The sequence below is a fragment of the Heterocephalus glaber genome, unplaced genomic scaffold (genome assembly GCF_053883595.1).
Source record: "Heterocephalus glaber isolate CG9 unplaced genomic scaffold, H.glaber_assembly_v1.0 deba00000621, whole genome shotgun sequence".
Lineage (NCBI taxonomy): Eukaryota > Metazoa > Chordata > Mammalia > Rodentia > Bathyergidae > Heterocephalus > Heterocephalus glaber.
Window position 1 is genome coordinate 35635637 of NW_028258153.1, and position 288358 is coordinate 35923994.

Below are 288358 nucleotides of genomic sequence, written 5' to 3' on the forward strand. Positions count from 1 at the left end.
CCTTAGTTTTCAACCACACAAAGCCGAGCACCCCCTAACCAGCCCCTGCTGACCTCAGGCCTCCTTTTAGAAGCAGTGGGCACTCAGGCCCAAGGATACAGGTCATAGAAAGTTCCAGAGAACTGGACAGGGCCTGGCTCTTCTACCAACAGCAATTCTTTTTTCTTCAAACTTCCCCAAAACACCAACCCGGGAACTAGGGCATTTGAGGGCCTCTGACCCTACTAGAAATTCCCTTCCACTTGAAATTAACACTTATTTTCAGAAGAAAAGCAATCCACCATTTTAACAAGAAATTATCTCAAAACAGGCTTTCACAGGTCTAACACCAACATCAACCCTCAGTCACCGCCCAGAGGCTCAGGCACAGGAAAATGACGGTGAATTCCTCACAGGAGCTCAGGGTCCTGGTCAGCATGCATCCTTTAACTGCCCGGCTCCCTTCACAGGTTTTATTTCTTTGGTTTACCCCGGAGGCCGGTGGAAATGGGGCAGCATCAAAGCTCCCCCTAAGGAAAAGCAGTCGGCAATAAGGGGGAAATTGACTGGGGAAGGGGTGTCCACAGGATTCCCCGGAAGCCAGGCCTTCGGTCTGTTTTCAACAAAGGGTAGATCCCGTGGCCTCTGGAACTCAGTGTAAATCCACGTGCATGAGTCCAGTCCTAGAAGTCAAGCCGGGGTGAAAGCCCTGTGCGGCACTTTTAGCGTGGGACAGCAGTGGCTATACAGGGTTGCGGTTTTGTTTTATTCTGAACTTGGTGGACCCGCGTTCTTGTTAGCCTCAGACCAAATAAAGATTTTAAAAATTAAACAAGAAACAATCAAGCTGGGCCCTTCCTTTCCATCCCTACCAACCTCGGAGGGTCCTCTGTCCCAGCTGCTGCAGACACCAGGAGCCTCTTTCCCTACGTGAACGACGGAGGAGCGCCTGGCTCTGAAACGCAGCAGGCTTCTGAACAAAGGTGTCTGCGGCTTCAGAAACGCGGCCTTCGAAGGCCTGGGCCCGCCCTGGATGTCCCCTTCGGCCCGGGCGCACTCACGCGTCCCCGCAGTCGCCTGCAGCTCCCCGAGACCCGCCTCCGCGGGGTGGGCGGCGCAGTGGGGCCTCACGGCGCCAGGACCCCCACGCCAGAACAAAGGAATGCGGGAGGGGCTGGGAGCCGGCTGGCCACGAGCAGCCAGAGTCCAGCAGCCGCCCGGGGCGCGTCCCCCTCAAGGTCCCCGCCCGTCCGCGGCCTCCTGGTTCACAGACCTCGGCTGGCAGGGAGGGGCGCCCACCGGGTGGGGGCGAAGCGCCCCTGGAGGTCGCGAGCCGAAGGTGGCGCCGCGCGGCCCCCTACAGGCCCGGGGCTCCCGCCCGAGCTCACCAAGTAGGTTGGGGTCTGACGCTGGGGGCTTCTTGCAAAAGAACCGCAATCATTCAGAGTAACAGAATTTGTTCTAGAGATGAATCTCTATGATTTCCCCCCACTCCCTCGGCCCCCAAATCCTTCACACTTTAACTATTTAAATATTACGTTAAGGAAAGAAATGTTCATATGCATGTTATTATATACATGTATCTTCACATAACTACACCGCATAGGCTCCTAGAAAGAAACTAAATATCTGGGTACTTCACATATTCATGTACCCTCACATGAATAAAACTAGGTTATCCAGACAAAATACAATCTACTAACCCATATTTGTTTCCCATAAATCGTTGTCTGGAGGAAAAAAAATACGATGCGAAATAAACACTTCTGACCTCATTAGCTGTTGTATTTACAAAAGCCATGAACAGAAGATGACACTTGGCCATTCCCCGCTGTTCTCAGAGAACAGCAGTTTCCTAAAGTGTCCTTTAAAAAGATAAATGGGCGTCAGCATCCAGCAAACCCCTGGGCGCTGCGAAATGCCTTCCTAAAAATACAATCTTATCAAAGGTCTCCGAAGGCGTGGAGTTAAAACTACAGCAAATGGCCTTGAACTTGTATTTGCACACAGCCCTGGAGAAAACACCAGAAATAGCACCGAGGCCACAATTGTTAAAATGTGATAGGGCTAAATTTAGAAAATTTAGAAGAACGCACATTTCATTTAGGGCGAAAGACCCACATTTGGCAGCATGAGCTAACGCAATGCTTAGCCGCTTGTCTACTTTGCTGTTTAAAATATCCTTTAAAAAAACCCTGTTATAGTGACATCTTAAACGCTGAGATTGTTCTACTTTCTTTGTAGCAAGATTATAAAATCACGTAATTAGCTCCCTCTTTCTACTCTCACTGCCAGCAAATTCGGCAGTTACATAATGTAACATTTCCAGGAAACTATTATGTTATCTGTCTTGAGTCTGAAAAAGCAATGACAATAAGGTGAGAAAAAGGGCTGATCCGATGGAATGCATTACAATTAGGAAGCCCAGGGGATAAACGTCACAATGGTTGGTCCCAGATTTAAAAATAACAGCTCGGAACCTTTCAAGGAGCGACCCCCTCCCCCTCGCCTCCAATACCCAAGATCAGTATTCTACCCCCAGAAACACTTCTTTTCAAGTTGTGCAGACCGTTTTATAAACAGGTTTATTTGGGGTTGGTTATAAATGTAAATAACGATCCAAAGCCCAACGCTGCGCTAAAATTACCCGATCCTTCCACCCAGATGCGCACATTCCCACAACCGGCCCGTAGTCCGTGCCAACATTTCACCGTGGGCAGATTATGCAATATAAAAAAGGACAAATCCACAACCTTCCCGAGGGCTTGTAAAACAGGCTGAGGACAACAGGGTGAAAAAGATCCGTGAGCGGCGCCGACACCCACGGCCGCCCCACCGCGCCGCCTCCCGTTCCCTCAAGCCCGGTTGGGGCGCCCTGAGCTCGGCCTCTGCCCGGCGCGTCTGTGCTCCTGTGGGAGGGCGCAGCCTGCCGGCGCCCGCTCCGCAGAACACCGGCGTTCCCGAAACCCCGGAACATTATGCAATAGCAAGGGGCGAGCCCGCCGGACTACGTGAGCCGCCGCACTCGCACCGCCGCCTCTGGGCAGCGAGTCCCGAGCTGACAGGGCAGCAAAAGTTTCCGGAACGCGCGCCCCGCGCCTCCGGCGCCGCCGCGGCGACCCCGCGCCCGGGCCGGCCGCGCGCTCGGGAGCGGGAGCGGCGCAGGCTCCGGGCCCGGCCGGCGGTGGGCGGAGCACTTACCGTGTTCCTGCTCTCGGGCCGGCGCGGAGAAGAAAGGGGCGGCCGGGAGCCGCCAGCGGGCCTCGCTCGGGCCGGGCCGGGCCTCCGGGGCCGCGGCGGGCGGTGGCGAGGGCGCGGCGCGGGAGGCAGGCTGTGCGCCGGGTACGCGGCGCCGTGGCCGCGCCGAGAGATGTGTGTTAGTAGGTCAGTTCCGAGCGCCGCGCGACGTCGCCGCCCGCCAGCCCCCTGACGGGCGGCCGCCGCCCCAATCGCCGCACCCGAGCCCGTGCCCGCCCCCGGCTTTAGCCAATGGTTGCGGCCGACCGGGGCGGGCTCCTTGCGGCCCCGCCCCTGACACGGCCCCGTTCCCCCCCCCCCCCCGCCCGGCGCGGCTGCCACTCCGCGTCCCTCCCTGGCCGGCCGCGGCCCCGGTCGCTCCCCGGCGCCCGTGAAGACCAGCGCCCGCCCGAGGGCAGCGGACGGCGGCGCCTGGGGAGCGTGGAGCGGAACCCGGGGCCACGTCCCTAGCGCCGGGTGTTTCGGGAGCTCCCTGCGCCCCCGACCTCGGCTCTTGGCGGAGGCGCTTTGTGTCCCCGAGACCTGTTACGGGCTAAGTGCCGGTGGCCGCGGACCCCGGGCGTGGGGCCTCGGGGACCCTGTGTACCGCGCCCGCGCGGGCCTCACCGTGGGGCGGCGGGGGCGCTGCCGTGTGCGCTCGCGCACCGGGGCGCAGTGCTGGCTGCCGGGAGCTCCTCAGCGCCAACCGCCCCCTGCACGATTGGGGTGAGGAAGACGGCGGTAGGCTTGTTGCGTAACACGGCTGTGAAACCAGGCTCTCGAGGTCCTCGTCCCCACCCCCGGCGTGGCCACGTGGAGCTGTGGCTCCGGAGCGCGGCTTTCCTGGGGTCTGGAGAGGACCGCACCGGGCTGGCCAGCGGGCAGGAGCCCTTAGCTCCTGAGTGTCCTTTCTGACCCAGTTGCGGCCCCTAGCCCTTCCAGGGCCACCGAAGAGACATTTAAAAAACAGGAGCGAGGCCACTGGTCCTCGAATCCTTGTCGTCACGCTGTGGCTGTGAAGGCAGGTGGCGTCCACAGCTCGCCTTTATAGAGGGACAGGCCGGCTTTGGCGCCGGAGCCAAGCTGACGGTAACCACGAACGAGGTTTCCCAGGTAGGGAGTGTGGTATGGACCTGCTCAAGCCAGTGTTCCCCTTGTCTTACCACCACCTTTTCCTCTCCCGTTTTTAAAACTGCAGACACCGAAGTGGAGAGTACTGGACACGCAGGTACCGTCATGTGTGTCCAACATTAGCAGAAAGTGTGCCCACTGTGTGCGGTTCTTCGCTACATTCCGTAGGCTCATATCACACTGACAGTATTATAATACCACCCGAAGAGTCATGCTTTTAAAACTGTAACGTTTCTCAGCTGGGATTTTGGAAAACTTCAGAGGGCGATGCTGCAGTTCAGTAGTGGCTCTCTGTCATGATTTATCTGGGAGAGGACAGCTTTACCAGGGCCCTATAACTCATACCCGCAGTGAGGGGGCTTTAACGTCTTTGCCAGCCCACTCCCCTTCCCAGGCAGGCCAGTTCAGGAACCACATTCCCTCTATTACACATTTATTCCAGAGAATTGACCACTTTGATGAAAACGAATCCCAATTTGGTTTAAAATTTCCATTTACTGATAGCTTCCCTTCTTCCATACCCTTACAATGGCTATTTATAGCTTTGAAAGCTTCTCTTAGATGAAATCAAAACCATAGCCATAAATCAGTTACCTGTGGGGGGAGGTCAGAAAGGCAGCTAGCTCCTAATAATGGAGAACTGCTGGCGGCACTTCCCCTCCTCCCACGACACGCGGTACACACTTCTGCGTTTTGAATAATGCCATCGAATTCCGAAGCTCTTGTAGAACAGGTAGTGGACATCTTTATGGAATGACACCTGCCCCTTCAGGATCAGTAAACACAAGCCCCGAGTCACCTCAGGCAGTGATGTGGAGAACGCTCTGCCCCTGGACACTTGTTCTTTCTGCTGAATTTTGAAACCTGATGCTCCTTTAATTCCCTGGAGTACTTTAGATTGTGCCTGTATCACACTAGTGCTTCACTTTTTATTACCATCTAACTTGGAAATCAGAGGAAGTGTAAAAGATGTCTGTGATACCAGCTTAGAAAATAACTCTTTAGCTCCTCCTGGTGATTAGGAAATTGCTAAACATCACGACGAAGGAGCTGTCCCCAGGACCCAAGCCAGCGTCCTGTCTCGTGCCACACCCTGGATCCTGAAGAATGGATGGGTATCTGCAGAGTGGTCTCATAAATGGAGCATGAACCCTAAGATACTTGATACAGATCAATGAGGTGGGGAGACCGTCAGGAGAACACCGGATGCATCTGGCTGGGGGGCGAGGTGTAAGCAGGACAGGGAGGAAGGGGCTGTGATTGAAGTGTGAAGTCAAAACATTTTATTTAAAAAATTTTATTTGTGGTACTGGCGGTCACATCAAGGGCCTCACACATACCAGGCAAGTGCTGTACTGCTGAGCTTCACCCCCAGGCTCAAATTAAAGATTTTTACTGTCGGCTTCCAGTCCCTCTCAGGGCTGGGGTCCGGCTGGGTGCAGGAGCCAGTCAGGTGGTGGTCAGGACTCCCACGGGAGTTACCTCAGTCTCATCCAGCTTCGTTTTCTTGCACTGCAGATGTGCGCTCTCGTTAGGCAAGTATAAAAGAGAGTAGGGCAATTTGAGACTAAAACACCTAAGTCTCTGGTTTTTGCTTACTAAGGTTGGAAGAACTCTGTGCAGTAGACCTTCGAGTCACACCTGGCCTGACATAGGAACAACTTGGGTTACACTCAGAATTTTAACTTACGACCAAAGTCTTGAGTTATGACCCAAATGCCTGCCGCTTGTGCTTCCAGATGGTCTCAGATACAGAGTTAACCCGTAAAGAGTTCAGGAAGGAACATGACAACATCCTTTCCTGTGTGGGATTAATTGAGAAATCCTGGGCCATTGTCTCTCTAAGGACACTGAGATCTGCTTGGAAGAAAGTGTGACCTAAAATTATAGGGAAGAGAGACTTTGAAGGCTGTGTAGAGGAGCCTGACAAACTTGAGTTACAACCAGCTCTCGTGAACGAATTGAGCTCATAAGTCAAGGTTCCACTGTAACTGCGAGATGGTTCAAGCTGGAAGAGGCTAAGAGACAGTTGATGCCCAGACGTTTTACACTGGCCTTTGGGAGACAGAAATTGCTGCCAGCTGGATCCACATGGAGACTTCAGGAAGTGAGCTGCATGTGTAGTGCGGCACAGAGAGAAAAAAAAATGCTCTGTTAGGAAGACACAAAGGCAACACTGCAATACAATTCTAGGGTTTTGGAGCTACAGTTATTCAGAAGAAACAGCATTTTAAACTTTTTTTTTGGTGAAATATGCTGATTTTCAGTGTTGGCAGCAAGTCAATAAAAAAATAAATCGCAGTCTCTAGGACCTGACCAGAGTTGGGAGATGGAGTCCTGCAGATATGCCCAGGAGTGGAAGGCTCAGGGCTCAAACTCTCCCTACTAGGCACCCAAAGTTGGGCACCTCCCTCATCTACTTTGGATTTCTTTGTAGAAAACTTTGGATTGCTAAAAACCCTTTGATGACCACTGGTCTGGTCTGGTCTGGTGTTCCACAGTCAGCCACAAGAACTACATTTGCCAAGACCATTCTCTTTCTGCTGTACTTCATTTTCTGAACGTTTCTTGTCCATTTGTTAAGCTTCATGAACAGAAGTTCAGGCAACTTCTAGGAATCCATAGGTTGTCAGTTTACTTTGTTTTCAAAATGTGGCTTTACAACATGAGCTGGTGTGCTACTCATCAGCATGATTTATAGTAGTATTTTGACTTTGATCTAATGAGTCATTGAATGTTTAAGCAGAAACTTCCTGGAATGGTATTTCTCCCTTTCACTTATGAACTTTGTTTTATTTCTACACTACATGCCATTTCTAATCATTTAGCTCCCCCCCCCTTGCTTGTTGGAATTTCTTTTTATTATTCTACCTTTTTTGACCTTTATTTTTTCTTTTGTGTTTGTTCCTCTTAACTTACTTAGTTCATTCTTCTTTTTAACCTTGGCTTTTTTGCAGTCCTTTAAATCTTGGATATTTCTTTGAATTCCTTTACTCTACCAAGCCTGGACTTTTCTCTTTCCTTGCCACATCCCTATCCCAGCCACAGCCTAGGTATGAGTTTTAGAAATTTCAGCTGTCTTCCAGCCTCTGAACCAAAGTCTCCTGGCTTCTGCCCCAGGGTTCCATCAGCAGGAGTTCCATTAGCATGGTTGGCCTTATTCTTCCAAAAGTATTTTTTTGTGTGGGAAATTGAGTAATAGAAGAGGGTTGAACAGCAGTCCCTGAAGAAGCAGTGACTTTAAAATATAGGAAGCGAAAATGTTTCCTATTAAACAGCTCTTGCTCAAGCTAAGAAAGAAATCAGATCTCTTCATTGACTACATGATTCCCCAGACAGAAGCAGCTGATGGTTTGAATACATTTCAAAGCAGTTCCAAAAGATCCAGGGAAAGACCAGAAAGGGGTGATTCTGCAAAGAAGAGAAAATGTTACAAGCACACTATGACAAAACTTAAACAAGCCTTCAAATTCAGCCGCCACAGATGGTACACGTTTTAGTAACCATTTTTATTCATTCAAATTACATGGTAAATGTGCCAAAATAAAGCAGACTAACAAAAAAGGTAGGTGGAAAGCAGTGGGAGATGCTAAAAATGGTCAAGGCTTTGGAAGGAGCTAATTGCATCCATTGCAACACCGTGATGACGGAGAAAGTTTTGTGGCAGCAGTTAGCCGGCAACTGAGACCCAGCAGGGTTGCGAGCATGTGAAGTAGAAAATTGTGAAATGTGTTCTGGCAAAAACAATTTTACTAAGAATAAGAGATGACACATCCACATTGCAACGCACACATAAATGAGGTGTAAAGCTTATCTAAACATTTCTGTGAAGTTGTGCACAGGGTGGTTTACTGGAAAGAGCTGTGGCTGCAATTCAGAGGCCTGGATTCTAGGACATTCTGTACCCACACTCACAGAGGAGATCACTTGCTTCTTGTCATCCATTGTCTCCTCCCTCATCTGAGACCTGAGGGAGCTCACACAGATACTTGGCAGGACCAGTTCCAGCATTGACACGAATGACTCTTTAGATTGAGCCACAGACCCGTGGTACAGAGTGAGACCTGGAAGTGTGGCTTTGCAGAGAAGCTGTGCCAGCCAGACACTGGCTCATTCATCACCTTCACTTTGCCTCCTGGCCACACACACAAGAGGAAATTGTGCTGCTGAACTGTACCCACAGACTTAGAGATAAACTTGTCTTTTGTAGGTATTGTCTGTTTCAGCAGGAAGTTAAAATGAGTACTGTTTGGTAAATGCACCGAGAAGCCCAGAAATCTGGTGCCTGACCACATTTCTGGTCTTCTGAGGAACTTCCAGTGTAGTAGGGGCTGAGCCACTTATCAGGAGTGCTCACCATTCAGTGGCTGCCATGTGATGATGCTTAAGGGCAATGTACACGTGTTCATGTGTCGGAAGGACAGAAATACAGGCTCACTGGCTGTCACCAAGAGGTACAAGAGTGGAGTCCCATGGTGAAGACTGAGATGGAAGTCTCGGTCCACATCCTGTCCCACCACTGACCACTCAAACTTAACTTACCACCACTTACCATTCAAACACAAACCACTAAAACTTGTAGAAATAATAGGAGAATTCAATATGGTCACTGGGCAGAAGGTTAATGCTTAAAAAAGAAAAGTCTTCCTACACACAGGAGGTGTTTGAGTTGGAATAGCTAAAAGCACACTGTCTCCACCTACTGCTGTGTGACCGTGGGCACTTTGCTGAAACTTCTTGTTCTTCAGGCTCCTCCTCTGTATATTTGGGATGGTAGTCATTCCACCCCAAGAAAGTTTTGGTAAGTATATCACCAGTGGGAGTGATATAGTTTCACTTGGTCAATACCTAATTCCAAGTTCATCTGGTTAGTCCTTACTTTGGGATTTGCAAGTATCACACTTCTACAAACTACCTTTGAGGCAAAGGTGGTTAATTGATGTAATTCTGGCCAAAGACATATAATAAGAAGATGGAGATGCCTCCTATTTTCTTTTCTTTTTGTCTCAAAAATGGGTGTGATGTGGGGACTGCAGCACCCCGATGACCGTGAGGGCAAGGCCAATGGCAGCAGGTGCTTTTCTACTTCTGGGCTTCTTCAATGGGAGTAAAACAAACCCGAGTATGTTTAAGCCATTGTTAGATGAATGTTTTGTGACCCTTTGTATCCGAACAACATGTAAAGGATATGTTTGCTACCTACGCAGTCATTAATAAATGTTAGTGCTTATTATTATAGTTTAAAATATTATGTTTAAATATATTTGAAATGCAATTTGGAAAGTATCTTAATCATAATGACACAGCTATTGCATAATTAATATCATATCCAACAAAAAGATACAAGCTGATCTATGTAAAGAAAACTATTAAACACTGAATAATGACATAAAAGAAGAGATAGAAACAAAGAGATTGAACAAATTTTTGGATTAAAAGAATTGATGTTATAAGGATTACACTTATTGCTAAATTGACTTCCTTTCAAGTCAAAATTCTATCGATATTTTGCAAAACTTGAAAAGTTGATACTCAAATTCAATTAGAAGTACAAATATTGCAGAATAATTTAAATTGGCTTTGAAAGAAAATAAAGAAGAATTTATTCAATTCATTCAACCAGATATTAGAACTAATTAAAAGTAATTAAATGTGACATCATTGAAAGAGAGATACATTGATCAATGGGATAAAATGAAAATTCTAGAAATAGATTCATCTACAAATGTAAAATAAATATGATAAATATGATCATTTAAATCAGCTCAGTGGTGCCACTGCCTGCCTCACAAGCACAAGGTCCTGAGTTTGATCCCTGGTACCAAAAAAGAAAATCAAAGAGCATTTCATGTGGGATTTGGTGCAGGAAGTAGAAATTAGCACAAGTATTTTGGTCAAAAAATGATTCAATAGGGAGCCTCACCACTGCCATGACAGGAGACAGTGCTGGGACCATGTTCCAGGCTGGGCTCCAGGACGGCAAACAGAACTGAGCTGACTCAACGGGAAGCCAGGGACATGATTCCAGAAATTGCCAGGGAGGCTGCACACAAAACAGGGAGGCTGCAGTGCCTCGCACATTCAGGAAGCTGGACCATGGGTGTCCACAACTGTGGTCTAGTATTAGAAAGTGGGGTGGAGAAGCTGTCCCAATCCCCACTACTTCTCAATTCCCAGGAAGCCAGCAAAGGATGCCAGGAAGCCTTCCCTGTTCCGAGTGATCCAGGAGGATAGCTCACCTCTGCCATCTACAATCTTTTGTGAGTGCATCCAAATGGCACTTAATTTGCTCCCCAAACTTCAGTTTCAGGGGAGTCTTGGAAATGTCTCTTTAGCACTTTGCTCTCCTAAATAGAAGACAGACAGAGCAGAACCTGAGACGGCTGATTCAAAGTGTCCCCTGAGAGTGGGAAAGGTGTGCCACTGGGATCACTGACTAGGACCTTCACCCCCTTCTAAATGCAAAAATAGGCCCATGAAACCAAAGGTGTGTTAAAATGACACATACAATTTCTTTAAGATATTTAAACATTTTTTATTAGTACATGTTTGCAGTACATAATGAGCACATTCATTATGAGGAGTTGATACATGCACATAATATATTTTAAGATATCTAATTTCTAAAATAAAATACACTATGGGAGAACAAATCTCTAATCTTGGGCCAGGGTATGATGATGAAACCCTAGATGTCACATACAAAAAAAGAAAAATATAAATTTAAGTAAAAAAATTGAGCAGCTTTTGTTTGATAGTTATTAAGGTTAAAAGACAAAAAAACCGGAGGAAAGTGTTTAACATTTTATTTTCAACAAAGGATTAATGTACTTAATATGTGAAGAATGTTAATCCTTTTTGTTAATATGTCAATAAATCTACAAGAATAAGATCATTCAACAGCAAGATAGACAAAGGTATAAATAATTAATTTTTGAAAAAAATCAAACACAAATGGTTTTGCAGCATACAAAACAAGAGTAACTTCATTAATAATGAAAGAATGAAAATTAAAATGAGATAGTTTTACTTATCCAGATTTCAATGATGAAGAAGGACAATATCCATTGTTGGCATGGGTGTTTGGAAAATCAAGTGCAAACAAATACAAAGTTCTAGAAGTGCATTAAATGTTGAATTGTCCCTACCTTTTAACCTGCAATTACACTTCTGAGAATTTGTTTCATAGAAGTGGTAATGCATTTCTCAGAATCTGTCCCATAGAAATAATCACATAAGTGATGCATACTATAAGGGTATCCGCAGCAGAATTTTTTTTGTGAGGGAAAATCAGAACCAAACTTTTAGTGTTCACCAGTGGTCATTATGTAAATAAATTACGATACCTTCATATACTGAAATACTGACACCTGTTAATAAGAATTAGCTCTATTTATAGTGATGTTGAAATGATGAACATACAGCAAGTCAAAAGCACAGTTGCAAATTGTAACTGATTTTTAAAGGCAAAAACTGGTCTTATGCATGCATAAAATCTGGGAGAATCCATAGCCAAAATCCTCATGATGGTAGCTATGGGTTACCAAAAGGAAGGATGAGTGTAGGTAGATTTTTCATTTTTATTAAATGTTCTTTAAAGTTTATAATCATTTGAACAGACACCTATTACACAGAGACTTGTATTTAAAAAAATAAAAATCTAGAAATGAATAAGCTTCAGATAGGCCTGGTGTCAAGGTAGCCAAGCCCATGACAGCTAAAAGGAGCTTGAGTCCCATCTACTGATAGACAAGGAAACTGAGGCTCCACCTTAACGGTCTCAAGATTATCCCCTGATGATGCATTTCCTAATTCTAGAACCAGAATTGGGGAAAACAAGAGCCTGTGCAGGTGCATTGCCACTTTCTCTACAGGAGATGCTGCTACTGGATTAAGGTGATTGATTAACTTTAATGCCAGCAGTGTTGCTTTCTGTGTGAGACTTGCGCCCTTAGGCAACTGGAGACAATGGCCCTGAGTGGACATCTGCAGTTACTGCCTGTGGCGAGCTCTGCACCTCTCACAGCCTGATCTGCATGCTGTGGTTCTTTTGCCTCAACTCAGTCACTTTATCTTGGCTTGCTGTGTGCCCTGCAAGTTGTTGAAATTGCTCTATTGCTGTAACTTCCTGAATTCCACCATAGAGGTTACACTGCTAAAAACTTTTCTTTGAAATTTTGTACTTGAATTTTTCTTTCTCAACTGAGTCTCATTTGTAAATTTATTCTGTAGTTCTTTCTGTCAAATGATAAATACTATGTTTCAGGCTATTTAAAAATATATAATTCATTTTAAATTTGTTTAAATGGCTGAATCCAGTTTTAACAAGAGAAACAGAGAGTGTACATGTACTCCTTGCCAGCTGTGTGACCTTGATCAAATTGATCTCTTTGGCCCTCTACATGTCCTACATGAGTGCTTACTAAGTTGAACACAACAGTGTTACGAGGATTTCTGCTTAAATATCTGAGTAGTAAAGTAACCGTGCACCAGAACTTCATTCATTCAATGAACATTAAACCAGTTTGCTGTTTAGAGAGGCCCCTTGGCTGCCTGGTCATATTTTTCCATCCTTATTGCCATGGCCACCTTTGTCGTCACTTGACCCCATCACAGCTTCTTAATTTTCCAAAAAAAGTAAAGTATAGCTAGATTCAGTCAGCCCTGTTTCAGAGCTTCTCATCATAATTAGGGAAAGATTCACAGTGTTCTGCACAATCCAATCCTTCCCAGCGCTGAAGTTCATCGCACACTGCTCTTCTCCTCAGGCACCACCCACATTAATTCCCATTGTTTTTCTTTCTTTTGGTACTGGGGATCGAACTCAGGACCTTGTGCTTGTGAGGCAGGCAGCAACACCACTGAGCTAAATCCCCGGCCCTTAGTTCCCATTTTGTTTTTGAATGTATTGATTTCTTTCTTACCCCATGGCTTTTGCATGTGCTATTTCTTCTGCCTGGAACACTCTACCCGATCTTTCGTGCGGCTTTCTTCTCTTCTGTCTTAGGTCTAACTTTGCAGTGCCGTACTCAGTGACAGGTTGGCATTTGTCTCTCTGGCAGCTCTTCCCATTTTCTTGGGGGCTGCACTCTAAGTTTCCTTCACACAAGCGTCCCTCCAAGACAAGACTCTCTCGGGGCATATATGAGGTGAGCCACACCAGGCTCAGTCACACACAAAAAGCAAATCCTCTGTTTAGTTGCTCCAGGGAAGAATCTCCAGGCATCCTGGAAATGGGGTGTGGGTATCTGGTGGCTCCATGAGGAGGAGGCCAAGGAATAAAGTAATCTGCAGCCAGACTTTCCACCAATATTGTCAGCCTTGCTTCAGTCGCTTTTCTATGATTGGTCCTGAATGTCCTGGCATCTGCAGAGATAAAATGGAGTCACTTTTCCTTGCACTCCCTGCTTGATGTGCCTAGAGGGGGCCAGCTGCCTTTACTCAGGCAGAACAGGCTCTTTTGCCCTTCAGTTTCCTGAACTCCATCATTCTCCTGTAATTCTCATCCTATCCTTTTTGTCTGGGTAAGTTAACATTTTAAAGAACGTATCTCTCTTGCCATTTTCTTTTCTTTTCTTTTTTTTTTGGTACCAAGGATTGAACTCGGGTCTTTGAGCTTGACCCTTGGAGAAAGGGCTAGGTATTTGAGAATGGTTACATGTCTCCAGATCTAACTTCAAGTGAATCCTAGAGTTGACTTCAAAGCCTTTCTGCTTTCCCAAGACCTCCTACCTCAAGACCCTACACTCAGACCCAGGAATGAGGTTCTTACAGCCTCACAGAAGAAAGGCAAGTAAATCCCACCACTTTCCATCACTAAAAAATCACCCAAATGCACAGCCTCCTTTCTGTCTCTGTCATCATGGGAGGTGGCCCTCCTGCTCAAGCCTGAGTGACCCTGCCCTTCTCTTGAGCTCTGGGTCCAACTGGATGCTCCTTTCTGTAATTGGATGCTCCTGTTGTAAATGGGCACTCTTCTTGGGAACTGGGCACTTCTCTCTCCAGCATTTGGTATTAACCCAAATGTCATTAGCATTTGAGCTTTGGATCACCAGCCATCCCAGTTTGCCTGGGACTGAGGGCACTTTCAGTTAAGGCTGGGAAGAATATGCCAACTTGTTTTTCTCCCACATTTTGAACTAATCTTCCATAGGCCTCACATTGTCTCTTTTTGTCCTTCCCTAAATCTATCCTGCCTTCACACCCAAGCTTCTTAAAATAGTTGCTGATAGTTCAGATGGGTTGCTCACTTCCCAGGTACTTCAATAAAAAGTGAAACTGGTTTTATGCCTGAGGGAGCAGCTTTGGAAATTTGTCTGTCCTTGCACCTTTCTGCCATGCTGCATCCTTTCACTGTGTTCCCTGGCACTGGGCTTAGCCTCACCACTTTTGAATGTGGTCTTGGTAAGGTGAACAGTTCACATCTGGGAACTCATTCCAGCCTCGTCTGCTTGGATGTGGTCAGTGATATTTGCTGCCACAGAACCTGGGCTTCTGTGTCGTCCCACCATGGTAGTTTTCACTGACCTTCACAGACTCTTTGCAGGCTCCATCCTTTTGTCACATCTGTCGTTTCATTTTCCACACTCACCAGGAGTTCACCAATGAACTCTCTGGGCTGCACTTGCCCTTTATAAGTAGGTGAAGCCAAGTCTATGTAGAGTTTCACCCTCTCCACTGCAGATAAGACAGGTATAGACAATCATATGCCTATTGAATATAGCCCTGTGAATGTCTTCAAGGTGACTCATACACAACATGTCCAAAATTGATCTCATCAGAACCCCTACTCAAACACACACCAACTCCTGGTTATTCATCTCAGATCCTGGGACCACTATCTCCCTAGCTTTACAAATCACTGGAAATCTAATTCTCATTAGTGACTTTTCCCTCACCTCACCTAACACCAGGGAAACTAGTTGGGGAAATTGGTTGGTCTAAGCAGGATGGATTGTATGGAAAAGATGTTCAATAGCTCATGAATCCAATAGCAAGACTGGAGAGTGACAGTGTATGCTTAGCAGCAACAGAACAGGAGACTGTGTGGACAACCAGCAGAACTGCCCCTGACTGAGCATGGGACACTTCTCTTTGCATCACTAACATTTCTGATTCCGCAGCAAGGACGCCATCACCACGACAGATGCCTGATTACCAACCCTGAAGAATGGAATCTTCTGCTCTACAAGTGCTTGTGCCCACATACTCTCCACCTTAGTCCCACATGTGACATTATCCTTATTTCCTCAGTCCCTACTGCATATAGATATCTCATAGCTTTCCACTGTTACCTGCCCAATAAAAAATGGCCCAATGGTAGTCTCCACCTCCAGTCTGATGAAATAATTGTTCTGTACACTGGTGAAACCATCTCCTCCTTGGGGATTCAGTCCTCAGAATGATCACAACCTAGAGTGGTGAAGACTGGAATGAAAACATTTGACACAACTAATAAGTAATGCCAAGTGTTAGGCATTACACCAAACATGCTGCAGAAGCTTCCAACCTCTCTGTGGTCTTGCTGGCCTGCAGAAATTGCTACATCATCTGGAAGATGTGCCCCACCCAATATCACCATCCAATTTCTCTCCAGTTGCATCTACAGCTCTATTTACAAGAGAAATGAGTAAATGTGGAATTTAGGCTCTGTGGAGCTTGAAGGGCCACACCAGGTGGTTGGAATGGAACCTGAGTGCCACTTCCCCATGTTCCCCAGGAGCCCAGTGAAATCCATATTCACATTAGTCAGCATTATCATTAGTTAGTGCTGCTGGCAACTGAAGACTGAGCTGTGTCTGTCTTAGGGTCTTGGTGAGACACTTTAACAAGTCTTCATAATAACTCTTCTATTCTAGAGAGTGGGCAATGAGACTTCTTCAGAAGGCCTTAATTCCATGCTCCCACAGCTGGTCGAATTAATGTTTCACCTATGCAAGCTAGGTCCTATTAGAACTCCTGTCCTACTACTAGCTGGTGTTTCCTGTCCTTCAGTTACAACTTGTCCAGAAAAACCCATCCCACATTTACTGAACTTCCAAAGAATCTGGGACCAATTTTTATATCATTCAGGAAAAGTTTTTGCAAGCAATAGAGACAAATACTGGCTAATGTAAGAACAACAATAATTTATGTAAAAATACCAAGCCCCTCTAATCTAAGGGGAGGCTGACAAATCAGGTTTGGAGGTACAGACTTGGAAGCCATATCCCCAATCAGACTGCAGAAATGATCTCATGAAGGTGCTGCTGTTGCTTGTTGTTGCATGGAGAAATTATAGCCCGTTTGTCCAACCCCTCCAATGCTGCTGCCAGGACAAGTGTACTGTAGACAAGATGCAGCCAGCTTTGCAGGCATTGTCCCCATGGGTAAAGGAACTTCCTCACATCGCCATCTTCTGATGAAGAGTTGAGGGCGGGGAGTTATAGCTGGTCAGGTACTTTGGCAGAGTCAGGATCATGTGCCAGGCCCTGGCCACCAGGCAGCCTAGAAAACAATTGATTTTCAGCTTTTTCTGGTGGGAATCAGGGTCTATTCCCAAACATTGGAAGAGGATCAGCTGCCCAGGAGCCACTGGGAATGACACATATCCATTGTACCCCCATCTATAGTCAATTATAATTCCTTAATGTCTTTGTCACCTATATTTACCTTTTTAAAGAGCTTCATTAAGGTATAAATCACATGCCATACAATTTCACCATTTACAGCTTATAATTCTTAAAGGCTGGCAAAATACATACATCACAAATATTTCCATCTTTACCATTTAAACATTTTTCTTATGGATATTGAAGATCTCAATCTGCTGTTATGGGTTACATACACACAGTAAAATGGTTACTATAATAAATAAAATTAACATACCTACCATCTCATATAATCACCCTTTTTTGTTTGTTTTGAGACAAGGGTAGTTAAAATTTACTATTTAGCAGGAATTCTATGTGCAATACAATTCCATCACCTGTAGACTCATACTGTACATTACATTTCTGGACTTGTTCTTTTTGCATATTTGCCACCTTATACTCTCTGACTTATATCCTTTCCATTTCCACTTCCTGCCCTTTCCCTGATAACTATTGCTTTGTTCTCTATCTCTGTATATTTAATCTTTTAAAAAAAGATTATATTTATCTACCCAAAATGAGATCATGCAATATTTTTCTTTATGTGTCTGGCTTATATCATTTAGCATAATGTTCTCTAGGTTCATCTATGTTTGGCAAATGGCAGGGTCTCCTTTTAATGGCTAAATAATACACCATCTGATTGCTCCAATATAACTCTATTTTACAAAATTGAATTGTGAGGAATTATGGTATTACCAAAGGAACACAACCATTCTTCAGTCACTGACCTCAAAGAAATGGAAACTTAAAAATTGCTTAAAAGGGGTTCAAAATAATGATCTGAAGGAAACTCAGCATGCTAGAAGAAAATACAAATAGGTAATCAATAAGTGCAGGATTCCAACTCTACAGCCACCTGGATCATCTGTGCCCTGGTCCCAGTACCAATGCAGCCACCTGTGACCCTGTCACATCCAACACCAAGGGGTGGGGCTGCCCCTCAACCAGGACTCCCACTGTAGGAAAAGCCTTTGTTATCCAGCATCTTAAGAACTGATGCGGCCACAGCCACTACCACGGACTCCTGCAGCTTCTCAATTTGTGTATTTCTAATGAATAGTACATATTGCACTGTTTCTTTGTCTATTTGTCCATTGATGGACACTTAGGATATTTCCATCTCTTGGCGATTGTGACTAATGCTGAATGAGCAGGGGAGTGCAGGTCTTTTACAAGGTGATAATTTAATTTCCTTTGGGTAAAAGAAGGATTATTGAGTAATATGGTAGCTCCATTTTAAATTTCTTTAGAACCTCCTATCTTTGTCTTCTCTAGCTGGTATAAGAGAATTCCTGAGATTTGGTGATGTATAAAGAACATAGATACATTTCTTATGGTTCTAGGGGCTAGGAAGTCCAAGGCCATGGCATCAGCATCTGGTGAGGGCTTACATGGTGAATTCTAATGTGGTGAAAGAGCAAGAGGGCAGCAGCTTGTAAACAGGGTCTCACTTCCTCTTCTTGTGCAGCCTCTCACGCCTTCATGGAGGCCTCCTCATGACCTCAACTAACCCTAATCACTTCAAAAATGTTCCATCTCCAAATTCTATCAACATTTCAATTTGGAGATTAAGTTTCCAACACATAACTTTTGAGGGATACATTCAAACCTTTGTGCCTACATATTGTTTTCTATAATGGCTTCCCGCCAACATTGCACTAGGGTTCCCTTTTCTCCACACTTTTGTCAACATTTGGTATCTTTGGACATTTTAATAATGGCCATCATACTTGGTGTGGGGTGGCAGCTCATAGTGATTTTGACTTTCCTTTCTCTGATTAATGATGTTGACAACCTTTTTGTATATCTGGTTTTTATTTTTTATTTTTTTGTCTTTGGGAAAATCTCTCTTCAGGTCATTTGCACATTGTTAAACTGGGATACTGAGGAAACTTCACACTGATTTCCACAGCGGTTACACCATTCTGCACTCCCACCAACAGTAAAACTAGGATTAGAGGTTCCATTTGACCCAGCTATTCCCCTTCTGGGTATCTTTCCTAAAGAATTAAAAATATCGTACCGGGGCTGGGATGTAGCTCAGTGGTGCTGCACCTGCCTGGCAAGTGCAAGTTCCTGAGTTCAATCCCCAGTACCAATAAATAAATAAATAAATAAATAAATAAATGCATCATACCACAGTAATATTTGCATACCCACATTCATACCAGCACAATTTGTAATAGCTAAAACTTGAAAACAACCCAAATGCCCATCAACTGATGAATGGATAAAACGATGTGGTTTTTTAATACAATGGAGTACTGTTCAGCCGTGAAGAAGGATAAACTTGAGACATTTCTAGGTAAGTGGATGCATCTTGAGACCATACTCTTAAGTGAAATAAATCAGGCACACATGTGTAAATACCACATTGTCTCTCTGGTGTGAGAAACTGAAAGTGCAAATAAGGACCAAAATGTATAATAGGTATTGTGAAATAGGAAGAAAAGGGGCAAAAAGGAAAGGGACATGGGAGGGGCGAGGGGGGAAAGGAAGGAAGGGAAAAGAAAAAAATGAGAAAAGAAGGATAAAATAGAAACAGATCTTTGTAAATAAGGAAGGGAAGAAAGGTTGAAGGGAGGGGAGGGGAATGGGGGGGGCGGGGAAAGGAATCAAGATATATCAAATACAGGTCCAAATTCCCTATGATGAATGTGATCATTACGTATGTCCAAATTGTACTAATAAACTTTAAAAATAATCTAGGATATTTATATTTCTACTATGGGGTAGGATAAGTTTTATACATTTTGGTTATTAATTTCTTATTGAATCCATGGCTTCTAATATTTTTCTGAATCTATAGCATGCTGTTTCATTTTATTGATTGTTTCCTTAGCTGTGCAGAAGCTTCTTCATTTGCTGAACTTCTAATTATTATTATTTTTTCCAGTACTGAGGATCGAACTCAGGACCTTGTGCTTGTGAGGGAGGTGCAGGGCCACTGAGCTAATTTCCTGGCTCATTCTGTTTATTTAATTTTGCTTTTCTGCCTTAGTTTTTGGTACAATTGGAAAAAATTCATTGCCAAGGCTAATATTCAGAAACTTCTCCCCTATCTTCTCAGAGTATTATAGTTTCAAGCCTTACATTTAGATCCTTTATCCATTCTAGTTGAGTTTTCTGCATTACATAAGGGTCCAATTTAATTTTTTGTAGGCAGAAATCAAGTTTTCCCATTTTGAAGAGCCTATCCTTTCCTGATTGTGTACTCTTGATGACTTTGATGAAAATTGGTGGGTTAAATAAGTTTGGGCTCTCTGTTCTGATATGCTCATTAGTCTGTGTCTGATTTCATCCCAAGACTATGCTGTTTTGAATATTTTAGCTTTGTAACATAATTTTAAATCAGGAAGTATGGTGCATTGTTTTCCCCCCTCAGAACTATTTTAGCTAGTTGGGGACTTTGGGGATTTAATATAAATTTTAGGATTGTTTCTTCTATTTCTGTGTAGAATGCCATTGGAAATTAGGTATGATAGCTAATGCCTGCAGCTCCAGCAACTTGGGAAGCTGAGGCAGGAAAATTGCTTGAGTCAATACCAGCTTTGACAACATAGTGACCCATACAGCCTGCCTCCCCAAAAATGAATGCCATTGGAATTTTATAAAGATTATGTAAAAAATTTATATTGCTTTGACTAGTGTAAGTAATATAATATAATATGAAATATTAATTTCTTCTGATTCATAGGCATAGGATGTCATTTCATTTATTTGTGTTTTCTTCAATTTCCTTCATCAGTGTTTTATAGTCTTCAGTATACACATCTTCAATCTCTTTGGTTAAATTTTTTCTAAGAATTTTCTGGGAGTTTTTGGATGCTATCATGAATAGGATTTTTTCTTGATTTCTTTTTCAGCTAGGTTGTTAATTTATGGATTAAAATGCTATTGACTTTTTGAAAAGAATGAATACACCTGGCAGGATGAACAGCTAAGCAAAAGGGGAAAAAAGGAAATCAGCAATAGGAAAATTATGCAGTAACAGGAATAACTCAATATCTCTTGGTAATAACTCTCAATTCTCCGGTCAAAAGACACAGTTTAGCAGAATGGGTCAAGAAAGAAAATCTAGCAATATGCAGTATACAAGAAACACATTTAATTCAAAAAGGTATTCACAGATCAAAACTCAAAGGATGGAAAACAATATTCCATGCATCAGGAACCCAGAAAAAAGCAGGAGTTGCTATCCTAATTTCAGACAAAGTGGATTTTAAGGTAAGACTGATCAGAAGAAACAAAGAAGGTCACTACATACTGGTTAATGGAAAAATTCAACAGGAAGAGTTAATAATTATAAACATATATACACCAGGTACCACCACTCCCAGGGCAAAGGTAGGGGCTTCTGGGCCACTGTACTAATGCTCCCAGCACAGAGGAAGGGGCTTCCAGGCTGCCATACTACTCCTCCAAGCACAGAGGAAAGGGCTTCCAGATTGCCATACCACTGCTCCCAGTGCAGAGGAAGGGGCTTCTGGGCTGCCATGCCACCACTCCCAGCTCAGAGGAGGTGAGATGCATGGGTGGTAACAACAACACACACACACCCTACTCCCCCCCCAAAATGAGAAGACATATAAACAAGTCTCAAAACCAGACTTCCAGATCACCTAAAGCAATAACAAAGGGAAATGAGATGGAATACTCTGACATTCAACCATCTGGACTCTCTGAACTGGCAATAAAAGGGGATCTGGAAAAAATGAAATCAGAAATAATTTCTCAGATAACAGCAGAGATCGTGCTCATAATGCAAGACATGATTAATAAGTCTAGAGAGGAGCTCAGGAACATGATGGAATCCCAACACAGGAAACAAATGGAATCCATAAAACAGATGCAAACAGATTTCCAGGACATGAAAAACTCCATTGAAAGTATACACAGCAGACTGAGCCAATGTGTGGACAGAATTTCAGATCTAGAACAAAAGATTGCAATTAGTGACCAGGAAAAGAAAAATTGCTTCAAAACTGTAAGGGACCATGAGAAATCAATCCAGCAGCTGCTAGATGATGCAAAGAAGAGTAACATAAGACTGATTGGAGTCAACAAAGAAAGAGGAGAGAGTGCAGATGACATAAAAAATCTGTTCACAGAAGTGATGGCAGGAAACTTCCCAAGGAGGGGAAAAGAACTTGACATACAGATAAGTGAGGCATATAGGACTCCAAATAGCCTTGATCAAAAAAAAATCTACACATAGGTATATAATTGTTAAGATTCCAGAAACTCAACAGGAGAACAAAGTTCTACAAGCAGTTAGAGAAAAGAAAGAAATCATGTACAAAGGAAAGCCCATCAGAATCACAGCAGACTTCTCAAAGCAAACCCTCAAGGCAAGAAGAGCTTGGAGTGATGTATTCCAAGCCCTAAAGAAAAATAGCCTCCAACCTAGATTAATGTACCCTGCAAAACTATCTTTCAAAATTGATGGAGAAATAAGATGCTTTTATGACAAAGAGCACTTTAGGGACTTCATGAATACCAAACCAGCACTCCAAAAATTTTACACAATATCCTAGGAAAAGAAAATGAGGATCACAACCTCAGGAAGCAAAGCAGAATGAATCCATCAGGCATGACAAGAAATTAAATGTAAAGGAGGAGAATCCAACAAAATGAAAAAGTCATGACAATGATAAGTCAATACATATCAGTTATAACCATCAATGTAACAGTCTCAACTCACCAATCAAAAGAAATAGACTGGCAGAGTGGGTCAAGAAGCAAGATCCAACAATATGCTGCATACAAAAAACACACTTAATTCAAAAAGAAACTCATAGACTGAAGGTGAAAGAGTGGAAAACAATACTCCATGCAACAGGAACCTGAAAAAAAGCAGGAGTAGCTATTCTCTTTGCAGATCAAGTGGACTTCAAACCAATACTGATTAAGAGAGACAAAGAAGGACACTACATCCTTGTAAAGGGAACAATCCAACATGAAGAGATGAAAATCGTAAATATATATGCACCAAACACTAGTGCACCCAACTATATGAAACAAATACTAATGGACATGAAAAGTCATATAAACACTAAAACAATAGTAGTGGGGGACCTCAATATCCCACTGTCACAAATAGATAGATCAACTAGACAAAAAATAAGTAATGAAATACTAGAACTCAATCAAACTCTTGAACAAATGAACTTAACAGATGTTTACAGAGTCTTCCACCCCTCAAAATCAGAATACACATTTTTTTCAGCTGCACATGCATGGGTCCTTCTCCAAAATAGACCACATATTCACTCATAGAACATGTTTAAGTAAGTGCAAAGGAATTGAAGTTATCCCCTGTATATTATCAGACCATAGTGCGATGAAATTGGAGATCAATAGCAAAAGAAACCACAAGAATTTCATAAACAGATGGAAATTGAACAACACACTTCTGAATAACCAATGGGTCAAGAAGAAATTAAAGAAGAAATCAGACAGTTCTTAGAATTAAATGACAACGACAATACAACATATGGAAATCTATGGGACACAATGAAAGCAGTCTTACGAGGGAAATTCATAGCAGTGAATACTCACATTAGGAAAACTGAGTGAGTCCAATTAAACAACCTGAAGCTGAACCTCAAGCTTCTAGAAAAAGAAAAGCAGGACAAACCTGAAGCTCATACAAGGGAGGAAATTATAAAGATCAGAGCAGAAATCAATGTGATGGAGACTAAAAGAATGATACAAAAAAAAAAAAATCAATGAAGCCAAGAGTTGGTTCTTTGAAAGAGTAAACAAAATTGATGAACCCTTAGCCAACCTTATCAGAAAAAGGAAAGAAAAGGCCCAAATCCATGAAGTTAGGCATGAAAAGGGTAAAATTAAAATGGACCTAGCAGAAATCCAGAGGATCATCAATACCTACTTCCAGAACCTATATGCCAATAAGATGGAAAACAGAAGAAATGGACAGATTCCTAGATACATATAAATTACCAAAGTTGAATGAAGAAGACCTAAAAATTCTAAATGACCCAATATCAGTCAATGAAATTGAAAACATAATTAAAAACTTACCAAGTAAGAAAAGCCCGGGCCCTGATGGCTTCACTGCTGAATTCTACAAGACATTTAGAGAGGAACTACAGCCACTACTGTTTAAAATCTTCAATGAAATTGAAAGGGAAGCAATACTCTCGAATTCATTTCTGGAAGCAAGCATCATCTTGATCCCCAAAGCAGAGAAAGACCCAATGGACAAAGAGAACTATAGGCCAATCTCACTAATGAACATAGATTCAAAAATCCTTAATAAAATACTATCAAATAGAATGGAGAAGATCATCAAGAAGATCATACACCAGCCCGCGTGAGCCAGGCACATCCATGGATGCCACAGAGGGGTTCCAGGTTGCAGGGAACCCACCCCATCCAGCCCAAGCCAGTTAGGCACATCTGTGCATGCTGCAGAGGGGTCCCCAGTCACAGAGAACTGGCCCCATCCAGTTTACACTCACGGCAGCAACCCTTTTAGCCTTGCAAATGCCTGCAGGATCACACTGCCACCCCTCTGGCCTCTTGGCTATACTGCCACCTGGTTCCACACTACAAAGACACAGGGGACACCAGAACACCAGACCACCATACTGGGTAAGTTTTAGGAACCATCACCTCCCATTGGAACTGGGACTATCTTCAGGGGAAGGTCAACTGGAAGCTGCAGTATAGCCCTGCAGAATTCAACCCTACAGGAGGACAGGAAGCTCAACTTGGGACTTGCAGTCAGAAATCTGCCTGAATTGCATGGGTCTGGAATTGGCTTGCTGAGACTCATTGACTTATATCTGCACATTGCTGCCCACATTGTCTATTGTGACAGCAGAGACATACCCTGGAGGCCCTTCATTTTCATTTTTATTTTTTATTTCCAAAATTAGTATTATTGCTTTGTTTTTTTCTCCTCTTATCTTTAATTTTTTTTCCTACTCTTTGCAAATTTTTGTTTTTCTCTCCTTTTTTCTTTTCTTTTCTGTTTCCTTTCTCTCTCTACACTCACTCTCTTGCTGTGCCACATTGTTCATCTCCCTTTTTGTTCCTGCTCTGGCCCTCATTCAAATTTCTTCTTTATTTTCTATTATTCTCTTTTTCCTTCTCTCACCAGTGTCCTCTGACCTCACTGCTAAACTTCCCCTATCCTTCTACCTATCTATCCTTCCCTCTCCAACTCCTTCTAACTCCCCATCCCAAAGAGTAAAGTAGTTATATTGAAGAGTCTATTCACTATAAACGTATGTTGGGTTGGTCCTTGATTTTGATTTAATTCACACAGTTAAAGGTGATAGATTAATAACTACCCCAAAATGTCATTTTCTAAGATGTATTTGATGCTATGGTATTGCTAATTGCATCACTTGGGTTAGGGTGTTGCTATTGATCTAGTCAGTGGTCCTTTCTGGTATAATGAAAATGAGATAACTTCAGAGTCACTAGAGACTCAAAATCTAAAGACCAGGTATATCTGGAAGACACCTCTAAGAAACAATCATCCCATAAGGGTTATAATTACAAGCAACAAAGATACTTACAACAAGCAATTTCAAAGTATCAATGCAGGAGTTAAAGCAAGGACAGTACCAAAAATAAATGAAACATTTAAGCAAGGCACAAACTCAGACTTACAACCCACCAAGGGTAAACCCCAGGGGAAATGAAGTGGAAAAGTCTGATAATCAACCACCTGACACCCTGAACTGATAGCACAGGAAGTAACAAAACAGATGAATGAGGCTTTACAAAAATTCAAAGCAGAAATAATCTCCCAGATATCTACAGAGATGGTGAGCAGAGTGAAAGACATGATTAGAGGCTCTAGAACAGAAACAGATAAAAAAATAGATGAGTTCAGAATCATGCTGGAAGCCATGAATACCCAGCATAAGAAAGCAATGGAAACCATGATCCCCAACAAAAGAAAGAAATAGAATTCATGAAACAGACTCACATAGATATTCAGGAGATGAAAAACTCCGCTGAATGTATGCACAGCAGGTTAAGGGAATCTGAAGATAGAATATCAAATGACAGGATTGTGGTTAGTGACCATGAAAACAGAGATTTTTTAAAAATAGTAAGGGACCATGAGAAATCAAGCCAGAAGCTACTAAGCGTGCAAAGAAGAATGACATAAAACTAATAGGAGTTGGTGGAAAAACAGGACAATGTACAGATGACAGAAAAAGATGTTCACAGAAGTAATAGTGAAAAACTTCCCAGACAGAGGTAGAGAATTGGACATACAGATAAGTGAGGCATATAGAATTCCAACTAGCCATGATAAAAAAAAAATCTACATCTAGACATACAATAGTCAAGATCCCAGAAAACCAGCAGAAGAACAAAACCCTATAAGCAGTTAGAGAAAAGAAACAAATCACCTACCAAGGAAAGCCCATCAGAATCACAGCAGACTTCTCAACACAAGGAGAGTCTGGAGTGAAGTATTTCAAGCCCTAAAAGAAAACAACTTCCAACCTTGACTGTTGTATCCTGCAAAATTATCTTTCAAAATTGATGGGGAAATTAGATATTTCCATGCCAAAGAACATCTGAGAAATTTCATGAACACCAAACAAGCACTACAAGCAATTCTAAACAATACCCTAGAAAAAAACAATGAAGGTCACAACTCCATGAGGCCCAACAGAGGGAAGCCACCAGGCAAGGTAAGAAACTAAAGGGAAAGGGGGAAAAATAAACAAAAGAGCCAACAAAAGTAAAACATCATTACAAGGATGAATCAATATCTATCAATTGTAACCATCAAAGTTAATGGCCTCAATTTGCCAATCAAAAGCAATAGACTGGCAGAATGGATTAAGAAGCAAAATTCAGCAATATGCTGCATGCAAGAAACATACCTAACTCAAAAAGAAATTCATAGACTGAAAGTAAAAGGATTGAAAACAGTTCTCCATGCCACAGGAACCCAGAAAAAAGCAGGAGTAGCAATCTTATTTGCAGACAACATAGACTTCAAACCAAAACTAATTAAGAGAGACAAAGACGGTCACTACATACTTGTGAAGGGAAAAAATCCAAGAGGAAGAGATGCCAATCCTAAATATATATGTGCCAAATATAAATGCCCCCGTCTATATAAAACAAATATTAATGGACATGAAAAACCAAATAAGCACTAACACATTTGTAGTGGGGGACCTCAATACCCCTCTATCAAAAATAGACAGATCATCTAGACAAAAAAGTAACAAGGAAATTCTAGAACTGAACCAAGTCATTGAACAAATGGACTTAATAGGTGTCTACAGAGTGTTCAACAACAGAAAATCAGAATACACTTTCTTTTCAGCTGCACATGGGTGATTCTCCAGAATAGACCACATGCTAACTCATAGGACATGTCTAAGTAAATGTAAAAGAATTGAAGTTACCCCCTATATATTATCAGACCATGGTGCAATAAAATTGGAGATCAAAAACATAAGAAAAAGCAAAACCCCCACAAAAATATGGAAATTGAATAACACCCACTTGAACAACCAATGCATCATAAAGGAAATTAAAAAAGAAATTAAACAGTTTCTACAAGTAAATGATAATGCCAGTACAACATACAGGAATCTGTGGGACACAATGAAAGCAGTTCTACGAGGAATATTGATAGCAGTGAATGCCCATATTAAGAAAATAGAACTCAGATAAATAACCTAATGCAGAACCTCAAGCTCCTAGAAAGAGAAGAACATAACAAATCAAAAGCTCATACAAGAGAGGAAATTATAAAGATCAGAGCAGAAATCAATGCAATGGAGACTAAGAGAATGACAAAAGAGTCAGTGAATCAAAGAAATGGTTTTTTGAAAGAATAAATAAAATCAATAAAACTTTAGTCAATGTTATCAAAAAAAGGAAAGAAAAGGTGCAAATCCATGCAATTAAAAATGAAAAAGGTCACCTGGAAGGAAGCTCCTGGCCTCCATCCAAGGCTCCTAGGGCAGAGAAGCTCAGCTGGTCCCAGAAACCAGAAGGAAGGTCCCCTGCTGCCATCCCAGGCTCCTAGGGCAGAGAAGGTGAGCTGGTCCCAGCACCTGGAAAGAAGCTCCCCACCTCCATCCCAGGCTCCTAGGGCAGAGAAGTTCAGCTGGTCCCAGCATTTGGAAGGAAGCTCCTGGCCTCCATCCCAGGCTCTTAGGGCAGAGAAACTCAGCCAGTCCCAGCACCCAGAAAGAAGCTCCCCTCCTGCCATCCCAGGTTCCTAGGGCAGAGAAAGTGAGCTGGTCCCAGCACCTGGAAGGAAGCTCCCCCACCACCATCACAAGCTCCTAGGGCAGAGAAGCTGAGCCAGTCCCAGAACCCAGAAGGAAGCTCCCCCGCTGCCATCCCAAGCTCCTAGGGCAGAGAAGGTGAGCCGCGTGGGCACCAGAAGCACTCCCTCCCAAGAAAATGAGAAGACACGTAAACAAGTCTCAAAAACAGACTTCTGGATCACCTACAGCAACCACAAAGGGAAACGAGATGGAACAATCTGATACTCAACCACCTGGACTCTCTGAACTGGCAACAAAAGAAGATCTAGGAAAAATGAAATCAGAAATAATTACTCAGAAAACGGCAACGATTTTGTTCATGGTGCAAGACATGACTAATAAATCTAGAGAGGACACAGATAAAAAAATAGAGGATCTGAGGAACATGATGGAATCCCAACATAGGAAACAAATGGAATCCATAAAACAGACACAAATGGATTTCCAAGAGATTAAATACTCCATCAAAAGTCTGCACAGCAGAATGAACCAATGTGAGGATAGAATTTCACATATAGAAGATGAGATTGCAATTAGTGACCAGGAAAAGAAAAATTGCTTTAAAATTGTAAGGGAACATGAGAAATCAATCCGGCAGCTGCTAGACGATGCAAAGACGAATAACATAAGACTGATTGGACTCAATGAAGAAACAGGAGAGGGTGCAGATGACATAAAAAAACTGTTCACAGAAGTGATGGCAGAAAACTTTCCAAGGAGGGGAAAAAAATTTGACATACAGATAAGTGAGGCATATAGGACTCTAGCTAGCCTTAATCAAAAAAAATCTACACATAGGCATATAATAGTTAGGATTCCAAAAATCCAACAGAAGAACAAAATTCTATAAGCAGTGAGAGAAAAGAAACAAATCACATATAAACAGAATCACAGCAGACTTCTCAATGCAAACCCTCAAGGCAAGAAGAGCTTGGAGTGATGTATTTCAAGCCGTAAAGGAAAACAGCCTCCAACCCAGATTGATGTACCCTGCAAAACTGTCTTTCAAAATTGATGGAGAAATAAGATACTTTCATGATAAAGAGCACCTCAGGAACTTCATGAATACCAAACCAGCACTCCAAAAAATTTTAGACAATACCCTAGGAAAAGACAATGAGGATCCCAACCCCAAGAAACCCATCAGAATGAATCCATTGGGCATGACAAATTAAATGCAAAGGGGGAGAATCCAACAAAAAGAAAAAGTCATGACAAGGCTTTTAAAACTTTTAACTTCATCTCCCTAATGAGTGTATAATTCAATCTTATTATTGTACTGATTAGTATTTTTCTGATTCTAGAGTTGCACACCATTCCTTGTGCTATACTGGCTATTTATCATCTTCTTATGTCTACATTTTATTTGGGTTGTCTATTAATGAGCTCTAAGGATTCTTTATATATCCTGGTCATAGGTTATATGCATTGTAAATATGGTCTAAGGACTACTTTTCATTTTAATGATGTCATTTAAAGATCTAAATTTTGATGGAATCCCATTTATCAATTTTTTTCTTTTATACATCATTTTTTTTGTATCTTAGGTAGTTCTTGCCTACCCTGAATTCATAAATATTTTCCCTTATAATTTCTTCTTAAAGTTTTATACTTTTAGGCTTTCTTATTTAGGTTCATAGATCCCTTCAAGTTATTTTCATCTATGGAAATAAAGGGTTGAGGTTAATTTTTTATATACGGATACCAGGTGTTCTAGTGCCATTTGCTGCAAACACTATCTCTTCCTCGGCTCTTGAATGGAGTTTATATTCTATAAAATGCTAATGTTAAATAATCTTTCAAAACTCAGTGGACCATATATGTGTGGTTCTATTTCTAGATTCTCTGTTTTATTCAAATGATCTATATGTCTTTCCTTACACCAACACTGCCTTGATTACTGTAGCTTTAGAAGAAGTCTTAAAATTAGGTACTAAAAGTCTTCCAACACTGTTTTTCTTTTTGTTTTGTTTTTAACTTTTCTAGGTCCTTTGTACTCCTACATAACTTTTAAATTTCAATATCCAATTCTTCATTTATAGCAAGTGTACACAGACCTGAATTTTTATGTATACCTTGTGTTTTCTAATCCTGCTAAATTCAAGTACAAGTTCTAGGGGCTCCTAGAGATTTCTTAGTATTTTCTCTGCAGTTGACCATTTCATCTCCATATAAAGATTTTGCTTCTGCCATGCCAATCCTATCCTAGTTGTGTCATTTTATTGCCAGACTATTTTGGTGGGGCCTAGGTTTCAAAGTTTAATGGACAGATAAAGAATAAGCATATCTGCCCTTGTTCCCCACCTTAAGGAGAAAGCATTGTATCTTCTCCATTTACATAAGGCATTCTTGCTCGAAGAATGGAGTACATGTCTTTAATCTGTTGAGAAGTTTCTGTTCTACTTCTAGGTTCCTGATAGCTTTTATCATGAACAGCTGTAGAACTTAGTCCAATACTTTTTCTCCAACTAGTGACAAGATCATATGGCTTTTTCCCTTCCTCTGTTAAAATGATGACTTTTGGGGGTAGATCTTCCAATGCTGAACCAACACTGCCATCCCTATAACAAAACCACTTTCTACATCCTGCCAGATCTGACTTCTAATAGTTTCTTTTGTTAAACAAATTTCTATCTATGTTCATACTTTTTTCTATTATCTTTATCCAGTTTTAGGACTAGCACAATGTTGAGTTCCTAAAATGAGGGGAGAAGTGTTCCTTCTTTTTTCTGCCTTAATTGTTTGATATAATTTATCAGTTAAAATGTTTATGAGCCTGCTGTTGTCATATAGGTAGGTTTTCAAGCTAGGAATATACTTTCTTTAATAGGTGCTATTCCAATTTTATATTTCCTCCAGAGTTAGTTTCATTAATTTGTCTTCCAAGGTACCTCTTAGAAGTTGTCAAATTTATTTCAAAACAGATTTTTGTAATATGCTTTCTATATCCTTTTAAATTCTGTAAAATCTGTGGTAATGTCTCCTAGATCTTAATATTGTAATTTAAAAAATGTATAACTGATATTATGTAACAGGAAGAAAAGTTCTAAAAGACCAGGGGAATTGGGAGGGGTAGAGGAAGGGAAAAAAGGGAAGGAAAAAATATGAAAAGAGGAACAAAATGGAAACAAGGTCTTTGCAAATAGGGAAGGGAGGACAAGGGGAGGGGGAAAAATAAGAACAAAGAGACTCATGTAAAGGTACAACATCCCATTGATGAATGTAACTGTATTTTATACCAAAAATGTACCAATAAAGTTAATGGGGGGAAAAAAAAAAGAAATAGGAAGAAAAGGTCCAAAGGGATAGGGAAAGTGGGATTGGAAGGGGAAAGGAAAGAAGGAAAAGGAAAAATTATAAGAAAAGGAAAAAAATGGAAACAAAGTGTTTGTAAATAGGGAAGGGTGGAGGGGTGAAGGGAACACAGGGAATGGGGAAAAAATAAGAACCAAGTTACATCATGTACAGGTACAAGTACCCAATGGTAAATGCAAACGTACTGTATACCTAAAATGTGACAATAAAAGAATTTAAGCAAAAAAAAAAAAAAGAATGAAAAAGGTGAAGTCACAACAGATCCAGTAGAAATCCAGAGGATCATCAATATCTACTTCGAGAACCTGTACTCTAATAAAATGGAAGAAGAAATGGACAGATTCCTAGATACATATGAATTGCCAAAGTTAAATGAGGAAGATATAGAAATTCTAAACACCTCAATTACAATGAGTGAAATTGAAAATATAATAAAAAGTTTATCAACAGAGAAAAGTCCAGGTCCTGATGGCTTCACTGCTGAATTCTACAAGACATTTAAAGAAGAACTATTGCCATCACTCTTTAACCTCATCAAGGAAATCGAAAGGGAAGCAATACTTCCAAATTCATTCCTGAAAGCAAGTGTTATTTTGATTCCAAAACCAGGGAAAGGCCCAACCAAAAAAGAGAACTACAGGCCAATCTCCTTAATGAACATAGATGCAAAACTCCTCAACAAGTTACTGGCAAACAAAATACAGAGTGTCATCAAGAATATAATACACCCTGACCAAGTCAGATTTATCCCAGGGATGCAAGGATGGTTCAACATTCATAAATCAATAAATGAAATACACTATATTAACAGAGTCAAGGATAAAAAACAGGATCATCTCAATAGTTGCAGAAAAGGCATTCTACAAAATTCAACACCCATTCATGATAAAAACTGTACAGAAAATTGGAATAGAAAGTCTTTGTCTCAACCTCATTAAGGCTATCTGTGAAAAACCAATAGCCAACATCACACTAAATGGTCAAAAACTGAAAACTTTCATGCTAAAATCAGGAACAAGATGAGGATGCCCACTACCACCACTCCTGTTCAATATATTTCTGAAAACAGCCCATCAATTAGAAAAGAGAAAGAAATAAAAGGAATAAATATAGCTAAGTAAGAGGTTAAAATGACATTATTTGCTGATGATATGATATTTTACATAGAAGACAGAAAAAACTCAGCCAAAAGACTTCTCGACTTAAGTGACAGATTCAGTAGAGTAGCTGGATACAAGGTCAACACTCAAAAAACAATAGCCTTCTTGCACATTATAAACAGACTCACTGAGAGAGAGATTAGGGAAACAATTCCTTTTACAATAGCATCCAAAAAAATGAAATGTCTAGGAATCAATCTAACAAAGGAAGCAAAAGACCTCTACACTGAAAATGACAGCACTCAGAAAAAAGAGATGGAAAAGGATGCAAGAAAATGGAAAAACATCTCTTGCTTCTGGATAGGAAGAACTAATATAGTGAAAATGGCCATACTTCCAAAACTAATATATAGATTCAATGCAATGCCAATTGAAATTCCAACAATATACTTCCCAGAACTAGAGAAAACAATCCAAAAATTCATTTGGAACCAGAAGAGACCTAAAATAGCTAAAGCAATTCTAAGCAACAGAGACATGGCTGAGGGTATCACAATCCCCAACTTGAAACTATACTACAAAGCTACTGTGAAAAAAACAGCATGTTACTTGCAAAAGTACAGACCTGAGGATCAGTGGAATAGATTAGAAGATGCAGAAGCAACTCCAGACATACTCAGCCACCCCATCTTTGACAAAGGAGTCAATCACCCTCACTGGAGGAAAGAGCCTATTTAATAAATGGTGTTGGAAAAACTGGATTTCAACCTGCCAGAGATTAAAACTAGATCCATAACAAATACCATGCAGTAAACTAAGATCAAAGTGGATTAAAAATCTAAATATTAAAAGAGAAACACTAAACTTGCTGGAAGATAAGTTAGGTAGAACTCTTGCAGACATTAGCAAAGGAAAAGTCTTTATGAAGAAAACCTCAGTAGCATGGGAACTAGGACAAAAAATCAACAACTGGCATGTCATCTTATTAAAAAGCTTCTGCATTGCAAAAGAAACCACCAAAAGAGCTAACAGACAAGGTACACAGTGGGAAAAAATTTTTAGCAGCTGTACCTCAGACAAAGGACTGCTATCTAGAAAATAAAGAACTGGAAAAAATCAGACCCCCCTAAATTCAAAGACCCAATTCAGAAATGGGCATCTGAAATGAACAGACATTTCTCAGACAAAGAAGTAAAAGCAGCAATAAATATATGCAAAAATGTTCAACATCACTGGTCATTTGAGAGATGCAGATGAAAACAACACTGAGATTCCAGCTCACCCTGAAAGAATGGCTCCTATCAAGAAATCAACCAATAACAAAAGCTGGCAGGGGTGTGGGGAGAAAGGAACCCTTCTCCATTGCTGGTGGGAGTGCAGTCTGGTGCAACCACTGTGGAAATCAGTATGGAGACACCTCAAAGAACTAGGACTAGAGGTCCCATTTGGCCCAGCCATTTCCCTGCTAGATATCTTCCCAAAAGAATTAAAAGAATCATACCACAGCGATATATGTCCACCCATGTTTATAGTGTCACAGTTTGTAATAGCTCAAACTTGGAAGCAGCCCACGTGCCCATCAACTGGCAACTGGATAAAGAAGATGTGTGTGTGTGTGTGTGTTTTAATAAAATGGAGTAATACTCAGCCATAAAGAATGGGAAACTAGAGTCATTTTTAGCTAAATGGATGCATATTGAGGCCATACTCTTAAGTGAAATAAATAGGACTCACATGTGTAAATACCAAATAGTTTCTCTAGTGTGAGAAACTGAAAGTGTAAATAAGGTTTAAAATGATTAAAATGAATAATTGATAATTTGAAATAGGAAAAAAAGGTCCAAAGAGGTAGGGATGAAGGGAGGGGAAGGGGAAAGGAAAGAAGGGAAAGGAAAAATTATGAGAAAAGAAGAAAAATGGAAACGAAGTCTATGTAAATAGGGAAGGGTGGAGGGGGTGAAGGGCACGCAGGTATTGGGGAAAAAAGAAGAACAAAGATACAGCGTGTACAGGCACAAGCACCCAATGATAAATGTAAATGTATTGCATACCTAAAATGTACCAATAAAAGAACTTAAGAATTAAAAAAAAAAAGAAGATCATACAACCTGACTAAGTGGAATTCATCCTAGGGATGCAGGGATGGTTCAGTATACGTAAATCAATCAATGTAACCCACTATATCAATAGGGACAAGGATATAAACCATATGATCATCTCAATACATGCACAAAAAGCATTTCACAAAATCCAACATTCATTTATGATAAAAATTTTACAAAAAATTGGAATAGATGGTTTATACCTCAATCTGATAAAAGCCATCTATGAAAAACCAACAGCCAATATCATACTAAATGGTCAAAATCTGAACTCCTGCATCCTAAAATCAGGAACAAGATAAGGATGTCCACTATCACCACTCCTGTTCAATATAGTTTTGGAAATATTAGCCATGGCAATTAGACAAGAGACAGAAATAAAAGGAATAAAGATAGGAAATGAAGAAGTCAAATTGTCATTATTTGCAGATGACATGATACTCTATATAGAAGACCCCAAGAACCCCTCCAAAAGTCTTCTAGGCTTAATAACCAAATTCATTAGAGTAGATGGATACAAGGTCAACACACAAAAATCCATAGCTTTCCTCTACATGAAAAACAGACTGACTGAGACAGAAATAGGGCAAACAATTCCTTTCACAATAGCATCCAAAAAACTGAAACAGCTGCTGCAGACAGGCAGGACTACGGACACCCTACCGAGGTCACAAGTCATGTGGAACATGCCCAATCAGCCCATGCCCTGACAGCAATCCACTGGACACTCCCCCCCTCCCCCACTCCTCTGGCCTCTTCTCTGTACAGCCACCTGGTTCCACACTACAAAGACAGAGGACACCGGACCACCAGACCACAGTACTGGGTAAGTTGGAGTCATCTTCACCTCCCATCAGGACTGGGACTATCTTCAGGGGAAAGATAGCTGGAACCTGCAACACAAGTCTGGAGAGTTCAACCCTACAGGAGGACAGGGAGATCAACTGGGGACTTTCAGCCAGAAATCTGCCTGAATCTCATGGGTCTGCGATTAGCTTGCTGAGACTCATTGACTTATATCTGCACACTGCTACCCATGTTGTCTATTGTGAGAGTAGAGACATATCCTGAAAGAGGCCCTACATCTTCATTTTTTTTATTCCCCAAAATAGTATTATTAGTTTGTTTTTTTCTCTTTTCTTTTCTTTTGCTCCTCTTATCTTTAATTTTTTTCTACTCTTTGAAAATATTTGTTTTTCTCTCCTTGTTTTTCTTTTCTTTTCTTCTTTCTTTTCTCTTACACTCACTCTCTTGCTCTCCCACATTGTTCATCCTCCCTTTTTGTCCCTGTTTTGGTCCTCATTCGGAGTTCTTCTTTATTTTACTATTATTCTCTTTTTCCTTCTCACCTGTGTCCTCTGGCCACACTGCTAACCTTCCCCTATCCTTCTTCCCATCTGTCCCTCCTTCCCCAATCTCTTCTAACTCCCCATCCCAAAGGGTAAAGTTGTTATATTGAAGAGTTTATTCACTATATGTTGGGTTGGTCCTTGATCTGGATTTAATTCACACAGCTAAAGGTGATAGATTAATAACTACCACAAAATGTCATTTTTAAAGATGTACTTGATGCAGTGGTGTTGCTGATTGTATCACTTGGGCTAAGGTGTTGTTAATGATCTAGTCAATGAACCTTCCTAGTATAAGGAAAATGAGATAGTCTTAGAGTCATTAGAGACTCAAAACTTAAAGACCAGCTATATCTGGAAGACACCTCTGAGAAGCAATCATTCCATAAGGGTTCTAATTATAAGCAACAAAGATACCTACAATAAACAATTTCAAACTATCAACCCAGGAGTTAAACTAAGGTCAGTGCCAAAAACAAAAATGAGAAGACATTTAAGCAAGGCACAAACTCAGACTTCCACCCCTCCAAGGGTAAATCCTGGGGGAAATGAGATGGAAAAGTGCCATAACCAACCACCTGGATACCCTGAACTGATAGCACAGGAAATAACAAAACAGATGAATGAGGCTCTACAAAAATTCAAAGCAGAAATAACCTCCCAGATATCTACAGAGAGGGTGAGCAGAGTGAAAGACATGATTAGAGGATCTAGAACAGGAACAGATAAAAAAAATAGATGAGCTCAGAAACAAGCTGGAAGCCATGAATACCCACCATAAGAAAGAAATGGAAACTATGATCACCCAACATAAGAAAGAAATGGAAACTATGATCACCCAACATAAGAAAGAAATGGAATCCATGAAACAGATTCAAACAAATATTGAGGAGATTATAAACTCCATTGAAAGTATCCACAGCCGATTAAGGAAATCTGAAGATAGAATATCAGATATAGAAGACAACATCGTGGTTAGAGACCATGAAAATAGAGATTTCTTAAAAATAGCAAGAGATCACGAGAAATCAATCCAACAACTGCTAGATGATGCAAAGAAGAATAACATAAGACTGATAGGAGTCCATGAAAAAACAGAAGCACAATTGACATAAAAAACTGTTCACAGAAGTAATAGTGGAAAACTTCCCAGACAGAGATAGAGAATTGGACATACAGATAAGTGAAGCATATAGAACTCCAACTAGCCATAATAAAAAAATCTACACCTAGACATATAATAATCAAGATCCCAGAAACCCAACAGGAAAAGAAAATCCTGCAAGCAGTTAGAGAAAAGAAACCAATCACCTGCAAAGGAAAGCCCATCAGAATCACAGTAGACTTCTCAACATAAACCCTCAAATCAAGGAGAGTCTGGAGTGAAGTATTTCAAGCCCTAAAAGAAAATAACTTCCACCTAGACTGTTGTATCCTGCAAAATTATCTTTCAAAATTGACGGGGAAATTAGATGCTTCCATGACAAAGAACATCTGAGAAATTTCATGAACACCAAACCAGCACTACAAGCAATTTTAAACAATATCCTGGAAAAAAAGCAATGAAGGCCACAACTACATGAGGCCCAACAGAGGGAAGCCACAAGGCAAGGTAAGAAACTAAAGGGAAATGGGTAAAAAATAAGAAATGAAAGAGCCAACAAAAGTAAAACATCATTACAAGGATGAATCAATATCTATCAATTATAACCCTCAATGTTAATGGCCTCAATTCACCAATCAAAAGAAATGGACTGGCAGAATGGATTAAGAAGCAAAATGCAACAATATGCTGTGTACAAGAAACACACCTAACTCAAAAGGAAACTCATAGACTGAAAGTAAAAGGATGGAAAACAGTTCTCCATGCCACATGAACCCAGAAAAGAGCAGGAGTACCAATATTATTTGCAGACAACATAGACTTCAAACCAAAACTAATTAAGAGAGACAAAGATAGTCACTACATCCTTGTGAAGGGAACAATCCAAGAGGAAGAGATGACAATCCTAAATATATATGCACCAAATACGAATGTCCCCAACTATTCAAAACAAATATTAATAGACATGACAAACCAAATAAACCCTAACACAAATGTAGTGGGGGACCACAATACCCCACTATCACAAATAGACAGATCATCTAGACAAAAAAGTTAACAAGGAAATTCTAGAACTGAACCAAGTTATTGAACAAATGGACTTAATAGATGTCTACATAGTGTTCTACCCCACAAAATTGGAATATACATTCTTTTCAGCTGCACACTGGTCATTCTCCAGAATAGATCACATGCTAGCTCATAGGACATGTCTAAGTAAATGTAAAAGAACTGAAGTTACCCCCTATATATTATCAGATGATAGTGCAATAAAATTGGAGAGCAATAACATAAGAGGATACAAGAAAATGGAAAGACATCCCTTGCTCCTGGGTAGGAAGAACCAATATAGTGAAAATGGCCATACTTACAAAACTACTATATAGATTCAATGCAATGTCAATTGAAATTCCAACAATATACTTCCCAGAACTAGAGAAAACAATCCAAAAATTCATTGGGAACCATAAGAGACCTAGAATAGCTAAAGCAATTCTAAACAACAGACACATGGCTGGGGGTATCACAACCACCAACTTGAAACTATACTACAAAGCTACTGTGATAAAATCAGCATTGTACTGGCAAAGGAACAGACATGAGGATCAGTGGAATAGATTAGAAGATCCAGAAACAATTCCAGACATGCTCAGCCACCTCATCTTTGATAAAGATCATCTTTGACTACCATCATTGGAGGAAAGATAGTCTATTTAATAAATGGTGTTGGAAAAACTGGATCTCAACCTGCCAAAGATTAAAACTAGATTCATACCTATCACCATGCACTAAACTAAGATTGAAGTAGATTAAAGATCTAAATATTAAGACAGAAACACTAAACTTGCTGGAAGATAAGTTAGGTAGAACTCTTGAAGACATTAGCATAGGAAAAGGCTTCATGAACAAAACCTCAGCAGCACAGAACTAGCAGAAAGAATCAGCAACTGGGATCTCATCTTATTAAAAAGCTGCTGCACTGCAAAAGATACCACCAACAGAGCTAACAGACAACCTACAATATGGGAAAAAATTTTTAGCAGCTGTACCTCAGACAAGGGACTACTATCTAGAATATAAAAAGAATCAAAAAAAATCAGAGCCCCAAATTCAAAGACCCAATTCAAAAATGGGCATCTGAAATGAACAGACATTTGTCAGACAAAAAAGTAAAAGCAGAAATCAAATATATGAAAAAATGTTCAACATCTCTCATCATTCGAGATGCAGATGGAAACAACCCTGAGATTCCACCTCACCCCAGAAAGAATGGCTGCTATCAAGAAATCAACAAATAACAAATGCTGGCGAGGTTGTGGGAAGAAAGGAACCCTTCTCCATTGTTGGTGGGAGTGCAGACTGGTCCAACCACTGTGGAAGTCAGTATGGAGATACCTCAAAGAACTAGGACTAGAGGTCCTATACGACCCAGTTATTCCCCTGCTGGGTATCTTCTCAAAAGAATTAAAAGAATCATACCACAGTGATATATGTGTACCCATGTTCATAGCAGCACAGTTTGTAATAGCTAAAGCTTGGAAGCAGTCCAAGTGCCCATCAACTGGAAATTGGATAAAGAAAATGTAGTTTTAAAAAATAAAATGGAGTACTGCTCAGCCATAAAGAATGAAAAACTAGAGTCATTTATAGCTAAATGGATGCATATCGAGGCCATACTCTTAAGTGAAATAAATAGGACTCACATGTGTAAAAACCAAATAGTTTCACTAGTGTAAGAAACTGATAATGAAACAAGTGTTAAAATGATTAAAATGAATAAATGATAATTTGAAATAGGAAAAAAGGTCCAAAGACAAAGGAGTGAAGGGAGGGGAAGGGGAAAGGAAAAGAGGGAAAGGGAAAACCATGAGAAAAGAAAAAAAATGGAAATGAAATATATGTAACTAGGTAAGGGTGGAGGGGGTGAAGTGTGCTCAGGTAATGGGGAAAAAAATAAGAACCAAGATATATCATGTACAGGTACAAACACCCAATGATAAGTGTAAACGAATTGTATACCTAAAATGTACCAATAAAATGTACCAATAAAATGTACCAATAAAATTAATGAAAAAAAAAAACAAACGAAGACTGAGACACTACTAATGACATGATGACTAAATGTACCATGGTATTTTGGATGAGCTCCTAGAACAGAAAAAAAAAGACATTTCCTAATGTTAATCAATATTAATTCTATGATGTTAATAATATGAAAACTGATGTGGGGTTTATGGGGATGTCTTTCCATTTTCTGATATCATCTTCAATCTCTCTTTTCAGAGTGCCATAGTTTTCAGAGAAGAGGTCTTTGATTTCTTTCATTAGGATGATTCCTAGGTATTTCAGTTTTTTGGATGCTATTGTGAAAGGAATTATTTGCCCTATTTCTCTCTCAGTCAGTCTGTCATTCGTGTAGAGGAAAGCTATTGATTTTTGTGTGTTGACCTTGTAACCAGCTACTTGACTGAATTTGGTTATTAAGTCTAGAAGACTTCTGGTGGAGTTCTTGGGGTCTTCTATATAGAGTATCATGTCATCGCAAATAATGACAATTTGAATTCTTCATTTCCTATCTTTATTCCTTTTATTTCTTTCTCTTGTTTAATTGCCATGGCTAATGTTTCCAGAACTATATTGAACAAGAGTGGTGATAGTGGACATCCTGGTCTTGTTCCTGATTTTACTGTGAAGGATTTCAGTTTTTGACCATTTAGTATGATATTGGCTGTTGGTTTTTCATAGATGGCTTCTATCAGTTTGAGGTAGAGACCACCTATTCCAATTTGTTGTAGGGTTTTTACCAGAAATGCATGTTGGATTTTGTCAAATGCTTTTTCTGCATCTATGGAGATAATCATATGGTTTTTGTCCTTGGCTCTATTGATATAGTGTATTACATTAATTGATTTTCGTATATTGAACCATCCCTGCATCCCTGGGATGAATCCCACTTGATCAGGGTGTATGATCTTCTTGATGATCTTCTGCATTCTGTTTGCCAGTATCTTATTAAGGATTTTTGCATCTATGTTCATTAGTGAGATTGGCCTATAGTTCTCTTTTTCAGTTGGGTCTTTCTCTGCTTTGGGGATCAAGGTGATGCTTGCTTCCAGGAATGAATTTGGGAATATTGCTTCCCTTTGAATTTCATTGAAGAGTTTAAACAGTAGTGGCAGCAGTTCCTCTCTAAATGTCTTGTAGAATTCAGCAGTGAAGCCATCAGGGCCCAGGCTTTTCTTAGTTGATAAGTTTTTAATGACATTTTCAATTTCATTTGTTGATATTGGGTTGTTCAGAATTTGTAGGTCTTCTTTGTTCAACTTTGGTAATTCGTATGTATCTAGGAATCTGTCCATTTCTTCTGTGTTGTCCATCTTATTGGCATATAGGTTCTGGAAGTAGGTATTGATGATCCTCTGGATTTCTGCTGGGTCTGTTGTAGTTTCACCCTTTTCATTCCTAATTGCATAGATTTGGGCCTTTTCTTTCCTTTTTCTGACAAGGTTGACTAAAGGTTTGTCAATTTTGTTGATTCTTTCAAAGAACCAACTCTTGGCTTCATTGATTTTTTGTATCATTCTCTTAGTCTCCATTGCATTGATTTGTGCTCTGATCTTTATAATTTCCTCCCTTGTATGAGCTTTGAGTTTGTCCTGCTCTTCTTTTCCTAGAAACTTGAGGTTCAGCTTCAGGTTGTTTAATTGGGCTCACTTTGTTTTCCTAACATGTGTATTCACTGCTATGAATTTCCCTCATAAGACAGCTTTCACTGTGTCCCATAGATTCTGATATGTTGTATTTCCATTGTCATTTAATTGAAGGAACTGTCTGATTTCTTCTTTAATTTCCTCTGTGACCCATTGGTTATTCAGAAATGTGTTGTTCAATTTCCAGGTGTTTATGAAATTTTTCCAGTTTCTTTTGCTATGGATCTCCAATTTCATCACACTATGATCTGATAATATACAGGGGATAACTTCAATTCCTTTGCATTTACTTAAACATGTTCTATGTGTGAGTATGTGGTCTATTTTTGAGAATGACCCATGTGCAGCTGAGAAGAATGTGTATTCTGATTTTGTGGGGTGGAAGACTCTGTAAACATCTGTTAAGTTCATTTGTTCAAGAGTATGATTGAGTTCTAGTATTTCATTCCTTATTTTTAGTCTAGTTGATCTATCTATTTGTGACAGTGGGGTGTTGAGGTCCCCCACTGCAATTGTATTAGTGCCTATATGACTTTTCATGTCCATTAGTGTTGGTTTATATAGTTGGGTGCACTAGTGTTTGGTGCATAGATCTTTATGATTGTCATCTCTTCCTCTTGGATTCTTCCCTTTACAAGGATGTAGTGTCCTTCTTTGTCTTTCTTAATCAGTGTTGGTTTGAAATCTACTTGATCTGCAAAGAGGAGAGCTACTCCTGCTTTTTTTGGGCTCCTGTCACATGGAGTATTGTTTTCCACCCTGTAACTTTCAGTCTATGAGTTTCCTTTTGAATTAAGTGTGTTTCTTGTATGCAGCATATTGTTGGATTTTGCTTCTTGACTCATTCTGCCAGTCTATTTTTTTTGATTGGTGAATTGAGACCATTAACATTAATAGTTATAACTGAAATGTATTGACTTGTCATTGCCATGACTTTTTCTTTTAGTTGGGTTCTCCCCCTTTCCATTTAATTTCTTGTCATGCCAGATGGGTTCATTCTGCTTTGCTTCCTGGGGTTGTGATCCTCAATGTCTGTTCCTAGGATATTGTGTTAAATTCTTTGGAGTGCTTGTTTGGTATTCATGAAGTTCCTAAGGTGCTCTATGCCATAAAAGTATCTTATTTCTCCATCCATTTTGAAAGATAGTTTTGCAGGGTACATCAATCTGGGTTGGAAGCTGTTTTCTTTTAGGGCTTGGAATATGTCAGTCCAAGCTCCTCTTGCCTTGATGGTTTGTGTTAAGAAGTCTGCTGTGCTTCTGATGGGCTTTCCTTTGTATGTGATTTGTTTCTTTTCTCTGACTGCTTGGAGAACTTTGTTCTTCTGTTGTGTTTCTGGAATCTTAACAATTATATGCCTATGTGTAGATTTTTTTTGATCAAGGCTATTTGGAGTCCTATATGCCTCACTGATTTGTATGTCAAGCTCTTTTCCACTGCTTGGGAAGTTTTCTGCCATTATTTCTGTGAAGAGATTTTTTTTATGTCATCTGCACTCTCCTGTTTCTTCATTGAGCCCAATCAGTCTTATGTTGTTCTTCTTTGCATCATCTAGCAGCTGCTGGATTGATTTCTCATGTTCCCTTATGATTTTGTAGCAATTTTTCTTTTCCTGGTCACTAATTGCAATCTTATCTTCTATATCTGAAATTCTGTCCTCACATTGGCTCATTCTGCTGTGTAGACTTTCAATGGAGTTTTTCATGTCCTGGAAATCTATTTGCATCTGTTTTATGGATTCCATTTGTTTCTTATGTTGGGATTCCATCATGTTCCTGAGCTCCTCTCTAGATTTATTAATCATGTCTTGCACTAGGGGCACAATTTCTCCTGTTATCTGAGAAATTATTTCTGATTTCATTTTTTCCAGATCCCCTTTTGTTGCCAGTTCAGTGGGTCCAGATGGTTGAGTATCAGAGTGTTCCATCTCATTTCCCTTTGTGGTTGCTGTAGGTGATCTGGAAGTCTGGTTTTGAGACTTATTTACATGTTTTCTCATTTTGACTGGGGCGGGGGGCTGTTAGCGCCTGCCTGGATTACCTCCTCTGAGGTGGGTGAGGTGGGACAGGGGCCGGGAGCACCGGTAGGGATGGTGACACTAAAGCCCTTTCCTGTGGGCTGGGAGCAGTGGGAGGGATGGTGGCCAGGTAGCCCCTTCCTCTGGACCAGGAGCAGTGGACCGATGGCTCAGAAGCCCCTACCTCTGGGCTGGGAACAGCAGGACTCAGTACCTTGGTCTGGTGATCTGGTGTCCTCTGAGTCTTTGTAGTGTGGAACCAGGTGGCTGCCTGTCTGCAGCAGGGTGATTGGGTGTGTTCCACATGACTGGGGACCTTGGTAGGTCATGGGCAGACCTGCCTGTCTGCAGCGGTGTGATTCATTGTCTCTGTGGTAATTTTTTATAGTGTTAAGTTTTGATTCCTCTCTCTTTATTGTTTGTGCATACACACAGTTTTGTTTTGTTTTTCATGAGGCTTCTATAAATCATATTATAGGTATAATCAAATATTTTAAGCTAATAATTTCTCTTGCATACAAAAACTTTAGACTTTTACACTCTCATTTATGTTTTTGATGTCATAATTTACATTTTTATATTGTGTATTCCTATATCACTTAAAATAGCCTTAGTAATTTTTAAATATATACATTTAAATCTTCATGCTGTAGATACAAATGGTTCACACAACACCACTGGAGCATTCTGAATTTGACTGTGGTTTTACCTCTGCCAGATACTCCTAGTCAGTTGTACATATTCATGTCAGTGATCATTGTCCTTTCATTTCTGTTGGAAGAAGCCCTCAAGCATTTAAAAAAAAATTTCTCTTATTAGCACATGTATAGCATACATACATTTTACATTTGGGGGAGTTGGAATATGTACATAATACAGCTTGATTCTTTTTTTTAATCTCCTTCCCTTACCCTTGCTCCCTCCTCTTTCTGATCCCCTTTCCCAGTTTTCATTCTTATTGATATTATTATTCTTAGCTCATGTTTATGGTATAAAATGTCCACATTCACTGAGGTTATTAGGACCTTACACATAGCATATCGTCACTCTACCTATTTCCCATCCCCTCCCCCTCCTCCTTCACCCTTGGTCACATGGACCTCTTCCCATCTGCAAGAGATCTATCCTCTTATTCTATCATTTTAAAAAATTTTTCTTTTAGTTTGTACTTTGCCTTACAAACATGAGAGAAACCATACAGAATTAAATTTGTGTGTTTGATTTATATACCATATTTTCCAGGTGCATCCATTTTCCCACAACTGTCTCAGATTTGTTCTTCTTTATATACAAGTAGTATTCTATTATATATACATATCACATTTTCTTTATCCAATCATTTATTCATAGGAATAGAGGCTGTTTCCAGGATTTAGCTATTATATGATATGATATTGTGGTATGCATGTATTGCTATAGTATGATGTCTTTTTTTTTCTTAAGTTCTTTTATTGGTGCATTTTAGGTAAAGAATATGTTTACATTTATCATTGGGTGCTTGTGCCTGTACATGCTGTATCTGGGTTCTTATTTTTTCCCCATTACCTGTGCACCCTTCACCACCTCCACCTTGCCCTATTTACATAGACTTCATTTCCAGTTTTTTTCTTTTCTCATAATTTTTCCTTTCCCTTCTTTCCTTTCCCTTTCCCCTCAGACCACTCCTACTCCTTTGGACCTTTCTTCCTATTTCAAATTATCAATTATTCATTTTAATCATTTTACTCTTATTTACACTTTCAGTTTCTCACACTAGAGAAACTATTTAGTGTTTACACATGTGTGTCCTATTTGTTTCACCTAAGAGTATGGCCTCGATATGCATCCATTTAGCTATAAATGACTCTAGTTTCTCATTCTTTATGGCTGAGTAGCAGTCCATTTTATTAAAAAAAACCACATTTTCTTTATGCAGTTTCCAGGTGATGGGCACTTGGGTTGCTTCCAAGCTTTAGCTATTACAAACTGTGCTGGTATAAACATGGGTGCATATATATCCCTGTGGTATGATTCTTTTTAATTATTTTGGGAAGATACCCAGCAGGGGAATAGCTCAGTCAAATGGGACCTCTAGTTCTCGTTCTTTGAGGTATCTCCATACTGATTTCCACAGTGGTTGCACCAGCCTGCACTCCCACTAGCAATGGAGAAGGGTTCCTTTCTTCCCACACCCCAGCCATCATTTGTTATTGGTTGATTTCTTGATAGCAGCCATTCTTTGTGGGGTGAGGTGGAATCTCATTGTTGTTTTCATCTGGATCTCTTGAATGACCAGTGATGTTGAATATTTTTGCATATATTTATTGCTACTTTTACTTCTTTGTCTGAGAAATGTCTGTTCATTTCAGATGCCCATTTTTGAGTTGGGTCTTTGAATTTGGGGGGTCTGATTTTTTCAGTTCTTTATGTATTCTAGATAGCAGTCCTTTGTCTGATGTACAGCTGCTGAATTTTTTCCCCCACATTGTAGGTTGTCTGTTAGCTCAGTTGGTGGTTTCTTTTGCAGTGCAGCAGCTTTTGAATAATATGAGATCCCAGTTGTTGATTCTTTGTGCTATTTCCCGAACTACTGAGGTTTTGTTCATAAAGTCTTCTAATATGCCAATGTCTTCAAGAGTTCTTCCTAACTTATCTTCCAACAAATTTAGTGTTTCTCTTTTAATATTTAAATCTTTAATCCACTTCAATCTTAGTTTAGTGCATGGTGATAGGTATTGGTCTAGTTTTAATCTCTGGCAAGTTGAAATCCAGTTTTTCCAACACCATTTATTAAATAGGCTATCTTTCCTCCAATGATGGTGGTTGGCACCTTTGTCAAAGATGTGGTGGCTTAGTATGTCTGGAGTTGTTCCTGCATCATCTAATCTATTCCACTGATTCTCAGGTCTGTTCTTTTGCCAGTACCATGCTGGTTTTATCACAATAGCTTTGTAGTATAGTTTCAAGTTGGGGATTGTTATAGTAGGATGTCTTAAGCTCTTTGGGAAATATACCTAGAAGGGGGATAACTGGGTCATACAGACTTTCTAATTTTAGTTCTTTGAGAAATGTCCATACTTATTACCATAATGGTTGTACTAGTTTACATTCTCACCAACAATGTAGGAGAGCTCCTTTTTCACCACAACCACACCTGTGTTTGTTATTTTTTTGATTGCCACTCTTTTTTTTCTAATTCATTTTTTCTTTATTGGTACATTTTAGATATACATAATGATAACATCCAACATAGGTAATTTGTACCAGTACATCATATATCTTGCTTCTTTTTTTCTATTCCCCTCCCCTCCCTTCAACCCCTTTCCCTCTTTATTTATAAAAGCTTTGTTTCCATTTTTTTCCTTCTATTTTTTTCTTGTCTGTTCTTTCCTTTCTTCCTTCCCTTTCACTTTTTCTCCATCTCATTTTGACATTTTCTTCCCATTTCCCATTATCTATTATACATTTTGGTCCTCATTTATACTTTTAGTTTTTCACACCATAGAAACTATGCAATATTTGAGCATGTGTGTCTGATTTATTTCACTTAAGAGTAAGATGGAACCTTAGCATTATTTTAATTTGCATCTATCTAATGGCCAGAGATGTTGAAATTATTTCATGTATTTGTTGGCCATTTGTGCTTCTTACTCTGTGAAGTATCTGTTCATTTCACTTGTCCATTTCTTGACTCAATCTTTAATTTTAGGTGGTCTATTTCTTTTGAGTTCTTTATATTTTCTAGATATTAGTCCTCTGTCTGAAGAGTAGTTGACAAAATTTTTCCCATTCTGTAGGTTGTTTCTTCATTCTATTAATTGATTCAGAATCTTTTGTTTAGTACAATCTCATTAGATAATACTGTTATTTCTTGTACAATGGAGGTTCTCTTTAGAAAGTCCTTTCCTACACCTATGTCTTCAAATGTATTACCTAATTTATCTTCCAGTAGTTTTAATGTTTCTATTTTAATGTTCATATCTCTGATATATTTTAATTTAAGTTTAATATATGACAAGAGATAAGGGTCCAGTTTCAATTTTCTGCAAACAGATAACCAGTTTTCCCAGCACCACTTGTTGAATAGGTCATCTTTCTTCCAATATATTCTTTTGGCCTCTTTGTTAAAGATCAAATAGCTGAATGTGTCTAGGGATGTTTCTGTATACTCCATTCTGTTCCATATATATATATCTGTTTTTATTCTAGTACTATGATATTTTTATTACTATTGCTTTATAGTATAGCTTGAAGTCAGGTGTTATAAGGTCTCCTGTTTTGTTCTTGTTGCCCGAAATTACTTTTGCTATTCTGGGTCTCTTCTAGTCCCATATTAATTTTAGGATTATTTTCTTGAGTTCTGTAAAGTATACTGTTGATATTTTGTTTGGGACTGCATTGAATCTGTATAGCAGTTTCAGGAGTGTGGCTGTTTTGAAAATATGAGCACTGCCTACCTTGGGGCAGGGATCATTTTTCCCTTTTCAGAGTGCTGTTGTTTTCTTTGTAGAAGTCTTTCACTTCTTTGGTTAGGTTAGTTTCATTTTTCTTGACCTACTGTGAATGGTATTGTTTTCATAATTTCTTTCTCATCAAGTTCATTATTGGTATACACAAATGCTAATGATTTTATATGTTGATCTTGTATCCTACTATGTCACTGAAGTTGGTTATTAATTTTAGGGCTTTTCAGTAGAGTTTCTAGTGTCTTCTAAGTGGAGTACCATGTCATCTGCAAATAATGATAATTTGAGTTCTTTCTGTCCTATATGTATCCCTTTTATCTCTTTCTCTTGTCTGATTGGTCTGACTAATGTTTCAAGTATTATGTTAAATAGAGTTTGTGATAGTGAGTATTCTTGTCTTGCTCCTGATTTTAGTGGGAATACATTTAGTTTTTCCCTATTTAGTATGATGCTGGCTGTTGGTTCATCATAAATAGCTTTTATCAAATTCAGGTATGGTCCTTCTATCCCTGTTTTCTTCAGGGTTTTTGTCATGAAGAGGTGTTGGATTTTGTCTATTGATATGATCATATGGTTTTTGACTGGGCCTCTGTTTTTTTTTTTTTTTTTTTTTTTTTTTTTTGGTACTGGGGATTGAATTCGGGACCTTGGGCTTGCAAGGCAGGTGGCAGAACCACTGAACTAAATCCGTGGCCCTGACCTTGCTTCTGCATTTGTGATGTATTACATTTTGTGACTTATGTGTGTTGAACCATCCTTGCATTTCTGGATTGAAACGTACTTGGTCACTATGTATGATCTTTCTGATGAAGTGCTGCATTGTGTTTTCCAATAGATTGTTGAAGTTTTTGCATCTATGTCCATTAAACAGATTGGACTATAGTTTTATTTTTTAGTTGGTTCTTTATCCAGGTTTGGATCAGGGTGGTACTGGGTTCCATAAATGAATTCTGAGCACTCCATCCCTTTCACTTTTTTTGAAGAGCTTGAGGAGATTTGGTGGCATAACATCCTTAAAGGTTTTGTGGAATTCAGCAGTGAATCCATCAGGTCCTGGGCTTTTTTTCAGTTGGTAAATCTTTATTACTGTGGTAGTTTAATTGCTTGTAATTTGGTGGTTTAGCATATTTATAGCTTCTTGGTATAGCTGTCATAATTTGTACACATCTAGGAATCTTAATCAAAACTTGCTAATGTGTTGGAATATAATTTTTCAAAGTAGTTACTATCTTCTGATTTTCAATAATGTCTGTTGTGATTTCACCATTTTTATTTCTAATTGCATTGATGTGAGTCTTTTTTCCTTCTCTTGGTAAATCTGGCTAAGGGACTAACTATTCTATTTATTCTTCCAAAGAGCCAGCTCTTTGATTGGTTGGCTTTTTGGTCCTGTCTTTTAGTCTCAATTTCATTGATTTCTTCTCTCTTTATAATTTCCCTCCCTAGTTTTTGTTTGGGCCTGGATTGTTGTTGTTTCTGAAGTATCATAAGATTTTTCCTAAGGTTATCTATTTGGGCTAGCTTGGTTTTCCTAATGTGAGCATCAATGTGATGAACTTTCCTTTTATAGTGCTTTCATAGTGTACCAGAGCTTGTACCTTTTCTTTTCTGTTTTTTTTTTTGGTATCGAGGATTGAACTTGGGACCTTGTGCTTGCATGGTAGGCACTGGAACCACTGAGCTGAATCCCCAGCCTCTTGTACCTTCTCTATGATTTCTTCTATTGTTGATTTCTATTTTCATTACATAGTGATCTGATAGTAAGCATAGGGTAATTCCAATTTGATTATATTTACTTGAGCAGGGTTTGTGGACTAGTATGTGATCTATTTTGGAAAAAGTACCATGTGCTGCAGAAAGAATACATACTCTGTTGTAGAGGGGTAGGATACTAAATATCTATTAATTCCATATGTTAAAGGGTGTGATTCAGCTCTAAAATTTATTTATTGGTTTTTTGTTTAGTTGATCTATCTCTTTGTGAAAGCAGGGTGTTAAAATCCCCTTCTATGATTGTGTTAGTGCACCAGTATTTGGTCCATAAATATTTATAAATGTTACTTCTTTTTATTGGTTTGTTCCCTTAACTATTATGTAGTGACCTTCTTTGTCTCTTTCAAACAATTTTAGCTTGAAGTTTACCCTGTTTGATATCAGAATTGCTACTCCTTGTTTGTTTTCAGGGTTTTGGTGTATAAATATTGTTTTCTCTCTTTTAGTTTTTAGTCTATGAATATATTTTTGAGTTAGATGAGTTTCTTGAATGCAACAGACTGTTGTATTCTGCTTTTTGATCCAGTCTGACAATCTGTGTCTTTTAGTTGGAGATTTGAAGCTGTTAATATTGAGAAATATTACCAAGATGTATTGATTATTTACTAGGATTGCCTTCTTTCTCTGTTGGTGACTCTTTTGCTTTTCTTTTCCTGACATTTTTTTTTGTTTATACACTGACCTTACTTGGAGTTTTTGTTTCATTTGTGCATTTAGCTGTGCCAGTTTTTTTGTTTCTGTCAAGAATATTCTTAAGTATTATTTTCTGTAGTGCAGGTTTAACCCTCATATGTCTTTGATCTGATCTTTTTCATGGAAATACCTCATTTCTCCATTTATTTTGAAGGTAGCTTTGCTGGATAAGTTAGTCTTGGTTGGAAGTTATTTACTGTTAGGGCTTGAAATATTTTGTAATTTTCTGGACTTTGAAATTCATGTTGAGAAGTCTGTTGTAATTCTAATTGGTACCTTTGTATATGATTTTTAAATTTTTCTATGACTGCTTTTAAAATTCTGTTTTTTAAAAAATTGTGTATCTGGTAATATAATGAAGTTATTACCTGGTGAGCTTCTTTTTTCATCATACTTGTTTGATGTTCTGTAAGCATTGCTTATTTGTATTTTAAACTCATTTCTTATATTTTAGAAATTTTCTTCTATGATTTCTGTAAGCATAATAGTAAATGCATCTGTGTTATCTTATAGCTTTGCTCTAGCTCCAGTTAGCCTCAGATTGGTGTTCTTTTTGTCATCTAGTAGCTGCTGAGTAATCTTGCATTCTCTTATTTTCTTTGTGGCTTGAGTACTTCATCATAATTCACTATTTTGTTTTCAATTTCAGACACTACCTTCAGAGTGGTGATTTCTGCAATTTATAAATTCTATGCAGTTTTTTTTATTTCAGATGTTTCTGTCTGACATCTTTTTGAGGATTCTATATCCTTGAATCTGTCTTTCAAGTTTTGAACTGTTTTGATTAGCTGGTTTAGCTTTTTCCTTATTTCCCCCAGATTCACCATGAGCATATGAGTGACATTGCTGTGAACTTTTGGTTAATTTCCTCTTTGAACTCATCTAGTTTCTTCATCCTTTACATGAACTTTTCATAGAGCTCTTTTACCTGGTATGTGTTTTTCTCTCTCTTTGTGACCCCTTGGAGTGCCTTAGGAGAGTTGAGAAATCTCAGGAATTCTGTTGCCTTCCTTTCCCATGCTCCTATGGGTATGTATATTTATTTTTTGTTCATACATATATATTTATATACTACCCTCTTTTTGCCTCTCCTTTTTTTGGGGGTAGGGTACAGTGGGTTGAGGTTTAGTAGAGTGAGGAGGGCTTGTGGTTTATGATGACTTTTAGGAAGATGTTGCTTTCTGGTGAAGTCTTTTCAGATTTTTATCTCCAGTAATAATGCCTATCTGTTCTGTTATTTACTGCAAGTGATTTGGCCATGTCCCTTATGCTTTGCAGAAAGAATTACTTCTGGTTATGACAGCATCAACTTTTCAGAGATGTCCTTAAGGTTTAGCTAGCTATTGAGAGTTGGGTCTGTCCCAACAAAATACCACTTTTGTTTTTTAGGAAGAAAAAATTGCAGCCTGTTTGGTTTAGCATCTAGTTCCTTGGTAATGGGATACAAGATTGTTTATGACTTCCAGACAATCTGGATATTGCCATACATAGAACACCTTGATCACAATAACTATGTCCTCTTGGCTAAGGTATCACAATCAACAATAACAAGAGTATCAAGCACAAACTGGTTAATGAAAAATTCTAATAACTAATATTGTGCCACCTTTAACCATAGGAACAAGATCTATAGTTATAGAACAAACTCTAAGATAAACCAGGTATTTATACACAGTAAATATCTGGTCAATAGAGCAATTTTACCTCCATTCAAAATAGAAATATATTCAGCCATGGTAAGATATAGTTAACTCCCTACAAATTCATAAGGGTAAATGATGTGGGTATGGAAGCATGAAGAAAAAAAGAAATAAGTTATGAAAAATTAAACAATGGAAGGTGTGAGGAAGGTTTTAAGTTTAAAATAAAAGATCCTATTGAGGCAAAAAATAATAGTACTAGATGTCAATTATAGAAAAGCAAACACCTAGGACAAGGATAAATAATAGAGAATGGAGATTAAACTAGAGGAAAATAAAATACTCAGGAAACATGGTGAAAGAGAGAAGCAAGAAAAAAGGAGAGACAGAGAAAAAAGGATGGACTGACTCAAACAAATAAAATAAAATCATAAAGTTATATTTTACAAAGGGAAAATAAGAAAGTGATATAACTCCAAACTCCACCAATTAATAATAATAATAATAATAATAATAATAATAATAATAATAGGGCCAGGGATTTAGCTCAGTGGTTCTGGCGCTTGCCTTGCAAGCAAAAGGTCCTGAGTTTGATCCCCGGTACCAAAAAAAAAAAGTACATGCAATAATTATAATAATAATAATAATAACAACAACAACAACAACCACCATCACCACCAAAAGAAGAAAAAAGAAAAAAATTGGTTTAAATAAAGGGAGAAGAGAAAAAGAACAAAATTCATTAATATTTTCAGAAGAGTGTTCCCTTCCAGAGCCTGCAGTTTTTAATCTTACAAGTTACATTCTTCTTTGGTCCTCTTTATAGTATGAGGGTTTTGTGTGGAGATTTCTCAGTTCAGTGTGTGCCGTGTCTGTAAACCACTGTTTGTAGCAACTGTCTAAGCTGTCACACTAGCCCAGGAATGGTGCGGATCATTGAATTTTGAGGCTTCTGACATCGATTCCTGCTGCTCGAGGGCCAATGCAAGGTACCCAATGTATATTCCAGTATTTATGTTACCAGCTCCAGACACCAGGTGGAGGCTTTTGTTGCCTTAGGGCACCTAGTGGAGACCCTGCTGCTTCTGGGACTGAAGTAGGGAGATTCTAGCAGACCTAGTGAGGGCACAGAGCACTGGGTGGTGTCTCATGGGCTCCAGAGCATTGAATAAAACAGGCAGACTAACACTTGCTCCTAACCAGGCAGAGGACTGGTCTAGTGTTCCAGGCAGAGACTGTGCCCTGGACTCTGGCAAAATGCAAGATGGAGATTCCAATGTGCCTAGGTTGGGGGCAGTGTGCTGTGCCCAGTGCTGAGTTGATACTGTCACAGTCCAAATGTACCTGGTGGAGGCTCTCATGGAATTGGGGCCCCCCATGGAGACCAGGCTGCCCAGCACTGGTGGTGGGTGTCAGACAGAGTCTCTGGCAGTTCAAGGATGGAGCAAGGCAGTGAGAGCTGGCTGTAGACTCAAGCGAGCCTGGGGTGCCAAGCCTGGTGTGTGAAGGCAAAAATATTGCTAGGCTGCAGCCTCCTCAGTGTTTGGAGAGGGGATAATGAGATGGAGGGGCCTGTATGCCCCATGTCTATCCTGTCAGGCTAGACTCTGTACTCCTTGCTTCCCTCTAGCTATTTTGGAAGTTCTTAAAATGGTTGTTTCCAAGGTGGGTGAGGATGTAGATCCTGAAGGCTGGCCCTTTTGGGCTGCTTCCCCTCTTTTTAACTGCTATGTATATGTTTTGTTTGATCCACAAGTCTGTTCTTTCAAATTGAGTTTTTGTATGAGTGTGTATGTCCCTCCCTTACAATTACCTGTGTTTTTAGTTGATCTCTGAGTCACTCAGATGTGATGTCTCCTCTATTCAGCCATGTTGGAGGCAGGTCTAGTTAATGAATTTCCTTAGTTGCTGATTGGGAAATACTTTACATCTCCTTCATTTCTGAAGGACAGCTTTTCTGGGTATAGTATTTGTGCTTGAAGGTATATTTTTTTTTAGCACTTTAAATATATCATTCCAATCTCTCCTAGTTAGTAAGATTTCTGTTAAGGCATCTGTAGATAGTAATCTAATGGGGATTCCTTTATGTAACTTGATGATTTCCCCTTGCTGTTTCTGAAATTCTCTTTGTCTAACTTTTGTCAATTTGCTTATTAATATGCTCCAGAAAGTAACTCTTTAGTTTGTTTCGGTTTAGAGACTAAAGCTATTTTCTGTGACTCTAGCAAACTACAGTTGTACCTTGGTTCATGAATGCTTTTGTTTATGAACAATGTAGTTCTCAAACAGAAGTGTTTGGCAAAATTTTCTCTTTGTTTTTGAACTCTGCATTGGGTGACTGCTATGGTTTGGATCTAGATGGACTCCCAAAGCCTCATGCAGTCATAGGTGGCTTTTTCAGAGGTGGCTGAATCTAAAGTGTGTGATGCTGGGATTCAGGGTGTGTGATTACTAAACCAGTACACTGATTGGTTTGGCACCACCCTAATCCCAGTAGTCTGGATAAGATAAAAGGGGTCAGAAAGATGCTGTTAAGGTCCTCTTTTTGCTTTTGCTACAATGTGGGCACCATGAATTGTTTCTCCTCTGTGATGCTCTTCTGCCATGTGCCATTCTGCTTTGAAGCCAGCCAATTATGGACTGAAACTTCTACAAACTGTGAGCTAAATAAAGCTTTCTTCCTTCAACTTTGGATGTCAGGTATTTTGACTCAGCAATGAGAGAAAAGTAACTAAGACAGTGACAAAACAAAAACTCTGACCATCTTTCCTGCTTGAACATGAATGTGGCCATCTTTTCCAGGATCATGGAACAAATTAATTTCATGAACCAAGGTACCACTGTACCTGGGCCCGGGTGATTTATAAAGAGAGGTGGCTAATTCAGCTCATAGTTTTGTAGGATCAGGGCCTGAAGTGGGCATCAATGTAGATCTAGTAAAGGACTTGTGGAAGATGGCATCATAACAGCAAGAACATGCATAAGAGGGAGAGATCACTTTGCAAAATAGGAATCCAAGGAGTGGGGAGTGGTCAGTCTTGGTATTTTTATGGCAACCTTCTCATGAGATCTAACTCACAGTACCATGAGAACCACCTTAATCCCTTACAAGTGCAGTACCCCTAGGAAGAGATGACAACTCCCCATCATGTCCCATCTTTTAAAGGTCTCACTAGCTCTCCATATGGCCACACTATAGTCCAGACTTCCAACATATGAATCTTTGGGGGATAAGCCACATTCAAACCTGAGCAGGAACCTTTAAGCTTTATGTATCTGAATGTCCATACCTCTCCCAAGACTTAGGAAACCTTCAGCAATTATTTAATTTAGAAGACTTCATATTTCTGCTTCTATCTCTTCTCCTTCTGAAATATCCAATGCTAGGAATGCAAATACTCCTTGACTTACAAGAGAGTTGTGTCCTAATAAGTTCATAGTAAATCAAAAATATTGTTAAGTCAAAAGTGCATTTAACACATCTAACCTGCAAATCATCAAAGCTTACCAACACAGTGCCTTGTGGAGCATGCTTGCTGCCACTGCCTGGTGTTCTGAGATAGAATTGCACCATACACTATAGTCCAGGAAAATTTCAAAAGATGAGTTAAACTGGAAACTGTGTTTTTTCACTTAATGGTCTTCCCACATCCAATAGGCTTTCTTCACTCTTCCTTTATCTTTCAAAAAATGTTTCATTCCAAGATCTCTCTTTAATTTTGTGATTCTTTCTTCTGCCTGATCTAGGGTACTGCTGAAGTTCACAATTGTATTTTTTATTTCATTCACTGAATTTATCAGTTCCAGATTATTGCTTGGTTCTTTTTTTTAATGATATCTATCTCTCTGTTGAATATCTCATTTATAGTATGAAATGTTTTCCTGGATTCATTACATTATTTATCTTTACAGTAAGTCCCTGATTTATGCATATTCTAGTTTCAAACTTCCACAGGGTACTGTATAAGATTCACAGGCATATGGTATAAGACTTACTTTGAGGGCTGGGGATGGGGCTCAGTGACACCATGCCCGCCTGGCAAGCACAAGGTCCTGAGTTTAACCCCTGGTACCAGAAAAATAAAAAATACTCACTTTGTCAGATTATGAATGAGTCTCCAACTTAAAAATGTTCTCCTAGAACATAACTTGTTTGTGAGTGAGGGACTTATTGTATTCTCTTGTACTTTGCTGAGTTTCCATAAGATAACTATCTTTTCATGAAATTTTTAAGTTTCCATTTCTTTGGGATCAATTATTGTGTTCCTTTTGTGGTATCATGTTTTCTTGCCATCTCATATTTCTTGTGTCCTTGAATGGATAATGGCATGTCTGGTGGATAGTCACTTCTTGCTTGTAGAGTGAGTTTGTAGGGAAGATCTTCACTTGCAGATACCCTGATGTGCCAGTGGGTCTGGCTGCAGGTGGGTACAGTGGTATACTCTGTGATACTTTTTTAGTTGTGAACAACATCAGCCCTAAACATGGGTGCCTCTGTAGTACAGGCTGCAGAAGTTTCTAGTAGTGTCTGTGGCAGCAAAAGATCTCAGGGTACTTAGTGGCAAGGGTTGTTTTTTCTCTCCCCACAATGAAAATCTTGGCTTAGGAGATCCCTTGAGGTGAATGCTCACTTTTGGAAGCACAAGTGTCTGCTACTCTTCCATGAAGGTGGGGTCTACTCTGAGACACACCCCAGCCATGAGTCTGCCATGGGTGGCAGGACACAGTGCTGAAATAACTCCAGGGAAAGGGTGCTCTGGAACCTCAATCCCCAGGGAACAAGGCACAGCCACAATTTGAGATCTGGACCCAACAGGCTCAATAGCCCCCAATATGCTCAGACCATGCTATAGTGGCTCTGGGCCATGGGAAGGTGAGACATAGTAGCCACCAGGCTCAGTGAGAGACAGGTGTAGCAGCAACACCAAAGGTACAGGAGTGGTAAGCTATGCATGTGGTGTGGGCATCGGGGACAAGAGGCATGTAGTGGTGAGTCAACCTACTAAGAAGACAAGTGGCCCACAGCTGGGACTGTAAGGGACCTACTCCTTTCCAGGGAAGTGGGCATTGTGGTTGTTCAGGTAAAGGGCAGGATGGGACCAGCGAGGAAGGCTCTGATTTCAAGGTTTTTTGGAGAAATGCAGACTTGACTTTTCCCTAATATATTTCAAATGTTTTTCTTAAGTTCTTACCAGTAGCATTTTCTTCCTATGATTATTTATATTAATGAAACTTTTTGACCATTTTAAACTGTATTTTAAGGCAGAGACTTTTTTTGACATTACACTAAAGCCATCATTTATAATGTATATTAGTCTAAAATTTCATTGGAAATTAAAACATGAGAATAGAGTATATTATGTATTGATGGAGTTTATGTGGCTAAGACAAATGATGATTACAACATTAAAAATAGCTGCCAAATCAGGACAGTCTATACTCACTTGAGATTTATCTTTTAAATTTACAGTATTTCATTTATTTTGTGTATTATATGGAATTAAACTGCTTTTGATGGGGAAAAGAAATTTCAAGTAAATAAACCTTGGAGAATACAAAAACTGCATTAACTCATGCTTTATGTTCCCTATTTACAAACAAACAAGGAAGTTGGAGTAGAAAAATTATTTCCATCCCTCAGAAATCATTTTTAAGAAGCATTTTATACCTTTGCTTTTCATATACATGTTCATGAAAATGGAAGCTTTGCAGTTGAAGAAATACTACAATATAACCACAAAATCTTGACTACATATAAGAGTCACAAATTTTCCCACAAATTGGGCCATAATTCAATTACCCTCATAATGATGGTCAAATTTGACTTGTTGAAATCTTCCATAGCAAATGTCAGAATTTCTCTGTCAGTTCATTCTTTTACTTAGTCAAGTCAGTCTATCTTGACTTGAATATTATACTGGCTTGATGCTCCAAATTTGGCACTCCAAAATTAGCACTGCTAATGCTCCAAATTTATTATTCTTTTAAAATATAGTTGTGATACTCTAGATTCCTTGACTGTTATTATTATTTTTATGGTCACTTTGTCATTTTATATTAAAATTTTATATTTATATTTTATATTAAAAATCTGCTTGGATTTTGATTTGAGATCTCACTAATGTATAGATCAATTAGGAAAGATTTTTATTTTAACCACACTAAGTCTTTCAAGCTACAAACACTTATCTCTCTATTTATTTATTACTTTTCTTTCCCTTAGTGATATTTTGTAGGTTTTGGTATAGAGGTCTTGCATATATTTTGTTTCAATCCCTAAGCTTGTTTTATGCTATTATAAGTGGTATTTATTTTTTTATTTCCAATTGTTCATTGATATTATGTAGCAATATAATTGATACTTGAATGTTGATCTTGTATCTTGCAACCTTGGTAATTTCTTTTATTAGTTGTAGTGGCTGTTTAGCAGGCTTCATTGGATTTTCTACAGAGATGACTATGTTGTGTAAATAGTTTTACATCTTCCTTTTCAATATGGACGTCTTCTATTTCTTTTATTTGCCTTATTGTGAGGCTCAAAACCTTGAGTACAATGTTGACTAGACGTGTTGCGAATGAAATCTCTGTGGTTCCTACTTTAAAGGGGGAAATATTCAGTCTTCTATCACTAGGTATGATGTTAGCCATGGGATATTCATAGATATTCTTTTTCAGTTTGAGCAAATTCTCTTCTATTCCAAGTTTGCCACAAGATTTTTAAATCCTAAGTGAATATGTGATTTTCTTGAGTGTTTTTTCTGGCTCAAGATTATTGCACAATTCTCTTTTAGTTTGTTAATATGGTAAATCACATTGATTTTTTTCAAATGCAAATCAACCTTGCAATCTTTGGTTAAAACTCACCTAGTCATATTATTTTATCTTTTATATATAATTTGATTTAGTTTTTTTGGAATGTTTACACATTTGTTCACGAGGAATTTTAATCTATAGTGACTTTTTTCCTTATAATATCTTTCTTAGATTTTGGTGTCAGGGTAATGATGGCCTTACAGAATGATGAGAAAATGTTTTTTCTTTTTTAAATTTTCTAGAAGAGATTATGTAGAATTGGTAATTTTTTCTTAAGCACTTTCTTAAATTCACCAGGAAAGCTATTTGAACCTGGAGTTTTCTTCACTGGGGTTTTTTATCTACAAATTCAATTTAATTACTGGATATAGAGCTATTTCTTCTTCAATTAGCTTTGATAGTATCTTTTTATCATTAATTAAATTCAGTGGTACAATTTAGATATATATACTGATCACATTCATGGTATGGAATTTGTACCTGTACATGATGTATCTTGATTCTTATACTTTTCCCATTTCCCTCCCCCCTTCTACCCCTCTTCCCCTTCTTATTTATAAGAGCTTTGTTTCCATTTTATCTTTCTTTTCTCATTTTTTATTTTCCCTTCCCCACTTCCTTGTACCCTTCCCCTTTGCCCTTTTTCTTCCTATTTCACAATATTTATTATACATTTTCGTCCTTATTTACACTTTCAGTTTCTCACACCAGAGAAACAAGGCAATATTTACACATGTATGTCTGATTTATTTCTTTTTTTATTAAATTTATTGGTATATTTTAGGTAGACATTATGATTACATTCATCATTGGGAATTTGTACCTGTACATGACATATCTTGGTTCTTTTTTTTCCTCCATTCTCTTGCCCTCCCTTCAACCCCTCTACCCCTCTGTATTTACAAAGACTTTGTTTCCATTTTTTCCTTCTTTTCTCATATGTTTTTCTTTCCCTTCTTTCCTTTCCCCTACTCCCCTCACTTCCCCTTCCCCTTTGCCCCTTTTCTTCCTATTTCACATTATCTATTATACATTTAGGTCCTCATTTACACTTTCAGTTTCTCACACCAGATAAACAATTTGGTATTTACACATGTGTGTCATATTTATTTCACTTAACTCAATGTGCATCTATTTAGCTATAAATGTCTCCAGATTATCAACAGTGAAGAGACAACCCACAACGTGGGAAAAATTTTCACCAGCTGTTCCTCAGACAAAGGTCTATTATCTAGAATATATAGAGAACCTAAAAAAACGGACCCCCCATATTTAAAGACCCAATCCAAAACATGGGCATCTGGAATGAACAGATATTTCTCAGATGAAGAAATAGAAAGAGCAAATAAACATATGAAAAAATGTTCAACATCACTGGTCATCTGAGAGATGCAAATGAAAACAATGCTGAGATTCCACCTCACTCTAGAAAGAATGGCTCTATCAAGAAATCAACTAATAATAAATGCTGGTGGGGTTGTGGGGAAAAAAGAACACTTCTGCACTGTTTCTGGGAGTGTGGACTAGTGCAACCACTGTGGAAATCAATATGAAGATTCCTCCAAAAAATTAGAGGTCCCATTTGACCCAGCTATTCCTCTGCTGTGTATCTTTCCAAAAGAATTAAAAGCATCATGCCACAGTGATATATGTGCACCTATGTTTATAGTGGCAGAATTTGTGATAGCTAAATCTTGGAAACAGCCAAATGCCCATCAACTGATGACTGGCAAAGAAGATGTGTTTTTTAAAAAAATAAAATGGAGTACTACTCAGCCATAAAGAATGAACTGGTGTCTGATTTATTTCACTTAAATGTATAATCTCTAGGTACATCCATTTACCAATAAATGCCTCAAGTTTATTCTTCTGAGTGTGTTTGGAGTTGTTTCTGCATCTTCTAATTTGTTCTATCCATCTTGGGTCTGTTTTGTTGTTGCCAGTACCATGCTGTTTTTAATCACAGTAATTCTGTAGTATAATTTCAAGTCAAGGATTGTGATATCCCTTCCCTTGTCTTTGTTGCCCTGAATTGTTTCTGCTCCTCTAGGTCTCTTCTGATTCCAAATGAATTTCAGGAATGTTTTCTCTAGTTCTATGGGGAATGCTCTTAGCATTTTGATTGGGATTGCATTAAATCTCTATAACAATTTTGAGAGTATAGCTATTTTTACTATGCTTGTTCTTCCTACCCATATACGAGGTATATCTTTCCATTTTCTGATATTCTCTTCAATCTCCTTTTTCAGAGTATTATAGTTTGCAATGTAAAGATCTTTTACTCTCTTCATTAGACTGATTCCCAAGCATTTCCTTTTTTGTGTGCTATGGTGAAGGACATGGTTTCCCTAATTTCTCTCTCAGTAAGTTTGTTATTTGTGGAATGCTATTGACTTTTGAATTTTGACTTTGTATCCAGCTGCACAACTGAATTTGGTTATTAAATCTAGGAGTCTTTTGGTGGAATTTTCTATGTAGAGTACCTTGTTATTGCAAAAAATGATAGTTTAAACTCTTCATTTCCTATCTTTATTCTGTTTCTTTCTCTTGTGTAATTGCTCCAGCTAATGTTTCCAGAACTGTATTGAATAGGAGTGGTGATAGTGAACATCCTTGTCTTGTTCCTGATTTTAGAGTGAAAGCTTTCAGTTTCTGACCATTTAGTATGATGTTGGCTGTTGGTTTGTCATGGATGGCTTTCATCAAACTGAGATAAAAACCTTCTATTCTAATTTTCTATAGTTTTTTTTTTATCATGAATACACACTGGACTTTGTCAAATGCTTTTTCTACATCTTTGAGATGATCATATGATTTTTTTACTTGGCTTTGTTGATATGGTGTATTACATTTATTGATTTGCATGTGTTGAACCATTCCTGCATCCCTGGGATGAATCCTACTTGACCTGGGTGTATAATCTACTTGATGATTTGCTGCATTTTGTTTGCCAGTATCTTATTGAAGATTTTTGTATCTACATTCATTAGGGAGAATAGCTACTGGTTCTCTTTTTTGGTTGGATTGTTTTCTGATTTGGGTATCTGGGTAATACTTGCTTGCAGGAAAAAGTTTGAGAGTACTACTTCCCTTTCAATTTCATTAAAGACTTTAAAGAGTAGTGGCATTAGATCTCCTCTAAATTTCGTGTAGAATTCAGCAATGAATCTGTCAGGACATGGGCTGAATCCATCAGGACATGGGCTTTTCTTTGTTGGTAGGTTTTTAATTACTTCTTCAATTTCATTGACCATTACTGGGTTATTTAGAGTTTTTATATATTTTTGATTCAGCTTTGGTAATTGATATGTATCTAGGAATCTGTTTATTTCTTCTGTGTTTTCCACAGTATTAAAGTTTCTCAAAGTAGGTATTGATGATCTGAATTTCTGCAGAATCCATCTTGATCACCCTTTTCATTCCTAATTGCATGGATTTGAGTCTTTATATTTCTTCTTTTGATAAGGTTGCCTAAGGGTTTGCCAATTTTATTTATTTTTTCAAAGAACCAACTCACTGATTCATTGATTCTTTGTATCGTTTTCATAGTCTTGATTGAATTAATTTCTGCTCTAATCTTTATAATTTCCTCCCTTGTAAGAGCTTTGGGCTTGACTTGTTCTTTTCTTTTTTTTCCCATTAACTTTATTGGTACATTTTAGGTCTAAAACACTTACATTCATCATTGGGATCTTGTACCATTACATGAGTCTCTTGGTTCTTGTTTTTTTTCCTCCTACCCTTGCCCTCTCTTAACCCCCTCCACCCTTCCCTATTTGCAAAGACCTTGTTTCCATTTTTTTCTCTTCTCATATTCTTTCCTTTCCCATTTTTCCCTTCCCCTACCCCTCCCAATTCCCCTGCTCTTTTAGACCTTTACTTCCTGTTACACAATATCAGTTATACATTTTTTAAATTACAATATTAAGATCTAGGAGACATTACCACAGATTTTATAGAATTTAAAAGGATATAGAAAGCATATTACAAAAATCTGTTTTGAAATAAATTTGACAACTTCTAAGAAGTACCTTGGAAGACAAATTAATGAAACTAACTCTGGAGGAAATATAAAATTGGAATAGCACCTATTAAAGAAAGTATATTCCTAGCTTGAAAACCTACCTATATGACAACAGCAGGCTCATAAACATTTTAACTGATAAATTATATCAAACAATTAAAGCAGAAAAAAGAAGGAACACTTCTCCCCTCATTTTAGAAACTCAACATTATGCTAATCCTAAAACTGGATAAAGATAATAGAAAAAAGTATGAACATAGGTAGAAATTTGTTTAACAAAACAAACTATTAGAAGTCAGATCTGGCAGGATGTAGAAAGTGGTTTTGTTATAGGGATGGCAGTGTTGGTTCAGCATTGGAAGATCCACTCCCAAAAGTCAGCATTTTAACAGAGGAAAGGAAAGAGCCATGTGATCCTGTCATTAGTTGGAGGAAAAGTATTGGACTAAATTCTACAGCTGTTCATGGTAAAAGCTATCAGGAGCCTAGAAGTAGAACAGAACCTTTTCAACAGATTAAAGACATATACTCCATACTTCCAGCGAGAATGCCTTATATGAATGGAGAAGATACAATGCTTTTTCCTTAAGGTGGGGAACAAGGGCAGATATGCTTACTCTTTATCTGTCCATTAAACTTTGAAACCTAGGCCCCACCAAAATAGTCTGGCAATAAAATGACACAACTAGGATAGGATTGGCACTGCAGAAGCAAAATCTTTATATGGAGATGAAATGATCAACTGCAGAGAAAATACTAAGAAATCTCTAGGAGCCCCTAGAACTTGTATTTGAATTTAGCAGGATTAGAAAACACAAGGTATACATAAAAATTCAGGTCTGTGTACACTTGCTATAAATGAAGAATTGGATATTGAAATTTAAAAGTTATGTAGGAGTACAAAGGACCTAGAAAAGTTAAAAACAAAACAAAAAGAAAAACAGTGTTGGAAGACTTTTAGTACCTAATTTTAAGACTTCTTCTAAAGCTACAGTAATCAAGGCAGTGTTGGTGTAAGGAAAGACATATAGATCATTTGAATAAAACAGAGAATCTAGAAATAGAACCACACATATATGGTCCACTGAGTTTTGAAAGATTATTTAGCATTAGCATTTTATAGAATGTAAACTCAATTCAAGAGCAGAGGAAGAGATAGTGTTTGCAGCAAATGGCACTAGAACACCTGGTATCCGTATATAAAAAATTAACCTCAACCCTTTATTTCCATAGATGAAAATAACTTGAAGGGATCTATGAACCTAAATAAGAAAGCCTAAAAGTATAAAACTTTAAGAAGAAATTATAAGGGAAAATATTTATGAATTCAGGGTAGGCAAGAACTACTTAGGATACAAAAAACATGATGTATAAAAGAAAAAAATTGATAAATGAGATTCCATCAAAACTTAGAACTTTAAATGACATTATTAAAATGAAAAGTAGTCCTTAAACAGACCATATTTACAATGTATATAACCTATGACCAGAATATATAAAGAATCCTTAGAGCTCATTAATAGACAACCCAAATAAAATGTAGACATAAGAAGATGATAAATAGCCAGTATAGCACAAGGTATGGTGTGCAACTCTAGAATCAGAAAAAAACTAATCAGTACAATAATAAGATTGAATTATACACTCATTAGGGAGATGAAGTTAAAAGTTTTAAAAGCCTTGTCATGACCTTTTCTTTTTGTTGGATTCTCCCCCTTTGCGTTTAATTTGTCACACCCAATGGATTCATTCTGCTGGGTTTCCTGGGGTTGCGATCCTCATTGTCTTTTCCTAGGGTATTGTCTAAAATTTTTTGGAGTGCTGGTTTGGTATTCATGAAGTTCCTGAGGTGCTCTTTATCATGAAAGTATCTTATTTCTCCATCCATTTTGAAAGATAGTTTTGCAGGGTACATCAATCTGGGTCGGAGGCTGTTTTCCTTTGGGGCTTGAAATACATCACTCCAAGCTCTTCTTGCCTTGAGGGTTTGCATTGAGAAGTCTGCTGTGATTCTGTTTATATGTGATTTGTTTCTTTTCTCTCACTGCTTGTAGAATGTTGTTCTTCTGTTGGATTTTTGGAATCCTAACTATTATATGCCTATGTGTAGATTTTTTTTGATTAAGGCTAGCTAGAGTCCTATATGCCTCACTTATCTGTATGTCAAGTTCTTTTCCCCTTCTTGGGAAGTTTTCTGCCATCACTTCAGTGAACAGTTTTTTTTATGTCATCTGCACTCTCTCCTGTTTCTTCATTGAGTCCAATCAGTCTTATATTATTCTTCTTTGCATCGTCTAGCAGCTATTGGATTGATTTCTCATGGTCGCTTACAATTTTAAAGCAATTTTTCTTTTCCTCCTCACTAATTGCAATCTTATCTTCTATATGTGAAATTCTATCCTCACATTGGTTCATTCTGCTGCGCAGACTTTCCATGGAGTTTTTAATCTCTTGGAAATCTGTTTGTATCTGTTTTATGAATTCCATTTGTTTCCTATGTTGGGATTCCATCATGTTTCTCAGATCCTCTATTTTTTTATCTGTGTCTTCTCTAGATTTATTAATCATGTCTTGCACCATGAGCAAAATCTTTGCTGTTATCTGAGTAATTATTTCTGATTTCATTTTTCCCAGATCTTCTTTTGTTGCCAATTCAGAGAGTCCAGGTGGTTGAGTATCAGATTTTTCCACCTTGTTTCCCTTTGGGGTTGCTGTAGGTGATCTGGAAGTCTGGTTTTGAGGCTTGTTTATGTGTCTTCTCATTTCCACGGGGGGGGGGGGGTGTTTCTGGTGCCCATATGGCTCAGCTTCTCTTCTCTAGGAGCTTGGGATGGCATCTAGAGAGCTTCCTTCCGGGTGCTGGGACCGGCTGAGCTTCTCTGCCTTAGGAGCCTGGTATGGAGGTGGGGGGCTTCCTTCTGGGTGCTGGGACCAGCTGAGCTTCTCTGCCCATGGAGCCTGGGATGGAGGCAGGGAGGTTCCTTCCAGGTGCTGGGACTGGCTCAGCTTCTCTGCCCTAGGAGCCTGGGATGGAGGCGGGGAGCTTCCCTCTGGGTGCTGGGACCGGCTCGACTTGTTCTTCTTTTTCTAGAAGTTTGAGGTTCAAAATTTGGTTGTTTATTTGACCTTGCTCTGTTTTCCTGATGTGAGAGTTCACTGCTATAAATTTCCCTTGTACAACTGCTTTCACTGAACTCCATAAGTTCCAATATATTGTATCTGCATTATCATTAAATTGTAGAAACTGTATAATTTCTTCTTTAATTTCATCTTTGATCCATTGGTTGTTTAGGAGGGTGTTATCTAATTTCCATGTGTTCATGATTTTTTTGTAGTTTCTTTGCCATTGATTTTCAATTTCATTCCACTATGGTCTGATAATATGCATGGAATAATTTCAATTCCTTTGTATTTTCTTAAGTATGTTCTATGAATTATTATGAGGTCTATTTTGGAGAACATGCCATGTGTGGCTGAGAAGAATGCATATTCTGATGTTGTGCCATGTGACCCTCTATGAACATCTACTAAATCCATTTGTTTACAGGTTTTGTTCAGTTCTGATATTTCTTTGTTGATTTTTCTGTGTAGTTGATCTTTCTATTTGTAATAGTGGAGTATTGAGTTCACCAACCACAATTGTGTTAGTGCTTATTTGAGTTTTCATGTTCATTAATATTTGTTTTATAAAGTTGAGTGTGCTGGTATTTGGTGGATATATATTTATGATTGTTATCTATTCCTCTTGGAGTGTTCCATTAACAGGTATGTAGTGACTTTCTTTGTCTCTATTTTTTTTGGTGCCAGGGATGGAACTCAGATCCTTCTGCTTGCGCAGCAGGCAGCGAAACCACTGAGCCAAATCCCCAGCCCTCTTTGTCTCTTTTAATCAGTCTTGTCCTATAGATCACTTTGTCTGCAAATAGAATAGCTACCTCTGCTTTTTTCTGGGTTCCTGTTCAAGAAGTATTGTTTTCCATCTTTTGACGTTCAGTCTATGAATTTCTTTTTAAGTTAAACGTGTTTTGTGTAGGCAGCAAATCATTGGATCTTGTTTCTCAATCCATTCCAAAAGAACAGCAGTCTGTTCTTTTGATTGGTGAATTGAGACAATTTACATTGATGGTTATAACTGACATTATTGGCTTATCCTTGTCATATTATTTTTCCGTTGTTGGTTCCCTGTCTTTCCCCTATGTTTAATTGCTTCCCTAGCCTGGTGGCTTCTTTTTGTTGGTGTTCTTGGAACTGCAGTTTTTGTTATCTCTTTCTAAAATATCCTTCAGAACATTTTGGAGAGCTGGTTTGGTGATCATGAATTTCTTCAGGCGTTCTTTGTCGTGAAGTATCTTATTTCTCCATTGATTCTGAGAGATCTGGGTCCTGAAAAATTTTCTTCAAGGACTTGAAATACTTCTCTCCTTGACTTAAGAGTTTGTATTGAGAACTCTGCTGTGATTCTGATGGGCTTTCCTTTATAAGGGTGATCTATTTCTTTTCTCTAACAGCTTTTAATATTCTGTTCTTCTGCTGAATATTTGGGATCTTGATTATTGTGTGCCTTGGTGTGGATTTCTTTTGGTCATGGCTAATTGGAGTTCTATATGATTCACTTGTGTGTATATCAAATTATTTTGCCTTGCTTGAGAAGTTTTCTGCCATTACTTCTGTGAACAGGTTTTTTTTGTTATTTGCACAATCTCCTGCTTTTTCATTAACTATAATAAATCTTCCATTGTCCTTCTTTGCATTATCTTGCAGCTGTTGGATTGCTTTTTTATGGTCCCTTGATATTTTTAAGAGATCTTGTCTTGATTGCTAACCACAATTCTGTTTTCTATGTCTCATTTTCTGTTTTCACTTTTGTTCATTCAGCTTTGCAAACTTACAATGAAATTTTTATTTTCCTGGAAATATTTTTGAATCTGTTACACAGATTCTATTTCTTTCCTATGTTGGGCATTCTTGGTTTTCATCATTTTCCTAAGTGCTTCTATTTTTTTTCAATCTATGTCTACCCTAGATTTGCTGAGCAAGTCCTTCATTATGATCATAATTTCTTCTTTTACCTGAGAGATTAGTTCTCTGATTTTCTCTATAGCCTCATTCATTTTTTTTTTTACTTCTACTGCTATAATTTCAGAAAATTCAGGTGGGTGGTTTCTGATTTCCTCTATCTCATTGTCCCCTGAATTTGTCCTGGTTGGGCTGGAGGTCTGGGGTTGCATTTTGCTTCTGTGTCTTGTCATTTTCTATCTTTTAAGTTTTATTATTTTAATTTGTTTTCTATGTTGATGTTTGTAAGTTTCTTATGTTAGGTAGCTTTATCACAAGCATCAAGACTTCCCTAGAAAATTCCTGTGCCTCAAAGGTGTCTTCTAGGTGTAGGCAGCTCTTGGTCTTTGTGTCTGTTCCAAGATCCTACCTTATCACTTTATTAGGGATGAGAATTGGCTCAGAACTCAGTCCTTTGGTTCTGGACTATGGTGATGATTATGACTCCACACAATCACAGTGTTGTCATACAAGGGTGAACAACTTATTACAACAGGTATTGCATCCTGGCTAAAATAGTACAATTAGCCATAACAGTATCATAAAGCACAGCCTAGAAAAACAGTGGTAACTGTTAATTTGGTACCTTTAACCATAGGAGCAAGATTTATAGCTATATAACAACATCTAACATAAACCAGGAACTCATATGCAGTGAGTTTCCCCTTGGTGGTGTTTTTACCCTGTGGGGTGAAAATTTAAGAGGGATAGAGGATAAATCAGGGTGATAACTGAAGAGAAATATAGTAGAAGCAAGGCTGAAGGACAGAGGATGATCACCCAAGCTTTGGGAAACTGGAGAAGAGTACAGGTAAGAAAGAATGGAGAAACCAAAGGAATATCAAAATGAATCAGAAAGACTAGTGACAATGTTCATTCATATGAAAATATTAAAGAAATCAGGAAATACAGCAGAGGAAAGAGAGATACAAGTCTGACAAAACAATCAATAAAAGTCAAAACCTAAACAACACCCCCCCCCCAGAAAAAAAACCTGACAGAAAAAGGAAAATAAATCAAACTAATAAACCAAGAGAGAAAGAAGGAAAAAAACCCCTCTGGTGCCCACAGTTTTATGGTAGTGTCCAAGTCTGAGTCAAACTCTGTGCTGGGTAACCCTATCAAGTTTTCAGTAGGATTAGTACTGGGCACGGAGCTGATCTTGGCCTCTGGATATGGGGACTGGGGCCAGTCTTCAACAGCAGTTTTCTGGTTGATCCACCCACATCTCCTTACCCTGTTTATCTCTGTGTCACTCTCCCAGTTGCTGTGGCATCCTCAGAGACTGTGTGAGGATGCCGCTGCTCCCAGTTCTATGTACAGACCACCCCTCCTGGACCTACCACAGCCTCCTCTTTTCCACACCACTGGCTTCTCTTATGTGCTGTCATCAGGTGGGGTGGTGACGGTGGTGGTGGTGGTGCTGCTGACTTCCCACTCCTTTCCATGGTGGCCCAAGGTTGCTCGTGCTGCTGGGCTCAGGGCAGGTGGGAATGCTGACTTCCCAGCCCAAGGGTGCTTGAGTCCTGCATCTGGCACCAGTTGTAGTGCAGGAGAGGTCAAGCTGTTCCACTCACTACCCTCACTGGCCTTGTGGTCCATAACCTTATTGTCAATAGAACTTCCAGTTAGCCACTATGGTGCATCACAAAAACAAAAACAGAAAACAAAACATGGCATCCCACTGGGGGCAATGGGGGAGGAAGCAGCTTCCTGATCACTTAGCCCTGTGTGTGCCTGCAAAATTTGTTGCCAGGTTGCATTTTTCTCTGTTTGCAGGAAAGCCAAAGATGTGAGGGGCCTTATATTCCAGATCTATCCTACATGGATTGAGTTTGCCACACATTTTCAGACTATTTGGGGATGGGTCTTCCAAGAACAGTGGTTCCTTCTCTATGCACAAGTGGCAGACTCTCAGGCAGCCCTATAGGCTAGTTAATCATTCTATAAACTCCTATGCCTACGTATTATCTACAAGTCTCTTGTTTCAGATTGATTTTGGCACTAGGATCTCTCTCTTCCAATTACCCATGTTTTTAATTAATTTTCTCTGATTAGCTCCAATGTGGCTCTATTCAGCCAAGTTGAATTCCTTTTGATAGCATCTTTAAAGGAATTTGTCTACTTTATCTAAGTTTCAGATTTATTGGTATAATGTTATTAATGACATATCCTTATTCTCTTTTTTGGTAATTTGAAGCCTGTAGTACTTTAACTCTCTTGTTTTTGATATTGTATCTCATACCTATCTTTTTTTTTTGATAAAGCCTTGCTAGAGATTATTAGTTTTATTGACCATCTCAAAGAACCAGGTTTTTATTTCATTGATTTTATTTTTTTCTGTTGCATTGGTTTTAATAACAAAAAATTGTTGTGTATTCACTCACCTAGTTACTATATCTGGTGATATTTAATATTACCTTCAACATTATTCTATCAAAGTCATTAGAAATATTTGCTTGTGTATCTTTTTTTCCCATAAGGTCATGGAATCCTTGAAATAGGTACTGATTCTTACTAATATTTGTACTTTGAATGCACTAGACTATATACAGTTGCTGCTCAATGAGTGCATATATAAGGAATCAATAAATGATGAGTAGGGTATGAGAAACTCACAGTAGAGGAAGACACTCTTACAAGGAGCCCTTTATATGTAGCTTGTCCCAGCTGGCTGAACAGAAGCAGCAGGTGATGTTGATGAGGGTGACAGAGAAGGTGAATAGGTCAGGTTCATATGTTTCTTGGTACACTGAACATGATAGAAAAATAATGTCTGGGCTGAGTGTCCCTGTGTCTGAGGCCAGGAGTTGCAGACCTTGAATTTAGATAGCTCAACTTGGAATTTCTTGACTTTTTAGAGGTTCATTCAATTGCCATATGCATTCAATAGAAACTCCTTGGTGCATTTTGAATTTTGATCATTTTCTGGGTGAGTAATATCTGGTACCATGCTCTCTTGTAACGCTAGGCAGCATCAGTGTGCTACACCTCCTAGACAGCCCTACAGTCCTGAGCAGAACAACAGATGCCTACAATGTACTGTGTTGCAAGTGTTGTGTTCTGTAGGTTAGGGATGGTAAGTACAGTCTTGACTCATGGTATTTTCAACTTATGATGCATTTTCAGATGTAGCCCCTTTATAAGTCAAGACACATGTGGAGAAAGTGCTTTGTCAAAATTGTTGCTGTGGACAAGGGGACTCAATTCTTAGCAGACAATTCACAAGACCAGAATGGCTTGCCTGAAAGACAGGACGTAGGACTGTTTATCCAGCAGATCTATTCCTATTTCCCTGAAGGGAGTTAATATTGCTTCTGACCTCTGCACTGTGGAATCCTAGGAGGATGCCCCTGAGTGTGTGATTTTTAAATAGAGAAGTTAGAAATGAATATCTGGCTCACAGTGCATAGCATATGGTGTAAGTGCATTGAGCATTCTGCAAAAAGCATCAGAAATTCAAAAGTACTATTTTACTTATATCCTGAAAACTGCAAAAATACCTTATACATCCTAAGCATATGGGCACTTTAGAAAGATTTAGAATAGAAATTAAACATCGCACCACAATCTAGTTCCTTCTGTGTGATTTTATACATAAATGGCCTTAGTGATTTCCATGCCTGGAAGTAAATTTTGAGGTATGATTTACGAACTTCAGAAAGTCTCATGCATCTGGGGTAGGATCTCTGTTCTTGGTGTCAGCCTAATAGAGAGAGGGAGAGAGAGGGAGAGGGAGAGAGAAGAGAGAGAGAGAGAGAGAGAGAGGGTTCAAAGAATAATATTTATTTGGAACTAGAAGGGTACTGTGTTGGGAATATTTTCTGTGTTCCATAGAAACTCTTGTATGTGCATTTTAAAAAAAGGTTGAGACAAGGGGAAATTTTTATAGGAAAAGTGAGGAGAACTACATAGTATAATTTGAAACAGTAATCCTTGGCTACAAGAATCATAAGGGTTGTGTCGCCCAAAGTTAGATGTGTAGTTGCTGTACAGAAGTGCTTTCTGTGTGGTGGCAGTGGTCTTTGTACAAGGTTGTGATTCTGACAGGTTTTTTCATTGTTCTTGTCATCAGGCACCTATATGTGAGGTCTTCACCACTTCCTGGCTTTATTTATTTATGTTAGAGTTTGGCATAAGTTACTCCATTTTGGTCCTGACCACTTTCACATTAGTCATTGGTTTGTAGATTTGTAGTTAGGAGCAAGAATAGTGAAAAACTCATTAAGCTACCAAAGCAAATTCAGGAATTCAATTATCTTGTCAATTCCACAATGTGGATTCCACAGTGTCACATTTTCACTAGGAGGTGTAGCTCACAAAGAGCATATGGAGCATTTTTATCCACATTTTCTAGTGTTACAGAGGGGAAAAAAGCCCTTAGGGGAGTATCCTACCTGTCCCCCTCCACCCAGTTTTTGACAGCTCCAGGTGTCCCTGCCTTGTGGTCACATTCTCCAGTCTCTGCCTTCACTGTCACAGTGTGTCCTCTTCTGTGTCTGTGACTTTTTCTCATCTGTTCCAAACCATTCTTTGTTTTTCTTTCATCAGGACATTTATTCTAGGCTTTAGAGTCAACCCAGATAATTCACAATCATTCCTCATTTCATATCCTTAATTATATCTGAAAAAATTCTTTTTCCAAAATAAGTAACAGGGACTTCTGGGAAGATGATGGAGTGCTAAACAACAGCAAAACAGCCTCTCTGAGATCCAGAATACAGACCCTGGAAAATAATAACTTGGGGAAGAAAAGAAAAAGAGAGGTCGATCCCCAGAACCCAGGAAATATCTGAATGGAGAATTAGAACCCATAGGCAAAGTGAAGAGACGGACCTCAGTCTAGAAGAAGGAGGTGGCAAACTTCACTTTCTCCCTGTCTTGTGGCTTGCAGTGTGAGAGAGAAGACTCAAATCTGCAGACATAGTGAAAGTGGGTGACTCCAGAGATCTCCATGGAGAAACATACCAGTGGAATGGAACAGTGAGCTACAAAAGCTGGTGAGTGACTCTAGTCCAACCATCCCCTGGAAAGAGTGCTTGACCAGATGCCATTTTAGGGAGGGGCCAACTGAATACAGTACTCAGAGCAGCCATGGGTTGGCTTCCTCTCAGGGCTGCCAGTGAATAGGTGAGGCACAGCTTTGGAAAACATCCAGGGTTAAGAAGCCAAGGTCAGGCCAACAAGAGACACCAAGAGTGTTGTAGGCAGCACAACTCAGGCCCCAGCTCCACAACCAGAGGCCAGGATAAGCCTGAACTTCTGTGGAGTTGAAAGTACCAGAATTGGCAGCCTACCTTATTCCTACTGCAGTCAAGCATTCTGTCCTAATCGTACTGGAGGCTTACTGGGATGATCCAGCATGGATCTGGGCTCTGTCTGCCTCCTTTGTTTACTAGTAACAGTGGAGATATATCTTGAATTGGACACTACCAAAAAACCTGCAGATCCTAGAAGATAACCACAGACTTGAAATCACAGAGTAACCTCCTCTTTTGTTTTTGGTTTTTTCTTTTTTTTCTTGATTGTTTGTTTTTTTTTTCTATGAGTGTGAACATTGCTTTTAGGTTTGGTTTTGTTTTGTTTTGTTCTTAATTTTTTTCCTTCTTTCTTTCCCTCCTATCTTCTTCCCTAGTTTTCCAAAGCTTGGGTAATCTTCTTTAGTCCTTAACCCTTACTTTTCATCTCTTTCTCTTCTTTTATTCTCTATTTTTTCCTCTTATCCCTTTAAAATTTTCTCCCCAAGAGTTAAATCTCTCTATTGAGGGGATATTTATCATATAGAATTTTTCTGATTTGTTTTATATTTTTTATATAACTGTAAATCTTCTACCTATGGTTAAAGGTGGCAAATGTACAGTTTATCATTTTCTAGACTATGGTTGATGCTATTGTTATTATTGATTGTACAGTGTTAGCCAAGGTGCCATACTTGTTGTGATCAGTTGTTCCTCCTTACATGCCAATACTAAGATTTTTTGGGGAGTCATAAACAATACCATAGTCCAGTACCAAAGAACTGGGTGCTAGGCCAAGTAGGCAGCAACTTTTCATCCATAATAAATTGAAGAGGCAGGATCTTGGGACAAACTCAAAAGCCAAAAGCTACACCTAGAAGACATTTATGAAAAATAGTCATTTCCTAAGAAGGTCTTAATACTAGCAATTTGCAAGGATCAATGCAGAAAAACATTTTAAATTGAAAATAAGAAGACATAGAAGCAAGCTGTAACCCCAGATCTCCAGCTTGCCCAAGCAAACACAGGGGGCCTTGAGGTGGAAGAAATCAAAAGTCACCAAGGTGAACTTTCTAAAATGGTAGCAGCAGAAGTAACAAAGAAGATGAATGAATCGCTAGGAAAAAAAACAAATCAGAAGTAATTTCACAGATAACTAAAGAGATGATGACCATAATGAAGGACATGGTTAGTAAATCTAGAGTAGATATAGATAAAAAGTAGAGGTGCTTAGAAAGTTATGCAAACCATGAATGCTCAACCTAGGAAAGAACTGGATTTCATAAAACAGACTCAAATAGAAATTCAGGACATTAAAAATTCTATTGAAAGTATTTGCAACAGAATCAACCAACAGAAAGAATACCAGATCTAGAAGACAGGTTTGCAGTTAGTGATCATCAAATGAAGACTTCCTAAAAATAGCAAAGGATTACAAAAAAAAAAATCAATCCAGCAGCTGCTAGATGATGCAAAGTGGAACATAAGTTTGATTAGAATCAATGAAAATTCAGAAGATAGCATGAAGGCCATAAAATCCTATTCATAGAAGTAATAGCAGAAAAACTTTCCAAGTATGGAAAAAGAATTTGGCACACAGATAAGTGAGACATATAGAACTCCAATTAGCCATGATCAAAATAAATCTATACCAAGGCATATAATAATCAAGATCACAGAAATTCAGCACAAGAACAGAATATTAAAAGCTGTTAGAGAAAAGAAACTTTCTTATAAATGAAAGCCCATCAGAATCACAGCAGACTTCTCAACATAAACATTTAACTCAAGGAAAGTTTGGAGTGAAATATTCAGGCCCCAAAAGGAAACAACTTTCAACCCAGATTGATGTACCCTGCAAAATTTTCTTTCAAAATTGATGGAGAAATAAGATAGTTCCATGAGAAAGAGCACCTGAAGAAATTCATGGCCACCAAACCACCACTCCAAAAAGTTCTGAAGGATATTCTAGAAAAAGACAATGAAGACAACAATTCCATGAATCTCAATAGAATGAATTAAGCAATTAAACAGAAGGGAAAGACAAGGAACAAACAACAGAAAAATAATATGATAGGGATAAATCAATACATATCAGTCATAACCATCAATGTGAATGATATCAATTCTGCAATCAAAAGAAACAGACTGGCAGAATGGACCCAGAAACAAAATCCAGCAATATGCTGCATGCAAGAAGTACATTTAACTCAAAAAAAAATTCATAGAATGAAAGAAAAATGGAAAATAATACTCCATGCAACAGGAACCCAAGAAAAAGCAAGGGTAACTATTCTATTTACAAAGTGGATTTCAAGCCAAGACTGATCAGAAGAGATAAAGAAGGTCACTATATATTTGTTATGGGAACAATCTAAGAAGAAGAGATAACAATCATAAATATATATGCACCAAGTACCCAACTATATAAATATATATGCATCCAATTATATAAAACAAACATTAATGAATATGAAAAATCAAATAAGCACTTATACAATTGTAATGGGGGACCTAAAAACCCCATGTCACAAACGCATAGATCAAGTATATGAAATATCAACAAAGAAATACCAGAGCTGAACAAAACCTCTGAAAAAATGGACTTAGAAGATATCTACAGAATGTTCTACCTCACAACATCAAAATACACATTCTTTATAGCTGCACATGGGAATTCTCCTAAATAAACCACATACTAGCTGATAGAACATGCTTAAGTAAATGCAAATGAACTGAAATTATCCCATGCAGATTATCAGATTATAGTGCAATGAAATTCAAAACCAATGGCAAAAGAAACCACAAAACCTGCATAAATACATGAAAATTAAATAATACCCTCCTGAACAACCCATAGGTCACAGATGAAACTGAAAAAGAAATTAGACAGTTTCTACAATTAAATGATAATACCAACATAGCATATAAGAACTTATGGGAAGAAATGAAAGCAGTCATATAAGGGAAATTTATAGAAGTTAATTCTGACATCAGAAAAACAAAGAGAGCTCAAATAAACAACCTAACATTGAACTTCACCATTCTGGGAAAAGAAGAAAGAGCAAGTTAAACCCACAGGGCATATAAGGAAGGAAATTATAAAGATCAGAGCAGAAATAAAAGCAAATGAGACTAAGAAAACAATACAAACAATCTATGAATCAAAGAGTTGTTTCTTTGAAAGATTAAATAAAATACAGCCCACCTTCTCACACAAAAGGAAAGAAAAGACTTAAATCCATGCAATTAGGAATGAAAAGTGTGAAATCACAATGAATCCTGCAGAAATCCAGAAAATCATCAAGACCTACTTGGAGAACCTTATGATGGAAAATGCAGAAGTGGACATGTTCCTAGATACATATGAATTCCCAAAGGTGAATCAAGAAAAAAGAAAAATTTCAAATAACCAATGAAATTAAAGAAGTAATAAAAAACCTATCAACAAAGAAAAGTCCGTATCTGCCAGATTCGCTGCTGAATTCTGTCAGAAATTTACAGAAGATCTAATGCCACTATTCTTCAAACTCTAATGAAATTGAAAGGGAAGCAATTTTCTCAAACTTATTCCTGGAAGCAAGCATTACCCTGATACCAAAACTAGAGAAGGATCAAACCAAGAAAAAGAACTATAGGCCAATCTCCTCAGTGAACATAGATCCAGAAATCCTCAATAAGACACTGGAAAATAGAATGTTGCAAATCATCAAGAAGATCATACATCATGACCAAGTATGATTCATCTCAGGCGTGCAGGGATGTTTCAACATACACAGATCAATAAATGTAATACACTCTATTAATGGAACCAAGGACAAAAGCCACACGATCATCTCAAAGATTCAGAAAAAGCATTTGACAAATTCCAACACCCATTCATGTTAAAAACCTATAGAAAATTGGAATAGAAGGTCTTTATCTCACTTTGATGAAAGCATTATATAATAAACTATTGCAGATAGCTTAGTTAGTTAGAAATTATTATAAGGCAGACAAAGCTGGGCCCTCAGCATAGAAAAGCAACTGAGGCACATTCACTGGTTAGCATTATAAAAATAGAAATAGTACTGCACCTGTTTACTTCTCCTGGGGATAAATGGCAGTGATTGATATTCTAAATAGGCATCTATCTCCTTGGCCCATTTCCTTTCTGGAAATCCCTTGTATGCTTGTTATGTAACTTATTTTCCCATTTGATCCCCCATTTAATTAATATTACCTGGGTGACTGTGCTTCTAATATTGGTTGATCATGGTTTTGTCTTACCTCATGCCCACCTTTGATTTCCCATTGGATCTTATTAGTTGACTGTAGTTTTGTCCCACCTTGAAATTGCTTCACCTCATGGCTTTGCTCAATAAAACACCTTTGGGAAGCAGGATGGGCAGGCAACCCAGTTTCTGGTCCTCCTCTGGCTCTCTTAGACAGAAGCTGTCTTTCTCTCAGCAAATTTTCCTCCTCCTAGTCTCTGTTTTTCCTAGAATTAACTCTTCTACTTTAGAGAACATGAACTCTCGTTTTGGCCATGTAGCCAGTTGGGACTTATAATATTTCCCTTGTTTGGACTATTTTTGCTTATTTGGATTACTTGGTGCCCTATATCAAAACTAACAGCCAACATCATACTAAATAGTCAAAAGCAGAAAGCTTTTACTCTAAAAGCAGGAACAAGACAAGAATGTCCACTATCAACACTTCTATTTAATATAGTTCTGAAAACATTAGCCAAAGCAATCAGACAAGAGAAGGAAATAAAAGGAATAAGGATAGAAAAGGTTGAATTTAAATGATCATTATTTGCAGAAGATATGATACTCTATATAGAAGACCCCAAAACTTCCACAAAAAAGACTGGTAGATTTAATAAGCAAATTCAGTAGCATAGCTACTAGATACAAAGTCAACACTCAAAATTCAATAGCACTGTATACAAAGGCAAAGTAGGGGGAAGAGGGCATCACAATCACAGACTTGAAATTATACTACAAAGCCACAATGATAAAAACAGCATGGTCCTGGCAGAAAAAAAGACCTGAGAATCAATGGAACAGAATAGAAGACACAGAAACAACTCTAAAAACAGCCACTTTATCTTTGACAAGGTGGCCAAACACCTTCACTAGAAGAGAGATAGCTTCTTCAATAAATGGTTCGGGGGAAACTGGCTTTTCACATGTGAGAGATTAAATCTAGGCTCATATCTCTCACCATCCACTAAACTAAAATCAAAATGGACCAAAGTTATAAATAATCAAACAGTAGCATTTAATCTGGTACAAGATAGAATAAACTCTTGACATATACGTAGGCAGAGACTTTATAAGCAAAACCCCAATCCCACAGGAAATATTATAAGGAATCAAAAACATGGGTCTCATTATATTAAAAAGCTTCTGCACAGCAAAAGAAACCAAGAGAGTGCAGAGAGAACCCACAAAATGGGAAAAAATTACCAGCTATTGTTCAGTAAAAGGACTAATATGTAGAATATATAGAATACATACTGAACTCCAAAAAATCAGACCTCCCAAATTTAAAGACCCAATCCAAAAGTGGGCATCTGAAATAGACACTTCTCAGATAAAGAGGTACAAACAGCAAATAAATATATGAAAAAAATGTTCAATATCACCAGTCACTCAAAAGCTGCAAATTAGCGCAACACTGAGATTCCATCTCACTCCAGAAATAATGGCTGTCATCAAGAAATCAGCCAATGAGAAGTGCTGGTGATGCTATGGGCAAAAAGGAACCCTTCTCCACTGTTGGTGGGAGTGTAAATTGGTACAAAAACATGGATATCTGTATGGAGATTCCTCAGAAATACTAAAACTAGAGGTCCCATTTGATTCAGCTATTCACCTTCTTAGTATCTTCCTAAAAGAATTAAAAGCATCACGCTACAACAATATATGCACATCCTTGTTTATAGCAGCATAATTTGTGGTAGCTAAATCCTGGGAACAGCCCAAATGCTCATCAATAAATGAATGGAAAAAAGAAAATGTGTTTTTTATATACTATGCAGTACTACTCTGCCATAAAGAAGGATTAACTTGAGACATTTTCAGGTAAATAGATGCACCTTGAGACCATACTTCAAAGTGAAATAAATCATACAAACATGTTTAAATATATTGTTTCTCTTGTTACACTTGTTACACTTCAAAAGTGTAAATAAGGAACAAAATGAATGATGGATATTGGGAAGTAGGAAGAAAACATTGATATAGGAAGAGGAACAAGTGAGGGGAGAGGGAGGAAGGAAAGAAGGGAAACAGAAAAAGAGAATGGAAGGAATAAATGGAAACAAAGGTTTTGTAAATAAGGAGGGGAAAAATTATTTAAGGGAGGGGCAGAGGATGTGGAAAAGAGAATAATCAAGGTATATATGTACAATCCTACATAACTTTTAAATTTCAATGTCCAATTCTTCATTTATAGCAAGTATACACAGACCTGAATTTTTATATATACCTTGTGTTTTCTAATCCTGCTAAATTCAAATACAAGTTCTAGGGGCTCCTAGAGATTTCTTAGTATTTTCTCTATAGACGACCATTTCATCTACAAATAAAGATTTTGCTTCTACCTTGTCAATCCTATCCTAATTGTGTCATTTTATTGCCAGACTATTTTGGTGGGGCCTAGGTTTCAAAGTTTAATGGACAGATAAAGAATAAGCATATCTGTCCTTGTTCCCCACCTTAAGGAAAAAGCATTGTATCTTCTCCATTCATACAAGGCGTTCTCGCTGGAAGTATGGAGTATATGTCTTTAATCTGTTGAAAAGGTTCTGTTCTACTTCTAGGCTCCTGATAGCTTTTACCATGAACAGCTGTAGAATTTAGTCCAATACTTTTTCTCCAACTAGTGACAGGATCATATGGCTTTTTCCTTTCCTCTGTTAAAATGATGACTTTTGAGGGTAGATCTTCCAATGCTGAACCAACACTGCCATCCCTATAACAAAACCACTTTCTACTCCTGCCAGATCTGACTTCTAATAGTTTCTTTTGTTAAACAAATTTCTACCTATGTTCATACTTTTTTCTTCTATTATCTTTATCCAGTTTTAGGATTAGCACAATGTTGAGTTTCTAAAATGAGGGGAGAAGTGTTCCTTCTTTTTTCTGCTTTAATTGTTTGATATAATTTATCAGTTAAAATGTTTATGAGCCTGCTGTTGTCATATAGGTAGGTTTTCAAGCTAGGAATATACTTTCTTTAATAGGTGCTATTCCAATTTTATATTTCCTCCAGAGTTAGTTTCATTAATTTGTCTTCCAAGGTACTTCTTAGAAGTTGTCAAATTTATTTCAAAACAGATTTTTGTAATATGCTTTCTATATCCTTTTAAATTCTATAAAATCTGTGGTAATGTCTCCTAGATCTTAATATTATAATTTAAAAATGTATAACTGATATTGTGTAACAGGAAGAAAAGGTCTAAAGGAGCAGGGGAATTGGGAGGAGTAGGGGAAAGGAAAAAGGGAAAAGAAAAAATATGAGCAAAGGAAAAAAATGAATCAAAGTCTTTGCAAATAGGGAAGGGTGGAGGGGATGAAGGGAGGGCAAGAGAAGGGATAGAAAAAAAGAACCAAGATGCATCATGTAATGGTACAAGATCCCAATGATGAATGTAACTATTTTATACCAAAAAGGTACCAATAAACTTAATGGAAAAAAAAAGATATATATGTACAGGTACAACATCTCTATGATGAATGTGATCATTATGTACATCAAAATTGTACCAATGAAATTAATTTACAAAAACAAAATAGATAAGAGGTCCTGGAGATCAGGATATGAACATATCTTTTTGAGGTCACCATTCAACTTCTTATAATAATTCTTTGAGAAGACTAGTAAAATAGACATATCTTTGCCAAATTTGATTGAGAGAAAGAAAGGAAAAAAGACATATCACAACAAAAAGAAAAATAGGATAAGAAAGGGTGTGTAGTTTATATATAGCAGAGGTTAAAACACAGGATAATAAAGTATAAAGCTTGTACTTATTATATTTTAATTTTATCAGTAAAATTTAAAACAAAATTTTTCTAAACTTATTTGACTTGTCAAATTTGATTCAGAAGCTATTGTGTAACTAGACCATCAGAAGAATTTAAACTAGTACTCAAATATTTTCTGTAAAAGAGCTATCTTCTCTTAACCTGCAGCTACTATCAACTCATTTTAGTTTCATACATTCTACTCATGGTTCCTCAGGATTCATAAATTTAATTTAATTTTTATAAAAGTAAAAAATATGCTAAATTTTTACTTGTAAACACATTATGTAAGCATTTGTAACAAAAAAATTAATTCTCAAAACAGAAGTTTTTTACAGCACTGTTAGAAATTGGCATTTTATAAACACCACATTGGATAGCAGCTTTTCTATCCTTGCTGCTGAGCATATGGCACATCTTTCCCTTTGCTTTTGTCAGTAGGTTGTTCTGTAACAGGAATCTCCCTTCCCAGGATTTGTCCTGTAGGTTTTCGTACTTTTATTGGTACTTTTTTAGTAGCCATTTCAGAACATACATTTTTCCCCAATGAACTACAACCAATAGGTTTCAATAAAATAAAAACATTTTATTACTTCACCTCATTGTGCAAACTGATACACTATGTGGGAGTTAATGCCTGTGACATTTAAAATGGTATAAAAAATTGCAGTTGGCCTATGGTTGGCTCTCTGAGATGTCAAATATAATGCACATTTTCCAACTAAAGCATCAACTCCAGATTTTGTGTCATTATAAAAGTGAGTAATTTTAGGCTTTTTGGTTTGTCAACAGAATCATTGTGGTGCATACTTGGTATTAATATGACACTTTTGCCTTTTTTTTGGTACATATGAAATGACATGCTGATAGTAGAACCAAATACTGATGACAATAGTTTGTTTTCTATTTGGTAAAAAATCAGGTGGTACAGCTCTCTTATTTATTTTTCAAAGTGTCTACTTAAGTTAAATTTTTCTTTTTAAGTCCATCAGGAAGTTCCACTGAGCTATACCAACTGTCACCAGTAATATTTCATTTAGTACCTTCAATGCATCCCACAAGCGTAAGAACAACCTCTGTAGGATTTGGTGAAGTGGGTTTGGCCATATTGGCTGTCTTTACCTCAGCACCAGTGTGCATATATTTCTGCACTTAGCATCTAACAATCTCACCATCCTCTGGAATCTGTACCTTTATGCCATCTTTAGCTGGCTTGTGAGGCATAAAGATTCTAAAATCACATCTTCCTAGAAAAGGTACTAGCATTTCATCTACAGTTAGGTGAAATCCAGAAGAATAACATAACTTTGACCTGCTAATACATTCATCAAATAAGTCACAGACAGTAGCTAACTTATTTGTCTTGACTCTCTCTTTTCTAGTTTCAATATTATCAAATCTAAAGAAATATACTAAAAATGAATGACTCATAGTAGCATGAAAAATGGGTCTTGCTGTTTCTTCTGTAGCCCACATTAGACAGACATCTTTGTGACCAGACTTAAAAACAGTAAATACTCTCTATAAAAACTTAAGTTAGTGCTTTGACACAGGAAAACAAGTGATGTTGTATTTACTACTGATGGGTCATCAGGACCAGATATACTGTGTTCCTCCCCGTAGAAGCACAGACACTGAGCATGAATCTCAAGTGCAGTACTCCTCATGGAGGGAGGACTATAGAGATGCCGAGCAAGCAATGTTGACAGATTAAGAAAACAGCACTTTTAAAAATGTTTGGGGTCCTCAGGACCCATCTGTAGTACCTGTAGGTTAAAATGATTTTCTAGGCGAATATCACAAAATCTTCATGGAATGGAATATTTTATCCTACATTTCTCAATGCAAAAATCAAGAAGACAAATTAAATATCTGATTTTATGACAATGGCATAAACCTGATGTCAAAATAGAAAAAGAATACTAGAAATAGAAATCTGTCCATTAGTCTTGTAGATGAATATCGATGGAAATTCTGAAACTATTCAAAGAAAATAAATTTATGTAAAAAATGAAGAATGTCTCAAAAACAGAAAAATACTCTTTAATATATTTTAATATAGTACAATATTAAAAGTCAAAATGTGTACCATTTTCAATCTGATAAAATTTGACACTTAAAAGAGAGTAGTGCTTGAGAAAATTAATAATAGTAGGAAACAGACTAAACTTGTTGTAGCCAATAAAAATTTATGGCAGATTTTGCAAGCATTTTGATTAAAGTAAAAAACTGAACAGTTGCCTTTTACAACTGCTACTCAACATTGTATTCAGTAGTAAGAGCTTGTTAGAAAGCTGAGACCAAACAAATCACATCTAATCATAGCACAACATTCATATGCCCACATGAAGACCAGTGATGGATTGCACTTTGAAGGTGACCTCATGTGATGACCATGGAGCTGAACTGTTCACCTAATGTCTTATAGCCATCATAAAAACTGTAGTGTTTTTGTGGAGATAGTGATATGAACAAGCCTACTGCACTGCCAGTTGTATAAAAGTGTGCCAGTTATGCACTAAATGGGCATCTTACTGGATCGTGTACTGATATGCCTTGTAATGGCAGGAGCAGCCTTATAGACTACTGGTTTACTGTATCACACTCTGTGATAGTCACACAATGATGAAATTACCTAGTGCCACATTTCTCAGAACATATTCCCAGTGCTAAGTGACACATGACTATATTTGTAAGAATAAATTTAATACAATAGTGGTTCCTAAGTTTTTTGGTAGCAGGGACCAATTTTATGGAATGAAGTTTTTACATGGATGGAGGATGTAGTGGTTTGGGGATGGTTAAAGGGCATTACAGTTATTGTATACTCTATTTCTATTATTACAATGTTCAAGAGCATCACCACTTCAGCTCCACCTCACATCACCAGGCATTAGATTCCCAAAAGGAGCTTGCAACCTTGATCTCTTACGTTCTCATTTATGTAGGGTTCGAGCTCCTATAAAAATCTTGTGCCATCACTGATCTGACAAGAGGGGGAGTGAAGGGGTATGTAAATGCTGAGAAGAAACTTTAAATACACATGAAACTTCACTTGCTGCCTGCTACTTACCTCCTGCTGTTTGGCCGGGTTCCTTATAGGTCATGGACGTGTACCAGCTCACCAGTTGGAGACTTGTAATACACTAGGCAGAAGACTTACACAGGGAAATCTGGAAAATATTAATGAAAAATCTAGAAGAAAACTTTAATAAGTAAGATAGCAAACCATTTATTCCCAATTTAATTTCTAAATTCAAAGACCAACATACTCTTAGCTAATTTGTCTGCAATTAACTATCTGATTTTAAAGGTTTTATGATATCACAAATGTGCAAAATACCCTATTTGTTTTAAAAAATAGGACTTGTATTTAGACATAAGTACATTACAAATTTGTTGTGGCATTCATTGTTAATTGCCTACTCAATATGCATTCTCCCCTCTTAATTAGTAGCATACTCTTGAAATTATTTGAAGCAGTAACATGTATAGTTTTGACCAATCACATATAAGCAGTTTGCTATGTGAGACTTCTAAGAAAGGTATGGTTTTTCTGATTAAAAGGCAATATTTAGGTTAATTATAGCTTTGCTCCTTCACTCCCTGCCTACTCTTGCTTATGACAGGATGTTTAGGGGTTCATTTGTCTTCTACAACCATGAGGCAAAGCTACAGGCATGCAAGTGGTCAAGTCAGAAGCAATGGTTCTGGGTCACAGTTGCCATTTTGGACTTGATGTCTGACCTGGCTTTCCTAGTTCTGCAAGTTTGGTTACATGAACTGGTATTAGGGTTATGTTACATGCAGCCAATCACAATCCTAGTTATATTACCTTTCTTCCTTCCTTCCTTTCTTTCTCTCTCTCTCTCTCTCTCTCTCTCTCTCTCTCTCTCTCTCTCTCTCTCTTTCTTTCTTTCTTTCTTTCTTTCTTTCTTTTTTTCCCCATTAAATTTATTGGTACATTTTAGGTATAAAATACAGTTACATTCATCATTGGGATCTTGTACCATTACATAAGTCTTTTGGTTCTTATTTTTTTTCCCCTTCCCTTGTCCTCCCTTCACCCCTTCCACCCTTCCCTATTTGCAAAGACCTTGTTTCCATTTTTTTTCTCTTGTCATATTTTTTCCTTTCCTTTTTTTCCCTTCCCCTACCCCTCCCAATTCCCCTGCTCTTTTAGACCTTTACTTCCTGTTACACAATATCAGTTATACATTTTTTAAATTATAATATTAAGATCTAGGAGACATTACCACAGATTTTACAGAATTTAAAAGGATATAGAAAGCATATTACAAAAATCTTTTTTGAAATAAATTTGACAACTTCTAAGAAGTACCTTGGAAGACAAATTAATGAAACTAACTCTGGAGGAAATATAAAATTGGAATAGCACCTATTAAAGAAAGTATATTCCTAGCTTGAAAACCTACCTATATGACAACAGCAGGCTCATAAACATTTTAACTGATAAATTATATCAAACAATTAAAGCAGAAAAAAGAAGGAACACTTCTCCCCTCATTTTAGGAACTCAACATTGTGCTAATCCTAAAACTGGATAAAGATAATAGAAGAAAAAAGTATGAACATAGATAGAAATTTGTTTAACAAAACAAACTATTAGAAGTCAGATCTGGCAGGATGTAGAAAGTGGTTTTGTTATAGGGATGGCAGTGTTGGTTTAGTATTGGAACATCCACCCCCTAAAGTCATCATTTTAACAGAGGAAAGGAAAAAGCCATATGATCCTGTCACTAGTTGGAGAAAAAGTATTGGACTAAATTCTACAGCTGTTCATGGTAAAAGCTATCAGGAGCCTAGAAGTAGAACAGAACCTTCTCAACAGATTAAAGACATATACTCCATACTTCCAGTGAGAACGCCTTATATGAATGGAGAAGATACAATGCTTTTTCCTTAAGGTGGGGAACAAGGGCAGATATGCTTATTCTTTATCTGTCCATTAAACTTTGAAACCTAGGCCCCACCAAAATAGTCTGGCAATAAAATGATTAGGATAGGATTGACACAGCAGATGCATAATCTTTATTTGTAGATGAAATGATCATCTACAGAGAAAATACTAAGAAATCTCTAGGAGCCCCTAGAACTTGTACTTGAATTTAGCAGGATTAGAAAACACAAGGTATACATAAAAATTCAGGTCTGTGTACACTTGCTATAAATGAAGAATTGGATATTGAAATTTAAAAGTTATGTAGGAGTACAAAGGACCTAGAAAAGTTAAAAACAAAACAAAAAGAAAAACAGTGTTGGAAGACTTTTAGTACCTAATTTTAAGACTTCTTCTAAAGCTACAGTAATCAAGGCAGTGTTGGTGTAAGGAAAGACATATAGATCATTTGAATAAAACAGAGAATCTAGAAATAGAACCACACATATATGGTCCACTGAGTTTTGAAAGATTATTTAACATTAGCATTTTATAGAATATAAACTCCATTCAAGAGCCGAGGAAGAGATAGTGTTTGCAGCAAATGGCACTAGAACACCTGGTATCCGTATATAAAAAATTAACCTCAACCCTTTATTTCCATAGATGAAAATAACTTGAAGGGATCTATGAACCTAAATAAGAAAGCCTAAAAGTATAAAACTTTAAGAAGAAATTATAAGGGAAAATATTTATGAATTCAGGGTAGGCAAGAACTACCTAAGATACAAAAAAAATGATGTATAAAAGAAAAAAATTGATAAATGGGATTCCATCAAAATTTAGATCTTTAAATGACATCATTAAAATGAAAAGTAGTCCTTAAACAGACCATATTTCTAATGCATATAACCTATGACCAGAATATAGAAAGAACTCTTACAGCTCATTAATAGACAACCCAATTAAATTGTAGACATAAGAAGATGATAAATAGCCAGTATAGCACAAGGAATGGTGTGCAACTCTAGAATCAGAAAAATACTAATCAGTACAATAATAAGATTGAATTATACACTCATTAGGGAGATGAAGTTAAAAGTTTTAAAAGCCTTGTCATGACCTTTTCTTTTTGTTGGATTCTCCCCCTTTGCATTTAATTTGTCACACCCAATGAGTTCATTCTGCTGGGTTTCCTGGGGTTGTGATCCTCATTGTCTTTTCCTAGGGTATTTTCTAAAATTTTTTGGAGTGCTGGTTTGGTATTCATGAAGTTCCGGAGGTGCTCTTTATCATGAAAGTATCTTATTTCTCCATCAGTTTTGAAAGATAGTTTTGCAGGGTACATCAGTCTGGGTTGGAGGCTGTTTTCCTTTGGGGCTTGAAATACATCACTCCAAGCTCTTCTTGCCTTGAGGGTTTGCATTGAGAAGTCTGCTGTGATTCTGATGGGCTTTCCTTTGTATGTGATTTGTTTCTTTTCTCTCACTGCTTGTAGAATTTTGTTCCTCTGTTGGATTTTTGGAATCCTAACTATTATATGCCTATGTGTAGATTTTTTTTATTAAGGCTAGCTGGAGTCCTATATGCCTCACTTATCTGTATGTCAAGTTCTTTTCCCCTTCTTGGGAAGTTTTCTGCCATCACTTCAGTGAACAGTTTTTTTATGTCATCTGCACTCTCTCCTGTTTCTTCATTGAGTCCAATCAGTCTTATGTTATTCTTCTTTGCATCGTCTAGCAGCTGCCAGATTGATTTCTCGTGTTCCCTTACAAGTTTAAAGCAATTTTTCTTTTCCTCCTCACTAATTGCAATCTTATCTTCTATATGTGAAATTCTATCCTCACATTGGTTCATTCTGCTGCGCAGACTTTCCATGGAGTTTTTAATCTCTTGGAAATATGTTTGTATCTGTTTTATGGATTCCATTTGTTTCCTATGTTGGGATTCCATCATGTTTCTCAGATCCTCTATTTTTTTTATCTGTGTCCTCTCTAGATTTATTAATCATGTCTTGCACCATGAGCAAAATCTTTGCTGTTATCTGAGTAATTATTTCTGATTTCATGTTTCCCAGATCCTCTTTTGTTGCCAGTTCAGAGAGTCCAGGTGGTTGAGTATCAGATTTTTCCATCTTGTTTCCCTTTGGGGTTGCTGTAGGTGATCTGGAAGTCTGTTTTTGAGGCTTGTTTATGTGTTTTCTCATTTCCACGGGGGGCGGTGCTTCTGGGGCCCACACAGCTCACCTTCTCTACCCTAGGAGCTTGGGATGGCAGTGGGGGAACTTCCTTCCAGGTGCTGGGACCAGCTGAGCTTCTCTGCCCTAGGAGCCTGGGATGGAGGCAGGGGAGCTTCCTTGGTATATTACTTCTTTTATGAAAACAGAATAATATCAACAAAGGAACAAATAGATCAATTTGTGATCTAGTGAACAGAGTACAAAATCTTAAATTAGACCCATGTAAGTATGGGGATTTTGCATAACACAATTATAGCTCTCCATTAAACCAATGAGGCAAGACTGGATTCGTAAGTGAATTATAATTTGCTACTGATTTGAGAAAAACATTTTGGTATTTACTTCATACAAGTGGAAAAATCATTTCAGCAGGATAAATTTTCAGTAATAAACTTGAAGTCAGATGCTTGTAGATCTCCACCCAAAATGGTGTAGTATTTTTGCTCCCAACCTATAGCTATGACACATAGAGGAAAAAAGACAGAAAAAGCAAAAAGTGAAAAAATAAACAGAAAAAGAGCTTCTTGGACCATAGTGCAATGAATTCACAAGCATGGGCTGGAAGCAAAAACTCAGTGCCTGGGGGCTCCAGGGGAGTAGTAGGTAAAGCCTCCTGTGGGTAGGGAAGGGCATGGAGCCAGCTACTCCTCAGGACAGAAGCCATGAGAAGTGCTCACTTTCTATCCTGGTGGCTCCAGCTGGGCCACACTGTACTGCTGCTTGCTCTGAGGATCAGTAGCATCCAGTCCAGGATCTGAGTGAATCTTATGGTCACCCCAAGTTGTCAGGGGAGACAGAAAATATACTACACCATGGATGGAGGAGTGAAGGGACCCCCTAGGGCCCAGAGCATGAACACACATGTGGCCTTTGACTCGTTCCTGAAACAGCTGTTGGCATGGAGAATGTGTGTGTATAGGTGTAATGTGTTTTTATGTGTTATATATGCTTTGTATGTACTGTGTATGTGATGTGTGGTTTGTATGCATGTTTGGTGTGCATGGGGTGTGTGTATGTTATAGGCATTACGTAGGATGTGGTGTGGTATATATGATGTGTGTGATGAGTGTGAGGACACTGCACACTTACCTTTGACCTCTTGGTCCTTCAGTTGGCCGTCTGTGCTGTGACTTTCCCAGTGGCTCCTCCAGAACATCTTTCTTCTCCATTTCCCTGGTTGACATTCTGGATCTATTTCCTTGAAGCCTTGACTCTTTTTGACTCTTGTTGACCCCAGTTTCTCCTCCAACTCCAAAGGTCAGCTAAGAAGGAAGGAGGGACTGGCAGAGGGCTCAGCCAAGCCCCTTCCCCTAACAGAGGCTCTAGGTAAAATTCACAACTCTGACCACTGCCTCATCAGGAGACCTTTCTCAGATCACCTCCAGAACCCGCTGGGCTTCCCAACAAGATTGGCCTTGAAAGTGTGCCCCAGCCTGAGGCCCCAGGCTTTTCCCCTTCAGTACTCCACACTTCTTGTCTAGTAGTTTGCCCAGGTCACACCTTAAGTCCTCTACTCAGCTTATGGCTCCCTCAGCTTATGCACCAGGTCAGCAGATCTTGGCTCTAACTCTCTGTGTTGTCTCTCTCAAGTTGCGGTGGCAGGTTACCTTGCACCCTCATTTTGCCAATGGATCCCAGAGAAGTCATGGATTTGCAGCTTCTGAACTTTCCATTCTTTTTTTTTTTGTACTAAATTCTTTTATTGGTACATTGTAGGTATACAACACTATTACATTTCTCATTGGGAATTGTACCTTCATATAATGCATCTTGGTTCTTATTTTTTCCCCATTCCCAGCCCTCCCTTCATGCCCTCCACCCTTCCCTATTTACAAAGACTTTATTTCCATTTTTTCCATTTCTCATCATTTTTTCCTTTCCCTTCTTTCCTTTTCCCTGTGTCTCCCACTACCCCTACCCCTTTGGACCTTTTCTTCCTATTTTACATTATCCATTATTCATTCTAATCATTGGTACATTTTAGGTATACAATATAATGACATTCATCATTGGAAATTTGCACCTTTACATAGTCTCTCTTGGTTCTTATTTTTCACCCTTGCCCAGCCCTCCCCTCAACCCCTCCAGTCCCCCCTATTTACAAAGATTTTGTTCCTATTTTTCCATTTTCTCCTATTAATCCCATTCCCTTCTATCCTTTCCTCTACCCCTCCCACTTCCTTCCCCTTTGCCCCTTTTCTTCCTATTTCACACTACCTATTATACATTTAGTCCTTATTTACACTTTCAGTTTCTCACACCAGAGAAACTATTTGGTATTTACACATGTGTGTCCTATTTATTTCACTTAAGAGTATTGCTTCAATGTGCATCCACTTAGCTCTAAATGTCTCTAATTTCTCATTTTTTATGGCTGAGTAGTACTCCATTTTATAAAAAAACCACATTTTCTTTATCCAGTCTCCAGTTGATGGGCATTTGGGCTGTTTCCAAGTTTTAGCTATTACAAACTGTGCTGCTCTGAACATGGGTGCACATATATCACTGTGGTATGATTCTTTTAATTCTTTGGGGAAGATCCCCAGCAGTGGAAGAGCGGGGTCAAATGGGACTTCCAGTCCTAGTTCTTTGAGGTTTCTCCATACTGATTTCCACAGTGGTTGCACCAGTCTATACTCCCACCAGCAGTGGAGCAGGGTTCCTCTTTCCCCGCAGCCCTGCCAGCATTTGTTATTGGTTGATTTCATGACAGCAGCCATTCTTTCTGGAGTGAAGTGGAATCTCAGCCTTGTTTTCATTTGCATCTCTCGAATGACCAGTGATGTTGAACATTTTTTCATGTATTTATTTGCTATTGCTACTTCTTTGTGTGAGAAATGTCTGTTCATTTCAGATGCCCATTTTTGGATTGGGTCTTTAAATTTGGGAGGTCTGATCTTTTTAAGTTCTTTATAGATTCGAGATAGTAGACCTTTGTCTGAGGAAGAGCAGGTGAAGATTTTTTCCCACATTGTGGGTTGTCTCTTCACAGTGCTGGTGGTTTCTCTTGCTGTGCAGAAGCCTTTTAATAAGAAGAGATCCCATTTGTTGATTGTTTGTGCTATGAACTTTCCCTTCTTGATGGGAGGGGGGTGTTCACTTCCAACCTTGTTACCTTTCAGAAAATATTTACATGAATTATTATTTCTTTAACTTTTCATTATAGAAATCTGAAATTATTTCTAAGGTAGAAAATAGTATAATGAACCCTCAGTTTTCTCATTAAGCAATGTCTTCCCCCTCCTGAGATCTCCCCAAAGCCTGCCAGCTTGGTCCACTCACTCCCTGGCTAAAGCTGAGACTGCAAGTATGCATTAAGTCTGGTGGTGGCACTACCTTGATGCCAACATAATCACAGATATCTATGGCTGAGAAATAAAACTCGGCTTTTGCCATGATTCATAACACAAGGCCTGCTCAAGATTATTTTAAAATAAACCTGCACATTTTAAAGGTTCATCTTATAAGTATTTTGCCATGAATCTTTACATGATAAGACAAAATAGGATAGCCACAACACGATTGCCATATATGAAATTCATAGTCAATGTTCAGGTAACTACCTGTTTTGAAATACAGGACTGCTGTTTTCAACTATAGTGATCCTGCTCTGCTATAGACATTTGGAGTTATTTCTTCTATCCAAATGACTTATGTATCTTTTCATGTAAGGGTTCTCCCCGTGTCCCCTTTGTACTTCCTTCTATTAAAAAAACTGAGTTATTGGGCTGGGGATTTAGCTCAGCGTTTCGTTGCCTGCTGCGCAAGCGCAAGGACCTGAGTTCAATCCCTGGTACCAAAAAAAAAAACCAAAACTGAGTTATTTGTCTTATACAATTCCTCACAGTTACAATTTTCCTTTGACCCCTGTATTTCCTATGAATTAGTAGTTGGGTCACAAGATCAGGTTGAGTTTCTACTGCTGTTCCTTTTTCACCCAGATTACTTCATAACTGCTGCCATGAACTTCATTAAGGTACAGAATGTTTGGTTGTCTCTCTTTTTATAATGTTTGCAGCCCTAGGGCTTGATGCTTTGATTCATAACTGTTAGAGATTGCAAAACATCATTTTCTAAGTTTGTTAGCTGGAATTCTGTAAAGCAAAATTTCCCTCATTTGCAGATGTGGTTGAGCTTCTGGTTGCAGGTATGAAGCTGCCCTTCACACTGTGGTGAGTCATGCGGGCTCTGATGTGTGACTGGCATGGTGGCCACCAAGGCCTGCACTCCTGTGGGTACCACTGCTCTTTACAGACAGGAAGAGTCAGAGGCGATCACTGCCAGTGCCGCCCTCCATAGTCACCATGTGTCAGGATTTAACATTTTTTTTGTGAAAAAGAAAGCAAAAAACGACAAGCAGCAAAGAGGAAAATCTTTGCTAGCTGCTCTTCTGACAGGGCATTAGTATCTAAGAATATATAAAGAACTCAGAAAAATTAACCCCCATAAAATAATGAATCCAATAAAAAATGGGCAAATGAACTGAAAAGATACTTCTCAAAAGAAGACATTCAAATGGCCAACAAGTATATGAAAAAGTGATCAATATCCTTAGCTATCAGAGAAATGCAAATTATGACTACATTGAGATCCCATCTCATCCCTGTCAGAATGGCTATTGTCAATAATAAAAAAGGGAAAAAAGATGCAGGGAAAAAGGAACCTCCCTACACTTGTTGTGGGAATGTAAACTAGTACAACCACTGTGGAAATCAGTATGGAGATTCCTCAAAAAACTAAAACCAGAAATCCCATTTGACCTGACTACTCTGGACATATTGCCAAAAAGATTAAAGACACCACACTATAGTGATACATTCATACTCATGTTTATCACAATGGCTTAGCTGGAGAAATAGCCTAGATGCCCATCAACAGATAAATGAATAAAAGAAATGTGGTATATATACAAAATAGAATATTAATTAGTCATAGGAAGACTGAAATCTATAGGAATAGGGAAAGGGGACAGTTCTAGAACTCCTGCAGTGAGTCCTAGTCTCCTGTGAGCTATAACAGCACAAGGCAAATTAATGAATTAAGACAGAAAATGACACTTAAGAGAAGAAGCTGAGCTTCTTTGATCAGCTGAGCTGATCTATGGTGCTCTGGGCAGCAAAGACAAAAGACCCTGAGCTTGCCACACCTTTATTTGGCACATCAGGAGTAACAGATAACCCATAGGGCAGTGGGAATAATCCTAGAACAATGAATAACTTATGTAGATGAATATTTTGTTCCTACCCAGGATGTCTTCAGCTGGTGTAATTCTGCCCTAGAGCATCACAACATCACTGGGCCATTGAGGTTTTACCTGTGACTGGAGGTGAAAATGGAGTTATGTCTCAATATATAATAGCTGATCTGTAGACAGAAAAACTAGGCCTATTCATAATTTAATTGTGAAATGATTTTTCCCTAAAATTATATGAATTGCTTCTGCCAGAAATCATGTTATTTTCAGGAAATGGATGAAACTAGAACTACCAGGTTAAGTGACGTTAGATTCAGAAGGGTAAATATTACATGTTTTCTCTTATATGAGAAACCTAAAAAGCATATAAATAAACAAACAAAATGAAAGCAATGTGATAGGAAACCAGGAGGAAGACTTCTGGAGATGAGGAAGGGCAGGGTTGGGAGAAAGTGGGGGTAATGGAATTGAAATTGATGAAGATAAATGCTGACATTAATGTTAGATGCTTGTACCAACTTTCAGAGCAAACCTCAGCTATATGGAATGTTCCCATGCAGTAAAAAAAGTGTATTTAAAATGTGAGAAGTGAATATGTGGGTATTTGTTACAGCATTCCCTAGACTTTTCTAAATTTAAAAGTATTTTACAATAAAATTTGACTAACATTTCCTTCAGAGAAATATGAATCAAAGCCACAATGACGTCTTTTCAGATGAAAATGGCTATTATAAAAAAACAGACAAAAATATATAAGAAATGATAGTACAGATGTGGAGAAAAAGAACTCATTCATTGTTCCTGGGGATCTAAATTAGCATTGTATGGAGGTTCCTCAAAAAAGGAAAAATAGTTCTACCATATAATATAGCTATCCTGCTGCTGAGTATATATCCAAAAGAAATGAAATCAACAACCCAGAGAGAGCTGCATTCTCATGTTTATTGTGACATTATTTTCAATATTAAGATCTAGAATCAGCTCAGGTGGAATCAGCACAACAACCATCAACAATCATCTGTTGTGCCATCAACAGATGAGCAGATAAAGACAGCATGGTCTATACACACGTGGAGTATTCTTCACCCAAGAAGGAGAGCCTGTCCCTAGTAGAAAAATGAATGGAACCAGAAGACAGTATGTTAAGTGAAAGAATCCAGACCAAAAAAGACAAGAACTGCATGTTTTCTGTCATATGAGGAAAATTAAAATGTTGACTTGAAGTAGAATAGTGATTTCTAGGGACTGAGGAGTGCGTAGGGTGGGGAGTGGGGTGGGGAGTGATTGGACAGCGTACACAGTGTGGCTGTATGGAAATACCACAGCGAGTCCCATAACACTAATAAGTGTTAATAAAAATGGTACAACTGAGTAACAGGACAAAAGATTCAAACTTATTGTAATCGAGTGGTGGTTATATGGGACTTGTGTTTTAAACTTTCTTAATTTTTTTTTTTGGTACCGGGAATCCTCAGGACCTTATGCTTTCGAGGCAGATGGCAGCATCACTGAGCTAAATCCCCAGCCCCTGAATCTTAAAGTAGTTTATGAAAAAATATTTTAAAGCATAAGAAAATAGGTTCATGACCTTAGGGAGGGGAAAACTATCTAAGTAATTTCTACAGCCTAATGTAAATAAATTAAAGATGAAAATAGAAGAAAGTGAAAGAAAAGCAACAGGATGGAAACATATGACTAGATTATCAGCCAGTTTCAGTAGTATTGAGAGGATTCAAAATTAAAGAAGTGTAAAATGTGAGATATAATCTCCCTTTCATTTATTTTCATTCCCTCTTATTTGATAATGGAATTATTTGAGGGGTAGAATTTTCCACTGAGTGCAGTTTTAGCCAAATACTGTGGGTTTTTATACGTTCATTAGAAAAATAAATGTCTTCTTAGATATTGTGAAATATTGATTTTGAGCTCTTCTTTGAGGCAAGATCTGTTTATTGTATGATAGCAGCTAAACATCATTGTATTTTTCTAGTTGTTAGGTTTTTAAAATTTCTCTTGAATGCATTGTGATCAGAAAATGTTGTCTGGGGCTGGGGATTTAGCTCAGTGGTTTCTCCGCCTGCTGTGCAAGCGCAAGGACGGAGTTCGATCCCCAGTACCAAGAAAAAAAATGTTGCCTGAACTATTTCTACTTCATAAAACATTTTTTGAATTTTGACTTGGGACTTTATATATAATCAGCAAATATTTCACAGGCAATTTCTTTTGTGCAGGCATAACATTCTGTAAAAGTCTATTAGATTTACCTTATTCAATGTGTCACTTCAAATGTCCCTATCATTTTATTTTGATAAATTTTCTGTGCATCAGAATTACCTTATGTGCAAATTAAAGTTCACATTTCTGGTGCTGCTCCATACTTGTTGGGGATGGGATTCTTAGAGATTCTGGTGCACATTTGCATTTTCAAAACTATTTTCTATAAATATATTTTTAAGATAGTAATTCCCAGTTTTTTCAAATATGAAGCATTTTTTAACCAATCCATTTTTAATTCTTAAATTCTTGACATTACAGAACTAAACTGAAATTTATTAACATTCCACTCTTACATTTTTTATCGGCAAACAAATAAAATCCATGAGCCAAAAAACTCAAAACAAACTAAAAACAGGGAAAAGCTTATAAAACTAAATATGGATCCCAGCGTTAACAGCTGAACAGAGAATGTGATTTTTAAATTCTTAGCGGATGATAAGGTGTAGAAACTGAACACTTACAAATTATTTAAAACCTGGAATCACTGACCAGAAATTACACGGTTGGATCATGGGAAAACAGTAGAAGAGGGTTATGAGTGAACCTACACTGTTCTAGCTGCACCCCATGCCCTTCTCAGAGGAAAGCCTGGCATTGATTAGATATTGGGCCAGACTAATGCTGGCAGCCGAGCCAGTAATAGTAATCTGCCTACCAGAAGAGCCTTCAACTGGGTTGGCAATTTTGATCTGGGCCCCGGACATCTGGCGGATCTCATTGATGTTGGCGCCTTGGCGCCCGATTATGCAGCCAATTAAGTTATTTGGAATGGTAAGTTCATGGGTGGTTTGAGTAGATGCATCCAAACTTGCCCAATAGCCTTTCACCTCTGGAGAGCTGGAGTCAATTCCGGCGAATCCGGTCCCGCCGTGCATCATGGCAAAGTGAGACTGTTGTCTTGCCACCTGGTTCAGCTTGGCCAGATCGAGCGGAGAAATGGTGTGTTGTCCTTGAATCGAGTAGGCATCTAGAGGTGGTCCCTCCAAGTCATGGGTGGCGTGGAGATAGCCCGCAGCGTCGCTGCAGCGATCTTGGCCGCCCGCGCAGATGACCGGAGAGCTGGCCGGCATGGGCTGGTACGGAATGGTCAGGACTCTCCCTTGCGGAGACTGGGAGAGCGTCTCCAGCATGACCAGGCAGATCTGCTTGACACACTCGGTGACAGACTGCGGCTCGCCAGCGATGGTGATGGCCCGCTCGGTCGAGTGGGGCAGCACATCCCCCGCCACCTGGACCTGGGCCCCCGTACTCTCGCGGATCTCTTTGATCTTACAGCCGCCTTTCCCGATCAGGGAGCCGCACTGGGTGGCCGGCACCACCAGCCGCAGGGTCACCGGGGGCCTGCTGGCCGCCGTGCTGTTGGTCATGGAGCTGTTGATATCTTCCTCCAGCTTGTCGATAATCATAGCGAAAGCCTTAAAGATGGCATTGGTGGGCCCGGTCAGAGCGATGATTCTCTCCGGGCAGTTTCCCTCCGAGATGTTGATCCGCGCGCCACTCTCCTCGCGGATTCTCTTAACCGACTCCCCTTTCTTCCCAATGATGCTTCCTACTTCCTTTCCGTGCATGAGAAGCCGAATGGTGAGAGTCACATTTAGTCCTTCAGTCACACCGGCATCCATGGCGAGCGGCGGGCGGCGGGCGGCGGGCGGCGGGCGGCCTTTCGGGGGAGTTGGGCTCCTTACGAGCTCAAGTCTTTGGTGGCTGGCGGGGGAGGGGAGGTGTAGGCCCGAAACTGCCGGCGCGAGGCGAGCGAGAGCGCGGGCGAGAAAGGGCGCAGGCAGGAGGCCGCCGCGTCGTCGCGGGGGCGGGCGGCGCCGGCGGAGGGGGCGGGCCGAGAGCGGCGGGCGGGCGGGCCGAGAGCGGCGGGCGGGCGAGGGCGTGGCGGTGGCGACTCCGGCGGCTGCCTCCTCGGCGGTCTCTAGTTTCTATTTGATCTCTTCATCTTTTTCTACTTGATCTGTCAGTAGCTGACAAGTGAGTTAACATGTCTTACTGCTGGTGTCTTTCCATGACTTCTGAGTTTTGTTCATCATTTGCTTTATGAATTTCACTAATAGACTGTTTGGGACATGGAGACCATGAAGCCTCTCATGGTATAGAGTTCCTTTCATCATGATAAAGAGACCCTGTTCATTTAACGCCATTTGCCTCAAACTCTTTCCTGATATTATTGTTGCTGCCTCAGGTTTGCCTCATAGCATTTACCTAATTGTGTTTGCCTGTCTTTTATAATTTAGAATGTTCTATTCCACTTTGTTTTTGTCATTTGTTTCTACATGCAGCTTTTAGATGAATTTTGGCTCAATCTGAAATGTTTTTCCCTTTTAATAAACCATTTTATTCCTTATTTGATATTATAGATATATTTGCCTTTAACTCTTCATCCTATAATTCTTTTTTTTTTCTGTCATACTTCTTTTTAAAAAATCTTTGCTATATAGTTTCTCTTTTTCATTCTCAATATTTTTCTTCTGATAAATGGAAGATTCATAGTCCATTTCTCATCTTTCAGGATTAGCCTTACAACTTTAAATGGTGGGTTCAACTTTATCTACCTCAAATTTGGGGAGCGTGCTGCTGCCCACATTGCCAAGAGTCACAGGCTTGGTGGCTAAGGGTCAAGACTAAACCAAGGCTTAGGCCCAGGCCACGCTACAGCTCTAGCTTCAGTCCTGGATCAGGCTCCTAAAGGTGCTCAGGCTCCCTCAGAGAAACTATGGTAAAGGCCTTTGTCTGCCAGTGTAAGGATAGAAGGACTCTTGAGCTGTCATCTGCATGGGACTGGCATCCTCCTGTGCTGTTTGTACAAATAAACCAGAGGCAGGAGAAAAAAAATTACATTTTTTGGTAATTTTCCAAGATGCAATATATTGTTATTTACTGCACTATAGTCATTACCTTGTGCCATAAATCTCAAACTTACTCCTTGTGACTGAAATTTTGTGCTCTGACCAATATCTACCCAGCCCCTTGACCTCCTAACTTTTGGTAACTACCATTTCACTCTCTGTTTCTGTGAGTTTAATCTTTTAATACTCTGCATATAAGTGAGATGATGTAGTGTTTGTCTATCTGTGCCTGGATTATTCACTTAAGATAACATCCCCAGGCCCATCCTTGTTGTTGCCAAGAAAAGCATTTTCTTCTTTTTTATGGCAGAAGGGAATTCCATTGTGTAACCATGCTATATTTTCTCTTTCAGTTCCTCCCTTGTTGGTGCTTGAGTTGATTCCATGCCTTTGCTGTTTTATAAGTGACACTGTAGTGAGCACAAGGGCACAGTGCTCTCCTTCCCTTTGGCTATGAACCAGAAGTAGAATGCTGGGTCGTGTGGTAGTTCTGCTTCTAAATTTTTGAGTAGCCTTCAAACTTTTCCACAATGATTGTAATAATTTACATTCCTACCAAAAGGGTACATGGGTTTTCTTTTGTCCATATCCTCACCAACACTTGAGACTTTTTTGTCTTTCTAATAATAGCCATTCTAACTGGGATGAGGTGATATTTTTGTTTTACTTTGCATTTCCCTCATGATTAGTGATTTCAAGCATATTTTTCATATACTTATTGGTCATTTGTATGCCTTCTTTTGACAAGTATTTATTCAGGTTCTTTGTCCACTTTCAACTTGTCAGGTAAAAAAGCCAAACACCAAGACCAGGTCAGGCCACAACAAGCCTTTATTGCAGGGACGATCTGCCGGGCTGCCTCTGAACAAAGGAGAGACAAAGGCAATACGGCCAGGACAGGGAGCGCTTCTTATAGGAGCTGGGGTGGGGCTGAGTGAGGTAGTGGCTGGGGAACTGGAGGGGCCTGTGACGTCATGAGCTGTTAGGGGAGCAAGTATTAAAAAAAAATATGTGGACAAATGGGCAAAAGGAGCAGGCAAGGGTACTTCCACATTGACGACTTCCTTCAGAATTCTAAAAGAAGCATTATTAGAATATAACTGATGCAGATTGGAAGATTTGAAATACGTGGAAGATTTAGATCTTTTATTTTTCTTTGGAGAACGAATACACACACAGGTGTGCAGTACTTGTGCACGCACATATATATGCACACATCATATATATGTACATTATTTAATGCGAAAGACTTTGGAACCCTAAATTACTCATGTAAGAGCACTGTTTTGCACTCCTTGTTGCTTGTACAGACTTAATAGATTGTTTCTTAGCCAACGTCTTCAAGCCTCTCTCTGCCACTCCCTGGGTGAAGACTTTACTAGTGATGTAACAAATACATGTGGCCCCTCGTTCCACAAGGACCCCCAATCTCCCAGCAAGTGGCTATATCTCGCTGACCACTTGGGTGTCATTAATAACCACCTTGACCAACTAGAGTCTCTAAAGCCTGGAGCTGTTACTTCCTTTGCCTGCTGAAACAAGGCCGTCTGGTGGGGGACAACTAGAGCATTGTGTGACCACTGGCCTCAATGGCCTTGGCCATTATGGAAGCCTGAGTACTGGCCTACCCCCAGCTCAACTCCAGCAGTACAAGGGCAGTTGTCAAGAGAAGCCCTCTGCCCAGATACACAGTGCCCAGGTGCCACGTTCACATGCTGTCTTGTCCAGGCCTGGTGCCATTTCCACTTCTCTTAAAGAAAGATTTAGTGTTTCAGAGGGAAGAATAGTATGGATCTATCACAGTGGGGTGACCACTGAACTAAAGACTCATAGAGGTAGGTAGCTAAAAGACTGAAAGGAGTATTCCAAGAAGGACTGAGGTCTATTTGTCTACACACAGGGAAGCCAGGGGACTTCCGCAGTCAAGTTACTCCGACTGTGGAAATAACCCATACTGAAAACACCTTCTCAAACTGCTGTGTTAACTATCTAGCAAAGGACTCTGAAGACATTGGCCTTTGGGGTCAGTTGTGAGGCAATCTCTTCATTTATAACCCTGTGACTAGAAAAATTGCTGAGGTCTTTGGCAGCCCCCATCTGCAAATGCAGTGGGGAGCAGAAATGGTTGATTAAGGCCATAGAAAGTGGATGCTAAAACTTGATATGTTCATGGTATCATAGCCTCAAATTGTTACTGTCCTACCTAAACTCATGTAACCAGGGCACAGGGAAGGGAGCAGGGAAGGAGCCTTTGCAGGAATTGAGCAGGCCTGACTGTCCTGGAGCCCAGCTTGGCAGTATGTTTTAGATACCACAAAACATACAATCTGATTTACACAGACTAATTTATGAGACCCAGTCAGAGAATGATGTTCATTTCTACATGATTTATAAGACTGTAGAGTTGTAAATTATGTAAAAACCTAAAAATGTGTGTATGATAAGTGTAGGTATTGTACCTCCAATCAATGAATTACTCCATAGTCCTAAAACATCACATTCTATGAGACCATTTGAGTACAGAAAAAGAAAATATGTTACAAAGTTAAGCAAAAAGTCACAAAACAGTATCAGCCAAATTCCACTTTAAAATTATTTTTTAAATCAATAAAGATTAAGCATTGACATTTTAAAGATATCTAGATATATGGTCAGCAGAATGCTAAACATGACCCCCAAGACTTCTTGACACCAAGAATCTGTGAATAGGATGAGGCATCACTCCTGGATCACATCATGCTGTATAGGACAATTGCCCTTGATGTAGAAAGATGACCCTAATGGGCTAACATAACCTCAGGAGAGCCTGCAAAAGCAGAGAGCTTTCCAGCCTCTTAGAACAGGAAGGCAGGGACACAAAACATGAGAGTGACCAGAATGACCAGGGCACCATTGTTGGTCAAAAGACAAGGAGGCCATCCAGAAGGAAATCAAATGGACAAGGAGCTGAGAGAGGTGGAGCTGACAGCCATCAAGAAAATGGGATCCTCTATCCTATGCATACAGGGACTGAGCTTGACCATGAACCTGGATGATCTTGGGAGCAGAATCTTCCCTAGAGCCTCTAGTGGTAGAAAATGATTGAGATTGAAATGTTAAGTTGGCATTCAGACTTCACAACCCTGGTCTTTCTCAGCATTACTGAGTCCTGGTATATTTTCAACTTGGCTGACACCTTAACATTGGTTTGAGAGCCCCCCAAAAGGGCCTCGGCCAAGCCCTGCAGGACTTTGGACCCACAGAACTGAGAGCTAATAAATCTATGTTGTTACATTTAGAGTAATTTTTTAATAGAGCCATAGAATATTTATGCAAAAAATACGCTAAAGAAAAAGAAATCAAAATATAACAGCTGTCAGTCTGAACACTGGAATGTTTCTATTACTGTGTATATGGTGCAACAATACAGTTTTTCCTTGAATTTAAGAAAAAGATGTGTTTTTTTTGTCAGGTAAAAGGGCCGAAAACCAAGACCAGACCAGGCCACAACAAGCCTTTATTAGGGGAATAGATCTGCTGGGCTGTCTCTGAACAAAGGAGAGACAAAAGCAATATGGCCAGGGCAGGGAGAGTCTTTTATAGAGACTGGGGTGGGGTTTGTAGGGGCTGAGGTGGGGCTGAGTGAGGTAGTGACTAGGGAATGGCGGAGCTGCTGATGTCACTAGGTGGTAGGAGGTGAGCGAGTATTAGGTTACTTTCTAGGCAGGAACAGGGGCATGCTGGGAAGAAGGGTTTATTCTTTGGCGGGGGCAACCATCTTGGCATGACTTCACATGGGAGGGGGCAAGGCACGATAGGAAGAGGGCAGCTACTCTACATAATAGCTGCTGAGGTAGTGGGAGACCTATCACTTTTAAAATGCAATATCTTAAAAAACAAGATAAAAATTACATGTATGGTATTCATTCAGAATGGAGAGATTTAAAAGGAAAAAACTCTTCTCTAACTTACCAATTACATCTAGAAAATCTAATACAAAAGCTTATACAGAAAAAGTGATGGGCTTTATGCACAACATATATTCTTTGTCCCATACAAGGGGACAGCAGTTACTGTGTGACTATAATGGAAAGTTATTCATTTATTGATAACCTGATCAATAGTTTGATGCAAAAAGCCTTTATTTGCAAGCCCAATATGGTCTATATTCTAGGGTTACATACACATGGTAACTATCAATTAGTTTCCTATTTCTTTAAATCCACAAGGGCTTAAAGCAGAGAAATGGTTTCCTATTCCTTTAAATCCACAGGGGCTTAATGGGAGAACCTTAAAAGAATTGCCTTTTCCTTTGTTCTCCTGATGGCTGACATAACCTAAGCTCCAGAAGGATTTGCTTTCATCCACATACAAAGCAGAAACGGTGACTTCCTGGACATGTTTTGTCACTGCCATGTGCTTTTAGCAACTAATCAGTTGTTCACATCACCATCTTGATCTTTTAACTTCAAGCCAGTCATTTAATAGTCTCACCAGCAAAACTGGAATTAAGCTATCATCACTCTGCATTGAGAAAGATGAAGGGCTCCACTGAATCTAACAAGTGTTCATTATTCTGTACAAGGAGTGTGCAAGGTTCACATACCTCAGCTTGCTTGTCAACTTGTGTTCATTGAGACTTCACTGAATCCACTTTTGTTCAATAGGTGTGAATCATTTCAAGTGGGCTTGAGCAAGGAATGGTTTTCTGAAAATATACTACAGTATATGTTTGACTTTTCCCTAGATGACATAGTCAGCACAAAGGGAATATTAAGCATGGTTATTTATTCTTAGTTTATTGACATTTTTGCTTTGTAGATAAGATAGTCACCCATGAAAATATTAGGAAAGGGTGTCTGCTGGAATATAATGAAAGGCTAGGGCACAGTGGGAAATGTGCAATGAAACACATGGGAGGAACTGGGAAGAGGGACAAGTCAGTCATAGCAGGAAGTTAAGTGATCAAACTCAATGAATGTGTATTGTATTTACTTAAATGTAAGATTAAGCATCAAGGAGTATGAGATGGAAAGAAGGTCACTGCATAATGATAAAGGGGTCAATTCATCAAGAGGATATAACTCTTCTAAATGTATATGAACCTATATAAAGCAAATGTTAATAGATCAGAAGGAATAAACCACAATATAAAAATAATAGGGGACTACAAAAGCACACCATTTTCAATAATGGATTGTCCAAATGGCAAACCAACAAGAAAACACTGGATTTAAACTACTCTTTAGACCAAATGGACCTAACAGACATTTCATCTAATGGCAGCAGAACACACATTCTCCTAAAGCACACATAGAACATTGCAAAGATAAATCATGCCTTAGGCTACAAAACAAATCTTACCAAATTTAAGAAAATTAAAATCATATGTAGACTATTTCTGACCACAATGATAGGAAATTATGAATTAGTAATAGGAATTTCATAAAATTCACAAATATGCAGAAGTTAAGCAACATGCTTCTAAAGAACTGAGTCAAAAAAGAAATTAAGAGAGAAATTTTTTAACACCCTAAGATAAATGAAAATGGAAACACAACATGCCAAAACTTTCGAACCCCCTAAAATATAAAAGACCCAATCAAAACTTGGACAACTGAAATGAATAAACATATCTCAGAAGAAGTATAAATATTAAATAAGTACATGAAAAAAAGTTCAACATTTCTGCGTGTTAGAGAAATGCAAATTGAAACAACGCTGAGATTCCATTTTATCCCAGAAAAAAATGCCTATTATCAAAAAGTCAAATAATAACAAATGCTGGTGAAACTGCAGGTGAAAAAGAACCCTCTTTTTCCTCTGGTGTGTGAAAACCAACACCTCTATTGTTGGTGTGAATGTAAAATAGCACAACCATTATGAAATCAGTGTGGGGGTTCCTCAAAAATCTAAAAATAGAGATTCCATTTGACATAGCAATACCCCTTCCTAAAAAGAGTTAAAGATATATTAAATTGATACATGTATACCCATGTTTATAGTAGCATAACTTGTGATAGTTAAATCTTGCAAGTGGCCTATATGTCCAACAACAGATAAATGGATAAAGAAAATGTGGTATTTATACATAGTGAAGTACTACTCTGCCAGAAGGAAGGATAAACTTGAGTCATTTGTAGGAAAATGGATGTACTTTGAGATCATAAAGTTACGTGAAATAAACCTGACACATAAGCTTAAATATCACATGGTTTCTCTTATATGGGAAACACAAAATGTAAGTAAAGAACAAAATAAAAGATAACTAATAGGAAATAGGAAGATAGATCTTTTGCAAAAGGGAGGGGGACCAAGAGATGGAGGGAAGGGGATGGGAGAATAGGGAATAGGGATGGAAAAAGAATTAAGATGTGTTATGTAGTACATGTGCCAACTCCCTATGAGGAATGTAATCATTATGTACTGTAAACAAGCTAATAAAAATAAAACTGAAAATGAAAATATGTCAAAATTTATGGGATATAGCAAAAACAATTTTTTGAAAGAAATGTCTATGTCAAGAAAGAAGATCCCAAGTTAAGCTAACACTACATCTCCAGAAACTAGAAAAAGAACAAACTAGACCCAAAGTTAATAGAAGGAACTAAATACTAAAGCACAAACAAATGAAATAGGGTCTAGAAAAAAATGATAGAAAAGATCAATGAGGCAAAAGTTGGTTTTATGTTAAGGTAAACAAAATTGACATACCTTCAGCCAGACTGAGAAGAAAAGACAAATCAATGAAATCAGAAATAAAAGAGATATTACAAACAATTCCACAGAGTTCAAAGAATTGTAAGAGATTACTACAAACAATTTTACACCAAGTTAAATAACCTAGAAGAAATGGATAAATTCATAGATACAAAAGACCATGACGGAAGCATAAAGAAATAAGAAATCTGAATGGAACAATGATAAAGAGGAGATTGACACACTACTAAAATATCTCCCAATGAAGAGAAGTTCAAGAAATTCATTGCTGAATTCCACCCAACCTTTCAAGAAGAACTAATACCAGCCCTTCTCAAACTCTTCCAAAAAATTGAAGGAAAATATTGAAACTTATTTAACAAGGATAGCATTACTTTCATGTTAAAACCAGAGAAGGACACTACAAGAAAAGAAAATTATAGGCCAATCTCCCTGATGAACCTGAATGCAAAGATCCTCAACAAATTACTAGTAGGTCAAATTCAACAACACATTAAAATAACCACTAATAGATGTTGGAAGGAGACCAAGAGATGGAGGGAGGGAGAAAAGGAGAAAAAGTGGACATAAAACAAATTAAGATGTGTCAGGTACATCTACCAACTCCTTACAAAGAATGCAATCAATATGTACTGCAAACGTGTACTGATAAAAATAAAAATCATCCCATATGTAATAGTTACCAAACATAAATAAAATAAAATACTTAGAAATAATTTAACCAAGAAGGTGTAAGATCTGTATGCTGAAAACTACGAAAACATTGATGAAAGAAATTGAAGATGATCCAAATAAATGGAAAAATAGCCTATGTTCATGGATTGAAAGAATTAATTTTTTTTAAGAGTAGGAACGATTTATTGGGAGAAAGAAGCTTCTGCCTAAGAGAGACAGAAGGGGGATAGGAACATGAGCTGCCCACCCACCCCACTTTTTAAAGATGTTTTATACAGCAAAGCCAGGTGGTGAGGTGGGTACAAATTGTGACAAAACTATAAGACCCAATGGAAATTTACAAGGTGGGCATGAGGTGGGACAAAACCATGACCAACCGATAAGATTACAAGTACAGTCACCCAGGTAATATTGATTAAATGGGGATCAAATGGGAAGACAAGTCACATACAAGGAATTTCCCATTTAGAATATCAATCACTGCTATTTGACTCTAGGGGAAGTAGTACTTCTATTCCTTTTTATAATGCTAACCAGTGAATGTGCCTCAATTGTTCTCCATGTTGGTTCCTTGCTGTGTTGGCTCCTGAAGGGCTGGTGCCTTAAGGGAGCCCCTGTCTACATGCCAAAAAGATATCTAATTAACTTATGTATCTATAATATTTCCTCCTCTGAAGAAGTACCCATAACTGCTGTGAGGAGGCAAATGGTAAAGACAGTTCTGGCTACTTCCAGCTGAAGAGGGTCATAGTTGTGATCAGCAGTTAGTTAGTCTACAGAGTCTATCTAAAGGCCCTCGATAGGTGCCAGGCATTGTCATCTTGGTAGCCCTATAGTTTTGAGTCTGGAGGAGACAAAGCCAAAGAAACAGTGAAGAATATTTGGGCTTGAGAAAGAAATAAAAGGAACGATGATAGGAAATGAAGAAGTCCAATTGTTATTATTTGCAGATGACATGATACTCTACATAGAAGACCCCAAGAACTCCACCAAAAGTCTTCTAGACTTAATAAACAAATTCAGTCAAGTAGCTGGATACAAGGTCAACACACAAAAATCAATAGCTTTCCTCTACACCAATGACAGACTCGCTGAGAGAGAAATAGGGCAAATAATTCCTTTCACAATAGAGTCCAAAAACTGAAATACCTAGGAATCAACCTAATGAAAGAAATCAAAGACCTCTTCTCTGAAAACTATGGCACTCTGAAAAGAGAGATTGAAGATGATATCAGAAAATGGAAAGACATCCACTGCTCCTGGGTAGGAAGGATCAACATAGTGAAAATGGTAGTACTTCCCAAACTGCTATATAGATTCAATCCAATCCCAATTGAAATCTCACTGGCATATTTCATGGACCTTGAGAAAACCATCCAAAAATTCATTTGGAACAAGAGACCCAGAATAGCAAAAGCAATTCTAGGTAACAGAGACATGGCAGGGGGGTATCACAACCCCCAACTTGAAACTATGCTAAACTAAAAACAGCATGGTACTAGCAAAGAAATAGACCCAAGGACAAGTGGAACAGATTAAAAGATACAGAAACAACTCCAGACACACTCAGCCATCTCATTGTCCACAAAGGGGCCAAACACCCTCACTGGAGGAAAGATGGTCTCTTTAATAAATGGTGCTGGAAAAATTGGGCTTCAACTTGCCAAAGATTAAAACTAGACCTGTAGCTCTCACCATGCACTAAACTAAAATCAAAATGGATTAAAGATCTAAATATTAAAATAGAAACTCTGAACCAGTTGGAACAGAGGTTAGGTAGAACCCTTGAAGATATCGGTGCAGGAAAAGATTTTATGAACAAAACCTCAGTTGCCCATGAACTAGCACAAACAATCAACAAATGGGATGCCTTCTTATTAAAAGGCTTCTGCACAGCAAGAGAAACCACCATCAGTGTGAAGAGACAACCCACAATGTGGGAAAAAATCTTCACCTGCTCTTCCTCAGACAAAGATCTATTATCTAGAATCTATAAAGAACTTAAAAACAATCAGACCTCCCAAATGTGAAGACCCAATCCAAAAATGGGCATCTGAAATGAACAGACATTTCTCAGACAATGAAGTAGAAATACCAAACAAACACATGAAAAAAGGTTCAACATCACTGGTCATTAGAGAGATGCAAATGAAAACAAGGCTGAGATTCCACTTCACTCCAGAAAGAATGGCTGCTATCATGAAATCAACCCACAACAAATGCTGGTGGGGGCTGTGCAGAAAAAGGAACCCTGTTCCACTGCTGGTGGGAATGTAGACTGGTGCAAGCACTGTGGAAATCAGTATGGAGATACCTCAAAGAACTAGGACTGGAAGTCCCATTTGAGTCAGCTATTCCCCTGCTGGGTATCTTCCCCAAAGAATTAAAAGAATCATACCATAGTGATATATGTGCACCCATGTTCATAGCAACACAATTTGTAATAGCTAAAACTTGGAAGCAGCCAAATTGTCCATCAGCTGGAGACTAGATAAAGAAAATGTGTTTTTTTCTTAATAAAATGAAGTACTACTCAGCCATCAAAAATGAGAAATTAGAGACATTTATAGATAAATGGATGCACATTGAGGCAATACTCTTAAGTGAAATAAATAGGACACACATGTGTAAATACCCAATAGTTTCTCTAGTGTGAGAAACTGAAAGTGTAATTAAGGACTAAAAGGTAAAAGAGATAATGTGAAATAGGAAGAAAAGTGGCAAAGGGGAAGGGGAAGGGGAAGGGGTAGGGGAAAGAAAAGAAGGAAATGGAATTAATATGAAAAAGTGAAAAAATGGAAGCAAAGTCTTTGTAAATAGGAAGGGATAGAGGGGTTGAGGGGAGGGCAAGAGAAGGGGGGAAATAAGAACCAAGAGAGATTATGTAAATGTGCAAATTTCCAAAGATGAATGTCATTATATGGTATACCTAAAATGTACCAATGAAATAAAATTAAAAAAAAATATGGGCTAAATGATAAGGTCAGCAGGACTGCTATAAATATAGCCAACAAAGGTTTGCACTGGGAGGAACTAGTAATAGCCTCCCACAAAAAGGATAAGGAGAAGGTCCAGGGGACTTCAGAATCTAACATAGAAGTCATATTATATAGTTTAGCAGTTATAAGCTGTTTACAAGGTAAATCTGGTGTATCCTGGTAAAAGAAGTCTAACACATTTGTCATTGGTTCCATTTGTATGACTGCTTGGAGTTGGCAGCCTCTAGGCAAGAATAAACAAAACTTTTAAGAAATTAGAGCATGTATAATCTAAGCATGAGCACACTAGAATGGAAAGGCAGGTTGGGGAGAAAGTTACATAGTGACTGTAACCTGCTGACCCAGATTCTTTCATTGATAGAAGTTATGTGTAAGTCTGATACTTTGTCATATATCTCTCTAGTTTTAGCTGTAGGGAGATAAGAGACAATTTGAAGAACAAATCTCCCTAAGAAATATAAAAATCTAGCTGAGCTCTTATAGATTTTACCATAGTTTTTTCCTAATGATCCATAACTGTGGTCAGCTACTGGTGTAGCTAGGAACTGTCATAAGGGGTCAGTGATTGGAGCCCCTTTTTATATCTAGCTTTATTACTATGGCATTATTTATACCTCTTTTGGTTATTCTTTTCTGCTGGGTGTTTAAGACCAAGTTAAGTGAGACCTGTCAATCGGTATGAACCTCTTGCTATCTATCAGGGTCAGTTAAGTCTCCTCAGACATTACTTTGGAACCATGCATAGAGCCTCTCTGCTTTTCTGTCAGTATCAGCCATCAGGATGGGTCATGGCCTTGCTTGACCATGTTGCTTTCAGTGAAATTATGGGAGATTTTTCCCTCTTTGTGACCCTCCTTTGGCACACAGTACATTTGTCCTCTGGTGCCCAGCAATCTCCCTTCTCAGGAGGTTGAGTGACTTACCAAAGATGTAGGATCCTGTAGGAAAGGTTCCTTTGTGTCCTGGATCTTTGTTGACCTTGAGAGGCCAGGGAAAAAATATTGGCTGTCCTTGTAGCCCAGTTATCTTTCTAGTTTTGGTCTCCAAACTTTACTTGTTGAACACCCAGAAGAGAAGATCAGTGACATAAGTATTTCAGTAGGAACAGTGAGCTTAACTATTATAATTTCATCTGGACATTAAGCACTTTTACAATATATTTTATGAACCTTGGTCATCTTAGTAGTTGAATTGAATCCCTGCAGAATGTTAACAGACACGAGTTATACATTATATAGAAGAACTTAAGATAAAGAGCCATGTGTAGTATTTTAGCATGACAATCACGAAGACATCTTTATCACTTACATGTCCATCTTAGTATGGAATAGTCTTTCAGTCAAACACCTCCATCCAACCCCAAGACATCAAATGACATAAATAAAACTCTTATTTGTTATCCTTTAGTAGGATGCCATCTAAAGAGAACATACATATTGGCCTATAAATGCACCTTAGGAGTTCATAATGTTTAGCCTCTAATTTTAGTGTGTGACATTGTTTCAACTGTTTGGTGACTGAATATCCCTAACTGTGGTGACACATATAAAATACATCACATAAGTTTTTAAGAGAACTACTATTTGACTGGTTTTCTCATGCTGGCTTGACATGTACCTCTCTCTTATCACAAGTAGCTGGAGTGCAAGAGAAGGGAGGATACCTGAGTCAAAGATCATTACCATAAACAATATCTTAGAAGATCTGTACACCCAGAAGGCATGAATGATATTTAGTACACCATGAAATAACAATGAATATCAGTTACATGAAACCCCTTGTTATTTAATTTTGTTTTGTACCAAGAACATTTTAAATAAAACCTTGTTTTCCCATAGAAAACTTAGACCATGACCAATGTATACATATCACAGTAATATGTTTAGCAATGTATTTCCCACAAGGCTATGGAAATTATTGGGGTCCCCTTTGTGAGCAAAGGCTGGAATAATTCTTTTCTAGGTAGCCGCACCGTTATTTACCAGGGGGAGTCCTGTCCAGTAGTTTTCCTAAGCCCAAGAGCCTTTATTATTATCCTAACAAATTTTTAGATGACCTGTGAGAGCCAGATCATAACCATTAGCACATTATTTTTGACCAATGAAAGATTTCTGAGTTATATATAGACAGCAATATGTACTGTACTTGTAAAACTAGATGAGATTGTTTGGATAATCTGGCAACCTGGGAGAAGTATGTCTTTAGTGACATTTATCTATAGTTACAGGCAAACATCTTAAAAAATCCAAAATGCAAAAAAAAGCTCAAACACAACAGCTGTATGTGTTATAACAAATTGAACAGACAGACAAACACACACATAAGACAACTTGTTTATTAACCAGAGTGCACTCAGATGTACTTGGGCAAGTTGAATTATAATAACTTTTATAATTTTTAGGTTTATAATTATACAAAAGACTAGTCAGAACTTTGTAAATCAATTAACAGAGATCTCTTGCACTAAGAATCAAAAGGAATAAAAATCTTCTACACCTGTGAAAGCAAAGACCATTTTAAGATGGGTCCTAAGCTGATAGTTTATCTGGCTGGAAAACCCAGCTACACAGGCTTCTCATGGTTGCTTTTAGCCACATATAACTGTTTCCTCTACAGGGACAGACTGTTACAAGTAATTTTAACTGTCTCCAGTGGGGGTCTGCTCAGGCCAGGTTTGCATGTAGAAGAGATGAAGTGACACTCTTTGGAGCTAAGTATGAATTCTATGCAGTGAGGGAAGAAGGTCTGCCAAGGCTCCAACCTGCTGTGCTGCAGATGTCTCCCTAGGGCAGTTTTTCCCATTTTGAAAAGAAACAAAGGGAAAGAACGTCTCCCTGTCTATCTCTCTTGTTCTGTGCCCACTCTAAGGTGCCCCTTAGACTTTATCTCATCCAGTGCCAGTGGCCACTGACTAGAGGTGGAAGGAAGTGGCCAGAGCCAGGTTAGTTGTTCTTACCCTTCTCTAATTTTGCCTGAGGGCTGAAAGACAGATAAATATGAACTGAAACTTTACATTTATCTTTTGAGAGTTTCAGGATTAAACCTAGATCAGGTTTCTATATGGCCCAGTGATAAATGAAGGTCAGCTTTACTCTGGAAGGATTCCAGGGAGGGGAAACTCACCATTCTGGAAGCTTTGTCTTGAAGTCCAACAGCCACAGAGGAGGGAAGTACCTTGAATCAAACTGCTTAATATCTTAGGAGCAGGGCAGTGGGAGATGGGACAGAAGAGTGCCTTTTAAGTATGGCACAAGAACTTAATCTTAACCATCTCAGGTGTAGAAGGACAATTAAGATCAGGAGCTTTTCCTGAGTGCATCTGCGATCCTTAGCAAAACATGTCTCCAGAGACAAAAGCTATGATTGACTCCTACTGCATTGCCAAGCAGAAAACTCAAGCCAATAAGCAAAGAGCCCAAATGGCTGCTTTTTGCCTCTTGAAAAAGAATGACAGTGTTCTAACTATATTGTTTAGGGCTTACCATTTTAATGAATTACTCTGAATATCTAATTTATGATTGAAATACCCTACAGGCTGTTGAGCACCTCCCTGATGTTGTAGAAACACTCCCAAAGCCATGTCTCACCTTTTATTAACATACAAAATGAAACAATGTCCTGTACTTAGGCACTTAGAAGTGCTTGTTTGAACTTCTAGAGTGCGGTCTGGGAATGAGGTCCCCAGGTGTCTGTCTCTTGGGTTTCTCTATAAGCTAATGGAGGGGTCACACAATCTCACTATATCCTGCTATCTGAAGGCCACAAAAGCTGGTAATTTCCAGGAATCACCTTAGCTGTTTTAGAGTCTTGGGCTGCGAAAAGGAAAGAATTGGTTTAATTCTTTCTTTCCCCAGTCTTTGGGTTCCCTTAGATATAATAAGGCCTAAATATTTTACCTCAAGGCTGCAAAGTTGTGCCTCAGATCTAGAAATATTATAACCCCTGTCAGAAAATTCAGCAGAGCCAATGTCTTGGCTAGAAAGCTCTTCTGAGGGGGCACATAACAGCATAGCATCTACATATTGCAAGACTGTAACTTGGGAAAAACTATAGTATTTTCTTTTATCAAATCAGGATGTTGGGATGTTCTATTTTTCCTGATAAATAGTTGACAATTTTAAATAATTTAAGGACTTAGTTCTCATGTTTCTTAGATCTTCAAGAATACTGTCAGGTAAAAGGGCTGAAAACCAAGACCAGACCAGGCCACAACAAGCCTTTATTAGGGGAATAGATCTGCCGGGCTGTCTCTGAACAAAGGAGAGACAAAAGCAATATGGCCAGGGCAGGGAGAGTCTTTTATAGAGACTGGGGTGGGGTCTGTAGGGACTGAGGTGGGGTTGAGTGAGGTAGTGACTAGGGAATGGAGGAGCTGGTGATGTCACTAGGTGGTAGGAGGTGAGCGAGTATTAGGTTACTTTCTAGGCAGGAACAGGGGCATGCTGGGAAGAAGGGTTTATTCTTTGGCGGGGGCAACCATCTTGGCATGACTTCACACAGGGGAGGGGGCAAGGCACGATAGGAAGAGGGCAGCTACTATACATAATAGCTGCTGAGGTGGTGGGAGACCTATCAAATACATGCCTGAAAATATCTTCTATTTAATCTCCTATTGGATTGGCAGGCCAGTGGGGGTCTTATATAGGAACTGCTTGTGTTCTAGTAGAAACCGGTTGTTCCCCTGGCTGCCTGTCATTTTGAGCTTCCAAAACTAAAATGTCTGTATATGTGGTAGCAGCTTGTAATACTACTTGTCATTCATTAGAAATCAATGTTTGATTTAAGAGCAACATTATGTCTTTTTAATCTAGTCCATAGGTCTGAGTAAGTCCTCTAAAGACCTCAATGTACATATCAGGGTCATCTGAACACTTTTAAGTCTCATTTGATCTGTCTAAGATTACTGAGAAAAAGACACATGAACACAGTAGTCTCATATCTGCCATTTACTTTCTGCAAGGATATTGTCTTTGAGGGACCTCAACAACTAAGCTAAGGATGGATATAGCCTCATGGAGATTAATTATAGCTGGCCTAGAAATTCCACCCTCAGCACCTGGTGGTTAGGGTGAGGAGTAGCCTTAGGCTTAGACATAATGAATGCCTAAAGGGTGAGGTGTCTCTCATTTTTCTATGGCCCATATTTATATTTGAACACAAGCAAGAATTACTTCTTAATGTAAAGAAAATCTCAACATGAGATTATTTTGAACATTTTCTCTCTTTTACAGTATAATTTTAATTGTGAGATAGCATCATAGTACTTTCCTCTGCACTTGGCTTTAGGAGGTAGGCACACCACACATGGTGTAGAGAAATACTAAATTGCTCCTTAATATTCCAAAGGAATAAGAGGTTCAGATATAGAGTTCCAATTTGAAACAAGAGAAACAAATATGCTGTCTCATAAGTCTCTGCTTGATTCCTATGCCCCCTAGGGTATCCTCCAAGATTTATACCACTCCAGGGTAGGAAGCTACCATCTGGAGAGAGAACCAGAAAATAAAACCAGACTGGACTATCTACCCTTTACCAGCATGCAATCTTGTCTTCCTCAGGTAATTCATATCCTTACTACAGTAGGTACTCTTAAAGCACAAGTTACAATTGACTTCAGCCATAACAATCATGTTTAGAGAAGGAGGTATTGCTAGCAAACCAAGAGATTTAAACCACTGCTATCTAGTTCCTTGAAAGAGAGAGGAAAATAGGCCAACAGTGAAATTAGGGCACTTTTCCTGCAAAAGAGATCTCCTCCAGAGATGGTAAGTCAGAGATTCTGCCCTGGGCGCTAGGGCAGAGAAAACTCTGAGAAATTTCTGTTGTCTATCCAGTCATTTAAGGCAACTTTTATTAGCAAGACAATGCTACTCCTTTAAGGTCTATTTTAAATTCACCAAGTATTTCAAACACATAGGTCTTTCTAACAGCAACAATCTACATAGTAAAGGCACCTTTATTGACTTCCTATGCATGCATGAATGAAGAGAAAGGCTGGCTAAGATAGTCCCATATTCTAGTTAAGGAGTAAAAACACATATGCAAGTTACTGATTGCTATTTTCCTTAATGTAAGACAAAACGGTTGTTGCGAGTTACCTTAGTCTGACTTTCTAGGAGGAGTTGTCTGACTACAAGGGATTTTCAAATGAACTACGAACAAGTTGGAGAAAAGTTTAAATGGAGTTTTTAACTCACTAGCAGAAGGAAAAAGCCCAAATAAAGCTCAAGCTGGTTAAACATCTCAAAAAATTATCATACAGCATTTTGTAAGTCCACAGTCAAAGTTCCAAAGTCCATAACCTATCAGAAAAGGCATTTTTCTCCCTTACACACATAAATGATGAAGACTATGCAAGGGGCAGGGGAGGGGAGGTTCAGGCATTTTTACTCTATCAAAGATTTGTTTTGTACATTTGTCTAGAGGTCTTACTAGCAGTAGAGAAAGAAGTTCAAACCTGTAGCTCAGCTGTTAATGGAGGCTTAAGAAAGGGTTCTGATGGCATCATTTCAGATCACTCTGAGAAGAGGATCTCTGATTATCACTGACAGAGTTCCCCTTTCACCTCACTGAGGAGTCCAGATAGGGACAAGATGTGGAGATTTTCTGCTGATTACCCGGATGGGCTGTCAGGAGATGGTTTCTTCTGGGGGACCTTTGAGTGTCCACCAGAAGATAGCCCTGGTCATGACCCCTCAGTTGTCACCTCAGTTTCTGCTAGTTCCATGCAATCAGAGGTCTGTCTCCAAAAGGAACACAATTGCCTATCTGGTCAAAATTCCACCCACCATTGGTGTCAATGGGAGTGGGGATTCACCAGAGGGCAACTGGAGAAACTTGTCCTCTGCTTTGAGAGTGGCAGCTGCCCTAAAGGAAATTACTAGCTGGCAGAGTAACAACCATTTTGCATTCTATAAGGGACAGATGAAAGTCTGAACTGTCTTTATTTGAGACAATTTCATAAGAGACTCATTTTACAACATTTTTAAGCAACTAAGACCAAATGCAACACATACAAAGCAAGAATAAAATGTAATTTTAACAAAAGACAGTGCATAAGAAAAACAAGAAATTTGCAGACATTTAAAGCACACAACTTAAAATTCAGAAACTTTTGAAACAAAAGCCAAAAAAAGGCCAGAATTTATGAAACAGAAACCAGAATCTATGAAACAAACAGCCAGAGCCAATGAAACAAATAGTTACATTCTATGAAGCAAAAAGACCAAAGACCTATGGAGCAAAAGCAAACTCTTACCTCCAATGAGTAATCTTGGTGGAAGACCTCGAAAATGATATAGGGTGAAGAGCTATAACTCCCAAGCCTAGATATCTGAAAAGCAAGTTCATGTTCTCTAAAACTGAAGAATGAATTCTAGGAACAATGGAGTTTAAGAGTAGGAAAAATTTATTGGAGAAAGAAAGCTGCTGCCTAAGAGAGACAGAAAGGGGACTGGAAAGTGGGTTGCCCCTGGAAGTATTAATGTTATTAAAATGTTCATAATATCTAAAGCTATCTACTCATTCAATGTAATATCTAAGAATATTACACTGAATATTACACAGAATTAAGATAAACAATCCTAAAATTTGTATGGAACCACAAAAGACCCCAAATAGCCAAAGCAATCCTGAGCAAAAAGAACAAAGTAGAAGATTCACACTACTTACATTTCCAAAATCTACTACAATGCTATAATAATCAAAACAGAAAGTTACTGGGCCAGAAATGGGCATATAGATCAATGTCACCAAATACAGAGTGCAGAAATAATTCCATTCATTTATAATCAATTGATTTTTGGTTAAAAGAGAAAAATTATTAAAATGCCAAGAACATATGGGAAAAAAAGACAGTACTTTAATATATAGTGTTGGAAAACCTGATATCCACATGTAAAATAATGCAATCAGACCTGTGTATCACATACAGAAGCCAACTCAAAATGGTTTAAAGATATAAATGTTAGACCCTAACCTATAGAACTAGAATAAAAAGTAGGGATAAATTTCCATGACAATGGTTAGGGCAACAATTTTTTAAAAAAATATAACCCCCAAAGCAAAGACAACAAAAGTACAAGTAGACAAGGATTATATCAAACAGAAAGCTCTGTATAGCAAAAGAATGTCAGCAGATTTAAAGGGACCACCCACAAAATAGGGGAAAATATTTGCAAGCCATATATTTAATGAGGGGTTAATATCTGAAATATATAAGAAACCCAAACAACTCAAAAGCAAGAAAGCAAATAACCTAAGTTGTGATAGATTTCATTCTGATTTAGAGTTGCTGATGTATATACCAGTCACTGTGACAAAAAGAAGAGGGCCCCACCTACCATGACCCTCATCAGATCCAGGTCTAGCCCAAATCTTCACCCCTTTGTCAGCAGGAAGCAGCTCCAGAAGATGAGACCTTCACCCAACTACCATAAAACAAAAGCCTGGAATGATAGATCTCCCATTGCCTACTTGGCTCCTATATATAATAGTTGCCCTCATCCCATAGTGCCCTGCCCCCTACCTAAAACTACATTGAGATGGCGTCTACCACCAAAGAGCTACCTTCTTCTTCCCAACATGCCCCTATTCCTGCCAAAGGAGTAACCTAATACTTGCTCTCCTCCTAGCAACTAGTGACATCATAGGCTCCTCCAGTCCCTAGCCACTACCTCACTCAACCCCACCCCAGCACCTATAAACCCCACCCCAGCTCCTATAAGAAGCACTCCCTGCCCCAGCCATATTACTTTTGTCTCTCCTTCATTCAGAGACAGCCCTGCAGATTGTCCCTGCAATAAAGGCTTGTTGTGGCCTGGTCTGGTCTTGGTTTTTGGCTTTTTTACCTGACATATATGGTGCAAAAACCCAGGAGGTAGGCAGTCGATTAAGTGACAATCCCCCACAGGTCAGGGTTGATTGCCCTTTTGGGCATCTCCTCCAGACCACATCTGTTGAGCCGGGACCCTCTCTGGGCTTTCTACCTTTGCCATTGCTGATGCTACACATCCATACTCATCACCAGTCTCTGGGTGAGTAGGCAGTTCAGCCTCCCTCTCATTGGGTTCTCTGTCTCATTCTCATTCTCTCCCTCTGGGGACTTCTCAGAAATCCAAGAACTTAGCCAGAGAGACCCCTCGGCTGCTGGGCCCAGGTCCATGCCCCTGGGGTACATCTCATTGGCCTGGCTCCTCTTGGTCTCTCCCTCTGGGAAACTCACTCAGAGATTGTCAGAGGAGACGAGGATGCTCCTCTGTTTTGCCCTTCTCCTAGGGAGCTGCCTCCTCCTCACCTACTCTAACATGGGGGCCCAACAATCCATGCCCTTTCCCTCAATGCCTCTGGGCTGCCTCCTGACACAACTCAAATCCCTCAGATTGTTGGGGCCAGACTTTAAGCCAAAAAGACTTGTTTTCTATTGTAATCAGGCTTGGCCTTAGTATAAATTGGATAATGGGTCTCAATGGCCCAAAAATGGCACTTTTGATTTTAACATACTGCATGATTTACACAACTTTTGTCAATGCAATGGCAAATGGCTAGAAATCCCCTATGTACAAGCCTTTTTCTACCTATGCTCTCAACTCTCCCTCTGTCAAACCTGTTCTCCTTCTCAGGTACTCCTAGACCAGGTTTCATTGCCCACCTCTCCTGATTCCTCTTTTTGACTCTCACAGATTCAATCCAGCTGGTCACTCACCACTCACACCTCCCCCACCCTATAATTCTCTAAACTCTCCCTCCACCTCCTCCCATGCTTCTTCACCTCCACCATCTTGTAAACCTCCTTTGTCTCAGCCATCTTGTAACTTTCCCTTGCCTCCTTCTGCCTTGCCACATGTTCCTCCACCTCTGCCATCTTGTGATCCTCCTTTGTCTCTGCCATCTTGTGACCCTCCATTACCTCCTTCTTCCTCATCTCCACCATCTTACATTTCCCCACCCCACACCTGTTCTCACTACCCCCCCTTCCAACATTGGCCCCAGCCACACCGATGCCACTCTGAGAGGTTGCCAGGATCGAGGGCATCATTAAAGTACATGTCCCCTTCTCTTTCTCTGATCTTTCTCAAATTGAAAAATGCTTAGGCTCCTTCTTCTCTGATCCTGATGTCTACATCAAAGAATTTCAATACTTGACTCTGTCCTATGATCTGACTCACACAATATCTATATGATACTGACCTCTACCCTTCCCCCCAGGACAAGAAAAGAGTTTGGATGGTGGTCCAGACCACAGCAGATACATTTTGTGCTGCTGATAGCACCAAGCCAGTCGGCATGCAGGCAGACCCTGAGAAGACCCACAATGGGACTCTCAGCTAGGCCAGGCAGAGAGAGACCACAGAGACCATATGACTCTCTCCTCATAAAAGGTTTTAAAAAGACAGCTCACAAGTCCAACTTTGATATAACTAAAAAATAACGCAGACCCATGAAGAATATCTGACAGTTTCTGTCGTGCCTCACTGACGCCCTTCAAAAATAGACCAAAATTGATCCTACCTCCCAGGCTGACATGATCATCATTAATACTCTATCTCTCAGTCAGCCCCTGATATTAAGAGAAACCTAAGAAAAGTTAAAGAGGGTCGAACAGGGCTTGCACTCAGATAAAAAAAAAGGTAAGTGATGAATTAAAAACAACTAGAAAAGCTCTGAAGAGCATAAAACTAGTGAGAAAAAAACACTGCTGACTTTAAAAGCCAGGTGAGCACTATGTTATCCCAAAACAAAGGCAGAGAAACTACAACTGTGCTCTACCAGACATCAAGAGATTTTACAAGAAAAATCAAGTTACAAATTTTAGCTAATTGATAAATGTATTTGTTTCAATTTGAGTTGATGTTTACTTAGTGTGCTTAAAATACTTCTTGTGCATTGTAAATTCTTAAATTGTAATTATAGGGCTAACTGGCTCTTTTCTGTACTTTGTTGATAAAAAACTCAAGGTTACTACTGTTGACAACCAGTCAAATTTTAACATGTAACAATCTAAAAACAACAAAAACAAAAACAAAGGGACACATTAAAATTTTAACAGCTAAAGACAAGTTTGTTATAGAAGGGTTATAGTGAGTCAGAAGAAAAATATTTAAAAAGTAATAAGTAAAAGAGATATATTTTTGATATGAAAGGATTTTATATGTTTGTCTTTTTTGTCTTTTATATATTTGTCTTTAACAAAACCAAAAGACCTAGGTACATTGAGAAGGTGTGTGGAAGTGATTTATCAAGGAAATATGTATGTTTGCTTGTTGGTTTCAAGTCTGTTATAAAAGGTTTACAGGAATAGAGTTTTCATTCCTTCTGTTTCTAATTCTACAAGAGATCTGTTAATTGACTTACAAAAGTTTTGAGTAGTCTTATTTATAATTACAAACCTAAAACTTATAAAGAGATATTATAATTCCATTGGGCTCAATATATTTGAGTACACTCTAGTTTTATAAATTGTCTTATATGTTGCTTTTTGTCCATTTGTATAGCTGTTTTGTTTATAGATAAAGGTTATTAAGTTCAAGGCATGCTCCCCTTGGTAAACAAAGGATCAGCTGCATGAAAATATTTTCCAGTCTTTGTTCATTAGGGGGACCTCAACAGTTTTCAGTCTTACAACAGACTGACCTGATAGTTTTCATGGCCTTATAAAAGACCTACATCAATAAATACTACTTAAATGTATTATTGTACTATGTTTACATCAGTTGTCATCAAAGGGATAAATTCTAAATATGTTATTATGGTATGTTTACACTGGTCATTTTCAAAGGACTAAATTTCCTATAAAAACAACAATAACAAGGTTTTATTTTTTCTGGTGTAATAAATATATTTATACTTTCTGACTGTACAGGTTTTCTAATATGTTGTTTATGATAATAACCTCTTTTTGATTCAGGTATTTGCCTTTTTCATACACTCCAGCTATTTATGATAACAGGTACATTTATGGGCTGAGATATTTTCTTTAGATGGTATTCTATCAAAAGATAATAATTTAGATAAAAACTTTTGGTGTTTTTAATAAATGAGTATGTTTAAGAATGGCTATTTTATATCAAGATGGACATTTAAATATGTTACAAAGGTAAGGTCATCATGATTGTTGTGTTAAAATATTATTTGTGACTCTTTTTCTGTTAATATTCTACAGGAATTCAACTACTAGAACAACCATGACTGATAACTATAACAGTTCTCTATATTTTAAATTCCAAAATGCTTGCTGTTCAGGTAAAATTGTAATAGTTAAGTTCATTGACCTTCTTTTCTGGGTGTTCAACAACTAAAGTTTGGAAATCTAAACTAGAAAGTTAACTGGGCTATAAGGACAGCCAATATTTTGGCCCTGGCCCCTCAAGGACAACAAAGATCCAGGGCATGTAGGGTTCTCTACAGGATCCTACATCTTTGATAAGTCACTCAACCTCCTGAACTGGGAGATTGCTGGACACCAGAGGACAATATACCATGTGCTAAAGGAGGGTCACCAAGAAAAAGTCTCCCATGCTTTCACTGAAAACAACTTGGTCAAATAAAACCATGACCCATCCTGACAGCTGACACTGACAGAGGAGCAGAGAGGCTCTATACATGGTTCCCAAGTAATGGCCTGGGGAGACTTAACTGACCTTGATAGATAGCAAGAGGTTCATATTGATTGACAGGTCTCACTTTAACTTGGTCTTAAACACCCAGCAGAAAAAATAACCAAAAGAGGTATAAAATAATGACATAATTAAGACATAGCCCATTCATAAAAATCTTTTTTGTTCACTCATGACACAGCCATTTAACAAAAAACTTTGGGGATTAAATAGAAGGGAAAATCATTAATTAGTTTCAAGTATGTATAGATTCTTTTCAGAAAAATTAAAATAAGCTCTTTGCAGGTTTCCAATCCCAGAAACCATTGGTTTCCAGATCTCTCCTTTTAGATAAGTGTTTTTCTGATTCTGTGATAACTAATTAACTATCATGCAGTGATAAGAAAATATAAAGTAAGAGCATTGGGGAGAAGATCACCTGCTTGTCAGCCACAGTCAGGATAAGTTCTACACTGAGCAGCTACAAGATTTATTCCTTTTAAAATAATGTACATCCTTGTTCTCTGTTCATGATGCCTCTTCTCTCATTGGGCTCATATTTCCTGGATACCCGTGCATGAAAAGATCAAGCTTTTTATGTTACACTTGATCTCCTTAAGTTGGCCAGTGTCCTTGCTGAGGTTATCAGTTCTCTTTATTTTTAAATATATCTAGGAGGCCTTCAAAAACTGAGAGATACAGGAATAAAACTGACCTTTACACAATTATTCCATGGCTTTTCTGGAACTATCAACGTAAAATGTGTGTTTTCATGGCTTTGAATTTAAAAGACAAGTCAGGTTCATAGTAACACTGTACTCATTGGTATCTTGGCTTCCAGAAGACATTTGCTCAGTTACATGCACCTTTTATATTCCAAAGAAAGATTATTGAGATTATAAAGATTATATAAATTGTGTTTATCACTTTTCCATTCATTCTCTCAGAGCAAGGTCATGACACATGCACCCTTAGATCATGAGCTATGATCTCTTACTTCTATAACAGATGAGCCCCTAAACATCCAGCTGTATCTGTAAGACCTATGTAAATAATGAGAGAAATTACATGTCAAAGGAGGGAAAGACTTAAGACTCAATGGGCCAGATATGCCCCCTAAAGTGCTAATCAATGGTGGGATACTTTTGGTTCCTGGAGCTCATGGCTTCCCTGGCTATTACCACTCTTGAGATCCCTCAGTATTATCTGTCTGATCCTCTGCTTTGGACCATGCTTGTTTGACTGTTTTCAAAATTTCTTGCAGGAACACATGAGGGCATTTACTAACCAGACAGTCACAGAGCTCATCATGGCAGGGTACCAGCCACTGTGGCAGAGGGAAAAAGCCCCCACCTACCACTCCCCCATCAGATCCAAGTTTAGCCCTAACCTTTGCCCCTTTGTCAGCTTGAAGCAGCTCCAGAAGAAGAGACCTTCATCCAACAACCATAAAACAAGAGCCTGGTATGATAGAATTCCCTCCAATTTAGGGTGGCTGCTGTATACAGCCTCCTGGATTGTTATCTATCAGGTAAAAAAGCTGACATCACAGGCCCCTCCAGTCCCCAGCCACTACCTTAGTCAACTCCACCCCAGCTCCTATAAGAAGCGCTCCCCGTCCTGGCCATATTGCCTTTGTCTCTCCTTTGTTCAGAGGCAGCCTGGCAGATTGTCCCTGCAATAAAGGCTTGTTGTGGCCTGGTCTAGTCTTGGTTTTTGGCTTTTTTACCTAACAGATAACAATCCAGGGATTTCAGGGAAAGGTGGAGTGGCTCCTCCTCCAGCATGCTAGTACACAGAGATCTGGGAAACTGATGGAGAAACTGTGACAAAGCACCAGAGAATAACAACTTAAAGGAGGAAGGGTTTATTTTGGCTCATGTTTTAGAAGTTTCAGTCCTTGCATGGATGGGGGCAGGGTGGAGGGCCCAGGAGGTGGGTACAAAAGTTGCACATGTTATGACAGCCAAATGGCAGAGAGAGGAGGAAGAAGCTGGAAGGGAATGCATCTCTCTAGGTCATGTCCCCAGTGACATGACCTTGCCTTCCCCAAGCCCCACCTGGCCACACAGGAGGCTCATATGTGACCTAAACCATAACAGTATGATTTCAACCATATGACATTCTGGTAGCACTACAGAGACAGTGAAATGATCCATGCTGACCAGGGGCTTGGGAAAGAGACACACACGGTGAAGCAGAGGATTTTTAGGGTGGCAAAACTATGGTATTCTGTATGATAATGATGGACACACATCATTATGCATTTGTCAAAACCTCTAAAATGTACACCAACAGTGAGCTCTAATGGAAACTACAAACATCAGTCAATGATAGTACATCCTGACCGGTCATCAGATGTAACACATGGACCACACTCATGTTATGTGTTAGCACAGAGGATGTGGGTGAGGGAGAGGAACTATATGGGAACTCGCTGAACTTTTTTTATGTGCAATTTTTCTTTACACCTAAAATTGTGCTGCAAAATTGTCTCAAGATTTTAAAGTGTGTAGTCACTCCACTCTCAACTCCAACCTAAGCAGTAATGATGGACCTTTTAGAGACAAGTGCCCAAACTACAACCCAAAATCTACTTGTTTATCACAAAGTGCCAAGACTGCAGTTCAACCTGAATACTAGTTAGGTTTTAGTTTAGAAAAAACAACTCATACATTAACATCTTTTTTATTAAAAGAAAACCAGCATGTGCTATAGGTTCACCACCACTGGACTGAGGAATGGTAGGGAGGAAATTCATTATGTACAGATCGCACAGTGAGCACTTCTGCTGATCTCATTTGATCCCCACAACAGTAATGAAGTAGGTGAAATTCTCAAAAACAAAAACCAAAAGATGGGCACACTGTGTGTGTGTGTGTGTGTGTGTGTGTGTGTGTGTGTGTGTGTATCCCTTGGTTTCTCTCCCAATCAGATAGGGATTGTTTACTCAACTGACGATTTCCTCTCAACTGTGAAACACAATCTTCATTTAATTTGATTGAGTTATTCATTAGCTGCATTGCATTCCTTTCAAATCCACTCCTAGTACTTTCTACTTTGTAAACATGGTTAAAGAGAACCATTTAAAGGAGAGAAAAAGACAGAGGGAGGGAGGGAGAGAGAGAGAGAGAGAGAGAGAGAGATTGATTTACAATACTTTCCAAGGCACAAAAGAAGACTGAAGAAGTGGCCACAGGGCTATGTTCCAGCAACTCCAGGCTGTGTCTCATCCTGGAAAATTAATAAAAATATTGCTAAGCCTATCTTTCTTCCTCTTCAGTCTCTTTCTCTTTCTCACAACTGTTCTGATTTCCATTATTTTCTTTTTACGTAAAATCCAATTTAATGACTATCTTCACTCATTGATGGAGTATTTATTGAGCACCTACTAGATGTCAAGCTCCATGCTAAAAGTCAGAAACTGAGTGGTGAAAACAATACCCAGGCAGGAGGCTTCTGGCTTTCTTTCCTACTAGCCTTCTGTTGTATACCTTCCATGTGTCTGTTCTATAGTACTTCAGAGTTATGGGTTTCTCCAGAGTCCCTAATTAGGATACCACCAACTCCTAACAGCAGCTCACTGAGATTTAGGAGGTAGTGACACACTGGAAATGACCTTGTATCCTTAGCAGACATAGGCCAGAAGAGAGGAGGACTGTGGGACAATATCTCTTATTAGCACATATTTCCAGGGGAAACTTTCAGTTCTGTAGATTAGTGCTCTGTGGTGTAAGATGGATAGCTCTCTCTTGGTCTGCTTGAAATTTCCAGAAATTTTAACTATACTGAGTACGCTTCTTGTTCTCAAAACTGAGTCACTGGAAGCTTCTGAGTCAGGGTTTCCTCTGTCTGCCCTTATCTCATTTTGATAAATCTTCTCTCTCTCTCCCCCCACAATGAGTTCTGCAAGGGAGGAGGAGTGTTCCCTTTTTGCAGATGTTGGCTTCTCCATCAGATCTTCTCTGAATCTTCTTCTTCTGAAATGCTACCTATTGTTAGTTGTTGGGCAGTGCTTCCTGTCTGCAGAGCTGTTACTTAAGTAAGACATTCCTGAAAATTACCTTCTCCCAACAGGCTTTTTTATTTTCCAAATGAGGAACCCAGGGATATGAAGAGACCCATCTGAAGGCCAGGGTAATTAAGTTCTGGCTGAGGACAGCCTGCTGGTAAAATCATGTCACTCTCTGACACTATTCTGCTGTGATTTGTAATTGCTCTGTGATAGAGTTTCCAGACTCTGGTGATGACCAGGTGCTGTAGTTGACAGGAAGTCTTGGACAGACACCAGCAAGGCACACAAGTTCCTTTAAATGTATGCAAAGAGTGTGTTAATATCCCCATAGAGCAGGTTGCCTGCAGCCTGTCCACAGACCCAGGAGAACCCCATGACACCTGGGTTGGGGCAAGAATTCCATGAGTGCTTTGGTGAGGCAGTGCTCTGGTCCTATTACAACTCTTTGGACCCACTTCACTCTTCTGGTGAGAAATTGTGAGCTTGGCCATCACTGGGTGCAGGAGACTATAAAGCCCATACTGGGGTGATTTCTCCCAGGGTCCTGCATTTTCCAAAGGCCTTGCTTACTCCTTCCCCCAGAGGCTTCAGGGCCTCTTCATCCCTCCTTCAGCCTCTTCTGAGGAAGGTTATATAACCTGGCAAAGTCCACTCTGCAAGAGGGGCTCTTCTTTCAGTTTAAAACATTTCTTTCATCTGAAACAAACAAAGTAAAAACACATAAATGGCTTCTTGAACTTAAAAGGTAAGAAGAACAAGACAGCAGACCCATTAAACCAGTGGACTTTACCTTTTTGGTTTCAGGATCCCTTTATGATCTTTAAAAGGCATTTTGTTTATTGTTTGTTGACTTTTACTGTAGTAGAAATTAAAACAAAATTTAAAATATTTATTAACTCTGTAAAAAATAATAGTAATAAACTCATTACACATCAGCACAAGTAACATTTTAAGTGAAATGAAAATCCCAAGCAAAGTGGCATTGTTTTACATTCTTGCAAAACTTTTAAAGTTGGCTTAGTAGATCAACAGATTCTCATATTTACTGTATGCTGGAGACCCCACTGTCAGGTTCCAGTCCCCACCTGCCCAGTGTGTGATGCAGGCCTGAGAAAAAGAATACACTAGGAGACAGAACTAGGAGAGAAAGCAGGGTGCCAGGACAACCAATGCTGGTGCTGGACAATCGCAGGCACTGACTTTTATTGGCAATCAATTGGGGCAAAGGTAATGTGTGGTTTCTATGCAAATTAATGTAAATGAGGCTCAGAAAGGACAAGACCAAGCATTCTCAAATTAGGAACAGAATAGACGAAATATGTGATTTTAATTAGAACATTGTCCTTCTAATCTGAAGGTTTTAGTTGTGGGAACGGAATTTGGGTGTGAGTTACTCTGACCGCTGCATGTAGGCTTCAGCTGTACTCACTCACTCCTATAAACAAGCCAATTGTGGGGTTAACTCTTCACAGCCCGCTTTGGGCATAATCAATATTAGAGTCCTCTGCAACTGTATTTAATCTGTTGTGATATTACAGCGCATGTGATTTTTGGAAATGTTAAGAGTGAAGTCAAGAGTGCATTGGAGACCCTAGAAAGGTGGAGAAACCAGGAACATGCAATGTCTGCTGAAGAAGGCCACAGGTAGTGAGCAGAGCCGACCCGAGAGAGATGCCATGGGGCTGAGGCTGGCAGAGCCTAGAGTCAGGGCTACCCAAGCCTTTTGAAGTTTGCATCTTGGCACAACTTGCCCAGTGCTGGACACTGAGCTAGAAAATCTAATGTTTGCCCAGCAGGGTTTCAGTATTGGTCTCATTCGTTTCCGTTTCCAGTCTTCCCTTTTGGGATGGGAATGTTTGTCCCATATCACTATATGTCAGCAGTGTTTAACTTTCCTTTTGATTTTCACAGGGGCTCACATCTAAGAGTTTGCCTTGAATCTCTGAAGAGACTAGACTTGGACTTTTCAGCAATGCTAGAACTGTTTAAAACTTTGGTGACTCTTAGAGATAGACTAAATGCATTTTACATATGAGGTACACATGAGTTTTGGGGGAGCAGGAGTGATATTTAGATCTAAAATGGCCCCCAAAGCCTATGAATTTGGAAGGTGATTGGATCATGTGGGTACTATTCTCATAGGCAGATTCATCCACTGAAGAGTTCAGTGGCTGTGTGTGCTGTTAGGAGGTGAGGCCTGGTTAGAGACGGGTCACTGGGAGCATGACCTGGAAGGACACATCTCCCTCCTTACCTACCAGACCTTCCACCATGCTGTTTCTGCCTTGGAGCCAGCTGACCATGGACTGTAACCACAAGCCATAATATTCTTCTCATTTAAGTTGAGGGTGTTGGGTATTTTGTCCTAGGAGAAAGACTTATCTTCAGTCCCAATGAGCTGCTTTTGCACTTTTGTTGAAACTCAGTTGAACAATAAATACAAAGTTTACATCTAGACTCCCTTTACTATTTCATTGATCTGTGTATCTATACAGACACCAGAGCCACAGATTCTTAATTTCTAAAGACTTATAGAACATTTTGAAGCTAGGAAATGTAAGTCTGTAGGTCCCTCTTTTTCAAAATTATTTTGACCTTCCTGGTCCTTTACATTTTTTATAAATTTTAGAATCAGCTTGTCAATTTCTGCAAAAAGCCTGCTAGTTTTTTATTTTTTGGTACCGGGTATCAAACTCTGGTCCTTGTGCTTGCAGGGCAGGTGGCAGAACCACTGAGCTAAATCCCCGGCCCAAAGCCTGCTAGTTTTTGGCAAATACTGCATTGAATGAATGAGTCAATTTGGTACAAATGGCCATTTTAACAATATCGAGTCTCGTAAACATTAAAAAGCACTGCATTTATTTAGTTCCTTAATTTTTCTCAGCAGTGTTTTATAGTTTTCAATGTACAATTCATACACTTCTTTTGTTACGTTTATTCCTAAATATTTTATTGTTTTTGATGTAATTGTGAATGGGGCTGTGATTTTAATTTCAGTTTTAGGTTGTTGATTTGCTAATATATGGAAATCCAATTTGTTTTTTGTATATTCATTTTTTAACCTGTGGTGTTGCTAAACTTGTTTATTATTTCTGGCAAGTTTTAAATGACATATTTAGGCATTTTTAAATATAGGCATATATCATCTGTGGATAAAGACACATTTATTTCTCCTCTTCTATTCTGGCTGCCTTTAATTTCTGTTTTCTGAGGGTTTTTGTTGTTTTTGTTGTTGTTTTACTTTACTACTGAGGTTGAAATTTCCAGTACCATTTTGAGTACCAGTAGTAAAAGTGGACATCATTGTCTTGTTAAAGATTCAAAGGTGAAGAATTTGTGGGACTGATTTTACCTGGCCATGGTAAGTTTTTATGTGCAGCTAGTTTGTTAATAATCAGTGTGTTCCCTGTCTTGTGATATCTTTGTCTTGCTCTGTTACTGGCATAATACTGGTCTCCTACAATGAGTTCCTCCTCTGTTTTCTCAAACAGTTTGTGAAAGGCTGGTATTATTTGATAAAACTCACCTATGAAGTCTTCTGGATTTGGAACTTTTTCTTGTGGGAAGATCTTTTTCTCTTTTTAATTGTGGCAAAACTTAACCTAAAATTTACCCTTGACCTTTTTTTTTGTGATGCTGAAATGTAACCCAGGGCCTTGTGCATGCTAAGCGAGTGCTTTATAGCTGAGCTATATCTCCAGTCTTGTTAACAATTTAAAGCATACATTTTGTAGCACTGAGTCCATTCACTCTTGAAAACCACCACCACCACTGAGCTCCAAAAATTTTTCATCTCCCCAAAATAAAATTTTACATTTTCATCTCCCCCAACCCCCTGGCAACCACAATCCTACTTTCTGTCCCAAACATGACTCCTCTAGGAACTATGTATAAATGGAATCATGCAATATTTGCCCTTTGTTGACTGGTTTACTTCATTTAGCATATTGTCTTCAAAGTTCACCTATGTTGTAGTGTGTGTTGTAGGCTGTTTCATTGCATGTATAGACCACACTTTGTTTATCCATTCATCAGTCAGTGGGTACTTAGGTTGCTTCTACTTATGACTTTTGTGAATAATGCTACCTATGAACATAGGTGTACACATATCTGTTATAATTACTGCCTGCAAATCTTTAGGTATATGCCCAGAAATAAAATTGCTGGATTATACTCTAATTTTATACTTAATTTTTTTCAAGGAACTGTCACACTATTTTCCATAGTGGCTGCACCATTTACATGTCTACCAGCAGTACAGAAATGTTCTAATTTCTCAATATCTTCACTACGTTTGCTATTTCTTTTTGTTTTTTCCTTTGATAGCAACCACTCTGATGTATGAAATGGTATCTCATTGTGGCTTTGATTTGTTTCTCTAATAATTAGTGATGCTCGGCATATTTTCACTTTTGCTCTTTTATTTTGCTCTTTATAAATTTGGTTTCTCACATAAGAGAAACTATGTGATAATTAAGCTTGTGTGTCTGATTTATTTCACTTATTTATTTTGGTCTTAAGGTGCATCCATTTTCCTACAAATGACTCAAGTGTATCTTTCTCAACTTTTGCTTTTGATTGCAATTTTGGTGTCATATCCAAGAAATAATTACCAATCCAATGTCATGAATTCTGTAGTTTAGCTCTTACATTTTTTGTTCTGTTGCAGTTAATTTTTGTTTATGCTGTAAGGTAATGATCCAAACTAATTCCTTGTATGTGGGTATCCACTTGCCCAAAACTATTGTTGAAAAAACTTTTTCTTTACTGGATGCTCTTGACATCCTTCTGAAAATGATGTGATCATACATGCAAGAGCTTATTTCTGGAAAATTTTTTCTATTTCACTGATCTGTATATGTCTGCTTTATAATGGTACTAATCTACAGTATTCAATTATTGCAGCTTTATACAAAGTTTAAAAATCAGCAAGTGTGAGACTTCCACCATTGCTTCGTATTTTCAAGATTGGTTTTGTCATTTGGCTACTGAGATGGCACATGAATTTTAGAATAGATTGTTTATTTCTGAAAAAAAAAAAGATAATTGAGATTTTGACAGGAGTTGCACTGAAAGTGTAGATCATTTGGAGTAGTTTTGACATCTTAATAATGTTAAATCTTCCAATCCATGAACATAGGATATCATTCAATTTATTTCTTTTCTTTTCTTTTTTTCACAGTGTTGGGATAAAACCTCAAGGCCTCATGCACTTTCTAGGCAAGTGCTCTACCACAGGGCTACATCCCCAGCCTTTATTTTATTTTCTTCAGCAACATTTTGTAGTTTTCACTGTACAAGTTTTTGCCTTCTTGATTAAGTCTGTTACTAAGTATTTTATTCCTTTTGATACTATCATAGGTAGAATTTTCTTAATTTCTGTTTCAGATTGTTCAGTTTTAGTGAGAAGAAATACAACTGATTTTTCTGCTTAGTTTAAATCCTTAGTGCTTTCTTTTCTTTTTTTTTTCTGTTTTTTGTTTGTTTTTTTGAGACAGGATCTTGCTGTATAGTTCATTATGAAGGCCAGGCTTGCTTCAAACTTGTAGCTATCCTTCTGAGTGCTGAGATTACAGGCATGTGATTCCACTCCCAGCCCTCAGTGTTTTCTATATGTAAGTTACTGGTGTCTGTGAACAGGGATAATTGTACTTATTGTATTTCTTATGTTCTGATTTGGATACTTTCTATTTCTCTTTTATTTCTATTTATTTCTCTTTCTTTGCTTATCTCTCTGGCTAAGAGTTCAAATTCTAGGTTGAATAGAAGTGGCAGAAGGAGTCATTCTTGTTTCATTTCTGGTCTTCAGAAAAAAGTCTGCTGCTTTTATCACTGAGTATGATAGCTAGCTGTGGGCTTTCCCTTGTAATTTTTCTTTTTCTATTCCTAAATTGTTGAGAGTTTTTTAAAAACATGAAAGAGTGTTGATTGAATTTTGTCCATTGCTTTATTTGAGATAACTATACAGCTCCCTCTTTCTTCTGTTAATGTGGCATATGACATGATTTATTTTCATATGTTGAATTATGCTTGCATTGCAGAAATAAATCCCACTGGATTAGTATGTTGTTAAATTCAGTTTCTATTGGTTGAAGATTTTTATCAATATTCATAGAGGATATGGGCCTATCATTTCTTGTAGTATCTTTGCCTGGCTTTGGTATTTACATAATGCTGATTTTTTTTCAGCTCCAGAATTCATTTGGTTTCTGAAATAAATTCTCTTTGTTGATATTCTCATGTTATTTGTGTATCATTTTCCTCCATTTCCGTAGTTCTTCATTTCTGTAGCTCTTTGGCCATATTTAACAGAATTGCATTAAAGTGTTTGTCTAGTGGGATCATGTCTGTCTTTTTAGGGACTGCTTCTGGGGGCTTAGTCTACTCCTGTGAGTGGCCCATGTTTTCCTATTTCTTTGCATGTCTTGTGATTCTCTGTTGATAACTGGGAACTTGAGAAAACATCCACCTCTCCTAGTACTTGCAGGTTGGCAGAGGAGACCTCCACCCCTTAGCAGGGTATCAGCCTGAGGGGAAAGCTCCAGGCCTCTTCTGCGTCAGGGTTTACTTCACAGTAAATCTGGAATAGACTCTGAAGTTCAATGTGTACATGTTCCTAATTGCTATGTCTCCCTGGTACTTTGATCCTTCCCTCATTATGAGATGTTCCCCTTTGTTTCTAATAATATTTTTAAAATTTATTTTGCCTGACATGTGTCTAAATACTCGGTCTCTTTTAGGCTTACTGTTTGTATGGTTTGCCACAGTTTTCTCTGAGACTGTGTCTTTGAATTTGTCTTTGAAATATGTCTTTTGTAGACAGCATGAAATCCTTGTTTTATTTGTAAATTGCAGTCTGGTAATCTCTGCCCTTTATTGAATTGTTTAAACTATTCATATCTAATGTAATTATTGATATAATTGGAATTATGTCTTCCATTTCTCTATTTGTTTTCTGTATGTATAGATCGTTTTTCTTTTTTGGCTTCCTCTTTTACTGCATTATTTTGTGTTAAATTGACATTTTTAGCACGTTTTCTTTTTCGTTTGAATTATTTTCTTAGTGGATGCTGTCAGTTTTGCAAGGTACATCATATTACAAGCTATTCTAGAGTAATATTCATTATATAAAATAATAAAATTTTACTCCAGTATAGAATATCTTCCTTGTACCTTTGTCATTTATATGACATTTTATATAAATGCAACTATATTTTTATGTAATTATATATTTTTTAAATCAGAAAAGAGAGATATTTATAGTTTGTCATATTTACCCTTCCTAAAATGATTGTCTAGTGTTGCTTCCTTTCAGCTTGAAGGATTCTTCAAATTGCCTCTGTGACAAGTTTTTAGCAATGAATTCTCTTAGCCTATGTTCATCTGTGCATCCTTTATTTTGCCCTAAGTTTTGAAGAATAATTTTTTTGGATATTGGATTTTAGGTTGATTTTTTTTCCTTTTCCCTTTTGTAACACTTTGACAACTATGCCATTCCATTACATATAATCTTCATTATTTCTATTAGCTTTTAATTATGCTCATTTTCTTTCCCTTGATGTAATGAGCCCTTTTTTTCTTGTCTTTCAACAGTTTGACTATGAATTATTTAGATACAGGCCTTTTCTATTTGGAGTTTGTTAACCTTTGTGAATCTGTAGGTTAAGGATTTTTAATGACAAATTTTGGAAATTCTTTGGTCATTCCTTCTTCATTTTTCTTCCTCTTTATCTCTCTTCACTCTGGAATTTTTATCACATACTTGTTGATGTATTTGATGGTGTCTCATGGGTTTTGCAAGATCTGATCACTTCTTTTTGCAGCTCTCTCTCTCTCTCTCTCTCTCTCTTCATTCACTTTTTGAATATACTTGTAGTAGCTACTTCCATATCTTTGTCTGCTTCAACATCCGGGACTATTCAGAGACAGTTTTTACCAATTGCTTTTTTCCTGTAAGTCATACTTTACTATTTCTCACGTCTCATTTTATTTTGTTGAAAATTGAACACTTTAGATAATATATCGCAGCAATATAATTTTCCTCCTGCCCACCCCAAGGATTATTGATATTACTCTTTTGTTGTTGTTTGTTTTGGTAATTTGATTGGTTTCTTGGTGTCTCTCTGTACATATATTTTTCTCTTTCTTTCTTCCCTTGCTCCCTTCCTTCCTTCTTTTCTTCTTTTCATCTTTACTTTCTTTCCCTCCCTTCTTTCCTCCCTTTTCAGTCTTTCCAATCTTTGACATTTATTCCTATTTTCATTATATGCCTGGTTTTCTATGAGTCACCCTGTATCAGTTCACCTTAATGGTCAGCTAGTGATGGTCAGGGGCTATTTTCTAGTAGTTTGAATAAAGAATGTGTCTGTTCTTTGCCAATACATCTGTCTGAGGCTGAGAAACTCATTCAAGGTTTTAGGTCATTCACAAATTTGTCCTGAATCCGACTTTTTCCTCAGGTTTCTCATGTGTGTAAGGCTTTACACTTAGGTAGAGAGGTATGGAATACCGGGGTCCTATCTGGTCTCTTCTAAATGTCCACATAGACTTACACATATGCATAGCCTCAAGTTGACAAAAATACATGAAAGCTTATCAAGGTCCACTATGGTGTTCTTGTTACCTTGATTTCCCAGCTATATTCTTGGCTAGTAGGCTATCAGCTTGTTCCAACCAGAACCAGAGCTCAGGCTAACTGAAGACCTGTTCTTCCTCATTCTTTTGTGCCACTGGGATTACTATTGTTCCCAAGAATGTGCAAGGACAGGGACATGAAGTTATTTCTGCTCTCCACTCTACATCATGTTGTCATCCTCTTACAGCCAAGATTATGGTTTTCATGACCTCATAAAAACAATAGCCTGACAGAGCTGCAATGTACAGATGTACAGATGGGACCAGCTCCAGGGAAAAGTGCCAAAAACTTCAATTCTTTTTCTTTTTCTTTTTTGGTACTGGGGATTGAACTCGGGTCCTTGTGCTTGCAGGGCAGGCAGCAGCACCACCAATTCTTTTTCTTTTAATTAATTATTTTTTATTGGTACATGTTTGCCACATATAATGATCACATTCATCATGGGGAATTTTTTACCTGTACATAACATATCTTATTTCTTTTTTCCCATCCCCCCCCCCCCGCAACCCTTCTTCCTCTTCCCATTTACAAAAGCTCTGTTTCCATTTTTTTCTTTAATTCTTTTTTTTAAAAAAATCCCTATTTCCTTCCTTCCCTTTCCCTTCCTCCTATCCTTTGTTCCCCTTCCCATTTGAATAAGTTCTTCCTACTTCCCAATACCTAACCTCCATTTTGCTCCTTATTTATACTTTGGATCTCTTACACAAAGCTGAGTTAACCCTTCTCAATATGTTTTTGGTTTATTTCTAGTGTTTCAAATTGGTGATTTTTTCAGTTATGTTTCTAGTTGCACTGTTCCTTTTTGGAGAAATGAATTTGCTGAGCCCCTCTCTCCACCACTGTAGAAGCCCTGTCCTCAGCAATCTGCATTTTAATAAGCTGTCATGGGTAAGGTTTGAGAACTAGAGACTGAGGTGAACTTATCCTGTGCCTGTTACTGACAGTTCGTGTCAATTTCACCTGCTATCCAGGCTCTTTTTATCACAAACAAAGAATTGAGCAGGGCACCCAGAAGTAGTGACCAAGGTAGAGGTTTTAGTAAAGGAAAGTACATTCCGCAGAGTGGGAGCTGGCCAATGGGAAAATTCCAGAGCCTGTTTGACTCAGAGTGGCCCTGTTTTAGGTTGGAGGTTAAAGTATACTTGGGAGAGTTCCAAGCAGGAAGAGCTCAGAGGTAGCAACTGTTGGTCATGCAAGTAAACCCTCAAGGATGGAGGCCAGGTGGAGCCAGAGATGCCAACTGTAATGAGTGTCACAGTCGGCTTTTCTTCTGTTATCCTAGAGTTTGGCAAGTGGTCAGGGGTGGTAACTTGTGAGATATTCTCCTATTAATTGAGAATTTCTACCCTCGTGTTGGGGGGAGGGGGAGTTTCTTTACTTTTTTGGCCTTGATGGAACTAGTATGATCACTAAAGTCACAATGCTAATGCTGCTATAATGACTATGGGGTTACCCTTGGTTACTGTAAAGTTGCTCAAGTGTATGGTCCTTGGGCTCATGCCAGAGGTCAAGAAAGTATAATAAGGGTGGGAGGATGTTTTTAGGCTCATATCAAGGTGTTAAGGAAGTAGAGTCAGGTAGGGTGCTTCTGTGGTCTCCAAGAACCAGAAGGCAGCACGTCTGTTCAGAGCCTACGTTTAGGACATCTCCGTGCTCTTTCCTGCCTCACTGCTTCTGACAGATCTTAAGTGGGCCACATTCTTCCATTTGCTGAAAAGATCCCCTCACACACATGCTCCAGAGCAAAAGTCTTTCTGTATTTCCCTGTGTCCACCCACAGACCCTCTTATTTGTCAAGTCTTTCTAGAGATTCATGACCCACCTCTTTATCTCCCTAAAGTCTCTTCAGACCTTATCTTTTCAGTGTGCCTTTTCCTTATTACCTTGTATAAAACTGTAAGCTTTGTTGCTTATATGTTTATTATTTTTGGTTTTTCTCCCTATTTGAATGTATGCTTCAAAAGGCATGGATGAGTCTTAGTGGTGTTCATGGATGTGTCCTGGGTACCTTAAACCCTATCTGTAATATAGTAAACATTTATTGAATGAATTAGAAACTAAAAATGTACCATTAGAAGAAATGCTAAACATTATTTTATGTAATGTAGAGCCTAGGGTTCAGTTAGTTCTCCAAGTGTTGGATATTATTTTGTCAAAATTCTAGGACAGCACACATGCATTTGGATTTTTGGCCGAGCCTTGGCAAAACTGGGCATCAGGCAGAGAAGGGACAACAAATTATTTTCAGGTATAACTTATCTGCATCAGGCTCAGGAATCTCATTGCATTGGTTTATTTTACTCTTGGGGACTGGAAATACCAGTTTTAGCTTTTGTTATCTAGTTAGCATTCAGTTAAAGGAAGGAAGCACTTCTTTCCCTGAAGGTTCTGAGGGATCCTCCCTTTTTGGCCTTTTCTACTATCACTTCCAGAAAGAAACTGTCTTCCTGGATGGAAAATCCAGGGCACGCTGGAGCAGGATCTGCTCTGTTATGCTACACCAGTTTCTAACATGTGAAAATCATGCCATTATTATTGTTTTTTTTTAACAAATACAAGACCTGTATTTACACTCTGTATACTCAAGCTCCAAACATCAGAGAGTATTTACAAAATCAAACATGAAAATGAAAATCCAAAATTAATAATGTACATTGTTGCTAATGTGTTGGACTCCTTCGCTGGGGAGAGATCAGTCTGCAATCATGCCATTATTAACCACCATGATTTTGGAGCTGGTAGAAAGCAGAGTGGCTGTATTGTGAATGGCACATGGTCACAGAGCAAACCCTGTTCTCTGTCTACTTTCTGCTATTGCTTCTGAAAAGCTTGACTATATTGCTTCTATCCTTTCATAAGTCCCTGTCTTTTTTTCTTGAAAAGAAAACAGACCATTTACTTTTTCACTTGTTCATCTCTGAAACAACCAACAACCAATAGATGACCAGTACTTAGGGAGAACAAGAGAAAACAAAGAAAAGGCTGGCTTTTTACAACTTCCTATTTTGCAGTATAGAAGTTGCAAACACAGGTCATAAAAAGTTGCACACATAGTATAGAAAAGTCTGGTCTCCCAATGGTAACAACTTCTATAACGAGTATTTTATCAAAACTAGAAAATCAATATTGGCACTATATAATCACAGGGTGGCTTTTACACACACTTATCTAAAGAAAAGTTTCCAATGAAAATGGTCAAATTCTAGAAAATACTTGCTTTAGGTTTTATGCTTTAGCTTTTTTGTGATGTCTATTTTAATTTAGTAATGACAGAGGATGAAATAAAACCATACCATATTTATATAAAAATAATGTATATTAGTTCTCTATCATGTTTCTACCATGGTATACTATCACAAACTTGGTAGTTTGAAATGACAGAAATTTCTTCTCCTATAACTCTGGAAGGCAGAACTTACACAGCAGGGTCAACGTACCAAAATCAAAGGATGAGGAGGGCCACACCCCCTCCAGAGATTCTAGAACAAGCTGTACATGGCCAGCTTCTGGTGCTGTTGGCATTCTGTAGCACTTCAATCCCTGCCTCCATCCACATCTGGCTTTCTTCTGTGTTTATTTAGCTTTCTCTCCTTTGTCTGCACACTTGCATGGGATTTAGGACCATACAGATATTCCAGGACAATATTCTCATGTTGAGATCCTTATCACAGCCACAAAGACCCTTTTTCTTCATTAGGTAACAGTTACAGATACCAGGGATCGGAACCTGATTCCTTTGACCATCATTCTGCCTATTTCACAAGGCAAATTCAGGGACTAAATGAGGAAAGACTGCCATCTACAAAGGTATGAAGTTTGCCATTGGAACATGCTTTCACTTTAGCTTAAGCAAAAAGATTTTCCAGTTCCTTAGAAAGAATTCAAAGTATCAGGTTTTTCTTCAATGTGCATTGTATTAATCTGTGATTGCCTTAATGGGTAAGATTGCCCTACTTTAACTTCAGTTTTTTAAAACAATTTTTTCTAATGGGTTTGAAAGACATAGTCAAATTAATCCCCTGAGACTGTGGCACTGGATAAAACCCAACACATAGCTGACTCAGAAATATTGATAGCCCAAGGCCCATCTGATGACAAGGCACACACTGAGGAGAAACTGCCCTCAGTTCTGAGAAAGAAAACACATTTGGAGAATTCAGACAATGTTGAAGAATGAGCTGACAGTGGTTTCTGAACTCTATGATAGCTGAATTTTCTGAAGAACCAGTCTCTGAGAATTTATCACCCAACACTACTTCATCAATGGAAGACCAGGGTGAGGAGGGTCCTGAGCCCCGGGAAAGCTCTTCCTTACAGTTCTTTGATAGAAGTGGAACTTGAAGATGTGCTATTTTCACAGAATGCAGGACAGAAGAACCAGTCAGAGGAGCAGTCTGAAGTATCTTTGGAGCAACTGGATCAGTTTACGCAGTCAGCAGAAAAAGCGTGGATAGCAGCTCAGAGGAGGTTGAAGTGGAAGTGCCTGTGGTGGACAGGCAAAATTTAAGAAGAAAGGCCAAAGGACATGAAGGACCCACCAAGAAGAAAGCCAAGCTGACCTGAATGAAGAAGAGATGCACATGATAAATCCTCTTCTTTGTAATGCAATTGTTTTTTAAATATTGTAATTAATAAACAGCATGGGTGCAGGAGAACAAAAACCAAATTAACTGCATTTCCATAAAATGAATTGTAGTTATATGTTAAATTTGCATTTCCAAAAACAAAGAGGTTTACTGTTTTTTCTTTTCTTGGCCAAAATAACTGCTTCTTAATTTGTAAGCCAGGTGCTGGGTCAAGTTTGAGTCACCATCATTTCTTTTTCTTTCTAAGTGGTCATTCTGATAGTGAAAGTTCCCATAAAGCTCCTGGCCGTGGGCTGATCCCGAGGTGGCATTTAGATGCTTGACAAGATTGAAGGGAGAAGGCTGTAAACGGGAAACTTGATTGCTTTCCCGCCTGTTCCCCCTCCGCTGCCGTCCACAATGAATCATGTTGGATTAACAGCACATTTGAGACAAAGACGCTGAATTGCATTACTTCGCTTGGGAAGAAATTGTTTTAAGTGTCTTCAATGCAATTACTTTAGAAATGTTCTCATCTTGTAAGCCAACCTTCTTGTAACAAAGAGAGCAAGGGTCAGAGAACAAGAAAGAATGTTTTCCAGGTGCTCTGCAATGGAGGACGCAGAGTTGAGGTGGCAGACGCTGCTCCTGCCACGTCATGCAGATGACTTCATGCGTGGGGAGTCGATCCTCACTACACCGTTTTCCCCCACTTTTCTAGAGCCACGTGGAGCACTGTGAATATTACCATGACTTGGTGTTTGTAACTGGTTTTGTTTCTCTGAGGCCATCCCAAACTGATTATTTTTTTCCTTTTCCACAGCTAAATTTCTGTTTCAGAACTGAAAGAATGATGTTATGTTCACATATATTAAACATCTCTGTGCTTTAAGTTTTCCTTTAATTTGTGTCTCTGCTCATTTGGGTTACTAACTTCTTACCAATGAAAATATTGCAAATGTATAACTATGTGTTAAAATGTTAAACTAAGCTTGAGGGCTTTTAAAAGAAAAATGCATATAAATATTTTGTAAAAGCTTATTTCAGAATTCTAGTCTAAATTCACTTCTCTCTCCAGTGGCTAACTTAAAACGACCTAAAGAATGAGCAATAAAAAAGAAAAGCTATTTGCATTAAAAATATATTCAAAATCCATAATTTAAAGAAAATAGCTACCAAATAAAATAAAATTTCAAATTAAATTGAGACATGTCTCCACCAAGCATATGAAAGCTGTATAGGTCTTTTCCAGCCTACAGTTTTCCATAAAATGATAATGAAACCTTAGAAGGTCTGATCAAAGGTTTGGCGGTGTTGGTGGGCTAGGCTAGGAGAAAATCTACTTGTTTTTCTGCAAGACAAAGGCTCAGAGAAGGGATCCTGGAGACAGTCAGCTTAGTATTGGATACTCTCACTGTCTTCAAACATCAGGGCTGGGCTTGCTCACCATAGGATGGGTCATTGGGACTGGTAAACAGACACATATCCCTCCTTGAAGGATGCCAAATTGATGAGAAACTCCTTCCAGAAAACATTCCTGAGTCACAGCCACAGCTTTCCTCAATTTGTCCTTTCCCACACAGTTTAGCAAATAGCTAACTCAGACAGAACTGTCTTCATTAACATGCATAATATTCCTCCAAAAAAAGAACAGTCACAACCAATAAAAGCGGGTGATGAACATGCATTGGAAATAACAGAAAATGTGAATGGATATTTGTCTGTAGGCTGGAGGAAACAGAAGAAAACATAATCATATTGAAATAAGAAGTGAAAGAAGACATATAAGACATCAAAGAAGGGACAAAAATGCAATAGAAGACAATGAAAAGTTAGCTGGAAAAGCTTAGGGGAAAGTGAGAAAGGAGGCTTGAGACAAAACTGACAGTACAGAAATGAAAGTCCTCGCAGGGCTCCCGTGACAGGCTGGCTGCCAGAATGTATACCCAAAGCAGAGATTAGCATGGGAGAGAGTGGCCTTGGGATCTATGTATGTAGAAAGAAACCATGGCTAAGGAAGAAGTTGCCTTGTGATGCAGTTCTGTGTCATTTGGTTCCTCCAAGGAGCAGCTTCCAGGAAAAGATTAGACATGAAAGGTTGATCAAGAGAAATTAAGTACTGCAAATAAATCTTCTTTTTCAACTTTATCTTCCCTTGATCACTCTAAAGACAGGTATGCTCCTGTAACTTCTGCCAGCTCCTGCTGGGGCCTTATTGCATAGGTAACATATGATCAAACGGAGAATTCTATTTTTTGGACTCTGTCTGCTACCAAATCTCATAGGTTGGAATCCCTGGTAAGAAGATGCTGAGATGGAGATTAGCATGTCAGAAGTTTATTAGAGAGTGTGGATGAAATCAACCCCTGCAGAATGTGCTATAGAAGCAGGGATGGGAAGACTGAGAAATCAAACTGTGATGCAATTTCAAAGAAGGCATTAGCTGATTCTACAGAAATCTCTGGACTGGGGATGGCCTTCTAGATTGGCCTGAGCTGTAGTCAAGAGCCCGAGTCTTTATTCCCTCCATTTTTCAGCCCATGAAGGTGGCTTACCCCTTGGAGGAAGCCTGACCCTGGGCCAGGTGGTGTCTTCAGCCCAGGCAGGACCCAGAGAGACTTCTCATACCACTCCTAGCCACAGAGAGCTGCAGCTCTGACAGCTGATATTTTAACAGCAACCAAGGAGATTGATATGATGGCTTTAATGGGATGAGGGCCATAACTGATAAGTTTGTCCATTGAAAAGATCTTTCAACAATAAAGGTGAATGAAAGTATTTTCAGACAAAAAAACCCCCAAAATAATAAATAATAGAAAAAAAAATGACAGACAGGCAGGTCTGCCCATGCCCTACCGAGGAGGTTGCCAGTCGCGCGGAAGATGACAAATCACCCCGCTGCAGACAGGCAGGTCTGCCCACGCCCTACTGAGGTCCCCAGTCGCAGGGAACATGACGAATCAGCACACTGCGGACAAGCAGGTCTGTGCACATCCTACCGAGGTCCCGAGACACGCGGAAGACCCGAATCACTCCGCTGCAGACAGGCAGCCACCTGGTTCCACACTACAAAGACGCAGAGGACACCAGAACACCAGACCAAGGTACTGAGTCCCACTGCTCCCGGCCCAGAGGTAGGGGCTTCTGGGCGGCCATCCCACTGCTCCTGGTCCAGAGGAAGGGGCTTCCCAGTGACCAACCCTCCCACTGCTCCCAGCCCAGAGGAAAGAGATTTGGGGCCACCTTCTGTCCCGCTGCTCCTGGACCAGAGGAAGGGGCTTCCCAGCCACCATTCCTCCCACTGCTCCCAGCCCACAGGAAAGGGCTTTTGAGCCACCATCCCTACCACTGCTCCTGGCCCCTGTCCCACCTCTCCCAGCTCGGAGGAGGTAATCCGTGCAGGTGCTAACAGGCCCCCGCTCCAGTCGAAATGAGAAAACACATAAATAAGTCTCAAACCTAGACTTCCAGATCACCTACAGCAACCCCAAAGGGAAATGAGATGGAACACTCTGATATTCAACCACCTGGACCCACTGAACTGGCAACAAAAAGGGATCTGGAAAAAATGAAATCAGAAATAATTTCTCAGATAACAGGAGAAATTGTGCCCCTAGTGTAAGACATGATTAATAAATCTAGAGAGGAGCTCAGGAACATGATGGAATCCCAACATAGGAAACAAATGGAATCCATAAAACAGATGCAAATAGATTTCCAGGACATGACAAACTCCATTGAAAGTCTACACAGCAGAATGAGCCAATGTGAGGACAGAATTTCAGATTTAGAACATAAGATTGCAATTAGTGACCAGGAAAAGAAAAATTGCTTCAAAATTAGAAGGGAACATGAGAAATCAATCCAGCAGCTGCTAGATGATGCAAAGAAAAATAACATAAGACTCATTAGGCTCAATGAAGAAACAGGAGAAAGTGGAGATGACATAAAAAAATCTCTTCACAGAAATAATGGCAGAAAACTTCCCAAGCAGGGGAAAAGAGCTTGACATACAGATAAATGAGGCATATAGGACTCCAAATAGCCTTGATCAAAAAACATCTACACATAGGCATATAATTGTTAAGATTCCAGAAACACAACAGAAGAATAAAGTTCTCCAAGCAGTCAGAGAAAAGAAACAAATCACATACAAAGGAAAGCCCATCAGAAGCACAGCAGACTTCTCAACACAAACCATCAAGACAAGAAGAGCTTGGACTGACATATTCCAAGCCCTAAAAGAAAACAGCCTGCAACCCAGATTGATGTACCTTGCAAAACTATCTTTCAAAATTGATGGGGAAATAAGATACTTTCACGACAAAGAGCACCTTAGGAACTTCTTGAATACCAAACCAGCACTCCAAAGAATTTTACACAATATCCTAGGAACAGACATTGAGGAGCAAAACCCCAGGAAGCAAAGCAGAATGAACTCATCTGGCATGACAAGAAATTAAATGGAAAGGGGGAGAACCCAACTAAAAGAAAAAGTTATGGCAATGACAAGTCAGTACATTTCAGTTATAACCATCAATGTTAATCGTCTCAATTCACTAATCAAAAAAAATAGATTGGCAGAATGGGTCAAGAAGCAAGATCCAACAATATGCTGCACACAAGAAACACACTTAATTCAAAAGGAAACTCATAGACTGAAAGTTAAAGGGTGGAAAACAATACTGCATGTGACAGGAACCCAAAAAAAAGCTGGAGTAGCTATCCTCTTTGCAGATCAAGTAGATTTCAAACCAACACTGAGTAAGAGAGATGAAGAAGGACACTACATCCTTGTAAAGGGAAGAATCCAAGAGGAAAAGATGACAATCATAAAGATCTATGCACCAAACACTAGTGTGCCCAACTATATAAAACAAATACTAACGGACATGAAAAGTCATATATGCACTAATACAATTGTAGTGGGGGAACTCAGCACTCCATTGTCACAAATAGATAGATCAACTAGCCTAAAAATAAGGAATGAACTACTAGAACTCAATCGAACTCTTGAACAAATGAACTTAACAGATGTTTACAGAGTCTTCCACCCCACAAAATCAGAATACACATTCTTCTTAGCTGCACATGGGTCATTCTCCAAAATAGACCACATACTCACACATAGAACATGTTTAAGTAAGTGCAAAGGAATTGAAGTTATCCCCTGTATATTATCAGACCACAGTGCGATGAAATTGGAGATCCATAGTAAAAGAAACTCAAAAAATTTCATAAACATGAGGAAATGGAACAACACACTTCTGAATAACCAATGGGTCACAGAGGAAATTAAAGAAGAAATCAGACAGTTCCTTCAATTAAATGACAATGACAATACAACATATCGGAATCTATGGGACACAATGAAAGCAGTCTTACAAGGGAAATACATAGCAGTAAATACACATATTAGGAAAACAGAATGAGCCCAATTAAACAACCTGATGCTGAACATCAAGCTCCTAGAAAAAGAAGAGCAGAACAACCCCAGAGCTCATACAAGGGAGGAAATTATAAAGATCAGAGGAGAAATCAATGCAATGGAGACTAAGAGAATGATACAAAAAATCAATGAAGCCTAGAATTGGTTCTTCAAAAGAATCAACAAAATTGACAAATCCTTAGCCAACCTTGTCAGATAAAGGAAAGAAAAGGCCCAAATCCATGCAATTAGGAATGAAAAGGGTAAAATCACAACAGACCCAGCAGAAATCCAGAGGATCATCAATACCTACTTCCCGAATCTATATGCCAATAAGATTGACAACACAGAAGAAATGGACAGATTCCTAGATACATATGAATTACCAAAGTTGAAGGAAGAAGGCCTAAAAATTCTGAACAACACAATATCAACCAATGAAATTGAAAATGTCATTAAAAACTTATCAACTAAGAAAAGCCCGGGCCCTGATGTCTTCACTGCTGAATTCTACAAGACATTTAGAGAGGAACTGCTGCCACTACTGTTTAAACTCTTCGATGAAATTGAAAGGGAAGCAATACTCCCACATTCATTCCTGGAAGCAAGCATCACCCTGATCCCCAAAGCAGAGAAAGACCCAACTGAAAAGGAGAACTATAGGCCAATCTCACTAATGAACATAGATGCAAAACTCCTTAATAAGATACTGGCAAACAGAATGCAGAAGATCATCAAGAAGATCATACACCCTGATCAAGTGGGATTCATCCCAGGGATGCAGGGATGGTTCAATATACACAAATCAATCAATGTAATACACTATATCAATAGAGCCAAGGACAAAAACCATAAGATTATCTCCATAGATGCAGAAAAAGCATTTGACAAAATCCAACATGCATTTATGATAAAATCCCTACAAAAAATTGGATTAGATGGTCTCTACCTCAAACTGATAGAAGCCATCTATGAAAAACCAACAGCCAATATCATACTAAATGGTCAGAAACTGAAATCCTTCACACTAAAATCAGGAACAAGCCAAGGATGTCCACTATCACCACTCTTGTTCAATATAGATCTGGAAACATTAGCTATGGCAATTAGACAAGAGAAAGAAATAAAAGGAATAAAGATAGGTAATGAAGAAGTCAAATTGTCATTATTTGCGATGACATGATACTCTATATAGAAGACCCCAAGAGCTCCACCAAAAGTCTTCTAGACTTAATAACCAAATTCAGTCAAGTAGCTGCTTACAAGGTCAACAAGCAAAAAATAATAGCTTTCCTCTACACAAATGACAGACTCACTGAGAGAGAAATAGGGCAAACAATTCCTTTTCACAATAGCATCCAAAAACCTGAAATACCTAGGAATCATCCTAATGAAAGAAATCAAAGAACTCTACTCTGAAAACTATGGCACTCTGAAAAGAGAGATTGAAGATGATATCAGAAAATGGACACACATCCCCTGCTCCTGGGTAGGAAGGATTAATATAATGAAAATGGCCATACTTCCAAAATTGCTATATAGATTTAATGCAATTCCAATTGAGATCCCAGCAGCATACTTCATAGACCTTGAGAAAACAATCCAAAAATTCACTTGGAACAAGAAGAGACCCAGAATAGCAAAAGCAATTCTAGGTAACAGAGACATGGCAGGGGGTATCACAATCGCCAACCTGCAATTCTACTACAAAGCTACTGTGATAAAAACAGCATGGTACTGGCAAAGAAACAGACTTGAGGACCAATGGAACAGACTAGAAGATGCAGGAACAATGCCAGACACACTCAGCCATCTCATCTTCGATTAAGGAACCAAGCACCCTCACTGGAGGAAAGATAGCCTCTTTAATAAATGGTGCTGGAAACATTGGGCTTCAACTTGCCAAAGATTAAAACTAGACCTGTAGCTCTCACCATGCACTAAACTAAAATCAAAATGGATTAAAGACCTAAATATTAAAATAGAAACTCTGAACCAGTTGGAACAGAGGTTAGATAGAACCCTTGAAGACATCGGTGTAGGAAAAGATTTTATGAACAAAACCTCAGTTGCCCATGAACTAGCACAAACAATCAACAAATGGGATCTCTTCTTATTAAAAGGCTTCTGCACAGCAAGAGAAACCACCAGCAGTGTGAAGAGACAACCCACAGTGTGGGAAAAAATCTTCACCTGCTCTTCCTCAGACAACGTTCTACTATTTAGAATCTATAAAGAACTTAAAAAGATCAGACCTCCCAAATTTAAAGACCCAATCCAAAAATGGGCATCTGAAATGAACAGACATTTCTCACACAAAGAAGTAGAAATAGCAAATAAATACATGAAAAAATGTTCAACATCACTGGTCATTTGAGAGATGCAAATGAAAACAATGCTGAGATTCCACTTCACTCCAGAAAGAATGGCTGCTATCATGAAATCAACCAATAAGAAATGCTGGCGGGGCTGTGGGGAAAGAGGAACCCTGATCCACTGCTGGTGGGAGTGTAGACTGGTGCAAGCACTGTGGAAATCAGCATGGAGATACCTCAAAGAACTAGGACTGGAAGTCCCATTTGACCCCGCTATTCCACTGCTGGGGATCTTCCCCAAAGAATTAAAAGAATCATACCACAGTGATATATGTGCGCCCATGTTCATAGCAGCACAGTTTGTAATAGCTAAAACTTGGAAACAGCCCAAATGCCCATCAACTGGAGACTGGATAAAGAAAATGTGGTTTTTAAAATAAAATGGAGTACTACTCAGCCATAAAAAATGAGAAATTAGAGACATTTAGAGCTAAGTGGATGCACATTGAGGCTATACTCTCAGGTGAAATAAATAGGACACACACGTGTAAATACCGAATAATTTCTCTGGTGTGAGAAACTGAAAGTGTAAATAAGGACTAAATGTATAATAGGTAATGTGAAACAGGAAGAAAAGGGGCAAAGGAGAAGGAAGTGAGAGGGCTAGGGGAAAGGATAGAAGGGAATGGGATTAATATGAGAAAATGGAAAAATAGGAACAAAATCTTTGTAAATTGGGAGGAATGGAGGGGTTGAAGGGAGGGCTGGGCGAGGGTGAAAATAAGAACCAAGAGAGACTATGTAAAGGTGCAAATTTCCAATGATGAATGTCATTATATTGTATACCTAAAATGTACCATTGATTAGAATGAATCATCGATAATGCTAAATAGGAAGAAAAGGTCCAAAGGGGTAGGGGTAGTGGGAGGGGCAGGGGAAAGGAAAGAAGGGAAAGGAAAAATGATGAGAAATGGAAAAAATGGAAATAAAGTCTTTGTAAATAGGGAAGGGTGGAGGGGGTGAAGGGAGGGCTAGGAATGGAGAAAAAATAAGAACCAAGATGCATTATGTAAAGGTACAATTCCCAATGAGAAATGTAATAGTGTTGTATACCTACAATGTACCAATAAAAGAATTTAATTAAAAAAAAATGAGAGCTCGCTGCAAAGACTGTGCACTAAAGGACTTGCCATGGATATTAGATGAAGGAAAACAATGCCAGGTAGAAAGTGAAAGATGCAGGAGAGTGAAGAGCAACAAAAAATGGCAAATATGTGGCTAAATCTAAAATAACACCAACTTCCTGAAACATTAGTCATAATGTCTTGCATGATGAGAAATTGAAGGATACAATAAAACTAGCAAGTAAACGTGGAGGGGTGGTGAGCAGAATAAAATGATGTAAGGTTCTTGCATTGGCTGAAAGAAGACAGCAAGGAACAATTGATATGAAACCCAAATAGGTTAAGAATGCATTTTATCATTTCTTGGTTTTTTTTTTTTTCAGGTACTGGGGTCAAACTCAGGATCTTGCACTTGCAAGGCAGGCATGGGAACCACTGAACTAAATCCCCAGCCCACATTTTATCATTTCTAAAGTAGTCATCAAAGAAAGAAAAAAAGTGTGTACAACTCTGAAAGAATGTGGAGGGGAAAATGGAATAAAAAGATACTTGGTCTATGTAAATAAGATAAGGAAGGAATGAAAAAGAACATGAAATACGTGGAACAATAAAGAGACACATTGCACACATGCAGACGCAGAAGGGCAGGGAGAAAGGATGCAAAAGGAATCATCTGGCTCTAAACAAAGTGAAGTTTGGATAGCTGTTTGAACACCAGGAAAATGTACTTTGAGGAAAGCAGCACTATTTGAGAAAACAAGAGTCACTATGTAGTGATAAAATATTAAATGCACCTGGGCACCTCTCCTTAAACTATGTTAAGCAAAAGTGAATAGAAATACAAAAATCAGCTACCACAGTAGGGATTTTAATATATAGGTCTCTTTAATTGACAGAATAATAACAACCAAAACAAAAAAATCTAGAGAGGGAAAGAAGGTTTGATCAACATTACCGTTAACTAAAGTTGACCCAACTGACATTTGTGTTGTGTTTTCTTGAACCTAACAAGCTACTGACTATTCAACACATATTATTTTGCAGGGCACTAAGAAAAAAGAAAATAATGTTAACCATGACACAGTGATTTCTCACTGAGAGGACAATGAGTACAGCTATTCCACACTCATTGATAAAGGTCTTTTGTAGTTAATCATGCTGGTTTTGCACTTATTTAATATGGAGAATATAGGAGAAATGAATAGGGTATTTCTAAAACATCTTTGATAATTCATTTTCTTTGAGATGTATTTAAGACTCAAAGCCATCAATCCTCATGTTTTCCCAAGACTTTTTGGCTTATTAGGGCCTCCCCTCAGACACTTACAAATTTCAGGAATCTGGAGCTGGTTAGAGCTGCATTGCAGACTTAGCATCACCCTTGCCGCTCAGATTTGACTATAGGCCAGTGGTAGCTTGTTAGAAGTGCAGTGTCTCAGGTCCCACCCTAGACCCACTGAGCTAGAATCTGTTTGAACAAGATCCTTGGACAATTTCTGTACACAGTAAGGTTGAAAAATGCTCACCTAGAAAGATCACCAAGAGAGAATGCTCAGTTCTCACTGGAAAGTCAAAAACACGTAACTGCAGCCCTTAGTCTCCAGCCAGTGAGGACAATGGGATTTCTCTCCCACCCTCACCACCCCACCACCTGACCCTATCTTCTTGTTCTCTTTTCTCATGCAGAAGTTGACTAACCCTTGAAGAGGCTATGCAGAAAAGGATATTCTCAGCCATGTGATCAGACATCTTCATTCGGTCATATTTGTCTCTAGAACAGAAATTCTCTAAATGCGGTAATGGTAAGTAAATTTAATACTGACTAAGATGTGGCAAAGGACAAGTGTAACTAACCACATCAAGCTCCAAATGAACAAACTTATCAAAAGGGGGCTGATTAGTTAGTTTCCAGAGAAACCGAACCTGGAGGGTGGACGTAGATGTAGATGTAGATGTCTACATATACGGATATGGTTCAGATGATTATGGAGGCTGAAGAGGTCTCACTATCTGCTCTCTGTAAGATGGAGCGCCAGGAAAGTAGTGGTATAGTTGAAGCTGAGACTGAAGACCTGAAAACTAATACAGCTTATTGTGTCAACTCCAGTCTGAGGCTTAAAGAAGATGAAATGTGATATCTCAAGTCAATCAGGAAGGCAGGAAAACAAGGATGAATTCCTCTTTCCTCCACCTGTTGCTCTATTTGTGTCCTCAGTGGATTGACAGTGCACATAGGGGAGGGCCATCTATCTCACTGCCTCCACTGATTCTAATGCTAACCTCATTGGAAATACCCACCCCCCAGACATGCCCAGAAACAATCTGGGCACCCATAGCATATTCAATTAGACACATAAAATTCACCATTGCAGAACTCAAAAGACAAAGAGAGAAAAGTGAGTTTACATACCCTCCAGGCAGCCTCATCAGTGATCCCTCAGAGAAGGAATTTATTAGCATGTTGTACCAGCTTGGTCTGTCTTTTCACCTGATCACGTTGGACCTCTTCATGAGCTCCTGCAGACTTTGCTACCAGAATGGCAGGCTGAGCTGAAAGGAGGAAGGACTGATGGTAGAAAGCAAGCAAACACATACTTGCACCTTTAGTCAGTTGGCTTCAGGGTTCTTGACAGCTTTTGCCATGGATTCTAAATTTAGTGCACATTCCATCCACCAAAAAAAGTGCTCAGTGTTGGGATCTCATAGCTTTCTGTGGTCACTGGGAGAGTTACATTCAGGAATGTGTCTGTAAAAAAATAATCCCTTCCGAAAATTAGACTTCAGACATTGCCTCTTCTGCAATATCTGTCTATTCAGTCCCTGGTTCCCGACAACTATTCACAATAAACTCACCATCACTGTGGAGGTTATAGTTTTCCTCCAAATCCACAGCTTCTCAATATTAATATAAACATGTATTTCCCATCTTTGAAATTTTCTTTATAAAAAAGGCAGCTAATTCTTCCAGTAAGTAACCAGGTAGTTTACTGTCATTTAAAGAATGGCTTAGTAAACTTGAGAAGGGGAAGAGATAAAGATTTGTTTCTAAAACTCTTCATTACAAATTTAAATATGTAAATCTCCTACAGAAAAACTTACCCTCATTTGTGGCTTGCTTGAGAAATAATCACTAATCTGTAGCAAAATACTTCATTCTGTGCTGTGGAGCCAGTTTGGCACTGTAGAGGTCAGGGGCCAGCAGTTCCAAAGAAGTGCAAAAACAGTGAAGAGCAGGCAACTAGGGAATGACTTGTGATCTTGAGATCTAGAAGACACAGACGCCTCTCCCTAATCTTTGACTCTAAGTTGCCTTCTTGGTTTGCCTGAGGGAATTCCTTCCAGTCAGCTTTGGAAGCTTAAGCATCCACCACATTCTGCTTAGACAGGAGGCAATTCTCTGGAGAAACTTATTCTCCACTTTGTGGTCATTTTACCTAGGTTATTATAAGAACTAAACTGCAAAATTTTGGTATTATGCAGTCTTTTGTCCTTTCTCATGGTACAATGGTAATCTTAGCAATCTGTGAGTTATTTTCAATACTTCTTGAAGCTTAATAGAGATGAAACATTTATAATAATAAGGCTATACAGGTTAAAGAGAATGGCCTATTTCTTTTTCTGAGCCTGGGATTTAGCCAGGTTAGTGCTATTTTTATCTTGTTTTATGGTTGTGAGTTATTTTGGTTGCTACTGTTTTTTGTGTACTCAGATATGGATAAAATAGAAGAATCTTTTTTATTAAGAAAGCAATCTGCTAGGTAGGTGAAATTATTAAATGCACAATGTGTATTAATAGAAATATTAGACCAGGACTCCTTGGTGATAAGAAGGGTCCTGGCTACTGGCCCAACCTTTGTTCCTTTGTTGGAGAACTTGAAAACAACCCTGATCAGACCAGGTAGTGAGAAGGATTGGAGATGTGGTCACACTAGTACAGTTGGAAATAATGGAGCTGAGAAAGTCACTCCCATTCACTTGTTTAATTTTAAACAGAATCTAGAACCATTCCTCCTTCCATTATCCTAAGAGGTAGAGAATCACATAACAAAAACCCAGTAATTTCTGAGGCTCTAGGTGAGAAAACAACGGGCTTGGATCTCCTAGCCTTACCTTCAGTCACCTTCACCTTACTCCAATCTAATTAAGGGTTCATGAATATGCACTACATATCTTGCATGTAATTAAAATCAGGGTGAATTCTGGGACAGGCATGTGTGTTGAGAGCCCCTAAAATGCCTCAGCACTCTGTCAGTCACTCCTGTTGATCATACTTAGAGACTCAGTGGGAGGCACCTGAGCTGAGGTGCTTGTCCTTTAAATTCTGAAAGCCTGAGTTAGGGTTGTTACCCTGTGCTGTGTGCTGTGATCTACGTGCAGTACCTTTGCTTTCTGCTCACTACAGCACCACTTTTCTGTTTGCACCACATTTTTGTCAGCATGGACTTGTCCTGAACACAAGTTCCCATGATCTTCAATAAATGTAGCCACTTTTCCGCTTGCTGTTGGATGCATGGTTGCAATTCATTGCTCATCATACACAAGAGCCTGGATTTTACCTGCTAAATTCATCACATGGTAACAGCACATCTGCTTTCAAATAGCTCAAGTGATCTCCTAGGAAAATTTTAAGGGACAGATTATTACTTCTGTTTTTTATGATTATGTGTAATGTTGGGAATTTTTCTTTTAATTGAAGCCTTTATAACTCTGATTATAGAGCCCAAGGAAGATAGTACAGAAAATTAATAATCAATCTCACTTTATGGCTAGTAATGCAAAAATTTTAGACATATCTTATAAGTCCAGAACATTTATTAAAAATGAAATAAAAGAATTTAAGCAAAAAAATGAAATAAACTATGATTATGTAAGTTTATTCTAAGATGGCTCAACCTTTGGAAATTTCTATGATATAATTTATTACTGTTACACAATTCAAAAAAGAGGTTATTTATGGAAATCAAGAGGCATTATGCAAAAGTTCACTATCTTGATTTTTTTAAAGAAAGGAATATTTTACAAGGGCTTTTTATTTTTTTCAGTACTGAGGATTGAACCCAGGACCTTGCACTTGCCAGGCAGGCACAGTACCACTGAGCTACATCCCAGTCCCCCAGAAAGGAATATTTTAATACAGTAGAAATATATGGAAATGTCCTTAAGATTATTTATCAAAACCAAACACAAATATTGTACTTAATGATAAAATACTATCATATCTCTCACTTTAGAAGAATTTTACAGGGACCTTACTGCCATAAGCACTTTTTGGTACATCCTAACCTAGTGTTTCTCTAATTTAGTTGATAAGGCTCATTGAACAGAAACAATTATCTTGCCTCAAAATCTGAATCTGCACAGTGGGTACTTGGGGATATGATTTTTCAAACACATGTTCCAGGAAATTATTATCTTACAAGATGCGATAAAGACTACAGTGCAGTGAATGTTTATGTTTTAAAAATTTATTACAGTAAAAGGCACGTTGCCTCTAATCTCCTTCACAATACTCCCCTCTTTCTTTAAACACGCTTGTCCCATTATTCTTGCCACTTTCTGAAGCAGTTCTGGAAGTCCTGTTTTCGTGCATGTCTCTAGGTGCATGCTGTTGTGGCTGCCTTGATGTCCTGAGTCGATTTTACTTTCATTTCGACTTTGGAGAAGAGCAAGAAGTTACATAGTGACAGATCAGGTGAGTAAGGTGGATGAAGACAGAGAATAATGTTTTTAATAGACAGAAATTGCCATCCCAGAGTGCAGTTTGACACAGAGCATTGTCATGAAGGAGGATGAAAATGTTTGCTCATTTCACAGGCACTTTTCTATGTACATCATTTCTTAAATGCTCTAATATGCCTTTATAATATTCGGAGTCCATTGTAGTGTTCCTGACTACAAACTCAGCTTACATGGTTCCATCAAGGTCAAAAAAGACAATTAACATCATCTGGATCTGGATTGACACACATTTTTCCAGAAGGAGAACTGGGTGATTTCCTCTGAGAACTCTGAATTTTGGTCTGAGGATCATAACACAGACTCAAGTTTCATTTCTTAAGAAGCTGGAATCTGAAGCAGCAAGATCTCAAAATTCCATTGTTTGTGATGGATGATTTACAGCACACTTTAAACACAGCTTTTCTCATCCACAGCTCACAACCAACTGACTGCACCAAACAGGTTGAAACTTGTCAGACACCATTACTAAGGTTGCATGTTTTGCCTCTCATAGTGAAGATCCCTGCCATTGGAAAATCAGTGACCTTTGGTGGCAGCATTCACTGTGTTGTTTGGTCACAGTGTGTATCATCTCTGAGAGCTCTGACCTAAGACCTTTGCACCATTTCAACTGATACTACTTTGCAACAGAATCTCATTTCTCATCTCCTGTGTTAGCATCGCAATATCTATGAAAAGCATTATAAGATCTTTTCTCAACCCCTTCTCTGAGCTACTCATACTACATTTTCTTCATATGTTTTCTTTGTTTTTTTTGTTCTAGAGAGTAATAATGGTTAGTATACTGGATATCATGATCTTAAAAGAATAGCGAAAATGTTACTTAGAGCGTATATAAAAAGAACTAAAAAAAAATTAGACTACCCAAACTAAAAGAACCAATCAAAAAATGGGCAACTGAAATGAACAGATACTTCTCAGAAGAAGTACAAATGACCAAATAAATACATTAGAAAATGTTCAAAGTCCTGACCATTAGAGAAATACAAATTAAATCTATTTTGAGATACCACATTATCCCAGAAAGAACAGCCATCATCAAAAATCAAATAATATCAAATCCCAGCAAAGATGTGGGGGAAAAAATATTGTTGATGGGAATATAAACTAGTGCAACAACTACAGAAGTCAGTGTAGAGATTCCTCAAAAAGTCAAAAATAGAAATGCAATTTGATGGAGCTATTCCTCTTCCAAATATCTTCTCAAAACAGCTAAAATGTTTCTTTTCTAATCTTGGTTATTCTCATTAATTCAGCAGGCACTAGTTGAGCATGCTCTGTGATTTTGAGCCCTCTCTTTATGGCTGTGGGCCCTTGAACTTACATACAAAGTAATGGCTTGCCTCGGGAGGCTGGGAGATTTTCAGATGTCTGGTGTTATAGATTATGTGACTATCAAGCCTCCTTCTCACTCCCCTCAATCTTAAATTGCACATGCTAGAGATGTTGCATATCATATATGTGTATGGTGTTACAATTGACCTACAATTTATTCCAAGTATTCTGAGAGCTTTTGTCCTGCATATGTATTGAATTTTATCTAGTACTTTTTCTGTATCTGCCAAGATGGTTATATTCGGTTTTTAAAAATATTTTTCCTGACAATGTTACTAATTACATCAAATAATTTTTTTGCACATTAAACTCATCCTACCATCCATGAATTTCTGGGATAGCTCTTGTTTAGTCAGGATATGTCATCCTTTTATAAATACCTCGGTTTGATTTACTGATTTTTTTTTTTTTTTTTTTTTTTGGTACCGGGGATCGAACTCCGGTCCTTGCGCTTGCAAGGCAGGCGGTGGAACCACTGAGCTAAATCCCCGGCCTGATTTACTGATATTTTTGCCAACAATTTTTATGTCTATGGTAATGAGGGATGGTAACATTTGCAATTTTCTTGTAGTGTCTTTATTTAGTTTTTGTATCAAAATAATATTGACCTCATAAAATGAAGTCACTCCCTCTTCTGCCAAAAATGTACCCTCTTTTTTCTGGAGTAAAAATTTTTGAATTATAGCTTTGTAATTTCCTTTTAGATTCAGGATTTCTTGTAGTGCAATTTGCTGGAGGTAAATTTTCTCCCTAAAATGTCTTTTAAAATTTTTTTGAAGGATGTATCAGTTAGGGTTAGCCAGAGGAGCAGATCCTGCCCTTCAGGAAGCTTCTTAGTTTTTCAAAAAGCTAGTCCTTAGCCACAGGAGATTATAGGTTGGTATAAAATATCCTGCCCACCAGAAAAATGAGCCTACCTATAAAGAAGGGCATGTCTGATGGTCACCATGTGATAACCAATCTGACTCCATCTTGAATCTCACCACCATTGTGTGCTTGTGATAAAGTACCCCAAACCCCTGCATCCTGTTTGGCAGTACACTTGCTGCAGTTGTAGGATGTTTTGTAGCTCACCTAGTGTGTGAAACTTCCTTTTGCTCCCCCCACCCCCACCAATCTGGCGTGGCTCTGCCTTTGTAAAATTCAGCTTGCTCTCCCCTTGAGCCCTCCCCAACTGAAAGCATGATTTAAAAGGAGAAATCAACCCATTTCTCAGAGATGAGAGATCTTTCCAGGCATTAGCCCCTTCTTGGTCGCCAGCTTTAATAAATGGACTCCAATCTGATGCAGAGTGTGGTGCATCTCTATTGTTCCAACTCTCTCATCCATAACAACCACAGTCTCCCACTTCCAACATCCACAAAATTAGTTCACATCAGTGTTTTTTCCACAACTTATGTTTGTTTGACTTCATTTTATACTCCTGGGCTGGTCCCTGGGTATAATCCCCTACATTGGAATTTCCAAAGATAATCCTTATTTAAAATCTTCTAGTTCACACTCCTATCACCTAAGCTAGCAACCTATCTTGGCTTATGGAACAATTTAGTATACACACAATAAAACTTTATCACTTAGACAAGATTTCAAACACAGAATCAAGGTGAGACCCTTCACCAGACTGTGTTTCCTACTACAGTTTGGATCTTGAATATCTCCCAAAGATCCATGCGGTGAAGGCTTTGTCTCAGGGTGGTGCTATTGGGAGGTGCTGGGGACCTGCAAGAGGTGAGCTAGTGAGAAGTCCCCACTTCTCAGGTCACTGAGAGTCTGCTCTTAACAGGAAAAATGGAATTCTAGCTTCCTCCCTTTGCACTTTTGCCTCCTGGTCAACAGGTAAGCTGTTTTCTCAGGCACATGCTTCTTGCTATAAGATCTGGCACCTCTAGCAGAAGCCCAGAACAATAAATCCATCCAATCTTGGTCTGGAAATTCCAAAACTGTGAATCAAAAATAAAACATTTTGGTTAAAAGTTAGTTATGGCAGGTATTTGAATATAGTAATAGAAAACAGAGATTTAGGAATTTTGCTTACTGAATAATTGGAGCAGAAAGAGGTAATAGGAACAGGACCATATTACTAAATTCATGGAGAATACCAGAAAAGAAAACTCCACAGGTTTGGAAACCAAATAGGAGTGCAAAATCCTTCATACAATGTATTCAGGGGCCCCAGACATCCAGGGGTAAAAATAGGTAGCCATTGTATTTCTTAGCACAGCATTCAAAGAAGAGGTAGGAAGCATCCCCTTTGGGCACATAAGTCAATAACCCCAACCTACAGACTCAGCATCTAAGTTCCTTTTCTGTCAACATAACTGATTCCATCAGGAAAAGACAAGGATGTCCACTATCACCACTCCTTTTCAATATAGTTTTGGAAAAATTAGCCACAGCAATTAGACAAAAGAAAGAAATAAAAGGAATAAAGATAGGAAATAAAGAAGTCAAATTGTCATTATTTGCAGATGACATGATACTCTACATAGAAGACACCAAGAACTCCACCAAAAGTCTTCTAGACTTAATAACCAAATCTAGTAAAGTAGTGTGAGACCAAACGTGACTCCATTTTGTGAATGTGGGACCAGAATGACTCCATTTTGTCCAAAATGGAGCAGTCTCCTTTGTTCTTTCAAATTAATGATTAAATGTGCTTAATCTGGGACAAAAGACATGATCTGTAACTCGGGATTCCTAAGCTCATGACTCTGCCATCTGTGTGCCCTAGAAACAAGTGTCCCAGGCCCACTATCTATAGGACAATCTGTTAACGTGCTGACTGTCCACACAAGGTGGTCATGACCATGAGTCAAGATGTCTGCTGACCATCAGTACGTGACAGTGGGCCACTAACCTTTGTCCCCATTTTTCTTGTAAAAACCTATACGTAATCCCCTTCAACCCCCAATGAGCCTAGCCAATCAAAATTCTACACTTCATACTTGCTAAATGTTAACCAATCATATGGCTGCTAATGACCGAAGCTTGCTGTAACCTCTATAAAAACCTTGCTAATTTGGAACTTGGGGCTCTCAATCTTGATCCGCTGTGTCGGTGACAGTTGAGAGTCCCTGCTTAAGCTTGAATAAACGACCCTCGTGTGCTTACATCGGAAACGGCCTCCTGGTGGTCTTTGGGACTTCATAAACTGGGCACAACAGTAGGTGGATACAAGGTCAACACACAAAAAACAATAGCTTTCCTCTACACAAACACAAGACTCACTGAGAGAGAAATAGGGCAAATAATTCCTTTCACAATAGCATCCAAAAAACTGAAATACCTAGGAATCAACCTAACAAAAGAAATCAAACATCTCTTCTCTGAAAACTATAGCACTTTGAAACAAGATATTGAAGGGGATATCAGAAAATGGAAAGACATCCCTTGCTCCTGGGTAGGAAGGATCAACATAGTGAAAATGGCTATACTTCCAAAATTTCTATGTGGATTCAATGCAATCCCAATTGAAACCCCAGCAGCATACTTCATAGACCATGAGAAAATAATCCAAAAATTCATTTGGAACAAGAAGAGACCCAGAATAGCAAAAGCAACTCTAGGTAACAGAGACATGGCAGGGGTATTACAACCCCCAACTTGAAACTATACTACAAAGCTACTGTGATAAAAACAGCATGGTAGTGGCAAAGAAACAGACATGAAGACCAGTGGAACAGATTAGAAGATGCAGAAACAACTCCAGACACACTCAGCCCCCTCATCTTTGACAAAGGAGCCAAACATCCTTGCTGGAGGAAAGACAGTCTCTTTAATAAATGGTGCTGGAAAAATTGGGTTTCAGCTTGCCAAAAACTAAACCTAGACCTATATCTCTCACCATGCACTAATCTAAAATTGAAATGATCTAAATATAAAAACAAATTTAAACAGATCTAAACAGATCTAAATGATCTAAATATAACAACAGAAACGCTGAACCACCTGGAACAGAGGTTAGGTAGAACTCTTTCCGACATTGGTGTAGGAAAAGACTTTATGAACAAAACCTCAGTTGCCCGTGAACTAGCACAAACAATCAACAAGTGGGATCTCTTTTTACTAAAAAGCTTCTACACAGCAAGAGAAACCACCAGCAGTGTGAAGAGACAACCCACAATGTGGGAAAAAGTTTTCACCAGTGGTCCCTCAGACAAAGGTCTACTATCTCAAATCTATAAAGAACTGAAAAAAATCAGACCTCAGTTTTTCTAGTGTGAGAAACTGAGAATGTAAATAAGGACAAAAAGGATTAATAACTAATAATTGATACTTTGAAATTGGGAAAGGTCTAAAGGGGTAGGGGTGGTGGGAGGGGAAGGGGAAAGGAAAGAATGGAAAGGAAAAATTATGAGAAAAGAAAAAAAATGGAAACGAAGTATGTAAATAGGGAAGGGTTTAGGGGTGAAGGGTGCACAGGTAATGAGGGAAGAAAAAAGAACCAAGATACATCATATACAGGTACAAGCACCCAAAGATAAATGTAAATGTATTGTATACCTAAAATGTACTAATAAAAGAATTTAAGAAAAAAAAAGAAAAGAAAATGTAAAAAAGTCAGACCTCCTAAATTTAAAGACTCAATCCAAAATTGGGCATCTGAAATGAAAAGACATTTCTCACACAAAGAAGTAGACATGGCAAATAAACATATGAAAAAATGTTCAACACCTCTGGTCATTCGAGAGATGCAAACGAAAACAATGCTGAGATTCCACTTCACTCCAGAAAGAATGGCTGCTATCATGAAATCAACCAATAACAAATGCTGGTGGGGCTGTGGGGAAAGAGGAACCCTGCTCCACTGATGGTGGGAGTGTAGACTGGTGCAACCACTGTGGAAATCAGTATGGAGATACCTCAAAGAACTAGGACTGGAAGTCCCATTTGACCCTGCTCTTCCACTGCTGGGGATCTTCCCCAAAGAATTAAAAGAATCATACCACAGTGATATGGTATGGTATGATATCATACCACATATATGTGTGCCCATGTTCATAGCAGCACAGTTTGTGATAGCTAAAACTTGGAAATAGCCCAAATGCCCATCATCTGGAGACTGGATAAAGAAATTGTGGGGTTTTTTTTAATAAAATGGAGTACTACTCAGCCATAAAAAATGAGAAATTAGAGACATTTAGAGCTAAGTGGATGCACATTGAGGTGATACTCTCAAGTGAAATAAATAGGACACACATGTATAAGTGCTGAATAGTTTCTCTGGTGTGAGAAACTGAAAGTGTAAATAAGGACAAAATGTGTAATAGGTAATGTGAAACAGGAAGAAAAGGGGCAAAGGAGAAGGAAGTGGGAGGGCTAGGGGAAAGGATAGAAGGGAATGGGATTAATATGAGAAAATGGAAAAATAGGAACAAAATCTTTGTAAATAGGGAGGAATGGAGGGGTTGAAGGGAGGGCTGGGCAAGGGTGAAAAATAAGAACCAAGAGAGACTATGTAAAGGTGCAAATTTCCAATGATGAATGCCATCATATTGTATACCTAAAATGTACCAATGATTAGAATGAATAATGGATAATGTAAAATAGGAAGAAAAGGTCCAAAGGGGTATGGGTAGTGGGAGGGGCAGGGGAAAGGAAAGAAGGGAAAGGAAAAATGCTGAGAAATGGAAAAAATGGAAATAAAGTCTTTGTAAATAGGGAAGGGTGGAGGGGGTGAAGGGAGGGCTAGGAATGGAGAAAAAATAAGAACCAAGATGCATTATGTAAAGGTACAATTCCCAATGAGAAATGTAATTGTGTTGTATTCCTACAATGTACCAATAAAAGAATTTAATAAAAAAAAATACCGAATAGTTTCCCTAGTGTGAGAAACTGAAAGTGTAAATAAGGACTAAAAGTTATAATAGATATTGTGAAATAGGAAGAAACGGGGCAAAGGGGAAGGGGAAGTGGGAGGGGTAGGGGAAAGGAAAGAAGGGAATGGAATTAATATGAGAAAATGAAAACATGGAAACAAAGTCTTTGTAAATAGGGAGGGATGGAGGCGTTGAAGGGAGGGCAGGGGAAGGGGGAAAAAATAAGAACCAAGAGAGACTATGTAAAGGTGCATATCTCCAATGAGGGATGTCATTATATTGTACACCTAAAATGTACCAATAAAAGGACATACAAAAACAACCTGGTTCAATGTCCTCAACACAAGAATTCCCATCAACGTCTTAGATGAGCATCAAATCCTCCCTTCAGCCAAAAGAGGGAATGTGTAACTTCCGTGATTTGAAACGGTTACCCATGGCTTCTTTTTGTTCCTTGGAAGTTGACAGAATAATAAACAGCTGCTTCTTCCTGGCTGCATGCCCTTCTCCGACATCAATTCTCTTGCAGTCTGGCTTATCGCAGTGATACTCATGCCATCAAGCTTCACTGGGCCACCCTCCTTTCAGCAGGCTGCCTTACCACCCTGGTCTGCTCTCTTCAAATCTTTTGCAGCCCTGAAAATGTTGCCCCTGAAATAGCAAATTTTATTTCATATTTTATTTTTTTATTGTTTATTGGTCCATTTTAGGTGTACAATACAGTTACATTCATCATTGAGATCTTGTACCTTTACATGAGTATCTTGATTCTTATTTTTCCCCTTCCCCTGCCTCCCTTCACCCCCTCCACCCCTCCCCATTTACAAAGACTTTGTTTCCATTTTTTCTTTTTCCCATATATTTTCTTTCCCCTTCTTTTCTTTCCCCTTCCCATCCCACTTCCCCTACTCCTTTAGACCCTTTCTTCCTATTTCACAATATCAATTATACATTTTGATCCTTATTTACACTTTTAGTTTTTTACACCAGAGAAACCATTCAGTATTTACACATGTGTGTCCTATTTATTTTACTTAAGAGTATGGCCTCAATGTGCATCCACTTAGCTAGAAATAACTAGTTTCTCATTCTTTATGGCTGAGTAGTACTCCATTTAGTACATTTTATTTTTAAAATATAAGAATTTTGTATGAAAAACTTACCAATTATAATACACATCTCCCCACCTTCCTAAGTGTAGACGGCTCTGAATTTAACCTTTTCTTCAGGATTCCCCTAATGTGGTGGCCCCGATGCATTGCCAGCCCCCACCCTATAAGTCACACCAGCTGGTAATTTTACTTCATTCCCTTGAACCTGGACCCTTGCAACTCACTTTCGCCAAGAACATGTGGTAGAAGTAATGCTTCAGCACATCTAGACCTAATCCACATGAAAGTCTAGAAGTGTCTGCATGGAGGTCTGAGGGAAGCCAGCAGCCATAGAGAAATTCCAGTTGCTCTAAGACTGCCAACATGTACAGCCTACCCTGGCCACTCAGAGAGGTCACCCAGAGGAAAACTCAGGTCCCGAATCAGTTGCCTTGGGCAGACCCATGGCCAACAACCAACACCAACAGGCCAACCCTGTGAGAAGGACTATCTTGGAAGTGGCTCATCTATCCTCACTGGAGCTGCCCCACCAATGTGAAGTGGAGGAGAGACAAGCTGTCCTCAAGAGGTTCTGCCAAATCACAGAATCATGAGCAAATCTAATTGTAAAATCATGAACAAATCAAATTGTAGAATCATGAACAAATCCATAGTTATTGATTTTTAAGCTGCTAGGTTTCACTATGGTTTCTTACATAGCACCTCTAACTGAAAGATGACTTCAGGAGTGTCACTGTTAAGCTGTGCAGGTAGGTATTAATGTGGTGGCAGTTACCAGGGTGCTGGTGAGTTCCCCAAGCACAGGTTATTGTGTGTTGTGAACAAAGAATTGGACAAATAATATAGATGCAGAAGAACAAGCAGGCAAAGATTATCAGGTGTATCTGAGAACTCCTGCTGAGTTACCTTTGTGTTAACCACACATGTCCTTTCCCACAGTACACTCTGTTATAACTGTTTCCATGAGGTGCAACCCATATGGATAAATAGATAATGAGTTCCTCCTTGGCCAGAAGTTACTTTCAGGCACTTTGAGGTGCTTGTGTGCCTGTTCTGAGTTGAAGATTTCCCCTAAGAACTGTTTATGGGATACTTCTTAGACTGCAGCTATTGTTTGGGAGTTAGGTCGGTCTCTGTGCAGAACCAGGACCCTTAATGATTAGTGAGGAGGTGGTCCTTAGCCCGTGATTGACAGGAAAGCTTGCTCTGGCCTATGCTACTACTATTCTACTGGGATTGCACCAACTATAGAGAGGTCCTGGTGGGTCATATGATAGCATCAGAAAGTCTCTGATTTTCTGTGTGTGTCCATGCGCACACGTGTGTGTGTGTGTTAAGGACTGAACCCAGGGCTTCTTCACTGAACTACATCCTCAGTCCCACTGCCCCCTTGTGAAATTGCCCAAACTAGGGTAGAACTTGGAATCTTCCTACCTTAGCCTCCCAGAGTGCTGAGATTACAGGTGTGCACCACCACAACACCCATGTTGTGATTTGCTTTCTCTGGTTTTCCTCTCCTGGTTTTCTTAGTCAGCTGGCACTTCCCACTGACATTGGGATGCTTTCACTCTAAGAAGGGCTCCGAGTCTTCATAAGAACTGGTAGTTATGAGCAAGGATGTGGGAGGAGTATGAGAAGAAAGCAGAAGAGTAGATGACCATTTCTGAGAACTGCAGAGGTGACTTGATGAGCATTGCGAGAAGAGCTTAAAAGAGATGTATGTGAGCCAGTAAGCAGCACAAAGTTATGAATAAGCTATGGAACACCCACACTCTGCCTACTTAACATGGTAATTTGAGAGAGAAAATATCAGATGCGAAATGTGATTCAGGTGTTGTACAGTTAGGAACAGTTCAAAATGTGCTTAGGGATGAGTTTTACTGAAGTTCTCAATACATGACTAGTACAATTTTGTCTACTCAGAAGTTTAAATGATTTTTTATGTTTATAAATTTCTTGATCCCTCTTTTGGATATTTATCATTAAAACACTCTTACACTGATTTAGTACTCTAGATAATGATGCAGTACTGACAAAATGCTAATGAGAATAGCATTCTCTATCAGTAAGGTTGTGGTGTCCAGAAGCCTTACTTGGAATCCTCCAGAAATTTCAGCCCTCAGGTATGGTGGGAACATCATCCATGAACATTGTTATTCTGTATGCCAAATCGTCCATTATTATCTGGACTTAAGAGCTTACTTTTTATATAAAACCAGTTTCCAGACTCTTCCCTCTTTCTCACCCAAGAATTGTTCATTAAATTGTTCATTAAAAATAAGTGAAAGATGAAAGTTTAGATCACACAGCCAGATGTGTGCTTTTCAGGGTGTGGACAACCCAGTCACCGTGGCCATAGCCTCATAACCTGTCCTGATAGGTTTGACACTTCTTCGGCTGTGGTTCCCACATTTGATGTCTGCACAGAGGGAAATACTTCTGACCAGAAGTCTTTCAATCTTAGTATTTACTCTAGAGGATGGAGAAAACATGGGGCCATTAATTCATAGACCAAATGGCCTGTAGTGCCTATTGTGTGCAAGGCCTTGGAACAGGAATGTATAGACTTGCTAATAACTTGCCCTCAACTTCTGATGCAGTCAAAGATCATGTATTACATTTGATCATCATGCCTTTTTGGTTTCCTCAGCATTTTTGAAGAGTCTGGGGCAGTTGTCTTGTAGAATTTTCCACTGTCTGGATTTGCCTACTTGTTTCTCTTGATTGGATGGAGATTAAACACCTCTAAGAAAAAAGCTAGTAGGCTGCTTCCTCTTTTATCATTGTTTTATCCATGCCTAGGCAATGCTGACCTGACCTCCTCTTCCATGTGGATCCTACTCCTCTTCTTAGGAAGCCGTCCACGGAGTTGTGTTTTGAGAGTTTCCCTTTCGGTATGGTTTAGAGCTAAACCTCATGTGTTTGGAAGATGAGTTATAATATTTGCAGTCCTATAAGCTGTATATAGAGGGTCAACTTGGTTGTTTTAGATTCACTTTTAAAGTAAGTCTCTCTCTCAAAGCAATCAATATTTTTGCAACCCTATTTTTACAGTTACTTTAAGTCCTTTCATCACCATGTAAATTGTTTCATTCTCTCTAATTTGTCAGGTGTGATTATATTTGAGGACTTTTTATCCTTTTATTTTATCTTATGTATTATAGAAATAATACATGCTTAGTCATTTTACTTTTCAAAGAAAACTCTACAAATTAGAGCAAATATAATTTTACTGTGTAGAGTCTTTGTAAAGCAAATTAAATCATTTTGGTAATGTTATTGCAGTTCTAGAGGTTAGTCACAAAATAACATAAATTTCTGTATAGTTTATGCTTCGCCTTTGAAACTCATTCTCAAAGAAAAGCTCTAAAACTATTTTGAGCAATTTCAGAATCATTTGAATAAGCTTATAAGCTCCCATAGTAATGCTGTAAAAGATAACATGCTTTCAAGTGCATCAATACCATTGTATAATTGTTTTCTTTTAGAGTATAATGTTTCAGTCACTCCAGTGTTTATTTGCCCCTGACAGATATAATTACACAAGTCTAGCATGAGAATAAATAAGATTGAGTATTCTATTTAAAAAAAACAAATTTGGTAGCATGCCAATTGAAAATATGCTCATGGCCTAAAATGTGTTATCCTTGAATTTTAGACAAAACAAAAAAGAAACAAACTGAGCCAAATAGGTTTTAAGTTATGGAACAGTGATGCCACTGCTTGCGTACCCTGGGTGTGTTAGTGTGTGCCTATCACCCCTGGAACTCAGGAGCCTGAGGACAGAGAACTGCAAGTTCATGGCCAGCTGCACAATTTAGTGAAAACTTTTCTCAAAATAAAATAAAATAAATATGAATTAAAAACCCCAAAGGGCTGAGGATGTAACTCAGTGGTACATTCACTTAACAATCCCCAGCACTGTAAATAAAAATCTTATTTGATGATTAGAAATTGGTAAGATATATTTTCATAACATGGTTAACAAATATTTTCAGCATATTTCAAATCAGTGGTAATTCAGCAAATGATTTAACTAAGTGACTCTAGATATTCAATTTAGTTTAAATCAAATTCTGTGATGTTGAACTTGCATAAGATTCTGTTAACTAATGGACATGAAAATTTCTAGCCAGTGGTACAATGGTATTTCTGTTACTATAGCTAGTAAAAAGTCTGTTATTAGGGTTAATTGGAATATTTGTGTCAGTTTTTCAGTTTGGATTTGCAAAGCTGGTACTTTACTCTTAGTGGCCCATTTCGTTTTGGAGTTTGCCAGTAATTCCGATTGCTTATGTGGTGATGGTGCGGTGGGTGGGCAGAATTACAAGACTTCTTAATCAGGACTATGTGGATTGACTGTGTTCCAAGTAACACTGTCATGGATTTAGTTTAAATCTGCATAGATCAACTGAAAATAGAAGTACAATAAACACACACAAATAACACGATGTGTTGTATTATTATATAGTGTTATTTTTGCAGCATGCCATCTACTGAATTTGACTCTTTTATATAAACCCTTAGCTAGATAGTTTAACATACACCCCATTTAATCTGATCTAGTTCAGAGTAGTTAATATCATTCATTGATACAGATGAAAGTGGTGAATATCAAGAGATTTAATAGCATGCTGATGATCAACAGAGAGAATATATTAACAATGCATCTCCAAATGATAAGGTTTCCTGGGTAGAAGTAGACCTTTTCCTTAGGAATCTCAATTTAGCTTCACTTAACTTGATTTTCCTTATTGCATCAACTGTAGCAGAGAGTTTTTTGTCTGTCCATAATGGAGGTGTCATCCCTCCTGCTGGTGATTAGCTCTGTTGGTGCCCCCCACACACACCTTAAGCCCTCCCTATGCCCACTGCTATGTGAACAGGGCCAAGGAGAGCCAGAGAGCTATTTTTCCAGCTTTCCTTGAATCTAGGTGTGAGTGAAAAGCAATGCCAGCCACAGCACAGTTGGCTGGGGGCAAAAGGGAAAAGTTTGTTCCTCTAACAGCATCAAAAATAGGATATTTGCCAGGATGAAGAGAGAAGCTTGAGCAAGCTTCAGCCTCAGAGGATGGTAGAAGGGAGGACAGGGTGGGTTTGGTCTTTGATGATGTCTCATGTTAACTGCACCAACTAGGGGACTGTCCAGTCTGCAGAAATCTTGGTGTAGAACGCAAGTGGAATCCTGAGTTTTAAACTGCTGTTCCACAAATGTGGCCCTGGGGCCAGCAATGAAAACACCACCCAGAGTGTGTTAGAAATTCAGGCTCAGCATTTGTATCATAACCGCGTGTCCTGGTGACACATGCACACATGCAAGTGTGAACACCCTGGATGAGTGTAATCCACCTGAACATTGTTTGAGACACATGGGGCCCATGTGGTGGGCTGGTAGCCCTCTTGCTGCATCAGCCCTGAAGGATGCCTTGTAAGGTATCAGAAGAGTCTTCAGTTTAACTATGTGATACCTGCTGGACCTCTTTTCTTGGGTGACAAGAAGCTTTTCATTAATGCCAACCAGATTTCACTGCCTAAAGAGCACACACAGGAAAGCTTGGTGGAAAATCCTGGTCTGGGCTCTTCCTAAGCTCTTGACTACTCCCTAAGGTTTTCCTTGATTGGAGCTGATGCTACTTGTTCATTAAGAATCCAAAGACATTTTCTTCTTAAAAATAAGATTTGTACTAGATTTTTCATTTCAACCTCCAAAACTCTTTTATTTTTAAAGAAATATTTTAATAGAACATGAAAGAAGGGCCGGGGATTTAGCTCAGTGGTGCTGTGCCTGTCTGCCAAGCACAAGGTTTTGAGTTCAATATCCTGCACTGGAAAGAAAAAAAAAGAACATGAAAGAGATAAGCAACTGTTTTAAAATTATCCTGATAGTAAATTGGCCTAATAATATAGGAATAGAAATATTTAGCTACTATTTTTTCCCATTTTAATTCTCCTTTAGTACATTAAATAAAAGCAGGTAGGCATCTATAAATGGACGGCTTCATTAAGTTTGTGTATGTGTGCACTAGAAAAATAGTCTTAATAGATTACATATCCCTATGCTTTTAAATAAGAGTTAAAGGGTAACCTCATTATTGGAATTTAATATTATAAAACTAGCAGAAGTAAAGAATGTCAAGATGATTCCCAGTTTTCAGAATATAAATTTCCATCATGGGAACTATGTTGACAAAGCTTTTAGTAAATGAGAATTCTCTTCCTTCTTTTTGGACATGAAACTGGGCCTTTCTGACCCTTACACAAATGATTATCGATCTTTCCACACGTCCATTTTTCTTAAGTTTCATACAGTGGATCGCAAAACTGTGACTGAACAGTTTTGAGGCAGATGACTAATTTGACTAATTTCCTAAACTATTTCTGGATTTTCCCTTTTACTATTTGTAGCTTCAAAAGGCTTCCACAGAAAACTTCACTCTGAAGACCCCCGTCCCCCCTTTCAGCATTATCCTCCCTTGAGAGATAGAAACTGAAGTGTTAGTGATGGAACCCAGAAAAAATGAACCCACTGGGCCCTGCGGCCTGTTCACCAGTGAGGAATGTGCTTGTGCTTATGTAGCCGAGGTTAGGCCGAAGGAATTCTCATAAACCACCAACTGCATTTCATCAATGAATCATCTTGAACCCCATGGTGATTTTCCTAAACATAACTAGCTCATGGCTTCCAGTATATTATTTTCTCTTGTCATTGCAAAAAAGTCTCCAAATGTTTATATTCCTGCAGACTGTTCTGAAATGGCCAATTAGCTAATGTACAACACTGACAGGAGAGAAATGCATTACTTGCCAAGCAAGAAGGCTGGGATGGAAAATACAGGCACTAAGCAAAAGTGTTAGAAGACTTTTCTGAAGCCTGTACTCTGAAGCATCCATTGGCCCTTTCACTTACATTTATTTCTTTTTTAAAAAAATGTTTTTATTGGTACATGTTAGGTATACAATACAGTTACATTCATCATTGGGTGCTTGGACCTGTACATGATGCATCTTGGTTCTTATTTATCCCCATTCCCTGTGCGCCCTTCACCCCTTCCACCCTTCCCTATTTACATAGATTTTGTTTCCATTTTGTTTCTTTTCTCATAATTTTTCCTTCTCCTTCTTTCCTTTCCCCTACATTTATTTCTTGACTGTTGGGGTGAGTATGGAGGGGATCTGGGCGTGGGAGTAGAGAGTAGGCAGAAGGGTGATTCAGAAAGTCCTGCTTCTCTTTCCAAACATCATGTTGCAAAGGTGCCAGCCCTTGCTGCTCGGAAACTGGGTGAGGTTGAGCAGCAGCTCTGAGGCGGAGAGGAGGACCTGAGAGTGTTAAGATGCGAGCTCCATCTCTACCTCCATCTCCTGAGCACCCTAGGCATTGGACTTAGGTAGCTCTCTAAAAAGATAGATTTGGGGAACGATGGGGGAGCCCTGTGGAAAAAAATCCCCAAAAGGAAATCTTGTGCTGTGCTTTCTCACAGCCGGCTTTCTGTATGACCTCATTTCCCGCTGTGGTCACTGCCCTTCTTATCCTATACATTCTTCAGTGGTGGTGGCTTCCATCTGTGTGCTGAGGACCCAAGTCTCCACCCCAGCCTGACCTCTCTTCTGACCCAGATCCAAACAAAAACATTGCACCACTTGTGCAGCATCTCCTTAGGAGTCTCCCATAGGCACCTCACATTGGCAGTGCCCAAGCACAGCTTCTCTGTTCTGCCTGTCATCCTCCCCTATTGCAGGGAAGAAATGGGTTGGCTGCTCTGTGCCCTGGCTCCTGGCCTATGAGCCTAGGTCTGCTCTGTGCTGGCCTTCACTATATCACTACATGGACCCCATTGACAACAGGCTTGTTGGCCCTGCTGCTCCCTGAGCTCAGGCCTAGTATGGACAGGTAGAGCTGTGCAAACCTCACCTAGGGGCTGATTGAGGAACCCCCTCCTTCTGATGGGGAGAAGGGCTCATAATTAAATAAAAGTGCAGCCCATATGCCAACTCTCAGCATTTAAAACAGTGCTAACATGACTATTCTGAACTGCAGCAGTGTGGGTGTCCAGCCCATCAGGACCCACTAGATTGCTCTCCTGAGCAACCATTCTACAGCCTGCCAGTGCTCTCAGTGCTGGCCATTCTCAGTTACAGTGGCCCTACACATTACTGGCACTTCATCTTTCCTGCCTTCACTTTTTTCCCCTTGAATTGCCTTCAAGTTTTAGCTGCTCCACTTGGTTTCTTCTAGGTCCTTCCAGTCACTACCTCAGGGGTCACCTAGCAAGAAACCTCAGGAGAGTTGCAGGAACATCACTCTCACCTCTCCTTGCACCTGCCCAGCCCCTGATATTCTCCATGTCTCTAGCCCAGGCTTTTATCACCTCAGTGTGCCAGTTGAGAAGCACTTTCTGGATGAACGACTGCTTCAAAGAACAGTGTGTTCATGTCCATGGCCTGGGACATGATTTGCATGTAAGATTTTGCTGAAATAACCTATTGGTTCAATTTCCCTCAGTCCTCCTGAAGCAGCAAACTGTGAGGACCCCAGACAGACCACTCTTAACATGAAGATAGGAGCAAAAAGTGGCTTTTAATGCCGGCTCAGCAAGTGATTCCTATCAGTCTGAAGCACTGAATAGAAGTACATGCTTCTTTATATACCTCTTTTTACATCTAACAAGCTTAATTCCACTGGAGAATATGGCAAACAGAAACATAGCAAGCAGGATTTGCACAGAGCAGAGCAGCAGAGTGGGGGAGAGCAAAGAGTTCTGGCAGGACTCTCTAATTCTGTTCTGCTCCTTTGGTGACAGATCACAGAAGTTGTCATGGCCACTCAGGTGCCTTTTACAAAGAGCATGGTTACCTAGTTAACCTATAGTTGCCTAATAACATACTTAACTCATATTTGCCCAATTCCATACAAAGGGATGGTCTCCTCTCTCACTCTCATTCATAAATTGGGAATCATGATGTATTCCCTTTCTGAATCTAATGAGAATCAACATCCATATGTGAGTGTTCATGATAAACTCAGAAATTTTATCCAAGCATATCCTTTTCTATGCTTTTAAAAAAGGAAAAGTGGGAATAAGAAAAATAGCCACAATTTGCATAGCTCATACCAGGTGCTCATTAAAAGCCACCATTTCTTTGATCCAACCAACCCTATAAAGCAGTGAAGTCATTTGCCAAAGAGTGTATAGTTTGGATGTGGTGGAAACAGAATTTGAAACAAGGCAATGTGGCTTCAGAGTACATATTCTGAGAATTACAATAAAAGCTAACATTGACTTCATGGTGACTATGTGCTGGACTCTGGAATAAGCATTTTACTAATATCTCACCCTGTTTGCTTGCTACCCATGGTATCCCATAGGTGCCATTTTCCCATTCATCAGTTGAGCAAATGGAGAAAGAGAGACATGCTCACTCCACCAAGTGGTAGGCTGATATTGAGACTCAAGTCTGCCCTACTTTAGTGCTCATGCTCTGAATCACCAGAGAGAGGAAACCAGGGCCACACTCTAAGGCAGTAGTGTCAGGAGGTGCAGATCCACATGGGAAGTTGAGACAAGGTCAAGGGTGACTTTCGTAGTCATTTTCTTGTCTCTGGAACAAAATACCTGACACTCACAACTTAAAAGAGAAGAAGTTTATTTTGGCTCATGATTTTTAAAGGGCTCAGTCCATAGTTGGCTGGCTCCAATGTAGGAAGACATGGTGGAAGGGCCCGGTGGAGGAAAGCTGCTCACGTCATGGTGACCAAGAAGCAGAATGAGAAAGGGGGCACTGGGGAGGAGGAAACAGCCTTCCAGGTCATGCCACCAGTGACCCACCTCCAGCCAGGCATGGCCTCCTAACAGCAAGTCCTCTATAATGACCCCATGATCCAGTCACCTTACCAAACCTCCTACTCCAAGCAAACAAGGCTTTGGGGGCATTCTTGATTTAAGCCATAACAGTGACTCTGACTAGGTTGCCATTTTGACTCTGAAATGGAAGTACTGAATGGTCTTCAAGCCTTAATAGCAAAATAAAGTCCAAAATATGGAGCTAGAGCCAAGGACAGATGGAAATTAGGGTGGGCTGCAAGGTCCTCTTATGTTTAGAGAAGGTGTAGACAGGCAAAGGAGATCCTGAAGAGATCTGTGAAGGTTCTGAAGGTTTGTAAGTCCTACTAACTTCACCATACAGCATTTCTACCACACAGGTCTCTTGTCTAAAAAGAGTTTGCATTCCAGTTTTTCCTCACCTTATTTAGCAGTGCTCAGTTTGATGCTTCTCCCTGAATAGACTCAGGTGATGCTTTTGGGGTTGGAATACAGAGAAATAGAATGCTGTGGCTCTGAATGCACCCCATCAGGAGCTACATGAAATCAAATATTGCTGATGTTAGCCTTGATTGTGGGTGAGAGCAGAGTCTTCCAGGCTCCCCCAGCATAGAGTGATGTTTTAATCTCAGCAGTCAGAAACTCTGTGGCGAGGTGTACTGAGGCAAAGTAAATACAGTAGCCCCCCCATCTATGGAGGATACATTCAGAGACCCCTGGTGGGTGCCTGAAAGTATAGATCATTCTGAACTCGACATATACTATGCTCATCCCTATATTACCGTTTTCACTCAAAGGCAATGATTTACAGCGTCTTGTTGGCAGTGAATTGCCAATGTAATTACCGTTGCCTTTTGAGTCAGTTATTAAGTAAAATAAGGGTTACTTAGACACAAGCACTGCTGTACGATCGTTGATTGGATCTCCCCTGCCCCCAGTGCTGGGGATGGAACCCAAGGCCTTGCACATGGGGGTGCAAATACTTACTATTGAGCTGCATCCCTAGCCCTAAATTCGGTACCTGAGATAGGTGCTCAGTACTAATGGGCAGGTAGAACATACAGGGTGGATACACTGGACAGTGGGATGATTCACATCTTGGGTACAGCAGAGTAGGATGGCATGAGATTTTATAATGCTACACAGAACAGTGCCCGATTAAAAACCTATGGATTGTTTGTTTCTGTAATTTTCCATGTGTTATTTTCAGCTCACCACTGGCCTTGGGTAAGCCAAATCACCAAAAGCAGGAATTCAGTTAAGAAGGGCTGTACATCCTATTACTTGTCAAATTTTCACTTATTAGTCCTTTAGTCAATGAAAATAATCTGATTCAATCATCTTATTGACCACTGCTAATAGGTGATTTTCTAATTCTTTCTTTAAACCCTAACTAGGAGATATTTACACAGTAACTGGGTTGTCATTTTCAAAAATTCTTATCTTATGAAGACTAAAGAATTGTTCCAGATTAAAAGAGACTAAAAAAAAGAGAAATATGACAACTAAATGCAATCTGAGATCCTGGAGTGGGCATTTTTTTGTCTCGATTGTTGAAAGTTAAATGAGACGGAGATTACATAATCACATCAATGTTAATTTTCCAATTTTTATACTTATGTAAAATAATGTCATTGTTTTTCAAGCATTCTTTTCTGAACTATTTAGGAGCAGAGGAGATTGTGACTATAGCTTTTAAATGGTTCAGAAAAAATAATATAAATCCACATGACAAAATGTTAATCTGTGGGGAATCAGAGTGAAGGGCAGATGAGGGTCGTTTGTATTATTCTTGTAACTTGTCTATACATCTGAAATTATTTCAAAGTGAAAACATTTTCAAAATGTACTATGAATGTTAACTGAATCTGATAAGAAGTGGTTGAAATTCCTACCCCTGGGGGAAGGTAGCTTTTGTCTGGGAACACTCCAAGCTGGAGAACAATCTACTCCATCCTACTCTGACAGAGGCAGACACAAAGAGATGTCAGAGAGAAGTCACTTTCTTAAGAGTGCTGTGTGTGGAGGGAGGAAGCATTTGAGCACTGTATTAGCCATTTTTTCCATTTCTCGGATAATATATCTGATACAATTTGAAGGAGGAAATGGTTTATTTGGCTCAGGGTTTCAGGGGATCAGTCCATGGTCTCTGACTCCAAGGCAGTGACATCGTGGCTGAAGGGCATGACAGATTGATACTCCTCATCTCATGGTAGCTAGGAAGCAGAGCAGAAGGATAATACCAGAGAAGAAGGGGTAAGGGACCATATGTAGACCTCAGGATTATACCTCCAGGACTCACCCAAACAAACCTACAGGTGTGCTTTACTAGTCTCCTAGGTGGCTCACAAGCCAATCAAGTGGACAATCTAGCTTAACTATCACAAGTCCATCCACAAAAACTCATTTTCTAGAGCACTGACTCATACCTATGACTTTCTACATTCTAACTTCTGGACCCTCATTGTCTTTTGTTTGCATTGTTTGCTGTTTCCTTCATCTCCTATCAGGAAACCTTCTGAGTCAGAGCTCTATTTGGGACACAAAGTCAAGAACTGGAAACTGGATAAAGATGTGTTTTTTTTATAAAATGGAGTACTACTCAGCCATAAAGAACGAGAAACTAGAGACATTTATAGCTAAATGAATGTATGTTGAGGCCATAATATTAAGTGAAATAAATAGGACACACGTGTAAATACTGAATAGTTTCTCTAGTGTGAGAAACTGAAAGTGTAAATAAGGATGAAAATGATTAAAATGAATAATTGATAATTTGAAATAAGAAAAGGTCCAAAGGTGGAGGGGTGGTGAGAGGGGAAGGGGAAAGGCAAGAAGGGAAAGCAAAAATTATGAGAAAAGAAAAAAATGGAAACAAAGTCTATGTAAATAGGGAAGGGTGGAGGGGTTGAAGGGCGCACAGGTAATGGGGAAAAAATAAGAACCAAGATACATCATGTACAGGTACAAGCACCCAATGATAAATGTAAACGTATTGTATACCTAAAATGTACCAATTAATATATATAAAGATTTGTGGCTTCACACAAAGACGTTCACATAGAAGGCCTGCTGAGCTGGCTCACTGACTCAGGCTGTGACAATTCCAGAAGTTGTTCTGTATGGGTGGGAAAAAAGGTTCACCCAGAATAGCTTTCTCTTGGTGTTTCTATGCCTTTCCCACCCTGTCCAGTTACATCCCTCTAGGGAGAATATAAAATTGAATACATGCCAAGAAAATGGATACATTCCATGTTTTTCTATTTTAGTAGTTTGCCACTGTTGGCTTTCTCCCTTGAATACCTTCATGTCTGTCTTTGTAAGTATTGGTTTGTCCTTTCTTTGTCTTTCCTTTTCCCTGGGTTTTTGTAGAAATACAGGCAATGCCACATGTCAGGTAATATGCTCCCACCTAGAAATAGCAGGGCTGGCCTAACATATGTCCCTCAGTTACTGAGTCCCTGTCATGGGAACACTTTAGGCGTGCTCTCAAGATAAATGTGCAAGATATTACATCCCAATTACTCAGATGAGAAGCTCAAAGTTGAATTACTTGCCTAAAGATCCATGGATAGAGCAAGAGGTGAGATTTAAATGAAGTTCTCTGTCTGGAGAGCTATTAGTCTTTTCACTCTGTGATTCTTTAATATCAGAGACAGCGAGAAGCCAAGGCTCCTTTGCACTGGCCTGCTGGGCCCAATGTGCTTTTACCAAATTGCTTTTAGGCCTAGATTATGTAAGAATGCCTTATTCTTAGCCACTCTTCCCATCTGAAGTTGCCCTTTTATTTTATTGCCTTAAGTCCCCTTCATAGTCCCATTAGGCCAGGAAGTGAATATATTCAGGATTTCACTCAGGATCTCATGCAGGCTTCTCATGATCGGCAACCTGCACTCTTCAAGATGCAGAGCCGGAACAGTGCTGCATCTTCTACCTCTGTTAGCGAATCAGGCTGTGGTAGTAGCTGTATATTCAGCCTCTCAGTGTGGTTCTAATCTGCCACTGGGCTTTTTGTGAATTATGTAACCTCTGGGCCCGTGAAAGATGATCCCTCCTCTCAAGGGACATGAAAGTCTGCTTGGTTACCATGGATACAGCCATAGAGTGAGCCTTATTGCAAGTGCTGATAAGGACTTCAGTAACTGAGGAGCATCTGCTGGTCCAGCCCCACTCTTGCTAGGTGGGAACTCATTACCTGATACATAGATTAGTCTGTTGTTTCTACAACATCTTGTCCTGCAGCTGAGTTGGTGCCCCTCATACTCAGAACTTACTGAGGCAATTCTCAGTGTGGTACCTTACAGAACCCACCCAAGCTCTCCATCTGAGAGTTTCCTGGAGCTTGACCTATACATGGGATGGGCCAGAAGTTGCAGGAGACTGAGGACCCAGAGATAACCTCCAATCATTGAGCTAAAGCCCTTGGATTTCTTGACCCTTTCATGGCGCAAGTCTGAGGTGTGTTCTTACTTTCTCCTTGAGGTTTTCATTGGGGCTGGGCCATGACTGCCCACAGCAATGGGCTCTACTGCTCGATTTCCCATGCTATAAGCCTGCTGTTTCAGCCAGGGGCCACCCATCAGAAGATTCTGGAGAGTGCATGAGGCTAGTGCTTATGGTGGAGGCACACAAACAATACTGATGTACACTGAAAGGTATAACACTCCTGTCCCAATACTGTGTGCCAGGAAGCTTAGAAACAAGATGGAATTTCCAACCATAAGGATCAGAAAATTATTCTTTTTCAAATGTACAAGATGTGATCAAAAGATATAGTGAATTTTAAACTTATATTAAAAGTTATTACAGCAAAAGACACATTGCCATTAATCCCCCTGAAAATAGTACCCCTTTGTGTGAACACAACTATCTCATCATACTTGCTACTTTCTGAAACAGTTCTAGAAGTCCTTTTTCTGGAGTGTCTTTACTTGTGCTGTTGTGACTACCCTGATGTCCTGAATTGATTCAAACTGTTTACCTTTCATGGTCATATTAACTTTGGGGAAAAACCAGAAGTTGCATAGTGCCAGATCTTGTCAGTAGGTGGATGTTTTTATGAGCCTGCAGTAGCATGCACCATATTTTTTTAATCATAACTTGAACTTGTAAAGATATTCACAAAAGAGGACTTCCTGAACAGCTTCAGAAAGTGGCAGGAATGATGGGATAGGTGTGTTCAAAGCAAGGATTAGTATTCTGAGGGTGATTAATGGCAATGTGTCTTTTACTGTAATAATTTTTTGAAATTTAAACATTCACCAAATATTTTTATCACAGCATGTAGTCTTCCAGAAGAGAAAGAAGAGTAAGATGTCTTTTCCCCTTGTCTTTGAAACTCTCTTCCACACCCTGGTCATGTTCCATCAAGTCACTTGGATGGTCTCCAGGGTGGAATGAAGCCCTCACTTCTGCTTAGCATGAACTCTGGGACCCACCATAGCCCTGTTTCCAGCAGATGAGGCCATGGAATGGCTGAGGGTGATCTCAACAGCAGTAAATACCCCAGCTTCCTCCCCTAGTAGAGACTGGCCCTTCTGGGAAGGACCTCTTGCTCCTCCTCACTGGACTTGCACTGAAAGGGTGACATCTGGGGCTTTGCCAGCCACTTTGTTTCCTTGTGTGAAAAGGCAGAACCGAGAGACAGAGGGACAGCCAGCCCTCAGGGAACTGAGCAATGGAACTTTCCTGTCCCCCTGGACCTTTTAGTAGTTGAGTCATTTCATTCCCATTTCTGATTAATCCAGTTCCAGCCAAGTGTTCTGTCATTCTCAGAAGAGTCCTACTTGATACAAGAGGAAGGAAGCAACTTTGTACATTTTTTTTCCTTTGTCCTCAGTGGTTCAGAGTGGCCCACAGATCAAAGGGTACCTGCCAGAGGCCCCTCTTCAAAGTCCTTTTGGTCTGTAGAAATGTACTGATCTAACAGAAATGGGTGGAAATTTACAAGGAGTGTAAGGAATTTGTATTTGAGATGTCTAAGTTTAGGGTTCTGACATGCTAAAGCTTTATTCCAAAAGTTAAGATTGTAAATTTATGCAAAATTAAACATTAAACTCATTGGGACCAATGTTTTTAAAAAGGAGAAAAAATAATCCACTTGAAATAAATTAATCCAAACATGTAAACTCCACAATATTTATCTATAAGACATACCTATCTATCATTGATCTAATTATTTATCTATCTACCTATCCATCTATCTACCATGTATTTATGTCATGCTGGGAAAAGGCCAGAGCCTGTGCATGCTATGCAAGTGCACTACCGCTGAGCTATGTCCCAGTCCCTTTCATCTGTTCTTTTGAAAGACTTACACATATTGTCATTCTTTTTTTTTTTTTTTGAGACAAAGTCTTGCTCTGTAGTTCAGGCTGGCCTCAAACTCACTATGTAGCTGGGGCTGGCCTTGAACTCATGGCAATCCTCCTACCTCAGCCTCCTGAGTGCTGGGATTACAGGTGTGTGCCACCACATCCTGCTCATATCATCATTCTTTAATGGATAATTACACATACTACCTCAAATTTAAAAAAAATTTTAGTTTCTCTCCATATTCCTGTGAAATATTCAATCTCCAGAAAAGTTGTAAAAATAATCAAATGAATGTCTGCACATCTTTCACCCATTGTTAATATTTGGCCACCTTTTTGCCACATACATGTATGTGTGACGTAAATCAAGGAAACACGTGAAAGTTAATTACAGACATTATGATACTTTATGTTTGACTATTTTAACATTTATCTCCTAATCAAAATGATATAACTATCACAGTCAGGAAAATTAACATTAAGAAAATACTATTATCTAAATGGTAGATACTATGGTCCAGATTCGAACTTTCTATTTTTATTCTAGTATTTTTCACACCTGACTTTTTTCTTTTGATCCAGATCCAACCAAGTGCCATCAGTTGAGTTTTCTAATATTTTTTTCTGTGCTTCATGCTAGTCTTTTTTTCTAGTTCTTGATTATCATGAGTTATTGCAAAACCAATATTTGTTCCATAAATTACTTATTTTCTATCAATTTTCATTTGTTGCATCAGTTATTGAGAGAAGGACCTGAAGATGAGGCCACACAGTTTCAAGTATTTGTATAACTTTTCAAACCTAAAAGAACTTTAATTTATACTTACAAATAGCATTTATCATATTGCATCACATATTATTACAGGAAGAAAATTTAAAAAATATCTCTAGATGGTGTAAGTGTGTGAGAGGTGACGGCTGGTGAGTCTTCTTTGGGAACCCACGGGGACAAATGGTGTTTGCAGCCATGACCTAGAGCTGCGTTCTTTCACATGATTGCCATCAGCCATATGGCTAGTGTATGTTTTTAGCTACTTTGTCAAAGATCAAAGAGCTGTATGTGCCTGGCATTGTTTCTGCTTCTTCCATTCTGTTGTATTCATCCACATGCCACTTTTTGAGCCAGTACCATGCTGTTTTAATCACCTTAGCTTTATAGTATAACTTCACATCTGAGATTGTGATGCCACTTGCTTTGTGCCCTAGTATTGCTTTCAATCTTCTGGGTTTCACCTTATTCCATACAAATTTTAGGATTGACTTCCCTAGCTCTGTGAGAAGTGACATTGGTATTTTGACGGGGATTGTAATAAATCTGTACATAAGTTCTGTAAGTACAATATAACCATTTTGATTAGGTTGATTCTGCTTATCCAGAAGCTGGGGATATGTTTCCATTTTTAATTTTGTATTAGTACATATCTGCTGTATGTAATGATCACATTCACTACAGTGAATTTGTACTTGTACATAATATATTTTAATTCTTCTTTTTTTCCCATTCCTCTCCCCTCCCTTCAACCTTTCTTCCCCTGCCCACTTGCCAAAGCTTTTTTTCCCTTTTCATTCTCTCTTTTTAAATCCCCTTTCCCTTCCTTTCCTTAACTCTCCTCCTCACTTGTCCCTTTTCCCATTTAAACATATTTTTCCTACTTCTCAATATCTATCCTCCATTTTGGTCCTTATTTACCCTTTGGGTTTCTCACACAAGAGAGACAATGTGATATTTAAACTTGTGTGCCTGATTTATTTCACTTAAAATTATGGTCTTGAGGTGACTCAAGTATATCTTTGTTTATGACAGAGTAGTACTTCATTGTGCATAAACATCACATTTTCTTGATCCATTCATCTATTCATGGCCATATGGAGTGTTTCCATGATTTAACTATTTTAATTGTTCTGCTATAAACATGGGTGTATCAGTCAGTGCTTACTAGAGAAATAGATACAATGTAAGATACAATGGCTGCCCACAGAGTCAGGTGTGGAAGAGTGCAAAATGTCTGCCAATCAAAGGCCTGGAGCTCAGTGTAGTGTCCTACTCAACTCCAAACGAGGAGGCTAAAAGATCTGCAACGGAAGGCTGACAAGTCTACACTGGAAGGTGGAAGAATCTTCCCTGGAAGCAAGGAGATGACATTCAAGGTGGAAGCGAAGACTGAAGCTCCTCCTAAGAAACAGAAGTGAGCCTTCCTTCTTCATTTCCCTTTTATACCATTCTGGTGACAATCCTCCCTAGCAAGGATTGTCTTTTCCACACCCAGAAGGATGTGCCCCTTACACACCCAGAACTATGCTGTTCAAATTTAGTTGGGCATTTTTTTCATCAAGTTGACACAATAAGTTAACTATCACAATCCACTCCTTGTCCACTTGACAAACAGACACATTTCTTTAAACTGTTGTCTCCAGATGCAAAGACAAGTTCATAATTACATGAACATGTTATAACTACCCTGTGTACAAACAGAAATGCACTGATTCTCTCTCCAGAAGACCTGGCAAGTTTCCTTTGGATGGTGCTTACTCCTAACATTTCATAACGTGAACATTATGACATAGGTTTAACAATACTTAGGAACCAATATTAACATTATACTATCAATATTATACTATGTCGGAAGCATATTACGATTACAGTCCTCATTTCTGTAGCTGATCATGGAGTTGTAGTTGGTATTTAGAACTACTTTCTTCTACTACTTAGTCTGTATTCCTTTGCCCTTCAGGAAGCACCTCAGTGCTTGGTTCTTTCCTTTGGGGGTGACTCATGCCATTATTCCTGAAGGTTCTGAACCATTTGTCATTCCATCTGGATTGAGCTGGTATAGTTTTCCATTGACTTTAATAACAGGACATGGTAATACTAGAAGGTAGTCTCAGGGATCTTATGCACTCCAAGTATGTTCTTCTTTTCCTCCATTGTGGAGTAATAGTCCAATTTCCCCCTGAAAGTCTGGGTCAATCACCTCTGCCAACACTGCAACTCTCTTTTTCATTTGTTTCCTCAGAGCCATGAAAAGATCAAAATGACCAGGGGGAAGTTGTAACTTCCAGTTTTTGTTTTGTTTTGTTTTGTTTTTGTGAGTGGGAGTCCATGTTGCTGAGCCCATGCATAACCTCCATCCCTGCCACCATGGTCACTCTGTTCATGAAGCCATTGGGCAATGACAGGGGTTACTGAAGAAAGAGGTTGACTTCTATCTGCAGAATGGGTCATCTTCTCCACTTAATTGTTAAAGTCTTCTTCTTTTGCTGAGGCCACTTTGGTGAGCATTTATATGAAATACAAATATTTTTACATCTTTGCCCATAAGGAGAGGTCTATCCACATATCTCTTCCCCAAATATCTTTATCATGAATTTTCAGGTCATATTCTTTCCAAGTTCTTGACTGTCATACCAGACCATTGGCTACAGCCCATTAATCAATATACAGTTGCATATCTGGCCACTTCTCCTTCCAGGCAAAATGTACTGCCAGGTGCGCTGCCTGAAGTTCTGCCCATTGTGAATATTTCCCTTCACCACTGTTCTTCAGATATGTCCTGGAAAGGGGCTGTAATGCTGCAGCTGTCCACTGTGGGAGGTCCCTGCATAGTGTGCAGAACCATCCCTAAACCAGGCCCTAGATTTCACTTTGTCTCTCAATTGATCAAATGGTATACCCCACGAGGCCATAGGTACATGCTGGGAAATAGAAGGCAATACAGCCACAGTAAGAGCCATGGGCTTCTAGGCAACTCCTACATGTAATTTATTTGCACCCCCTGGACCTCGATCACATATGTACCATTTCCATTTAATGATGGACTGTTGCTATGCACATCCAACCTTAAGACTTTGTGAATCAGATAATATTCAGCTCATTCATTATAGGCAACTCAGGTCATATGATAACCTAATGTCCCATGGTCAAGTGTTTGGTTTCTACTAAGGCCCCACAGCAGGCCAAGAACTGTTTTTCAAAGGGAGAGTAGTTGTCTGCAGAAGATGGCAGAGCCTCGTTTCAAAATTCTAAAGGCCTCTGCTACAGTTCACCTATTGGAGGCCTGCCAGAGACCCCAAACCTCATGGCTATCTGCTACTGACACCTCAAGTACCATTGGATCTCCTGGATCATATAGACCAAGTGGTAGAGTAGCCTGCACAGCAGTCTGGACTTGTTGTAGAGCCTTTTCTTGTTCTAGGCCCCACTCAAAACCAGGAGCTTTCCCAGTCACTTGGTAAACGGGCCAGAGTAAAACACCTGAGTGAGGAAAGTATTACCTCCAAATCCCAAATAGACCCACTATGTGTTATGACTCTTTTTTGTTGTAGTGGGAGCAAGAAGCAACAACTTATCTTTTACCTCAGAAGGTATATCTCTGCATGCCTCACACCACTGAACTCCTAGAAATTTCACTGAGGTAGAAGGGTCTTGAATTTTAGTTGGATTTATTTCCCATCCTCTTGCTCTCAAATGTTTTACTAACAAATCCAGAGTGGTTGCTACCTCCTGTTTACTTGTCCCAATCAGCATAATATCAATGTAATGGACAAGTATGATACCTTTGGAGAGAAAAAGGTAATCAAGATCCCTGTGAGCCAAATTGTGACACAGGGCTGGAGAGTTAATATAACTCTAAGTTAGGACAGTGAAGGTGTATTGCTGGCCTTGCCATCTGAAAGCAAATTGTTTCTGATGGGCCTTACAGATAGGTATGAAGAAAAAGGAATTTACCACATCAATAGCTGCATACCAAGTACTAAGTGATGTGTTAATCTGCTCAAGCAAGGATAGCACACCTGGTACAGCAGCTGCAATTGAGCCACCACGTGATTTAGTTTACAGTAATTAACCATCATTCTCTGTTTTCTGCACAGGCCAAATGGGAGAATTAAATGGAGATGTGATGGGAACTACCACCCTTGCATCCTTCAAGTCCTTAATGGTGGCGTTAAACTATGAAGTCCCTACAAGGATGCAATATCATTTTTGCTTTGCTATTTTTCCAGGTAAAGGCAACTCTAATGGCTTCCATTTGGCCTTTCCAACCATAATAGCCCTCACACTACAAGTTAAGCAATCAATATGAGGATTTTCCCAAGTACTACTTCTATCCTATATTCTGAAATAGAGGAAATGACTACAAGATGGATTTGAGGACCTATTGGAACCACTGTGGATCAGATGTCTGCTAAAATTCCTTTGATCATCTGATCTCCATAGGCCTCTACTCTTATTGAAGGGCCACAATGAGATTTTAGATCCCCTGGAATCAGCTTTAGTTCAGAACCAGTATCCAGTAGTCCCAAGATCTCTGATTATTTTCCTTCCTTCAATATACAGTTACTCTGGTTAAAGGGCTTAAGTCCTTTTGGGGAAGGATGGGAGAAAGAGTGACTGTATAAATTTTGGTGGTGCCCCAGGATCCTTCCTCAAGGGGACCTGGCTTCCCCTTCATTCAAGGGGTTCGGGGTCTGTAAACTAGCTTAAATCTGACAAATGGTTGAGGGGCTATGATTTCCTGTTACTGTGATTCAAATTAGATTTCTGTTCATTTGGCCTTAAATTTTTTCTATTATATAAATCTAGTAAAATTTTTATAGGTTTCCAGTCTATTACACTTTTGGGAAAACCATGGCTAATCAGCCAATGCCATAGGCCTACACTCTGTGGGTGTTCATTGTAGGTCAATCTTGTAAATTCTTATATATTTGTATATCTTGCATTAAATCTGTTTCTCTAATAAGCACTGACTGATACAATGGATATGCATATATCACTGTGGTATGATGCTTTTCAATCTTTCAGAAGGCTACCTAGAAGAGGAACAGTGGGGTGAAATAGAATCTCTAGTTTTAGTTTTTTGAGGAATCTCCATCAGGACTTTATAGTGATTGTATCAGTTTACACTCCCAACAACAATGGAGGTGTTTTCTTTTCTTCCCAGAGCTTCACCAACATTTGTTCTTGGTTGATTTCTTGAGGATAGCCATTCTTTCTGGAGTGAGATGGAATCTCAGTGTTGTTTTAATTTGCATTTCTTGAATAACCAATGTTATGGCTTGAGTTTGGATGTCCCCCAAAGCCTCATGCAGCCATAGGTGGGGCTTTCAAGAGGTGGCTGGATCTAGAGTATGTGATGCTGGGATTAAGGGTGTGGTATGGTTCTGGGTGTGGATAATGGGAAGGCCTGCCTTGGGTGTGAGTACTACCTGCCCTAAGGGCATGCAGCCTGGATAGAATGTAAGGGACACAAAGAGGGCTGCTGTCATCACTTACTGCTAGCTGCTTTTGATGCCTCCTGCCTTTTGCCTCCCATGTCATGAATTGCTTTTTCTTCTCTGTGATGCCCCTCTGTCAAACTACCCTACCTTGGAGCCAGCCAACTATGGACTAAAACCTCTACAGACTGTAAGCTGAAATAAACCTTTCCTCCTTTAACTTTAGTGTTGGTTATTTTGTCTCAGCAATGAGAAAAGTAACTAAAAAATCAATGATGCTAAACATTTTTTCATATATTCATTTGCTATTTCTACTTCATCTGAGAAGTGTCTATTCATTTCAAATCTCATATTTGGATTGGGCCTTTAACTTTGGGGAATCTAATTTTTTAGGTTCTTTATTCTAGATATTAGTCCATTCTTCTGAGGAATAGCTGCAATTTTTTTTCCCATTCTATGAGTTGTAATTTCACTCTATTGGTGGTTGCTTTTGCTGTGCAGAAGCTTTTTAATTGATATGATCCCAGTTGTTGATTCTTCATATTTCCTGTGTGATTAGGGATTTGTTCATAAAATCTTTGCCCACACCTATGTCTTCAAGAGTTTTACATATTCTCTTTTCCAGCAGATTTAGTGTTTCTGTTTTAATATTTAGATATTAGATCTATTTCAATGTTAGCTTAGTGCATAGTGAGAAATATAGATCTAGGTTCAATCTTCAGCATGGAAAAACCAGTTTTCTCAACACTATTAATTAAAGAGGCTGTCTTTCTTCCAGTAAAGGTGTTTGGCCCTTTTGTCAAAAATAAGGTATCTGAGTTTGCTTAGAGTTGTTTCTGCATCTTCTGTTCCATTGATAATTGAGTGTGGTTTTTTCCTAGTACCATACTATTGTTTTTACTGTAGCTTTGTAGTATAGTTTCAAATTGGGCATTGTGATGTCCCCTGCCTTGCTCTTGTTGCCCAGAATTGCTTTAGCTATTCAAGGTCTCTTCTGGTTCCATATGAAGTTTTAGATTATTTTATCTCATTCTGTGAAGTATGCTATTGGTATTTTGATTGGGATTGCATTAAGTCTGCATAGGGGTTTTAGAAATATGGCCATTTTCACTATATTTCTTCTGCCTATCCAAGAACAAGAAAATATCTTTTCATTTTCTGATATCCTCTTCTATCTCTGTTTTCAGAGTACTGTAGTTTACAATGTAAAGATCTTTTACTCTCTTTATTAGATTGAATCCTAAGTATTTCTTTTTTTATGCTTTTGTGAAAGGTGTTATTTCCCTAATTTCTCTCTCAGTGAATTGTGGGACTGCATACCTCTGTAATCATAAAACTGCCCTAGCTCCATCTGTGATTGAATGTGAGTTAATAGATAAAGATGCTTGTTAGTTCTGGGACACTAGATAATATCTGTAACAGCCATAAAGTCCCAAAGTAAATTACTCAACTCTTTGTTTGTTTGAAACTGATGTTCCGGACACCGCTATCTATAGAACAATCTACAAACATCTGCTGACTATCAGTACTTGTCAGCTGACCACTAACCTTTGTTGCTCTTCTGTAAATTTCGCCTGTTAACTTCCCCTGCAACCTTCTATAAAAAGAGCCTCGGACTCTGAGCTAGTGGCCTCTCTAAGCTACTTTGCTTTGGGAGTGCCGTCTGGCCAGACTAAGGTCTGTTTTACTTTCCAACTTGTCCAGTGTGTTCCTTCCCGGGTCTTCTTCCCTGCAGTCAGCTCCTCAGAGCATTTGGTAAGGCCCTCGGTCTTACAGAATCTGCTATTTTTATATAGGAATGCCATTGAATTTTAAATGTTGAATTTGTATCCTACTATGATTCTAAATTTGGTTATTAAATTTAGGGGAATTTTCAGGGTCTTCTATGTAGAGTATCATGTCATCAGTGAATGATGATAATTTAACTTCTTTTCCTATTCTTATTTCTTTCTCTGTCTAATGCTCTAGCTAATGTTTCCAGAACTATATTGAACAGAAGTGGTGATAATGGGATCCTTGTCTTCTTCCTGATTTTAGAGTTAAAGCTTTCAGTTTGTGATCACTTAATATGATGTTGACTGTTGGTTTATCATAGATGGATTTCATCAGATTGAGATAAAGACCTTCTATGCCAATTTTCTGCAGGGTTTTATCATGAATGGATTTTGGACCTTTGTCAAATGCTTTCTCTGCATCTACTGAGATGATCGTGTGTTTTTTGTCCTTGGTTTTGTTAATATGGTATATTACATTTATTAATTTGCATATTTTGAACCACCCCTGGGATGAATCCTGCTTGGTAAAGGTGTATAATCTTTTTGGTGGTTTGCTGTACTCTGTTTGTCAGTATCATATTGAGGATTTTTGCATCTATGTTCATTAAGGAGAATGGCTTGTAGTTCTGTTTATTGGTTGGATCCTAGTTTTGGTATCAGGGTAAGGCTTGCTTCCAGGAATGAGTATGGAAGTATTGTTTCCCTTTCAATTTTATTAAAGATTTTGAGGAGTGGTGCTATTAGATCTTCTCTAAAGTTCTTGTAGAATTCAGCAGTGAATCCACTGGGACCTGGGCTTTTCTTTGTTGGTAGTTTTTAAAAATTACTTCAATTTTATTGACTGATATTGGGTTATTTATAATTTTTATATCTTCTTGATTAACCTTTGATAATTTTATGTCTTTAGGCATCTGTCCATCTTTTCTGTTTTCCATCTTATTAGAGTTCAGGCTCTTGAAATAAGTATTGATGACCCTCAGGATTTCTGCAGGATCTGTTGTGATTTCACTCTTTTCATTCCTAATTGCATGTATTTGAGTCTTTTCCTTTTTTGGTAAGGTTGGCTAGGGGTTTGTCTGTTTTATTTAATCTTTCAAAGAAACAGCTCTTTGATTCATTGATTCTTTGCATCGATTTCTTAGTGTCAGTTACATTTATTTCTGCTCTGATCTTTATAATTTCCTTCCTTGTATAAATTTTGGGTTTAACTTCCTCTTCTTTTTCTAGAAGCTTGACATTTAACATTAGGTTATTTATTTGAGTTTGCTGTGTTTTTCTGATGTGGAATTTGCAGGTAACAGGGAAAGGGGATGTTTCTAGAACCTCTAAAACAGGTCTTAGTGTCCTAGCCACGACAGCACAAGGCCAATGAATTAATATACAGACAGAAATGAGACTTAGAAAAGAAACTGAGTTTTGCGTCTGATCAATGCTGCTCTAGGCAGCAAAGATGCAAGGCCCTGAGCTTGCCACACCTTTATTCAGTACATTGGGAGTAACAGATGACTCAGAGGGTGGTGGAGGTGATACTCCTAGAACAATAAGGAATTTATGCAGATGAAGATCCTAGTTCAAGAGAAATTTAGGTTGACTAGGAATTTTTCCATCCCCAGAATGTCTTCAGCTGATTAATCCTGCCCTGGAGCATCACGGCATCATGCGACCACTGAAGTCTTAGCTGTGACCTTAGGCAAAAATGGAGTTAGGTCTCAACATGCCATAGCTGGCCTATGGGTAGGAAAAATAGGTCTAATCATAATTTTAATTATGAAATGATTTTCCCCAAAATTAGGTAGAATTGCTCCCAATAGGAATTCACTACTATAGATTTCTCTCAAAGGACTGTTTTCATTACATCCCATAAGTTGTGATATGTCATATTGGCATTACCATTTAATTGTAGAAACTGTCTAATTTCTTCTTTAATTTCATCTGTGACCCATAGGATGTTTAGGAGGGTATTTTTGAATTTCCATGCATTCATGTAGTTTTTGTGGTTTCTTTTGCCATTGAATTCCAATTTCATTGCACTATTATCTGACAATATGTATGGGATAATTTCATTTCATTTGCATTTACTTAAGCATGCTCTATCAGCTAGTATGTGATCTATTTTGGAGAAATTTCCATGTGCAGCTGAGAAGAATGTGTATTCTGATGTTGTGGGGTGGAACACTATGTAGGTATCTACTAAATCCATTTATTGAAAGGTTTGGTTAAGCTCTGATATGTCTTTGTTGATTTTTTGTCTATTTGATCTATTTACTTGTGACAGTGGGGCATTGAGTTCCCTCATTACAATTGTATTAGTGCTTATCTGACTTTTCGTATTAATTAGTGTGTGTTTTATATAGTTGGATGTGCTGGTATTTGGTGGATATACTTTTATGATTGTTATCTCTTCCTCTTGGATTGTTCCTAACAAGTATGTAGTGACCTTCTTTGTCTCTTCCAATCAGTCTTGGCTTGAAATCCACTTTGTCTGCAACTAAAATAGCAATCCTTGCTTTTTTCCTGGTTCCTACTGTTTGGAATATTGTTTTCCATCTTTTGACTTTCAGTCTGTGAATATGTTTTTGTGTTAAATGCATTTCTTGTATGTAGCATATTGTTGGGTCATGTTTCTTGATACATTCTGCCAATTTGTTTCTTTTGATTAGTGAATTGAGATCATTCACATTAATTGCTATAACTGAATGGTATTGACTTACCCTTTTCATTATATTATTTTCCTGTTGTTGGTTCCTTTTGTTTCCCTTCTGTTTAATTCCATCCCTTTTCTTGTGCATTCATTCTATTGGACTTCTTGGAATTGTTGTTTTTCTAGGAAATCCTTCAGAACTTTTGGGAGTGCTGGTTTGGTGGTCATGAATTTCTTCAGGTGTTCTTTACCATGGAAGTATCTTATTTCTCTATTAATTTTGAAAGATAACTTTGTAGAGTTATCTCCAGTCTGGGTTTGGTGTTGTTTTCTTTTTGGGCTTGAAATACTTCACTCCAAGCTCTCCTTGACTTAAGGGTTTGTGTTGAGAAGTGTGCTGTGATTCTGATGAATTTTTCTTTATAGGTGATTTGTTTATTTTCTCAAACAGCTTTTAATATTCTATTCTCATGTGAATTTCTGGAATCTTGACTATTATATGCTTTGGTGTAGTTTGTTCACTTATCTGTAGGTCAAAGTCTTTTACCATGCTTGGCAAGTTTTCTGCTATAGTTCTATGAACATGTATTTTATGCCCTTTGTGGTATCTTTGATTTTTCACTGATTTCAATTAATCTTTTTTTTTTTTTGGTACTGGAAATTGAACTCAGGGCCTCACGCTTGCCAGGCAGGTGCTGCACCACTGAATTACATCCCTGGCCCAATTCCAATTAATCTTACATTAGTCTTCTTTGCAATGTCTAGCAGCTGTTGGATTGATTTTTCATGGTCCCTCCATATTTTTAAAAAGCTTTTCATTTTCATGATCATAATTCATGACCCTGTCCTCTAGATCTAATATTGTATCTTCACATTGGTTGACTCTGCTGTGTAAACTTTCAATAGAATTTTTAATCTCCTGGATTTCTATTTGAGTCTATTTTATGGAATCCAGTTCTTTTTATGTTGCACAGTCATGATTTCCATGTCTTCTCTAAGCTCTTCTTTTTTATCTGTGTCTACTCTAGATTCACTATTTCTATCATTATGGTCATCATCTTTTTAATCATCTGTGTAATTATTTATGTTTTGCTTTGTCAAGGGACTTATTTATCTGTTTTGCTATTTCTACTGATATTATTTCAGAAAATTAAACTTGGTGGCTTTTGATTTCTTCTACTTCAATTCCCCCAGGGCTTGGGCAAATTGGGGATGTTGAGTCGCATCTTGCTCCCACATTTTCTCATTTTCTTTCTTCTCTCTTTTTTTCTGTATATTGAGGTTTGTAAATTTCTTATGGCAGGTAGCTTTATTACTAGTATTGAGACCTCTTCAGGAAATAACTACTTTTCAGAGATATCTTATAGGTATAGCTGGCTTTTGGCCATTGAATCTGTCCCAGAATCCTTCCTCTTCTGTTTATTTAGGGATACAAGTTTGCAGCCTGTTTGACCTAGCACCCAGTTCTGTGGTACTGAACTGCAGTGAGTTTATGAGCCCTGGACAATGTAGATATTGGCATATAAGGAAGATCAATTAGTCATAACAACTATGTCACTTTGGCATTGCACTTTGTACAATCAGTAATAACAACAGCATCAAACACAATCTAGAAAATGACAAACTGTGATAACTAATAATTTGACACCTGTAAGCATAGGTACAAGATTAGTAGTTATATAACAAAATCTAAGAAAAATTAAAAAATTATATACAGTAAATGTTCACTCAGTAGACCAATTTTTATCCTAAGGGAAGAAAATTTAAAATGGAGGAGAGGAAAAAATAGAGAAATGAAAGAAGAAAAAGAGATTAGAAAGAAGGCTGAAGGACAAAGGAAGATTACCCAAGCCTAAAGGAATGGGTGAAGAAGATAGGAGGGGATAAAGAAGGAAAAAACAAAAACAAGATTAAAAACAAATTGAACTAAAAGCAATGTTCCCACTAACAACAACAAAAAAAAACAATCAACAAGAAAAAACCAACCAACCAAACAAACATAAAAAAAAACAAATGCAAAGGAAAAAAAGAAATTTCTCTGTGATTTCAAGCCAATGATTATCTTCTAGGGTCTACAGTTTTGTGGCAGTGTCCAATTCAAGGCATGACTCTGCTCTTGCTGGAGGACAAGAGGGGGAAACCAGGGCTCATGTCCATGAGGGATAATCACCAGCAAGCTGGAAGTGGAATTAAGGCTGGGTGCCTGTTCTGGGATTTTCACATCTAAAGAAGCTCTCAACTGAGCCTGGTTTAGGGTAATCCTAGCTTCCAGGAATGACTTTAAGAGTACTCCTTACCTTCTGATTTCATTAAATAGTTTGAGGAGTATTGGCTTTTGATCTTCCCTGGAGTTCTTGTAGAGTTCAGCAATGAACTTATCAGGACCTGGGCTTTTCTTGGTGTGTCTAATTCTGTTTTAGCAATTATATATATATATATCTAGAAATCTCTCCATTTTTTATAGCTTCTCCAATTCATTGGCAAATATATTAGTGACATAGCTGCTAATAATTTTTTAGATTTTGGCAGTGTCCATTGTGATGTCCTCTTTTTCATCTCTAATTATGTTAATTTGTGTCTTTTCTTTCATTTTTATGATAACATTGACTAATGGTTTATTTTGTTTATTCTTTCAAAGAACCAGCTTTTTAATTCATTCATTCCTTATATCATTTCTAATGATATGTAGTAATCTTCATTACATTTATTTCTGCTCTGATCTTTATAATTTCCTCCCTTGTACAAGCCCTGGGTTTGAGTTGTTCTTTTTTTCCTCTAAGACCTTGAGGTACATCCATTAAGTTATCTATTTGGACTTTTTCTATTTTTCTGATGTGACATTTACCACTATACAATTCCCTTGTAGGGCAGCCTTCATTGTGTTCTATAAGTTCTGATGTGTTATACTGGTATTATCATTTCATCCTAGGAACTGTCTTGTTTCTTCCTTAATTTTCTCTGTTATCCATTGGTTATTCAAGAATGTGTTGTTTAATTTCTATTTGTTTGCATAGCTTCATGGTTTCTTTTGCTATTCATTTCTATTGCAGTGTGATTTGATAATATACATGGTAAAATTTTGATTCTTTTGCATTTACTTGGGCATGCTTTATGCGCTAATATGTAGTCTATTTGGAGAAATTACAATGTGTGCCAAAAAGAATGTGTATTCTGTTGTTGTTTGGTGGAACATTCTGTATATATCTATTAAGTCTGATTTTTGAAGGCTTTGTTCAATTCTGATTTTTTTGTTAAATTTTGTTTAGTTGATCTGTTTGTGATAATGGAACATTGTGGTTCTCCTATTATAATCGTATTGATGTTTATCTCATTGTTTATGTCTACTAGTGTTCATTTTGTGAAGTTGGGTGCACCATTGTTTGGTGCTTAGATGTTTGTAATTGTTATATCTTCCTGTTGAATAGTTGTGTTAACCAATATATAATGCTCTTTGCCTCTTTTGATCAGCATTGGCTTGAAATCCACTTTGTCTGATGATAGGATAGCTACTCCTGCTTGTTTTCAGGTTCCCATTGCATGAAATATTGTTTTCCAACCTTTTATATTTAGTCTATGAATTTCTTTTCATATTTAATGTGTTTCTTGTATAGAATATTCCATTCAATTTTATTTCTTGATCTTTTTGCTAATCTGTGTCTTTTGATTTGCAAGTTGAGTCTATTTACATTGGTTTTTATAATAGATAAGTAATGACTTATTCCTGTCATTGTATTAATTTCCTGTTTCTGTTTTGCTTTTGTTCCTTTCTACTCAATTTCTAGCCCTACCTGATATATTCATTTTATTGGACCTCTTGTCATTGTTAGCTGCATTATCTCCTTCTAGGATATCCTTGAGAATTTTTTGGTATGCTGGCTTGGTGGTTATGAATTTCTTTAAGTGTTCTTTATCATGAAAGTATATTATTTCTCTACCAATTTTGAAAGGCAATTTTGCAGGATATAACAGTCCGAGTTGGAAGTTATTTCTTTTTAAGAGCTTGATACACTTCATTACATGCTCTGCATCCCTTTATGATTTGTGTTGGGAAATGTGTTGTAATTCTTTCTTTCTTTCTTTTTTTTTTTTTGGTACTGGGGATCAAACTCAGGTCCTTGTGCTTGTGAGGCAGGCAGCAGAACCACTGAGCAAATCCCCAGCCCAATCTTTTGTAATTCTATTCTTTTATAAGTGATTCATTGATCCCTCTAGCAATCTTTAAAATTCTGTACTTGTGTTATATTTCTGGTATTTAAATTATTATGTGGTGTGGAGTAGTATTTTTCTGATCATGGCTACTCAGAGTTCTATATGCTTCACTTATTGCATGTTAAATTGCTTTTCTATATCTGGAAAATATTCTGCCTATTACTTGTGTAAACAAGTTTCTTATACCCTTTTTGCTGTCTTCTGATTTTTCACTAACTCCAATTACTTTTACATTAGTTTTCTTTAAGTCACCTATTTTTCATGTCCCTTTGCTATTTTTAAGGTATCTTTATTAATTAATCATTGATCTCAACCCCCGGCCTTGTAGATCTGACACTCTCTGTCTTCACATCAGTTGGTTCTGCTACCCATACCTTCAATCATGTTTTTGATCTCCTGGATTTCATATTGTTTTCTATGCTGAGCATTCATATTCTGCATCTCTTTCTTTAGCTTCACTAATATTTGTTAGTGTCTTCTCCACACTTGCTGATCATTTATTTCATAAAAGTCATTATCTGATCAGTTATATCTTTAAATTCATTATTTTACCCCCATTGATACATATTCAGACCTATCTGCTATGTAGTTTATGATTTCCTCTACCTCAATGGCCCCTGTACTGGTTTTTGGAAACTGGGGGAGTTTTTAATCAGCATTTTGCCACCTTGTCTTTTCATGTTTCTGTTTTGTTGTTGTTGTGTTGTTGTTCTGGGCTTTGCAAATTATTTGGCCCAGTGCCTCATTATTCAGGAGCAAGCCACAGTATTGTTTATAATTCCCAGGCAATCTAGATAATAGCATAGAGAGAAAAGAAATTGCCAGCCACTACTGTGTTAGCTTGTCTATAGTAGTAAATTCAGCAACATCAGTAGCATCAATTTCAACTGGATATTGACAAACTCTGAGAACCACTCATGAAGAACTCTTAACCAAAAAAAAAAAAGAGGTCTATGATTTATGTGAAGACAATTAGGCCACCTTTGTATTGATCTCTAGTAGTTCAGGCCACTAAATTCTGCTGGATGCAGGGAGCAGAGTCAGAGCTCAAACATACCACTATGTTAAATGCCTTCTTTTGCAGGACCCCCCCCCCCCCTTGACTGTTACTCCCATTGAACCTGGCCTGCCACACAGAATTCATGTTCCTAGTCTAAGCCCAGACTTCCCACAGGATATTAGGAGATCCCTATTTAGCTCTCACCTCTCCAAGGCTAACTCCCAAAGCTATCTCTCATTAGGTCTCTGTGGTAGGGTATCACTTTGTTCCTGAAGTAAAACTCTCCTCCCCGGTGCTGGTCTTTTTTTCAATTAGATTGGTCTGTTGGTGGTCACTTCTGTTGCCCTGCGCTGTGGAGAATCCAGGGACTGGGGGTGGGGCCCACCCTTCTAGTTCTTCCTGGCTCAGCATTGGTATTGGCTGGGGGCAGGGTGCTCAGTTCTTAGGTCTTACTCACAGATAATGTTTTATAAAAATCAGTTTGTGTTTTACAAAACTGGATTCAGACCATGTACACTTTTCTGCAGATTGCCTTTCACATGTCTTGTAGTTTCTGCTATGCAAAAAGTGTTGCAATAAATATCCTCAAGTTCTGGTGCTTTTATTTTTATAGACTAGATTCTGAGAAGTGAGATTGTTAGGCCAAAGGCTATGCTTATTTTAACTTTGTAGTAACTATTTCCAGCTAGCTTTCCAAAACAGTTGCAGTTATTCCTATTCCCAGGAGTGATAAATGCAAGTTCTTCTCCCCAAAATCTTCACTGGCACAGCAATGTCCTCATCTCATTTTTAAACAAGTATATTAGACAAAAGTGGTATCTTACCATTACTTGAATCTTCATTCCTCTGGCTAATAATCATATTTTCATATATTTATTGGTCATTAGTATTTTCTTTCTTCAAAACTATTTATATTCTCTGACTATTTTGCAACTAGATTTCAAAATATTTTTATTTAATTCCTAGCATTTTTGTACATTATAGATATCAACTCTCATTTGTCAAATAGATTTCTCTGTTGGTCATTTGTTCTTTGAATTTGTTTATGATCATTAAAAATGGAAATAATCTGATATTTGATAATTCAAATATTAAATGAGTAATTTAATTATGATTTTGTATACAATCACAGCCATCAACAATCATGGTATAAGTATAAATTTACTTACATGAATTAGGTTTTAAAAGTATATTTCAATATGAAAGAGCTTACACAGTACTACATATCTTGTAACACTTTTTATGAGTGTATATATAAAATTTCTGGGATTCAAGTAGAATCAGTTATATTTTACACTGTAGGATTATGTGTGTTTTCCCTTTATTTTTATTTATATGTATACATTTTTCAAAATGATCTAAAAATAATTCTGCAATGAAAACTAAGAGCTTTAAAAATTCACCCACAAAATTTATTGTCTCATGAAAGTAAGAACAGGATAGGAATTATTTTTGGTGGAAGGAGACTTGCAATTTTAACTCTAATATTCATAGGTTAGTTAACTTTTTTTCTGCACATTTTATTTATGAAATACTTTAAACCAACAAAATTAAAAATGAATGAAATTTGGATATAAAGAAATAATTCCATTATACAAAAGTGATATAGAAATAAACATTTCAAAGCTATCCTTGACTTGCTTTCCTGCAGATAGCAGTGATTATTATTTTGTCTCTATTCTTTCATTCTTTAAGGATGCATTACACCTGGGTATGCCTATTCATGCATCTCTGCCTTTTCCACAGAAGAATGTGTGCCTCAGATTAGTAGTGCATATATTTTTTAGGTGCTCCAGCCAGTATGTTCCTTGACTTTTAACTGAGTTTGTGAGGACTCTTAGTGCAGGGATTTCTGTTTGATGTAGTTAAATCTCTTAAAATTTCCTTGTATCTTGCATTGTTCAGAAACCTTCAGTCCATCATACAACTATAAAATATTATCTATTTTCTTTGGCTTAGGATTTTCAAGATAGTATTTTGTTGTCATTGTTGTTTTTCACATTTAGCTTTTAAATTCTTCAAGACTGTATTATTCTATATGTTAAGAAGGAGGAATTTTTTTTTCTTAAAAAGGTGACCTTTGTCAATCAATCCAATCTTTCCCTAACTTGAAGATTACCAGTAGTATATTCTAAAATTTCATATTTGTGCTCTCCTGGATTTCATCACTGCCTTTGAATGTCCTCACACTATTTACACACTATTTTAACTACTTATTGTTGAGTGGTTTTAATATTGGATATACCATATTATCTTTATTGTGTTTCTTCAAAGTCTTCCTGTGTATTTACTTACTCTTGAAAAAGATAAAGAAACCAGGCACACTGATATGCACCTGTAGTCCCAGCCACTTTGAAGCCTGAAGCAGAATGATCCCTTGAGCTCAGACAACATAAAAAGTCCCTCTCTTTTAACAATAAATAAATAATAAATAAATAAAATATAGTGGCATGCTTTCTGCAATCACTTAACATTGTTTTCTTCCACTTGAAAAAATAAAAATGAAGAACATGAAAATGGAAAAGAGACCTAGGAATATGCTGTCTCCCCATTTATTTTGGTCTCTTTTAGTGGTCAGTAAGGGTTCATAATTGTCTTTATCTAGGCCCCAAATGTGTTTGTTAGTTTCATCTCTGTTTGGTTTTGGTTTTTATTTCTTTTTGGTGCCTAAAATTTTCGCAGTATATTTCATAGTTAATTACTGAAAAGCTATAGATTTTTGCACTTTGAAATTGTTTGTGACTATTCTGCTATCAGTCACTTCTTTTGGATTTTCTTAGAAGAAAGCCATAGTAATCAGAATTCTGAAACTGTCCTCATGACCTCCTCCCTACTGTAACCCTCATGTTACAAAGCCAAAGGGTTTTTGTAGAGGTGATTCAGCAGTCAGTTGACCTTGAGATAAGATTATCTGGGTGGATATAACCTAGTCCCCCGTGAACCCTTCACAATAGAGTTTTCTCTGCCTGATAAGAGAAGAGGATTTCAGAGATTTAATCCATCAGAGATATTGGTGTGAGGGAAGCTCTCTTTTCTAAGATAGAGAGCTACAAGAAGGAAAGCAAATGTTCAACCCTCTAACCAGGAGGATGAATTCTGGTAGAAAAAAATTCCAGAAAATCTAAATAAACAGAGATACATCCTATGTTCATGAACAAGAAGATTTAACATTATCAAGATGTTGATTCTTCTTAATTTGACCTGTAGATTTATTGGACTCCTAATCAAAATCCCAGAAAAATTATTTTATGGCTATCAATAGACTGATTCTAAAGTTTATATGACAAAGCAGCCCCAAAATCATACAATATTGTAACAGAGGAAAGTAGAAATGACTATTTCATTTTAAAACTTACTATGAAACTACAGTAAACAATATGAATAGACAAGAAAGAATAGATAACTGGATTAATGAAATGGAATAAAGAGCCCAGAAATAGTACCACATCAATACAATCAAGTGATTTACCACAAGGGAGCAAAAGCTCATCAGTGGAGAAAAGAGAGCCATTTCAACAAATGGTTCTGCAACAACTGATGTTTATACAGCACCCCTCCCAATAAAAAGAACCTAGATGCAGGCTTTACACCTTTCACAGAATATAACTCAAAACAGATGATGGAGCTAACTATAAATGTCATAGAGACAATATAGAGGATGACCTTGGGTTTGTCAAGGGCTTCTTACATACAATGCCAAAAAACACAAGACATGAAAAGAAGTGATAAGTTGAACTTCATTAAAATTAAAATCTTGCACTTAATTTCTCATATGAAAAACTCAATTTATAAACAAAATGCAAAATAAAAGATAATAGCAAAAAACAAGAAAGTGAATAAAAGTTGTTTTAATGAACAATGTATCTAAATATTTTTTGGCCTTTTAGTCTGGTTATTAATCTGTATATATGTTAGTTAACTTTATAAGTACTTATAAATAAATGAATCTAATTTATTGACAAAATAAAAGGGAGTAGAGGGAAAGAAAAGAACTGAGCTGTGTCACATACATTTACCAATTCCTTACAATGAATGTAATCATTATGTACTGAAAACATATACTAATAAAGATTAAAAATACAAAATAAAAAAGCAAAGGGTAATATAAGGTAAAATAAATTTGAAATGAATTTTTAAGAAACAATGAGAAGAGAAGTCACAGACTGGGAGAAAAATATTTGCAAAAGATACATCTGATAAAGAACTCATCCAAAAAGCACAATGAACTCTTAAGGTTCAACAGCAACAAATTGAAAAATTCAATTTAAAATAGACAAAACACTCAAACAGATGTTTCACTGAGGAAACACACAGATAGTAGTAAGTATATGAGGAGTACATACTTCATATCATTCCCCATCAGGGAATTACATTAAGGGAACAATGGTATACCACCACACATTTATTAAAATAACTGAAATCCAGACCACTGACAATCATAAATTATAGTGCACATGTGGAGCAACAGGAGTTCTCTTTCATTACTAGTGTTAATGCAAAATGGTCCAGCCACTTTGGTAGACAACTTAACAGCTCCTAACAAAGCTAAATATACTCGTACTATAAAATCTAGCAATCATGCTCTTTGGTATTTACTCAAAGGAGTTTAAAACCTATTTATATGCAAAATCCCATACATAAATGTTTACAGAAGATTTATTCATAATTGCCAAAGCCTGGAAGCTACCAAAATCTCTTTTAATAGCAAACTGGTACATCTGTACAATGTAATATTATTTGGCAATAGAAAAAGAAATGAGCTACCAAGTCACAAAAAAATGAAAGAATCTTAAATGTATATTGCTAAGTGAAGGAATCCAATATGGAAAGGCTACACATTGTACAATTTCAACTATATGGCAAAGTTATGGAGATAGCACAATGTTCAGTGGTTGTCAAAGGTTCAGAAAGAAGGAAGAAATAAGAACAGGTGAAACATAGGGCACTTTTAGGACAATGAAAGGATGATATTGTATGATATGGTAACAATGGCTATGTGTCAGTATACATTTGTCAAAAGCCAAATGTGGAGAGAACTCTAATGCAATCTATGGGCTTTAGCTAATAACACTAATAAAACTTTAACACTAATCTAAGATGATAATAATAGAAGAAATTGTGTGGTGGGGGCAGGTTAGGAGGTTTGATTTTTCTTTAAACCTAAACTGTTCTAAAAACAATTTTTAAAAATTCCTAACAATTTTAGATGTCTGCTGTCAGGGCTGAGCCAATGCCAGTGACTGCCTGCAGATCGCTTATGCTGATGACATCTTGCATCTTAGTGGTTTTCTTGGCTGCTGCAAAATGCCAATCCTTTGTGCAGGGCAAGCTGATAGTACCTTGCAGTCAGCAAACATAGGAGTGGCCTCAATCCTTATTAGGAAAGAAATCTGGCACCAGTGTCCCAGTTTCATTAAGAGTCCCTGTGAGACTGCTCTGAAATGTGCCTTGCAGTCTCTTGGACATTTCTAGTAGGATTAATTCCTACTTGTCCATGGGAAATAATTCACTTTCTGAGACACTTTTCAATGATGTCCTTCCTTGCCTCCCTACCTTATTTTCTCTGTTACTCGACTTTCAATTGCTGTGACAAAATATTTGAGAGAAAAAAGAAGAGATTTACTTTAGCTCATAGTTCCCTGGGTTTCAATCTATGATTGGCTGCTCCAAGACTGAAACATCATGGCAGAGGGTGTGGTAGAGGAGAAGTGCTCACCTCATGAATGCCAAGAAGCAGGGACCAGTGAGATTCAAGGGAGGAAGGGACAGGAAACAAGAATATAACCTTTCAGATTACCCTCCAGTGACCTACTTTCTCCACTTAGGCTCTGTGCTGAAATAATCCATTGAGGAAGTAAGTGCCCCACGACCACATCACCTTTCAAAAGCTCCACCTCTGAACACATATGTCTTTGGGGCTGTTTTTTTTATTTTTAAATCTAAACCGTAGTGCTTTTCTATCTTCTTGATCTGCTCCCAGGGAACACTTCCCAAATTTTTCTCAGGGTTTCTTTTTTGGAAAACCCAAACCAAGACAGGGCCAGAATCAAGAAAAAAATGCTAGTAACTTTGCTTCAGAATCTCCACAGAATTTCCAAATACCCTTTCTTTGTTTTTCTTTCTCACTGAATGAACTTTCCCTTAGGAACCAGCCTTAGAAATGAAGGAATATTTTTATAGAATTTTTATTGTTCTATTTGAATTATTTATACCATTGCAGTTTTATTTTCTACAATTTTTATTGCAAATGCAGAATGTTTTAATTACATTATGGATTAAGAAGTTGCTTGTGGGTTGGCTTGAGACATAAGCAACTTTCACACTTTTGTATAGGAAAGTGAGTTCCGAAAGGAAAGGAACAAATTTGAAAACCAAGTATTGGAACATGTAAATTGAGCATTGCTTCTGTGCCCAAAAATTGAGATGGAAGATACAAAATAGATTCACCCACTTGCTACCATGCCTGTGTCTACCAATTTTAAAGCCTTTAAAACATTTTTTTGCTGTTGTGTCTTCTTTCTTTTTTTATTTATTTTTATGCTTGATAATAGCCACATTTAGAAGCTTCCATCAGTTTCTCAGTATCTGTCAGTAATTGGCATCATTCCATTTTGCTTGGGTAATTCAGTGGTGTCGCCTTCTCTGGAAATAGCTGCTCCTGGCAAAACTGTTTAATTTATCATTTACTCAAAACATTTGCATAGTTCCACTCAGTTAGAAAGCAAAAATGAGGCTGATCATTTTTTGCATAAAGACAAGTCAAATCAAAGAGTGCTCTAAACCATGAAATGAAATGAAATGAAATACTGGAAAGACAAACACTGCACCATGAACACACATTCTCTCAGCATGTGGCTTACTCACTCAGGAGTTGGAGATGACTTATATGAGTCTTCACAGACTCTGCCACTGAAGTATTCACCATGACTACACAGATGAGCCAGATGCCAGGTCTGGGTGGAATAGCCACTGAACCCAAGTCACTCACACCCGCCTTTATGAGTATAGTGAGTCTGCCTCATTTTTATTTGACCAATGCTTCTTTTAATGTTAGAGTAGTACCATCCCCTGAAAGATACCTCACTGATTCTGATGCTCCAAGAAGATACGATCTACCTAGTCCTTACTGTCAGCACATTGCATGGGCTACTGAGCACACACAGCAGTGCTGGATGCTCCGTCTCAAGGAAGATGCCAAAGAGGATGAATTGGAGACTCTAAGTCCACCTGACATGAAGGTGCTCGGAGGTACCCAATGTCACTTGACATTGTGGGATATTTGGAAGCTTAATTACTATAGTCTGTTGGGTTAAAGCATATATCCTTAGGGAGAAGATGTTTATATACATGTTGACAGGGTTGTGTAGCCATCATCAAAATCTAATCTAATCTTATTGGAATATTTTCATTTCCCATCACCCAAGAAAAAACACACACTCATTAGCACTTACTCCTATGAACCCTCCTGCCCCATCCCCTGCCCTAAGCAACTATGAAACTTCTTTTTTCTATACAAATTTGCCTAATTGGACACTGCATATCTACAGAATCATGCAATATGCAGACTTCTGTTACTGGCTTTTAAAAATTAGCATAATATTTTAAGGCTCATTACATTGTAGCATGTTTCAGTACTTTATCCCTGTTTGTGGATGAGAATGTTCCGCTGGAAGGCTGGGCCACATTTTATTTTCCTTTCATCAATGGATAGACAATTAGCTGTTTCCACTTTTTGACTACTATAAATGGTTTGCAATTCTCTTGGGTATGAACATAGAAGTTAAATTGCCAGGACATTAAAACTGCATATTCCAGCAGTTCAACTTCTAGGTTTATACTCAAGAGAGTTGAGCACATATGTCTAAACTATTTTACACGCCTCCACCTTGGTGGCACTGTTATTGTACCTCTTCTTGATTATGTTCCTCATAGTGCATGGGAGGTAGTACTTCGTTGGAGTTTTGATTTACATTTCCCTAATGACTGGTGATATCTTTCCATGTGTTTGTTGGCCATTTGTGTATTTTCTTTGAAGAAATGTCTACTCAAGTAATTTGTTCTTTTAACAATTGGGTTGTCTTTTTGTTATTGAATTCTAAGTGTTCTTTATATATTCTAGATACATTTCCCTGATTCAATACATAGTTTACAAATATCTTATCCCAACATGTGCATTATATTTTTTCTTTCCTCATACTATTGTTTGCAGTACCAATGTTTTTAAAAAATTTTTTTGATGCAGACCAAGTTGTCTACTTTTTTTTTGTTAGTTGTGCTTTTGGTGTCATATATAAGAAGTCATTGCTACAATCCAAGATCATGATTTACTCCCATGTTTTCTTCTAAAAGTTTTGCAGTTTTAGCTCTTACATACCTTTGTGTTTATTTTCATTTTTAGTTGATATCTATGTATGGTGAACTGGAGGCTCCATTTTTTTCTGTTACATAGGCTATTCCACTGTTCCAGCATCATTTGTTTGGCAGACTATTCTTTCCTGGTTGGGTTATCTTGGCCTCATGCTACAAAGTAGTTGATAAGTGTAAGAATTTATGTCTGGACTCTCCTTTCCATTCCATTGATGCCAGTACCACACTGGAGTGATCATTATACATGTGTATGTTTGTAGTTTGAAGAGTGTGACTCCTCCTTATTTTTTCTTCTTCAAGACTGTTTTGATTGTTCTAAGTCCCTTGGGTTTTCATAGGAATCTTTTCAGATTATGAAAATAAAACATGTGGGATTTTGATAGAAATTGTGTTGAAAATTCTAAATGTGGCTATTATCAAGAATATTGCCATCTTAGTAATAAATCCAAGACAATGGGACATCTTTCCATCCCATTAGATCAACTTCCCTAATTTCTTTTAACAATGTTATATAGTTCTCATAGTACAAGTGTTGTTCTTCCTTTCAGTTTTTCTTTTTTATTAGTATATGTTTGCATTACATAATGATTATATTTTCTGTGGGAACGTGGTACATGTACATAATAGATCTTAATACTTTTTTGTCACATTTCATTCACCTCTTTCCTTCTCCTTCTATCTTTTTAAAAAAATTAATTACATTGGTGCATTTTAGGTATATAATATAATGATATTCATCATTGTAACCACCTTTACATAATCTCCCTTCATTCTTATTTTTTCCCCATTCCCCTGCCCTCCCTTCAACTCCTCCATTCCTCCCTATTTACAAAGACTTTGTTTCCATTTTTTCATTTTCTCATATTAATTGCATTCCCTTCTTCCCCTTCCCACTTCCCCTTCTCCTTTGCCCCTTTTCTTCCTATTTCACATTATCTATTATACCTTTTAGTCCTTATTTACACTTTCAGTTTCTCACACTAGTGGAACTATGTGGTATTGACATATGTGTGTCCTATTTATTTCACGTAAGAATATCGCCTCACTGTGCATCCATTTAGGTACAAATGTCTCTAATTTCTCATTTTTTATGGCTGAGTAGTACTCCATTTTTAAAAAAAAACCCTACATTTTCTTTATACAGTCTCCAGTTGATGGGCAATTGGGCTGCTTCCAAGCTTTAGCTATTACAAATTGTGCTGCTATGAACATGGGTACACATATACCACTGTGGTATAATTCTTTTAATTCTTTGGGGAAGATACCCAGCAGGGGAATAGCTGGGTCAAATGGGACTTCCAGTCCTAGTTTTTGAGGTATCTCCATACTGATTTCCACAGTGGTTGCACCAGTCTACACTCCCACCAGCAGTGGAGAAGGGTTCCTTTTTCCCCATAGCCCTGCCAGCATTTGTTATTGGTTGATTTCATGATGGCAGCCATTCTTTATGGGGTGAAGTATAATCTCAGCATTGTCATTTGCATCTCTCCAATAACCAGTGATGCTGCGCATTTTTCATATGTTTATTTGCTATTTTTACTTCTTTGTCTGAGAAATGTCTGTTCATTTCAGATGCCCATTTTTGGATTGGATCTTTAAATTTGAGAGGTCTGAATATATTAAGTTTTTTATAGATTCGAGATAGTAGACCTTTGTCTGAAGAACAGCAGGTGAAAATGTTTTCCCACATAGTGGGTTGTCTCTTCACACTGCTGGTGGTTTTTCTTCCTATGCAGAAGCTTTTTAATAAGAAAAGATCCCATTTGTTGATTGTTTGTGCTAGTTCTTGGGCAACTGAGGGTTTGTTCATAAAATCTTTTCCTACACCAATGTCTTCAAGAGTTCTACCTAATCTCTGTTCCAGCCAGTTCAGCATTTCTGTTTTAATGTTTAGATCTTTAATCCATTTCGATTTTAGTTTAGTGCATGGTGAGAGACATAGGTCTAGTTTTAATCTTTGGCAAGTTGAAACCCAATTTTTCCAGCACCATTTATTAAAGAGGTTATCTTTCCTCCAGTGAGGGTGTTTGGCTCCTTTGTCAAAAGATGAGGTGGCTGAGTGTGTCTGGAGTTTTTTCTGTATCTTTTAATCTCTTCCACATGTCCATGGGTCTGTTTCTTTGCCAGTTCCATGCTGTTTTTATTACAGTAGCTTTGTAGTATAGTTTCAAGTTGGGGGTTGTGATACCCCCGGCCATGTCTCTATTGCCTAGAATTATTTTTGCTATTCTAGGTCTCTTCTTGTCCCAAATGAATTCATGGATTGTTTTCTCAAGGTCCGTGAAGTATGCTACTGGAATTTCAATTGGGATTGCATTAAATCTATATAGCAGTTTTGGAAATAGGTCCATTTTCACTATATTGGTTCTTCCTACCCAAGCACAAGGGATGTCATTCCATTTTCTGATATCCTCTTTGAACTTTTTTTTCAGAGTACTATAGTTTTCAGAGTAGAGGTCTTTGATTTCTTTTGCTAGGTTGATTCCTTGGTATTTCCATTTTTTGCATGCTATTGTGAATGGAGTTGTTTCTCCTTTTCCTTTTTCAGTGAGTCTGTTGTTTGTGTAGAGGAAAGCTATTGATTTTTGTGTGTTGACCTTGTATCCGGGTACTTTACTGAATTTGCTTTTTAAGTCTAGAAGAATTTTGGTGGAGTTCTTGGGGTCTTCTATACAGAATATCATGTCATCTGCAAATAATGAGAATTTGATTTCTTCATTTCCTATCTTTATTCCTTTTATTACTTTCTCTTGTCTAATTGCTGTGGCTAATGTTTCTAAAACTATATTGAAAAGGAGTGGTGATAGTGGACATCTTTGTCTTGTTCCTAATTTTAGTGTAAAGGATTTCAGTTTTTGACCATTTAGTATGATATTGGCTGTTAGTTTTTCATAGATGGCTTTTATCAGATTGAGGTAGAGACCATCTATTCCAATTTTTTGTAGGGTTTTTATCATAAATGCATGTTGGATTTTATCAAATGGTTTTCTGCATCCATTGAGATGATCATATGGCTTTTGTCCTTGGCTCTATTGATATAGTGTATTACATTGATTGATTTGTTTATGTTGAACCATCCTTGCATCCCTGGGATGAATCCCACTTGGTCAGGGTGTGTGATCTTCTTGATGATCTTCTGCATTCTGTTTGCTACTATCTTATTAAGGATTTTGGTGTGTATGTTCATTAGTGAGATTGGCCTATAGTTCTCTTTTTCAGTTGGGTCTTTCTCTGCTTTGGGGATCAAGGTGATGCTTGCTTCCAGGAATGAATTTGGGAGTATTGCTTCCCTTTCAATTTCATTGAAGAGTTTAAACAGTAGTGGCAGTAGTTCTTCTCTAAGTGTCTTGTAGAATTCAGCAGGAAGCCATCAGGACCCAGGCTTTTCTTAGTGGATAAGTTTTTAATTACATTTTCAATTTCATTGATTCATATTGGGTTGTTTAGAATATTTAGGTCTTCTTTGTTCAATTTTGGTAATTCATTTAGTTATCTAGGAATCTTTCCATTGCTTCTGTGTTTTCCATCTTATTGGCATACAGGTTCTTGAAGTAGGTATTGATGATCCTCTGGATTTCTGCTGGGTCCACTGTAATTTCATCGTTTTCATTTTTAAGTGCATGGATTTGGGCCTTTTCTTTCCTTTTTCTGATAAGATTGGCTAAGGATTTGTTAATTTTGTTTTTTCTTTCAAATAGCCAACTATTGGCTTCATTGATTTTCTGTATTGTTCTCTTAGTCTCCATTGCATTGATTTCTCCTCTGATCTTTATAATTTCCTCCCTTGTATGAGCTTTGGGTTTGTCCTGCTCTTCTTTTTCTAGAAGCTTGAGGTTCAGCATCAGGTTATTTAATTGGGCTCGCTATGTTTTCCTAGTATGAGTATTCACTGCAGTGAATTTCCCTCATAAGACTGCTTTCGTTGTGTCCCATGGATTCCAATATGTTGTATTGGCATTGTCATTTATTCGTGGAAACTGTCTTTTTTCTTTTTAAATTTCCTCTGTGACCCACTGGTTATTCAGAAGTGTGTTGTTCAATTTCCATATGTTTATGAAATTCTTGCAGTTTCTTTTGCTATTGATCTCTAATTTCATGGCACTATGGTCTGATAATATACAGGGGATATCTTCAATTCCTTTGCACTACTTAAACAAGTTCTATGTGTGAGTATGTGGTCTATTTTGGAGAACAACCCATGTACAGCTGAAAACAATGGTTATTCTGATTTTGTGGGTTGGAAATCTCGCTAAACATCTGTTAAATTCATTTGTTCAAGAGTTTGATTGAGTTCTAGTGTTTTGTTGCTTTCTTTTTGTCTAGTTGATCTATCTGTGGCAGTGTGGTATTAATGTCCCCACTACTATTGTATTATTAGTGCTTATTTGATTTTTCATGTCTATTAGTATATGTTTTGCATAGTTGAGTACACTAGTGTTTGGTGCATATATGTTTATGATTGTCATCTCCTCCTCTTGGCTTGTTCCCTTTACAAAGATGCAGTGTCTGTCTTTGTCTCTCTTAATCAGTGTTGGTTTAAAATCCACTTGATCTGCAAAGAGGATAGCTACTCCTGCTTTTTTGGGGGGTTCCTGTCGCATGGAGTATTGTTTTCCACCCTTTAACTTTCAGTCTATGAGTTTCTTTTTGAGTTACATTTGTTGCTTGTATGCACCGTATTGTTGGATCTTGCTTCTTGACCTGTTCTGCCAGTCTATTTCTTCTGATTGGTGAATTGAGACCCTTAACATTGATGGTCATAACTGATACATATTGACTTATCATTGTCATGACTTTTTGTTTTTGTTGGATTCTCCTCCTTTTCATTTTATTTCTTGTCGTGTCTGATGGTTTCATTCTGCTGGGCTTCCTGGGCTTGTGGTCCTTGTTGCCTTTTCGTAGGATATTGTCTAAAATTTTTTGGAGTGCTTGTTTGGTATTCATGGAATTCCTCAGGTGCTCTTTGCCATGAAAGTATCTTACTTCTCCATCAATTTTGAAAGTTAGTTTTGCAGGGTACATCAATCTGGGTTGGAAGCTGTTTTCTTTTAGGGCTTGGAATATGTCACTCCAAGATCTTCTTGCCTTGATGGTTTGTCTTGAGAAGTCTGCTGTGATTCTGATGGGCTTTTCTTTGTATATGATCTGTTTATTTTCTCTAACTGCTTGTAGAATTTTGTTTTTCTGTTGTGTTTCCGGAATCTTCACTATTATATGCCTATGTGTAGATTTTTTTCTATCAAGGCTAGTTGGAGTCCTATATGCCTCACTTATCTGTATGTCAAGCTCTTTTCCCCTGCTTGGGAAGTTTTCTGCCATCACTTCTGTGAACAGTTCTTTTATGTCATCTGCACTGTCCTGTTTCTTCATTGACTCCAATCAGTCTTATGTTATTCTTCTTTGCATCATCTACCAGCTGCTGGATTGATGTCTTGTGGTCCCTTACTATTTTAAAGAAATTTTTCTTTTCCTGGTCACCAATTGCAATTTTATCTTCTATATCTGGAATTCTATCTTTACATTGGCTCATTCTGCGGCATAGACTTTCAATGGAGTTTTTAATCTCCTGGAAATCTGTTTGCATCTGTTTTATGGATTCAATTTGTTTCCTATGTTGGGATTCCATCATGTTCCTCAGATCCTCTATTTTTTTTTATCTGTATCCTCTCTAGATTTATTAAATATGTCTTGCACTATGGGCACAATCTCTGCTGTTTTGTGAGAAATTATTTCTGATTTCATTTTTTCCAGATCCTCTTTTGTTGCCAGTTCAGGGAGTCCAGGTGATTGAGTATCAGATTTTTCCATCCTGTTTCCTTTTGGGGTTGCTTTAGGTGATCTGGAAGTCTTGTTTTTAGACTTGTTTATGTGTCTTCTCATTTCAACAGTGGGTGGAGTGGGGAGGGGTGTGTGCTGCTGGTGCCTGCATGGCTCACCTCCTTAGCACTTGGGGTGGTGTTACAGCAGCCCAGAATGTTCACCTTCTCTGCACTGGGGGCATCCTTTCATTTTTTGATCTCCATCACATTTGAAAATGTTCTCCCACTTACTATTATCTAACTGTTATTTTGAGCTTTATATTTTGGATTTCTCATGTAAGAGGAAGCATGTGATATTTAAGATTGTGTCTCTGATTTATTTCTCTTAATATTATGGTCTAAAGGTGTATCCATTTACCTACAAATAACTCGTGTTTATCTTTCTTTATGGCACAGTAAATACTCCATTGTATGTGAACACTACACTTTCTTCATCCGTTCATTTGTTGATGAACACAGGCAATTTCCAAGATTTAGTTATTATGAATATTATTGTAAACACGGGTATGCATGTACCACTGTGATATGATGTCTTTAACTCTTTGGGGAAGATACATAGAAGAGCAATACCTGTGTCAAATGGAATTTCCATTTTTGTTTTTTTGTGAGGAATCTTCACATGATTTCCATTATGTTTATACTAATTTACACTGCCACCCACAATGTAAAAATGTTTCTTTTCCTTGACGCCTTGTCAGTATTTGTTATTATTTGATTTCATGATAATAGCCATTCTTTTTAGATAAAGATGGAATCTCAGTGTTGTTTTAATTCACATTTTGTTAATGGCCTGCCATGTTCAACATTTTTTCATGTATTTACTGACCATTAGAACTTCTTCTGAGAGGTGCCTGTTCATTTCAGTTGCCCATTTTTAACTGGGTCTTTCATTTTGGGGGGTCTGATTTTTTGAGTTCTTTTATATATTCTAGATGTTAGTCCACTGTCCAAGAAATAGCTAGTAAAGTTTGCCCCATTCTATATCTTGTCTCTTCACTGTTGATTGTTTCCTTTGTGGTGCAGAAGATTTTTAATTTGGTCTGGTCCCATTCATTGATTCTCAAACTGTTTCCTGTTCCACGGGGGTTCTGTTCAGAAACCCATTGTCTAGGTCTATGACTTTCAAGAGTTTTACCTATTTTATCTTCTAGTATATTAAGTGTTTTGGTTTTATCATTTAGTTCCTTGATCCATCTTGATTTTAGTTTAGTACATAGTGAAATATATATGTCTAGACTCAATCATCTGCCCGTGGATTTTCAATTTTTCTAATTCCATTTAATAAAGGGGCTATCTTTCCTTCAGTGTATTTTTTGGCTTCTTTGCCAATGATCAAATAGCTGTGTGTGGCTGGGATTTTGTTTTCTTCCTCAAATCTGTTCCATTCATCCACATGCCTTGCTTGTGCCAAAACCATGCTGTTTTTAATCACAGTACCTTTGTAATATAGCTTCAAATCTGGGATTGTGATGCCTACTGCTTTGCTTTTGTTACCCAGGATTGCTTTTCTGAGTCTCTTCTGATTCCGTACAAATTTTAATATTGCTTTGTCTAGATCTATGAGGAATGCTACAGGCATTTGATTGTGATTACTTTAATTCTATGAATAGTTTTGGAAATATGGCCATTTTGACTATCTTGGTTCTGTCTATCTATGAACATGAATGGAGGATATATTTCCAATTTCTGATATCTTCTTTGAATTCCTTTTTCAGAGTGCTGTAATTTTTCTTGTAAAGGTCTTTTATTTCCTTAGTGAAGTTAATTCCTACATATTTCATAAGTATTTCATTTTTCTTGATGATATTGTGAATGTATTGTTTTTTAAATTTTTTTCTCAGTGAGTTTACTATTGGTGTATAGGAATGTTATTAATTTTGTGGGTTTATTTTGTATTCCATTACATTGCTGAATTTAGTTATTAATTTTAGAATTTTTGTGATAAAATTTTTTGGTCTTCTAAGTTCAGGATCATACTATCTGCAAATAATGATAATTTGATTTTTTCCTATAAATATCCTTTTTATTTCTTTCTATTACCTAATTGCTCTGGCTAATGTTTCAAGGACTATGTTGAATAGAAGTGGTGATAGTGGACATCTTTGTCTTATTCCTGATTTTAGAAGGAAGGCTTTCAGTTTTTCCCCATTTAATATGATGATGTGGGCAGTAATTTTGTCACAAATACCTTTGTTAGATTGAGATAAGGTCCTTCTATACATAATTTCTTCTGGGGTTTTTTTATAAATAGATGTTGGATTTTGTCAAAGGCTTTTTCTGCATCTATTGATGATCATGTGATATTTGCCTTTGCTTCTGTTTATGTGATATATTAGATTTATTGATTTGGCTATATTGAACCACCCTTGTATTCCTGTGATGTAGCCTTCTTATGTCATGATATTTTGTTGCATTCTATTTGCCAGTATCTTGTAGAAGATTTTTTTCATTTATGTTCATTAGAAAAGATTGGTCCATAGTTCTTTTTTATTAGATCCTTATCTGCTTTTGGAATCAGGGTAACTGTAGCTTCCAGGAATGACTTTGAAGAATTCTTTCCCTTTTGATGTCATGAAAGAGTTTGAGGAGTGTTGGTATTAGATCTTCCCTGAAGTTCTTGTAGAACTCAGCAGTGAATCTATCAGGACCTGGGCTTTTCTTAGTTGGTATGTATTTTATTACTGCCTTCATTTCATTGCCTGTTATTGAATTATTCAGGATATCGTCTTGGTTTAGTTTTGGGTAATTCATATATATCTAGGAATCTATTCATTTCCTCTGAATTCTGCAATTTATTAGTGTACATGTTGTGAAATAGTTGCTAATTAGCTGAATTTTGGTGGTGGCCATTATAGTCTCACCTTTTTCATTTTGAAGTGCATTTATTTGGTTCTTTTCTTTCCCCTTTATTTGGTAAAACTGGCTAATGATTTGTCTATTTTGTTTATTTTTTTGAAGTGCCAGGATTTCAATTCATTGATTCTTTGTGTTGTTTCTTTAGTTTCCATTTCACTGATTTCTGCTCTGATCTTTTTAATTTTCTTCCTGGTACTGGCTTTGGGTTTGGATTGTTCTTGTTTTTCTGGGACCTTGAGGTTACATATTTAGATTATTTATTTGTGCTCACTGTTTTCCTGATATGGACATTCACAGATATAATCTTACCTCTTAGGACTGCTTTTATTTTGTCTCAAGTTCTGGTATGTTGTAATGGCATTATTGTTTAATTCTAGGAACTGTCTTATTTCTTCCTTGATTTCTTCTGTGACCCATTGATTATGCAAGAGGGTATTGTTTAATTTCTATGTGTTTGCAAAATTTCTGTGGTTTCCTTTGCTATTGAGTTTTAGTTTCATTGCTCTATGATCTGATAATATCCATGGGATAATTTTGATTGTTTTACATTTACTTAAGCATGCTTTATTGGCTAGAATGTGATTTATTTTGTATATAAGTAATATGTGCTGCTGAGAAGAATGTGTATTTTGTTGTTTGGTGAAACATTTTATATGTATCTATTAAGTCTATTCATTCAAAGATTTGGTTCAACCCTGATATTTCTTTCTGTTTTGTTTGTTTTTTGTATAGTTGATCTCTTTGTATCAGTGGGCTATTGAGCTCTCTCACTATAATTGTATTGATGTTTATCTGATCTTTTATGTCAAGTAGTGTTAGTTTTATGAAGATAAGTGTGCCATTCATTGGTGCAAACATGTTTATAATTGTTATCTGTTCCTGTTGACTTGTCCCTTTAACTAATTTGCTGCTTTGGATCATTTTTTGCTTAAAGTCTACTTTGTCTTAAAATAGGGCAGCTACTCTTACTTTTTTTACATTCTTATTGCATGGAAAATTATATTCCATCCTTTGAATTTTTTAGTCTGTTAACTTCTTTCTGGATTAAATGTGTTCTCTGTACACCATATACAGTTGGATTTTATTTTTTGATCCATTCCATTGATGTTTGATTGGGGAATTTAGAAAAATTCACACAGTTATTCCTGAAATATGTTGACTTATTCCTATCCTTATATTGTTTTCCTGTTGCTGATTCCCTTTCTTTCTCTCCTACTTAACTTCAAATTACACTCAGTATACTCCTTCTACTGGACATTTGGGCATTATTAGATTCACTTTCTCTTTCTAGTATATCCTTGAGAAATTTTTGGAGAGCTGGCTTTGTAGCTATAAATTTCTTGAGGTGCTCTTTATCATGAAAGTATCTTATTTCTCCATCAATTGTGAAAGGCAATTTTGCAGGTTATATCTGCCTGTGTTGGAAGTTGATTGGTTTTAGGGCTTGAAACTTTTCACTGCAGGCTCTCCTGGCCTTTCAGCTTTGTCTTGAGAAGTTTATTGTTAATTCTAATGGGGTTTCCTTTATTAGTGATTCAATGCTTTTCTTTAACAGCTTTGAAGATTCTATTCTTTTGTTGAATTTCTGCAATTTTGATTATGATATGCTGAGGAGAGGTTTTTTCTTTTCTGGTTTTGGCTATTTGGGGTTCTATATGCCCCATCTATTTGTAAAATTTTCTCACATATTAGTAAAGGCCTCTGCTATTATTTCAGTAAATAGATTTTTATGCCATTGCTGCTGTCTTCTGATTTTTGTTTTATTAATTCCAGCTAATTTTAGATTAGTCTTTGTGTCATCTAGCAGGTTTTTGATCCTTTTTTTTTTTTTTGTACCAGGGATTGAACTCATTTTAGATGTATTTTTAATGTTGTTGTTTTTAAGGCATCTCACAATAATTGATCACCAATGACAGCCCTGTTTTCTAGTTCTAACATTATCTTCACATTAGTAGCTCCTGCTGTCCATACTTTCAATAGAATTTTTAGTTTACTGGATTTTTGGTTGGTATATTTTCAAGGGCCCTAATTCTTTGCTATGCTGCTCATTCATGTTTTACATCACTTTATTTAGCTCAGCTAGTTTTTTATTGTCTTCTGTAGACTTGTTGATCTTTTGTTTTTGTTTTTTATTTTTGTTTTTGTTTTTTGATATGGGGGGTCGAACTCAGGGCTTTGTGCTTGCGTAACAGGTGGCGAAACCACTGAGCTAAATCCCTGGCCCTGATCTTTTGTTTTTAAATAGGATCATTACCATATCTTCTCTGAACTCACAAAGCACCTTAATGATCTGTTGGGAGTTTTTCTTCTTTTTTTAAATTTCCAATTTTAAAAAATTGTCCTTTCAAATAATTTGGCTGTGTAGCTTTTGATTTCTTTCCCCCTGATGCCCTGTAAATCAGCTTTGGGAGAGTTCAGTTTTGGGAGGCAGCTTATTTGCTTGTCTTTTCAAGTTTCTATTTTTGTTTATTTGGTTTTTGTGCTGAGGATTGTGGGTTGATTATAGTGGAAAACTTTGTTGCTAGTACGGAGACTTCTTCGGTTAACATCTGTTTTTCAGTGATGCACTCTTGGCTTGGTTAATTATAAGCTTTTCATCTGTCCCAGAATTTTCCCATCTCCATTTATTTGGGAGGGGAGGCTGCAGTATATTTGGCTCACTTCCCAGGTCTCCAGGAATGGGCAGCAGTATTGTTAATGACACCGAGACAATCCAGGTATTGGTATACAGAGGAAACCAAGTGATAGCAATAACAATGTCATTTGACTATAGTAATAAGATCAGCAATAATAGTAATGTAAGACAAACTGGATATTTATACCCTATAAACCAATATGTACTACCCTTAATTATAGTAAAAAGGTCTATGATTATAGTATAAACTCTGACAAATTAAACACTGACCTACAGTAAATACCCACTAAGTGAAACAACTTTACGTCCCCTAACAATAGAACATTATTCAACTATAATAGCATAGAGTTAACTAAGTATCTATAGATTCATATAGCTTAATGGTTATATTAGTAAAGATGATGGTGTGGGGAATAGGAGTGTGCAAAAAGTAAAATTTGAAAAACTAAACAATGGAAGATGAAAAGGAAGTGAGAAAAGTCAAATGATCCTATTAAGGAGTAAAGGGAAATTAATAGTAATAGATAAAAGTAACAGAAATGAACAAACAAGAAAAAAATAGAGCAAACTCAAAGAACAAAAAAATAAGGAAAAAATATGAGAGAAAGAGAGATACAAAAAAGAAAGGAAAAAAAAAACCTCCAAACACCAGAAAAAAAAAGGAAGAAGAAGAAAAGAAATGGGTCCAAAAAACATTTTTCTATATTTCTAAATGAATGATTTTTCTAAGACCTGCATGCAGTCTTGGGATCTGGCAACTTACAGTTTTCTCCATCCAGCTTTATAGCCTGTGGGTTTGTGAGGTGCCACCACCCTACCCCACTCCAGAGGTTCCTCCATCCTTAAGCTCCAGACCATGACAACCATCCAAGCTGAAGCACTTCCCTGCTCACATTGGTAAATGGGAAAACATTCAGACTACCACTCTCCACTGGATTATGAAGTGGGCCAGGGGCTCAAGAAACCTGCTGGAATCAATGCCATCTCCTTCAGATCCAGCCACTTCTGGGAAAGCCACACATGTTGGGCTTGGCCTCCCACCAGAGAGTGAGGGGCTCCACGTTCTTCCTAACCTGAGCTTGAATTTCTCAGGCAATCTATATCTAGCCCTCACCCTCTCCACATCTGTCTTCCATGGCTGTCTCTCACCCAGGCATTGTGGTAGGTACCATTGAAAATCTTGGAGTGAAACTGCAGTGTAGCTGCTCTGTGGCTCAGTCTCACACAGTCAATCCCTTCCCAAAATGGTGCCTGATCAAACTCTTTGGCAATATGGTAGGCACTGCATTGGATTTCTTCTCCAATTCTATCCCATTATGCAGGAGTCATTGTCAGAGTAAAATCCATTGTTTTTGCAATTTACAATAACTGGGGACTTTTCTGGGTGTAGTGCTGCTGGCCCATCTGTTATTTCTCCCTGTTGCTGCCAACTCTTTGGGGCTTACCTTTTCTTCCAGGAAACTGGTTTTCTCCATGATCAGGTTGATCAGTTAGTAGGTGCCTCTGTGACCCTGTGTGGAGGGAAATGCAAATGAATTGCTGGTTCAGAGTCGGCAGCTTGATGTGGCCAGGGCACAGAATCCATGACTTGAAGTTGGCTGGGGGCATGTGTGGCATGGCACAGCCACTTGCTCTGGTATCATCACAGCCCAGTGTGGCTGATCTCCCATTGCCCTGGCATTGTTATTCTTGAATTAAATTTGTACCTAAATGTTTCATTCTTTTTGATACTACTACAAATAGAATTGTTTTCCTAGTTTTATTTTCAGAACATTCATCAAAAGGTATAGAAATAAGATTAATTTTTGTATATTAATCTTTTATTCTACAATCTTGATCAACTCATTTTTTATTTCTTTTTTAGAATTTTGATATATAAAGCTATGTCATATGTAAATAGAGAAATTTATTTCTTTTCCATTTTGTATTCCCTCTATCTCTTCCTTCTTTTCTTCCTCCATCTCTCCCTTCCTTCCCTCATCTTCCTTCTTCATTCTCCTTCTCTTCCTCCTTATTCCTTTCTCTTTTTTCTCTCTCAAATTACTTCTCTGTCTGTAACTGCCTCTCTGTCTCTCTCTCCCTTCTTTCTCCAATTCCTTAGTAAGGGCAGACATCCTTATCTTTTCCTGAATTTAGAAGGAAATTATTTCTTTGTCCACCTTTATGTTGTAACCTGTGGGCTTTTCATAAAAGCCCTTTAAGGGGTCCCTTCTAGCTTGTTAAGAAGTTTTATCATGAAAACATGGATTCTGTGAAGTATTTTCTGTGTCTATCATCTTCTATTCTGTTGTATAGTTTATAGCATTAACTGAGCTTCATAATCATTTTCTTATGTTGCTACTACACATCTGTAGTGATTTGTAAGGACCCTTTTATAATAGTAGATTTTAGTAAAGAGTTGAAGGAATATATTAGTCTGTGTGAGTACACTTTTCAAGGGGAAGACAAGGCAGAAGCATTAGCAATTGATGTGGCCTCTCTCACAATGACGGGAAGACGATTGGAATTCGTAACAGAGACACACTCAACTAGATACACAGATACACTGAGTAGACTTTAATTAAAGGCTCTTCAGTTATCTGTTGTTAAAATCATCATTTTAAAGACTATGAAATTACAATTAAATAACATTTTATCACTTATGGCAATAAGTACTCAAACAACATTACTTCTATTACATTTTACTGATATCTATGTTCTTAGAATTATTTATATCTATGGCATCTGGGTAGTGAAAGCACTGCATCCTGGTGTGATTCTTTGCATCTCTTCCAAGTTTTGCATTCAGTGATGTCAGTTTTGCAGCTTAAGCTATGATCCAAGTATTTACACCACAAAAATGGCAAATGCCACAAAATAGTTTTTCTTGAAGAGTTGGTTGTTAAACACTTATTGGTGTATTATCTCTAGTACATTAAGTCTAAGAAAACAGGAAAGAAAGGTAGGTAAGCATCAGGGGAAATTCATAATTTCCTAGACAGTTATGACAAAGTGTGTATCTCTTTCTTACTGTATTTCCCTGGAAAGGATTAAAAACAAGATAATTCAATTCTGGAAGAATTTACTAAAGGCAACAGTTTTGCAGAAGATATCCAGCATGAAAGGTTAAAATTATTTATGCAAAGGCTGCCTCTTTGTGGAGATGGGATTAAATGATTCACAGAAGATTCTTCAATTTCAAAGAATCTATTCATATAAAGAACTGTTTAATACAAGGCTAGTGGCAATAATAATTGTTTTTCTCCAGACTTTTGAATCACAATGATATCTCTTCTATTTATATTTAAAACATTCAGGTCATCTGATGTGTCTGTTTGAGCTCCTCCTAGATATAAATAGATTTTTTAATTGTAGATAATTGATGTTTGATGTAGCTCTTTCCTATTGTTTTAAAAATTATTTAGAGAACTCAAATACATTAATATGGAGTAATCTATTTTTTCTCATGATCCATAGCAATTATCTTTTATCTGAACACTGCTGTTTTAAAAGCTGCATAATCCAGCCTCCAACTTTGCATCCCTTCCTCCTCCTAGCCTTCTGAGCTACTGATGTATACAGCAGAACCAGAACAACTATATAGGGAAAAATCCTTCCCTTCACTTTAATTCATCAACCTTGTTGAACAATATCATTTCAATAACTTAATCTTGAAAATTATGCAACACTTAATTTTCAATTTGTTAGAAAAATCATTCTCTCTACATGACTGTAGAAAATATTTGGAGACCTCAAATTAAATCTTCCATTGATGTGAAGTGGTCAGACCTGTTGGTAATGTTGATTAGCACCCTGTAGTACTGAAGCACAATCCATAGAAATATTCATGGGCCTTCCATTAATAGGAAACCTAAAGATGTGTGAAATTTTTTTCCCATTTCAAATATGGAAATGCTGAATAAAGCTGAGCAAAAATAACTTACACATACAGCTTATTTCATAAGACAAAGTCAGAAAAGCAAACAAAAACCAAGAGTGTTAGCTATGCAGGATTTTGCTATGACATTCTGGAGCATGAGGCTAGCCTAGCATTAGATCAAGTTATAGGTCTATGGCCGAGGATTTAGCTCAGTGGTTCCACACCTGCCTTGCAAGTGCAAGGTCCTGAGTTCAATCTCCAGTATCAAAAAAAAAAAAAAAAAGTTACAGGTCTAACTACTAAAGACATGGATTTTAACACCACAGAAAGACAAGAAATAAGGCCTGGGATGCAAAAGCTTAGACTTGGCCTAAAGTAAGGGTTTCTGAAAGGCTATATGGTACTCTCTGTTCAGAGAGGATACCGAATTCATGCCATCAGCCAGGGTAATAATAATAATGCTTCTGCCATTCAAGTGTTTGGATGGAAAACAAAATATTTTGACTGGGCATCAAAACATCCAGCCAGAACCACACACAGGTCTGGAGTTTATTCCGCTGTCATGCTGAAAGAGTCCACAAGGCGAGAAACTCAAAACTGCCACGCGACAAGATCCACTCTGGGGGGGATCCAACATAGCTGCATAGAAGAGAATCATGAAAGAGATACTCAGAGATCAATTAATATTATGAGTAATGGGAAGAAGGGGAGGGACCTGGATACCAAAAAGAAAATCAATTTGAAAGAGGAGTCTTGTAGATCAAACAAAACATACACATAGGAGCTTTAAAAGGGGGAAGTGGTCCAAAGTGGCCAGCATGCAGGACCTCCACCCTCACCCATCATGGGAACAACCATTTTGAGAACTTCCCAAATAGGTGGAAGGATCCAAGGAGCACTGCAGAGTCTAGCCTCGCAGGTAGACTTGGGTCTATGGCCCCCTTCATCTCATCATCCCCTCTCCCAACACAGAGGAGGCTGCTGCCCGGCCACAAGAGTGAGAGATCAGGAATGGGAGAGGCTCCCGTCCCACCCACCTACTTTCAGACTCTGAGAGGATAAAGAAGCAGTCATTGCTTGTGTTGGGAGTCTTCAATTTTACACCTCCCATTTTTCATTGTTTAATTTTTCATAGCCTATTTCTTTTTCCTTCATGCTTTCATACCCACACCATTTACTCTTATGATTCTGTAGGAAGTTAATGATATCTTACTACAGCAGTTCTATTTTGAAAGGAAGTAAAATTGCTCAATTAAGTAGAAACTTATTGTATATAAATACCTGATTTGTTTTCAAGTTTGTTGTATCACCATAAATCTTCCTATGGTTAAAGGTGGTACAGCGCTAGTTATTAGAGTTTGTCATTATCCAGTTTGTGCTTGATACTCTTGTTATTCTTGGTTGTAAAATGTTAGCTAAGGTGATGCAGTTACTGTGATCAGTTGGTGTTTCATGTATGCCAATTTTCAGATTGCATGGGGGTCATAAACAATATTATAGTAATGGTAAGGACTAAAGAACTGGGTACTAGGACAAACAGATTGCAACTTTTCCTCCCTAATAAATGAAGGTGGTAGGATCCTGGGACAGACCAAAAGTCTAATAACTAGTTAATCCTAGAGGACATATCTGAAAAGTTACTGTTGTCATAACCAGAAGTAATTTTCTCTGAAAAAAAATACAGGGACAGAGACCAAATAAATCATTTAAAGTAAACAGTGGAAGGGGTAAATACTTCATGGGGAGGCAATATCTTATAAAAAAATCTTCATGTAAACCACAAGTTATCCTCACTCTGCTAGACCTCAATCCATAGCACCCCCCAAAAAGATGGAAGGAAAGAGTATATAAAATATATGAACAAATAAAACCATGGATGCACATAAACATGGGGAAGCAAGGAAACAGAAGACCCCAAGGTCTCCCAACTCTCCTAAGGCAGAGCAAAGGGGCACAAAGGGAGAGGAAAGCAAATGGTAGGTACTGGAAATCAATGAAAAATTTATAGAAGAGATGAAGAAACTAGATGAGTTCCAAGAGGAAATGAACCAAAAGTTCACAGTAATATCACTCAATATGCCCATGGCGAATTTGGGGTAAATAAGTGAAAAACTGGATGAGCAAATTGAAATAGTTCAAAGCTTGAATGACAAATTCAACAAGGATATAGAATCCTCAAAAATATGTCAGAGAAATACCTGAAATTAAAAAAAAACTGTATAGAATTGATAAATTGCAGAAATTTCCACCTTGAAAACAGAGTGTCTGAAATTGAGGACAAAATAGTGAATTATGATGAAGGAATTAAAGAAGCCCCAGAGAAAATAAGAGAACAAGAGAAGATTATTTACCACTACTAGATGACAATAAGAAGACAAAAGTAAGGCTAACTGGTGTTAGACAAAAGGTAGAAGATAACACATATGACTCTACTAACATGCTTACAGAAATTGTAGAAGTAAATTTCCCAAATATAAGAAAAATGTTTAAATTACATGTAAGTGATGCCCATAGAACACCAAACAAATACAATGAAAAAAGAAGCTCACCAAGGCATATACTTATTAAATTATGAGATAATCTAGCAAAAAAAAATTCAGAATTTTAAAGGCAGCCAGAGGGAAAAAAATTACATGTAAAGGTAAACCAATAAGGATTACAACAGACTTCTCAACACAAACCTTAAAGACCAGAGGAGGTTTGAATGACATATTTCAAACCCTAAGAGGAAATGACTTCCAACCCAGTTAACTTACTCAGCAAAGCTATCCTTCAAAATAGATGGAGAAATAATGTATTTCCATTAGAAGGACCAGTTAAAACTAATCTAATTGAATAAATATCGACAGACTAAGATTAAAGGATGGAAAACAATATTTCATGTGTCAGGACACTGAAAACAAGCAGGAGTAGCAATTTTAATCTCAGACATGGTAAACTTCAAGCTAAAACTGATTAGAAGAGTCAAAGAAGGTCACTACATAGTTAAGAGAACAATCCAATGAGAAAAAATAATATAGATAAATATTTATGCACTAAATACTGGAGCACCTACCTTCATAAAACAAAAACCATTGAGTTTAAAATATCATATGAACACTAATATAAGCATACTAGGGAATCTTAACACCCTACTTTCACAAAGGGATAGATCAAATAAACAAAAAATCAATAAAGAAATATCAGAGCTAAACCACACCATTGAACTTCATAGATACCTACAGAGTATTCCACCCCTCTACAACAGAGTATACATTTTTTTCTGCATCACATGGTACTTTTTCCAAAATAGAACATATACTAGTCCACAAAGCCTGCTTAAGTAAATATAAAAGTATTGAGCTTACTATTAAAACTTTGTGCAATGAAAATAGAAATTAATCATAGAAGAAATTACAGAAAATTTGGAAGCTCCTGAAAAATCAACAATACTCTCCTAAACAACCAATGAATCACAGAAGAAATCAAAGAAGAAGTTTAAAAATTTCTGAAAGTTAATGACAATGCCTGTACAATTCACAGAAACTATGAAAGCTGTTCTAAGAGGCAAGTTCATCACAATCAATGCTCATATTGAGAAAACAGAGCAAGCCAAAATAAATAACTTGAGAAATATTAAGATACTTGAGAAACAATAATCCAGACCCAAACCAAAATTAAGGAGGGGGAGTACAAATATGAGAGCAGAAATCAATGAAATTGAGTCTAAAAGACTAAACAAAAAATTCAATAAATATGAGAGCTGGTCCTTTGAAAGAATAAATAGGATAGATAAGGCCTTAGGCAGACTGACCAAGATAAAGACAGAAAAGTCTCACATCAATGCAATTACAAATGAAAAAGGCAAAATGACAACAGACATTGTCAAAATCCAGAAGATAGCAACTACTTTGAAAAATTGTGTTAAAACAAATTAACAAATTCTGAAGAAATGTACAGATTCCTAGACTCATATAAATTATCAAAGTTAACCCAAGAAGAACAAATATGCTGAAAAACCCAACAAGCAGTGAAATTCATGCAGTAAAAATCTACCAACTCTAAAAAAGCTCAGGAACTGATGGATTCACTGATGAAGTCTACAAAATCATTAAGGATGTTCAAGCTCTTTAAAGAATTTGAAAAGGATGCAGTGCACCAAAATTCATCTATGGAATCCAATATCAACCTGATTTCAAAACCATATGAGGACCCAAATAAAAAAGAAAACTATAGGCCAATCTCCATAATGAACATAGATGCAAAAATCCTCAACAAGATATTAGCAAATATAATGCAACACTTCATCCAAAATGATCATACATCCTGATCAAATAAGTTTCATCCCAGAGATGCAAGGATGGCTCAACATACATAAGTCAATAAATGAAATACATGATGTTATGGCTTGTGTTTAGATGTACCTCCAAAGCCTCATGCAAATGAGGTAGGGCAATTTGGGAGGTGGCTGAATCTAGAGTGTCTGATTAATTCATGGTGCAATGCCAGGCCCCAGAGCACTAGAATTAAGGTGTAAGTGCTACCTGCCCTATGTAGTCTGAATAAGATAAAAGGGGCAGGAAGACACTGTTAAACTCCCTTGTTGCTTTTTTTTGCTTCCACCACCATGAACTGTTATCCTTCTGCTTCCTTGTCTTGGAGCCAACTGATTATGGACTGAAACATCTATGAAATGTAAGTCAAATAAACCTTTCCCCCTTTAGCTTTGTGAGTTGGGTATTTTGTCTCAGCAATAAGAGAAAGGTAACTAACACATGTGACACAAACAAAAACAAGGTAAGAAAAACCAAACATGATTATATCAACAAATCCAGAAAAGGCTTTCAACAAAATCCAACAACCTTCATGATAAAAACCCTGAAGCAAACAGGTATAGAAGAACCACACCTGAGTTGGATAAAAAGCTATTTATGGCAAACCAACAGCCAGCATTATAATAAATGGGGAAAAACTAAAATCATTCCCCCTAAAATCAAGAACAAGACAAGGATGCCCACTATTAATATTTCTATTCAACATACTACTTTAAACATAGCAGAACAATCAGACAAGGGAAAGAAATAAAGGGAATACATATAAGAAAGGAAGAACTAGAATTATCATTATTTGCAGGTGACATTGTACTCTACACAGAAGACCCAAGGAACTCAACCAAAAAAAGAAAAACCTCTTAGAATTAACAACCAACTTCAGCAATGTAGCAAGGTACAAGATCAAAATACAATAATCATTAGCATTTGTGTCCACCAATAATGAACTCAGTAAGAAAAAATTATGAAAATAATATCATTCATAGTAGTTTCAAGAAAAATGAAGTACTTAGAAATTAACCTAACCAAGGAAGTGATAAACCTGAACAAAAAGCTACAGCATCCTGTAGTGTAAAAGTACAGCATCCCAAAAAAGGAGATTAAAGAGGACATCAGAAAATGAAAAGATGTCCCCTCGTCCTGGATAGACAGAACAAATATTGTCAAAATGGCCATACTCCAGAACTATTATATAGATTTAATGCCATCTTAATCAAATACCAACAGCACACTTTGAAGAAATAGAGAAAATCATCCTATGCATTGATGCTGCAGAGGGGTCCCTGGTAGAAGGGAACATGCCCCATCCAGCCAGCACCCCTGGCAGCGATCCACTTAGCTCCCCCCCCCCCCCCCGCTCTGGCCTGTTGGATATACTGCCACCTGGTTCCACACTGCAAAGACACCGGGGACACTGAACCACCAGACCACCATACTGGGTAAGTTGGAGGGATCGTCACCTCCCATCAGAACTGAGACTGTCTACAGGGGAAGGGCAGCTGGAACCTGCAGTACAGCCCTGCAGAGTTCAACCTTATAGGAGGACAGGTAGCTCTACTTGGGACTTGCAGCCAGAAATCTGCCTGAATCTCCTGGGTCTACAACTGGTTGCTGAGACTCATTGACTTATGTGCACAATGCTGCCCATATTGTCTACTGGGACAGCGGAGACATACCCTGAAGGAGGCCCTTCATTTTTATCTTTCATTTGTTATTTCCAAAATTAGTATTATTGGGTTTTTTTTCTCCTCTTATCTTTAATTTTTTTAGTACTCCTTTCAAATTTTTGTTTTTCTCTCCTTTTTTTTCTTTTTTCTTTTCTCTTTCCTTTCTCTCTCTCGTACAATCACTCTCATGGTGTTCCAAATTGTTCATCTCATTTTTCTTCCTGTTCTGGCCCTCATTTTGATTTCTTCTTTATTTTTCTATCATTCTCTTTTTCCTTATCATACCTGTGTCCTTTGGCCTCACTATTAACCTTCCCCTATCCTTCTACCTATCTATCACTCCCTCCCCAACCCCTTTTAACTCCCCATCCTGAAGGGTAAAGTTGTTATATTGAAGAGTTTATTCACTATAAACATATGTCGGGTTGGTCCTTGATTTTGATTTAATTCACACAGTAAAAAGTGATAGATTAATAACTATCACAAAATGTCATTTTCAAAGATGTACTTGATGCAATGGTGTTGCTGACTGTATCACTTGGGATAAGGTGTTGTTATTGATCTAGTCAGTGGTCCTTCCTGGTATAATGAAAATGAGCCTCAGAGTCATTAGAGACTCAAAACTTAAAGACCAGGTATATCTGGAGGACACATCTGAGAAGCAATCATTCCATAAGGGTTCTAATTATAAGCAAAAAGATACTTACAATAAGCAACTTCAAAGTATCAACCCAGGAATTAAACCAAGGACGGTACCAAAAACAAAAATGAGAAGACATTTAAGCAAGGCACAAATTCATACTTCCACCCCACCAAGGGTAAACCCCGGGGGAAATGAGGTGGAAAAGTCCGATAATCAACTGTTGAGAGCAATGCTACATAATTCTAGGGATAAATCATTTGGGTAGCCTAGTTCTCTTGCCTACAGCCCAGCTACAGAATAACTCCAGTTTGGCCTCCGGTCACAACTGAGACTTCAGTGATCCAGTGATGCTCTGATTCTCCAGGAAAAGAAACATCATGGGAGAACAAACATCTGCTCAGCTCCTCATTGTTCTTGGACTGATTAACATCTTGTTTGCCGGAGATGTACTGAACTCTCTGCAAGTTACACCTTGTTTATCCCAATGTGAACTATTGAACTCTCTGCAAGTCATTTGTTACATGTGTTTCTCCTGATGTACTGAATAAAAGGTGTGGTAAGCTGGGGGCTTTGTTTTTGCCGCCCAGAGCAGCACTGATCAGACCCAAAGCTCAGCTTCTTCTCAGTCTCATTTTTCTACCTTTCCTGTAATTTGCCGTGTGCTGCCATGGCTCGCAGGAGACCAGGACTCACTGCAGAGGTTCTGGTAACGTCCCCTTCCCCTGTCCCCTACAATCAACCACATGGACACCCTGAACTGATAGCACAGGAAGTAACAAAACAGATGCATGAGGCTCTAGAAAAATCCAAAGCAGAAATAGTCTCCCAGATATCTACAGAGCTGGTGAGCAGAGTGAAAGACATGATTAGAGGCTCTAGAATAGAAACAGATAAAAAAATAGATGAGCTCAGAAACATGCTGGAAGCTATGAACACCCAGCATAAGAAAGAAATGGAAACCATGATCATTCAACATAAGAAAGAAATGGAATCCATGAAACAGATTCAAACAGATATTCAGGAGATGAAAAACTCCATTGCTGTATGCACAGCAGATTAAGGGAATCTGAAGATAGAATATCAGATATAGAAGACAGGATCATGGTTAAGGACCATGAAAACAGAGATTGGTTAAAAATAGTAAGGGACCATGAGAAATCAATCCAGCAGCTGTTAGATGATGCAAAGAAGAATAACATAAGACTGATAGGAGTCCATGAAAAAACAGGAGAAAATAAAATTGACCCAAAAATCTGTTCACAGAAATAATAGTAGAAAACTTCCCAGACAGAGGTAGAGAATTGGACATACAGATAAGTGAGGCATATAGAATTCCAATTAACCATGATCAAAAAAAATCTGCATCTAGACATATAATAGTCAAAATCCCAGAAACCCAACAGAAGAACAAAATCCTACAGGCAGTTAGAGAAAAGAAACAAATCACCTACAAAGGAAAGCCCATCAGACAAACAGTAGACTTCTCCACACAAACCCTCAAGTCAAGGAGAGCCTGGAGTAAAGTATTTCAAACCCTAAAAGAAAATAACTTCAAACCTAGACTGTTGTGTCTAGCAAAATTATCTTTCAAAATTGATGGGGAAATAAGATACTTCCATGACAAAGAAGACCTGAGAAATTTCATGAATACCAAACCAGCACTAGAAGCAATTCTAGACAATATCAGAAAAAAACAATGAAAGTCACAACTCCATGAGGCCCAACAGAGGGAAGCAACCAGTAAAGGTAAGAAACTAAAGGGAAAGGGGAAAAAATAAAAAATAAAGAACCAACAAATGCAAAACATCATGAAAAGGATGAATCAATATCTATCAATTATAACCATCAATGTTAATGGCCTCAATTTACCAATCAAAAGAAATAGACTGGCAGAATGGATTAAGAAGCAAAATCCAACAATATGCTGTAAACAAGAAACACACCTAAGTCAAAAAAAATTCATAGATTGAAAGTAAAAGGACAGAAAACCATTCTCCATGCCACATGGACCCAGAGAAAAGCAGGAGTAGCAGTATTATTTGCAGACAAAGTAGATTTCAAACCAAAACTAATTGAGAGAGACAAAGATGGTCACTACATCCTTGTGAAGGGAACAATCCAAGAGGAAGAGATGACAATCCTAAATATATGTGCACCAAATACAAATGCCCCCAACTATACAAAACAAATATTAATGGACATGAAAAAGCAAATAAGCACTAACACAATTGTAGTGAGGGACCTCAATACCCCACTATCACAAATAGACAGATCTTCTAGACAAAAAATTAACAATGAAATTCTAGAACTGAACCAAGTTATTGAACAAATGGACTTAATGGGTGTTTACAGAGTGTTCCACCCCATAAAAACAGAATACACATTCTTTTCGGCTGCACATGAGTCATTCTCCAGAATAGACAACATGCTAGCTCATAGGACATGTCTAAGTAAATGTTAAAGAAGTGAAGTTTACCCCCTGTATATTATCAGACCATAATGCAGTAAAATTGGAGATCAATAACATATGAAAGTGCAAAACCCCCACAAACACATGGAAACTGAATAACATTCTTCTGAACAACTAATGGGTCACAGAGGAAATTAAAGAAGAAATTAAATAGTTTCTACAAGTAAAAGATAATGCCAGTACAACATACAGGAATCTATGGGACACAATGAAAACAGTTCTATGGGGGAAATTCATAGCAGTGAATGCCTATATTAGGACAATAGAGAGAATGGAAATAAATAACCTAATGCAGAAACTCAAGTTCCAAGAAAAAGAAGATCATAACAAATCTAAAGATCATACAAGTGAGGAAATTATAAAGATCAGACCAGAAATTAATGCAGTGGAAACTAAGAGAATGATATAAAAAATCAGTGAATCAAAGAGTTAGTGTTTTGAAAGAATAAATAAAATCAATAAACCTTTAGCCAACCTTATTAAAAAAAGGAAAGAAAAGGTGCAAATCCATGCAACTAAAAACAAAATAGTTGAAGTCAGAACAGACCCAGCAGAATACCAGAGGATCATCAATACCTACTTTAAGAACTTGAACTCTAATAAAATGGAAAACACAGAAGAAATGGACAGATCCCTAGATACATACGAATTGCCAAGGTGAAATGAAGAAGATATAGAAATTCTAAACACCCCAATTATAATAAGTGAAATTGAAAATGTAATAAAAAATTTACCAACAAAGAAAACCCCAGGTCCTGATGGCTTCACTGATGAATTCTACAAAACATTTAAAGAACTATCACCATTACTCTTTAAACTCATCAAGGAAATTGAAAGCGAAGCAAGGCTTCCAAATTCATTCCTGGAAGCAAGTGTTACTTTGATCCCAAAACCAGGGAAAGACCAACCCAAGAAAGAGAACTACAGGCCAATCTCCCTAATGAACATAGATGCAAAAATCCTCAATAAGATACTGGCAAACAGAGTACAGAGGGTCATCAAGAGCATCATACACCCTGACCAAGTCGGATTTATCCCAATGATGCAAGGATGGTTCAACATCTATAAATCAATAAATGTAATTCACTATATTAACAGAGTCAAGGACAAAAACCATATGATTATCTCAATGGATGCAGAAAAATCATTTGACAATATCCAACACCCATTCATGATAAAAACTCTACAGAAAATTGTAATAGAAGGTCTTTATTTCAACCTGATTAAGGCTATGTATGAAAAACCAACAGCCAACATCATATTAAATTGTCAAAAACTGAAAACTCTCAAATTGGGAACAAGACAAGGATGCCCACTATTACCACTCCTGTTCAATATTGTTCTGGAAACATTAGCCACAGCAATTAGTAATGAGAATGAAATAAAAGGAATAAAGATAGGAAAGGAAGAAGTGAAACTGTCATTATTTACTGATCATGTGATACTTTACATAGAAGACCCAAAAAACTTGGCCAAAAGACTTCTCGACTCAATTGACAGATTCAGTAGAGTAGCTGGATACAAGGTCAACACTCAAAAAACAATAGCCTTTTTGTACACAAATAACAGACTCACTGAGAGAGAAATTAGGGAAACAATTCCTTATACAATGGCATCTGAAAAAAGGAAATATTGAAGAATCAATCTAACAAAAGAAGCAAAAGACCTCTACACTGAAAACTACAGCACTCTGAAAAAAAGATCAAAGAGGATAAAAGAAAATGGAAAGATGTCCCTTCCTCCTGGGTAGGAAGAACCTATAGTGAAAATGGCCATACTTCCAAAACTACTATATAGATTCAATGAAATGCCAATAGAAATTTCAACAATATACTTCACAGAAATAGAGAAAACAATCCATAAATTCATTTGGAATCGAAGAGATCTAGAATAGCAAAAGTAATTCTAGGTAACAGAGACATGGCAGAGGGTATCACAATCCTCAATTTGAAAGTATACAACAAAGCTACTGTGATAAAACAACATGCAACTGGCAAAAGAACAGACCCAAGGATCAGTGAAATAGATTAGAAGATGCAGAAACAACTCCAGACATACTCAGCCACCTCATCTTTGACAAAGGAGCCAACAATCCTGATTGGTGAGAAGATAGCCTATTTAATAAATGGTGTTGGAAAAACTGAAGTTCAACCTTCCAAAGTTTAAAACTAGACCCATATCTATCACCATGCACTAAACTAAGATCAAAATGAATTAATCTAAATATTAAAACAGAAACACTAAACTTTCTGGAACATAGGTAGAACTCTCGAAGACACTGGCATGGGAAAAGACTTTATGAATAAAACCTCAGTAGCATGGGAACTAGCAGAAAAAAAATCAACAACTGGGTTCTCATCTTATTAAAAAGCTTCTGCACTGCAAGAGAAACCACCAATAGAGCTAAGAGACAATCTACAATGTGGGAAAAAAGTTTTAGCAGCTGTACTTCATACAAAGGAACACACATAGAGTATATTAAGAACTGAAAATATCAGACCCCCCAAATTCAAAGACCCAATTCAAAAATGGGCATCTGAAATGAAGAAACATTTCTCAGGCAAAGAAGTAAAAGAAGCAAATAAATATATGAAAAAATGTTCAACATCACTGGTCATTCAAGAGATACAGATGAAAACAATACTGAGATTCCACCTCACCCCAGAAAGAATGGCTGCTATCAAGAAATCAACCAATAACAAATGCTGGTGGGGGTGTGGAGAGAAAGAAACCCTTCTCCATTGCTGGTTGGAGTGCAGGATGGTGCAGCCACTGTGAAAATCAGTATGGAGATACCTCAAAGAACTAGGACTGAAAGTCCCATTTGAGCCAGCTATTCCCCTGGTGGGTATCTTCCCCAAAGAATTAAATGAATCTTACCACAGTGATATATGTCATGTTTATAGCAGCATAGTTTGTAATACCTAAAATTTGGAAGCAGCCCAAGTGCCCATCAACTGGAAATTGGATAAAGAAAATGTGTTTTTTTTAATAAAATGGAGTACTACTCAACCATAAAGAATGAAAAACTAGAGACATTTGTAGGTAAATGGATGCATATCAAGGCCATGCTCCTAAGTGAAATAAATAGGACACACGTGTAAATACTGAATAGTTTCTCTACTGTAAGAAACTGAAAGTGTAAATAAGGATTAAAATGATTAAAATGAATAATTGATAATTTGAGATAGGAAAAAGGATTCAAAGAGGTAGGGGTGAAAGGAGGGGAGGGTGAAAGGAAAGAAGGGAAAGGAAAAATTATGAGAAATGAAAAAAAAATGGAAATGATGTTTATGTAAATAGGGATGGGTGGAAGGGGTGAAGAGTGCACAGGTAATGGGGAAAAAATAAGAATCAAGATACATCATGTACAGGTACAAGCACCCAATGATAAATGTAAATGTATTGCATAACTAAAATATGCCAATAAAATAACTTAATAAAAAAAGAATATAATCCTAAAATTGATATGGCACCAGAAGAGACCTACAGTAGCAAAAATAATTTTGGGCAACCAGAGCAAAGCTGGAGGCCTTACAATAGTTGACTTCAGCTATGCTGCAAAGCAATAGTGATAAAATTGGCATGATATTGGAACAGTGAGATACATAGGTCAATTGAGGATATAGAAATATCCCCAAACACATTCAGCCATTTGATCTTTGACATAGGGGCCAAAAGTATATATTGAATAAAAGATAGCCTATTCAACAAGTGGTGCTGCAAAAACTGGATAGCTATTTGCAGAAAAATTGAAACTGGACCCTTATCTCTCACCTCATACTAAATTAAAATCAAAATAGACTAGAGATCTAAACACCAGAACCGAAACATAAAACTTCCTGGAAAAAATAGGCAAAACATTTGAAGATATAAGCAAGGATTTTCTACACAGAACCTCAGTTCCACAAGAAATAACAGCAAGAATCACCTAATTGGATTATATCAAACTAAAAAGCTTCTGTACAGAAAAGGATCAATAAGAGTGAACAGACAACCTATGGAATGGCAAAAATTTGCTAGCTACTACTCAGATAGAGGACTAATATTTAAATATATAAAGGACTCAAAAAATTTGACCACCTAAAATTGAAGACCCAGTCAATAAATAGCAAGTGAAATGAACAGATACTTCACAGAGAAAGAAGTACAAATGGCCAACAAACATATGGAAAAATGTTCAACATCTCTGGCCATTAGAGAGATGCAAATTAAAAGAACAGTAAGTTTCCATATCACTCCTGAATGAATGGCATCATCAAGAAAACAAACAATAACAAATGCTGATGAGGCTGTATTGAAAAAGAAAACCCAATATATTGTTTGTGGGAATGTAATTTAGTACCACCCTTATGGAAATCAGTATGGAGAGTTCTCAAAGAACTAAAATTAGAAATTCCATACAACCTAGCTATCCCCCTTGTAGGTATCTTTCCCAAAGAGCTTAAGACATCATACTACAACAGTACATGCACAAGAATGTTTATAGCAGCACAACTTATAATAGCTAAATCCTGGAAACATCCTGTATACCCATCAACATATGATTGAATAAAGAAAATGTGAGGTCTACATATAATGGAATACTACTCACCTATAAAGAATCTTAATATATAAGAAACAGGGATAAGGAAGGGAAATGCAACACAATCATTCTGATTAGAACAGGCAAAGGCTATTCCAAGCATCATTGTAAACAGCCTACCTAATATCCCTTCTATCCTACTTCTTTACTACTTTGAATCAGATTTGCATGTGGGTAACAGTGAACCTGGCTGTTTCTGGTGCTTTTCTATTTTTTTTTAAACCTCAGAGTAATCATGTGGCATGAGTCTGGCTAATGAGACAAAAGAAGAAATCTGAAGTGGGATAAAGGAAAGTAATTTCTTTCCTGGAAAGGAGTGGAACCTACCAGTGCCATCCTTTCCTTCCTTCTTTCTACCTTAAATGCTATCTGTACATCTACAAGGTGGGATCAAAAAATATAATGAATGTTTAAATTTTAAAAAATTTATTACAATGAAAGACATGTTGCCATTAATCTTTCAAAATTACTTCCTTTTTATTCAAAAACACTTAACCCACTGCTCTAGACACTTTCCAAAGGAGGTCTGGAAGTCCTCTTTTGTGTGTTTAGGTTTTTTGTCATGGCTGCCTTGATGTATGCCCTGAAATGATTCAAATTGTTGCCCTTTCATAGTCATTTTGACTTTGAGGAAGAGCCAGAAGTTTCACAGTGCCAAATGAGGTGAATAATGTACATAAGGATACATTGTAATGTTCTTTTAAAGCTTGCCTTTCTAGTAGATGGCACTTGGCAGAAGCATTCACCATATTTTTAAAAAAATCACACCTCAAAAAGACTCAAAAAAGATTCAGAACTTCTCCAGAAAGCAGCAAGAATGATAAGTGTATTCAAAATGAGGGGGGAGTATTTTGAGGGGAATTAATGCCAATGTGCCTTTTACTGTAATAAATTCTATTTAACCATTTACCATATATGCTGATCATACCTCATAAAATGATCATGAAACCATAAACAAGAAAGACCAGGAGATGACCAGAGACAGGTATCCCATCAAGGAGCCATTAAAAAAGAAATGCTATATGAATTTCACATTTGAAAATCAATGTAATTCACCAGATTAACATACTGGAAAAGAAAAACAATACAATCACACCAACAAATGAAAAATCATTTGACAATAAAAAAGAATTAAAAAATTTCTAACCAGACTACAACAAAAATAGAAGACATAAATAACCAATATCAAAAATTGAAGAGGACACATCACTACAGATTCCACAGATAGAGGAAGTATAATAAAGAAATGCTATGAAAACTTTCTGTGACAATTTCAATTAAGTGGCAAAATTATTTAAAATATACAAACTAACAAAATGTATTTTAGAAGAAATAGATGAGTACTTCTGAATCTACAAAAGAATTAAAAATTAAATTCAAAGTTAAAATTCCCCCCCAACACACACACACATATCAAGATAACTTTACCAAGATCCCAGCAAGAAGTCAGAAGGGGCCAGAGTGGTGCAGTTGTGGGTAGGTCCTAGTCAGGGACCTGCCTTCACCCCTGCATCTGGGACCTACAGGCCCAGCAAAATGCCCACCTGGAAAAGAGCTGCATAAGCACACAAGCAACAACCAGAGCCCCCCCAGGATACCATTGCAACTGGTGCAGGGGTGAGCTGCAGAGAAAAGGCCTCTTGGTGGCTTGCTGAGAATTGAAGACCATGGGGTGAGCAAAAAGTCATCTGAACAAAGGCAGAGCAGGCTGCATCTTTTGAAATGAGAAAATACATAAACAAGTCTCAAAACCAGGCTTCCAGATCCCCTAAAGGAAACAAGATGGAACAATCTGATACTCAAACACCTGGACTCCCTGAACTGGTAACAAAAGAGGATCTAAAAACATAAAATCAGAAATAATTTCTCAGATAACAGAGATTGTGTCCATAGTGCAAGACATGATTAATTAATCTAGCGAGGACACATAAAAAAATAGAGGAGCTGAAGAACATGATGGACTCCCAGCATAGGAAAAAAATGGAACCCGTAAAACATATGCAAACAGATTTCCAGGAGATTAAAATCTCCATTGAAAGTTTCCACAGCAGAATGAGCCATGTGAGGACAGAATTTCAGGTATAGAAGAAAGGATTTCAATTAGTGACCAGGACAAGAAAAACTTCTTAAAAATAATAAGAAACCATGAGAAATCAATCCAGCAGCTGCTAGAGGATGCAAAGAAGAAGGACACGAGACTGATTGCAGTCATGAAGAAACAGAAGAGAATGCAAGTGACATAAAAAAAACTATTCACAGAAGTAATGGCAGGAAACTTCAGAAGCAGGAGGAAAGAACTTGACATACAGATAAATGAGGCATATAGGACTCCAACTAGCCCTGATCAAAAATAAAATCTACACCTAGGCATATAATTAAGATTCCAGAAACCCAACAGAAGACCAAAATTCTACAAGCAATTAGAGAAAAGAAACAAATAACGTACAATGGAAAGCCCATCAGAATCACACCAGACTTCTCAATGCAAACAAACCCTCAAGGCCAGAAGTGCCTGGAGTGACATATTTCAAGCCCTAAAGGAAAACAACTCCAATCCAGATTGATGTACACTATAAAGCTATCTTTCAAAATTTATGGAGAAATAAAGTACTTTCATGAGAAAGAGCACCTAAGGAACTTTGTGAATACCAAACAGCACTCCAAAAAATTTTAAACAATATCCTATGAAAAGACAATGAAGATCACAATCCCCAGAAGCCCAGCAGAATGAATCCATCAGGCATGACAAGTAATTAAATGCAAAGGGGGAGAATACAACAAAAAGAAAAAATCATGACAAGAATAAGTCAGTATCAGTTATAACCATCATTGTTAATAGTCTCAACTCACAAATCAAAAGAAATAGATTGGCAGAATGGGTCAAGAAGCAAAATCCAACAATATGCTGCACACAAGAAACACACTTAATTAAAAAAGAAAGTCATAGACTGAAAGTTAAAGGGTGGAAAACAATACTCCATGTGACAGGAACCCAAAAAAAGCAGGAGTAGCTACCCTCTCTGCAGATCAAATGGATTTCAAATCAACACTGATTAAGAGAGACAAAGAAAGACACTACATACTTATAAAGGGAACAATCCAAGAGGAAGAGATGACAATCATTAATATACATGCACCAAAAGTTAGTGCACCCAACTATATAAAACAAATAATAACAGATATGAAAATCCAATAAGCACTACAATAGTACTGGGGGACCTCAACACCCCACTGTCACAAATAGATCAACTAGACAGAAAATGAACAATGAAATACTAGAACTCAAACTCTTTAACAAATGAACTTAACAGATGTTTACAGAGTGTTCTACCCCACAAAATCAGAATACAGATTCTTTTCAGCTTCTCGTGGGTCATTCTCAAAAATAGACCATGTACTTGCTCACAGAACATGTTTAAGTAAGTGCAAAGGAACTGAAGCTATCCTTTGTATATTATCAGACCATAGTGCAATGAAATTGGAGATCACTAGCAAAAGAAACTGCAAGAATTTCATAAACACATGGAAATTGAACAACATACTTCTGAATAACCAATGGATCACAGAGGAAATTAAAGAAGAAATCAGACATTTTGTAAAATTAAATGACAATGTCAGTAAAACATATTGGAATCTATGGGACACAGTGAAAGGAGTCTTATGAGGGAAATTCAGAGCAATGACTACTCATATTAGGAAAACAAAATGAGCCCAAAGAAACAACCTGATGTTGAAACTCAAGTGTCTAGAAAAAGAAGAGCAGGACAAACCCAAAACTCATAAAAGGGAGGAAAGTATAAATAACAGAGGAGAAATCAATGCAATGGAGACTAAGAGACTGATACAAAAAAAAATCAATGAAGTAGAGTTGGTTCTTTGAAAGAATAAACAAAATTGGCAAACCCTTAGCCAACCTTATCCAAAAAGGGAAAGAAAAGACCCAAATCCATGCAACTGGGAATTAAAATGGTGAAACTACAATGGAGCAAGCAGAAACCCAGAGGATCATCAATACCTGCTTTGAGAACCTATATGCCAATAAGATAGAAAACACAGAAGAAATGAACAGGTTACTAGGTATGTATGAATTACCAAAGTTTAATAAAGAAAACCTAAAAATTCTAAACAACCCAGTATCAATCAATGAAATTGAAAATGTAAATAAAAACTTACCAACTAAGAAAATTCCAGGCCATGATGGCTTCATGGCTGAATTCTACAAGACATTTAGAGAACTATTGCCACTACTGTTTAAATTCTTCAATGAAATTGAAAGCCAAGCAATAGTCCCGAATTCATTCCTGGAAGCAAGCATCACCTTGATCCCGAAAGCAGAGAAAGATTCAACCAAAAAAGATAACTACAGGCCAATCTCACTAATGAACATAGATACAAAAATCCTTAATAAGATACTGGCAAATAGAATTCAGAAGACCATCAAGAAGATCATACACCCTGACCAACAGAGATCCATCCCATGGATGCAGGGATGGTTCAACATTCACAAATCAATAAATGTAATACACTATATTAATAGAGCCAAGAACAAAAGCCATATGATCATCTCAGTGGATGCAGAAAAAGTGTTTAATAAAAACATCCATTCATACAAAAAAAAAAAACCCTACAAAATTTGGAATAGACAGTCTCTACCTCAACCTGATAAAAGCCACCTATGAAAAACCAACAGCCAATATCATACTAAATGGTCAAAAACTGAAATACTTTACACTAAAATCAGGAAAAATACAAGGGTATCCACTATCACCATTCCTGTTCAACATAATTTTCGAAACATTAGCCACAGCAACTAGAAAAGAGAAAGTAATAAAAGTAATAAAGATAGGAAATGAAGGATTCCAATTGTCATTATTTGCAGATGACATGATACTCTATATAGAAGACCCCAAGAACTCCAGCAAGAGTCTTCTAGACTTAAAAGCCAAATTCAATAAAGTACCTGAATACAAGGACAAGACACAAAAATCAATAGCTTTCCTCTACACAAACAGTAGACTCACTGAAAAAGGAGCAGGAGAAACAACTCCATTCACAATAGCATGCAAAAAAATGGAAATACCTAGGAATCAACCTAACAAAAGAAAACAAAGACCTCTACTCTGAAAACTATAGTACTCTGAAAAAAGAGTTCAAAGAGGATATCAGAAAATGGAAAGACGTCCCTCGCACTTGGGTAGGAAGAACAAATATCATGAAAATGAGCATACTTCCAAAACAGGTATATAGATTTAATGCAATCCCAATTGAAATTCCAGCAGCATACTTCACGGACCTTGAGAAAACAATCCAAAAATTCATTTGGGACAAGAAGAGACCTAGAATAGCAAAAACAATTCTAGGCAACAGAGACATGTCATGGGGTGTCACAACCCCCAACTTGAAACTATACTACAAAGCTACTGTGATAAAAACAGCATGGTACTGGCAAAGAAACAGACCAAAGGACATGTGGAACAGATTAAAAGATATAGAAACAACTCCAGACACACTCAGCCACCTCATCTTTTGACAAAGGAGCCAAACACCTTCACTGGAGGAAAGATAGCCTTTTTAATAAATGGTGCTGGAGAAATTGGGTTTCAACTTGCCAAAGACTAAAACTAGATCTATATCTCTCACCAGGCACTAAACTAAAATCAAAATGGATTAAAGATCTAAATATTAAAACAGAAATGCTTAAGCAGCTGGAGCAGAGGTTAGGTAGAACTCTTGAAGACATTGGTGTAGGAAAGATTTTATGAACAAAAGCTCACTAGCCCATAAACTAGCACAAACAACGAACAAATGGGATCTTTTCTTATTAAAAAGCTTCTGCACAGCAAGAGAAACCACCAACAGTGTGAAGAGATAACTCAGAATATGGTAAAAAAAAACTTTGCCTCCTTTTCCTCAGACAAAGGACTACTATCTAGCATATATGAAGAACTTTAAAACTCAGACCTCCCAAATTTAAAGACCCTTGCTGGGGATTTAGCTCAGTGGTTTTGCTGCCTGCTGTGCAAGCACAAGGACCCAAGTTCAATCCCTGGTACCAAAAAAAAAACAAAGCTGATTCCAAATTTAAAGACCCAATCCAACAATGAGCATCTGAAATGAGCAGACATTTCTCAAAGAAGTAGAAATAGAAAATCAACATATGAAAATATGTTCTACATCACTGCTTATTCAAGAGATGCAAATGAAAAGAACACTGAGATTCTACCTCACCCCAGAAAGAATGGCTGCCATCATGAAATCAACCAATGACAAATGTTGATGGGGCTGTGGAGAAAGAGGAACACTTCTTCACTCTTGGCGGGAGTGTATACTGGTACAACCACTGTAGAAATCAGTGTGGAGATACCTCAAAGAACTATGATTAGAGATCCCATTTGAACGAGGTATTCCCCTGCTGGGTATCTTCCCCAAAGAATTAGATGAATCATACCATGGTGATATATGTGTACCCATGTTCATAGCAGCCCAGTTTGTAATATCTAAAACTTGGCAGCAGCCCAAATGCTCATCAACTGGAGATTGGATAAAGAAAATGAGTGGTTTGTTTTTTTTTTTATAAAATGGAGTACTATTCAGCCATAAAGAATGAGAAACTAGAGACATTTATAGCTAAATGGATGCACATTAAGTTAAGTGAAATAAACAGGACACACATGTGTAAATACCAAACAGTTTCTCTAGTGTGAGAAACTGAAAGTGTAAATAAGGGTCAAAATGTATAATAGATAATATGAAATAGGAAGAAAAGGGGCAAAGGAGAAGGGGAAGTGGGAAGCATAGGGGAAAGGAAAGAAGAGGATGCAATTAATGTAAGAAAATGTAAAAATGCAAACAGTCTTTGTAAATAGGCAGGGGTGGAGGGGTTGGGGGGGGTAGCGAAATCACACACACACACCAAAGAACCAAGATAGATTATGTAAAAGTACAAATCTCCAATGATGAATGTCATTATATTGTACACCTAAAATGTATCAACAAAATTCATTTTTTAAAAAAGAGCTTCAATGCTGAATTGTACCAAGCATTTCAAGAAATAAAATTTTATATGAATGTTCAGAATTTAGAAGACAATGGGAAAATTTTCATCTCCTTTTGCAGCTCATATTACTCCATATGAGAAAGGAAAATTTCAGAAAAAATTTCCTTAAAAGAACAAATGAAATATATTTTTTAAATGTAACAAAATATCTATAAACATACAATCAAAATAATACATCATGACAAAGACAAAGATGTCTGTTTTCATCAGTTCTGTTCACCATGACTAGTGGCTCTAGCTAGCAAAATATGAAAAGAAAAAGAAATGGAAGATATATCAGTTGGGAAGGAAGAAGTAAAATTGTCTTTGAAGAAAACATGAAAGTCTTTGTAGAAAGTCCTAAGGAATTTAGAAAAAGAACTTTCAGGATAAATAAGTGAGTTGAGTAAGATTCCAAGATGCAATAACAATATGAAAAAAAATAGATTTCTCTCTCCCTACCTCTACGCATTGAATAAAACTCAAAGCTCTGGAAATCAAAAGAGAACTCAAAAAACTGATAAGAAGGAATATTAGTTTAAGACCCTAGGACTGATGAAAAACATAGCAACAGAGAGTTAGGACTCTCTACTTCACCCAACTGCATAAGATGTGATATTCCCCAGTAGCACAGAGGAGCCTAAATAAACTTCTCTGAATTGAATGGGAGTTCCATAGTATCTGTAAGGGGACTCAATCAAGAGCTCACCCTTATGAAGTCTGAAAGAAGTCTTTGAACAGAGAAGAAATAACAAAATAAGAAATATTGGAAGATAAAGGAGGAGGAGAGATCAACAGAAATAGGAGAAAAATGATACATAAAATGGACTATACGCTTGGATTTTATAAATTATATTGATGGTGGAAACAAATTATACCATTTTATATTCTATACAATCAAGTTTGAATGTGGGGAAAGCAAAGGAATTTAAATGAAAGTGAAGTATGCACACTTCATTCAAGGTAGGGAAATGTTTACAAAACATCCATCTCAAATTCAACATAGGTAGATTTAAAGTAAATGAATGGAAAATGATGTAGTATTTTGTTATGGTGATGTCTAGATGTCTACCCAAAGCTTCATGCAGTCATTTGGGGGAGATGGGGTTTTCAGAGGTGGCCGAATCTAGAGTGCGTGGTGCTACGATCAAGGGTGTGTGATTCAATGTTATGGTTGTGTCTAGATGCCTCCTCCAAGCCTCATGAAGCCATAATGGGGGATTTTCAGAGGTGGCTTGATCTAGAGTGTGTGGTGCTAAAATCAAGGGTGTGTGATTACTACATCAGTCCACTGATTGCTTTGGCATAATTCTGTCTAGGATTAAGGGTGCAAGTGGCTACACCTGCCCTAGCATAGCTATCCTCCATAAAATATAAGGGACACAAAGAGGGCTAATGTGCTTTCACCTGCCAGCTCACGATGGACTATTTCTCCTCTGAAATGCCCCTCTGCCATGCCACCCTGCCTTTAATCCAGCAGACTATGGACTAAAACTTCTTTTTTTATTTATATATTTATTGGTAGATTTTAGATATAAAATACATTTACATTTATCATTGAGTGTTTGTACCAGAACATGATGTATCTTAGTTCTTATTTTTTTCTCTCTTTACCTATGCACACTTCACCCCCTCCACCCTTCCCTATTTACACAGACTTTGATTCCATTTTTTTCTTTCTCATAATTTTTCCTTTCTCTTCTTCCCTTTCCCCTTCCCCTCCCACCATCCCCAAACCCTTGGGCCTTTTCCTATTTCTTTCTTCTTTTTTGGTACCAGGGATCAAACTTGGGAACTTGTACTTGCGAGGCAGGCGGTGGCACCACTGAGCTAAATCCTTGGCCCCCTTTTCCTATTTCAAATTATCAATTATTCATTTTAGTCATTTTCATCCTTATTTACACTTTCAATTTCTCACACTAGAGAAACTATTCGGTATTTACACATGTGCGTCCTATTTACTTCACTTAAGAGTATGGCCTCAAGATGCATCCATTTAGCTATAAATGTCTCCAGTTTCTCATTCTTTATGGCTGAGTAGTATTCCATTTTATTAAAAAAATGACATCTTTATCCAGTTTCCAGTTGATGGGCACTTGGGCTGTTTAAAAGCTTTACAAACTATGCCAGTATAAATATGGGTATGCATATATCGCTGTGGCATGATTCTTTTAATTCTTTTGGGAAGATACTCAGCAAGGGAATAGCTGGGTCAAATGGGACCTCTAGTCCCAGTTCTTTGAGATATCTCCATACGGATTTCCACAGTGGTTGCACCAATCTGCACTCCCAGCAACAATGGAGAAGGGTTCCTTTCTCCCCACACCCCCACCAGCATTTGTTATTGGTTGATTTCTTCAAAGAAGCCATTCATTCTGGGGTGAGGTGTAATCTCAGTGTTGTTTTCATCTGCATCTCTCAAATGACCAGTGATGTTGAACATTTTTTCATATGTTTATTTGCTACTTTTAATTCTTTGTCTGAGAAATATCTGTTCATTTCAGATGTCCATTTTTCAATTGGGTCTTTAAATTTGGTGGGGTCTGATATTTTTAAGTTCTTTATATAGTCTAGATAGTAGTCCCTTGATAGAGGTACAGTTGCTAAAAATTTTGCCCCCATTGTAGGTTGTCTCTTAGCTCTGTTGGTGCTTTCTGTTGCAGGGCAGAAGCTTTTTAATAAGATGAGATCCCAGTTGTTGTTCCTTTGGGCTAGTTCCCATGCTACTGAGGTTTTGTTCATAAGGTCTTTTCCTATGCCAATGGCTTCAAGAGTTCTACCTAACTTATCTTCCAGAAAGTTTAGTGTTTCTGTCTTAATATTTAGATCTTTAATCCACTTTCATGCTAGTTTAATGTATGGTGATAGATATGGGTCTACTTTTAATCTTTGACAGGTTGAACTCCAGTTTTTCCAACACCATTTGTTAAATAGGCTATCTTCTCACCAATCAGGATAGTTGGCTCCTTTGTCAAAGATGAATGGCTGAGTATGTCTGGAGTTGTTTCTGCATCTTCTAATCTATTCCACCGATCCTCAGGTCTGTTTCTTTGTCAGTACCATGCTGTTTTAATCACAGTAGCTTTGTAGTATAGTTTCAAGTTGGGGATTGTAATACCCCCTGCCATGTCTCTGTTGCCTAGAATTGCTTTTGCTATTCTAGGTTTCTTCTAATTCCAAATGAATTTTTGGATTATTTTCTCTAGTTCTGTGAAGTATATTGTTGGAATTTCAATCGGCATTGCATTAAATCTATATAGCAGTTTTGGAAGTATGGCCATTTTCACTATATTGGTTCTTCCTACCCAGGAACAAGGGATATCTTTCCATTTTCTTATATCCTTTTTGATCTCCTTTTTCAGAGAGCTGTAATTTTCAGTGTAGAGGTGTTTTGCTTCTTTAGGTTGATTCCTAGATATTTCATTTTTTAACATGCTATTGTAAAAGGAATTATTTCTCAAATTTCTCTCTCAATGGGTCTGCTATTTGTGTATAAGAAGGCTATTGTTTTCTGAGTGTTGACCTTGTATCCAGCTACTCTACTGAATCTGTCAATTAGGTCTAGAAGACTTTTGATGGAGTTTTTTGGATTTTCTATGTAAAGTATCATATCATCAGCAAATAATTACAGTTTCACTTCTTTCTTTCCTATCTTTATTCGTTTTATTTTTTCTCTTTTCTAATTGTTATGGCTAATGTTTCCAGAACAATATTGAACAGGAGTGGTAATAGTGGGCATCCTTGTCTTGTTGCTGATTTTAGCATGAAAGTTTTCAGTTTTTGACAATTTAGTAAGATGTTGGCTGTTGGTTTTTCATAGATAGCCTTAATCAGGTTGAGATAAAGACCTTCTACTCCTATTTTCTGTATTGTTTTTATCATGAATGGGTGTTGGATATTGTCAAATACTTTTTCTGCATCTATTGAGTTGATTATGTGGTTTTTGTCCTTGGCTCTGTTAATACAGTGTATTACATTTATTGATTTATGGATATTGAACCATCCTTGCATCCCTGGGATAAATCCGACTTGGTCAGGGTGTATGATCTTTTTGATGACTCTCTGTATTCTGTTTGTCAGTATCTTGTTGAGGATTTTTTCATCTATGTTTATTAGGAGATTGGTCTGTAGTTCTCTTTTTGGGTTGGGTCTTTCCCTGGTTTTGGGATCAAAGTAACACTTGCTTCCAGGAATGAATTTGGAAGCCTTGCTTCCCTTTCAATTTCCTTGATGAGTTTAAAGAATAATGGTGATAGGTCTTCTTTAAATGTCTTCTAGAATTCAGCAGTGAAGCCCTCAGGACCTGGAATTTTCTTTGTTGGTAAGTTTTCTATTACCTTTTCAATTTCACTCATTGTTATTGCGGTATTTAGAATTTCTATATCTTCTTCATTTAACTTTGGCAATTCGTATGTATCTAGAAACCTGTCCATTTCTTCTGTGTTTTCCATTTTATTAGGGTACAGGTTCTCAAAGTAGGAACTGATGATTCTCTGGATTTCTGCTGGATCTCTTGTGGCTTCACCTTTTTCATTCTTAATTGCATGTATTTGAGCCTTTTCTATCCTTTTTTTGATAAGGTTTGCTAAAGGTTTATCAATTTTATTCTTTCAAAAAACCAACTCTTTGATTCATTGGTTTTTTCATATTGTTCTCTTAGTCTCCATTGCATTGACTTCTGCTCGGATCCTTATAATTTCCTTTCTTGTGTGAGCTTTGGGTTTGTTATGCTCTTCTTTTTCTAGGAGCTTGAGGTTCTGCATTAGGTTATTTAACTGAGTTCTCTCTATTGTCCTAATATGGGCATTCACTGCTATGAATTTCCCACATAGAACTGCTTTCATTGTGTCCCACAGATTCCTGTACATTTTACTGGCATTATCATTTACTTGTAGGAACTAATTTCTTTTCTAACTTCCTCTGTCACCCACTGGTTGTTCAGGATGGTGTTCAATTTCCATGTGTTTGTGGGTGTTTTACCATTTTTTATGTTATTGATCTACAATTGTATTGCACTATGGTCTGATGATATACAGGGGATAACTTCAAGTCTTTTACATTTACTTAGATATGTCCTATGAGCTACATGTGCTCTATTTTGAAGAATGACCCGTGTGCAGCTGAAAAGAATGCATATTCTGATTTTGTGGGGTGGATCACTCTGTAAACCTCTATTAAGTCCATTTGTTCAATAACTTGGTTCAATTCTAGAATTTCATTATTAATTCTTTTTCTAGTTGATCTGTCTATTTGTGATAGAGGGATGTTGAGGTCCCCCACTACAATTGTATTAGTATTTGCTTTTTCATGTCCATTAATATTTGTTTTGTATAGTTGGGGGCATTCATATTTGCTGCATATATATTTAGGATTGTCATCTCTTGCTCTTGGATTGTTCCCTTCACAAGTATGTAGTGACCATCTTTATCTCCATTAATTAGTTTTGTTTTGAAATCTACTTTGTCTGCAAATAAGATTGCTATCCCTGCTTTTTTCTGGGTTCCTGTCATGTGGAGAACTGTGTTCCATCCTTTTACTTTCAGTCTCTGGATTTCCTTTTGAGTTAGGTGTGTTTCCTGTATACAGCATATTGCTGGGGTTTGCTTCTGAATCCATTATGTCAGTCTATTTCTTTTGATTGCTGAATTGAGGCCATTAACATTGATAGTTGTAATTGAGAGATATTAACTCTTCCTTGTCATGATGTTTTACTGTTGTTGTCTCTTTTATTTCTTATTTCCACCCCTTTTGCTTTAGTGTCTTACCTTGCATGGTGCCTCCTCTCTGTTGGGCCTCATGGAGTTGTGACCTTCATTGTCTTTTTTAAGGATATTGCTTAAAATTGTTTGTCATGCTGGTTTGGTGTTCAAGAAATTTCTCAGGTGTTCTTTGTCATAGAAGTATCTAATTTCCCCATCAATTTTGAAAGATAATTTTGCCAGATACAACAGTCTAGGTTGGAAGTTATTTTCTTTTAGGGCTTGAAATACTTCGCTCCAGACTCTTCTTGATTTGAGGGTTTGTGTTGAGAAATCTGCTGTGATTCTGATGGGCTTTCCTTTGTAGCTGATTTGTTTCTTTTCTCTAACTGCCTGTAGAATTTTGTTCTGTTGGGTTTCTGGGATCTTGACTATTATATGCCTAGGTGTAGATTTTTTTGGTCATGGCTGGTTGGAGTTCTGTATGCCTCACTTACCTGTATGTCCAATTCTCTACCTCTGTCTTGGAAGTTTTCTACTATTACTTCTGTGACCAGTTTTTTTTAATGTCAATTGTACTTTCTCCTGCTTTTTTGTGGACTCCTATGACATGTTATTCTTCTTTGCATCATCTAGCAGCTGTTGGGTTGATTTGTTATGGTCCCTTACTATCTTTAAGAAATCTCTGTTTTCATGATCCTTAACAGCAATCCTGTCTTGTATATCTGATATTCTGTCTTCAGATTCCCTTCATCTGCTCTGTATGCTTTCAATGGATTTTTTAATCTCCTGAATATCTGTTTGAATCTGTTTCATGGATTCCATTTCTTTCTTATGTTGGGTGATCATGTTTTCCATTTCTTTCTTATGCTGGGCATTCATAGCTTCTAGCATGTTTCTGATCTCATCTATTTTCTTATGTGTTTCTGCTCTACAGCCTCTAATCATGTCTTTCACTCTGCTCACCATGTCTTTATTTATCTGGGAGATTATTTCTGCTTTGAATTTTTCTAGAGCCTCATGCATCTGCTTTGTTACTTCCTGTGGTATCAGTTCAGGGTGTCCAAATGGTTGCTTATCAGACTTTTCCACCTCATTTCTCCCAGAATTTCCTTTTCGTGGCATGGAAGCCTGTGTTTGTGCCTTGCTTAAGTGTCTTCTCATTTTTATTTTTATTTTTATTACTGTCCTTGGTTTAATTCCTGGGTTGATATTTTGAAATTGCTTAATGTAGGTATCTTTGTTGCTTGTGTTTAAAATCTTTGTGGAATAATTGCTTTTCAGAGATGTCTTCCAGATATAGCTTGTGTTTGGGTTTTGAGACTCTAATGACTCTGAGGCTATTTTATTTTCCTTATGCCAGGAAGGAAAACTATTTAGATCAATCACAACATGTTAGCCCAAATGACATAGCAATACCATAGCATCAATCACAGCTTAGAAAATGACAATTTGTGGTAGTTATTAATCTATCACATTTAACTATGTGGGTTAAATTAAAACCAAGGACCAATACAACGTAATTTTATAATGAATAAGCTCTTCAATATAGCATCTTTCCCCTTCGGGGTGGGGAGTTAAAAGGAGTTGGGGAGAGAGGGACAGGTAGAAAGAACAGGTAAGATTAGTGGTGAAGCCAGAAGACCAGAGAGATCACACAAACTCAAAGAAGTTGTTAAAGGCAAGACAAAAAGGCAGAATGAAAGAACAGATATGTGAATAGAATCACCTAACAGCAACAGGGAGGCTAGATACCGAATTTACTTTCCTTTAAACCTAATGATAGTCAAGAGAAGGAAAAAGAGAAGAAAAGAACAATAAGAGAGAAATCTGAATTCAGTGCAGAAAGGAACAAATGGGGAGATGAGGAGCAATGTGGGACAGTGAGAGAATGAGTGAGAGAGGAAGAAAAGATAAAAGAAAGAAAAAAAGAAAAGAGTAGAAAAAAGTAAAAATCAAGAATTAAAAATAAGAGAAAAAATATTCTTTTTTCTTTTTTGCAAATAGCAATAAAAATTATGGGCCTCCTTCAGGGTATGTCTCTGCTGTCACAGTAGGCAATGTAGGAATCCATGTACATATGAGTCAATGAGACTCAGCAAGCCAGCAGCAGACCAGGTACAATGGTCTGATGTGCCTTTATTGTAGAGATTCTCTTTACTTTTCTGCTGAGCTTCAGTTTTCCTCAAGGAGCCGGAGAGGTCCTCTTTCTGTTACTAACTTCTGCTCTATCTCATGGCATTCAGGACAAGAGTCTTTATAATCCCCTATGCCTCTGTAGTGTGGGACCAGATAGCAGAAAAGCCAGAAGGCCAGAGGATTGCAGGGTGGTGGGGGGATTGGGCCTTGGAGGCGCCCGAGTGGCTAAGCGGACCTCACCGTGGCATGGGCTGGGACCTGGACAGCCATGGAGCTTCAAGCTGCTTGTCTCACCTGGCTGGTCGTGGCTTGGAAAGCCTGGCCTAAAACTTCTACAAACTGTGACCCAATTAAACCTTTCCTCTTTTACTTTGGATGTTGGGTATTTTGTCTCAGTGACAAGAAAAGTAACTAAGACACATGTACACAGTTTTAAAGGGCATGAATGGTTATATAAGTGTTAGGTTGAGTATATTTCAGAGGAAAATAAAGAAGGACCTTATATAATAAATTTAAAAAATAGGAAGATAAAACAATCTTAAATGTATTCTCACTAAACATCACAGCCTCAAAAATATGATGGAAATACTGATGCAATTGAAAGTTGGAAGACAAATTATTATAATTGGGATTTTCTTAGCAACTAATAGAACTTCTGGAGGAAACACTGAGCAAAAATGTAGGAAGATACAATCAACCAACTGGATCAAATTTATACATACAACACTCACTCGACTATAACAGAATATACATTTTTTCAAGTATCCATGAGATATTGACCATTACCACATTTTAGGCTATAAAAGAAGTCTTTGAAAATTTAAAATAATTATAATCATATAGGGCATGTTCTCTGACCATAATGGAATTAAACTAAAAATCTTTTTTTATTTTTTTGTATTAAATTCTTTTTTGTACATTGTAGGTATACAACACAATTACATTTCTCATTGGGAATTGTACCTTTACATAATGCATCTTGGTTCTTATTTTTTCCCCATTCCTAGCCCTCCCTTCACGCCCTCCACCCTTCTCTATTTACAAAGACTTTATTTCCATTTTTTCCATTTCTTAGCATTTTTCCTTTCCCTTCTTTCCTTTCCCCTGTGCCTCCCACTACCCCTACCCCTTTGGACCTTTTCTATTTTACATTATCGATTATTCATTCTAATCATTGGTACATTTTAGGTATACAATATAATGACATTCATCATTGGAAATTTGCACCTTTGCATAGTCTCTCCTGGTTCTTATTTTTCACCCTTGCCCAGCCCTCACTTCAACCCCTCCAGTCCTGGCTGTTTAAAAAGATTTTGTTCCTATTTTTCCATTTTCTCCTATTAAACCCATTCCCTTCTATCCTTTCCCCTAGCCCTCCCACTTCCTTCCCCTTTGCCCCTTTTCTTCCTATTTTACATGACCTATTATGCATTTAGTCCTTAATTACACTTTCAGTTTTTCTCACTAGAGAAACTATTCGGTATTTACACGTGTGTCCGATTTATTTCACTTGAGAGTATCGCCTCAATGTGCATCCACTTAGCTCTAAATGTCTCTAATTTCTCATTTTTGATGGCTGAGTAGTACTCCATTTTATTAAAAAACCCCACATTTTCTTTATCCAGTCACCATTTGATGAGCATTTGGGCTATTTCCAAGTTTTAGCTATTACAAACTGCTGCTATGAACATGGGTGCACATATATCACTGTGGTATGATTCTTTTAATTCTTTGGGGAAGATCCCCAGCAGTGGAATAGTGGGGGTCAAATGGGACTTCCAGTCCTAGTTCTTTGAGGTATCTCCATACTGATTCTCACAGTGCTTGCACCAGTCTACATTCCCACCAGCAGTGGAGCAGGGTTCCTCTTTCCCCACAGCCCCGCCAGCATTTCTTATTGCTTGATTTCATGATAGCAGCTATTCTTTCTGGAGTAAGGTGGAATCTCAGTGTTGTTTTCACTTGCATCTCTCGAATGAGCAGTGATGTTGAACATTTTTTCAGGTATTTCTTTGCTATTTCTACTTCTTTGTGTGAGAAATGTCTGTTCATTTCAGATGCCCATTTTCAGATTGGGTCTTTAAATTTGGGAGGTCTGATCCTTTTAAGTTCTTTATAGATTCGAGATAGTAGACCTTTGTCTGAGGAAGAGCAGGTGAAGATTTTTTTCCCACATTGTGGGTTGTCTCTTCACACTGCTGGTGGTTTCTCTTGCTGTGCAGAAGCTTTTAAATAAGAAGAGATCCCACTTGTTGGTTGTTTGTGTTCGGCAAATTGAAGCCCAATTTTTCCAGCACCATTTATTAAAGAGGCTATCTTTCCTCCAGTGAGGGTGTTTGGCTCCTTTATCAAAGATGAGATGGCTGAGTGTGTCTGGTGTTGTTTCTGCATCTTCTAATCTCTTCCACTGGTCCTCAAGTCTGTTTCTTTGCCAGTACCATGCTGTTTTTATCACAGTAGCCTTGTAGTAGAGTTGCAGGTTGGGGATCGTGCTCCCCCCTGCCATGTCTCTGTTACTTAGAATTGCTTTTGCTATTCTGGGTCTCTTCTTGTTCCAAATGAATTTTTGGATTGTTTTCTCAAGGTCCATGAAGTATGCTGCTGAGATCTCAATTGGAATTGCATTAAATCTAAATAGCAGTTTTGGAAGTATGGCCATTTTCACTATATTAATCCTTCCTACCCAGGAGCAGGGGATGTCTGTCCCTTTTCTGATATCATCTTCAATCTCTCTTTTCAGAGTGCCACAGTTTTCAGAGAAGAGGTCTTTGATTTCTTTCGTTAGGATGATTCCTAGGTATTTCAGTTTTTGGATGCTAATTGTGAAAGGAATTATTTGCCCTATTTCTCTCTCAGTGAGTCTGTCATTTGTGTAAAGGAAAGTTATTGATTTTGTGTGTTGACCTTGTAACCAGCTACTTGACGGAATTTGGTTATTAAGTCCAGAAGACTTTTGGTGGAGTTCTTGAGGTCTTCTATATAGAGTATCATGTCATCTGCAAATAATGACAATTTGACTTCTTCATTACCTATCTTTATTCATTTTATTTCTTTCTCTTGTCTAATTGCCATGGCTAATGTTTCCAGAACTATATTGAACATGAGTGGTGATAATGGACATCCTTATCTTGTTCCTGATTTTAGTGGGAAGGATTTCAGTTTTTGACCATTTAATATTGGTTTTTCATAGATGGCTTCTATCAGTTTGAGGTAGAGACCATCTATTCCAATTTTTGTAGGGTTTTTATCATAAATGCATGTTGGATTTTGTCAAATGCATTTTCAGTAACTATGGAGATAATCATATGGTTTTTGTCCATCCTTGGCTCTTTTGATATAGTGTATTACATTGATTGATTTTCATATATTGAACCATCCTTGCATCCCTGGGATGAATCCCACTTGATCAGGGTGTATGATCTTCTTGAGGATCTTCTGCAATCTTTTTGCCATTATCTTATTAAGGGTTTTGGCGTGTATGTTCATTAGTGAGATTGGCCTATAGTTCTCTTTTTCAGTTGGGTCTTTCTGTGCTTTGGGGATCAAGATGATGCTTGCTTCCAGGAATGCATTTGGGAGTATTGCTTCCCTTTCAATTTCATTGAAGAGTTTCAACAGTAGTGGCAGCAGTTCCTCTCCAAATGTCTTGTAGAATTCAGCAGTGAAGCCATAAAGGCCCAGGCTTTTCCTAGTTGATAAGTTTTTAATTACATTTTCAATTTCATTGGTTGATATTGGGTTGTTCAGAATTTTTAGGTCTCCTTTGTTCAACTTTGGTAATTCATATGTATCTAGGAATCTGTCCATTTCTTCTGTGTTGTCCATCTTATTGGCATATAGATTCTGGAAGTAGGTATTGATGATCCTCTGGATTTCTGCTGGGTCTGTTGTAGTTTCACCCTTTTCATTCCTAATTGCATGGATTTGGGCCTTTTCTTTCCTTTTTCTGGTAAGGTTGGCTAAGGGCATGTCAATTTTGTTGATTCTTTCAAAGAACCAACTCTTGGCTTCATTGATTTTTTTGTATCATTCTCTTAGTCTCCATTGCATTGATTTGTGCTCTGATCTTTATAATTTCCTCCCTTGTATGAGCTTTGGGGTTGTCCTGCTCTTCTTTTTCTAGGAGCTTGAGGTTCAGCATCAGGTTGTTTAATTGAGCTCATTCTGTTTTCCTAATGTGCACATTCACTGCTATGAATTTCCCTCATAAGACTGCTTTCATTGTGTCTCATAGATTCCGATATGTTGTATTGTCACTGTCATTTAAGTGAAGGAATTGTCTAATTTCTTCTTTAATTTCCTCTGTGACCCATTGGTTATTCAGAAGTGTGTTGATCAATTTCCACATGTTTATGAAATTTTTTGAGTTTCTTTTGCTATAGATCTCCAGTTTCATCACACTATGATCTGATAATATACAGGGGATAACTTCAATTCCTGTGCACTTACTTAAACATGTTCTATGTGTGAGTATGTGGTCTATTTTTGAGAATGACCCATGTGCAGCTGAGAAGAATGTGTATTCTGATTTTGTGGGGTGGAAGACTCTGTAAACATCTGTTAAGTTCATTTGTTCAAGAGTTCGATTGAGTTCTAGTATTTCATTACTTATTTTTTGTCTAGTTGATCAATCTATTTGTGACAGTGGGGTGTTGAGGTCCCCCACTACAATTGTATTAGTGCCTATATGACTTTTCATGTCCGTTAGTATTTGTTTAATATAGTTGTGTACACTAGTGTTTGGTGCATAGATATGTATGATTGTCATCTCTTCCTCTTTGATTGTTCCCTTTACAAGGATGTAGTGTCCTTCTTTGTCTCTCTTAATCAATGTTGGTTTGAAATCTACTTGATCTGCAAAGAGGATAGCTACTCCTACTTTTTTTCAGGTTTCTGTCACGTGCAGTATTGGTTTTCATCCTTTAACTTTCAGTCTATGAGTTTCCTTTTGAATTAAGTGTGTTTCTTATATGCAGCATATTGTTGGATTTTGCTTCTTGACCCAATCTGCCAGTCTATTTCTTTTGATTGGTGAATTGAGACCATTAACATTGATGGTTACAACTGAAACGTATTCACTTGTCATTGCCATGACTTTTTCTTTTTTTTGGATTCTCCCCCTTTACATTTAATTTCTTGTCATGCCAGATGGGTTCATTCTGCTTTGCTTCCTGGGGTTGTGATCCTCAGTGTCTGTTCCTAGAATATTGTGTAAAATTCTTTGGAGTTCTGGTTTGGTATTCAAGAAGTTCCTAAGGTGCTCTTTGTCATGAAAGTATCTCATTTCTCCATCCATTTTGAAAGATAGTTTTGCAGGGTACATCAATCTGGGTTGGAGGCTGTTTTCTTTTAGGGCTTGGAATATGTCAGTCCAAGCTCCTCTTGCCTTGATGGTTTGTGTTGAGAAGTCTGCTGTGATTCTGATGGGCTTTCCTTTGTATGTGATTTGTTTCTTTTCTCTGACTGCTTGGAGAACTTTGTTCTTCTGTTATGTTTCTGGAATCTTAACAATTATATGCCTATGTGTAGATTTTTTTTGATCAAGGCTATTTGGAGTCCTATATGCCTCACTTATCTGTATGTCAAGCTCTTTTCCCCTGCTTGGGAAGTTTTCTGCCATTATTTCTGTGAAGAGATTTTTTATGTCATCTCCACTCTCTCCTGTTTCTTCATTGAGCCCAATCAGTCTTATGTTATTCTTCTTTGCATCATCTAGCAGCTTCTGTGTTGATTTCTCATGTTCCCTTACAATTTTGAAGCAATTTTTCTTTTCCTGGTCACTAATTGCAATCTTATCTTCTAAATCTGAAATTCTGTCCTCACATTGGCTCATTCTGCTGTGTAGACTTTCAATGGAGCTTTTCATGTCCTGGAAATCTATTTGCATCTGTTTTATGGGTTCCATTTTTTCTTATGTTGGGATTCTATCATGTTCCTCAGGTCCTCTCTAGATTTATTAATCATGTCTTGCACTAGGGGCACAGTTTCTCCTTTTATCTGAGAACTTATTTCTGATTTCATTTTTTCCAGATCCCCTTTTGTTGCCAGTTCAGTGAGTCCAGGTGGTTGAGTATCAGAATGGTCCATTTCATTTTCCTTTTTGGTTGCTGTAGGTGATCTGGAAGTCTGGTTTTGAGACTTATTTATGTGTTTTCTCATTTCGACTGGTGTGGGGGCTGTTAGCACCTACACGGATTACCTCCTCTGAGCTGGGCGAGGTGGGACAGCGGCTGGGAGCAGCAGGACAGAAGGTGGCCCAAAAGCCCTTTCCTGTGGGCTGGGAGCAGTGGGAGGGATGGTGACCAGGAAGTCCCTTCCTCTGGACCAGAAGCAGTGGGATGATGGCTCAGTAGCCCCTACCTCTGGGCCGGGGATGGTGGGACTCAGTACCTTGGTCTGGTGGTCTGGTGTCCTCTGCGTCTTTGTAGTGTGGAACCAGGTGACTGCCTGTCTGTAGCATTGTAATTTGGTGTCTTCTGCATGACTCAGGACCTCGGTAGGGTATGCAGAGACCTTCCTGTGTGCAGCGGGCTGATTCAGAGTATTCTGTGTGACTGGGGACCTTGGTAGGGCATGGGCACACCTGCCTTTCAGCAGTGGGCTGATTCAGTGTGTTCTGTGCAACTCAGGACCTTGGTAGGGTTTGCACAGACCTGCCTGTCTGTAGCGGGCTGATTCAGCATGTTCTGTGTGACTCAGGACCTCCGTAGGGCATGGGCAGACCTGCCTGTCTGCAGCAGGGTGATTCGGTATGTTCTGTGAGACTCAGGAACTTGGTAGGGCATGGGCTAAAAATCTTAAACAGAAAAAAAGAAATCACTAAATGCATAATAAGTGAATGATACAGCTTCACATAATCAATAGTTTAAAGAGAAGAATAAAAGGAAATAAAAATGAGAAAAGAATATCTCAAAATATGTTGAATAAATACTGAGATGTAATTTATAACATTAAAAAGATGGTAAGTTCTTAAATAAATACCGAAATTTCTAGACTAAGAAGCTATACAAGCATAAAATATCCCAAGCAAGCGAAAGAAATAATAAATAAGAGCATAAATTAATGGTTGAAAACAGAAAAACAATACAGAAATGGGACACAAAAACTAGTTCTTAGAAGAGATAGATAGAATTGTTAAAACCATATCAAGACTGATGAATAAGAACAGTGATACCAATTGCATATACTAAGATGGAATTCAGTATTACTATGGAATCTGCAGACTTCAGAAAAGTGATTATGTACCCTAAAAACTACATACATAAAGATGACAACTGACACGAAATGACTTAATTCATTTAAAACTACTAAGCACTGGTACCTCAACCCACACAGCATAGGGTCCAAAGCTGGGGAGAGCAGTGGGAGACAAAAAAAAAAAAAAATTGAAAAACAACAAGAAAGAAAGATGCATACCAAGATTATGCTTGAATGCTGGGACCAGGTGGAACCAGATCCTGTTGAGCTAATGGCTGCCTGGAATCCAGTGTGTCCTTTATCTATAGTGAAAGCCAAACAGGAAGAGAGGGCAGGGTAACTAGTGTTACATGGCCTACATGGTCTAGGCTGAATGTAGCATGATTGTCTCATAATCAGGACACGCACAGAAAGGGAACAAGGAAGAAAGGTATATAATGTAACTGTCTCCTGGGGCTGTGCCATCCAGGGCCAACAATATTAGACTGTGTCTGATTATCTAGTCTATGGAGTAGGAAAGGGGTAAAGGGCCATCTTCAGGCTTGACCTGGGGCACACTGGATTTTCCAGGAAGATGGAGTGGTGAGCAGCAGAGAGAGGGCTCTCTGAAGTTTGGTGTCCAGGCACTGGAATAAAGCAACATGAGGAAGAGAAGAAGGGGGGAAGTGGGTTCCTGGTACCCAGGAAGGATCTGAAGCAAAAAGTGAGGCCCACAAGGAGAGCAAAGAAATAGTCTCCGACAAAAAAGAAAGAAGTATTAGGTGCCATCTTCTCCCTGAACCTGGACCTACAGATGAACTATGACTACTGGCAACCCCAGAGACTTCCACAGAGAAATGCAGCAGTGCAGCACAGCAGTGGCCACAGAAAACTGCAGTAGTTGGTGAGTTGTTGGGGTTTGGACAACCCCAGAGAGAGCAATCAACTGGTAGCCATTTTGGAGAGGGACCAACCGAGCTCAGACCTCGGAACAGTTGCAGACAGTCTCCCTCTAGTGGCTCCAAATGTCAGTGTCAGGGTTGAACGCCACAAGAGGTCAGGGAACTGAGTTCAAGCAGAAGTAAGCTGAGTTCAAGCCAGTGAGTAGTACACAGACTGTTGTAGGCTCCACAGGTCCAATTTTAGCCTCACAGGAAGAAACCAGCCTGAACTTCAGTGGAACTAAAAGGTTCAGGCTTGCTGGGATTAATCAATTTGGATCTGTACTCTGCCCATGTTGTACCAGTGACAGCAGACATGTGCCTCGAAGTGGACATTTTTTTCTTCTTTTTTTCATTTCTCTCTTTTCCTGTTTTTGTTTTTTGATTGTTCTTTTTTTTTTTTTAGTATGAACATGGTTTCTAGTGCTTTTTGTTGTTGTTTTGTTCTGTTCTTGTTTTTATTTTTCCCTTCTCTCTTTCCCTTCTGTCTTCTTCACCAGCTTCTGAAAGTTTGTGTTATCTTCCTTTGTCCTCTAGCCTTGCTTCTAATCTCTTCTCCTTCTTTCTCCATTTTACCCCAAATTCCTTTTAAAATTTCTCCCCTGAGGGTAAAATCCCTATATTTAGAGCTTATTTATTGCATACAATTTTCTGGTTTGCTTTAGAGTTTGTTTTATAACCACAAATCTAGTTCATACAGTGAAAGGTGGCAAATTAATACTTACTACAGATTGTCATTTTCTAGGATATGTTTGATGCTATTGTTATTGCTGATTGTACTACTTTAGCCAAGGTGACATAATTGTTCTAGTCAATTGCTTTTCCTGGTATACCAAGACTGAGATTGCCTAAGGGGCATAAAAATTGCAGTAGACCAGTGCCAAAAAACTAGGGGCTAGGCCAAGTATACAGCAACTTCTCATCCCCAATAAATTGAAGAAGTGGGATCTTGCAACAGACTCAAAACCCAAAAGCCAGCTACACTTTGGAGACACTTCCAAGAAGTAGTCATTTCCTAAAGGTTCTCCATACTAGCATTAAAGCTGCTTGCCATAAGCAATTTACAAGCATCAACCAAAAACAAAAAATAGAAAATGAGAAAACACTTTAAAAAGATGTAATGCCAGACTTTCAGCTCACCAAAAGCAAACTCAGGAGTCAATAAGGTAGAAAAATCTGAAACCAACCAACCTGGACCTTCTGAAATGGTAACAGTGGACATAACAAAGCAGATGAAAGAGGCTGTGGAAAAAAATAAAATCGGAAATAATTTCTCAGATCACTACAGAGATGGTGATCAGAATGAAAGACATGCTTAGTAACTCTAGAGAAGACATGGATAAAAAAAATCAAGAAGCTTAGGAAAGTGATGGAAACCATGAACATCACACATAGGAAAGAAATGGAATTCATGAAACACATTCAAACCGCTATCCAGGAGATTAAAAATTCCATTGAAAGTATTCAAAGCAGAAGGAGGCAATGTGAGGATAGAATATCAGAAATAGAAGACAGGATTTCAGTTAACAATCAGGAAAGAATCTCTTAAGAATAGGAAAGGACCATGAGATATCAATCCAACAGCTGCTAGATGATGCAAAGAAGAGTAACATAAGATTGGAGTCAATGAAAAATCAGAAGATAGTACAAACAATGTAAAAAGAAACTTCATAGCAGTAATGGCAGAAAAGTTCCCAAACAGAGAAAATGAATTTGACATACAGATAAGTAAGGCATATAGAACTCCAATTAGCCATGATAAAAAAATATACACCTAGGCATGTAAGAGTCAAGATTACAGAAATCCAACACAAAAATGGAACATTAGAAGCTATTAGAGAAAAGAAACATATTGCTTATAAAGTAAAGCCTATCAGAATCACAATAGACTTCTCAACACAAACCCTCAAGTCAAGGAGAGCTTGGAGTGAGGTATCTCAAGCCCTAAAAGAAAACAACCGCCAACTCACATTGATGTATCCCACAAAATGATCTTTCATACTTGATGGAGAAATAAGATATTTCCATGACAAAGAACACCTGAGGAAATTTATAAGCACTCCAAAATATTCTAAAGAATATTCTAGAAAGAGATAACAAGGATTACAACTCCATGAACCCCAACAGAATGAATCCAACAGGCAAGGCAAGAAATTAAACAGAGGAGAAAACAAGGGAGCCAAGAATAGGAAAATAACATGACAAGGATAAGTGAATACATACCAGTTATAAGCATAAATGTTAGTGGCCTCAATTCACCAATCAAAAGAAACACTGTCAGAATGGATCAAGAAGCAAGATCCAACAATATGCTGCAGACAAGAAACACATTTTATGCAAAAAGAATTTCATAGACTGAAAATTAAAGGATGAAAAACAATATTCCATGTGACAGGAACACAAAGCAGACAAAGTGGATTTCAAGTGGATTTGTCTATTTGCAGACAAATTGGATTTCAAGCCAATACTAATTAAGAGACAAAAAGAAGGTCACTACATCCTTGTAAAGCTAACAATCCAAGAAAAGAGATAACAACTATAAATATATATGCACCAATTACTAGTGCACCTAACTATATAAAACAAATATTAACAGACATGAAAAATCAAATAAGCATTAATATATTTGTAATGGGGGACCTCAACACCCCATTGTCAGAAATAGATTAACTAGACAAAAAAATCAACAATGAAATATTAAAACTGAGCCAGTCTTGAACAAATGGACTTTGCAGATGTCTACATAATGTTCCAGCCCACATCAGAGTACATATTCTTCTCAACTGCACATAGAATGTTCTCCAAAATAGACCACATACTGGCTCACAGAACATGCTTACATAAATGCAAAGGAATTGATATTATCCCATACATATTATCAGACTATAGTGCAATGAAATTGGATATCAGTGGCAAAAGAAACCACAAGAACTTAATAAACACATGGAAATTTAATAACACCCTCCTGAACAAGCAATGGGTCACAAATGAAATTAAAGAATAAATTAGACAGTTTCTACAATTAAATGAAAATACCAATACAACATATTGGAATTTGTTGGACACAGTGAAAGCAGACCTATGAAGGAAATTTATAGCAGTTAATATACTTATCAATAAAACAGGGTGAGTTCAGATAAACAACCTAATTTTAGACCTCAATCTTCTAGAAAAAGGAGAACAAGTCAAGCCCAAAGTTCATACAAGGAAAGAAATTATAAAGATCAGAGCAGAAATTAATGCAATGGAGACTAAAAATGATACAAAGAATCAATGAATCAAAGAGTTGTCTCTTTGAAAGATTAAATAAAATTTGCAATCCCTTAGCCAACTCTGTAAAAAAAAGTTAAGAAAAGACTCAAATCCATGCAATTAAGAATGAAAAGGGTGAAATCACAACAAATCTTTCAGAAATCCAGAAGATCATCAATATCTACTTTGAGAACCTGTATTCTAATAAGATGGAAAACACAAAAGAAATGGACAGATTCCTAGATACATACGAATTACCAAAACTGAATCAGGAAGATATAAAAATTATAAGTAAACTAAGATCAATCAATTAAATTGAAGATGTAATTAAAAACCTGCTGACAAAGAAAAGCCCAGGCCCTGATGGATTCACTGCTGAATTCTACAACACTTTTTCTTTTTTGGTACTGGGGATCTAACTCAGGACCTTGCCCTTGAGAGGCAGGCGGCAGAACCACTGAGCTAAATTCCCAGTCCCTGAATTCTACAAGAACTTTATTATTTTTTTTCCTTAAATTCTTTTATTGGTACATTTTAGGTATACAATACATTTACAATTATCATTGGGAACTTGTACCTGTACATGATGCATCTTGGTTCTTATTTTTCCCCATTCCCTCTCCTCCCTTCACCTTCTCCACCCTTCCCTACTTACAAATATTTTATTTCCATTTTTTCCTTTTCTCACAATTTTTCCTTGCCCTTCTTCCCTTTTCCCTTTCCCTCGTACTTCCCCTACCCATTTGGACATTTTCTTCCTATTTAAAATTATCAATTATTCATTTTAATCATTTTAATCCTTATTTACACTTTCAGTTTCTCATGCTAGAGAAACTATTCAGTGTTTACACATGTATGTCCTATTTATTTCACTTAAGAGTATGGCCTGAATGTGCATCAATTTAGCTATAAATATCTCTAGTTTCTCATTCTTTATGGCTGAGTAGTACTCCATTTTATTTTTAAAAATCCACATCTTCTTTATCCAGTCTCCAGTTGATGGGCACTTGGGCTGTTTCCAAGCTTTAGCTATTACAAACTATGCCGCTATAAACATGGGTGCATATATATCACTGTGGTACAATTCTTTTAATTCTTTTGGGAAGATACCCAGCAGGGGAACAACTGGGTCAAATGGGACCTCTAGTCCGAGTTCTTTGGTGTCCATACTGATTTCCACAGTGGTTGCACCAGGCTGCACTCAAACCAGCAATGGAGAAGGGTTCCTTTCTCCCCATAACCACACAAACATTTGTTATTGGTTAATTTCTTGATAGCAGCCATTCTTTCTGGGGTGAGTTGCAATCTCAGTGTTGTTTTCATCTGCATCTCTCAAATGACCAGTGATATTGAACATTCGTTTCCTATGTTTATTTGCTACTTTTACTTCTTTGTCTGAGAAATGTCTGTTCACTTTATTATTTTTTAATTAAATTCTTTTATTGGTACATTTTAGGTGTACAACACATTTACATTTCTCATTGGGAACTTGTACCTTTATATGATGCATCTTGGTTCCTATTTTTTTCCCCATTCCTAGCCCTCCCTTCACCCCCTCCACCCTTCCCTATTTACAAAGACTTTATTTCCATTTTTTCCATTTCTCATCATTTTTCCTTTCCCTTCCTTTCCTTTCCTTTCCCCTGCCACTCCCACTACCCCTACCCCTTTGGACCTTTTCTTCCTATTTTGCATTATTCATTATTCATTCTAATCATTGGTACATTTTAGGTATACAATATAATGACATTCATCATTGGAAATTTGCACCTTTACATAGTCTCTCTTGGTTCTCATTTTTCACCCTTGCCCAGCCCTCCCTTCAACTCCTCCATTCCTCCCTATTTACAAAGATTTTGTTCCTATTTTTCCATTTTCTCATATTAATCCCATTCCCTTCTATCCTTTCCTCTACCCCACCCACTTCCTTCCCCTTTGCCCCTTTTCTTCCTATTTCACATGACCTATTATACATTTAGTCCTTATTTACACTTTCAGTTTCTCACACCAGAGAAACTATTCAGTATTTATACATGTGCATCCTATTTATTTCACTTGAGTATCACCTCAATGTGCATCCACTTAGCTCTAAATGTCTCTAATTTCTCATTTTTGATGGCTGAGTAGTACTCCATTTTATAAAAAAAACCACATTTTCTTTATCCAGTCTCCAGTTGATGGGCATTTGGGCTGTTTCCAAGTTTTAGCTATTACAAACTGTGCTGCTATGAACATGGGTGCACATATATCACTGTGGTATGATTCTTTTAATTCTTTGGGGAAGATACCCCAGCAAGAGAATAGCGGGGTCAAATGGGACTTCCAGTCATAGTTCTTTGAGGTATCTCCATGCTGATTTCCACAGTGGTTGCACCAGTCTATACTCCCACCAGCAGTGGAGCGGGGTTCCTCTTTCCCCACAGCCCTGCCAGCATTTCTTATTGGTTGATTTCATGATAGCAGCCATTCTTTCTGGAGTGAGGTGGAATCTCAGAATTGTTTCCATTTGCATCTCTTGAATGAGCAGTGATGTTGAACATTTTTTCATGTATTTATTTGCTATTTCTACTTCTTTGTGTGAGAAATGTCTTTTCATTTCAGATGCCCAATTTTGGATTGGGTCTTTAAATTTGGGAGGTCTGATCTTTTGAAGTTCTTTATAGATTCGAGATAGTAGAACTTTGTCTGAGGAAGAGCAGGTGAAGATTTTTTTCCACACATTGTGGGTTGTCTCTTCACACTGCTGGTGGTTTCTCTTGCTGTGCAGAAGCCTTTTAATAAGAAGACATCCAATTTGTTGATTGTTTGTGCTAGTTCATGGGCAACTGAGGTTTTGTTCATAAAATCTTTTCCTACACAGATGTCTTCAAGGGTTCTACCTAACCTCTGTTCCAACTGGTTCAGAGTTTCTGTTTTAATATTTAGGTCTTTAATCCATTTTGATTTTAGTTTAGTGCATGGTGAGAGATACAGGTCTAGTTTTAAGCTTTGGCAAGTTGAAGCCCAATTTTTCCAGCACCATTTATTAAAGAGGCTATCTTTCCTCCAGTGAGGGTGTTTGGCTCCTTTGTCAAAGATGAGATGCCTGAGTGTGTCTGGAGTTGTTTCTGCATCTTCTAATCTGTTCCACTGGTCCTCAAGTCTGTTTCTTTGCCAGTACCATGCTGTTTTTATCACAGAAGCTTTGTAGTAGAGTTGCAGGTTGGGGATTGTGATACCCCCTGCCATGTCTCTGTTACCTAGAATTGCTTTTGCTATACTGGGTCTCTTCTTGTTCCAAGTGAATTTTTGGATTGTTTTCTCAAGGTCCATGAAGTATGCTGCTGAGATCTCAATTGGAATTGCATTAAATCTATATAGCAGTTTTGGAAGTATGGTTATTTTCACTATATTAATCCTTCCTACCCAGGAGCAGGGGATATCTGTTCATTTTCTAGATATCATCTTCAATCTCTCTTTTCAGGGTGCCACAGTTTTCAGAGAAGAGGTCTTTGATTTCTTTCATTAGGATGATTCCTAGGTATTTCAGTTTTTTGGATGCTATTATGAAAGGAATTATTTGCCCTATTTCTCTCTCAGTGAGTCTGTCATTGGTGTAGAGGAAAGCTATTGATTTTTGTGTGTTGACCTTGTAACCAGCTACTTGACTGAATTTGGTTATTAAGTCTAGAAGACTTTTGGTGGAGTTCTTGGGGTCTTCTATATAGTGTATCATGTCATCTGCAAATAATGACAACTTGACTTCTTCATTACCTATCTTTATTCCTTTTATTTCTTTCTCTTGTCTAATTGCCGTGGCTAATGTTTCCAGAACTATATTGAACAAGAGTGGTGATAGTGGACATCTTTGTCTTGTTCCTGATTTTAGTGTGAAGGATTTCAGTTTTTGACCATTTAGTATGATATTGGCTCTTGGTTTTTCATAGATGGCTTCTATCAGTTTGAGGTAGAGACCATCTATTCCAATTTTTTGTAGTGTTTTTATCATAAATGCATGTTGGATTTTGTCAAATGCTTTTTCTGCATCTATGGAGATAATCATATGGTTTTTGTCCTTGGCTCTATTGATATAGTGTATTACATTGATTGATTTTTGTATATTGAACCATCCCTGCATTCCTGGGATGAATCCCACTTGATCAGGGTGTATGATCTTCTTGATGATCTCCTGCATTCTGTTTGCCATTATCTTATTAAGGATTTTTGCATCTATGTTCATTAGTGAGATTGGCCTATAGTTCTCCTATTCAGTTGGGTCTTTCTCTGCTTTGGGGATCAAGGTGATGCTTGCTTCCAGGAATGAATTTGGGAGTATTGCTTCCCTTTCAATGTCATTGAAGAGTTTAAACAGTAATGGCAGTAGTTCCTCTCTAAATGTCTTGTAGAATTCAGCAGTGAAGCCATTAGGGCCTGGACTTTTCTTAGTTGATAAGTTTTAATTAGGTTTTCAATTTCATTGGTTGATATTGAGTTGTTCAGAATTTTTAGGTCTTCTTCGTTCAACTTTGGTAATTCATATGTATCTAGGAATCTGTCCATTTCTTCTCTGTTTTCCATCTTATTGGCATATAGGTTCTGAAAGTAGGTTTTGAATTGATGAACCTCTGGATTTCTCTTGGTTCTGTTATGCTTTCACCCTTTTCATTCCTAATTGCATGGATTTGGGCCTTTTCTTTCCTTTTTCTGATAAGGTTGGCTAAGGGCTTGTCATTTTGTTGATTCTTTCAAAGAACCAACTCTTGGCTTCATTGATTTTTTTGTATCATTCTCTTAGTCTCCATTGCATTGATTTGTCCTCTGATCTTTATAATTTCCTCCCTTGTATGAACTTTGGTGTTGTCCTGCTCTTCTTTTTCTAGGAGCTTGAGGTTCAGCATCAGGTTGTTTAATTGAGCTCGTTCTGTTTTCCTAATGTGCACATTCACTGCTATGAATTTCCCTCATAAGACTGCTTTCATTGTGTCCTATAGATTCTGATATATTGTATTGTCATTGTCATTTAATTGAAGGAACTGTCTGATTTCTTCTTTAATTTCCTCTGTGACCCATTGGTTATTCAGAAATGTGTTGCTTAAGTTCCACATGTTTATGAAATTTTTAGTTTCTTTGGCTATGGACCTCCAATTTCATCACACTGTGGTCTGATAATATACAGGGGATAACTTCATTACCTTTGCACATACTTAAACATATTCTATGTGTGAGTATGTGGTCTCTTTTGGAGAATGACCCATATGCAGCTGAGAAGAATGTGTATTCTGATTTTGTGGGGTGGAAGACTCTGTAAACATCTGTTAAGTTCATTTGTTCCAGAGTTCAATTGAGTTCTAGTATTTCATTCTTTATTTTTAGTCTAGTTGATCTATCTATTTGTGACAGTGGGGTGTTGAGGTCCCCCACTACAATTGTATTAGTGCCTATGTGACTTTTCATGTCCGTTAGTATTTGTTTTATATAGTTGGGCACACTAGTGTTTGGTGCATAGATATTTATGGTTGTCATCTCTTCCTCTTGGATTGTTCCCTTTCCAAGGATGTAGTGCCCTTCTTCATCTCTCTTAATCAGTGTTTTTAAAATCTACTTGATCTGCAAAGAGGATAGCTACTCCAGCTTTTTTTCAGGTTCCTGTCACATGGAGTATTGTTTTCCACCCTTTAACTTTCAGTCTATGAGTTTCCTTTTGAATTATGTGTGTTTCTTGTATGCAGCATATTGTTGGATTTTGCTTCTTGACCCATTCTGCCAGTCTATTTCTTTTGATTGGTGAATTGAGACCATTAACATTGATGGTTACAACTGAAACGTATTCACTTGTCATTGCCATGACTTTTTCTTTTTTTTGGGTTCTCCCCCTTTACATTTAATTTCTTGTTGTTCCAGATGGGTTCATTTTGCTTTGCTTCCTGGGGTGTGATCCTCAATGTCTGTTCCTAGGACATTGTGTAAAATTTTTTGTAGTGCTGGTTTAGTATTCATGAAGTTCCTAGGGTGCTCTTTTTCATGAAAGTATCATATTTCTCCATCCATTTTGAAAGATAGTTTTGCAGGGTACATCAATCTGGGCTGGAGGCTCTTTTCTTTTAGGGCTTGGAATATGTCTCTCCAAGCTCTTCTTGCCTTGATGGTTTGTGTTGAGAAGTCTGCTGTGATTCTGATGGGCTTTACTTTGTATGTGATCTGTTTATTTTCTCTTACTGCTTGTAGAACTTTGTTCTTCTGTTGGGTTTCTGGAATCTTAACAATTATACGCCTATGTGTAGTTTTTTTTGATCAAGGCTATTTGGAGTCCTATATGCCTCACTTATCTGTATGTCAAGCTCTTTTACCCTGCTTGGGTAGTTTTCTGGTATTATTTCTGTGAAGAGTTTTTTATGTCATCTCCACTCTCTCCTGTTTCTTCACTGACTCCAATCAGTGTTATGTTATTCTTCCTTGCATCATCTAGCCACTGCTGGATTGATTTCTCATGTTCCCCTATAATTTTGTAGCAATTTTTTTTTTCCTGGTCACTAATTGCAATCTTATCTTCTATATCTGAAATTCTGTCCTCACACTGGCTCATTCTGCTGTGTAGACTTTCAATGGATTTTTTCATGTCCTGGAAATCTATTTGCATCTGTTTTATGGATTCCATTTGTTTCTTATGTTGGGATTCCATCATGTTCCTTAGGTCCTCTCTAGATTTATTAATCATGTCTTGCATTAGGGGCACAATTTCTCCTGTTATCTGAGAACTTATTTCTGATTTCATTTTTTCCAGATCCCCTTTTGTTGCCAGTTCAGTGGGTCCAGGTGGCTGAGTATCATAGTGTTCCATCTCATTTCCCTTTGGGGTTGCTGTAGGTGATCTGGAAGTCTGGTTTTGAGACTTATTTACATGTTTTTTCATTTCTATGGTGGGGTATATGGTGGGTTGTGTTGGTGTCTCCATGAATCACCTCCTTTGAGCTGGGAGAGGTGGGACAAGGAGGGGGGGAGTGGCGGTAGGGATGGTGGCCCAGAAGCCCCTTCCTCTGGGCAGGGAGTGGTGGGACACAAGACATCCCCAAAGCCCTTTCCTCTGGGCCGGGAATGGTGGGAGGGATGGTGGCCCCAAAGCCCTTTCCTCTGGGCTGGGAGCAGCAGGAGGGATGGTGGCTGGGAAGCCCCTTCCTCTGGACCAGGAGCAGTGGGACGGTGGCTCAGAAGCCCCTACCTCTGGGCTGGGAGTGGTGGGACAGATGGTGGCCCAGAAGTCCCTTCCTCTGTGCTGGGATCAGCAGGTCAAATGGTGGCCCAAAAGCCTAATTTAATCTTGTTTTATTTACAGAACATACTTTGAATTTAAACACTTTAAGTTTATTGATACTTATGTGATATGCTGAAAAGTGTTCCTCCCAAATATATTCATGTCCTAGCCCTGGGAACCTGCTCATGTTGTGCTCTTTGTGCTACAGTTGAGGAGTGTCCCCTAAGGGTCCTGGTTGGAAGAGTTGAGCCTCAGCCCATGGTGCTGTTGGGAGGAGGTGGGAACATTAGGAGGCAGAGCCAGTGGAAAGAAGTTAGGTTGCTGTGGAAGGCCTTTGAAGGGGACATTGGGATCCCTGTCTCCTTCTCTCTTTTTGCTTTTTGGCCACCACAAGTTGAGCAATCTCCTCTACACACACTGACCATGATGTACTGTGCTACCACAGACTCACATAACAGAGCCAAGTGACCATGGATGGAAACCTCTTCAACCATGAGTCAGAAGAAACTTTTCCTCATCTTTAGGTTCATCAGTCTTAGAGATTTGTCATAGTCATAGAAAGCTGACTGATGTAATATAGAAATATGGTCTTTATAGATATGATTAAGTGAAGGATCTGGGGGTTATCCTGAGAAACTCAATCACATGTGTTCTTATAAGAGAATGGCAGAGGAAAGCACACAGTCACAGAAGAGAAGGGGAGGTAAGATGAAAGCAGATATTCAAGCAGTGCAACTGCAAGCCAACAATGCTGCCAGCCACTGGATGGTGGAGTTGGCAAGGAATGGATTCTTGCTCTAGAACCTCTGAGAAGAACAGTCCTTCACCATCTGGACTTTAGCTTAGTCATGATTATTTCACACTTCCGGAGTTCAAAGTTGTGAGACCACACATTTGTGTTGTTTTAGATCACTGCCTTTGTGGCAAAGTATTGCAACAGCCACAGGAGACCAATATAACTTGTTTTAAGGCCTAGAATAGGGTCTGTCTTTCAGGATGTTCTTCAAGGTGATGGAAAGAATGAGTATACTCCTTTGGGGGAGTGTGGTCAGGTGTTTTATACACAGTAATTTCCTCTCATCAGTGGGGAATATGTTCCAAGACTCCAAGTGGTTGCTCAAAACTGTGGATAGTGCCCTACATGTTGTATATTTCACTATACATATGTATTTGTAATTAAGTTTAATTTATAAATTAGGGATAATAAGAAATTATCAATAATAACTGATAATAATTTAGAATAATGATAATAACACTGTAATAAAAGTTTTCTGAGTGTGGTCTCCTCCAACACTATTATACTCACCCTTCTTGTGATGATGTGAGATCATATAATGTCTACGTAAGAAGAAAGTGAGGTGAAAGACTAATCACTTATCACATACTGTGGTTATAATTTAAAGTTTGAGGTACAACAGAATTCTTTGTTCTCCCTCACAATTTCACAGATGAAAGGTTTCTTCTTATGAAGGTCTTAACAACCTCAACATACAGTATTTTTTCTTTATTAATTCTAGAACTTTCCCCTTTTCACTTAAAAAAGCACTATAAGGATCTTTGCTGAATTCAAATTGTTAGCTTCACAACTCTTGTGTTTTGGGGAGTGTTATTAAATAAAACATGGGTTACTTGAACACAGAACTTACCATGACAGTACCACAGAACTGTTACCACAATGTGATTACATAATCACCAAGTTACAATGAGTGGGCAGCATACACAATGAGGATAATCCTTGTGCCGCATAGAATGGAGCTGCATGTTGGGAGATTTCATAGCACTACTCAGAAGAACATATAATTTACAATTTACTGTTCATTTGTGGGATATTCCATTTAATGTTTTTGAATTGCAGTTGACCATGGATAATTGAAAGCATGGAATGTGAATCATGGATAGGAGGAGTCAAATGTAGAATAGAGTTGACAATATTGTTCAAGTCTTCCACATCCTTCCTGACTTTCTGAATAGCTGATCTATTGTTATTGAGAGAATTTTCAATATAGATGCCATGGGTAAGGAAGTGACGTTAACATTTACACTGATACCACTGTTGTGCTCAGCAAGAAAAGAACTGGGTGAGGACCAATAAGCAAGGACCAATAAGCAAGGACCAATAATAGGACCAATAAGCAAGCTAAGGAGCTGTTGCAGACATTCAGATTGGGGTTAATCCTGCCTTTTTAGAATAGTCATAAATGGAAAGATGTGTAAAGAATTGAGATGAATATTGGAGGAAGTTCCAGAGGACTTGGCAGTGAGAAACTTTGTTAAGTGTTTGTCCATCAGGTACCAGATTTATTATGCTGTTTGATATCTGGAAACACCGTTATGCAACCACAATAGAAAAAGGAGAGGATAAATCCCATAGGCAATAGTTTCCCATATGGTTGAGAAGGTGATGTTAACATTTAAGAGTTACATTTCTTCCTAGTCAGATGAGATTAAAAATTTTAGTAAGGATGATATTATGATTTGTGTCTAGATGTCCCCCAAAAGCCAACATAGGTGGAGCATTTTCAGAAGTGGCTGAGTCTAGAGTATGTAATGCTGAGATTAAGGGTGTGTGATTACTAAATCAGTCCACTGATTGGTTTGGCACCACCCTAGTCCTGGTAGCCTAGAGAGTACAAAAGGGACAGAAAGAAACTGTTAAGATTTCTTGCTTGCTTTGCTACCTCCTGCCCACTATGAATTGTTTCTCCTCTGGGTTGCCTGTCTTCCATGCCATCCTGCCTTGGAGCCAGCCAACTATGGACTAAAACCTCTATAAACTGACATGCAAATAAACCTTTCCTCCTTTAACTTTGGGTGTCAGGTGTTTGTCCCAGCAATAAGAAAAGTAACTACAATAGATGATTTATCATGATATAGTGAAACTGTTATGAAAAGTAACAATCATGCTGAGGTTGGTGGTACACACCTACAACCCCAGCACTTGGGAGGAGGAAGCAGGAGGATGGCCATGAGTGTTAAAACCAGCCTGAACTACATATGGAGACTGTTTAAAAAATAAAAAAAGAGGGCTGGGGATTTAGCCCAGTGGTTCCACCCACTGCCTCACAGGTGCAAGGTCCCAAGTTTGATCCCTGATACCAAAAATAAAAATAAAAAAATAAAAGAAATGAAGAAAGAGAAAGAAAAGAGAAGAAAAGAACAATCACAAGTAGGATGTACTGTTGAGCCAGGAGATTAGAGGATGGCAAATTGAGCATGACCTATTAATCGAGGAGACTTGCCAAATCATGGGCAGGATGCATGCAGAGCTGCTTTGGAGCCCTGCATGGGACAGCCTGGATCTTACATCAAAAGAAGATATGAAAGATGCCAGATTGACTTTCCTGCCACTGCCTTCTTATTCTTGAAGTGGTCCATCCTGCATGCAGAATGTAACTATACTTTTCTTCAGAGTCCTTCTTTTTGAGCATTTCTTTTTCTTCTTTTATCTTTTTTTAAGCTTCATAAATATTAAATCGTTACACTCATCAGCTGTTTGTGTCCAAGTCTTTGAACAGGAACCTCAGGTCCTACAACACTGTTACCAGACCCAGGATCCCAGATGTTCTTCAACAAATATGTGTCTGGTTCTGTGTTTTTTTATCTGTGTGTTGCATGCATGTTTGTGTGTACATGTATTTGCATGTGTTTTTATTTGTATATATATATATGTGTGTGTGTTTGATATATATGAGTTTATACATGTGTTTCTGTGTATCTGTGTGTGTGTGTGTGTGTGTGTGTGTGTATGCATGTGACACTTGAGTCCTCTGGAACATGAGGTTTATAGCAAGGGTCCTTTCTCCTGGCCTAAAAGCAGCACCATTGTACCTACCAGAAAAAAAGAGCTGGGAGACTGATGGATCCTTCCAGTCTTCTGAGGCTTTGCCCCTTAAGTGGTACAAAGGGAATGTAACAAAGTCTGTCTGCCTTGAGCAAATCAGTCAGGTTCCTCAAGCTTGGCTCTCCGTTCTCCTGGATCATGTCTTCCAAGAGCTAATCTTAGCAAGAATCCTGCTAAATCAGTCTAACCACTACCCCCACCTCAATATCTGGCCACCTTTGATGTACCATCAAATTTCTACCCCCAATCCCATGTGATGTCTGTTTGCCCTGGCCTCTCTTCACAAGAACCTGCTAGGTAGTTGTAACCAGAATCCCCAGCGCTCACACATTCTCTGTTCAGAATTTTCTGCCCACTAACCCCATTCTACTCCTTGGCTATAGATTCACACTTTTCTTTATTGTGTTTGGAGTTGAGCTTGGCTCAACACTGAAGTTTATTCCCCCTATTGCAATAGTTTCTGACTAAATCTGTTCTTACCACTTCAACTACCATGAGGTTCTGTTTACTTTGAGAAATGTGCACAGTGAGTCCTGAAAAGATGAGAGCAGCCAACCATAAACATTTATTGAACACCTACTATTTGTTTACCACTGATCTTGGACTAGGAACAGCACATTTTGAGCAGTTTATGATGTAACTGGAGACAAAGAATGACTCACAAAATGGTGGGTTACTTTCGTAGCTTCAGGTGAAAATCACTCTTCACCTAATACTGTAGTTGCACCAGTTGGTACACAATAAAACTGGCAACCAATAAAGTGCTACATTGTGCAGAATAGAGGAAAAGCTTATTATGTGCCTCAAGCTTTGAATGCACAGGCTTAAAGAAAGGAAGAATTGCACAGGCTATGGCAATCTTGGCTGCATTCCAGGGAGAATAAAACTTTGAAAAGAACACTTTGTTGGGTAATCGTGGAAAGACATGGGGCAGAAAGTGTCCCTTGTATCAAAGAAAGAAAACATATATTATTAGTGGAAACACATAAAATAAATATTAGAAATTTTAGCCTTCAATATTCATAGAAAATAAACACCAAGGAGATTGCTCAACCTCTGTATCCTTACAACCATCAACTTCCATCCAGTATCTTTCCTATGAAATCCATGTCTCCCCTAAAGGTGGAATTCTAGATTTCTCTCTTACTGTATTGGATGGTAGGCACAGTTGTCCTGTAGATAGTAGGAAACCTATTATGGGCTGCATTATGTCCATCTGTCAACTGTATACAAAGTCCTAACACTCAGTACATAAGACTGTGACCTTATTTGTACAGAAGATCTTTCCAGAGGTACATGACTGCAAGGTAAAGAGTGACCACTAGGGTGGCCCTAACGCAATGTGGCCAGTATCCTCATTAGAAGAAGAAGTTAGGACACAGACACTCTGAGAGGGATGACCATGTGAGGAGACAGGAAGAAAATGGGCAGTTACCAGGCAAGGAAAGAGGCCTGGAGCAGATTCTCATAGCCCCAGAAAGAACTAATCAGATGCTTTGGTCTCAAACTCCAGCCTCGTAACTGTGAGACCAACCCCTCCATTGTTTGAGCCACGTAGTCTTAGACCCTTGCAAAGGGCATCCAGGAAAACACCTGTAGAGAGAAGGGCTCCCAGCCTCATTTTTAAAGACTATGCTGTACACAGTGGCAAAGGGCCAGGGAGAGTAGAACTTTGCTATCCATTATTTCTCATATTTATCAAAACTGTCCTTCAACTAGAATCAAGTTGGTTCTCTTTGAGGAGTTGGTTCTGTTTGGGAATGTTTTGGAAACACAGTTTACTTTTCTTTTGTGAAACACACTGCAAAATAGTAGAACCTTTGCCTGGACACCAATTGACTTGCAAGTGCAGTACTTATGCCTGTCCTGACTCATTTTTCCTTCTCCAAAGGTCAGAGAAAGGATGGACTAAGCAGAGAAAAATAGCAAAATCAAATGCTTGAGACAAACCTACTCTGGGACTATTCAGATGTGGATACTGTTTCCTTTAGAACATGTGTTCCTTATGAGCATGTGTTAACATGTTCATAGTTCCTGGATAGGTCTCACTCAGCTTCCAAGACTTGCCCCTCAGATAAGCCTGTTGTACTTGGACTTAACAGTCACCTTTTTTTCTGGTGTTGTAAAATATTGTAGTCCTAGAAAATAATTGTTGGGATAACCCTAAAAAACTGAACTCACAGGAGTGGAGATTAGAATGGTGGTTGTCAGGAGCTGGGAGTCGGGGGTCAGCAGATGTTGGACAAGGTGTTCAAAGTTTCAGTTGACAAGAAGGATAAGTTCTGGAGATCTGTTTTTCAAATTGATAACTATTGTTAACAATGTTGTATTATATAATTGAAAATCGCTAAGAAAAGAGGAGTCCGGCATGGTGGTGTGTGCCTGTAGTCCCAGGTACTCAGGAGCTTGAGGCAGGAGAATGGCTTGAGTACAGGAATTTAAGACCAACATAGTGAGACCCTGTCTAAAACCAAACCAAACCAAACAAAGTAAGTATTCTTGAGGTAAAAAGAAAACCTCTCTCTTTTAAAATAGGAGGACTTGGAACCACTGATTAGCACACTGTGGTAAAGGATACTTGATGTCACCTTCCCTCCTCTCCTGAAGCTCTTCCCAGGGTGGGTGACATCACAATTTAGAATATCTGCCTACAGAGGGACAATGGGCCTCACCAGAGGACTTGGTCCAGGAGAGATCCTTTTATCATCAGTCTCAAGAGTTCAGGAATAGTGACCTGAAACTCACAACCTGATTTTCTTAAGGAAAGAAAAGTAAATTGCATTATTTTCTGCCATACAGAACTCAAGCAGTAGATCTACTGGGAAGCAGGGATAGAGGCATTCCAGAGCCTGGATTTGGAGAGTAAAGATCTGCCTGTGGCAAGCTCTCCCTGAAGCAAGAGGACCCACTGGGCCTGTGCAGGCCAGAACACAATTCAGCCCAGCACAGAAGCAGGGGTGTGAGGGGCAAAGTCAAACACCCTCCTTGTCAGTGTAGCTGGAAAATCCACCCTGTCATCCCCCTAGCTTTCTGCAGGAGGGCTCCAAGTCTCAAGGGCAAGTTCTAACAGTTGCCTGCCATGTAGAGCTGATCAGAGACCAACTTGGCCTGGAATCTCCCACTGGGTAATTAGTGGTGCTCCCAAGGATTTGTGGACAAACTCACCATTCTTGGCAATGCTGGTTAGCAAAGTGCTTGTCCCGAGGAGCCAGAAGCCACTCTTAGGAGGATCCTGGGAAGTTTCTTTTCCTTAATAGGGTTTCCCATACAGAAATGACCAAAGGGATCATGGAACCCCCATGAGCTGGAGAGTTCTTTGGAATTCTAAGGCTGCCACCATGTTCTTTCTGGTTTTGATCCATTCATACAAGGAAAATGCTATTCCAATAAGCAAGGGGCTAGGGATTCAGAGGATGTTACAGGGTGGGTTGGGAGTCCTCTATCCTGCCCAGGGACTGGGTAATCTGCTTAGAAAGGTCTAGAAAATTAAGAAAGCTGAATTTAAATCCTAGATCTGATTTTAAGTCCTGATGCATTAGGCACAAGGCTGAGACAAGTTGCCTTCTTGGTGTGATTAAAATATGGGGCCAGACAGATTCCAGTGCCTCTAGGCCTGACATCTCTCCACAGGCTGTTTAACAAAGGAGTCCTCAGGATCCCTACTGGGGTTAGAATATCATCTGCTCGGTCATGGCTACCCTGGGGTATCCCAAAGAGAGGCAGGGAGAATCTCATGCCTAGTTTCACACCCCTCATTCCACCTGGCACCTGTACCTTATCTTTGAGGACTGGGACATGGAGAGCTGATGACACCCTCCTTGCTCTTGCTCCTGCTCCACAGTGCAAACATCTCTCTCTCTCTCTCTCTCTCTCTCTCTCTCTCTCTCTCTCTCTCTCTCTGGCCCCAGCAAGCAACCAGACCATCATTAGCCTCCCTAAGAGGGTCTCCTGTGCAGAGCTTCAGGTCACTTTGCCTGGCCCGAGAGAGTATTGAACGTCACAACTTCTCAGCTTCATTCTTTATAGATGATGGCAAGTTTAGGGATTTCAAACCCCTTCTACCCTATGAAGTCTAATTCTCAGACCATTTTCTCACTGACTACTTCAAAGGTCTCTTCAGGAAATTAAAGGTTAAACACTGTCTCTTTCTCTTTGTTCTCCTTTATAAAATGTCTAACCCTCTCTAGATAAGGGAGTGATCACATCAAAGAAATGGGAAACATAACAGCATCACAATCAACATTTTTCACAAGCATGTTCTCCTGGCATCCACCACAGGGAAGTCTTGGTTTTGTTTGTTTTTGTTTTCAGTGTTGGGGATTATTAAGTCCAGGGCTTTTGCACTGAGCTACAACCCCAGCCCTTTTTTAAAAAATTTGAGACAAGGTTCACTAAGTCACTAAGTAATCCAGGCTGGGATTGAACTTGTGATTTTTTTGCTTTTTTAAGATGTTCAAACATCTCATTCTGTTGAGAGAGAGAGAGAGAGACCTAAGGGTTCTACAAAAAGCCCTCCTCACCTTATTTCATGTGTTGACAAATAGAGATGAGACGGACTATGTCATAGGATGTCCCCTGGATCCCCAAAGAGTTGTTTTTCCAGGCAGAAAATCTTTGTGAAAATACTGTTATGATTGTTGGCACATCATGTCATGTTACATTGCCAAATAATTTCTCCTACAGTAATTACAATTACCCACACACTAAAGGGAAGCCAGAGCTAGTTTGCTAGTTTTTAACAGCTAATAAAGGATAATATAGGCATAAGCTATCCTGGTTTAGAGAAAAGGCTGGCTGCCCCAGATCCTAAGGCTCCCAGTGAGGCCTCCTTCTCCTCTTTACTCCATAGACAAAGTCCCCCGACCCTCAGGGTGGCTGAAACTGGGCTTGTGGGTTACCCAACTAAAGCCAGTGTAGTACAAACTAGGTAGAATTCTACTAAAGATTCACTCCTCCTAAAAAGGTTTCTCAACATTCAGGTCAGAAATAATGTATGCACAATATGCAGTTCAATAAATTAGAAATACTATCATGGACCCTGTGAACTTAACACCAGGGAAATTCATCCTCTTGATTCACAGAAAATAAATGTCTGCTGTTTTCAGCTGAGTTGTGTTATTTTGCTCAGCAACAGAAAAAAAAGTCTGGACCAGCACAGCAGCAGGGGCTGAGAGATCCCTGGCCAGCTGGAGCCCTGCTCTGTCTGGCTCACCACGCCTACCTGCGACCAGCAAGATGGTGAGGACCCCCTCAACATGCCCACCAGCACAGCAGCACCACCTCCTGCAACCCCTGCCTTGCCCCCACCCCAACCCCCACCTCTGGCCTCCTGGCTGCACTGCTACCTGGTTCCACACTACAGAGGCACAGAGGGGGATGAAGGCAATTGTCCTGAGCTCCAGAAGATAGAGCAGAAGTGAAGAACAGATAGAGAGCCTCTCTCAGGCTCCTTGATGAAAACTGAAGCTCACTGGAAAAGTGAAGAGAATCTCTACAATAAAGGCACACCAGACCACTCTACTTGGTAAGTTGTAGGGATCATCACCTCCCATCGGAACATGACTGTCTTCAGGGGAAAGGCAGCTGGAACCTGCAGGGGAGATTGCAGACTTCAATCCTGCAGGAGGACAGGGAGCTCAATTTGGGACTTGCAGCCAGAAATCTGCCTGAATTTCATGGGTTTGTGACTGGCTTGCTAAGACTCATTGACTTACATCTGCACACTGTCTCCCAGGTTGTCTATTGTGACAGCAGAGACATACCTTGAAGGAGGCCCTTCATTTTTATCTTTTATTTGATATTTTCAAAATTATTACTATTTTTTGCTCTTATTCTTAATTTTAATTTTTTTCCTTTTCTACTTTTTTCAAATTTTTATTTTTCTCTTTTTTCTTTCTTTTTGCATTTCCTTCTCTCTCACTTGCTAAGTTGATGCCCCACATTGTTCTTCAACTCCCTTTGTGTTGCTGTTCTGGTCCTAATTTGTATTACTTCTTTATTTTTCTTTTCTTCTCTTTTTGTCTCTCTTGCATGTGTCCTCTGGCCTCACTGCTAACCTTCCCCTATCTTCTACCTACCTATCTCTCCATCTCCAACTCCTTCTAACTCCCTATCCCAAAGGGGAAAGTTGCTATATTGAAGACTATATTCACTATAAACATAAATTGAGTTGGTCCTTGATTTTTATTTAATTCACACAGTTAAAGGTGATAGATGAATAACTACAACAAATTCTCATTTTCTAAGATGTACTTGATGCTGTGGTGTTGCTGATTGTATCACTTGGGCTAAGGTGTTGTGATTAATGTAATCAGTTGTCCTTCCTGGTATAATGGAAATGAGACAGCCTCAGAGCCATTAGAGACTTAAAACTTAAAGACCAGCTCTATCTGGAAGACACTTCTGAGAAGCAATCATTCCATAAGGGTTCTAAATACAAGCAACAAAGATACTTACAATAAGCAACTTCAAAGTATCAACCCAGGAATTAAACCAAGGACAGTATCAAAAACAAAAATGAGAAGACAGTTAAGCAAGGCACAAACTCAGACTTCCACCCCACAAAAAGCAAATTCTGGGGGAAACGAGGTGGAAAAGTCTGATAACCACCTGGACACCTTGAACTGATAGCACAGGAAGTAACAAAACAGATGAATGAGGCTCTACAAAAATTCAAAGCAGAAATAATTTCCCAGATAACTATAGGGATGGTTAGCAGAGGGAAAGACATGATTACAGGCTCTAGAACAGAAACAGATTTTAAAAAATAGAAAAGCTCAGAACCATGCTGGAAGCCATGAATGCCCAGCATAAGAAAGAAATGGAAACCATGATGGCCCAACATAAGAAAGAAATAGAATCTGTGAAACAGATTCAAACAGATATTCAGGAGATTAAAAACTCCATTGAAAGTATGCACAGCAGATTAAGGGAATGTAAAGATAGAATATCAGATATAGAAGACAGGATTGGGGTTAAGGACCATGAAAATAGAGATTTCATAAAAATAGTAAGGGACCACAAGAAATCAATCCAGAAGCTGCTAGATTATGTAAAGAACAATAACATTAGACTGATAGGAGTCCACAGAAAAACAAGAAAAAGTACAATTGACATAAAAAAAATGTTCACAGAAGTAATAGTTGAAAACTTCCCAGACAGAGGTAGAGAATTGGACATACAGAGAACTGAGGCATATAGAACTCCAACTAGCCATGATCAAAAAAAATCTACACATAGACATATAGTAGTCAAGATCCCAGAAACCCAACAGAAGAACAAAATCCTACAAGCAGTTAGAGAAAAGAAACAAATCACCTACAAAGGAAAGCCCATCAGAATCACAGCAGACTTCTCCGCACAAACCCTCAAGTCAAGGAGAACCTGGAGTGAAGTATTTCAAGGCCTAAAAGAAAATAACTTCCAACCTAGACTGTTGTACCCTGAAAAATTATCTTTCAAAATTGATTGGGAAATTAGATACTTTCACGTCAAAGAACACGTGAGAAATTTCATGAACACCAAACCAGCACTACAAGCAATTCTAAACAATATCCTAGAAAAAGACATTGAAGGTCACAACTCAATGAGGCCCAAGAGAGGGAAGCCACCAGGCAAGGCAAGAAACTAAAGGGAAAGGGGGAAAAATAAAAAATAAAAGAGCCAACAACAGTAAAACATCATGACAAGAATGAGTCAATATCTATCCATTATAACCACAAATGTTAATAGCCTCAATTCACCAATGAAAAGAAGTAGATTGACAGAATGGATTAAGAAGCAAAACTCAACAATATGCTGTATACAAGAAACACACTTAACTCAAAAAGAAATTCATAGACTGAAAGTAAAAGGATGGAAAACAGGTCTCCACATGACAAGAACCTGGAAAAAAGCAGGGGTAGCAATCTTATTTGCAGACAGAGTAGACTTCAAACCAAAACTAATTAGGAGAGATAAAGATGGTCACTATGTCCTTGTGAATGGAACAATCCAAGAGGAAGTGATAACCATCCTAAATATGTATGCACCAAATGTGAATGCCCCCAACTATACCAAACAAATATTAATGGACATGAAAAACCAAATAAGCACTAATACAATTGCAGTGGGGAACCTCAATACCCCACGATCACAAATAGATCCTCAAGACAAAAAATTAACAAAATTCTAGAACTGAACCAAGCTATTGAACAAATGGACTTAATAGATGTTTACAGAGTGTTCTACCCCACAAAATCAGAATACACATTCTTTTCAGCTGCACACGGGTCATTCTCCAAAATAGACCACATGCTAGCTCATGAGACATGGCTAAGTAAATGTAAAAGAATTGAAGTTACCCCCTGTATATTATCAGACCATAGTGCAATAAAATTGGAGATCAGTAACATAAGAAACCGCAAAATTGCCACAAACACATGGAAATTGAATAACACCCTCCTGAACAACCCATGGGTCACAGAGGAAACTAAAGAAGAAATTAGACAGTTTCTACAAGTAAATGATAATGCCAGTACAACATACAGAAATCTATGGGACACAATGAAAGCAATTCTATGAGGGAAATTCATAGCAGTGAATGCCCATATTAAGAAAATGGGGAGAACTGAAATAAATAACCTAATGCAGAAACTCAAGCTCCTAGAAAAAGAAGAGCATAACAAACCCAAAGCTTGTACAAGAGAGGGAATTATAAAGATCTGAGCAGAAATCAATGCAATGGAGACTAAGAGAATGATACAAAAATCAATGAATCAAAGAGTTGGTTTTTAAAAGAATAAATAAAATTGATAAACCTTTAGCCAACCTTATCAAAAAAGGAAAGAAAAGGCTCAAATCCATGCAATTAAGAACAGAAAAGGTGAAGTCACAACAGACCCAGCAGAAATCCAGAGGATCATCAATACCTACTTTGAGAATCGGTACTCTAATAAAATGGAAAACACAGAAGAAATGGACAGATTCCTAGATACATACAAATTGCCAAAGTTAAATGAAGAAGGTATAGAAATTCTAAACACCCCAATTACAATAAGTGAAACTGAAAGTGTAATACAACACTTACCAACAAAGAAAAACTCAGGTCCTGATGGCTTCACTGCTGGATTCTACAAGACATTTAAAGAAGAACTATAACCATTACTCTTCAAATTCATCAATGAAATTGAAAGGGAAGGAAGGGTTCCAAATTCATTCCTGGAAGCAAGTGTTACTTTGATTCCAAAACCAAGGAAAGACACAACCAAAAAAAGAACTATAGTCCCATCTCCCTAATGCACATAGATGCAAAAATCCTCAACAAGATACTGGCAAACAGAGTACAGAGTGTTATCAAGAAGATCATACACCCTGACCAAGTCGGATTTATCCTAGTGATGCAAGGATGGTTCAACATATGTAAATCAATAAATGTAATGCACTATATTAACAGAGCCAAGGACAAAAACCATATGATCATCTCAAAAGATTCAGAAAAAACATTTGACAATATGCAACACCCATTCATGATAAAAATTCTACAGAAAATAGGAGTAGAAGGTCTTTATCTCAACCTGATTAAGGCTATCTATGAAAAACCAACAGCCAACATTATACTAAATGGTCAAAAACTGAAAACTTTCATGCTAAAATCAGGAGCAAGACAAGGATGCCCACTATCACCACTCCTATTCAATATAGTTCTGGAAACATCAGCTGCAGCAATTAGAAAAGAGAAAGAAATAAAAGGAATAAAGATAGGAAAGGAAGAAGTTAAATTGTCATTATTTACTGATGATATGATACTTTACATAGAAGACCCCAAAAATCTTGCTGGAAGATAAGTTACATAGAGCTCTTGAAGACATTGGCATAGGAAAAGACTTTATGAACAAAACCTCAGTAGCATGGGAACTAGCACAAAGAGTCAACAAGTGGGATCTCATCTTATTAAAAAGCTTCTGCACAGCAAGAGAAACCAACAGAGTTAAGAGACAACCTACAGTGAAAAAACTTTTAGTAGCTGTACCTCAGAAAAAGGACTACTATCTAGAATATTCAAAGAACTTCGAAAAATCAGACCTCTCAAATTTAAAGACCCAATTCAAAAATGGGCATCTGAAATGAACAGACATTTCTCAGACAAAGAAGTAAAAGTAGCAAATAAACATATGAAAAAATGTTCAACATCACTGGTCATTCAAGAGATGCAGGTGAAAACAACACTGAGATTCCACCTCACCCCAGAAAGAATGGCTGCTATCAAGAAACCAATCAATAAATGCTGGCAGGGGTGTGGAGAGAAAGAAGCCCTTCTCCATTGTTGGTGGGAGTGCAGACTGGTGCAACCACCATGGAAATCAGTATAGAGATACCTTTAAGAACTAGGACTAGGGGTCCTATTTGACTCAGCTATTCCCCTACTGGGTATCTTCCCAAAAGAACTGAAATAATCATACCACAGTGATATATGTGCACCCATGTTTATAGCAGCACAATTTGTAATAGCTAAAGTTTGGAAACAGCCCAAGTATCCATCAACTGGAAACTGGATTAGAAAATGTGGTTTTTTAATAAAATGGAGTACTACTCAGCCATAAAGAAAGAGAAACTAGAGACATTTATAGCTAAATGGATGCACATTGAGGTGATACTTTTAAGTGAAATAAATAGGCCACACATGTGTCCATACTGAATAGTTTCTCTAGTGTGAGACACTGAAAGTGTAAATAACAGCTAAAATGAATAATTGATAATTTGAAATAGGAAGAAAAAGTCCAAAATGTAGGGAAAGTGGGAAGAGCAGGGGAAAGGAAAGAAGGGAATGGAATTAATATGTGAAAATTAAAAAATGGAAACAAAGTCTTTGAAAATAGGGATGGATGTATGGGTTGAAGGGAGGACAGGGAATGGGGAAAAATAAGAATCAAGACACATCATGTACAGGTGCAAGCATCCAATGATAAATGTAAACGTATTGTATACCTAAAATGTACCAATAAAATAATTTAAGCAAAAAAATAAATAAATATATAAAAGACAGGGGTTAGATTAGTTATCAGAATGATGGCTAAATCTCCTAGTGGAGATCGGGGGGATTATAGTCACCTCTGGGTTTGGTTAGTGGCATGAAAAAGTAGGCCAGCTTCTATGCTTGACACCTACACGCTTCATTGCATAGGCCAGGCCAGGAGGCTGAGTTCACAAAGAACATTGCTATAGAATGGGAATATGCCCATCAACCTTGGTCCAGGTAAAGCAAATTGATATCCCTGGCTCTCTCCTTTGGCAAAGTTAAGGTCTGTTGACATCAACTTGGTCAACTGCCTGGGCAGCTGTGGCAATGCAAAGTGTAAGTGCTACAGGAGGGGTCTCGAGCTGCTTCCATTCACCACTCTCTCCTCACTGTCATCTTGAAGGAGGGGAACGCTGAGCAGGACCTCAGTGGCACCCACCAAAGCCTAATCAAAATATGTGGGTGCATAAAAGCAAAATTCAATCTTAGGTGGCTGGAGCTGAGCTTTCTCCTTGGTCCTAGTTGTAGCACAGTGCTGCAAAATTGGCACAATTATATTGATGTTAGGAGGAGCCTTACAGTCTTTTTGTGTTATATTCATGAATGTTAACCCATTTTTCATAGAAATTTGCTTTCTATAGAGTAAAAAATGGCTCCATTTTGTCTACTTGACTGTCCTTTAGAAGCATTTTCACAATTATTCCTTGTAGCAGTCTTCTGGGAGTTATGATTATTATTATCCTCATTTTCCCACTGAACATAGCAACAAAACAAGGGTTGAAATGTGTTCATTTTCTTTGGTTGTTATTTTGTGATTGATTATGCTGGAGATTGAACCCAGGGACTTCACACTGAGGCATATCCCCAGCCCTTTTAAAAACATGTTTGAGACCGGGTCTCCCTAACACACTAAGCTGCACCAGCTGAACGTGAACTCGTGATCCTGTCTCAGCCTTTCAGAGTGCTGGAGTTTCAGGCATCCACCATGCCTGGTTCAACATGTGTTAGTTTAACTCAGATGCTTAGCCTCTAATATCCATCTGATCAAGACACAACTGCTAGTGGCTCATCTGTAGGTGGAACTGAGGTGATGGGCTCTCGGCTCTGGTGCCTTCCCTGGTGCTTCCTCCTGTTTGAATTCAGTCCCCAGCATGGCATCTGGCCTGGCAAGAGCCAGAGGCCTCTGGACATGAGTGTTCATGGAGTTGGTGTCCAGTCCCTATGGCATGTAAGTTTTATGAGCATGTGAGTGCCACTTTAACCCCTCTTCCCTCCATCCCTCATCTGTAAAATAACAGTGAGGGCAATATCTCCATCTCACACTGTGGCTGTAAAGGACAAAGTACCTAAGCCAGTGCCTGACACACAGCAAGAATAGAATAATTGATAGCTGTTGTTCTTAGTTAAGCAGAAAATGTTGGATTTTAGGAGGGAAGTTGTCCATGACAGGCATTTCCTGCATCCTTGGTCTGAAGAGGACTTGGTACAATCGCCAAACTGCTACTGAGCTCAGTCAGGGTGGCAGGCAATGTTGGTACCCACAGCATTAATGCAGGAGCTGATACAATGTACCAGCAGATTCAGCAAGCAAAACAGTCTTCTCCATAAAAAACCTCCAGTGTGTCAGTGGAAACACCTTCCTGCTCAGTGGGGGCACTCTCCATTACACCTCTCATCCCGATGAATCTGTGCCCTTCACCAGCACCAGCCCAGAAGCCCTGAAGCCTGTCTGCTGCATCTGAATCTTGATGGTGTCCACACTGCCTTGCAGAACTCAAGCACACAGCACCCCCCGAAGAGGCCTTAATATGCTTGCCCAAAGCTGCTGCTGCCACCCAGATGTTCTGGGGAGGATCAGCTGTCCATCTGCACACACAGCCTGACATGTCATTCTCGCCTCTTGATCAGATCACAGCTTATGGAACCTCCCCCACCCTGTGAAGTTTTACCCATGGCAGACATGGTCACAGGGCAGGTTGCCTAGTGGACAGTCAGGTCCAGTTCCTTCCTGTGATCTGCCTGGGCTTGTGGGATTGAAGAATTTGCCTGTAGCTCTGCATCCCAGCTCTCCTCTGCAACAAAGAGTAATCACAGTGAGTTTGATGGGAAGATACAATAAGATAAAGGATCGAGAACCAGCATTTATGTAAAATGCTTAGTACAGAGTTTGAGAAATCCCATCTCTGACCAAGGTAAGCTGATATTATACAGTTATTGTCAGTACCCATCAAATCTTCCAAACAAGCAATCATTCCTTTCTGCCCACTACAATTCTGGTGAGAGGTTTATGAACCCTCAGAGGAGACCACGTTTTTCTGCTCCTTGGCCAGTCCCAACAGGATTCTGCAACCTTTATTCATCCATTGAGATGTTTATGAGAAGCCAGGCACAGCATGGAATTCACACTCCAGTGTTTTAAGTCTCTAATGGTGTAAATTTAACATTCAAAAAATGAAATTCCATTTTCTCATTGGAGACTTTAATTAAATAACTGTCTCACTGATCGCTTTATGAATGAATCTCGCTGTACATGTAGAAGCCCTGGACAGCAGGCACATGGTAGATGGACAGATAAATCTCTATTATGTGGATATTGCCTTGGCAATCAAATGCTGCTAAGACAACGGAGGGCCTCCAAAGTGTAAACTGTGAAATGGTTTGGTCTTGTGATTTCTCAGCTGGGTGAAAAGGAGAAAGAAAAAAAAAAAGGCCTTTTTCTTCACTTCTGAATGCCTCAATCTAAACAACTTGCTCAGATTTAGAAAGCTATGGAGCTTCTGCAGATTACAGAATTCTGCAGATTACAGATAAGTAGAGGGCTGGAAAAGAATTATCAAAGGCTTTTTGAAAATTCATTTATGATATTGTTTTAGGGTTTAAGTTGTTATGCCAGCAATCAAATGTCCATATTTGTGCTGTCCCCCCTTATAACAAACACTTGTCTGCAGAAAAAGAAGGAAAAACACAGCAGTACTTCCTTACAGCCATTTCTTACCTGGCTTTCTGTCCTCCCTTATTTTTCTTCATTCATCATTTTATTTTCCCTCTCAAAAGTGTTCCAAGATCTATATCAAGACTTCTTAATCTTGCTTTTTAATCTTCCTCAGGCCACAGACAAATCTTTTGAGAATCTACAGAAAGCAGTGGAGTCTGTCCCAGGAAAGTGAACAAACCTGTGTGAAGATGACTGACTGCTTCCCTCTGTGCCTTTCTTACAACTTCTATCATCTGGCCCACTGATCCTCATCTGGATTGTACTGGGAGGAATTTGGGTGGGCTGACGAAAATGAAGCAGGCCCTGAGGAGTGGTAGTGTGAGGATATCCTGAGAAGCAGAAGCCATAGGGTATATGTGTGTGTTTCTGTGTGTAGATGGACAGGTAATAGATGGATAGTACATGGATGATATGTAGATGATAGACAGACAGAGGATTGATAGACAGATGATAGAAAATATTTAGACATAGATGACAGAGTTGGCCTTCCATGTCCTCCAGATACATATCTGCTCTTGAACTAGCTGCAGATAGAAAAGGTTAAAAAGTGGGTATACTCAAGACATTTTTAGGAAAATGGAAACATCTCGAGGCCATAATTTTAAATGAAATAAATCAGACACATGAATTTAAATATCACATTGTTTCTTTTGTGTGGAAAAACTCTAAGGGTAAATAAGGAGCAAAATGGAGGATAGATATTGGGAAGTAGGAAGAACATGTTCAAATAGAAAGGGGAACAAGGGATGGGAAAGGCAAGGAAGTGAAAAAAAATTTAAAAAGAGAGAATTGAAGGAAAACAATGAAAGCAAAGCTTTTGTAAACGGGGAGGGAAATGAGGTTGAAGGGAGGGGGATGGGAAAAAAATTGAGATATATTATGTACAGGTACAAATTCCCTATGATGAATCTGATCATTATGTATGGTAAACATGTACTAATAAAAGATTTTTTTTGAAATAAAAAACAAAATATTCAAAAACAAAAATTTCTTCTGTTCTGAATATAGACATTTTTCTTGTGATGTTTCACTGAACAATACAGTATACCATCTATTTGCATATCATTTACACAGTGTTAGATATTATACATAATCTAGAGGTAATTTAAAGTATGCAGAAGGAAGCACATAGGTTACATACACATACAATGCCATTTTACATAAAGGACTTGAGCATGTGGAGATTTAGTATCTGCAAAAAGGGTGGGGGGACCCTGATGATGATAGATGATAGATGATAGATAGATAGATTGATAGACTGATAGACTGATAGATTTATTTTAAAGAATTGCTCATGCAACTAGGGAGGTGAACTACTCCAAAATCTGCAGAGCAGCTGACTGACAGACAACTTGGGCACAATTCAAGTCTGAAGGCTGTCACAGACCTACCCAGGTAATGCTCGGCTACTTATCTGGCTGTATATACCATGTTTATTTCCTATACACACGTACCTATGATGAAATTTCCCCTTTCACTTACAGGGAGCACTTTATGACCTCTTTTTGGCACATCTGAGATGCCAGTGTTGGTCTGACAGTGATTTCGGGCATTATCAAACAAAATAAGAGTTGCTGGAACACAAGCTCTGGGTTATCATAACAACTGATCCTATAACTAGACGGCCACTCAGTGACTGATGACTGGACAGATCATATGGTACAAATCCCCTGGACCAAACTGATGCCTCAGGTTTGGGCATGAGATTTTTACCTCACTGCTCAGGACAGCATGCAATTTTAAATGTAAGAATTGTTTTCACTTAATCTTTTTGGATCACAGTTAACTTCAGGTAACTGAACTTGGAAAGTAGCGAAATATGGAAAGTGGGAACTACTGTACCAGAGCGTGACTGGAGTCCATGGTGGTATCTTCTGCTTAGAACTTGAGCTCAGCTGCACCAAACCAGGTCTGTGAAAGCTGCAAGGTTGTCTGCAGACAGGAGGGGCCCAGGCCATGCACACAGCTGGGTGGAGGTAGGGGGACCACCTCTCCCCCCAGCAAAACACCATAGGAACATTGTACTGCAATTTTTGAGTGATCCCCTGCAGCTCTGTTACCAGGGAAGGCAGGCAGCAAGGGACCTGCTGGCTCACTGTCTCCCTTGGAGGTGCCCACTTCTCCATTCCACAGAACACATGTACAAGCCTTCTCTTGGTATGTCCTGGGAGGAATGACTGTCTCCTCTGAGAATCTGCCATTTTTCCAAGACCATCACAATGATACCCATGTCAGTAGAACATACATCATGCCAGCCTCAGAGTCTCCCACATGGCACTCCTGATCCACCATATGCTGATTAGAAACTAGCAAACAAGTGGAGCCACCCTCATGGCATCCAGCTCTGCAGCCAAGCCATGACTCATTATCCTGCCCCTGGGTCCTGAGATGTGGGGAAGGGCCTTGCTTTTCAATGCTGGGCCCCTTGACACTCAGCAGTCCAGCTGGGGCTCTCAAGGCCATGTCAGCCAGCATGGGAACCCATAGGCAACATCGTGGCCAGGTGGACCTGGCAGCCACTCTGGTTTCAGCACCAGCAATGGTCTGCCCTAACATTTCCAAAAACAAAACAAATAAACAAGAAAACTTACAGGACTGTCTGGCCTGTTTGCCAGCTTTAGCCATGCCTTGAGGAAGTCTCTGCTTGAGGGCATTTTCTCTTAGGAACTCCTTACTCTGAGAGAGAAAGAGCCAAGCCTGGGAAAGAAGGTGAGGGGGCAGAAGGCCAAGGCAGGGAAAGAGCAAGACTATTAATGAAGCTTTGTCTCCAGTGAGTAGACCGAATCTTCTGATGGTTTGTCACATGTGTGAAGGTGGCTGAGTGGTAGAGCCAGGTAAGTGGTCAGCATGGCCCAGGTGTCTCTGTGATGGCCTTCAACATGAATCACGCACTGAACTCTTGCCTGTGATCCAGGCTTGAGGTGAAAAGGGACCCAGCACCAGAGGCCACTGTCCCCAGGATGTTCCATGCTGCTTGGCCCTGATATGGATCAGCCCCAGGCTGGCCTGCAAGGTGTTGTCCAATCCCCCTAGCCCAGACTCCTCCTGTCCTTGCTGACATTGCACCTGCAAGGCCTTGTCTTCTTTCTTACCTCTCTTCACCCCCAAGAGTGGAGAAGCACCTTATGGGTTTGTCCCGGCTCTCAGTAAGATCAAGATAAGTGATGGGCCAGGGATTTAGCTCAGTGATTTTGCAGCCTGCTGTGCAAGCACAAGGACACAAGTTTGATTCCTGGTACCAAAAAAAAAAAAAACAAGATCAGTGAGATCTGCAGCACCGAACAATCTTAAAGCCTCAGAGGACCACAGCTCAAAGCTCCCTGCACCATCTCATGCCTTCCAAGTGTTGACAACAGCAGCTTTGAGATTCTGAGAGTGGCAATTCTACTTATTTCCCCTCCCCCCATCACCCCATACCTTTGTTGCTTGGACCCCTTCCCATTTGTAAGAGATCCATCCCCTTGCCTCCTTCTATCCATCCTCTGTTGATCTCTTTGTTTGTACCTTGCCTCACTCAAATGAGAAATACCATACAGTATTAAAGCTTGTGTGTTCAGTTTATTTCACTCAACATTATATTTCCTGGGTGCATCCATTTTCCCACAAATGTCTCAAATGTGTCCATTTTTATAGTCAAGTAGTATTCCATTATTTATAGATACAACATTTTCTTTATCCAATCATCTGCTGACAGGTTTACAGACTGTTTCCAGGATTTAGCTATTATAAATTGTGCTGCTATAAAGGCTGGTATACATGTATCACTGTAGATGGGGGATAGCTGGGTCATATGTAATTTCTAATTTTAGTTTTTTGAGAAATCTGCATACTGATTTCCATAATGGTTGTACTAGTTGGGATTCCCAGAGCTAGCATTTGTTATTTTTTGATTGTTTGATAATGCCATTTTTTCTGGAGTGAAACTAAATCCTAGTATGGTTTTCAGAGATGTTGAATGATTTTTCACATATTTGCTGGCCATCTGTACTTCCTTTGTGAAGTGTCTGTTCATTTCCCTTGCCCATTTTTTGACTGGATCATTTTTTAGGTGGTCTAAATGTTAAGTTCTGTATATATTCTAGATGCTAGGGCTCTGTCTGAGGAGTAGCTGGAAAATTTTTTCCCATTCTATAAGTTGTCTACTTACTCTACTACTTGATTCCCTTGCTGTACAGAAGCTTTTCAATTGATATAATCCTATTAGGGTATTCTTGCTATTATTTCTTAGGCAATTGAAGTTCTGTGTAGAAAATCCTTTTCTACTCCTATGGCATCAAGTGTTTTACCTATTTTGTCTTCCAGTGGATTCAGTGTTTCTGTTTTAATATTTAGATCTTTGATCCATTTTTTTAACTTAGTACACAGTGAGAAATATGAGTCCAGATTCAGTCTTCTCCAAACAGTTACCCAGTTTTCCCAACACTACTTGTTGAATAGGCTGTCTTTCCTCCAATGTATGCTTTTGGTCCCTTCATCAAAGATCAAACAGTCGAATGTGTTTGGGGATGTTTCTGTATGCTCTATTCTGTTCCAGTGATCCACATGTCTGTTTTTGTTCCAATACCATGCTGTTTTATCACTATAGCTTTGTAGCATAGCTTGAAGTTGGTATATTGCAAGGCCTCCTGTTTTGCTCTTGTTGCCCAAAATTGCTTTTAAAATTCTGAGTCTCTCCTAGATCCAAATATATTTTAAGAGTTTTCCTCTACTTCTATAAAGTATGCTGTTGGTATTTTAATTTTGATTGCATTAAATCTATATAACAGTATTTGGATTATGGCCATTTTGACAATATTTGTTCTGCCCATCCAGGATGAGGGGACATCTTTCCATTTCCTGATGTACTCTTTAATCTCTTTTTTGGGGTGCTGTAGTTTTATAAATTTTTTTTATTAAATTCTTTTATTGGTACATTGTAAGTATACAACACAATTACATTTCCCATTGGGAATCGTACTTTTATATAAGGCATTAAAGTTCTTATTTATTCCCCATTCCTGGCCCTCCCTTCACCCCCTCCACCCTTCCCTATTTACAAAGACTTTATTTCCATTTCTCATCATTTTTCCTTTCCCTTCTTTCCTTTCTCCTGCCCCTCCCACTACCCCTACCCCTAACCATTTGGACCTTTTCTTCCTATTTTACATTATCAATTATTCATTTTAATTGTTGGTACATACAATTGGTATACAATATAATGACATTCATCATTGGAAATTTGCACCTTTACATAGTCTCTCTTGGTTCTTATTTTTCACCCTTGCCCAGCCCTCCCTTCAAGCCCTCCAGTCCTCCCTATTTGCACAGATTTTGTTCCTATTTTTCCATTTTCTCATATTAATCCCATTCCCTTCTATCCTTTCCCCTAGCCCTCCCACTTCCTTCCCCTTTGCCCCTTTTATTCCTATTTCACATTACCTATTATACATTTAGTCCTTATTTACACTTTCAGTTTCTCACACCAGAGAAACTATTCGGTATTTATTCATGTGTGTCCTATTTATTTCACTTAAGAGTATCGCCTCAATGTGCATCCACTTAGCTCTAAATGTCTCTAATTTCTCATTTTTGATGGCTGAGTAGTACTCCATTTTATAAAAAAACCACATTTTCTTTATCCAGTCTCCAGTTGATGGGCATTTGGGCTGTTTCCAAGTTTTAGCTATCACAAACTGTGCTGCT

General features: G+C 38.3%; 2 protein-coding genes and 1 long non-coding RNA gene across 6 annotated transcripts in view; all 3 read right to left on the reverse strand.

Moving 5' to 3' along the window:
- Nucleotides 1–3862, reverse strand: part of Nfil3 (nuclear factor, interleukin 3 regulated) — a 13620-nt gene extending 9758 nt beyond the window's left edge. Inside the window, exon 1 of one of the 4 annotated variants that reach the window (XM_087206374.1) lies at nucleotides 3844–3862. The gene's annotated coding sequence lies outside the window, so the exon portion shown is untranslated. Of the gene's footprint in view, nucleotides 1–855; nucleotides 1656–1682; nucleotides 3020–3180; nucleotides 3351–3843 lie in introns of those variants that run through there. The other 3 variants (XM_087206377.1, XM_087206376.1, XM_004870053.4) reach the window with 3 other exon arrangements.
- Nucleotides 3863–11288: 7426 nt separating this feature from the next.
- On the reverse strand, nucleotides 11289–151423 carry LOC147829436 (uncharacterized). The gene is made up of 4 exons (XR_015449240.1): nucleotides 151287–151423; nucleotides 150598–150737; nucleotides 84751–84850; nucleotides 11289–16833 (listed from the first exon to the last, which is right to left on the reverse strand). It is a non-coding gene; the product is annotated as an uncharacterized LOC147829436 (long non-coding RNA).
- LOC101717304 (poly(rC)-binding protein 1) lies at nucleotides 94939–98062 on the reverse strand. Its single transcript, XM_004870052.4, has one exon. It carries the CDS (start codon nucleotides 97907–97909, stop codon nucleotides 96842–96844), a length of 1068 nt encoding a protein of 355 aa, XP_004870109.1. The 5' UTR covers nucleotides 97910–98062; the 3' UTR covers nucleotides 94939–96841.
- Nucleotides 151424–288358: the final 136935 nt, after the last annotated feature.

Bases quoted from the DNA above. Each gene is read 5' to 3' on its own strand.
- LOC101717304 (XM_004870052.4), bottom strand. From the start codon at position 97,909: ATGGATGCCGGTGTGACTGAAGGACTAAATGTGACTCTCACCATTCGG.